The sequence below is a fragment of the Macrosteles quadrilineatus genome, unplaced genomic scaffold, assembly GCF_028750875.1.
Source record: "Macrosteles quadrilineatus isolate MER2022 unplaced genomic scaffold, UCM_ALF_1.0 Scaffold_2__2_contigs__length_208266976, whole genome shotgun sequence".
Classification (NCBI taxonomy): Eukaryota; Metazoa; Arthropoda; class Insecta; order Hemiptera; family Cicadellidae; genus Macrosteles; species Macrosteles quadrilineatus.
In genome coordinates this window covers 114,300,088-114,577,309 of record NW_026542595.1, presented here as the reverse complement: position 1 = coordinate 114,577,309, position 277,222 = coordinate 114,300,088, and the positions used below count along the sequence as shown (strand labels likewise).

Sequence of the window (277,222 nt, the reverse complement as noted above, 5' to 3'; positions counted from 1 at the left end):
AATGTATAACTGAATTGTTTACAGTGAATAATCTGTACATCACTTCTGTTTTACAGGTTCAAGATATGAATGTGCTATGTTTCAATCCAACTTGTAACATAGCAATTAAACACCCGAGATATTCTTTCGTGCCATTATGCAACGCGTGTCACATGTACCTTTACTCAAATAGGGTAAGTAACCTAGAAACATTTAGTGTATTTTGTCATGTAAAGCTGGTAATCATGACACTTAGGCCCAGCGCACACGGTGTGACTGTTTTACAACTGTCGTTGCAAACCAGTTGCGCAATCTGAAAATACTGGTCAATTAAGAAAAATACCTATTGAAAATCTCCCCTTATTTGAAAGTTTTCTATATTATATTGTATTACATTGATTACCTATTGGTCTGTATGGACAATTAATTATTATATATGGTTTGAAAAGGGAGATGGATTGACATATTAATAAAAAGAAAAACATATGATGAAGTTGAATTATTCTATAATAAATAACAGTGAAAATATTGAAGTGTTGCATAGTTCAAATAAAAAAAATCAATCATATTAACCATCACTAATTGGTAGAACATGATCAAATTCAACATTTGATATGAATGTGCACTTAGCCCGTGTTTTGGCTTGTAAAGATAAACAGTTATATTTTTGCATTATTATTAATGTGAAGATATGTATAAGTTGTGACAGTGATACTGTATGAACCTGTATGAAACCCAGTACAGCAGTCTGATTCCAACATCCATTATTATTTTTGTGTTGGGTTAGTGCTTGTGTTTTATACACAATAACCCAACACGCACACGTGCACGTAAGTTTGCATTAACGTTTGAGATGTCTTTGAGAGAATATTTTTTGGATACAAGTTACGTGATAAGTGCTGATTTATTTACTGAGATAAGATTGATTATGTCTAAGTGGTGTGTGTGTGTGTTGTCTGCAGTTAAGACGAGTTGTGCGAGGAGGTATTGTTTTGGGTGTAAGACGAGATATTTTGGGGAGGAGCTGATGGTGAAAAACATGATTTTCCACATCGACTGCTTCAAATGTACAGGTGAGGAGAATAACAACAATAGTGTATGATTACATTTAGGATTTTTGAATTATTACATTTTAAATAAAAGCTCAGCCCCTTGCCTAGAGTCACTTGATATTTCAGTTTTACCATGCATTTTGATACCAACACAATGCAGGTCAATTAGGAACACACAGTAGCCTATTTCACATTTTTGTCCGCAGAACTCTATAATTCCTTTGAAGGGACGGAGGTAAATTTATAGATTCATTTCAGTTATAACAGGAAACTATACTTCCTGTTAGGCACAGTAACTTTGGTGTTAAGTTAGAGCTGTAATTACATCGTCTGGTTGGCAGTGTTTTCCCGTTGGAAAAACCGCTAACCCCCAATTGTTTTAAAGTCATTCCCAATAACATATCGATCAAAACAAAAAAAAGCTTGAATGACAACTGATTTGTTTAATGGGTGGCTAGTATTATTAAATAAGGATATGAACTCAAAATCGTACAAGTATCCTGTTTCTTGACGAATGTTTGGTCCACAAAAATCTCTTTATTTATCTAACCTGAAACTAAATTTTTTTGCCATATTTATGTCAAAGTTGTTGCTTCTTGACTAAGGCATCATTCAAAATTTCAAAAAGAACCTTACCTGTTTAAAAATTAACTCTGTTATTCAAATTGTTTATTTTTCTCCCAATAGATACAACCCAATAGATAATTCACAACTTTTAATGATTCACATTTATTTGCTTGGCTCTCTAATTTCAAATTATTAAGTGTTTATAATTAATTCAACATGCAAATTGAAAACAAATAATAAAATATATTAATGCTAACTAAATATATTTCCTAAACTAACTCCTAAACCTACAAGCCAAACAGCAAAACCTACAGCTACAGCTACCAAAGCAACAGCTACCAGGAGACTTGTAAATGGACAGTCTAAGTAAGTTTATTAACTTTTTTCTTTAATTGTCCAGTATATTTTAGTATATACAAGGTAGTTGAAATAAATTAGTTAGAATTTTTCAATATATTTTTTAAAATATAATCTACGACGGCGATTCTCATTGTCAGTAAAGAAAGACAAATACTATCGACATTGTTCTGATAATGTGGTTGGGGGGGGGGGCAGCAAGGCCAGCCACAACCCCAGTCATGACAAAACGTTTGCCCGTGCCACGTCGCGTGTGGAACTAGTTCCCGAATGTAAGGCCGGGGCCACACGACGCGGATCATCCGCGCGTGGAAAAAGTTAAATACTTAGAAGTACGCTCAGAAACCTTAATTTGCCAAAATCATTTTCTGCAATCTAGGAGTGTGAAAAATCTTGAGCCATTTCACCTAGATGATAAATCTTCTAAAGTTTGAAGTGGGTGATGGCGACGTTTAATATTTTTGTTCAAATCGGTTGGATCTAAGCAGATTCGGACTTTGTCTTTTTGGCGTACAACAACCATGGGGGACGTTTCTTGTTTTAAAATAAAACTAAATCTTTAAATTAAGAATTCCATTTAATGATCTACAAGTTAGTATGTTTACAAGTAAGTTTGTTGACCGTTCCTTCGTGAATGGTTATGTAGAGATTGGCAGTAAATGATTTCATAACCATCATCTATAATAGACCCCCCTACTGCCACATGTGATTTGATTTTAAAATAATTGAAATCACCATAATGACGTATGTGTTTTGTTCCAGGAGAGCAGGCCTCCAGGAATGGCTCGGGGAAAGTGGCCAAGAAAAAAGAATTAGGCTTTTCGACATCAACAGTAAAGTATATTTTTAAATACTTTATAAGTTACTAGCAGTTACCCGGCGCGAGTTGCTGTGCTTAATAACTATATTTTTAAATGGTAATTTGTTGTTTACGATAAATAATAAAAAAAGTATACTAAGAACAAGTATAGAATATTTATTTTACTTTAATGCCAGTGGATAAACTATGATTTTTTTTCATTAGGTGTATAAATATATACAGTTTTTAGGCGTACCAAGACGTGAGCACGCAACATACAGCTGTCCGTGTGAAAAGCATGCATTTTCTAAATTTAAACCAGCGATAGTCAGGGATTGCCCTTGTGCCTTATTAATGGTCATTGCGAAAGCAAGACGCAAAGGAAATTGTAGTCGCTTGAATTCAGAAGGTATTTCAGATGAAATCGGTATTCTTGGGATTAAGACTATTTCTCCTTTGAACTTACACTGATGATTGTTGCTTCGATCAAGTTTGGTGTAATTTTTTAAATCGTCAGTCTAGTTCCGTTGCATAGCGTGAATTAAGTTTTTAATTAACACAGTAACTTAATGTAAGTTTAAAAAAATAAAATCTAAATAGTCCCTGAGTAGCTGGTGCTGCTACCTAGCCCGGATTGGGCGAATCTTTTAGCTAAGTGGTTGGTAGTGTATCCTATGAACATGCCAATGGTCACCAATGGTCGTTTTGCTATTTTTTTAAAAATAATTCCTTCTGATCTGTTTGAATACGTAAATATGATAAAAATACACATTAGTGAACAAAAATATTAGTTTAGATTAGTTTAGTTTATTAGTTTAGTAATGAGATCTGTTGAGAAACATTTTGAAACAATTTTGTTGAACCTCCACTACTCAATGACTGGACTAATTTCAAAGGTCATATCCACCACTAGCCTATATTATTTTTCACTACAGACTTAACTTTTGTTACATGTGGCTACAGATTACCTGTAATAACTGTGGAACTGACAAGACGAGTAAATGGAGGAAAAATAAAACAATGTGCAACGCCTGCTTTCAATGGCCGAATAATCACCCTGGGGTAAGTAAAACTGTTTGGCGGTTTTAAAGGAGACAGTTAGCCTCCTAGATGGGCCCGTGTGTAATGAGTGAGATATGTTAATAAAACCTCATTTAGATGGTTTCTCATCGTTGCCATGGATTTAGTAGATTTGAAAATGTTTAAATATTTTTCTTGATTGGTTTTTTATATAGGGTTTTAAACAGCAGTGATCATAAAATAATTTTAGCTTCTATAGTTCCTTAATAAAAAACTATGGAACTTTAGCTACCTTGTCCTTGCACTAAGATAATAATTCTTAATAATTTTATTAGAATCTGCACAGCTAATTTGGAAGGGAAGCCCGAAAGAAGTATTCGAAAAAAAACCATTAGTGGGTGGTTGGCTCAAAGTCTGACAAAAATTAAGTCAACTGGATTGAGGTGAGCATACCTATTTAAAATTATTATCAATTTTAATATTTTTACTATACTAAAAGAGTATTTTTTCTAATGAGATTAAAAATATACTGGCCATCAGCTGCTTCAAACTAAACAGATTCAGATCAGCATACCAATTTCAAATTATTATCTATAATATTAAAACGAAACAGTGTTTTTTTTATTTCACAATTCTGAATCACACCTCGACAGATTTTCTCGATTTTTGAGTTAAAAGAAAGATAATTTTGAGAACTAGGGAGTTTCGAAGCCATATTTTTAGTTTAGGGTCCCAGTTTTTTAGAAATTAAGTTTTAATTTTTAAAAAGTCTAGCAGCCGGCGCTAAGATTTTAAACTAGCTTTTGGCATAAAATACTTTGCTTAACATAGCAACTGTAAACATTCAGCATTTGGATAAAAATGTAAAGATATGCTTAGGGTTGACTTATTTATACTATGTGTAATACTAATCATTGATACGTTCAATTCTTCTGTAAGAGGATGACAGATTAATTAAATATACATGGTAAAATACTAGGATATTCAAATTTTTTTCAAGCAATCTTTGTAATCTTCGATTTGTTTTAGAGCAATATAATTTGTTTTTTAGCCAAGTGAAAGTTCAAATTTGAGACTATGGTCTTTTCCTTACTTCATTGGCTATCGTTTCCATTGCGTTTTGTGAGGTCAAATCTCATTTTAAGTTGCAGACTTTAGTTTCCCCACCCTCGTAAACATTAAAAACGATATACTACACCCTACATCTAGCAATAAAGTGTTTAACAATTTTTTCTGGGAGCAATTTTTATTTTAATTTAAATAACCTAATATCAGGAACCTCCCCAAGGCAGATTTCGGTAGACTTTTTTGTGCTGTGTGGAGGTATAAAAGTAATGAAATCTGTTGAGAAACCTTTTGAAACAATTTTGTTGAACCTCCACTACTCAATGAATGGACTAATTTCAAAGGTCATATCTACCACTAGCCTATATTATTTTTCATTACAGACTTAACTTCTGTTACAGGAAATTTGTATCAACTGCACCACCACAACAACTTCAAGGTGGTGGGGACAAAAATGCCATGCGTGTCACCAATGGGAAATGAACCACAATGGGGTAGCCCTGATACCAATCCTTGTGGCTCGTTGCTCTCGTGGGAAGGTACTACGAAAAACTAGACCATATTTCAAATTGATATATCTAAGATTCTATGCAACATATTGCACTCCTCATGGTCTAATTAGACTTTTTTGTGCTGTGTGGAAGTATAAAAGTAATGAAATCTGTTGAGAAACCTTTTCAAACAATTTTGTTGAACCTCCACTACCAATGAATGGACTTATTTCAAAGGTCATATCTACCACTAGCCTATATTATTTTTCACTACAGACTTAACTTTTGTTACATGTGGCTACAGAAAATCTGTAACAACTGTCACACTTTGAAAACATCAAAATGGTGGAAAGGTGGCACAGAATGCAACGCGTGCAAAAATTACTCCAAGGATCACGGTGGGGTAAGTAACTGTTGGGCGGTTTTAAAGTAGAGAATTAAAATATTTTACTAATTAGTGAGAGAGAAATTCAAAGAGAACTGTTCCTGTGATGACGCCGGGTGCAAAAACAAGGTAAACCCTACGCCTACAGACATATAAGTTGATTTTACGTTTGAATTTATGTAATACAGGTTAAACCTGTACATGCAATTCAATAACTTTCCAATTTAAGTTAGTTAAAACGTTCCTTACTCTTACCAGTAGACTATATTTCCAAATTTGTTCAAGTATTATAATTTTAGCTGTAGGCCTTAAACAAAATAATTTAAGTTCACAGTCGGTCACTATAATAGAAAAACAATTCCTTGAGTCCGGATTAATGCATCAGCTTCTCTGAACACTTAATTGAAATATACATAGCCTAATAGTCTAAAAGTAAGTGGTATAATTGTTGGCAACAAAATTACTAAATGATACATGACCCAATAACTTTTCTTTTTTCAAACTCATTTATTTTTAAAACAAATTTCACGTGTTCTATGTTTTGTGTGATTATTTTATCTACAACTATATTATGTTTCACTCCACTTCAAAATAAAGATTTAGCTTCTGTTTCACAGGAAAAATGCAATAACTGCAACACAACAATTAACCTAAATTTAAAAAAAATGGTTGTACAAAGATTCAGACGGCCAGTTTTGTGTTGAAGAAAATAGTGCAGACGGGGAAAAATATCGAGTGTGCGCAAAATGCAACTTGAACATCCGTAGAAGAGTAAGTAACCTAGAAACATATAGTGTATCTAGTCATGTAAGACAAGAGATTGTTAAATATTTGTGGATAACGTTCTAGTACAAACACTTTTGAATCATGCCCTCGTACCTGCACCTGAGTAAACGCAAAGTGAAGCGTGATCCCATGTGCAGGGACGAGGAGTGCTGACTGAGGACGTAATGTTCCTTAGATATACAGTCAATGGCAACGAAGTTTCGACTGTTTATGTTATGGTAGAATCCTAGCCACATGTTTTTTCCTTTAAATTTACGAATTAAAGTTATTATAGTTATATTAAAGTTATTATATTATAAGTTATTATAATTATTTATATTTTATGTTATTTTATATTTTTAATTATTTTTTATTTGTATTGATTTTGTATTTATATTGTATTTTATATTTTAATTTCTTATACATTAGTTAAGTATTTATTATTGAGATTATCAAGTATTAAATTAAATTAAAATGTTTTACAGATAAAGATATAGAAACATTAAGAGGCAATTTAGCCCAGTTAAGGTTACAGCCTGTTGTGTCTTTTGACCGGAATGTATAACTGAATTGTCCACAGTGAATAGTCCGTACATCACCCACCTTCTGATCGGAATAGAAAATGTTGTATTAAATTCAGAATGGAAAATAAACAGCATTGCATAATACACATTTTGGTTGCTATGGTAACAACTATAGCTTCATGTGTTCATAACAAACACTAAAACAAAACATTAAATTGTACAATGGACTCACAACAGAAAAACAATAAATAATTAACCAATCAGCTGGTATTAAAATATAGGAGGATAGAATATTATTAATTGACACTATAATGAAAATATATCATTCATGATTTTGCCTCAGTCCTAAGTCTCGGTGATGGTTTCCCCGTAAATGCAGCCCGAGGGAGATGTTCACGATTTCTTCGCGATCATGGGTGACAATGATGATTTCTCCCGGGATTGTAGCCCACGGGAGATGTTGAGATGTACAAAATTTCATACACAATTGCTGGTGACAATGATCGTGGGACATTTGCATTATTTCACAGCTATCGTAGGGGATTTCTACCACAGGGATGGGGGCCGCTTAAGTAATTTGGCCTACGGTCACAAGTACCTTAAATACGGCATTGATTGTTGGTAACAAAATAACTAAATGATACATTATCCAATAACTTTTCTTTTTTCATACTCATTTATTTTAAGAAACAAATTTCACGTGACTGCAAATTTGTTCGATGATTTCAACATCTTTCTCTCTTGCAGTCTAGTTCTATACATACAAAGTATAACATATCATATAGAAATTTTAAGAGATAATTTAAGCCAGTTAATGTTACAGCCTCTTATGCCTTTTGACTGTAATGTATAACTGAATTGTTTACAGTGAATAATCTGTACATCACTTCTGTTTTACAGGTTCAAGATATGAATGTGCTATGTTTCAATCCAACTTGTAACATAGCAATTAAACACCCGAGATATTCTTTCGTGCCATTATGCAACGCGTGTCACATGTACCTTTACTCAAATAGGGTAAGTAACCTAGAAACATTTAGTGTATTTTGTCATGTAAAGCTGGTAATCATGACACTTAGGCCCAGCGCACACGGTGTGACTGTTTTACAACTGTCGTTGCAAACCAGTTGCGCAATCTGAAAATACTGGTCAATTAAGAAAAATACCTATTGAAAATCTCCCCTCATTTGAAAGTTTTCTATATTATATTGTATATTATATTGATATATTATATTGATTACCTATTGGTCTGTATGGACAATTAATTATTATATATGGTTTGAAAAGGGAGATGGATTGACATATTAATAAAAAGAAAAACATATGATGAAGTTGAATTATTCTATAATAAATAACAGTGAAAATATTGAAGTGTTGCATAGTTCAAATAAAAAAATCAATCATATTAACCATCACTAATTGGTAGAACATGATCAAATTCAACATTTGATATGAATGTGCACTTAGCCCGTGTATTGGCTTGTAAAGATAAACAGTTATATTTTTGCATTATTATTAATGTGAAAGATATGTATAAGTTGTGACAGTGATACTGTATGAACCTGTATGAAACCCAGTACAGCAGTCTGATTCCAACATCCATTATTATTTTTGTGTTGGGTTAGTGCTTGTGTTTTATACACAATAACCCAACACGCACACGTGCACGTAAGTTTGCATTAACGTTTGAGATGTCTTTGAGAGAATATTTTTTGGATACAAGTTACGTGATAAGTGCTGATTTATTTACTGAGATAAGATTGATTATGTCTAAGTGGTGTGTGTGTGTGTTGTCTGCAGTTAAGACGAGTTGTGCGAGGAGGTATTGTTTTGGGTGTAAGACGAGATATTTTGGGGAGGAGCTGATGGTGAAAAACATGATTTTCCACATCGACTGCTTCAAATGTACAGGTGAGGAGAATAACAACAATAGTGAATGATTACATTTAGGATTTTTGAATTATTACATTTTAAATAAAAGCTCAGCCCCTTGCCTAGAGTCACTTGATATTTCAGTTTTACCATGCATTTTGATACCAACACAATGCAGGTCAATTAGGAACACACAGTAGCCTATTTCACATTTTTGTCCGCAGAACTCTATAATTCCTTTGAAGGGACGGAGGTAAATTTATAGATTCATTTCAGTTATAACAGGAAACTATACTTCCTGTTAGGCACAGTAACTTTGGTGTTAAGTTAGAGCTGTAATTACATCGTCTGGTTGGCAGTGTTTTCCCGTTGGAAAAACCGCTAACCCCCAATTGTTTTAAAGTCATTCCCAATAACATATCGATCAAAACAAAAAAAAGCTTGAATGACAACTGATTTGTTTAATGGGTGGCTAGTATTATTAAATAAGGATATGAACTCAAAATCGTACAAGTATCCTGTTTCTTGACGAATGTTTGGTCCACAAAAATCTCTTTATTTATCTAACCTGAAACTAAATTTTTTTGCCATATTTATGTCAAAGTTGTTGCTTCTTGACTAAGGCATCATTCAAAATTTCAAAAAGAACCTTACCTGTTTAAAAATTAACTCTGTTATTCAAATTGTTTATTTTTCTCCCAATAGATACAACCCAATAGATAATTCACAACTTTTAATGATTCACATTTATTTGCTTGGCTCTCTAATTTCAAATTATTAAGTGTTTATAATTAATTCAACATGCAAATTGAAAACAAATAATAAAATATATTAATGCTAACTAAATATATTTCCTAAACTAACTCCTAAACCTACAAGCCAAACAGCAAAACCTACAGCTACAGCTACCAAAGCAACAGCTACCAGGAGACTTGTAAATGGACAGTCTAAGTAAGTTTATTAACTTTTTTCTTTAATTGTCCAGTATATTTTAGTATATACAAGGTAGTTGAAATAAATTAGTTAGAATTTTTCAATATATTTTTTAAAATATAATCTACGACGGCGATTCTCATTGTCAGTAAAGAAAGACAAATACTATCGACATTGTTCTGATAATGTTGTTTCGGGGGGGGGGGGGGGGCAGCAAGGCCAGCCACAACCCCAGTCATGACAAAACGTTTGCCCGTGCCACGTCGCGTGTGGAACTAGTTCCCGAATGTAAGGCCGGGGCCACACGACGCGGATCATCCGCGCGTGGAAAAAGTTAAATACTTAGAAGTACGCTCAGAAACCTTAATTTGCCAAAATCATTTTCTGCAATCTAGGAGTGTGAAAAATCTTGAGCCATTTAACCTAGATGATAAATCTTCTAAAGTTTGAAGTGGGTGATGGCGACGTTTAATATTTTTGTTCAAATCGGTTGGATCTAAGCAGATTCGGACTTTGTCTTTTTGGCGTACAACAACCATGGGGGACGTTTCTTGTTTTAAAATAAAACTAAATCTTTAAATGAAGAATTCCATTTAATGATCTACAAGTTAGTATGTTTACAAGTAAGTTTGTTGACCATTCCTTCGTGAATGGTTATGTAGAGATTGGCAGTAAATGATTTCATAACCATCATCTATAATAGACCCCCCTACTGCCACATGTGATTTGATTTTAAAATAATTGAAATCACCATAATGACGTATGTGTTTTGTTCCAGGAGAGCAGGCCTCCAGGAATGGCTCGGGGAAAGTGGCCAAGAAAAAAGAATTAGGCTTTTCGACATCAACAGTAAAGTATATTTTTAAATACTTTATAAGTTACTAGCAGTTACCCGGCGCGAGTTGCTGTGCTTAATAACTATATTTTTAAATGGTAATTTGTTGTTTACGATAAATAATAAAAAAAGTATACTAAGAACAAGTATAGAATATTTATTTTACTTTAATGCCAGTGGATAAACTATGATTTTTTTTCATTAGGTGTATAAATATATACAGTTTTTAGGCGTACCAAGACGTGAGCACGCAACATACAGCTGTCCGTGTGAAAAGCATGCATTTTCTAAATTTAAACCAGCGATAGTCAGGGATTGCCCTTGTGCCTTATTAATGGTCATTGCGAAAGCAAGACGCAAAGGAAATTGTAGTCGCTTGAATTCAGAAGGTATTTCAGATGAAATCGGTATTCTTGGGATTAAGACTATTTCTCCTTTGAACTTACACTGATGATTGTTGCTTCGATCAAGTTTGGTGTAATTTTTTAAATCGTCAGTCTAGTTCCGTTGCATAGCGTGAATTAAGTTTTTTTTAACACAGTAACTTAATGTAAGTTTAAAAAAATAAAATCTAAATAGTCCCTGAGTAGCTGGTGCTGCTACCTAGCCCGGATTGGGCGAATCTTTTAGCTAAGTGGTTGGTAGTGTATCCTATGAACATGCAGGTCACCAATGGTCGTTTTGCTATTTTTTTAAAAATAATTCCTTCTGATCTGTTTGAATACGTAAATATGATAAAAATACACATTAGTGAACAAAAATATTAGTTTAGATTAGTTTAGTTTATTAGTTTAGTAATGAGATCTGTTGAGAAACATTTTGAAACAATTTTGTTGAACCTCCTCTACTCATTGACCGACTAATTTCAAAGGTCATATCTACCACTAGCCTATATTATTTTACACTACAGACTTAACTTCTGTTACATGTGGCTACAGATTACCTGTAAAAACTGTGGCACTGACCAGACCAGTAAATGGAGAAAAAAGAATACAATGTGCAACGCCTGCTTTCAATGGCCGAATAATCACCGTGGGGTAAGTAAAACTGTTGGGCGGTTTTAAAGGAGACAGTTAGCCTCCTAGATGGGCCCGTGTGTAATGAGTGAGACATGTTAATAAAACCTCATTTAGATGGTTTCTCATCGTTGCCATGGATTTAGTAGATTTGAAAATGTTTAAATATTTTTCTTGATTGGTTTTTTATATAGGGTTTTAAACAGCAGTGATCATAAAATAATTTTAGCTTCTATAGTTCCTTAATAAAGAACTATGGACCTTTAGCTACCTTGTCCTTGCACTAAGATAATAATTCTTAATAATTTGTATTAGAATCTGCACAGCTAATTTGGAAGGGGAGCCCGAAAGAAGTATTCGAAAAAAAAACCATTAGTGGGTGGTTGGCTCAAAGTCTGTTCAAAGTCTGCTCAAAGTGGTTGTGTTGTGTGGAGGTATAAAAGTAATGAAATCTGTTGAGAACCTTTTGAAACAATTTTGTTGAACCTCCACTACTCAATGACTGGACTAACTTCAAAGGTCACATCTACCACTAGCCTATATTATTTTTCACTACAGACTTAACTTTTGTTACATGTGGCTGCAGAAAATCTGTAACAACTGTAACACTGTGACATCATCAAAATGGTGGAAAGGTGGCACAGAATGCAACGCGTGCAATCAGTACTACAAGAATCACGGTGGGATAAGTAACTGTTGCGCGGTTTTAAAGTAGAGAATTAAAATATTTTACTAATTAGCGAAAGAGAAATTGACAGAGAACTGTTCCTGTGATGACGCCGGGTGCAAAGACAAGGTAAACCCTACGCCTACAGACATATAAGTTGATTTTACGTTTGAATTTATGTAATACAGGTTAACCTGTACATGCAATTCAATAACTTTCCAATTTAAGTTAGTTAAAAAGTTCCTTACTCTTACCAGTAGACTATATTTCCAAATTTGTTCAAGTATTATAATTTTAGCTGTAGGCCTTAAACAAAATAATTTAAGTTCACAGTCGGTCACTATAATAGAAAAACAATTCCTTGAGTCCGGATTAATGCATCAGCTTCTCCGAACACTTAATTGAAATATTCATAGCCTAATAGTCTAAAAGTAAGTGGTATAATTGTTGGCAACAAAATTACTAAATGATACATTACCCAATATCTTTTCTTTTTCCAAAATCATTTATTTTTAAAACAAATTTCACGTGTTCTATGTTTTGTGTGATTATTTTATCTACAACTATATTATGTTTCACTCCACTTCCAAACTAAATTTAGATTCTGTTTCACAGGAAATATGCAATAATTGTAAAGCTGAAATAAAATCAAGAGAGAAAAAAAGATGGCTGTATAAAAATGAAGAGGCAATGTTCTGCATTCAAAATGATAGCATAGACGGAAAAAAATACAGAGTTTGTAGAAAATGCAATACAAACATTCGGAAAATAGTAAGTAACCTAGAAACATATAGTGTATCTAGTCATGTAAGACAAGAGATCGTTAAATATTTGTGGATAACGTTCTAGTACAAACACTTTTGAATCATGCCCTCGTACCTGCACCTGAGTAAACGCAAAGGGAGGCGTGATCCCATGTGCAGGGACGAGGAGTGCTGACTGAGGACGTAACGTTCCTTAGATATACAGTCAATGGCAACGAAGTTTCGACTGAATCCGAGCCACATGTTTTTTCCTTTTAATTTACGAATTGGTTTAGTTATTATAATTATTTATATTTTATATGTTATTTTATATATTTTTTTATTTTTTATTTGTATTGATTTTGTATTTATATTGTATTTTATATTTTAATTTCTTATACATTAGTTAGGTATTTATTATTGAGATTATCAAGTATTAACTTAAATTGAAATTTTTACAGATAAAGATATAGAAACATTAAGAGGCAATTTAGCCCAGTTAAGGTTACTAAATTATACATTACCCAATAACTTTTCTTTTTCCAAACTCATTTATTTTTAAAACAAATTTCACGTGTTCTATGTTTTGTGTGATTATTTTATCTACAACTATATTATGTTTCACTCCACTTCAAAATAAAGATTTAGCTTCTGTTTCACAGGAAAAATGCAATAACTGCAACACAACAATTAACCTAAATTAAAAAAAAAATGGTTGTACAAAGATTCAGACGGCCAGTTTTGTGTTGAAGAAAATAGTGCAGACGGGGAAAAATATCGAGTGTGCGCAAAATGCAACTTGAACATCCGTAGAAGAGTAAGTAACCTAGAAACATATAGTGTATCTAGTCATGTCAGACAAGAGATTGTTAAATATTTGTGGATAACGTTCTAGTACAAACACATTTGAATCATGCCCTCGTACCTGCACCCGAGTAAACGCAAAGTGAAGCGTGATCCCATGTGCAGGGACGAGGAGTGCTGACTGAGGACGTAATGTTCCTTAGATATACAGTCAATGGCAACAAAGTTTCAACTGAATTCGAGCCACATGTTTTTTCCTTTTAATTTACGAATTGGTTTAGTTATTATAATTATTTATATTTTATATGTTATTTTATATTTTTATTTATTTTTTATTTGTATTGATTTTGTATTTATATTGTTTTTTATACTTTAATTTCTTATACATTAGTTAGGTATTTATTATTGAGATAATCAAGTATTAACTTAAATTGAAATTTTTACAGATAAAGATATAGAAACATTAAGAGGCAATTTAACCCAGTTAAGGTTACAGCCTGTTGTGTCTTTTGACCGGAATGTATAACTGAATTGTTCACAGTGAATAGTCCGTACATCACCCACCGGTGATGTAAGTAGTACCGGTAAGTAATTATATTTTTTTTTATAAAAACAAAACTTAAACTTTTAAGATGGATAGTACGGTACACAATACATAAATCCCCAAAAATGTCAAATCCTATGCGAAATTGAATTCAAAGTTATATCAGCTAAAGAATCTCCAACATTTTACAATTTCCCAATGTCAATTTGCAAAATCGCTCATTCAACGAGTACTGGAAATTACACAAAATGTATCCTGAACCCAGTGCTGTATGTTCTTTGTCTCTTAGTAACCGATTCTGTTTTAAGTGTGGCATGTTTGCAGGGAGGAACGGAGAGCCCAGGCTAGGAGAGGGAAGTCCCTCGGACGCTGGTCCTTACTACAGTTCGCTTAGTTGGTTGGGGCAAGAAACCAACCCCTCCCACCCCCAAAGACATTTTGGTACGTACATTACACAAAACTATGCTGTTATATTTTACTAAGTATAAATTTCAGAGCCACTTTTTACTTTCCCCCACAAAAATAGTACCCCTATATGGAAAAAGTTTTGTCTCCCTCAACATTTTCTAGTTTGAGTTTTGTGTTGAAATATCCATCCATAGTATTGTATAGAATAGTAGAATAGTATTCACCCAAAACTCAAACTTGGAAATAATGGAAATGTTTACAAAAAAAATATTTTCTTCATATCTAGCTCCAGAAATTAAAAATACAAATGATCAAAGTGACTCTTCATACAACATCATAACATTCTGTTATTTCACATAAAATATATATATTATATTAAAGATAGTTCTGTTTACAAAAACACCATATTACCTTTCTTTGTCGCTTTGTATTGGTGGTATACATGTTTGGTAGGTGGTACGTTAGTCAAAAGAGATATATGGGAAATTCGTTAAAAGCCTTATTGTTCCCAAAAGTTCCTTGTAGGGTATTAATAATATAGATAAATAGGGGATGTTTAAAAATATTTTCAATTCCAAATTGTCTATTTTAACTCATTTTAGTGCTGCAGTACACAAAATTTACCCTAACTTTCATTTCAGCCAATGGCACTTCGAAGTGGCAAAAAAATAAGAAGAACAAATACACCAAGACAAAAAAAAAACAAACACTGCAAAACCTCAACTAGTTACGAAACAGGTAAGTTAGTTAAAATGTTTGTTAGTTTGCTTCGATCTATTATCAATACAATTATCAATAAACGCTATCTGATCATTGTGACCTGTACCCTCAGGCCTAGATAATATTTGTTTATTACCTATTAATAATATACGTTTGCAGAAGACGTCCGACACCACTAATGGGGTACAACAGTTTGCCAATTTTGTGGGCATAGATAGTGGAATGGCAGAAACCTTGCTCACCACTTGGAAGACCCACCACTCCTCTCAACAGGCAGTGAGGAGCCTTGTACGGCTAACTGACAGTGGAGCGAAGCGGAGGGAAGTTCAAAAAATCACGGATGGACTGAGGAAGCTTCGGAGTCTTCATCATATGAAGAGGGATGGTACCAAATTGCCACCAAAACAATCAAAAAAAGAACTAGATGTCATGGTTATTTGCGACTTTTGCAAAGGAGGCTATAGTGCTGATTACTTCCGGCATCACTAAAAAAGTTGCAAACAAAGGCCTCTAGACGATCATGTTAAGCAGAACACCGCCAGCAGCCGACATCACTACACAATACCTCCTCAACCATCAACAGAAATTAACGAAAACATAGAAAAGGCAAAAAACCTCATACTCAGGACAATGAATTTAAATGAAGTGGGCAAAACTACCATAGGGGATAAGTTAATTCTCCAATTTGCAGGTGAGAGGCTTCCGGGGAGTAAAGGTGACACGGGAAAATTGGACTATTAAAGAACAGGAGTGCGAGACCCAATTTGCTGTTAGCTGTTAAAAGTATTGACCCAATCGTATCAAACCTTGAATACATTTTCGTGTGTTCAAAATTCGATACAATCATTAAAGCTGTGTATGAATTATCGGGGATAGACTATGAAGTGACTATGTTATATTTAAACAAATGTATATTTATATTTATATTATATTTAAATAAATGAATAACATATATATTTAACTCAAATAAATAACAAGTGAAAAACCCTCATTCACCAACAGCTTAAGGACTCCAATTGGGGCTTGCTGAGATGTACTATTGTCAAATGCAAGACAACCTCAATATCATCAAAAATAAAAAATTGGTTTAAACATTGTTTCACATATTACCTGTTGTTGAATTTTAACTGTAATGTTGTCACTATTTTATTAATTAGGCTAATTTTGAATAATAAGACAATAAGAAAATGTATAGCAAAGATAAATCCTGGTATTTGTAGTAAACATTAAATAAAAAATAGTTTTTGTTGTAATTTTGAGAATTACCTTCCTCTCCTATATCCCTTAGAGTTTATGATTTTTTTTTATTACCACTCAATGCAGGGAGGAATTAATTGAAAATAACCTAAATCACTAATTAATGTGTATAGTAACTTAGTAGTTACAAGGCTCATGAAATCTGAAGGTTACTGGTGATAAGCAAGATCGAATCTTTTCATTTGGCTATCAATTACCAATGTTATTCCAAGACCAGTAGTTATTGGTCTGTTTTCCTATTAAAGCTACATTAAAAAATTTTCATTTAAACATTTTAAAAACTTTGCAGGCGGGACAGGATGGGGACCTGACAGGCTTGAGCAAATAATGAATCTCATGCAGACAGTATACGCAATAAAAACTCGCAGGAGGACAGACTCAGAGCTGAGCTGAACAACGTCAAAGCTGAGCTGGAGGCCAAATCTCAGGAAGTGACGCAGGTAACACGTAAACTTATGGCATCATATAATTTTTCAGTAACTAATTCTTTTATATTTTCAATTGATTTTCTTTTCTAGTAAATTTAACATTGTAAATTAATTTAATTTACTATTGTTGTTTTTTGCCTTTTCAAAGTTTTCCTTTGCTGTTGTAACACTTTGTAAATTTTTTTGTTCTTTTAAATTTTAATTTTGTTCATTACACGATGAGTAACACCCTTAAGCAGTCTTATGTCTCATTAACCTAACACCTCTTCACTAAGCTAAGCGATTGAAACATTTTAGGAAACTTAAATCTTAAAGTGAGGCATGGGACTCGCACCATATAGACTTTAAATAACATGGATGCTTCTTCAGACAGTTTTTCAGACAATGCGCCACTTATTAAAAAAGTGTATTCAGTTTCTATATCAGACTCGGAAGACTCAGTTGAAGGTGCAATGCGAGAGGTAACTCTGACAAAAGAAAACCGAGAAAATAAAAACAAAATAACAAAGAAACTCAAGTTAACTGGTCAAGCTTATGTAATACCAAAGACGATGAATTTAGTTCCTCCAAAATCACTTGGACCTCGTTGTAGAGACGATACTTGTGACAAGTTGCATAAAAGATGCAACATTATTTCAGACTGTTCAAGAGAATCAATTCTTACGTCTTATTACAACTTAGGTAGTCTTCAATTGCAAAGAGAATTTATCGTCCGTCACGTAACTTCAGAAAAAACTAAACAGAAAACTTCAGGCAAAGATTCTAGAAGAGGAAAATCAGAAAAGGTAATGAGAACTGGTTTGTCGAAAGTGACTTCCACTGGGACAGTTGAAAAAGAGCTTATAGGTGGACGTAAGGGACATGTAATGAAGCGGGATGAGCTTATTAGGGAAGGCATTAATAAGCATATTGATAAATTCCCCAGGGTTGAATCCCATTACTGCCGCCGATCATCAACCAGATAATAATTAAGCCCAGATTTAAAGGTCACAAAAATGTATGAGCTGTACTTGCAGGACGGTTCAATAGAGGGAGATAAAGGTAGTATACAAAACTACAGAAATGTTTACAGGTAAAAGAACCTGACATTTTTAAGACCAAAAAAGGATCAACGCAGTCTCTGCTTGACGTAACGTGAGGATAATGAAGAAGTTAAACACAAGCTTCAAGATAAGTATAAGTTACACACATCAGAAAAGGAGAAAACAAGACTAATAAAAAATGAATGTATCTCTTCAGTATATCAATAAAGTTAGATATTAACACAACAGAAAGGGGCGTATCTCAAGAGGTTTTGAAAACAGATTTTTTATTCCGTTAGTTAAAAAGATTAAGGTTATATCTATTAATAAGCATATTGATAAATTCCCCAGGGTTGAATCCCATTACTGCCGCCGATCATCAACCAGATAATAATTAAGCCCAGATTTAAAGGTCACAAAAATGTATGAGCTGTACTTGCAGGACGGTTCAATAGAGGGAGATAAAGGTAGTATACAAAACTACAGAAATGTTTACAGGTAAAAGAACCTGTCATTTTTAAGACCAAAAAAGGATCAACGCAGTCTCTGCTTGACGTAACGTGAGGATAATGAAGAAGTTAAACACAAGCTTCAAGATAAGTATAAGTTACACACATCAGAAAAGGAGAAAACAAGACTAATAAAAAATGAATGTATCTCATCAATAAAGTTAGATATTAACACAACAGAAAGGGGCGTATCTCAAGAGGTTTTGAAAACAGATTTTTTATTCCGTTAGTTAAAAAGATTAAGGTTATATCTATTCTTATTATATATAAGAAAATGTGTATGCACTTGTCAATTTAATTAATAGTAAAAATGTTCAGCAAGTTAAAATATAGAATTATTTTACTATAAAAAAAAAAATCAATTATAATACGTTAAATTAATAAAAGTCCAGAACAATGTAAACAAACAGACGACACAAGTCCACCTGAGTTACTTGGTGACCCTGACCTTGTCCGAGTCTTATCAGCAGGTTTGCGCAACGCAACCAGTTATCTATATTTTATATTTATATTTATTTATATTTTTATTCCGTTAGTTAAAAAGATAAAGTTAATATCCAAAATGCAAATTGTCAATTGAACCTTAGGTCATAGCATATTAAAAGCTTAAAACAATCCACTTATTAATGTGTCGGCTATAAGCATAAGATTAGGAGCGCTTTTCTTTAAACTGGCCTCCTGAAAAACAGAGTTTTTTTAGATACGCCCCTTTGTGGTGGGGGCGACGTATTGTCTCATGCAAGATTATCTAATCAAGGGACACTTGCATTACCTTGATTACTTTTATAATAGTGTGGAACTAACCAAATATCTAATTGCTGACAAAACCAACATGTGTGGTACGTTGCAGCCTTTAAGATCGAAAAATCCCCTGAGTTGTTATATATTTGAAACTGAACAAGGGAGAATGCATCAGCCACCAAAAATGTGAGAGGAGGATGGCACCCCTCTCTCTTTTATGTGTAATGGTGCCTGCAGGATGCAGGTGCCCTCCTAAAGCAAGCAGCCTTGCCTGGGTATGCGGGGCTCTGTCCAGGTCGATTTTGGATCCCTAGCTTCAAGTGAGAACAGAATTGAAAGTAAAAATCAACAACAGCAACAAACAAAAGGGCAGGATCAACTGCCCAGGGTTGCGATTTAGGTAGTGGAAGAGGAGTTAAAAGGCCCCAACCTTAGAACTACCGAAAGTAGTATCTAGTTTATCCTGTCCTTGGTTGCTTGTATTGAAGCTCAGAATGAGGAGCTTGCTACCCAAAACTGCTTCACATTGGGATAGATGACCAAGCGTGTGAGAAGATAAAAAAGATGGCTATTAGAGAAAATTCCAGCAAACGGACTGTGTGAGCCCATTGACTATTTGACAGTAATATGACTGACTTCTTATTTAATAGTATTACAAGTCTTTTTACCCTCTAGTATGTTTAGTAGGTCTTAGCCTACCTACCCTGATTCTACAACAGTGTAGCTTCTGATTTCTCAACATAGTTACGGTCTCTAATGTTTGTTAATAAAACCATTTTTGTTATAGTTTTTTTTACAATATATTAAAACGTATTCTGTGATTTCAGAGGCGGACCCCCCTGATGATACAGATGGAGACAGGAATTAAGATCCAGGAGAAGTGCAAGAGAGCAACAGTTCATCAGAATCTTTGAAAGGTTTTCAAGAAACCAATCAAAGTAAACGGACAAGAAAGTTGTTAAGAAACGAGGAAAACTGGAAACGGAAAGAAGCCAAGGTTCTAAGTAATTCAGGTAAAGCCTACACAGATTCAAAGGGAAATCAAGTAAGAGCGAAAACCGTTCAACCATACAAACATACTTGTAGATACCAATGCAGAGAAATTTCTGAAATTGACAGAAATAAAGTTTTCACTGATTTTTGGAGCCTACAATCTTGGAATTTACAGTCTTCCTTCATTAACCGTTGCATGGAAACATGTGCACCCAAAAAACATCGAGAAATGCCCAACAACATAGACAAAAAAGTGTCAGTATTAAACTCTCCGGTAAGAGAGTATGTAAACATTTTTTTCTGAAAACGCTGGACATTTCACAAAAAAAGATATGACAACATTTAGAAGAAGAAAGAAATGACAGGTGTGTCCCGAAAGGACAAAAGAGGTCAACATGCACCGAAAAATAAAATAGCGGATGAAATAATCCAACACATAAAAAACATATTGCTTCTTTCCCTAAAACCACTGCTCAAGAACAAAAAATCCTTATTAAGAAAATGTAAAAACTGTATTTTGATCTTTGTAAGGAAGATGGCATTGATCCAGTCAAAGAATCATATTTTTGTCACCCATTTCAATCTAAGCTTTAAATCGTCTCGTAGTGATACATGTAATAAATGTATCTCCAGAAAACGATTCCAACTCCGTTGTTAACATGCGACAGAGTAGGGGAGAGTGGGCCACAATGAGACATGGGCCACTGTGAGACAGTAAAAATATTTAGTTTTAGAGCTGCTTGACAGGTGCTGCACTCTGTTGGGAGTAGCTTCAAACTCATCTTTACCCATAGATCCACTTTGCAAATGGCTGCCGTGACTCCAATGAGAACTGGTTATGTTGTGTGTTTTCAAAGAGCAAAAGTTTTTTTTACACTTGTTTTCATCGTGAGGTACTACTCAGGTAAGGTGGTGTTTTTATATTTTTTGTACCAAGCTATGAAAACGTGTTTCATATGTGACATTTCAATATATTCTTTCTAGTTGTTTAAGGCTCCAAACAGTTTTCAGAGACAATTTAATGTAGGAGTGTACATTGTGCCATAAGACACTCTGGTATGGGCCACAATGAGACAGATTTTAGGTGTCTCATTGTACCCCATTGAATATTAATGTACTAAAAATTAAACGTTTTAAAACAGAAATCAGCAAATTAAGGTTAATAAACTTGACAAATTCTATGGGCTAGCCTACGGTTGACAAGATCACAGGCATTATAATTGTTAACTTATATAGCCAACTCCTAACTCCTGTAGCCAACTCCTGTAAAGCAATGTTGAAATTCGTTTTTAGAAAAAGTGAGCTAACTTGTAGGCTAACATGACCTAAGCTGAGAGTTAAAGAGACATTTCCTTAAACATCCTTAAGCCCTGCCATTTTTAATTAATTTCCCTTGATTAAGCTTGAAATTTCTATATAACCTTTTTTGACAGGTTGCAGAATGTCGAGGGGAAGGAAGCGCAAATCCGACAAGGGACAGTTTTCCCCAGAAAGTATGGAACAGGCAGTGAATGCTGTTCTGGTTGGAGTTGAAGGAAGAAAACTCTCTTTACGTCAAGCGGCAGCAGAACATGTTTTGAAATTTCAAACCTTGCAAAGGTATGTTGCAAAAAAAAGGCTAATCCTAATCAAGACATTCGAATGGCACCTAACCACAGTTGTAGAAAAATATTTAATGAAGCACAAGAAAAGTCTTTGGTGGACCATATCATTCTTTGTTCTAAGATGTGCTATGGAAAGTCAACAAGAGACTTTAGAGAGCTTGCCTTTGAAATGGCTAAAGAAAACAACATAACAGTTCCAGAGAGCTGGCATCTAAACCAAAAAGCGGGTATTGACTGGATGCAAGGCTTTCTTAAGCGCCATCCTGAGGTTTGGCTCCGTTAGCCAGAAGCAGGTAGTTTGTCCCGTGCTACATCATTTAATAAACATAACGTTGGGATATTTTTCAACAATTTAAAATCTGTTTATGACCGTTCCGACAAATTTTCGGATGGAACTAGGGTATATAACCTAGATGAGACTGCTACAACAACAGTTCAGAAACCAAAAAAGGTGCTGGCATCTAAAGGCAGCAAACGAGTAAGCAAATGTACTAGTGGTGAACGTGGAGCATTAGTTACTACATGCTGTATTAGCGCATCAGGGAATAGTTTGCCCCCAGCTATGGTTTTTCCAAGAAAGAATTTCAAACAGCATATGATAAATGGTGCTCCCCCTGGCACTCTGGGCTTGGCTACCAGTACTGGCTGGATGAATGGAGAAACCTTTGTTTCTGTAATGGAGCATTTTATTAAATATGATCGTCTAAAGAAAATCCAACGGTTCTCATATTTGATAATCATGAAAACCACTTGACAGTAGCAACTTTGAACTTAGCTAAAGATAATGGAGTCAACATTGTAACGTTACCTCCGCATTGTAGCAATAAACTCCAACCGCTTGACGTGAGTGTTTTTCAATCATTTAAAGCACATTACAATGCAGCTGTCAACTCTTGGCTATTACACCACCAGGCGTTCCCATTAAAATTTATCAAGTTGCACATTGTGTTGGAGTGGCTTATGAAAAAGCTATGACCCCTGCTAACATCAAGGCTGGCTTCAGGAAATGTGGAATTTTTCCATTTGATTGTGAAGTTTTCACTGAAGATGAGTTCCTGGTAAGCTATGTAACTGACAGAAACAGTGAAATTGAGCCTTTGAACATTGCTGAGGAAGATGACAGAGAAGCTACAACTTCTACTGGATCTGGTTTTGGTACATGTCCTGAACAACTTGAACCTACCATCGTCAAAGCACCTAAGATCAACCAATATCGAGTAATCATTGCAGCAAAACTTCTCAAGGATTTGTCAGACCACATGTATTTAAAGGTTTTCCAAAATCCGGAGAAAGAAAAGGAGGGAGAACAACTTGTGTAAACCTATCGAGTAGCATTGTTACGGACACTCCTGAAAAATCAAAAATTGAAGATCGACTTAAAGAACGAGCTATTCGAAGAACCACTGGAACTAAGTACAAGCTAGCTTTATTTTCCCACGTTCTAAGAAAAAACAACCAGACATCGATGACTATATTTCAAGTGAAAGCAACGATGAATTTGTAGTTTCTACCCCTAGCAACAGTGAAGACGACTCTTCAGACTCTGAAGATAGTCATCAACAAAAGATTGACCCGTCAAAGTTTAAACCCCTTGATAAGGAGCCATATGTTAATGATTTTGTCCTTTTAAAGTTTGAGCCAAGAGATAAAATAAAATAATAAATAGAGATGTTTATTACATATTTTTAAAGTATTATCTTTAAAAGACAAAAATGGTGATGCAGAAGTTAGTTTTTTAAGAAAAAATCTGAAAAACAAGGGCTATTTTTGTTTTCCACTTATTTTAGATGAGTCAATGGTAAGAATTGATTATATAAAAAAGATTTTGCCAAAACCATCACCTTTGGGTAACACAGTAAGACTCCGTTCCTTTTATAAATTTGCTGTCAACTTCAAATCAATCAATTTAAACTACAGAAGCTTAAATTCCAATCTCATAATATGTATTTCATGTCCACCAGAGGCTTATAGTAAAATAAAGTTGTTTTGATTGTAAATGCACAATAAACTTGTAAATCATTATTATTTTGGTTTTTTTCACCATGTGTCAATTTGGCCCACAAGGTGTCTCAATGTGGCCCAGTGTTGGGCCACAATGAGACACTTGCAAGGGTTAAGAAAAAAATATTTTGTTGGTAGCCTATTAACAACTACATCAGATCACCACAATAAGAACAAAAGGTGCAGAAAAGAATAAAGTTACTATCTGACTTTTTCTATCTATACATTCTGTCAAATTAAACAAATATAAAAATGATTTTAGTGATTTTCGTCTTATTGTGGCCCACAATCCCCAAACAGTAAACATGCCAAGATGTTAATGTGGACAGAAACCGAAGCATCAAGAGGATACCAGGAAATAGGATCTTGTTGAAGTACAAGGGGTTTGATGTCACAAAGGCGTTGGATGAGGTGAAGAACGGGATGACACTTGGGGTGGCAGCAAAGACCTTCGGTGTCCCCAAGATGACACTCGACAACGAACTTAATGGAAGAACGAAGGAGGAGGCCACCATTGGAAGACCGTCTGCCCTCACGAGTGAGGAGGAAAACATCATTGTTGAGTGGGTGATGCAAATTGGGGGAATGGGATTCCCCGTCACCAAAGATCAGCTGATCCGACAGCGTGGCCAAGTTGGTCAAAGAGCAAAACCGGCCAATTCCATTCACCAATGGCACGCCCGGCGAAAGGTGGTATGGGCTCTTTTTACAAAGAAACCCCACGATCGCACAAAGAGTGCCCCAGGGCCTAACCACCTCAAGGGCAAATGTTACAGAACAACAAATTCGCCGGTGGTTTGAAGAGATAAAGACCTACATGACGGAAAATGGCCTCATGGAGGTGTTTGAACACCCAGAAAGGGTGTTCAATGCAGACAAAACTGCTTTCTTCCTGTGCCCTGAGGGGAAAACTGTCCTGGCAAGAAAAGGCCAGAAGGCCGTTTACTCTGTCGCAGGCAATGGCGAAAAAGAATGCTTGACCGTGTTGGTTAATGGCAACGCTGCTGGGCATTTGGCGCCAACCATGGTGCTGTACCCTTATGAAAGGATACCAGCAGCCATTGCCCAGTCATTTCCCGATGATTGGGCAATATCAAAGAGTGAGTCGGGGTGGATGACCAGTGCAACATTTTTTGAGTTCATTATTAATGTATTTTACCCTTGGTTGATTCGCACTGCAACCACCCTCCCCGTAGTTCTCTTCATAGATGGCCACACTTCTCATTTGAGCCTCCACCTTTCAAACTTTTGTTCACAGAAGCAAATAGAAGTTGTGGCCCTCTACCCCAATTGAGACCAGGCTAATCATTCAGACTAAAATAACTGGGTGAATCCTAAAACAACCGGGTGACTAATCGGTTGATGAAATCATTTGGTTGTCGCATCACTAGTACTGGACAAGAAACTACTGTGGAACAGACACATAAGGAGATCAACAAGGCCACTAACGCCATGATGGTATGCGGAAGATATGGGGCTGTAACCCATGCATACTAAAAAGCATATATACCCTTTGGTGAGACCAATCATTACATATGGCCCATATGGGTGAGTAGCTTGGGCTGACAGGACAAGGTAGAAACATCAAAGTCCTGGAGAGAGTGCAGAGGCTAGCCTGCATTATCATCACAGAAGCCATGAGATCCTGTTCAACTGCGGCCATAGAAGTGATTTCGAATCCAACACCTCTACACATTATGGCAGAGAGAATATTATGGTACAGACTCTACTAAGATTGGAGAAGAATGGCATGAACATATCCTCCACGGTTTGCAGTGAGTTATTCCCGATAGGTCTAAGGGGTCTGATGAAGGGATTATATATTGAGGAAGTAGAACTTGGAAAAGAAGTCAGTTGAGCTAGAGAATAAATTGGCTGGGATGGAAAACTCATGATATAATTCGGGAATAATGTCATCAGGTGGTACACTGATAGTACAAAGACGAATAAGGGGTATTTGGGCCAAGAACTAAATGCAATGAGCCGTTGGGCAGCATTTTTCAGACTGAGGTTAAGGCGTGCCGAATTCAACTTAAGTAGGGGATAAAAGAAAAGGTAAATTGTTACCCTATCAAATAGCCAGGCTGCCATCGAAGCAATGAGCTCATCAGTTATCAGCTCTAAGATGGTATGGGATTGCCAACAAAGTCTGAACATGTTGGGAAAGAACAAGATATCACTCCGTGTTAAGGGAAATGAGGAAGCAGATAAGCTTACAAGGGGGCAGGGGCTAGAGTCCCCACCTACCACACCACACAAATCCGAGAAACCATCGTATATTGGCTGCAACATTCTAAATTCCCTCCCTCTGCACATGAAAAACTTATCAGGTAAAAACTGAATAACTTTGGAACTGGCTGGTAAATCAATTAGTGTACTCAATCATGGAAATTTTCTACCTGAGAAGATAATAGAAAACCGGAGAAACTACCTAAATAATTATTGTAAAGCAAGAACAATTTTCTATTCTTGTATTTTGATGCTTAAGTATTTCTTAAAGAAATTACTAATCGAGATGTTTGTCAATTATCTACGATCATGGTGATATGCGATAGGATCTTAACGATATCACTACAAAACCTGTTCTGACTATCACGTAAATCAAAGCTTCTATGATGATCGCAAATGTTGCTCGTAGCTCAAATTATACACTTAAAGCCAATATTCAGGGGATCCCATTAATCTTAACAAAAAAATACAGACATTTTAAAACATTTGTCCGAAAAATCAGTCATCCAAACACCCCTCTGCCTCCATTGATTTAGAAAATCGACGCTCTACATGTTTTGATCGTTAGAAAAAATTAAAGATAATAATGTTAGTTTTCTGCTTTTAATTTTGTCATTCTTGTTTCAGTTTAACAAAATTAATTTTCGTGTTAAAATTAATTTTTGTTTAAGAAAGAGTTAAGGGTATAGTAAATCTTTTATTGCAAGATACTCTTCCTTACTGCAAAATGGAAAAAAAACCTTTTTTTATTTATGCTTCATTGACAAAACTCAAGTCAACTAGTAAAAAACTTTCAAGGTAGTAAAAAACTCCAGGCAGCGGCCATGATTAAATTATAGATTTGTGTACTTTGTATTTATATATGACTTTGAATTAATATATGCTTTTTAGACAAAACTCAGTCAGGTTAGCCACTCTATTGAGCAGCCATGATTTTATTAATTCCTATTCTTTATTGATAAAACTCAAGTTAAATTGGTATAAAACTTGAAGGTTAGTGAACCAACTAAGAAGACCTGTAAAATTAGACAACTATGAAGTTAATTTTATGACTTCCATAGAAGGAGATGAACCTGATTCATATGAAAGTGCAATGAATCGTGAAGATGCAGATAAATGGAAAGAAGCAATCAATCAAGAGATTAATAATCTAAAAGAGCACAATACAGGGACTGATGTTGAAGATTCTGGAAATATTTCAACCATAGATGCTAAATGGGTGTTTTAAGTTAAAGAAAAATGATGAAGGTCAACCAGTACAATATAAAGCAAGACTTGTTGCTCGTGGATTTCAACAATAAGGACCTTTCGATACAACTGAAACCTATGCTCCAGTAGCTAAGATGACAACATTGTGAGTATTAATGGCTGTAGCTAATCAACAGAGTTTACCAGTACACCAAATGGATGTGACAGGTGCATTTTTACACGGTGACATGACAAAAGATGTATATTTATCTGTACCTCCTGGAGTTGAACATATTGAAAGTAAAACTACTGTTTTAAACTAAACAAGACAATCTGCGGTTTGAAGAAATCTCCCAAAAATTTGAATGAAAAGTTAACTGAAATAATGACAAAAGAAGGTTTCTTAAGGTCAAATAGCGACTGCTGTCTGTACACAAGACTGACTGATGAAAATAAACTGTATGTATTACTGTATGTGGATGATATAATAATAGTGGGTTCCTGTGAAAATGAGATTTTGAAATTCCAATCAAAACTGAGTCATTATTTTAAAATGAAAGATATGGGTCAAGTTTCGGCTTACCTGGGAATAAAAATTGATCATGATTTGACAACCGGAGTAACCAAGTTGAATCAAACAGCTTATTTAAAACAAGTGCTACAAAAAATATGGATCCTAATCTTAAAATAAATTTGACCAATTCAGTGTGTGACAAAGTACTGGAACACAAGTGCTGTATACTAATATTTTGTTTGATGTTTGCAATGATTGGGACAAGACCTGATCTTTGCTATCCGATTTTGTTTCTAAGTCGCTTCCAAAGTAACGCAAGCGAAGAATTGTGGACTGCTTTAAAAAGAGTGTTACGATACGTCAAAGGTACAATAATTGACAAGAGTTTAACCTCCTAAAAGAATAAAAGTGGAAACATTATATTGGAAGGTTTTGCGGATGCTGATTGGGCAGGCGATTTAACTGATCGTAAATCTACATCTGGCTATTTGTTTCTACTATCTGACTGTGTTGTATGCTGGACATCAAAGAAGCAAGTTTCAGTGGCGTTATCTTCAACCGAAGCAGAATATATAACTCAATAACTCGTTTATTGAACCAAGTAGACACAATTACATGTATAGGTCAGGTCAAAATTGTGGTGTTATTAATTAACCATATGTTTTATATTTAAAAGACCAGATGAACTGATTATTTATTGTTATTATTTTACCTTTTGTTTTGAGATGAGTTGTTGAAATTACTAGATAAAATACTGTTCCAAAAATGTTCATTTTGATTAATTAGATAGTTTCTTCACATGGTGTCAGGTTGAAAGAAATATGGGAAGCCGAAATAAAAGAACATCTAAAAGAAATTTGAAGAAGGGAGATTACCTACAAAAGGAATTTGATCTTGAATCTAGTGAAGATGAGTCCAAGCCTAGGAATCAAGTTTGTTCAAAGAACGGTGTAAGAGATAAAACCTCAACTGAAGCTTCGAGGGTTACTACAGTTTCAGGTATGCAGACTCAAATTTCTCCACCAGAAGCTTTTGATTTTCAAAATCCTGCCTTATGGCCTCGTTAGATGAAAAGGTTTGAGAGGTATAGGATTGCTTCAGAGCTTTGCTTCAAGCCTGACAGTCAACAAATTAGTATGCTCTTGTATATTCTAGGCGACAAAGGTGAGGACCTTTTCCGTACTTTTGGTATTTTTGATGAGAATAATCTTCAGTATGAAGAAGTTGTTAAAAGTTTCAGTGATTTCTTAAAAGTCAATTGTAACATTGTATATGAACATGCCAAGTTTCTTAAGAGAAGACAAGGGGCCGATGAAACAGTAGATTCTTTTATAAATGACCTTCATAAATTAGCTGAAACGTGTGAATTCGGAAATTTAAAGGAAGAGCTGTTACGAGATTTGATTGCAATTGGAGTCAATAATCCAAAACTTTCAGAGACTCTACAAATGGACGATTCACTAACTTTAAGGAAGGCTATCAACAAAGTTCGGCAATCCGAGTCTATTTTGAAACAGCAAAATGTAGTAAGAGATCGAGTACGCGACATATCAAATTCAATTAGTAGTCAAGATGAGGTAGTAGGAGCCGTTAGCAGTAAAGTAGGCTCTTTCAGAAACAAGTTGAGATGTAACAAATGTAACCTATATCATAAGTATAGGGAGTACCCAGCACATAAAGTTGAGTGTTTTAGATGTGGCGAGAAGGGACATTTTGCTAGGTGTTGTATAAAACAAGGACAGAAAACAATACGGGAAGTTGAGGACAACAACGGAAATGACACTTCAAATTTTTGTTTGGGTGAAATTCAGGTAATGAAGTACGGCAAAGAATGCCCTGTAGTTGAAATAGAAATCAATGAACATAAAGTTTGGTTTAAAATGGATACAGGGGCCGATGTATCAGTCATTGGAGAACATCAGGCTCGATCCCTCGATCTCCAATTACAAGGTTGTGATCGTGTATTGTATGGCAGGCAAAAATAGGCTCAACATTCTGGGAGTAGCTAAGGTTCTTCTTAAATATAATGACCGAGTACTATCAGAAGATTTGTACGTGCTAGGTAAACAAAATTCTCCGTTGCTAAGCCGAAATGCACTACTTAGTTTAGGTCTGATAACCTTTAATGTCAATTTAATTGATAAAGATGAAGTTGAACAGTTATGTCCAAAGGTGTTCAATGGGATGGGCAGTCTAAACAGTACATACAAGATTCGGACTGATGGCGGAACTCAATTCACATCACAAGAGTTCAAGGATTTTGCAAAAGAGTATGGGTTTGAAGCAACTACCACCAGCCCATACTTTCCTCAGGCAAACAGTGGTGCTGAGAACGCAGTGTCAATAGCTAATAGAATATTGTTGAAAAATAAAGATCCAAATCTAGGGTTATTATTTTTACCGCACAACAAAGCTAGAATCGGGACTGTCTCCAGCAGAGCTGCTTTATGGGAGAAAATTGAGGTCAAATCTTCCATCATTGAAAGATTTTGAAAAGGTCAATACTAATGATTTGATTGGTTTTCAACAAAACGACAAACGCATAAAAGAGAGAATGAAGAGGAATTTTGATAACAGGACACGAGCTAGTGAACTAAAACCTCTGGAAGAAGGGGATAAGGTCTGGATTACAGACCTGAAATGTAAAGGAGAAATCTTATCAAAATCAGATATTTATCCCCGATCATATTGGGTAACACTAAATAAGGAAGACGGCTTAGAAGAAATCTATGGCATCTAACACTATTGCCATTAGAAGAAAGAATACATATTGATCAGCCTAATACAATCCCTCATGCACCTGATCAACTAAACCACGACTCTTATCGAAGAAGTCAGAGAATCCTAAGAAGACCAAACCAATATGATTAAAAGAAGATGTGTGACAAAGAGAGATGTGGTGTTATTAATTAACCATATGTTTTATATTTAAAAGACCAGATGAACTGATTATTTATTGTTATTATTTTACCTTTTGTTTTGAGATGAGTTGTTGAAATTACTAGATAAAATACTGTTCCAAAAATGTTCATTTTGTTTAATTAGATAGTTTCTTCAAAAAAATAATATAATATGCATTGGAATTTAACTTAGAATAATAAAATTAACTTAAACAAACTATTTACAAATAATTCTGTCTAAAGGAAAATTAAGATTTTAGCCGTCAGTCAGGAAGTCACGGACGCTGTAGTAGCATTTATTTAATAGACAAGATTTTAACTTTCTTTTGAATTTCAGATGGTCTGACTCTGCCTTTAGATGCGTTGGAAGGTGGTTAAAGAGATTTACTGCATTGTAACGGAGATTCTTTTGAAAAAAGGTTTTACAGTGGACAGGGACTGGAAGATTATAAGAAGTTCTTAAATTGTAAGCATGGTTATGGGAATTATTGAACTTGTCGATGTTTTGTTTTAGGAATGACAAGGTTTTGTAGATGTAAAGTGATGGAAACGTTAAGATGTTTGCTGTTTGAAAAAATGGTTTGCAGGTTTGTCATCTTTTTAAAGAAAATATAGCTCTAATGGGCAATTAGGGCAGCTTCTGCAAACGGAATAGAAATAAGGTCCACTTATTCTCATACCCCCATATGGGCAAGGCATAGTTAAGATGTGAGAAAATAAGGCCATAATAGGTGAAAAGTAGGACATCAGATTTTGTCGAATTTGCGAGGGTGCGGATGGCAAATATTCCTGAACTAACTTTTTTTATTACGTAGTCAATATAATGGTAAAATTTTAACTTGTCGTCTAAAAAACTTTCATAAAAATTTAGTGCAACTAATGGGGTGGGCAGGATACTCATCTAGATAAAAGCTAAGCGATGAGGAAGAACGATCAGAAATGTGGAAATTAAGATGCGTTTTAAGGGAATTGACAGAGAGCAGATTGTCGTCAAACCACTGAGCTAAACTGTTATATTGCGCTTAGTTTGGCAATAACAGAATCCCAATGTCTCAAACATCTTCTAAAAGATCTAAATGTATCAACCAGTGAAGCTGTAACTATCCATGAAGATAATCAATCAGCAATAGCTGTTGCAGGAAGTCTAGAAAACAAAAGACTTAAACACATTGATGTCAAGTATCATTTTTTAAGGGAAGTTATCAAAAAGGGAAGTGTTGTTTTAAAGTGTATTAACTCTGAAAACCAATTGGCAGATATATTAACAAAAGGTCTGTGTAAACCAAAGTTCCAGACATTCAGAGATAAGATGAGCGTTCTACTGTTTGTAAGAAGACAATACATTTTTATATTGAGGGTGTTGAAGCAATATAAAAATATAATATATTCATCATGTATCCAAATATACCCTAACTCAATTATTTATTATTCTATGTTTAACTAAATACTGTTTCATGTTTATAAAATGTGTTATGTTGGCATAGCAACTTCCTAGTTGGAGTAAAACAAATATGCTTATTAAATCTCTGTAATGTTTGACGTCTATTCTGTACTCAATGTTCAAGAATAAAGTATTCTGATTCTGCTTATGAGTTATACAAGTATTTATGTGTTCTGTTTTAAAAGTTATAAAATAAAGTATTGTTTGTTTGAAAAGTCAAGTCTTATTATAAGGTCCACAGATTTAACCTCAACAGTTAGCCACTGATTAAATTATAGCGGCCATGATTAAATTATAGATTTGTATACAGAGCTTTGTATTCATATATGATTCAATAACAATACTCAAGCCAAACTAGTAAAAAACTTTAAAGTTAGCCACTCCATTTGACGGCCATGCTTTATTAATTTTTATAATTTGTATTTATATATGCTTCATGGAAAAAAATCAAGTCAAACTAGAATAAAACTTTAAAGTTAGCCACTCCATTTGACGGCCATGCTTTATTAATTTTTATAATTTGTATTAATTTATGCTTCATGGAAAAAAATCAAGTCAAACTAGTAAAAAACTTTAAAGTTAGCCACTCCACTGGGCAGTGGGCGGCCATGATCAAATTGTATACTTTGTACTTATAAACGCTTAATTGACAAAACTCAAGTCAAACTACAGTAGTACAAAACTTCAAGGATAGCCATTCCATAGGGCGGCCATGATTAAATTATAAATTTGTATACTTTGGTTATTATTACAATTGATCTCAACGTTTTAGATTTAGAATAATTAAGCAAACACAATAACAATTTTTAAGAAAATAAGACGAAGCACTTGTACATGTGATTTTCACAAGTTATTGTAAAAAATCTAGTTTCTGTGCCATTTACCTATTGTACCCAATGTCGACCTCTGAGCTAGTATAGACTAGACAGAGAGTCGTCTAGGGATTTGAACCTAAAACTTGAAAATTTGAAGTATAATAACATGTTTTTAAAAGTCAAAACAAAGTCAACTAATACTTAGCAATCATTGAAAAAGATACTAGGCCTACTGTAAAAGTAAGTTAGACTATAAAGGAAGACAAAATAAAACTAACTAGTTTTCATAATAAATTTATTTATTACAAACTGAAATAAACAGAAATTTCAACACATAATTCTACTGAAAACACGGTAAGGCAGGTCATCTCGTTTTCGATGCAATGCATATCAAATTTAGCCGAACATCGCCAAACTGACATAAACAGTTTTATGAACTTTACAATATATTCAACCACAGTGATTTTACGACTAACACTACCTTTGGTAATAGGTGGAAAAATGATAACTTATTTACAATAGAATGTCATTGATGGAGATGGGAAGGGTGAATATTTTGTATTGCTAACTTAACCTAGAAACTGCCCTAGGCCTGACTAGATCAATCAAATTTAAAAATTCAGTCACTTTTGAGAATTCAGGAGTAAATACTTTTTGTTACAGAAATGATGTACCGTTAGATAAACGTATCAAGTAAAGATTTAACAATTATTTTGACGAAAGAAATTTTAATCTGTAAATTTATTTTAAAGTTTTAAAACATTCAAGTGATCTTTTAAATCAACAAAGCTTTTACAGGCTCCAGAGCCATAAATAAATCATATGTGATAAATTATTTTTTATATATATTACTTTGATAATGTAGTTACAAACATAACTCTTGTCTAACCTAACTTAAAACGTATAAAAATGGTATCACTAAAGTAAAACTACAAAAACACACACCGATACACATGTTACGAATTTGCCAAATATATGTGTAAAATACTTTCAATTGTTTCACTAGTTAATAACTCCGTCACGTTTTGATCACCTTACGATAAAGCTTAAACGGTGTTGACTTTGAAAAGTGATAGCAAACGTAACAAAAGCCAACGTCCAACCACGGTTACATACATTTTCACAATTAACAAATCTCTTACTATGGTCCACTCTTAATATCATTGAACAAACAGTCTTGTTGGTGAACAAGCTCAATAACCAACAATAAATAAATTTGGTTGCAATGTTTCTTTCAACCAAAAAATAAAATAAAATAAATAGATAACTGAAGAAATGAAACTTTAACAACATAAAAAATACAAGAAAACTTTTGTTAAGATTTTGCGATTAAATCTTTGAAATAATCTCAGGTTTTCAACACACAAATTAATAAAATATAGAAACTAAACCGAAAATGTAAGGCAGGACTTCTAACTGGTTGAGATTGCCTATCAGTCTTTCCTCGGCCTACGTTTGCGAGGTGAGGGAGGTGCGTCACCACTGCCACCCGACGGTTCTTCTACAACCTCCTGCAATGAAGAAGTCAAGTAAGTACCAACTGAATGGATACTGGTGCAAGTATTATTTGCATGACAGTTAGTTAACACTTTCGCTACTGCAATAGTACGAAATTTTTCATTCACATGGACCAGCGACGAACATATGCGACGGCTAGTTACATTAAAATAGACTGCCGTCGCATATTTGTGTCGGGGTTCTAATTTTATTAAAATTCTTATATTTGTAACAGTCTATTTGAAGACACTGAATTCTCTGCAGTGGTCTATAGATATGTCTGACGCACAACTGCGTCGCTTGGTCTGTGGATATGATTGATGACGTCATATGATAGTTGGAAAAACTGGTCTTTACTTTTTTGCATCACTGTATATATGTATGCTGCATTATCCTATGTAGCTTTTATATTTGTTTAGTTATAAAATGTTCTTAAATAATCAGTTTTTTTTACTTACTTTCACCTCAAAACACAAACAAAAATGAACTGTCACATATATGCGACATTTGGGCTATTCCAAGAAAACTATGATAATTTATTGTCTTTGCAGTAAGACGGGGCGTCGCAAATATGCAACATTACAAAAGGTCACAAAAAATACGAGAATAAATTATTTACAAACAATGATTACAGCGTATTACAATGTAAATGATCACTGTTTTACAGGTTTTCGCCCGTGGTCTGTGTGTACTGTTCACCAAGTGACAGGTGGCGCATATATGGGACGCTCAGTAGCAAACGTGTTAAATCTAATACAAATTCAAAAGAATTCTCCAATGAGTATAATAATTGGGTCTAGATACCTTTTCTTCATGTTTCATGGGTTCACCTCAAGGTCCCTTTATTTACCTAAGGGTCGTAGCCCGGGAATGAAACACTGAAAACTTACCAAGGACAAACTTTATTTCCTAAACTAACATCAAAAATAATAGTAGTGTTAAGAACTGTGTAGCCTGAGATTTTTTTTAAATTTTTACAACCAATTATAAAAAAGGTTTGAAACCTCATTTTTTAATTTAAACGTATGATCTTACCTTAGCAATGTGATCCCCAAACACCTTAGACTATCCTTTATTTACAAATTAACCCCCTCCCCTTTCTGATCAAGTACCCTGATGTACTTAAAACACAAGCTTTCATTCGGTCAGAATAACAAGTTATTGTTCGACAAAACATCAGCCTATTCAACCATCAATGTCAAACCTTTATTCTTTATAATTTAAACTTTTAATTTATTACACATATTTTTTTAACATTTGTAGTAAAGACATTCTTGATAATATAAATTCATTATTTGATTACCGTACAAGGATTGACTGAAGATCTCTACCGACCTCCAGTCACAGCCTGAAGTAAAGACGGTGTTTCTCACACTTACACTATCTCGCCATGATTGGAGTTTGATCACTTTGAGAACTTAATTAACAGAAAATCCCTGTAATTGGTCAAGAAATATTTTTGTTTAAGGAGTAATTACCTCTTCAGAATCGTTGCTTTTCTGAGAACCTCCACCCTTTTTACTTTCTTGAGTAGTTTCTGCGGTATCCTCCTCCTTGCCTTCTGTCTCATCTACCATTTCTTCCATTTCGTCATCCGGAAGAAGCGCATCGGTTTTTTTCGCCTCAGCTCTTCTGGCGATTTCTTCTTTTTCCTATGGCAAAGAAAACCTTCAAGTAAAAAAAATAACTAATTCATGTAAGTCTTTAAATAGCAATTAGAACATTACGTTACTAGTTTGGAAAATATGTGTTTACTGGATGAGTGTGGTCATTCCCGCATGAGACAAAGTGGGGATTACGGGTGCGCAGTAAACACATTTTGGTTGAGTAACGTACAATATTTTTGGACAATACCGGTACTACCCTAAACTAACATAAAATTCTACAGATCTAGAATTTTGCAATCAAAACATTTTTATTGGATGTAGAGGAAGAAATCAAATTAAGTCAATCATTCCCTAACTAACCTCTATAAACAGTTGGATTTTATAATGGATTTGATACAGAAGTGAATCAGTTTCAATTTAATTTATGCATTAAATAAATTACACAAGATGTCATAATCTTAGAGAAATCTACAGCTCAAGAAAGTACTTGGCATTCTAGCCATTATTTTGCTCAGATATTTTATTAATTTCCTTCATAAAGTGAAGTTTACCAAAGCTAAATGTATTAAAAATGCAATTATTTATTTTAGTTGACAATTATTAAATGTCAAAAGACTATTTTGCCTAGAATACTTTACAAGAACTATTTTGGAAAGTTAAGGATTCATTAACTAAGGGTCAACAGCTACTACTCTACGGTACCTGTGAGGACGATCCACTACAACACAAGAAGACGACCAGTACGATGGGCAGACCAATGACGACAACGTAAACGGCCCACAGCCAGGGGTGCTCGTTAGTGTAGCGGAAGAAAGCTGTTACCACAGACTCCTACGAACAAACACTACCAATAAGCTACTACTACAGGGAAGGGGCTACACAACGTTGTGAACGTTGTAAAAAGCGTTGTGAACAAGTGTAGTGTCCAACGAGTTACAGATAAGTTTTCATCCAGGAGGAATTAAGGAAAACCACAACTTTAAAATAATCAAAGACACTATACGTAAACATTTGCTTTAATTATTTAAACCAAATGTAAAAAGTTATGTACAAAATGGGAAGCTGAAAGGATTTTTCTAAACACTGTTGGTAAAAAGGGTTTATAACAAGGGAATCACTCGGTTTTGCTTTACACTGGGATGTAAACTTTTACAGGGGTTAAGTCTGCGGTAATATGAGAAATACTTAACCTGAATCCATCTTTGCCAATTTATTTCTGAAGCACTACGTCAATGTGAATACCAGTCGTTAATGTGAAAACATAACTCACTACTTTATATACTACTGCCTGGATTTTAATTACTGGTGTTTAATCGATACTATTGGGATTCAACAATTTAAGTTTTTAACTTTTTTTCACAAAATACCTCTCGAGCACGTTTTCTGAGGTACCATACATAGACGATGATGGGAATGCTGCAGTAGAAGAAATAAATAGCCCACCATCCAGGTTTGTAGTTGATATGCTTCATGGTGCGAACCCACAAAGAATCCTACACAAAACTTCAGTGCAAATCTTTTGTTACAGACCTAAATCTTAAAATGTTCTTGCCTCGGTTTGTTCAGGTAGGAGGAGGGGGGGGGGGGGGGTTAAAAGAAAACAAATTTTTAGGTTGGATACAATGTGTACCTAATATGCAATTTGAGATATTATAAACCCTACAAAATAAATAAGAATACCCTTGGAACAAATTCAAAAGTTATATCCGACTACCACAGAGAAAACTTAATTAAAATTTATAATATACAGTACAAATTCTCTGGCTGTACAGTAGACACCTATTTACTCTACAAAATCCAATGTTCTGTGGCACTATGCAGGGTCGCTTATGTAAGGTCGCACAGCAATAAAAGTAAAGTCTGTCTAACTTGGTTTGACAGGGTGTCTACCAGTAAGCTATTTGAAAAATCTGACATTTCGGGGACATTTGGGGGCCGTATCTAAAAAATCAGTGACGTCGGACTAAGTAAATTTTTGTGAGTTCATTTTACATTTGCTGTTGGGGCAAAAAATATAAGTATAGTAAGACGGTTGAGTAAATTTTTGCGAGTTCATTTTATATTTGCTGTTGAGGTAAAAAATATAAGTATAGTAAGACAGTTCTATAAGTTACAAACAACTAGGCCTAGTATAAATTCAGCATTTTAATGTTATATAACTCATTTTCAAATGCAACACAACAAACATATTGTACGAGTCGACCATTGGATTTGAGATTGAATCTAACCACAGATTAAAACGTAGACATTTAATCCACCACAAAACTACACAGTTACTGTTGGAAGTTGGAAGGATTTTTAGCATTCATCTGCATTTGCCTTGCACAAAACGTAACTACAACCAAACACAGTGTTTCCGTTTCCACACGCATAAAACAAAAATTCCACTTACAGGTTCGAGAAAATCCCCGTCTATCCCGCTTTGTAATGAAAAATCCCGTTTAATCCCGCAAGACTTTAACGTACTGTCCAGGGTGATCAGTATGATGCAACATGTCTAAATATCTCCTAAAACCTTTCAACAATGCTGTGGTAGAATATTTTAAGCAATTGGTATCAGTTTTTATCTGGAAAGCGGTATAAAAAAGAAACTAGGTAATCGTAAGAGCAGATAGTCTCGTTTTCCCACATCCCGTTTTAATCCCGCATATGGTCTAAAAAGTCCTGTTTTAATGGAATAAAAATCCCAATGCAAACAAAATGGTGGCAGCGGTCAGATATTACAACACTAAGACTGAACATATAGAGAAAACAATCTTCTTTAAATTGTGTTAATGTTTATATATCCGTTACTACTTTCAATAAGTTTGAATTCATGAATATATTTTCATAAACGGTTTTTCTTTGATATCATAAAATTACGCCTAAATAAACTTATATCTAACTGGTTTTCTACCAAATAGGCGTGAAAAGTAATTTAGCCTAATTAAGTTTTGTTGATTGAAAAATTCGAGTTTTACAGTTACATAAAACTAATTCAAGGATGTAAGTGTTCTTTTTTTTAAAAAAATTTAATAAAAAAAATCAAGCGTCTGGAACCAATTTTTTATTTGAGTTATTTAACTTGGTTTACTAACATGGAATTGAGGTTACGGCTACAGTAGTAGTTAGCATTATTTGTACAATAATGTATAATGTATTTTTGTGCCGGTAAGTCGCTGGCTGGTTGCCTCTATAAGAGACATTGCAACAATAATTGTCATGCCACTGGTAAGTTACGGTAATACCATTCGTTTACATCAATAGCAAGACATGAGATCCTTTGTAGGCTATACATAAGAAACCCATAAAATAACCCATAATATAAATAACAAGTGTCTTATTATTGATAATCTCGTTGTAGTTAAGCATTCGAATCAAAAATGTTTTGATAAGTAAACAATACAACTCGAAAGCTTTTTGTGAACAATATTAGACATTTCATAATTTTATTTATATGAAACGTTATTTACATTAAACATGAATCAAGAATTAATTTTTTTTACATTAAAAAATTATGAATGACATTGCAGAATAGCTTTTTTTAACAAAGAAGTAAGTTATATAAAGTTTTTTTTTCAACTTTAAGTAGTTAGGCTATTACAAACAGCCTAATTTTAAATATAAGTAATACCTTTCATTGACCATTCCACACACAATTGTATTGTCTATTGGGAAATAAAGCTTTGATTTGATTTGATTTGTAGAAAATAATTAAACACATGTTGAAACAATCAAACACTAGAATTAATTGATACATATTTGTCTTTGGCAAAAGAAGAGCATTTTAAAATAATTATTCATTGCAAAATCAACATTCAGTATGTATACCTTTTTTCACAAAACAATCAATTAAATATCATTTCACCAGTTACACCAACAAATCATGAAAATTTTGTAACTTCAAACTTGTAACTTTACCAACAGGTTTTAGTTTGTCCAAATCCGACAGGTCTGTGCAATTCAATTTGGCAGTTTGAAATCAAGTTTACGTATTAGTTAAATATTATTTAAATGACTTGAAACTAATACATTAAATCTAATTAAATAATACATGGAATAAACTTACCCTAAAGCTTCTGCAATATTTTTTTATTCAGTAAGTTAAGATAATTATGCACTGTACATTAAAATTATTGTAAAAAACTCAGATTTTTTAAACTGCACTGTACTTTAAACCAAAATCTGTGAACTAATATTGACTATATAACAAATCTTCAATAATTATATTGGTCATAAGTCCCCACAACGGATTTAGTATTGTAAACTATGAACCAACAAATAAATCCTACTACTCAGAGAACTAGACACAGAATGGAAGAGTACAGAAGGGGTTTGGGGGAAGGGGAAAGGGGAAAGTGGGGAGGTATTGTAGTTGATCGGACATGAAAGAGATAAGGAATGCACCTGAAATCCAAGGTCTCTTTGTCTTTATTTCCTGTTTCCAACATATTTTCTATATTCAAGCTAGCTTCAATTCCTCTCCAAATAATATGTAGCCAAATAAATATATTTTTGTATTTTTCTTATTAATATTTTTTTGCATTTTCTTCCAATAAAATAAAATGTCACACCTTTCAATTGAAAGTGGATTCATTTATTTAGTTGGAACACACAAATGCAAATGCAGCATTCGTTCTTTGAATCTTTGAGAATTCATGACTTCTTAAAGTATTTTTGTAACTTAAAATAGATACCAGGATTTAGATAGGTAGATAAATAAGTAACAGTGCTTTATTTTGCTGAAAAGTTTACAAATTTACAATTTTTTTTAATGCACAAAAGACAATAGTCATTTGACTGTCTGTCTGGTTGGCAAAGTCCACTTCCACTTTAACATTACAATCAACACTGCACTCATATAAAAGAGAACAAAAACATAAAAGCTTAGACTCACTTAAAAGCTAAAATAAAATTCTAATTTACATTCGTTCCTATTTATAACTACACCAAGGAATCTAATGTATTGCCTACGCATACCTCGACGCATACTAATACACATTATTTACACTTGATTTGAGTACCTTTAGAACAAAATATTCCCATCAAGCTATGATTTTTTTTATTGAATTCTTTTATTAGCTCCCGATGGACCCAGGCTATAAACCTCGCCAATCCCTCCCATTTACATAAGATAAAAACTCATGATAATCAATAGTTAATTTTTGTAAATGACATTTTTTAAGATCTTTAAACATGGGACACCTTGCCACAAAGTGAAAAACAGTTTCATTTTTATGGAGGTTACACAAAGAACAATAATTTTTATCGACCACCCAGGGTTTATAATTTAAATCTAACAACTCCCCTCTACATTTCATAATCCATGAGATTGTGACGATATCCCTATTATCAGAGGGAAAAGTTTTATCGCCAAGATTGAAGTCCAAATCTATAAATCGGGAGTGAAACGCCGATGTACGTGCTCTGCCAATACATTCCGCCCTCCAGTTATCTCCAAACACGCTCACAACTTTCATCAGCTGGACCTCGACCTGACCTTGCGCAAAGTCTACCGGCAAACCAAATTTGTCTCCCAATAATTTCCAGTCACAGTACCAATACACGCATCTCCTTATCACTACCTCTGCTAAAATATTTGGCAAACGATCTGCATCTAAATACAACACAGTTAATAAATATTTTAGATTCATCAAAATAGTATGGAATTGTAATTTGTCTAATCCTGACTCCAAATACAGAAAATAATTAGGCGTATTATTTGGCAACCGAAATAGTTTTTTTAATAAACAATCTCTGAACTGATTCCACTGGATCACAATCTAAATATCCCCACACTTGACCCGCATAACACAAAATAGATTTTATTATTGAATTTAAACATACGAATTTATAACTCAACGGAACTTTATTGTTATTTATAAAACTACTCCGCACGGCATTAATAGCTAATTTTGCAGCAGCTGACTTATCATTTAAATGCTTATCCCAGTTAAAAGTTGGTGTTAAAACAACTCCTAGATATTTGTAGGAATTCACTATTTCAATAGGCTGACCTTTGTACCACCATTTATTGCTTCGTGCCAACCTACCACCTTTACGAAATACCATGATTTTTGATTTATTGAGATCCACTTGTAGGTTCCAAATATCGCAGTAGGCCTCTAAATTAGTTATCATTTGCTGTAACACTGTGGCTGTTGGTGCTATCAGTACAACATCATTGGCATACATTAAAATGTTTATTCTCTTACCTCCAACTAAACAGCCACCTCCTAAAAATGCTGGCAAGTCGTTAATAAATAATGAGAGTAAATTAGGACTGGCAACGCATCCTTGTTTTAAACCTATTGTTGATTCAAAACTGTTTGTTATGCCACTTTTACACCACACTGAAACATTGGTACCCTCATAAAGATTTTTTAAATTCTAGAAAATTTTTCAACCCTGCAACTCAATATTTTATCCTCAGACTTGCGTGTATCATTTAATATAACCTTATTATAATTGGGGATATGAATTTGAATATCTATATATTTAATACGCGACATGAAACTTTGTGAACAATAAAGCTTTTTTGTTTTAAGATTTAACCCCACATACTATATACCAAAATGTTCGTCTAGGTGTGTGGATGTGCAAACTGGCCTATGTGTTTTTAGGCATAGTGAATGTTATCCCTCTTCCGATCAATGTTTCTACATTACTCCTAAGTTTTAGTATTTAGGTGTGATCCCATGCCCGTCCTATAATGAAACTTACAGCATGTATGGTCAATAGTGTAAAGTACATCATACATTTTTTTCAGAATTTTAAAAATACCATTTTTTTAAATACGGTATGTAACATTTTTCAAAACTTTCTTGGAAAATGGAATTTTTTAGAATATAGTCATGTTGCATATCAAATTAAAGCCCTGAACAACAGGAATGAAATGAGACCTTTCTGCCTTCTCTAGCATGAATAGAACTCAGTCTGTGAATTTTTCAAGATCTCCCCGCAAGTAAAAAAACGCCGATTTTTGAAGTTTTTAAAAATTAATTATAAATAAACGGGAAGAGATAAAAATAAACAAAAAACAGTTTTCTGTTTGTATTTGTTAGAACTATAAGCATACCAAATTTCAAAGTAATCCAAGATGGTCAGGTTGAAAACTGATTTTTATTTGTTGATATGATATGGAATGGCCCAATCGTGAAATAAAAAAACCCTGTCACATTTTAATAATATGATTCTACAAGTGGCTAATGTGACTTTTCCAATTAACTTTTCATCTACAACCAATCCCAAATACTTTATTTCTTGAACTTGTTTGATAGGCCTATCTAAAAATTTACAAACACTATTAGTAAATATACATTTCATATCATGATATTTCAGCGAGCTAGGAAAACTTATATGCCTTGTAAGATTAAATAATATGTATTTAGTTTTAGGACTCATTATCATAAAGTTATTGGTAAACCACCACCTCAGAGTGTTTAAATAATATTGCATATCAATTTTAAGTAAATCAATTGATTCAGCCTTGTAAAACAAAGCTGTATCATCGGCAAAAGCTATCAATGTCCCTCTGAAACGACCGTTACACAAACTATTTAAACATATATTAAAAACGATGGTCCAGAGAGAATTTGGGGAATTCCATATTTAGTAGAACCTCGCTCACTTGTTACTTCGCCAACCCTAGTTTGTTGAGTCCTGCCACAAACTATTTACATATATTAAAAACAATGGTCCAGAGAGAACTGAACCTTGGGGGATTCTATATTTAGTAGAACCTCGCTCACTTGTTACTTCACCTATCCTAGTTTGTTGAGTCCTGCCACAAACTATTTACATATATTAAAAACAATGGTCCAGAGAGAACTGAACCTTGGGGGATTCCATATTTGATAGAACCTGGCTCACTTGTTACTTCACCTATCCTAGTTTGTTGAGTCCTGCCACAAACTATTTACATATATTAAAAACAATGGTCCAGAGAGAACTGAACCTTGGGGGATTCTATATTTAGTAGAACCTCGCTCACTTGTTACTTCACCTATCCTAGTTTGTTGAGTCCTGCCACAAACTATTTACATATATTAAAAACAATGGTCCAGAGAGAACTGAACCTTGGGGGATTCCATATTTGATAGAACCTGGCTCACTTGTTACTTCACCTATCCTAGTTTGTTGAGTCCTGCCACTTAGGTATGAGGCAAACCACGACAGTGGTACCCCTATAACTCCAGCTTCTTGCATCTTGCCCAGCAAAATCTTGTGGTCAACGGTATCAAAGGCCTTCATAACATCAACAAAAATACCAGCACATTGCTTGCCTTCATTTATTCCACAAAAAAAATTTGCCCCATAAAATTTAACAAAGCTGAATTAGTACCTAACTTTTGCCTGAACCCATATTGATTCTTGCTAAAAAAATTCTTCCGTTCTAAAAGCCAACTAGCCTAACTTTAATATTTTTTTATAATATTTTTGAAAAGATTGACAACAATGATATTGGTCTATAACTGCTAGGGTCCAATTTATCTTTTTTTTTTATAAAGGTTTTACTATAGAAGTTTTTAACTCGTTTCGAAACTCCAGAACTCATACTAAAATTAATTAAATAAACTAGCACATCAATATTACTATCAATAACTAACTTAACAACTAAAGGTGATAAATCGTCGTACCCAGGAGCTTTTTGATTACTTAAATTCTTAACTATATCACACACTTCTTGATTTACAGTTGGATAGAAGAAAATAGTATTAACCATAGGCAGAATAAATTTAGGATAAATGAGTACCTAGATTTGCTGCTACAGGGAGGGTATTCAGGGTGTGTTTTAGTAAAACATTAATAGCTGAGTATAAAATAAATAGATTTGCCAAGTTTTATCAAAATACATCCATAAACAAGCAAACTACAACAGTTTACTTGTTCTAAATATAAATTACGTGAAAGTTTTAACTTTAAATATTTTGGAATTTCCCTGTAACCATTATGATAACAATTAGCATGCTAAATTATTTGTTTTTCAAGCTCTGCAAAATGTTTTCTAAAGAAATTGCGGAATCTTTTGTTTTTATCGTAAAAAAATGGGAAACCCCCATTTTTACCCGATAAAACCCCCATAACCGCCGTTTCCATAGTCATGCTGGTTTGCGAACTCATTCGAATAAAATACATGTAGATTTACACGTTTGTACCAAATTTCATCAAAATCGGATAATTTTTTTTCGAGTCATCGTGCTAACGGACAAATATAATATATATATGTGTGTGTGAATTTGAACGGATGGTGTTTTTGGCCTCTGGGGACATCAAAACGAAAAGGTAAATCGGTCCCGGGACCAGGTCTCACCATGAGACCTACGGTTACAGCTTATTCCCTAAAAGTTATGGGATGAGGTATTTGAAGCCGGGGTATTAACAATTGGTCAAAAAAATCAACACTCATTCATGAGTACATGAAAAATGTGTCCGGATATTTCCTCAAATCCGAGTATAGAGGTAAATCTGGCCCTTCAAGGTTCTCGGACTATAAATTGGATGCACCCAGTATTTTCTCTTAAGTTTTCTTGCACGAAATCTTGTCAGTAACGCACATATGACAGCGGTTTCTGTCATATACATCCTTTTGACACTCAAAAGACGACTAAACAGTCGTGGCGTGTGCGCACCCACAGTCAACGACCAAACAGTCTTGACAACTTTTCGGTTGTGCACCCAACTCCAGCCAGACAGTCGGCAGACAGTCGGCCGACAAAAAGTCTCTCGTGTGCGGTAGGCCTTAATTGAAAAACTTGACCAACTTAAACAACAATCTTTCATTGCAACGCAACAATCCATTTTTCAGAGCAGTAAAAAGAGTGACCTAAAGAAGGAAGGTGAATTTTTAGTAGTTTGTGACTTTTCTGAAAACTATTCATTTGTTGTCCAAGATGAGGTACATGGTTATCACTGGACAAATACAGAAGCAACCGTCCACCCCTTTGTTGCATACTACACAGAAGATTATCAAATCAAACATGTGAGTTTTGGGTTAATATCAGAACACTTAACTCACGACACAATAGCAGAGCATCTCTTCCAAACTCATTTAATTAAATTTCTTAACGGGCACTTTGGCAAGAAACCATAAAAAATATATTACTTTACTTTTCAGATGGTTCAGCAGCACAGTATGAAAACAAAACAAACTTTATAAATCCATGCCACCATGACAATGACTTTGGTATGCCTACTGAATGGAATTTCTCTGCCACTTCTCATGGGAAAGGAGCCAGTGATGGTGTTGGTGGGACAGTAAAACGGTTGACGGCACGAACAAGTTTACAACAACCTCTCTCGGAATCAATTCTTAATCCTCATCAATTTTACCAGTATGCTAAAGACAACATGATGTGTCTTTTCTAACATACTGTATGTAAAAATACCATATGTTATGTTTAATAAGTTAGGTAACTTTGTTTTTGTTTACAATCATTGTTATTTTAGGATTCAATTCAGAATACACCTATTTTATTTTACACATCTTTTATTTAATATGTAACAGTTTGGCGACGAGGAAAACCAGTTTTTAATTTTTTTTAACATTCTATTTATTACAGTTTATTTTTTAATATGAGTGACCTAAGTAACACTGAAAGTTTGACTGATTTAAAGAAGATTAGAGTAGTAGTGAAGGGTCAGTTGTCTAAGGCTGAAAGATGGCTAGCAAACCTACAAAACATGTCAAAAGAAGTAATCAAAACCAGGATAACAACAATTGAAGATTATTGGGAAAGATTTAATTCTGTACAACAATTAATAGAAGAGAAAACTGAAGAAGCTGAAATTGAGAAAGAAATAGATTACAGAGTAGAAATGGAGGACATATATTACAAGGTAATGGATGAGTTACAAAAACGTATGGGACAGCTTGCAGAACTACAAGTGAACATTCAAAATATTGTGCCTAGTACATCAAATTTGTCTTCTCCAAAACGTCGATCCACTACTTCCTCAATGATTTTCACACCATATCAGGAAAATGAATCATTCAAGAACTTCATTCGTCGATTTGAGATATTTCTATATCTACATAGCCAAGAACTGGAACCAAAGGATCAAGTGTATACAATGCTACATGCCTTAACGCCCCATTTACATCAGAAGCTGTATGATTTGTGCGCTCCCGAAAGTCCTTTGGATAAAACATATGCTGAATTAGTAAGTCTTTTGGCTGATTATGTTGACCCTAAACCTAGTACTTGGGCCTTACAACACAAATTTATGACAAGAACACAAGAATCTGAAGAAACCGTAAAAATATATTCCGTTGAGCTTCAAAAGCTATCTTCAGACTGTGACTTCAACTGTAATAATTGTGGGAAATCAATTGCAAACACATTACTACGCATGCAGTTTATAAGAGGTATTAGCAATTCAGACATAAGAACAAAATTATTACAAGAAAGATCTGCTTCATCGTTTCAAGATGTAGTGAAACTTGCCTCCATCATGGAATTGGCAAAGAACGAAAGCTATATAGTAGAAGAAAACATTCATTCAAATGAGAAAATCAACAAGATAGCAGGTACAGGAACAAAACCACCCCATTTTTCTCCTACTTGGAACAAAAAGTTACAGTCAGTTGAACGCCTCAAAGGTAAATGCTATCGTTGTGGATCCCCTAGACACAGGGCACATCAGTGTAAATTTATCGGAGAAATATGTAAGAAATGCAACAAACAAGGGCATATTGCTAACGTATGTTTAGGCACAAAACAAACAGAAATTCATTGTACCGAAACTGACAATACTATAGACTATTATAAGGAAGAGAAACAAGAGGTTTTTAAGATACACAACCAGAATGCCGGTAATGACAAGTTTATGGTCGAGATACTTATTGAAGGTAAACCTGTGCGGATGGAGTTAGATACTGGAGCATCAATAAGTATTCTACCATACTCTACCTTCAAAAGTCTCAACATAAATAAAAAGATTTTCCACACAAACATAGAACTAAGGACATACTCAAGCGAGATAATCAAACCCCGGGGTGTCGTCTTTGTAGAATGCACTTACAATGATCAGGTGTTTGTTGGGAAACTCTACATAGTGAACCAAAATTTCGATGCAATTTTCGGAAGAGAATGGATTAGAGAGGTCAAACTGGATTGGGCAGAACTTAAAACAGTTCGTAACAATACTACATCTACTGCACTCGAAGATCTTTTGGATGAATTCAAGGAATTATTTGAACCAGGAGTAGGACTCATACCTCACAAAAAAGCACACTTACAGCTTGAAGGGGCAAGACCTATTTTTGTGAAGGCTCGTCCAGTCCCATATGCACTAACTGAAAAAGTAGAACTCGAGTTGAATCGTCTGGAAGAAGCTGGAATCATTTCCAAAACAGACAAGTCCGATTGGGGTACTCCAATTGTACCTGTAGTAAAGCCATGTAAAGTAGTACCTGTGGTAACATACGAATATGCGCTGATTACAAGGTTACAGTAAATAAACAAATCAAAGAAGAACATCATCCAATACCTCGGATCGAAGACATTTTTGCTCAAATGAATGGAGGACAGTTGTTCTGTACTTTGGATTTAAGCAACGCTTATCTCCACTTGGCAATGGATGCTGAGAGTGCAGAAATTCAAACTTTGAGCACTCATAAAGGACAATACATCGTTAACAGACTGATGTTTGGTGTAAAAGTTGCTCCAGGGGTTTGGCAAAAGGTGATGGACGGAATCCTTCAAGACCTTCAAGGTGTTCAGTGCTTCTTCGACGATATAATAATTCAAGGAACGTCATCAAAAGAACTACTAGAAAGACTAAAGCAAGTGTTTGAGCGTTTAAGGAGTCAAAATTTGAAGTTGAACCGTGACAAGTGCAAATTTTTTCAAAAGAAAATTGAATACTTAGGACATGTTATTGATGCCACTGGAATCCACAAAAGTAAGGATAAAATCACAGCAATTACAAATGCACGAAGGCCTCAAAACATACAGGAACTCCGATCTTTCCTAGGGCTTGTTAATTACTACAACCGGTTTGTAAAGAATTTGTCCACTGTTTTAAATCCTTTACATAGACTTCTAAAAAAAGGGCAGTCATTCATATGGGACAGTAAGTGTGAAGAAGGTTTCCAAAACATCAAGAAAAGAATAACAAGTGACACAGTTCTTTGTCACTTTAACCCAGACCTGCCATTGATCCTTGCAACTGACGCTTCACCAGTGGGACTTGGAGCAGTGATATCACATCGTTTCCCAGATGGAAGTGAAAAGCCTATAGCTTTTGCTTCAAGATCATTGACCAATGCTGAAAAACATTACAGCCAAATCGATAAAGAAGCCACAGGTATATACTGGGGGTTGAAGAAATTTTTTTCTTATTGCTACGGACGTCATTTCACACTCATCACGGACCATAAACCATTAGTGTCAATTTTCAATCCCAACAAGAGCCTACCGTCAATGTCAGCTACGCGACTATTCAACTACTCCCATTTTTTATCAGGATTTAACTACACAATTGAATTCAAGAGAACTGGTGACCATGGCAATGCAGATTTCCTCTCAAGATTTCCTGTGGAAGATTCAAAATTTACAAGTATTGACTAGTTTGGACATTTTCAAACAAACCAATTGAACACCATAACTATCAATCCCAAAGAACTAGCCGAAGAAACTAAGAAGGACGCATATCTAAAACAAATTCTTGAGGCTCTTGAGGAGGGTCAATCATTAGAGCCATTGGGATTTCACGATAATGAAGTTACATTACATGAAGGATGCCTCTTCAAAGGGTGGAAAGTAATCATCCCAAATTCCCTCAAGAAAAGAATTCTCAATGAACTACACTACGGGCACATTGGTATAGTAAAAACCAAAGCTTTGGCAAGAAGTTACTGCTTTTGGAGAGGAATGGATAAAGACATTGAAAACATGATTGCTGTTTGCAAGCCTTGTCGTGAGAAACAAAATTCTCCAACGAAAGAGATCAACCATCCTTGGGAACCAGCAACTCAGCCATGGGAGAGAATACATATAGATTTCATGGGCCCAACAAATGGACAACAATTTTTCATTGTTGTTGATGCCTTCTCCAAATGGGTAGAGGTAATACCCACAAAAACAGCAACTACCGATTGGACTATTAAGGAGTTGAAGAAACTTTTTAGTACTTTTGGTCTTCCAAGCCTCCTAATTTCAGACAATGGACGAAGTTTCACTTCTCTTACTTTTCAAGAGTTTCTTAAGTCATGTGGAACTCAACACAAAACGACTGCTCCCTTCCACCCATCATCTAATGGACAAGCTGAACGCTTTGTACAAACAGTGAAGAAGATGTTGAAGTCGATATTAGATGAACCAGGAACACTTGACAGTAAAATTCACAAGGCGTTAATTCAACTCCGTCAAGTACCAAACTCAACAGGAAACTCGGCATACTATCTCATGTTCAACAGACAAGTAAGAACATACCTCAGTGTTATGATACCTTCTAGAATCGAGGACTCAAAAGACAAACCTAAAGGTATAACACGCATATTTAAGGTGGGAGACCGTGTTCAAGTGAGAAACTACTACAAGGGTCAGACAAAATGGAGTTTCGGAAAAGTTACATCAAGAGATGGAAATCTACATTACAACGTTGAACTGGAGAACGGAGTAACATGCAGACGACATGTAGATCAAATGCTGCGGTCAAGACTTTAAAGGGGGAAAATTGATGTGTCTTTTCTAACATACTGTATGTAAAAATACCATATGTTATGTTTAATAAGTTAGGTAACTTTGTTTTTGTTTACAATCATTGTTATTTTAGGATTCAATTCAGAATACACCTATTTTATTTTACACATCTTTTATTTAATATGTAACACAACATAAATGGAATTCATTTCAAATTTTCCTCAACAGAAGACCACATCAAAGAAAAACTGAAACTAAAGGAAAGATTTGATAAGTGTTGCACCAACACTGGCATTCAAAAATTGCATGCTTTTCTTCCCCTTACCAGGAACAAAATTGCGACAAAAAAATACTCTAACTCAAATGATAGCCAAATAGAGCGAGTAACAGATTTAGATTCAGATCCTGTACCCTTCAATGAGATTAAATGTGGGGGCTACTTTCACTATACATACACCTTATAAAAATGGAGATACAACAACAAACTTTTGGGCTAATAGGAACAACATTGTTTTATTTTTAATAATTATTATGTTCATAGTAGGGTAATCTTAAAGCCAAGAGAAGTCACGTTAAAACTTACAGCATATAGTAAATAGTTTGACATATAGCCTAGCCTATATTAGTTGTTCATAAGTAGGGCCACTTGATACAAACATTTTTCCGAACTAGGCATTGTGCAGCCAATGCGCAATAAATGCTCACTCAGAAACATTACTTTGAAGATGTAGTGTTTAGGTATGATCCCATGTCCGTCCAATAATTAAACTTACAGCATTTATGGTCAATAGTGTAAAGTACATCATACATTTTTTTCAGAATTTTAAAAATACCATTTTTTTAAATACGGTACGTAACATTTTTCAAAACTTTCTTGGAAAATGGAATTTTTTAGAATATAGTCATGTTGCATATCAAATTAAAGCCCTGAACAACAGGAATGAAATGAGACCTTTCTGCCTTCTCTAGCATGAATAGAACTCAGTCTGTGAATTTTTCAAGATCTCCCCGCAAGTAAAAAAACGCCGATTTTTGAAGTTTTTAAAAATTAATTATAAATAAACGGGAAGATATAAAAATAAAAAAAAAATGTTCTGTGTTTGTATTTATTAGGGTAACAAACGTGGAAAATTTTATAAAAATCTGAGATGGTCGGGTTGTGACCCTTGTTGATTTGATATGGAATGGCCCGATTCTGAATCAACCACTTGACGGATTTTCACGATTTTTGTGTTGAAAGAAAGTTAATTTTGAGAACTAGGGAATGTTGAAGCCATAAAATCTTTAGTTTTAGTCATACCAACGATAGCACAGTGACAACGGAGTAATACTGACGATCACGCTGTGACCACGGAATCGTACCGTCGATCACGTGGTGACCGTGAGTCATACCAACGATCACGCCGTGACCACAGAGTCAGATTCTCCAGAGACCGCGAGTCATGCCGACAATCACGCCAAGACTGTGATTCATACTGACGATCACACCGTGACCACGGAGTCATACCGTCGATCACGTGGTGACCGCGAATCATACCACCGATCATGCCGTGACCGCAGAGTAATGCCGACGATTCTGCCGAGACCGTGAGTTAAACCGAAGATCATGCCATGACCACGGGGTAATACTGACGATCACGCCGTGACCGCGAAGTCATACCGCGATTCCGCCGAGACCACGGTGTCATACCGACAATCACGCAGTGGCCGCAGAGTCATACCAATGATCACGCGGTGACCGCAGAGTCATTTCGACAGTCGCACCGTGACCAAGAGTCATTTCGACAGGCGCACCGTGACCGCGAGTCTCAATTTTCTATACAAGTAGGCCTAAATTTTAAATAATTTTTTTGGTTATGATAGACAAGTGCCACAAATGGTAAAAATTGTTTTTGGTTTTCTCATTTGGTAACTGCAATACTCAAGACTTTCTTGTTAAGCACAGGAAAAAAATCCCGTCCCGTCCTGAAAATCGGCAAGGAAATAAAAATCGCGTCCCGTCCTGTCCCGAACTAAAAATTCAATCCCGTCCATCCCTAGTTTTTAGCGAATTACCCATATAGGGAATAAGCTATTACCGTAGTACTCATACTCAAAACAACTGTTTTGAAAGCCTAAAAAATGCCCTAAACTTAGTTTCATTGTTGAATGAAATGCCTGTTAAAACACCCTTCTTCCTCCATGCCAAAGAGTCTTCATTTACTAAATTCACTAGTAAAATTTCTTCATTATCCTCTTCCTCCAGCAGCAATGTTACAGCAATAAGTCTGACATCCATGTTGTCCATGGCTGAAGATATAATCGCGTGCTGCGAGGGTGGGGTTATAGAAAACACCCTCATTTTTTATCACGCACGTGTGATTCCCGCGTATCACAAATCACAGATCACGCAATAACACTGCGTGGTTCAGAGAAACCAAGCCTTAATGGACCTCCATGAACTAAGAGAAGTTTAAATTTCGTCTTTCAGCCTGATTATCTTTTTTTCAAAAATTCATCAAACATAGCTTATCTGATTATATTCACCAATGCATCTTAACTTACCGCTTCTTTCTCGATCTTCCTCCTCTTGAGATCGAACGTCTGCGCTGCCCAGTTAGTTGCGACTGCAGGATCATCAGTAATGAGGACGTTGTCAAACAAGATCTGGTTGGACATCGTCCACAGCTCAAAGCCGACAGCAAACTGTGAAGCAGAAAACAAAATTGTAAAACAAAAAGCTTGTGGTGGCCAAAATAATGTAGTCGACATGAAACATATGTTAGAAGATGAATTATGACAATTCTTTGTATAATTAGTTTGTACCCTAGAGAATGATAAAACTTTTCATCTGTGCTGTAAGGAAAAACCAATGTTACACCCTTACAGCATGCAGTCTACGTAACATATGCCAAAGAATGAGGTTGACACTAAGTCAAATCTAAACAAGATAAATAATGTTGACTATGTAAATTAAAACTTACGATCGTTGTCATCTTGTACGGATGTTTGTCCTCGAAGTAGTCAGGGTTGGGGATGCGACGAGGACTCCACTTGCCCTGGTAGTTGGGGTTGTCAATCATCGGAGCTCGCCACTTGCCTTTGAAATCCGGATTAACGATGTCTGGAGCCTTCCACTCGCCACAGCCTGGAGCCTCCTCACACGCGGGGTTTGGCACCAGCGGCGCCTCCCACTCTCCGTCCATCTCCTCATCCCTACAATGAGGTGTTAAGAGATCAAGTGATTCCATTACTGATGTACCTCAAGTCAATTCTCGGTACAACCAGTTTTTGTGAAAGTACTAAGTAAGCCTATCGCACATTGCTGTTTTAAAGACGGTTTACCTTTTTTGGTTAAATAGCTTCTTTTCTCATAGGAAAAAAATGTCATCAACGACAACAAATTAATATTATAATTATTGTGTTTAGTAGTTAATTTGTTGTACGTGTCTCCTCCAGGGCTCTCTATCATTATAACCCTCCTAACCCTAAAATTCTTTGAATCCTATATTCCTATTTATCATAGATATAATTGTAGCACATTCCAATTTTTATAACAGTTCTTTAGTTTAAAATGTTGGCAACAAGAAAAAAAATCTTATTATTAATTGTGCAAGTTGTTAGTTTTTTTTGTGTTTCTCATTCCCGGATGGACCCTCTATCGTTAGATGAACATCTTAACCCACAAATTTTTTGAATTACTTAGAAACGTTGCACTAGACATACCAGTCAGAGGGTTTCTCAGCAGTAGGATCAGGTATATTCTCAGGTTCGTCGTCTAGCCACCCATCAGGCTTGCTGGCACTGGGATCCGGGATGAACTGAGGTGCGTCCTCATCCCAGTCTTCCGGTTTACGAGCTTCTGCATCAGGGATCTTCTCCCTCTCGTCCCAGTCCTTGGGTTTGACATCGTTAGGATCGTCGATCTCCTGTGGTGGGTTCACTGGGGGAGTGAAGTCTTCCAAAAGACTGCCTTCATTTACTACCTAAAAATAAGACAGAATTACTATGGTCTCTTTAATTTGTTGCATGGCGTTACACGTTATAACATGTTAACTTGAGTTATCAATATATATTTCTCTTAATAAATTAAGAGGTTGGTTTGTTGGAAATTTGTATGCTTGTGATGGAACAGGCGCCCTCATTTAATGACCTTGGATTTGATAGAACTTAGACCTACCTTATGATCCAAGAGGACTTGGAAGGAGTTGTCTGGCTTCACTATTAGAGTGTACAGATGGGGAGTTTTGTCTGTAAAAGGCTCATCAAGTCGCTCCTTTGGTTTCTTGCAGTGCTTCTCCGTTAGTGTTCCGTTCACTGGATTCTTGTGACGGAAGATGAAATGTAGCTGAAAGGAAAAATTTATTTAGAAAATAAGATAATGTCAAGAGCTTTGCTTTCACCATCAATCTAAATTACACATTATTATTAATTTTAAGTTTTAGTTATTTGGAGCGCACTTTGAAAGAAATACTGTAGAATTTACTTATTTCATATACGTATATATATCTTGAATGTATATATCTAGGATTAAGCTCATTACCGGTAGTAAGATTAAAATTTTAGGCTATACCGGTACCTTAGAATTTAAATAAAAATCTGTACTGGGTTCAAAGTCTGAATAGTAATAAAAGAACTGCAAAAAGTAACGAAAGATATTAGAATTAACTAGGACGAACCTTGTAGTCATTCCCGCACTTGTCTGGACCGAACATGATAGTGTAGGGTGTCTTGTCATGCAGCTTGCGCAGGTCGGCCGACTGCTTGTCTTCACTCAACAGTTTGAGATAGGCTCCGCCGCACTCTTGGCCGTTCTGATGGATCACCTCGTACTGGACGATAAGAGGCTTGTCTCGGAACACAAAGGGTCGGTCCAGCTTGGCAGAGATCGCTGAGTGTTTGGCCTTAGACTTCAGCACCAATCCCAGATCACCTTTCAACGGGTCTCGCTCTGCCGGTTCAATCTGCCACACACCTACGATGCAATTGTAAAACATTTGTTAGTTTAAAAGGCTTATTTCTCATATAATTTAGCGAACTTAACCTATTAAATATATGTACCTAGCAAAATCAACTAGGATGCTAAGACAGAATGTTTGACAAAGGGAAGGTTTGAGTTTGGGAGATTAGTTTATAAATTATATTTTCAACTGATAATTAGGGAGCTTTGATAGCAAATTAGGACCTATAACAATATGCTAAATAATAGGGGTGTGCGAGGCAGCAAAAAATTTTTGTTTGGAATCGACGATTTGATACAAAAGGTCTTCGATTTGAATCGATGAAGCAATACGACATTTTTCTATTCATACCTGTCAATGGAGTGAAGTAACAATAGGCTAATTAAAATTTACCACATTTGTGTAATGCAAATTTTTGTTGATGTGGTATTAGGCCTATTCATACATATGACATATATGAATTTTAGGAGAAAAGATATTTATTTTCAATCATATATTAGAAGAACCTGTATTGCTGGAAATATCAGTGAGCTGCTTGCTGCTTATTTGCCTATTTCATAATTTTTACTTGCAGAATCATATTGTTAAGCATGTTACCTATTATAATATTGATATTACAAATAAAGATATGTTTTGGTGTAAACAAAAATGTATCAGTCTAAAACATTAATTACTAGTTAAGTAAGTTATCGAGTAGCAATTTTTCAGACCTTTGTTAATTTTAGAATGGTTTTTGTGTGACTTGTTTTGGCTATTGCACAGTAGTAAAACATGTCTCACACTGCTTAAACACTTAACAAAACTTCTCATCATTTGCAATATCAAAACAAAAAATTTTAAAACAATTAAAGCAATTAACTTACAAGAAAAGAAAAAATTAAATAAGAAAGCCTACGCAAAGGAAACGCAACAATGCGCTCCTGTATTGCGCGTATTGTGTTGACTTTCTGTAGGCATTTTTCGAATATGGATACTGATTCCCTCATGCATTGAATCGTTTTTTGATCACCACTGAATCGAATCGTGATTTGATGCATTGAATCGATTGGTAATTTCGATGCATTTTTTATGCATCGCCAACCCCTACTAAATAATGAAACCATTATTAGTATGTCTTGATGGAATTATTAGTTAGATGGAATTCTGAACTGCTCAAATAAATTTCACATTATGCTCGTCTCTGATGCAAAATTACCAAAATAACCAAGATCATACTTGTGATCTTTTATTGCAGCAACCCTCATTTCTACTGGACTCAATTCAAATCTTAAACTCTCATCACACAGAGGTTTTTTTTACAAAACTTTTGTAGTAGATCATAATTTTAGAAATATGATAAAAATTCAATCTTAAACCCAATTGACAAAACAATTCCTAATTACATACCATCGTACTTCGCAATGTCTTCATCAATTCCTTCTTTCTTGGCTTCTGACTTGACCCACTTCCTGTTGAAACTTGCCGGGTCATCAAAATGCTCCGCCATGTAGACAGAAGAGCCGGGAGGTAAAGTTGGGGTCACATAGTCAACATCATCAACCGTCTCAACAACTGCTTCGGCCTGTAATGTTGAACCCATTGTTAACACCAGAACTAATACCCCTGGGTAAACAAGTCAGTTAGATAAGCTCTTCAATTAATGTTAAGTAGGCTAGTTCTATTAAATTAAAATAATTAGGAAGTTATATCCAACTTACAATTTGACAGTATAAAACACTGTTTCATAGTAGATATAGTTTCAATTAACTAGAAACCAGTTTTTATCATCACTATGGGAAAATGTTTGGGTAACTTAACTAACTTTTGTTTTAAAAATTTAGGTCACACGCAAAGTTTAGTCACTCAGGGTGGCCACACAACTCCTAGGAAAAATTCACACATTTTTCCCAATTAAATGTGAATTAATTAATTAGTTTTTTTTTTTTTTTAGATTACGTTAGATTTTCAATGACGCAAAACAAAATAAATCGGCGATTTCGGGCGGGTATTTTCAGCGATAACTATAATTTATTTTAAACTTCACAGTTTTTTTTCTGTCCAAATTGACGTACTATTCCCGGTTTTCTCGGTTTCCAGGTTGGCTGGACACCCTTTAACAGCAGGCCTATACAGTATCAGGTAATTCTTATCACCTAATGGAAAAAAAAATTACCGTACTGTAATTATAATTGACCTGGTATCCAAACTAACAAGGACTGAACACTTTAATTTCAGAATAAGCAGATTTCTTTGATGCGAACCTCGCTAATCCGACCTCCGATGGTCCGAACGTGCCGCCAACAAAATAGGCTTCCGCTAACATAACCTCATTGTCCAAGAAAAATACCTAGTAAACTTTATAAATTGGGTTTTTTTAGTCTAATGTGTTGAAATTTGTTGTATATATTTAACAGTTTCTGCCCATTATTAATAAGTTGGCCCTAGGCCCCCACATTATTGTTTTTGAAAAATCACAGTTCATTTGACAAAAATAAAATGGAAGTAAAACAATGGAATGTCGATCAAAGCTTCAAGGTCAAGCTATCCATTTGCACTGACAATTGTCTACTTCTCAAGGCCTACACATGACACATCTGTCTGCTGTGCGCTTGCTATCTCACTACATTTTGTGATTGGGTATTTGGTAATCGGGTCCCATATGAAATCAACCAATAAAAAATTATTTTCAACCTGACCATCTTAGATTTTGATGAAATTTTACATACTTGTAGTATTTTGAGTCCTGAATCCAAATATGCTTTTTAAAAAAATCTATCTTTTATAGTTTTTATGATATAAATATTTGAAAATGGTAAAAATTTGTGTTTTTTACCGTGCGCGCAAATCTAAAATGTCGTCTAGGATGAGTTCTATTAGTCCTATCAAGTTGTACAATGGCTCATTTTAAAGAGGATTCAAATGCCTTTAATCTGATACCAAACTCAACCTACTTTGGTAAAAATTAATTTTTTTTGAAAATTTCAAAATATGTTTTTGAAAAAAAATTTAAGATACCGTAGTGTTTTTTGAAAAATTTGAAAATTACATATGTTAAAGAATGTAATCTAGTAAGTACATTATAAAAATTTCAAAATGGGATGATAATGGGATCAGCAGTTATGATAAAAATACTTGACTATGGTTCACTGTTTCCAAGCATTTCGGCGCATACAGCGTGTAAGTACTAACCTAAATGTATCATTAAATAAGAGTCTATTAATTATATGATTAAAATTAAAAATATCTGTCTATATTTGAATTATGTATGTCATATTTTGCTATATATAAGCTAAATCTAGCAAGTAAACAACATTATTCAAGTTAACAGAGTTTCCGTCAACCTTTGAACAAATATGGACCAATGGGTTTTGGTTCAGGTTCCTCAGTCTTTTCCAGTTAGTTGTGTTGCAACGATTTACTGTAATCAATCTTTAAGTCTGCCTTTTCACTAGGCTGGAGACTCTAGTCAGCCACTAGATCTGTGCAAAATCACATTGTGAAGCACTTTATGTTTACACTATCAGGTTGCAGCGACCCACCTCGGCTGTAGCGACTCGGTCTTGAGACAAGAGGAAAGACTGACAAACATAAGTTAGACCTGTGTACCTGTCAAACAAATTACAACTTCTCAAGACCGGGTCGCTACTGCCGAGGTGGGTCGCTGCGACCTGATAGTGTAAACGTAAAGTGCTTCACAATGTGATTTTGCACAGATCTAGTGGCTGACTAGTGTCTCCAGCCTAGTGAAAAGGCAGACTTAAAGATTGATTACAGTCTGGAAAATACTGAGGAACCTGAGCCAAAACCCATAGGTCCATGTTTGTCTGTCTTTCCTCTGGTGACAAGAGAGAGAGACAAACAAGCATTGATAATTTTGTCACACAATATACCGTGATCAATCTATTTAAATCCTGTAGTAACCTTATTATTGATACATAGATAATATTCCATGATAGCCTAATTATTTAGTTTTGGGGAAATGTCTGCTCATAAGTACCTATAAATAATGTATTCTCACTTAAACAATTAAAATTTTTTTAGTGAAAACTGATTTGTGGATTTAAATACCACAAACCACATACCACATTTCTGTATAACTTCTATTTTGATATGTCAAAAATTAAAAAAAGTTACGGAGAATTTTCAAAATGTCCGTCCGGTTATTTTTTAACTTTGCAAGGGTATTTTTTTAAATATCATAGCAGTCAAATAAAGGAATTGGATTATGGCTGCTAATAATAACTAAAGCTCAAAACATCTATTTTCATTAGAAAAATCATTTAAAAAAATAACACTTAAAACTTAAAACCCAAGTATTTTTTTCATGTCCGGGAAATTTTGTTCCAGAACTAAGGGTCGCGACGCCATAAGTAAGGGTCAGCAAATTGGGTAATTTTTCTTTCTTTTTTTTTAAAGTTATTACTGCTTAGTGCTTATAAAGTAATCAAAGCAGGTATTTTCTTAATCCCAGATAAATGAGCTATTCAATTATGGTTTTAAGTCATAAATCATAAACTTACTGGGTTTGCTGTAGACATGGAAGTTTGGACGACATTTTTTTACTAAAAAATGTCAGTGAAAAATAAGTATTTTTAATTTTTTGCAGAACCATAGTATGCACAATTAAATATTTTTTTAAGTAGAGTATTTATCTGGTAATAGAAAATTATAATAAACATTATCATTTAAAGATAAAATTAATATGAAAAAAAAAATAAAACATGAAAAGTGGAAAATTTGTTCAAATTAGCCCCCATGTTCAAAGGTTGACGGAAACTCTGTTAACTTTAATAATGTTGTTTACTTGCTAGATTTAGCTTATATATAGCAAAATATGACATACATAATTCAAATATAGACAGATATTTTTAATTTTAATCATATAATTAATAGACTCTTATTTAATGATACATTTAGGTTAGTACTTACACGCTAACCTTCGGTATGCGCCGAAATGCTTGGAAACAGTGAACCATAGTCAAGTATTTTTATCATAACTGCTGATCCCATTATCATCCCATTTTGAAATTTTTAAAATGTACTTACTAGATTACATTCTTTAACATATGTAATTTTCAAATTTTTCAAAAAACACTATCTTAAATTTTTTTTCAAAAACATATTTTGAAATTTTCAAAAAAAAATTAATTTTTACCAAAGTAGGTTGAGTTTGGTATCAGATTAAAGGCATTTGAATCCTCTTTAAAATGAGCCATTGTACAACTTGATAGGACCAATAGAACTCATCCTAGACGACATTTTAGATTTGCGCGCACGGTAAAAAACACCAATTTTTACCATTTTCAAATATTTATATCATAAAAACTATAAAAGATAGATTTTTTTAAAAAGCATATTTGGATTCAGGACTCAAAATACTACAAGTATGCAAAATTTCATCAAAATCCAAGATGGTCAGGTTGAGAGCCTTGTTGATTTGATATGGAATGACCCAATCATGACAACTTTAGTAGCCTGTGATTGGGTGATTAGTAAATAATAACTATAGCAACTTGTTGAGTGGGTAGATAAAGAGAAACTCAAGAAAGAATAGAAGAACAAAGAGAAAGAATAAGCAGTAAAAATTACGGTTCAAAAGTTATGGTAAATTATGTTATTTTCCCATAAAAACCCCATAAAGTAACAAAAAATAGGATTTTGGATAAAAATCCAGTTTTGATTTAACATAGTGATAGTATGGTATGGTCCTTACAATTTTGATAGTTTTTTTTTAATTTTTTATCAATTTTGATTTTTAATGGGGATTTTCCAATAAAAACCCATAAAAAACCGGAAAAATCGGATTTTCTCAAAAACGGCCCGAAAAAATTTTGATAAAAATTTAGTATGTTATAGTCCTTTATATTCTGAACAAAATGGTACAAATCCCATCTCTGTAAAAATTACAGTTCAAAAGTTATTGTAAATCATGTTATTTTCCCATAAAAACCCCATAAAATAACGGACAATCAGGTTTCCCCAAAATTAATTGGCTCGAACGATTTTGATAAAAATTTAGTATCTTATAGTCCTTTAAATTCTGAAGAAAATTGTACAAATCCCATTTCCGTATATTTAATCTCACCGCTTACACATGATAAAGGTTGTTGACAAACTTATGGGAGAAAGTATGTGTCAGAATGCTGATACCGTTTAAAGCTGTACAATATTTGGCAATTTGTTTGTTTGAATAAAAGTTTGAAAAAGCTGTGATTTTGAACGTTACAGTTTTTATTACTGAACCAAGGTTAATGACATAACATAGGCCTAATCATCATGATTGCGCAATAGCCTACTAATTGTATTTTTATATTGTAATATGCAAATGCAAATTCTAAATTTAAAGTCAATTTATATACAGTTAATATTAGGAATTGTATGAGTTAGAAATAACTGTTTAATGTCATGTTGGATTAACCGTGTTTATTAGTTATCCATGGTCTGTTCTACATACGGTTTTACTACGGTAGAGTCCCGCAAACTTGGCGTAATGTGGACTCGAAGGGTGCCAAGTTTGTGAAATGCCGGGTTATTGGGAACTAGGGTTAAAAAAATGAGAACAATACAATTTTTAAGCCTTTTAGCTGTCATTGTTATTTATATTTATATTACAAGTCAGGATTAAGTCATCAGATATTGTACAATAAATCCTTGGTACGAGTTGTAAATGATTTTACTTGAGCTGGCTTGAGTACATGTTGAACTCGGACTCAAAAAATCACTAAGTAATTTTCTGAGCCAGGTGATGGCCGAGTTATCCAGACTGCCGGGTTATCGAGTGCCGAGTTTGCGGGACTCTAATGTGTCAATAAACACGGTCCTCTGATAATCCGACATTTTTTTGCCGTTCCGACCATGCTCCTGGTCCCATAGGTGACGGACTAGCGAGTTTCTACTGTAATAAGTTACGTAGGTACCGATCAATATCTTAATCTTAACAAATTTCCTAGTTGCAAATTTTAGTAGAAAAACACCCTAAATTAATTGAGCGCCCTAGAAGTAATTGAGCGTCCTAGGAAACACAATTTACAGCAAAAAAAAAAGAAATCCAAACACCAGCCTTGTATAATAATAAGGTTACCAACCTCATCAGAGTCATCTACTTCCACCGATGCTTCACCGTCATTACATTTGACTAGAGCCACGCCACATAGAAACAATAAGCAGGTTAGGCCTATCAATCTCATCTGCAAAACAAAAAAAACGGTGATTAGTCAATAAGTATTTTTAACATAGCCAAGCCAAGGCCTATACTTACAAGTAGTTTAAGTTTAACTTACTGACTAGGCTAACTCACGAATACTAGAAAAATACCGGTATGGATCAAAAATATAAACAAATGACGTTTTTGGCCCAAAAATAAACATGATTTAACATTGCTTAAATGGAACTGCCAAAACATATGTTCCATGCTATTAGTATAGGATTCGGGCCAACAACGTCATTTGTTTATGTTTATGATCCATACCGGTATTTTCCTTGTGTTCGTGGGCTAACTTGACTTAAGTTATGAGTACCGGTGACCTTATGATAACTTAATTGTCTAGGTAGCCGAATAGTTATAGTGCTCGCCTTCAAATCTGAAGGCCGCTAGTCAGATTCCAAGTGAGATCGTTTCCGGACCCAGATGCCATTGGGCTATGAATTAAGTCAATGATGCTATCTAACAAAAAGGTTGGCGTTAGATGGTAACAAGACCAGGGTTTGAACTGTTTCCTCCCTTTCAAAACGTTAAATGCCACTGACGTAAGTTAGATAGGCTAATAGGGACTCTGAACAAGGCCTAACAATGATTTAGTTCAATCATCTTTGATTCCCTGAAAATAAAGATAATAGGCTAGCTTTTAGGCCTTACTAAGTACAAAAACAGTCTGAAGATACACAGAGGATACACGTCCGGCAGTGACGTCACCGGGTCGTGGGGGCCCGGAACGCCATTACCACAACCATACAATGTACAGCCATCGGTGTTCCGTGGAGTAGTGCTCGGCTAATATGCAATAAGTTAGGTTCCTGGTTCAAATCCCATCGGTAACATTAACTTTTTGTAACAGATTTTGCTTTGACTGCCATTTCTTCTTAACTGCACTTCTTTTCTTCAAATTTTTGGCATTTATAATTTTATTTTAAGAACAGAATTTAACACTGAAGATAACATGACTTAAATCAACAACACAATTCATTATACCCTAAACTTTACCTTCCTAATCTAACCTAACTTCAAACACTTAACTTAATAGGCTACAGTCACGAATCCGCATAACACCCAACCGACCTACCTCACAGCCCATGTCCAAATAAGAACTGAAGTAACTTAGTCCATAAATCAACGTTCAGTTGAATTTACAAAAATGCCTCTCTACCTCTTTGTAGGCTATAGGCTAAACTTAACGACAGAGACCAACCGACAAGAGGCATTACAGTAATAAAATTCAAAAAATCGTAGGCTATAGTTAACCCTAGCAGTGGCCAACCGTCGCCTGGTGACGGTATGACGTTGATGCTTAGAATGGCCAATGTCGTCTGGTGACGGTATGGGCCGAAATTTTTTTAACGGTAAAAAAACACTTACAATCAACTCAGATGAGAATATTATATATACCATTCGAAAGATCACATTCTGAACTTTCATTTGATTACATAAACAAACCCTGTAGCAGGTATATAACAATGTCACGACGATTAGAAATCAAATGAAATTTTGGCGCGGTACGACTTTTGCAGCCGACACTTGGGAACTGGCAAAACACGTCTTGTTTGGCATTACCCTGCTCGGGTAATTTTCGTCTTGGGATGTTGCGGGTGGTACCACTGGATAGCCATTGATTTTATCTTCATTGTGGTAGTGATATTTATAACTAAATATTGATTGCACAATCGGTGCGATTTTATGAAAACAGCTGTTTTCGAAATTTCTAACAAATGGCCAACAGTCGTCTGGTGACAGTATGGAAAATACGAATTATATACAGAGAAAGTTATTATTACTAGTCATATAGTATATCATTTTGAAGAGGAAGAAATTTAGATTCAGAGAGTGGCAGCCCTGCACTCAGGGTTATTTCTGTATGCTCGCATGTAGACGACAAGTGAGTCATTACTGCTACAGTCTGTCAGCTGTCTTGTATTGCCATTGTTTGTTTGTGTTGTTGCCGGTAATAGTTTTATCCGCGATTTATTACTAAATATGTTATTAGTTCGTAGTGTTAGTGTCAGTAAAGTGTTGTGTGTGTGTGTATAACAGTAATCTTCATGCATAAATATTACTGAATTGTGTGAAATAGTGTTCATAAAAGGTTGTATTTTGTTAGCATCATGTCCTAAAATGACGATTCTGACATTCAGAGATTGTTGTACCTATATAATGATATACCCAAGGTGTTATACATTTTTATAAAGGTAAATGAATATACTACAACATGTTTATAATGGTTTGGGGGTAAAAAATTTTGTAAAAAAGTTATAGCCTATACTAAATAGGCCTACTACTGTATTTTGTTAGCATCATGTTCAAAAATGACGATTCTGACATTCAGAGGTGCTATATATGCTATATAATGATTTACCCAATGTGTTATACATTTTTATAAAGGTAAATGAATACACTACAACATGTTTATATTGGTTTGGGTGTAAAAAATTTGGTAAAAAAATTATATAGGCTACTAAATACTGTACACTCCATTTTCTCGAAATGCGCAAAAAATTCAAAACGTTCTCAAAACTTTTTACCATCATACTTATGACTTTTTTGGATTCCTTACTTCATTAGCTTTACAAATATGTAGGCTACATATCATCAGCCTACATAATGTTTCACAACACAAGCAAACACTGTAGGCTATAGTTTACACTTATTTGCGGTTTTGCGGTTATTGTATTATTATGTCCCTATTACGTACCTACAAAAAAAAAATATTTCTAACATGTTATACATTTTTATGTAGGTAATTGAATACACTACAAGATTATTATGTTGGTTTGAAGTAAACAAATTTGGTACAAAAGTTGTATACTAAGTACTGTGAATTTTTTTCTCGAGAAATCGCTAATATATAAAAACATTATTTTATATACGTATGTTTATAGGTAAAAAATTATTTTTACCATAAACTTTATGACTTTTTTTGATTCCTTACTTCATTAGCTTTACAAACATGTAGGCCTATATATCATTATTAGTATACACATATATTATAGAACTTTTTACAACATAAACTAACACTGCACGGCTTTCAATTTTTTCGATTCTCCGTTTGTCATTATATTTCGCCCCAAAAACTTATAAAAAAAAATATTTTCCTAACATGTTAGGCTATATATTTCTATGTAGGGAATTAGATTGTCTACAAAATGTATATAATGAATTTTCCATAAAAAAATCCGTAGAAAAAAAATGCAGAGGCCGCTTTTGAAATTTCAAAAAAAAAATTCAATTTTTTTTATTTTTTTCACTTTACCGATAAAATACACTGTCTAAATCATTAAGATATTACTATTTCTAGATTCTCCTGTTCTTTCCGAACAAAATGAATATGAGGTTGGCTAGGTTTACTTGTACGGTTGAATTTTTACGAATTTTAAAAAAATGGTCTGCAAAATCGCCAAAATGGGTTGGCCATTCCCCACTTCTAACATTAGCCACTGCTAGGGTTAATTCAGTCTTGTGACAGCAGAAAAGTTTTTGCACTATTGTTTTCAGGTAGGCTAAAAATTGTTTCTAATGATAGGCCTAGCCTAGGCCTAGGCTATATAGGCCTAAATTACTATAAGCCTAGTTCTCTTGGTCACCCTCATCGCAAAAATTTCCACTAAACAATAACGACTACAAAGGATTATTTCTCAAATTAACTAATGATGAGTAGACAATATTTGCAAGGGACTAAAAATTAAGCCTAGCCCTAAGCTTGAGTTGTGAGGCAGGAACTCCCTTGTGATGTGATGTTTATTCAGGATTATAGTCTTATCGATAGGCATACTACAGGGCGTAAACCTAGACAAAAGATGTTTTTAAAACTAAATTACCTTTAAAGGAAACACGATTCTGCTGTGGAGTTTCACTAACTTCTCTTTATTCCCTAAATCTTACCGGATACCGGTGTAATTCAATTATTACAACTGATATTCTCCTCAATTATTGTAATTAATATACTACAGAACATCGGCCAATAGGAGACCAACAGTTGTCTAGCCGGAAAGAGAGGAGTTTGGAAAAGTAAATCTCATAGTAAAAAAAAACTCACAATGAAAACTAATGTGTATACTATATCAAGTTGAATTACAAACTGCAATACATCATCCACTCAATAACTAAAACTTAAATAAATAAACCAGTTAAGCTTATGGGAAGCTGGGAGCACAATTATTATTTTGTTTTAAAAATATTAAGAACATGCCATTAATGCAAGTTCATATGTTTAATCTATGGTAATATGATGACTCTGCCATTGCAAACAGCAGTTTGAAAATCTATACTATTATAAAATACCCCCGCCGCAGCAAACCTGCCGACTAAGCGAATTTCCATTTGTCTGAATTGATTTTCAGTGATATATATTGTAATAACATTAGGTTTAACGAGTACCTAGGTTTGCTGCTACAAGGAAACTAATAAAGTGTGTTTTTGAGTAAAATATTGATAGCTTAGTACAAAATAAATAAATTTGCCAAGTTTGATCAAAATATATTCATAAACAAGCAAACTACAACATTTGACAATATTCTCCATAAGAATAACATGGGAATTTTAAATTTACAATTTTTTTTAATTTTCTCCATTACTAATAATCGAACAAAAATACTTTTATATACTCAATTATTTGTTTTTTTAAGCTCTTTAAAAAGGTCTAAAGAAAAATTGGGAAATTTTGTGTTTTGAGGGTCAAAAGTGAGAAAAACCAATTTTTACCCCATAAAACCCCCCGTAAAGCCCCGTTCCCATGGTCCGATCGTGCTGGTTCGCGAACTCATTCAAGTTTATCACGCTTTACACCTTTAAACCAAATTTCATCAAAATCGGACAAAAATTACTCAAGTTATCGCGTTCACGGACGTGTGTATATATATATAAGTCTATATATATATATATATATACATATATAAAAATTTGAACGAATAGTGTTTTTGGCCTCTGGGGACATCAAAATGAAAAAGTAAATCGGTCCCGGGTCTAGGTCTTACCGTGCCACCTACGGTAATAGCTACTTCCCTATAGGGAAATTCGCTAAAAGAGGTGGTTGCTGTATTAATGGGAAAAGTAAACGCGAAAAATACTGGTCGGATTGGGCTGAAATTTGGCATGATGATAGCTCACATTCCCGAGTAACATATAGGCATATTCTTATTTCAAAAATCCTTTCGGGCTCCGCCCCAGTGGCTCTGGAGTTTCCCATCCCATGTTAACCTTATGAGAAATGAAATTATTGAATCTTAACAGCTGTTTCAATTAAACAAGTTGGTTCTGTTCTGTGATGTTCAATAGCATTAAAGTTACAAGGATTACCAACAGGGTGCAGCACTAGCACTATTATTTCTGTTACATTTATGACAACAGCTAATTTGCAACCAAAAGGTGAGTGAGCGTAGCGAACGAACTTCAACCTGGAGGCGAGTGAGCGTAGCGAACGAGCTAACCTGAATGCAAGTGAGCGTAGCGAACGAGCTAACCTGAAGGAAAGTGAGCGCAGCGAACGAGCTCCAACCTAAAGGTGAGTGAGCGTAGCGAACGAACTTCAACCAGGACGTGATTGAGCCATGCAAACGAGATCATCTTGAAAATTAAGAAGTTAAACGGGGCAAAGCCCGCGGGTTACAGCTAGTATACGATACAGTAGTTATGTATCTCATAAAAAAGGGTGAACTATAAATTTTTAATTAATAATTAATAGAAATATGCACAACCAAGCTGCGTATTTTAACGCAATTATGAGTGATAAATCAAATGTAGAATGTGTCAAATGTAGAACAATCTTTGTTGTTATTATTAAGTTTTTATGTATTTTTATATTTAATTATTTTTATCTATGCAATAGCAAAGTAGGGTGTCTGTTCACTGGAAGTTGTGTTATATTTATATCTGCATATTTTTTGGAAATAAAGTATGTTTTGATTTGATTTGATTTGTTGTGATATTATTTGATGTGTAGCTTAATTACTGATTGTTACTGTAGCTGTAACTTTGTGTCTGTTACATACATCGATGGTTACGGCACACATTTTTAGAAATGAAACGTAAGATACGTCGATTTATATCTGCTGTTTCAAATGTCAGGTTAATTACTAAGGGTCGCTGTCAATGCGCCACCACGTCAAACCGCCACCTCGGTGTTTTGGTCAGAGGCGTCAACCCACCACCACAAAAAAACCGAGGTGGTGGGTTGACGTGTACGTACAGGTCAACCCGCCACCTCGACAACAGGCCACCACGACAACCCACCACCACACAATTTTCCGAGGTGGCGGGTTGTCGTACACACTCAAGTCAATGAGCCACCACGACAACATGCCACCACGACAACCCGCCAACACCAGTTTTTATCAGAGGTGGCGGGTTGTCGTGAAGCTCCATGTTCGATATCGGCAACCCGCCACCTCGTACGTAGGCGACAACGTGCCACCCCGTCAACCCGCCACCACTCTTTTACGAGGTGGCGGGTTGACGTGTACGCTCAGTGTTCGGTGCCGTCAACGCGCCACCTCGATCATAGGCGACAACGTGCCACCTCGACAACCCACCACCTCGCGGTTTGATTTATCAATAAATAAATCGGTTGGATTTATATTCTGTAGCATTGTTGTACTTTGATTCAGTTAATTTAGAGAAAGTTAATGTACCTAACTCTTAAATAGCATTTCTGGACATTTTAGTTTATTTTTGGAAGAAAGATTGATAGGTAATACAATTATTAACATGGGTCTCACGCCCTTAAGGGTAGGAACTTTTAAATTCTAAAACCTTAATGCAAAACTACGAATTGGTCCGAATCCTTTAACACCAACACCTTAAACGTTGAAATTTGTCCACAAATAAGGGAGGAGTAGTGTTCACAAAACACAGTCCTCGCGTAGTAATATGAGATGATAAAAACGTATACCAAAAACAAAAATAGAATAGTTATTTTACTTAATTGCCAGTGAATAAACAATTTTTTTCATTAGGCGTATAAATATATATATATAAGTTTTTATGCGCACCTACCACCACGTGCGCACGCAACATACGTGTGAAAAGCATGCATTTTATACATTTAAACCGGCGATAGTCAGGGATAGTCTTGTGCCATTTTATAATGGTGATTGCGAAAGCAAGACGCAAAGAAAATTGTATTCACTTGAATTCAAAAGGTAATTCGGGTGAAATTATCGGTATTCTGTGATTAGACCACGAATACTAGAAGAGACCCGGTATGGATTATTAACATAAACAAAAGATGTTTAAAAAAAATAGTACAACACCCCATTGCTGTAACAATTGTGGTCCAAAAGTTATTTCAGCTTTTAAGATTTTGAACTATATACTATCACCGCTTTCCCATGATATAGGATGTTAACAAGCTTATGGGAGAAAGTATGTTTCAGAATGCTGATACCATATATTTTTACATTTATTTTGTCATTTCTAATGTTTGATAGGTATTAAGTAATCGTCCGTGATATGAAATAAATTGAATCACGTATAGTGACGCTTTCAATTGGCTGAAGGCCACTGGGGCAGAGCCCTGATGGAATTTCAAATGTGTTTTGTTTTATGGCAAATTTACATGTATCACGACCTATCCAACGACACCTTAAACTTGATGATCGGATGTGTAGCAGTTTCAAAACAATAATCACAACATTTGTGTTGGCCAATTAAATATTTAAATAATGATGATGTTTATGTGTAAATGTATCCTCGACTAAACAATTCTCACAATGTGCAGTATATCGTATCTACATAAGTTAAAATAATATTACTGATTCATTTGAACCTTAATTATGCATCAAGCAGTTTCATTATACGATTAGATACAAATTTGAATTATGATTATAACCTGAAAAAAGTCAAAGCCAAAGTCCTTATTTTTGTTAACCTGATTTTTGTTTGAAAAAAAAATGTTTTTTTCGCAAGATAATGACTTTTGGTACCATTTGCCTCCGTTTAATAACTGATCAACGCTGTTCGGCGAAATAATATTACATTTGGATGTTAAAAATGTAACTGGCCTAAGCCAAGTTACGGCCTGATTCATACGTTGAAGTACAGTGCTACTTTACTAATATTACAAATGAATGTTTGTGTGTTTGTTTGGGGTTCAAGCACTCAATAACAATTCATTGGGCACATCTGGATTAGGCTGAAATTTGGCATGATGATAACACTTTCCTGGTTAAAATATAGGCTTGTTATTACCTTAACACTTTTTTCTTTCTTTTTGCCTTTTTGAATATCTCTCGTATGTATTTAGAACAATAGCACAATAATATGCCTCATTATTAAAAAATCAGGAACGAACCACGAAATATTACTGGGAAAGGTGAACGAAATGCATGTTGTAAAATGTAGACGTGGACACCTGGTGCAAAGTATTTGGCCGATTGTTTAATATAAACAAACCCATAACAGTCAGTACTGGGAACTTTAAAGGAAATATTAGGGAACAGAATACAGGGGTGTCCCGTTAATCCCCTCGCACGTTTCTACGAATGGACTTAATCTGAAATTTCTTAGATTTTCCTTTCACATCAACAGGCCGTTCCAGTTACTGAGGTGTCGGGTCAATCAGGTCAGTTCACTTTCCCGTAGTTGCGAGATCGCGATTGTCCTTTAATTTCCAACCTAAATACTGTTTTCATTTCACTTAGTAATCACAAAATAGAACCAAACTTATATTCTGCTGTTGATAAAACTATTCTATTTCTTGTTTTAAGTTATTTTATTTAGTCGTCGGATTATACTTTTTGAAAGATTTTTAGACAAAACAATCCAAATCACTGTTTTGAATGAGTACCTGGAGACCGAGCTTTGCTCGGGGAAAATCATTAGTTCACTCTGAAAGCAGTCTTAGTACTGTATTGGAGATACATAAATCCATTCCCAAACTCTACACGGCTCGCCTTTACTACGTCCTACACCATTACCTACGTCATGGACCTCCATTCCCATAGCATTTCAGAATTGCAGACACCTTAATCTAATCGTCATAAACAGTTCCCACACTCCGAACAGCTCGCCTTGACTACTTCCTTCACCACTTACTACGTCGTGGACCTGTTTTCCGCCCTTCCCATAGCATTTTAGGATTGCAGATACCTTAATCTAATCGTCATAAACAGTTCCCACACTCCGGACTACTCACCTTGACTACTTCCTTCACCACTTCCTACGTCGCGGACCTGCTTTCCTCTCTTTCCATAGCATTATAGTATTGCAAATACCTTAATATAATCGTCATAAACAGTTCCCACGCTCCAGACAGCTCGCCTTGACTACTTCCTTCACCACTTCCTACGTATCGGACCTGTTTCCCTCTATTCCCATAGCATTTTATGATTGCCTTTACTACTTCCTTCACCACTTCCAACGTAGCGGACCTGTTTTCCTCCCTTCCTATAGCATTTCAGAATTGCAGATACCTTAATCTAATCGTCATAAACAGTTCCCACACTCCGGACTACTCGCCTTGACTACTTCCTTCACCACTTCCTACGTCGCGGACCTGTTTTCCTCCCTTTCCATAGCATTTTAGTATTGCAAACAGTTCCCACGCTCCAGACAGCTTGCCTTGACTACTACCTTCACCACTTCCTACGTCACGGACCTGTTCCCCTCCTTCCCCATAGCATTTTAGGATTGCAGATACCTTCATCTAATCGTAATTAACAGTACCCACACTCCGGACTACTCGCCTTGACTACTTCCTTCACCACTTCCTACGTCGCGGACCTGTTTTCCTCCCTTTCCATAGCATTTTAGGATTGCAGATACCCTAATCTTATCGTAATAAACAGTCCCCACATTCCGGACTGCTCGCCTTTACTACTTCCTTCATCACTTCCCACGTCACGGTCCTGTTTCCCTCTATTCCCATAGCATTTTATGATTGCCTTTACTACTTCCTTCACCACTTCCTACGTCGCGGACCTGTTTCCTTCCCTTCCCATAGCATTTTAGGATTGCAGATTCCTTAATCTAATCGTCATAAACAGATCCCAGACTTCTCACTGCTACCCTTGACTACAATGTATCATGGTATCATGTATCGATTAATCTTCAGTATAATCTTTGCTTAATAGTAACAACTGATGTTTTTCCTTTTGTACTGTATTTGTAATTTGCTAGTATACTGTGGGTAGTTGGCTTATTATGAACACATGCTACAACTTCAAGTCTGTTGTTTACCTTTTCCTTGTTATTTAATTCTGCCAACATGGTTACCTAGCAACCCATAAGACTAATGTTAAAAAAATGTGATTTTCAGTTTCATTTTTCTACGTATTTAGATTTTTGTTGGCAGTTCTAACTGCAGTAAACTCGTTTTTAGGCCAGAAATAAACTATTTACAACATTTGAAGAAAATCGTCGGAGCCGTTTTCGAGATCTTGGTGCAAGCATACATACAAGCAAACCTTGCTCGTATTAGAGTATAGTACCTGGGGACCGAGCTTTGCTCGGAAAAAAACATTAGTTCACTCTGAAAGCAGTCTTAGTATTGGAGATACATAAATCCACTCCCAAACTCCACACGACTCGCCTTTACTACGTCCTACACCATTTCCTACGTCATGGACCTGTTTCCCTCCATTCCCATAGCACTTTAGGAATGTAGATACCTTAACCTAATAGTTATTAACAGTTCCCACACCCCGGACAGCTCACCTTGACTACTTCCTTCAGCACTTCCTACTTAGCGGACCTGTTTTCTTCCCTTCCCATAGCATTTTAAGATTGCAGATACCTTAATATAATCCTCATAGACAGTTCCCACACTCCGGACTACTCGTCTTTACTTCCTTCACCAATCCCTACGTCGAAAATCCGTTTCCCTCCCTTCCCATTGCATTTAAAGATTGCAGATACCTTAATCTAATCGTCATAAACAGTTCCCACACTCCGGACTACTCGCCTTGACTACTTCCTTCACCACGTCCTACGTCGCGCACCTGTTTCCCTCCCTTCCCATAGCATTTTAGGATTGCAAATACCCTAATCTTATCGTCATAAACAGTCCCCATACTCCGGACTGCTCGCTTTTTAACTATATCCTTCATCACTTCTTAAGTCACGGACCTGTTTCCCTCTATTCCCATAGCATTTTATAATTGCCTTTACTACTTCCTTCACCACTTCCTACGTCGCGGACCTGTTTCCTTCCCTTCCCATAGCATTTTAGGATTGCAGATACCTTAATCCAATCGTCATAAACATAGATCCCAGACTTCGCACTGCTACTTGACTACAATGTATTGAGTAATCTTCAGTATAATCTTTGCTAGATATTAACAAGTGATGTTTTTTCTTTTTTACTGTATTTGCAATTTGCTAGTATACTGTGGGTAGTTGGCTTATTATGAACACATGCTACGACTTCAAGTCTGTTGTTTACTTTTTCCTTGTTATTTAATTCAGCCAACGTGGTTACCTAGCAACCCATAAGACTAATGTTAAAAAAATGTGATTTTCAGTTTCATTTTTCTACGTATTTAGATTTTTGTTGGCAGTTCTAACTGCAGTAAACTCGTTTTCAGGCCAGAAATAAACTATATACAACATTTGAAGAAAATCGTCGGAGCCGTTTTCGAGATCTTGGTGCAAGCATACATACATACAAGCAAACTTTGCTCGTATTAGAGTATAGGATTGGACACGTTTCTTTAAAATTGTACTAAAACGTCACTTGCCAAATACAGTACCATAATGTGACCTGTTTAGTGTAATCATCTTCCTACCAACTGTCAATTATATCTTTACGTTATAATTTATTTACAATTAGTGAATAAACGGAACTAGCCGCTGTGCCCGTGATTCGAAAAGGGAAGATGTACCAAAAGTCCATACTGCCTAATCCAAACACTTGTTAAGTAGATTGAATTTTTAAACAAATAGCAATCAAATTTTTACAAAAATGTATGCCCTACATTGTAATTACCCTACTGTTTACATTAAAATATATCAATAACATAATTTTTATAACTTATGGTTATAGAATGTTTCTTCACTAGCGTACATGTTGCTCGAATTCGAGCAATTGCAATTCAATTATCAATTATCAATTATTTAAGATGGGGACGCCACTATGCAATGTATTACAGGAGTTATTTCAAAACGAATAACAGTCATATTTACAATGAGTTTAAAAGAGTCAACTCAAAGATTACTGGTGTGTAACTCAGACCATGTTTATTTTTGTTATTGATAAACCTAAAGCCTTTCGGCCGGTTTTCTTCTTCTCTAAATGCCTCGCTATACAGGCAACACAGGCTATTGACAGAGGGCCAATTGAGAACGAAAAGTCGTTTTGGGGTAGTGTTAGGGCGCATTTGTAGCCTAATAGTTGAGATAGTCCAGGGTCAGGTGCTGACATTGATGAGTTAAGCCTGTTCTGTAGCTGCGGTCGTTATCACGATTACGCCTCCTGTCTATGTTTCGTTTTCGTCGCGTCGGAGGCATTTAAAAGAAAAAAAAAACAACAAATAAACAAATTATATGTACACAAAACAAAGATAAATGCACAATTTAAGTTAGAATCATGCTAACACGATCCGTCATAGCGACACGAACGATAAATACACCAATTTTAGACACAACCATACTAACACGATCCGTCTTGGGGGTTGTGTTTACACAAACTCAAATAGTAAATAAATGTACTCAATGCGTTTCATTTGGATTGAAAAATAAATAACAGCAATTAAATTATACAGCTGATCAAAATGTAAACAATTATGTTCTTCATAAGGATAACATGGGAACTTTCAAAGCCACTGGGGCAGAGCCCAAGGGACTTTTTCAAAAATGTAAGGCCAGTTTGCAAATCTACGTGACACGATCTTTCCAAAGAGACGTCAATGGATAAAATCGGTTAAGAAATGGCGGAGGAGTTCAACCGACAAAGTTTCATGTAGCGTATTAATTATATAGATTTCAATAATCAGTTGCATAAATAAACCTACCACATAGTTGTGTAAATTACATAATGTTTACAATTAACATATGTTCTTCTTATCATTTTTAATTTCTGACAACAGCTGGAGTTACATAACAATGTCTGTTTCCCATGAATCTCATGGAGAAATATGAACCTGTAAAGGGCCCCAGGGCCTCACCCTAATTATTTCCCTAAAAAGAAAGTTTCCTGCACAACTTCACGTTACGCTCTTTCCAAATGACACCAAAAACATGCAGTTTCGGAGGAGTAAATGTCACAGAAAAACCTGCTTGCGTATTAAATAAGTTAAAAATCCCTCACCTCACAATTTTGAAAGCCCGTGGAGCAGATACTATAGTTCGGACGCTTAGAAAGCGACCTCCTCCAGCATTGGTTTAGCATTAGCGCGCAGGTCGTTTTCTAAGCGGCCGAACTATAGTTCAATATCGAAAATGGGGGGTAGTTCTAATCCTCGGAGCGGTAGCTTGATTTTTGTCCAATTTGAGTCCAATCGGTTCAGTAGCTTATAGCTTATCTCATACAAACACCACATCTTCTTTATAATAGTATAGATAGATTTAGTAGATGATAGATGGATAGATAGATGTCATTATTATGTGATTATTGTTATTGTTTATATTTGATTTGTTTACAAGTTTTACACAGATTTAGTTTAGTTAGTAAAGATACTTTTAAATATGAATCAATTATTTCATACAATTTTCAACAGTACATTAGTGGAATGCCCCGAACCCATTGTGCCAAAAGAGTAAAAGTACGGTATTAATGCTACTTTGATATTATCCGGAGGCCACCCTTATACAGTGTGCTGCGGCGGTTATGTTAGGTTGGGTTATCATACATATGTTTGTAGAACTTTCTTAGTTTCGCTATGGATGGAATGATACCAGATGAGTCATACCATCGCCAAATCCCCTCCAAGTTGGCCAAGGTCAGGTCGTTGACCAATGGCCGGAGCGCGCGCATCACCTGTCACCGCCTGTATCTCAGGTATCGTCACTCGTGTTGTATTGTTAGATTCATAATGAAACGAGGAAACACAACCTAACATAACCGCTACAGCGCGCAGTATTTACTCAGTATCTACTCGGCGGAGTTCGTGTGGCAGCTAGGGGCGGTGACGCATTCAACTCAATCTTGCCTTCTGGGAGGCAGAATTCAAAAACCGCTAATTGCAATTGCAATCATTTCATATTTGGACAGTAAGTGAATTAAAGTATGTTCTTTCTAATTATGTGTTTTTTTTTTGTCTTAGGTAAAAAAAATCCCTCTAGAAAACAAGTGGCCTCCGAATAATACCAAAGTCACGGTACGGTATTTCCTGAAGCATAAAATGGAATTTCAAGCAGAGCATGATAAATTCGATAGAAATCTTGGTTTAAGATATCTCCTAATGAGATTTTTGGAATATATCTGTGTGGTATGAACTTCTCTGGGCAATACCCTTGACTCAAGAGGTCAAAGTACGTTACCGGTTGGGTCGAGTCTAGTTCTGTATCCTTTCTCAAATTCTTCTAAATAGAAAAACAGGTGCGCGCTAGTCCACACAAGAGTCTGTTGTACTCTGTATCAACGATGTACCTATATTTTGTTTTATGTTTTTGGTTGAATGTATTATTATTTTCACCACAATAAGGTTTTAAGAGAAATTATAACCGAACAATACATTTTCATGATTTTTGTTTAGGCCATACACACGTGAATTACAATTAATTGATGAAGTTGTTAGGTAACTTATTTTGTAATTCATTGTCATAATGCTGAAAAACAAAATAAGTATGGGTATTATACCAGGTATACACCTACAAAAAATCCTAAGAAACTAATAACTTATTTTTCAAAATTATTAAAGTTTCATGTTTTTGTCTTCAATAAAAATATGCGAAAACATAACAAATATTGTTATTTTAATTCTAGAATGACCCTAAATCGTTAATTTGTAGTGAGTTTATCTTACAAACATTTTTTTAAACAATAACCGTTGATTAAAAGGAAAAATTGTCTTGCGTGGATGCGCTTGTACTTTATTTCTATGGCAGATCTTTTTAGGAAAACGACTCGAAAATTAATGAATTCACAATAACTAATGTCTAGTTAACTTAACAGTAAACTAGATAACACAAGTCCAGGTAAACTGCAAAAAGTGATGCATTTTATAATACACAGACAACAGCGGCTTTTGCCAACAAAGATGGCGGGTTGTCGTGTACGCCCCATGTTAACTCTCGTCAATCCGCCACCTCGCATGTAAGCGACAACGTGCCACCCCGTCAACCCGCCATCACTATTTTATGAGGTGGCTGGTTGTCGTGTACGCTCAATGTTCGGTGTCGTCAACCCGCCACCTCGCACGTAGACGTCAACCAGCCACCACGTCAACCCGCCACCACACTAAAGAGGTGGCTGGTTGACGTGTATGAACATGTCTAAGCACCACCAGGACAACGTGCCACCACGACAACCCGCCACCACATATTTTCCGAGGTGGCGGGTTGTCGTGCACGCTAGAGTCAACGTGCCACCCAGACAACGAGCCACCACGTCAACCCGCCACCTCAAACTTCTTCTTCTTTTTGATGGTGGGTTGACTTGGTGGCGGGTTGACGTGGTGGCGCCTTGGCGCGTTCCCATTACTAAACATAGCCGAACAATCGACAACAGGGTCCAGTTTCGAAAAAAACTATAAACCCTTCTCAGGATCGAAACTGCAACTATTTTGTTGTTAGAGGTGAGCTCTTTGACCTCTAAGCTCAAGGCCCCAATAGAAAACTTTTTAGTGGGGCCTTGCCACGGCTACCTTTAATTCGAGGCCGCGGCCTGGTAGAATTGGCAACGTCGCAAGCAGCTTTTTTTACTGTCAGACGTCCCATAAGATAACATGGCAGACAGATGACATAAGCTCATTAAATTGCGCTTTATTGATTTCATAAAGTTATGAAAATATTGAAAATAAAAACATACCCCAATGAACAGAAATGAAAAAAAAATATCATTTGAAAATCTATATCTTTACATTTATAGCGGGTCAATATTTTCATATTCCAGTAACCAAGCTTTGGTAAATACAAAAATACCACCAGCTGCTTCCAAAGAAAACAGCTGTTACAACCCTACTTGCGACGTTACCACATCGAAGGCCGCGGCCTGAAGTTAAAGGCGACCGTGGCCTTGCTCAGCTACCGAAGTGTATTGTTCACGTTTTTCTTGTTAGTTTGTTTAACCAACATAGTTTTGGCAACCTACAAATCCAAATACTTAAATGAACTGTATAGAGGAATACAATTTTGCCCTGAGGTAGTGGCTGTCAAGCTGTAATCAATCTCGTTTTTAGGCCTACGTCCCTAATTCTAAAATGTATTCCAAATCTTACCGCAGCACTTCAAAATAAATATTGCACACAGACAGGCCAATAGAACGATATATATTTGTATTGGAGGATTACAGATAATGTTTTTACTACAACCATCTTGCTGGGCCAACTTTGAGGAAAAGAAAATCTCTTCTTTTGTGGAATTTTCTTAGGAAATTGGCCCCTTAATAACTAAAATTAAATATTAAAACCCTCAGCACATGTACTGTAACATTTTCTTTTGTCCATTGAAGTAGTAAGGATGTTAATCTTAATATCCACATCCATTCCAACGTATATTTTCAAAATCATCAAATTGACAGTGCGAGGTTTTTGCACCCGAACTGCGGGCGCGCTCCAGGCCTATAGGCACTGCCGCGCGGTCACGAGCAAGCTCCCGCTTCTTACTTCTCGTCTCTAGTGGTGACGCGGTAAAATGGCATCCTTTGTGGAAATCCATGAGTTCTGGCTACTTGGGAACCCAAGCCCGCCATTTGACATTTAATTGGTTTTGAAATGTTTATGGAGTTGTATAATAGTATAGAACAACATTTGTACAGGGGTGTATAGAGAGCAGGGCCTATAAAAAAAACTTACCAAAAATAATCCCGATAAGAATAACATGGGAAAAACGTACCGAAAGTGGGGTCATATTGTCCTATTGCCCCTACTTTACATTTACACTTAAGTAAGTATTCACTTAAGTATATTCCCGACAACCATGCACTTTCAGCTCTGGTATATATCCCAGAAATATATTTGTGACAAGCAAAAAGCCTACCATTGACTATACACAGAATTCTATGTATAGTCAATGCTAATACCTAATACAGGGTGATCCAATGAAAGCACCCCAATTTATAAATAGTACAAATTCAATACTACAGTATTCACCCTATATAAATAGCACATCAAAACACAGCTTATCTTTTGCCATTTTAACTTAACAAAGTCATTGTTCCATTTCTTGAAAACAAAATCCTTCAAGTGACATCCTTGTCCCACTTGACATTCCTTTTGGTCACTTGAAAAATTCCATTGAATACTTGTTGCAGCATTTCTTCAGGAATCAATTTAGTTTCTTGTACAATTATCAGCTTCGATTCAACCAAATCTGTGGGCGACTTTGAAAAACGTTTAACTTCAAGTAGCTTATCGGAATAACCCCCAAAGAATAAAATACTCCCGCTGCAGCAAACCTGCCGACTAAGCGAATTTCCATTTGCCTGAATTGATTTTCAATTAAATGTATTTAACTTAAGTCTTATGAGTATCTAGGCTTGCTGCTACAGAGAGGGAGAGAGGATAAAAAAGTGTGTTTTTTAGTAAAAAGTTTTAAACTTAGTATAAAATAAATAAATTTACCAAGTTTGATCAAAGCATATCCATAAACAAGCAAACTACATTTTACAATATTCCACATAAGAATAACATGGGAATTTTAAAATAACAATTTTTTGAATTTTATCCGTAACCAATAATTGTACAAAAACACTTTGATATACTAAATTATTTCTTTTTTTAAGCTCTTTAAAAAGGTCTGGAGAAAAATTGGGAAATTTTGTGTTTAGAGGGTCAAAAATTAGAAAAAAAACAATTTTTACCCATAAAACCCCCTTGTAAAAAACCCCTGTTCCCATGGTCCGACCAAATTTAATCAAAGTTGGACAAAAATTACTCAAGTTATCGTGTTCACGGACACATATATATATATAAAAATGTGAACGTATGGTGTTTTTGGCCTCTGGGAATATCAAAATGAAACAGTAAATCGGTCCTGGGCCCAGGTCTTACCATGCCACCTACGGTAATAGCTACTTCCCTATAGGGAAATTCGCTAAAAGCAAACGTAAAGTTTTCGAAGACGAAAGTTTCCTCTTTGGACGTTGAGTTACTGCGACTCACACTCTTTCAACTTTTGCTGGAGTAAAAAGAGTTTTACGTAACCCACCGATTATTTTTAGGGTTTAAGCTGCTATCCTAAATAATTTTACCCAGGTTCCATTCCTTTTCCGATCTGGATCAGTGCCATATTGACCAAGTATGGAATCTGGTTCAGACAATCTTTTTGCTCAATAATCTTTTTTTAAAATAGGTTTCCACATCAAAATGTCAGAGCAGCCTCATGCACAATGTTTACTAAAATGGCATAGTTTAATTGGTATTATAAGCACAGCTGTTCATTCATTGTTGCTTTACTAATGTGTGAGAAAGAAAATTGGGGTGCTCTCATTGCCTCACCCTGTATAAGCAGTCAGCACTGTTGGGATCTTCCTCTACAGAGAGTGTTGTAGCGCATGGTACATGATGGCGAGGGGGGTGTTGGACTTTGCTCTTGACATCACTTAACACTATTTGTGCTGTCGACATGTTTGAACATAAAAGTTGCATTTATTTCAATGTTAAGCAATTGCGGGAATTCCCGTCATCAGCACCCAACGTGTTAAAAGTGTCATTGATTATTTCCTATGTACCTTTACTTCTCTGTTATCTATCTGATTTTTTCTAGGAATCTAGAGACTTCCTTTCCCATACTGCAGTATTAAAATAGAGTACTGTTCGGCCAGTAGACCCAATGTTATGAACGAATAAATAAACATAAGAATAGAACGACCATACTCCGTTCACAAAATGTTGGTGGTTTTAGGGTAAGAAATCTACCCACTCCACATTTGAAATAATATAACAGCTGGGGTTTGCCAAAACATAAATCAGCTGCACCAAATTAAGCAAAAAAGGTACTGGGGGAACTTCTCCTCAAACCGCATAAATTTTGTGAATGGAGTAGTTCTAACTAGTCAAAGTCAGAACCCAGCTGTTCTTGATCGTAACTCTTTTAATAAAGTAATGGTTCTGACTACTGGACTGAAAAAAACTGCTTTAAAACCTTGTTGATACTCAAATGTTTTATATTGTTTATTTAAATTAAGACCATGTTAAATAGTTGTAAGCTTAGTTTTATCCTCTGTTATAGTTACTGTTAAATTTTCCCTTTGGTATATTAAACTGTTGAATTTTATTAGTATTTATAAACATAGTATACTTTTTGTTAACGATTTTCAAATGTATTAAAAACCTAGAAGGAAAGAAACAACTTCTATAAGGACAATTTTATTTATGACGAAGCACCTGTACATACATCCTGTAATATTCTGTACGTTTTGTGCCAATAATATCATTCATTCATTCATTCGACTAACAAAACAGCTGATCTTAGTCAGTCAAAAGCTACACAGATCACATCACTCAATTCTGCATTAGACTAGAAATATGTACACAAAATGAAATGATTGAGTAATTATTAAAACTCAGCTCTGAAATTTATTTTTGCCTAGTAAAAGCAAAGTGCATGGATGAGTAAAACAACAAATAATTTGAGTGTTTTTATTTTTGTATAAATGGACAAGTGTAAAGTTCCTCCAGTGGTCACAAGGTTCTACGTCTAGATGACAAACGAGATATGGCAAAATAAAAACAACTCGTTAACATAGAAAAGTCTTTAAAAAGCAATAAAATTATTTGAAATGATATCGCTTAAACCTTAACTTATACGTAAAATCATTAGGGATAAATCTATAAAATATTTATACAAAAGAACCAAAGAAGGGTAAAGTCTAACTAAGGATCTTGGTCATTTGCTTAACCGAGTTAATAATACTAAACATCGTTAGACGACGACATTAGTCGCGTCATGCCACACTCAAACGTGTAAGATAAACCTATATGCGATAGATATTTAGATCACAAACATTTTAAAATAACAAAACAAGTAATAAACTATATCAATCGAGCTTCGGCTCAAAATAAAAAATACAACATAGATATACGTTATGTTACATCATATATAACACACACATTTATACTTTTGGTTGGTTTTAAGTAATATTGCTATGCTTTGAAATAGCAAAATGGATTGTGGTAAAAGTGGTGGTTTGTTGATATTTGTTTACATGAAGGCCTTTTTACACCGGCGTACTGGACGTACTGTACGTTTAGTAAGAATTTTTTCAACAAATCGCTGCCCATGTTATCATATGAGCTCGTTCACACCGCGCGTACAGAACGTACTGAACGTCCAGTACGTACACGATGGTTTTGTGTGAATCGCTCAGAGAGCGATTTTTCTAAAACGTACATGGGCTTGCGCATGCGCAGTGAACACTTCAAAACCACGTGCTCAGCCAGTGTTACTTGTCTGACTGCAAACGAACAAGTGTACGTTTTGGAAGTTTCTGTGCGGTGTGAAAGGACCGCGTACTGGCCGTACCAAACGTACCATACGTACAGTACGTCCAGTACGCCGGTGTGAAAAGGCCTTTAAGTTTTGAAATTGCTATGATAAAAGTGTAATAAGTCTCATATATTTTGCACAAAAAGCACTTCAATAGGTTTATTTTTTTGCCAAATATTTTTTTTTTGGACGCTGGAAGTGGAAAATGTAGAATTTTTTATAGACTTGTGATTTCAAATTTAGACGAATAAATTTATCATTCAAACTAGGTAAATAAATATAATAAATTGGACAGCGTTACCTGTTATCTTTCACTTTAAGCTTAAGTTTAGGTATTTAAATTATACTAATCATTTTTATAGGTATAAAGGTGAACAATACAACATGTTTGAATTACACTCCTGATTATTGTTAAATTTTATTTGATAACTTTTCATTGATACAAAACTTCTGTAAAAAATACGGTACACAAATCGCTATAGTAAGGTTAAACCTCAATTGATTTCCATTGAACAAGCCAAGCAAAGCAATAATTTGTAAAGAGGAACAAAGAAACTGATTGTCAATAATCCTTTAAAAACATATTATAAGTTCAAAAAATGTATGCAAAACTTAAGACTCCAGGTCAACTACTGAAAACGTTAACTACGGAAAGAGTGGCCAATGTACATAATTTTGGTAATATTCTAAGATTTGTTAACTTTTTGATTGGTAAAAAATTGTCAGTCAAAATTTATATTTAAGTTATCTAACCTAAATAATTATCATTTATGAGATCTTAGAAAATACTTCAGTTTGATTATAGGGAAGAGAGTATACAAAAGTAAGAATTATGTTTCTACGTTAATTGAACTTGGTTAAAGATTACATTTTTTTCGATTAGGGAAACAAGTAAATCAAGAATCTAAAACTAAATAGTTTACTGGTCAATTATTTAATTTTCAAACTACAATATTGTGTCTGGTATTGAAGATACAATATCAGGTCTGGTAAAGTAAAAAAAAGAGAACCAAAATATCTTTGGAACACCACTTTCAAACAATAAAAAAACTTCTGAAATAAATCAAGAAAAAAAAACACATCTGACACTTAAGTAAAGACTCTGTATGTACAATAAAATTAAATCCTAACGCTATATATTTGATATAATTTCTGTACTATAATCTATAAATATCATTTATCTTAAACGCGAGAAAGTACAAAAATAACAATTAAAGCTATGGGTTAAAAAAACCAAATACTAATCTACAATAAATTAATGATCACTATGAGTGTGGCATTGGAAGATTTGGAAGGCACTGACTTGAGTCATCGACAGGTGTGACACTACGGTATAAAAAAATATGGTAAATAAATCTAAGCTGTATACAATGTTCTCAATCTACGCTAAATGCTTGTACAATTTATTGTCACAATAACCTTTTGAAATTCGTAATCTAAAATACAATGGTTGGGTATGCTTAAGGTAACCTATTTTGATATTTCTGAATAATCAAAAATAGTTAAGTAGCTACATGTTACTAAGATATTTCACTTGATTAGTAAGTAGATTTGTTTTGAAAACTCGTTATAATTTATTTGTAGTTAGATGAATTAACGAATTGATATGTCTGAAATTTCAGGGCACCAAAATATGATGAGAATTTCATATTTCTTTAAAACACAAGTTAAAGAACCTTCTTAAAAATATTTGCAAAAGGCCAATTTTGCAAATGTGGCAAAATAAAAGTTGCGGTTACATCAAATGCATGGCAGAAGAGACCTGCTTGAAAAAAATCATTTCACAAACAAAAAGGTTAAAAGCAAAAATATTGATAAGCACCGTCTGCCATGACCCAAGCGAAATGGCGGATGACGAATCTTGTGCCTGGTAAATCTAGATCTTCACAGAAGATATTTGTTTATACATTTTCTTATATTTCGATTCTTCATCAATTTTTAAAACTATTTTACAATTTATAATTTTAGGTACTCATGTATTCACAGATCCGGAATACACCTGTGGAAAAAACTATCTACATTTTGTCACAAAACTATAAGTAATAAAGTATTTTTTTTAATTCGTAGCAAAATTTGAACCTCAAAAAATTTTAAACATCTTTAAGATTTTGTAATCACAATGCGAATCGCAAAAACGAGAAATCCACAAGCATATTCCCCACGAGTCTACCCAAAACGAAGAATAAAACTCAATAAGAAAAACAATAAGTACAGGCGATTCTAAACGGTAATGTGAATACAAAACAATACTCAAAACTGTAGTCAGTCTGACTAAAGAGGAGATCAAATGATTGCGTTGCACACTGTATGTACACGTTATATACAAGGCGGTGCGTGACAGCTTCCGCTCTTCTAGCCTTCCGCACGACGCTCAGCTAGCTCCGGACTGAGCGGCGGCGGAGCCTTGACGAGGCCAGGTGAGCGGCAGCAGAGCGGGCGGCGGCCGACGCACCGTAGGCACTGTGGGGGGTAGGGGGGCCGCTGCCTAGTCTTTTATTAATCTGTATATGTGATGCTGCGCTCCGTGTTCGGAAGTGGACACTTCAAACACGTAGGCCGTGCAGAGCAACGTCTCCTGTGTTTCTCTGTTTGTCACCACCTGTGAAAGGTCAAACGTAAGTCATGTGTTGTTGATCATTAGTCTTAAAGTACAAAGTAGGAAATTTCATTCAGTTTCAGGGTTAAAGTGGTGGAATCTAGGTCTTTTAAAAACTGCTTGAACACACACTGAAAATACCCAACCAGTGTATACCCAAGACAAAACCAAAAATCCCGCTTACCAGGTTGAGAAAATGCCGTTTTATTCAGCTTCAATACAACGAGAAATCCTGTTTTATCCCACTAGTATGCCTCGTTATAGAGTAAAATTTTACTGTATTATGTTTAAATAGCTCTTTTAAAACTTTTAAAAGAGCAATTATTCAAGCACAGTAGTGCTTAAATATTTTGGTCAATTGGTGTAAGTTTTTATCATAAAAGCATTATAAAAGAAAAAACAGACAACAGAATCCCGAAAATCCCATTTCACCACGCATCCCGTTTTAATCCCACACATGTTTTTCCGTCAGGATAAAAATCTTTTGTATGGAAACACTGTTGCCAACGTTTCAGATGCGTTGCATGAGCCCAGCTTCATACGATACAATTCAACATCTTAAACGTCACTACCTAGATATGGTAGTTCGGTCTAGACAATCTGACCAATCAACTAACCTTCCAGATGATCAAGTACCGCGAGACCATTTGCTATTTCCATGTGGGATGATTTTACACTTTAGCATTTATCATTGGATATTAAAGCAGACATCCTATCTATATGAACCAGCTGTTGGCAGTTTCTTATAAGAAAAGAAAGTAGATGAATATGTTTTTTTATTTTTTGACACTGAGCTAGAGCTAGTAGAACTGAGATAAACGATGCTATGTCTTAACAAATAAGTCATTCTATCAGTTTGACTTGGTTAAAAAGCTTGCACAATCGACAGAAAAAAGTTGTTTACATCAGCTCAATCCAACTACATCCATTTTAATAAAAACTGACAACAACTTTAACACGGGGATGGAATATCTAGTTCCATCAATAGTCCACGACATAAAGCAAAGAATAAATACGAGTAGTGTTTGCACATTACCTGTAGAATGGTAAAGTTTTCCAGGACGGAGTTCATCATGTATTTCTCCGGCAAATGCTTCAACTTGAGTATGAAGTTGATCATGTACTCGCACATCGGAGATCTATGAATCCTGTAGACAAATCTTCCGTTCTCGAACCGAGCGTATTCCGTCTCTACCTTCTCCACCACTTGTTTCCCGAACGAACACACTTTTGTCGAACACGTGATGGTCATGTTCTCGTTGCTTTCGTATCTGTAAAAGAGGAATATATCAATCAATCAATAATAATATAATATTAAATAAATAATCAATATTAATAATTATTTACCTACTATAGTTCGGCCGCTTAGAAAGCGACCTCCTCCAGCATTGGTTTAGCATTAGCGCGCAGGTCGTTTTCTAAGCGGCCGAACTATACAAAATATTACAGAATTATAGGGAATATTACTTTCCCTACCACTGCATGGATATAGCTCATCGTTCTAGACTGGGATGGATCATTCCCACTTGCTAATCAGCTAATTTTACAGTTTTCGTTTCTACACTAATCACAGCTGTGGACACGGTACGTTAGTTAACAACCAGTAAGCAAATAACATAACCTTAAAAGCTTTAGCACTACAATCAGACTCTCGCTGTTCTGAATGCCTGTTTAATTCAAACTTCCTGTTGGGGAAAAAAGTTATGATACTTAAATACAAAACAATTGTAACGTAACTAGCTAATGGAATATTTTAGTAAAATTCTAATCAGGGAAACAGAAAAACGCTGATTGTTTCTAGGTTTTTGGATGATAGACGTGTCATTCGGGGAATTCTATATTTCTATCATACTTGCGCTACTCACTGGCTAGTGACTCCGTAGAAAGCCCCCGCCTCGTCCTGTATGTTGGTGTTGAGGTCGGCCCAGAACTTGACGAGGAAGAACGCACTCTGCGGGCCTTTGTCATACAACTCTTTGAGACCGCCTTTCTTCTCCGGGAACTTGTCGTAGATCTGTCTCACGTCTACGGGCTGTAAGAAATAGAAAATGAACTCCAATACGTTAAGGAAGAAGGATACACAACTAACTAACCTAAGAAAAGAGTTCCAGATATTTGAAACTGCAAAAGTTCACAACATAACAAACTTGAAATTTCGCCTATACAAGGGGCTTCTTCGGGGGAAAGAAGTAAACTAGTAGTTTAAAATTGGCAATAATTTGAACTATCTAAATCAGTCTTGCCAACACGTCATTTTCAAATAAACTCTAAAAATTTTAATAATGAAAGTCTCAATTAACAGCATATTATACCCTGTTTGCCTCGGTAATACAGTATAGTATTAAATTGTGTGGCAACAGCTTAAGCCTTGTTTACAAGAAACTAGTTGGCAGGCAGGTTACCTACTTCAGGCAACACGGAATACACAAGAGACCTGTATGCTGGCCTCATTTAAATGTGGCTTTAGAGATAGATTCAGTTTTTAAAATTCATAATATAAATCTAAGAATCACGAAAAATCCATAACAAACAACTTCTTTTAGAGGGATTTTTAAGGGACTAAATATTTCTACTCTGTCTACATTGTTCATTATGAAGTGTTTAATTTTTATTTGCAATTTTAATAATTTAATCAAAGACGAACGTTTTCACAATTACAACATAGTAAACAGAAAAAAGTGAGTGTCCCTGTCTTAGAGTATTGAATTAAAACAAATTGAAACACGCTGAAACTGATATATGTTCCTATAGTGAATTTTATTTGACGACATGATTGAAACAGAACCATAAATAGTGATTGAAGATTTCACAGATTGAGATTTTTATTCTATGAGAACTTACCTCTAGCAACGGATCTGTGTACGAGGCTGAACCGCCTATGTGGACGAACAGGTGTTTGTGGTACTGAAAACCAGATGTTTCAATCAGTAGTCAATAAAACAATATGATAAATCAACAAGTGAATATTTATATCAAAGATTAACATCAAACATTGGCTTTCAGAAGATAGACATCTAGTGGTAAATATATTATTGAAATATAACATGGTTGAGCTAGAATTTTTTCAGGGTTATATTTGCAAATTTTTTGTGACGTTCAATGGTCGTAAGTCGAGTGCAGTTGAAATTGAAGCGATGTAGCCACAGAGTAGTAAAGTACAGGAACATTCAGTGGTACGCTTAAATGGTGACTAGCACTGGTGTCTAGAGCAAAGTCCATTACCACCCCCCTCTTCCTTACGTATTAATCATGTAATATTAATGGTTATTAATGCTTTGTATGTATTAATGTATTGTATTAATAATTATCAATGTAATTTTCAATGGTGACTAGTACTGGTGTCTACAGCAAAGTCCAACACCACCCCCCTTGCCCTTACGTATTATAACGCTCACATTAAAAGACCCTGTGCCCTGTGTGATAGGAATTTCCGCACAGTACTCGCCGCACGGGCTCTTCACAAGTATATTACTGGCACAACATACTATAGCTGAAAGCGCATGGTCGCCCCATAAGAAAGTTTCCTTTGTCCGTTACTTCTCTGTGTTTTAGCGGATCCCAAACACAAATAGAGCAGTTTAGGGACACCGCAGAAATGCTCCCACAAGTAGTTGACAGACGCCAGCTGGTCACGTACAATAAAATTCTGATTCCTGATTCTGACCAAGTTAATATACTAGAGGAGTACAATTGGCTCAATATTCGAGCCAAGCTAAGTTTTTAATTTTACATTTCTATTGTTATCACAAAAAGTGGGTGCGAAGATTCTGTAGGCCTAACCAGTATTGAATCCAAAGTCAGGAAGTATCAAGGCCAGAATTGGCTCTTCCGTTTTTTAGATAAAACACAAAATTCACTGTGATAATTGTTATTTTCAAGTTTAGTTCAGTTTCATAGCTTATCATATAAATTAGTGAGTATTACCGTGTCAGGCTCCCGCGATTGCTCCATGAAGGCGGAGAACTCGACCAGCCTGAGTTTGTGTGTTGCGATGGCGCGGCCTTCCCATGGCGGAGGTGGCGGGGCCTGTAAGTCGCCTCCCCCCACCACAGCTCCTGACACGGCCGTCGACGGCTTGCCTGGGTACCCACCTTGGGCGAAGGGCTTCACACTGTAAACAAACATCACATTCAGTAATCTCGTTCAATGTTTTAAACATATGAGCTGACGATGGCAAGTGATGTTTCTTTTATTTCAGGGACTAAACCACGTAGAGTAAAATAACTCTCAAAACTTACAATAATAAAATATGGTTCAACAGATTCAATAAAATACAGAATTTTATCAACGTTATCGCCAATATTTTCAAAATTTGTTTTGGACGTCAGTTGTGGGAAACGAGTTGTTCTTGTGGTAGGGCACAGGACCAGTCCCTTGAACCCCCTCCCTTCTAAGTTCGAAACCAACTATTTATCATGTAATGTAACGACCCAATAATGAATTGCCTGAAATAATGTGTATCAATGTAAATAAAACAATGAACACTCCAAGAAGTAAGATGACTTGAGTAACTTGAACATGTTGGGAAAATGTGTTAACAAAAGAAATGGAACAGAAAACGTATGGAAAAGTAAAATTAATGCAGCGTAAATAGAAGAGGAGCAAAGATAAATCATTCGGCTATCTGATGTCGTAAGTCACCGAGACCGCTGTGACCACGCCCCCTTTAGTCTACTGATCTGAGAGACTTTTACTTATCCTCAACGTAAACGTAAAAGTGAAAACTGTTAATTTTATGTATAAATACTGTGTATGTGTACGAAATATCGCGGTAGAATTTGATTTATTTTTGAAAAAAAAAAACATTGGAATTTTGGATTTCAAACTTTTTCACATTAGAGGTTGTTTCGAAAACTATTATTGATTCACCAATTTCTTTTATAATATGTTTTTTTTAGTTTAGATTAAATTTTAATGATGAAATGTCGATGCAGAGGAATAAAAAATGAATTGAGAACAGATCGGAAAGACAACAACGAGATTTGATTTGATTTCCATTAGATATTTATTATACAAAAAGAGATTTCAGTACAGTAATTTTCAAATTTATAAAATTAATTTACAGCTTTGTTGTACATTATGCAGTATTTTTTGTTTTTTTACGTTTCATAGCCTAAGGATGTCTAGAAAATCTTCTACAGTGCTTTGTTATAAATGGAAGTGGCGACAAGTAAATTAGAGTAAGCTTTAAAACCGTTTTTGCACGAGGGCCAGTAGGCAAGGCAGGTTACGTAGCAGGTTACCTGCCTCTAATGTATTCTGAGATACCTAAGGCAGGTAACTTGAACCTGCCCACTTAAGAACAATAGCAACCTAAACAATTTAACAAGCATTCCAATCGGAACCCAAACACATCTTTTAAAATTCAAAAGAAGAAGCTTTCTACCATTTTTCTCCAAGAGGAAGTGCGAGGGAATACCGTTGCATAAACAAGACTAAGGTTTCCGGGTGAAAAATATGCGGAAGGAAGCAAAGCCATTGAGAAACTCTGCAGTGATAAATGAAGCGGAATCGGAATTGGATAACAAGTAAACAAACAGCTGTTAAATGCATGAGGCTCCATGAAATATGCATTACTTCATTGACTGAAGCTCCGTCAATAGAGCAAGTGTTTCTCCGATTCTTAAACTGATGTAACCTAACGGATGAGTAACTAATCTATATACTTAATGCAAAAAGGGTTTTCCGTTACATCCCTTTTACAGTGGTCCTTCTTGAGGGCCGCGTTAAGGGTCAGTGGAGCCCTGGGCAAACCCTAGAGCAGCAACCCCCCCTTTTTTCCTGGTGCTGGCGGGCAGTGCTGGGGGGCCCCGCTGGGTGCCCCCAAGCCACCGACGCCCCTGGGCATATGCCCAGTCTGCCCGTTTATAAAAGCTGGCCTGTCCTTCTTAACAGATTTTTACAACTGTGGTGTCATTTTAAAGCTTGGTGTAGTGGAGTGACGAATGGTTATTAAAAAGGTCCTTTAGGGCTTCGACCTCGTAGTGTTTTGATTTTTTATAATTTGCTTTCAACGATACACTGATACCGACCAACTTTCCTTATATAGGCTAGTTTAAATGTTAGTTGTAAACAGCTGATCCTTATTTTGAATTGAGCTAAAATGTGTGATGAAAGAAACTTACTCTTGTGATGTACCAGGCTGCAATCCAGGTTGCCAGAACTGAAACAAGTAAAAAATAAATGTAAGTAAAGCATGATTTTAATATTTGAATTTTTGGCATATATATTAGAAATAATGTTAATTTTTAATTACCAACTACAGTAATTATTTCCAAGCCAAATTTTTACCCAAGCAATAGTTATTTGTGCAACTAGTGAGAAAAGTGAGCAATTGACTCACTCGAGAGAAATCCTTACTCACGAGCCGTAGGCGAGTAGTGAGGAATGGTTTCTCGAGTGAGGCAATTGTACTTTGAACTCGAGTTGCACATTATACTTTTCCTACAGTTACCATAAAACAAATAAATTGGTGAAGAAACATAACCTATTTTACACAGAAGTGAACTTTTAATATAACATTTAATGTGAAGTGACAAATACAACAGTACAACAGCTGACCAGCTGATTTACAGCCAGTGCTGCCAACGTATTTCGCGTGCATACGACATTGCCTGCATGTTATGCGCTCACTATTTCGTGCCTTCACGTTGCAAATCTGGAGTGAGACAAAGTAATTAGAGTGAGACAATGTTAACATTGTCTCACTGATGAGCGAATTGGCCACTTTGCTTTCTCAAATCAGTGAGAGAACATGTACATTGTTAGGTAACTGTAGGAAAACATTATTTATTTGGTAACCATCACTAACATGGAACTTTGAGGTAAATTGTACATATTTTTTAGACCTAAAATAATTTAATTATATTGAATCTTTAAACGAATCGAACTTTTATAAACTGCTACGGTTTCCTTTGTTTAAAATTTAACTCTATTTACAGTTATCGGCGGATAGAGAAAACTAATAAACTTAAGAAATTCAAAACACAAAGTCTTTATTTCTTTGATTTCGAGGTAGAAATTATGAATTGAGACAAAATTATAAAAGGACTAAAAATTCCAAGAGTGCAGAGAGGGAATGTTTTCATTTTCCTTTACATTTCACGCAGAACAACAACTGTTCTTTTATTTAGAACGTTCTCAGAATATTTCTTTTGATTATACTGTATTTGTGAATTTCTTCTGTATCTAATAGAGTATTTATCTCAAATGTAAAACTTCTTCGATGAAAATAAGAGATTTTTTTTTTATTTATTGTAAATGCTTATTTTGTAGACTGCAATCTTTAAAGATTGTTTTTACTGTAACAATTGTTTTGAATTTATACGTCATGGAAAACTTGTTAACATGCTTTATAGCAAATAATTTACTAGGCCTATTGTTAAAAATTTGTTTGAAGTAATTGTAAGTTTGACATTTTTTTACAAAATTTAATTTTATCAGGACTACCTGTATTTTTTTTTTTTTTTGACACATCTACTCATTTTCATCACTATTCTAAACTGCTAACAAAGTATTTTGCTTACCTATCAACACAAAGATATGAACAGTACCAATTTTAACAGTTAAAGAGATTCTATAATTGACAATTAGATGCACTTTCGGTTTATTTCGGTTGAAAGTGGTGTATTAGAAACGATGTTTACACTGTTGGAGCCTCGATTTAACGTTAATTTTTATTGTACAACTACCTAACTGAAATGGCAACAGGATGTTAACTTTTAGGAGTAATAAAAACTCAAACTTTTTTCTTATGTGAGTTAGTGTATTTATTTATAAATTTTCTTTTATCATCCCAGTTTCAGAAACTTAATTTATGTATTAGATTTAGTTTAAACTAGTTCAAAAACCTTACTTACAGATGGAAAAAATCAAGGTAATCTAATAAATGTATTCCTTTTCACTCGCTACATTCCAAGCTTGAAAAAAAAACTTAATTTCTATATTCCCATTTTATGATCAGCCGTTTAGTAACGGCAAATACATTCTTTTGTAAAACTTCACGTCAAAACAATGAAAAAACACACTAAAATAATCGAAAACCCTAGTAAATAAGAAAACTTATCAAAAAATCCTTATCGTTAAATAGCTTAAGCGGGGTTAATCAGAGCGGTAAGGTTAGTGGTGGTGGTGAGTGTGGTGGTACTCACCGCGCCCGGATACGACACCGGAGAAGCGAGCCCCAGTGACGCCAACCCCGCGGCCGTCGCCTTGTTGTGAATCGCCGTCGCGCTGACTATCTGCGCCGAAGACATTGACGACATGGTCTGCAAGGCCTTCTCCTTGGCTGCATGATCTTGCGGGACCACCTACGTACACACCACCACTTTCACCACACCACTCCAATACCGTCCGAGCAAACATTTAGAATATTTTCAAAAAATCAGCACGATGGAGATAGGTCTATAGTTGTGTAGATCCAGCAAACTCCTAGTAAGTAATTATTTTCGAGCACTACTACGACGCCACTATCAAACAAATATTAGATTGTTTTAAAAAGTTTCAATGATTTTTGAAATTGTCGGTATGATGGATACAGGTCTATAATTATGCAGATCACACCTACTACCTTTTACTAAATGATTACTGTTTAGTCTCCAACAAGCTCTACCACTTGCATTGTATGTAAACACTATAGTTCCTCTAAATATTACATAAGTGACTCCACTTTTGACGATTTTAAACATGTAGCTATGATGGAAATAGATCTTTAGTTTTGCAAATCCTTCTTGCTAGTTTGGTGAAATTGGCTTTCTGATTCATATATTAATTAATGTCTTCTAAACGTAAATTTTTTTAGACTGACATACTCTGCAATGAGCATATTAACTACTTACACTACACCCCTACTGTTCAACTAAATGTATTAAATTCGTTATAGGTATTATTTTGTTGAATTGGTTGGTTTGATTTAAATATGTCTGTAGTTTGCATATTCTAAATCCCTCTTTTGATTACTAACGCTTACAAAGCAACTCTTAATGTCCAACGTCACTTTGTATTACAAATTTTTTATTTTAATTTTTCAACAATAGGTTAATTATTTATGAAATTTAGATGCACAAACAATTCTTGCTAAATTTCATTAAAACGATTCAATTATGTACAACTTCTAGGGCAGCTTTATGAAATTTTACGGTAATTATTTATCTTTCGGCTGATACGGTTAAAAATGTTTAATAATAACCGTGTTATCCAGACCAACATAAGGTTCTACTTGCAATTGATAAACTCTGATTATTAACAAAATGTTCAAGCTTACATATCTAATTTAATAGTGGCTAAGCTAGATACCAGACACAGTTTAAACAAATTTTTTGTTACAAAACATAATGATGATCAACTCTCTGATTTTTCATTAAATTTGGACAAAACAAGTAAGCTAAATAAGTTTTCCGACTGTTGTGATTCCAAACCATAGGAAAAATGGGATTGTAAATATACTTTTTTCTCAAATTTTAAACCGCTACCGACTTTGGATGTATCATAATCAATGGTGAAATATAAAACCAATCTTAAAAACTGGGCTACCAAATGCTCTTGGTTTCCAAACAAAGAAAAATGACATTGTTGGAGAACCAACCTGTTCAATTATTTTTGAAAAAATAGACATTTTTAGTCGCATACTTATCATTGTCCGTCTCATGGCTAATTGTGGTCTGTATCTGCTACCTAGCCGTCGCCTAACAGAAGACTTACCACCTTGAGCTTAGCCTGTATCTCGCGTAGTTTGCGCCTCGCCAACACCTGGATGTGAGAGCTGACTTGTTTGCGGGTCCTCGTCTTGCCGGTGCGTAGTTTGATGTATCGTGCGATCAGCTCGTTGCGTCCTGTAAGCAAAAATTCCTACGATTAGTTTCCGAAAAAGATTTTACTTTGAAACAAAATGTTAACAATCAGAACAATAAAATTTCTAATTATCTTTATGCCTATACACCTATGAGCATCACTTATACGACTAGTAAAAAAAATATGGTGTGTGAAAATTAGGTGTTTTCTAGTTTAGTAGTTTTCTGTGCAGGAAGGACCGGTATGATCCCTAGCATAATACACAACATTTTGATGGGGATTTGAGTTACAAAGCATTTTTGAGTCCTAAAAACAATGTTTGTGGTAAAACATGTAGACCTACGAACAAAATGTCTGGGAAATGTGTGCAATCAGTATTAGAACCTTTGTGTAGTAATAATATATAAGCATTTATGATCAAAATGTTTACTAAAAGTACTGTACAAGAAACAAGTAGGAGAAGGACTAGGAGGTGTTGAATGAAAAGTCACGATGACCTTTTACGACAATGATACGGTGTAAACAATCCGACAAAGGTAAGAAGAGAAGACCACGAATAACAATGGCTTGCTCTGATTGCACAATTTACTTGCTCTCATCACATATCACATATCAAAGCTGGATTACATCTCCTTAAATGGTGCTGGGTGTGAGTGGAATTGTGTGATGATGAAAAATTGTAAAAAGGTAAAATATACACAAAAATAAACACAAACTAATACAAAATTTTAAGAGTTTTTGAGAAGGATTTGTAATACCAATGTAGCTTTAAATTTAATACTTTCTGTGGGTGGACCTGTTTGATTGAAACATTACTATGACTTAAGAAACAATTGGGCTGAAATATTAAAAAAGGCCAATTATTTTGCCTAAAAATTATAGAAGTAAATTTCTTTTTTAATTCACCCAACCTCAACACTTACAGCTAACTAATCGCGACTATTAACATTTCAACATAATTGGTTTGAAAAGGCGTTGATATTCCTGCAAAAGGAAATTAGACAGGATCTGCCGCTAATTAAAGACATAGAGGAGAAAGTGTAAGACAGTTTCCTTTAAGAGACAAATGAACCTGGTTGGCCAATGGTCATCAAGAACAACTGCGGAGAAGTTGCAACAACGGTGCGCTATCGTACATCATGGTGTGATGCAACCATCTCAGACTATAGAGCACTGGATTATAGGACTTAGGCACACGGACAGTATGGATTATAGGACTTAAGCACACGGGCAGTATGGATTATATGACTTAAGCACACGGGCAGTATGGATTATATGACTTAAGCACACGGGCAGTATGGATTATATGACTTAAGTACACAGACAGTGTGGATTACAGGTCTTAAGCTCACAGAAGAGTAAGGATTATAAGACTTAAGCATACAGAGGGTATGGATTATAGGACTTTAGCACACAGACAGTAGGGATTATATGACTTTAGCACACAGACAGTAGGGATTATATGAATTTAGCACAAAGAACAGTATTGATTATAGGTCTTTAGCACAAAGACTGTGTGGATTATAGGATTCAGGACACAAACAGTATGGATTATAAGACTTTAGCACAGAGACAGTGTAGATAGGCCTAATAGGACTTAAGCATACGGACAGTATGGATTATAGGACTTTAGCATACAGAGGGTAAGGATTATAGGACTTTAGCACATGGACAGTATGGATTATAGGAATTTAGCAAACAGAACAGTATGGATTATAGGACTTTAGCACACAGTCAGTAAGGATTATAGGACTTTAGCACACGGATAGTATGGAATATAGGAATTTAGCACACAGTCAGTAAGGATTATAGGACTTTAGCACACAGACAGTAAGGATTATAGGAATTTAGCACGCAGTCAGTAAGGATTATAGGACTTTAGCACACAGACAGTAAGGATTATAGGAATTTAGCACACAGAACAGTATGGATTATAGGACTTTAGCACACGGATAGTATGGAATATAGGACTTTAAGGAAAGACAGCTGATAGCTCAATCAAATTTTTTCCCATCGAATTAGCCACAGTATAGAATTTCGGTTTTATACCCTAAATAAAGTGGTATTCCAACTCACTTCAACAAATTTGTAGCAGAGGCTGGTATGTGAAAGCAAGCCTTAAATTCGTAAGGTTGTCAGTTCAATTCTGAGTAGAATTTCTTTTTACCAATTCTTCTTAGTTCAAGTTGATGTTATGTAATACAAGACTATATTTCCTTTAGACCCTAAATCAATATAACTCTCAATTATCATAAAACAGTAGAGGTAATGAACTAAATCAATACCAATAAACTTTTTTTGGTTGGTTTTAAAATATTCTAAAAAACATTTAAAAGATATATCAACAAAAAGTTTGTTATTATATGAAATAAAAGTACACAACATTTTGACGTATTAAACACACATTTACGAGTACAATTATGACTTGAAATAAAACCTGAAAAACTTATAATACCCAAACAAAATTACTTTATGAACCAAACAAAACAGTAGAAAAACCCCCCAAACGAATGAACCAAGAGCAAAACGCTTTTAAAACCCACTGAGGCGGCAAAGCGAGAACATATTAATGCTGGATAACAGAGGGAGCGAAAATAGTTGTAGAAACGTTATTAGATTATAAACTCGACGGGGAAAACATCTTTGATGAACGTCGAAGCAAAACCTAAACAAAGGGGGTGAAGGAGGGGTAATTATATAAGAGAGCTTCTCTATTCGATTACCGTTTGTGACAAACCTTCGCAGACTCATAACGATATCATTTCTGTCAAAGAGACAGTTTGAGGGGCGGGAAAGGGGGTTATTGTGGGGGGACGAAGGGGGCGCGAAAATAAGTCCGGGAGCGGCCGGGGCCAGAAACTATGCCAAGAATGTGCAATTAGTGACTCCGAGCGGGAAACGCTCAAGAAAATGAAAAGAAAGATGTGAGAAACCCCCCGCCACCCCTCCCCTCCTATATAGACGTTCAGCTAAAGGGTTGCTTACTCGGCGCATCATTAGAGGGGGAACTGTGAGAAGGGTATAAAGAACAGTGTTTACGTGTACATGATTGAGTTGAACGTTGTTTCTCGACAATAATAAATTATGTTGATTGAAATAAATGTATTTAATTAAGTGTTGATATTATGACGTGTATGTGAATTTTATTTGTTTCACTATTTGCGTTGCTCTAAGGATATTAAAATATTCTACGTAACGTTTTCTTATTTATTGATACATTACGAACATATTTACTGTTGTCGTCTAGTCAATATCCCCTTGTAAATAATTTATATTGATTAATTTGTATTGATTATGTACGTAATGTAATAATTACAGATATAAAACAGTTACAGAATACAGGAATAATTACAGATTCGATACATAAATTCGTGTCTCAGCTTACTAGTAGACCAATCTCTGCGATAATTTATACATTTTCACCTGATCCACCCCTTACAGCTATAGTAGATCTAACCCTCTTATCATTTACCTACAGTACCTATTTATTTGGATGTCTATCTTATCAATCCACCTCCTTATCTACACGTTAATAATACATCCACATATCTTATTATTTATCCATTTTACACTCTCCCCCTTATCTTATCAATCATCCTTATCTCCACACATAAAATGGATCCACCTTCTTTATTAATTACCTATTTTTCATGTGTATACTTATCAGTTCACCTCTTTATCTCGACATATAATATATCCACATCTCTCATTTATCCACTATACTTTCCCCCTTATCTAATCAATCAACCTTATCTCCACACATAAAATGGATCCACCTACTTAATTAATTACATATTTTTCATTCATATTCTTATCTCAACAATCCACCTCTATCTCCACATACATAACACATCCCACTCCCTTTTATTTGTCCACTGTACTCGCCACCTTATTGTATCAATCCTTTTTATCTCACATAAAATAAATCCACCTATACCTACCCACTTTTTCATTCTCCTGCTTATCTAATCAATCAATTCCCCTCCACAGACAGATCCATGTATTTCCCTTTTTAGCCACCAGAGTAAACCACATACACAACCACCATATATGTTGTATATGCTTGGTTATACTACCTCGTACGTCTCATTTATAGTAACTAGTAACATAAACACCCCCTAACCACTAACGCTTGTTGACCTTAGTAACCAGTAACCGGTTATGTCCTATTCCGCCCGAGTTTTATTTCGCCCGTAGCCTAATTAGTCTCAATTCGCCCACGGTCCCAGATTAACCCTTATAATCCTCAGCTCTACCTGTGTCAGGAGTCTCATTCCATCCACGGAGGCGAAGCCCCACCTCCTAGGTACCCACCCTCCCCCAACTATGACCCCCATCACCTTTCACCTCCTACTAAACGATTATTGAAACTTAAAATATATGTTCGACAAACCAAGCGAATTTTCTTTATATGTAGTATTAATGTAATGTTGGAACACAAAGATCAGCATTAAAGTAAAAAGTGGCATGTTTCCTTATTGATTGGTTAAGTTAAGCTGAAATAAACAAAACAGAATACAGTAATACCTTTTTCACCACTCTATGATGTTTTTAGATGTTTTACACACGTTAATTGGTGGCTGAAAGTTACGTTTTGCTGGCCATGCCAGCTGTCTTCGTCATTTGGGGACCGAGCAGGTTTTTACATCCCTAGGGCCACAAAATCAGCTTCCCCCTTTCTTAAAACCTGAATGCATATTAAATACACAAATCAGTGTTTCTGTATTTTAGTATTTCAGTATTTCCAAATAATTTAACCTGCTTATTAACACATTTTAGACGGGGAGACAATCATACTCTAACAACACATGGGCAGTAAATTGTAGTAATCTGTTACTTTTATTAATCCGTAGGAAATCCTGTAAAGTGGAGTGATTTCAACCATTTCATGTGGTACATGTTTGACCCACAAACTCTGGGTTAAAACACAGTCATAATCCACTTTCAATAAGCTAAAGCAGCAAGCAGCAACACCATGAAAGTTTATTAACGTATTTTAACGTGTTGTCTGCCAGTCACAGTATATTCCCTGCATCATTCTCACGTTTTTCAGTGGAGTTTCTCTTAGAACTTGTCCCGAAGTTTTGAAAGTATGGATTCATTTGTCAAAATAGGTTTCATAACTCTTGTAGCTGTAAGATTTGGATAACAATTTTCATTTTCTCTTTTTGAACAACGTATATTATTTCAGTCTCCTGAATCATAAAAATAAACTTGACCGTAACAACTCGATCGTTGAATGGATTGCAGTGTTATTGTATGTTTCTGTTTACCGTTAAACGCTATAATCCAAATAATTTAACTCGCTTATTAACACATTTTAGACGGGGAGACAATTATACAGTAACTAACAGCACATGGGCGGTAAATGTTATTAATCTGTTATGTCGTAAACATTTATAAATATAGATTAGGCCTACTGTTGAAGCTTTTCCATATTTGGGGGAGGGTGAGATCCTAGGAGGCGGGGCTCCGCCTTCGTGGATGGAATGAGACTCCTGACGCAGGTAGAGCTGAGGATTATAAGGGTTAATCTGGGACCGCGGGCGAATTGAGACTAATTAGGCTACGGGCGAAATGAAACTCGGGCGGAATAGGACTACACGACCAGTAACCAACCCCCCCCCCCCCACCAATGCTTCTCTAGGTTTATGTCTGCGTCTTCGCCGTTTCAATCCTTTGATAATCACCGCTCCACAAAGGCGCATTCCTCCCTTTGTCCTCTCCCCACCCCGCCTCCTCAGTCCCTCGCACTTAGAAATTAACTTTGCAGCATTTTTCCGCCGGAATATATAACGGCCATCATTGTTTTCGCCCAACTTTCTTTATCTTCCCGCTCAACTGTTCGCCCCGCTTCATCCTTTGCGATTTGTCGTCTCAAAGATTTCCGTAATCAGTAATCACCGTTTGAGCTCTGAAGTTATTAAATTATGGTCGAGATAGAATCAGAGAATAAAGAGAATGGGTTAGAACTTAAATTACCACTCAAAACAGGTTCCGATGAAAACATATTGATAAACTACGAATGAAACCGATTGTAAACGGATAGTTGGTTAGAATCTGTATTTTTTAATTAATAATTTATTATGTAAATAAATTACATACTTCTTGCTCCATCAAGCTAGCTGCTGAACGCAAAGGATAACAAACAATAGGAATAATTGAGGCTAAAAAAATAATAAAGTACACAACGATTTTAATCTTGATCAGTTAGAGTATAATTTATTTCTTAGGATTGATATTGAAGTCTTCAATGTCACAATGTAAATTTCCTTTAGAATATTTCTTTCCAATTTAAATCTTTTCCAAAATGTATGCAAAAACTTGTAATGGTCCCTCTTGATCCAATAAATGAACTAATTACTTCAATTGGAAGAAAACAATTACAGAATTGAGAAAATTGAAACAACAAACAACATTAATGACTTAAAGGCAGCTTTTAGTCGTTACAGAAAAGTATAGAACCATATCTTCTTTGATGACGGTAAAAAAAATGTAATTTAAGAAAAAACATACATGTAAAAAAATCATTATAACGTGTATGGCGTTTATATAAAAAATTAAATAAATTTCCTACACTCAGCATAACATTTTTCACACTTTCCAAATTATGTTGCGTTTTTCCCGTTGTTGCGGTTTTTATGCATATTTGATGCAAAGTGTGCAAAAACAACGCCATCCCGAGCGAGACGATTTAATATGAATAGAATTAGAACGATCTCGACCATCACGCAATGAACGTTCTGGTCTAGATATTCTTCGTCATCTTGCAAATCCTACACTATTCCTGGTTTGTTTTCACTCTAGCCCGAAATTTGCTATATTTTCAAATTTTATGTCACAGTTCCCAGTATTTATCCAATTTGATTTCAAAGAATAGTTTTAATTCCTAACAAATTTTGCGTTTGGCCTTTTCAACAAGTCCGACACTACAGTATTGAATTATGTCTATTGCAAATGAAGTAAACTTGCCTAACCTTTTAAGCAAACCTAACCTAACCTAACCTCACCTCCTAATCAAATCTAACCTAACCTGCCATAACCGGTAACCCAACATGCATAGGCACGATTTTAATGGTTGCGGTCCAAGATGTATGGAGTAAAAGTGTACTCCATACATCTTGGTACTCCATACACTTTTACTCCATACATCTTGGTACTCCATACACTTTTACTCCATACATCTTGGTTGTGGCCCTCTACTTGAAAATTTCCCACACATTTAAATAACCAGTGCCTGTTGTATACCAAAAATCTCTATTTTAATTCCAATTTCATTCCCCACATTGTTTATTTATTTCATTCCAATCCAACCTTAATTTTAATTTGTCCAATTTTCACTACTAGATTAATAATCGTACTACATCCCTCATTTTATCGTTCTAATTCCATCCCATATCTCCATATTGTTTTAGTACTCCAAATTGTAATATTTTTCAAAGTTCTCTAAAAATTAAATTATAACTGAAACATGATCGAACGTTCGTAATCGAATTGTGCGTTAGTCAGGGAAGATAACTAAATTACTTGGACATTTCAAAATCAATGTTTACTGATAAGTAACCCATCTGACTTAATATTAACACAGATTTACAATCCAGTATATTTAAACACAAACGGAATTAAATGAATTAAATTCAATAGCGGAGAGATACATTTTTATAGCACGCTCCTTTATAGTAGCGAATAAGTAAACCCCGTATTACTGGACTGTGGACTCAATAACTACTTTTCAATGACGCGATACATAACCAAAAACAAAAATATCACAAAATAGTTACTAATCAATCCAACAACGATGTCAAAACCTTTGTTAAATTAACTGACTACTCATCACATGTTTAAAATGGACTTTTGCACATTTCCAGTCGGTTATCCCCACGACAAAAACGAAAGAAAAAACAGACACGAACAGCGAACCGTAAAATTCGCCGAATAACAAAGAACGGAGTAACCCCGCTGGTGTCCTCCTGATTGCGAACAGTCCTGATTGCGAACAGTCCAGACTGCGAACATGTTTGGGCCTACGAGGTGGAGGGGGTCGTCCGTGGGGTGGGGAGGATTTCTGATTGCGAACACATTTTGAGTGGTCGGGGTTTTCAACCCTTTCATAGAAACCCTTAACAAAATGATTTAGCCTAAATCACAACTTAAGACTGGTAATATACATAATGGAGAGGATGAATGTTCTTGAAGAGGTTATCTTTATGAGACGTAGTATAATTTTACGTAAAGCCGATTGTATATTAACAGACAAATCCTTCCAAACTCACAAATTCGTCCTGATAATAGGTATTTAACGTGGCTGTTTATTTAAAATTAATTATAATGTGTTTGACTTGAACAAGCAACAACAATAACCAAACAATCTCAGAGTAAAAGAAATAAAACAATAATTTCATATGAACTAGGGTGCCTGATGCTCGAAATCAAGCAACTGTCAAGTACCGGTATTATACAGAAGTTATTTTAAAACTACAGTAATAACAGTCATAATTTTCGATCAGTTTAAAAGACCCAACTAAATGCTTATGATTGTAACTAATTGAAATACTCACGCTATTTAATAGCGCTTTGTAATAATAAACGCTTCGTTTATTTTAGCATTTTTTGGACCCGGCCTTATTTTTTAGTGTTTTCTACAAATGTTTTCCGACTTAAAGCTACCAGTAAACCAGTAAACATTTCTTGCATGTATTTATTTGATCGGACTTTAGGTAGGTTTACTTTACCACTGTGACAACATGTGTTGTATATTCTTCATGTTTTTAAGTTGCTTAGCATAACTGGCAAAAATGATTCATCTCCCCAAGTGATTGTGTACCTGGATTCCTTACTGTGAGACCAGGCCTCTCCTCTACTCTTCTCATACGTATAAGATTTCATATTAATTGTCTCCTCCACCTGTTTTCAATATTTCTCCTTTTAACTCAAGAAATTGTCTGTTCTTCCAACAAAACTGATTGAGTTTAGATTTCTCTATAACCTCTTAATGATTACAAACATCAATATTTACTCCGAAAAAGCTGGTGAGTTTCTTTTTATATACAGTTGTTTTTGTTTTTAAATTTGTTTTCAATGTAATTCTTATGGGGAAAATGCGACCCTTGAGAGCCTCTCATGCCCTTAAGGGTAAGGGTTTTTAAATTCTAAAACCTTTATGCAAAACTACAAATTGAGACGAATTATTTGACACCTCAAACGTTAAAATCGGCCCAGAAATAACGGAGGAGTTTGGTTCACAAAGAACAGCGCTGACGTATATAAGAGATACTGACTATAGTTTAACACAATTAACCGAAATAACATGCATTTGCCAATACCACATTCCAAACTCAATCATTACCTAAAAAAAACATCGTCAACGAGCAATTTAAATAGCAACTAAAACAAATACAATACTTACATACATCTTACATCCAAATTAACATGTAGCCTATATGCATTACACATTACAACATGAATCATTCAATCACATTCCAACTCAATCATTACCTAAAAACATCAAAAACAAGCAATTAAAACTCACGTTCAACAACAGCGACTAAACCATCTTAACAGATTCCAAAATATTTGTTAGCAGTCTGGACGACTCGTGTTCAGGTAGTCCACAGCATTTTTGAGGTGTTCGCAGTCTGGACGATTTTACCCTTGTTCGCAATCTGGACTGTTCGCAATCAGGACACAACCGACCCGCTGTGGGCGAAGCACACACGCACACACACACACACACGCGCATGTATAATTAATTAACAGTGTGTACACGCAACCCCTTATAGGGGAGGGGGGAGAGAGGAATCCGCTATTGTCATATGATGTGTCGGCTCTCAGTCAAACGCTCCTTATTGAAATGAAAACGTCACTGACATCAGAGGGGTTGGGGTGACGAAGGAGTTGAATTTAGGTGTCGCTAAGGTAGTTGTGATAAATATTTTAGAAGTATATGACTCCAAGGTGTTGTAGAAGTGGGCGAGATACAACCTCGAGAAAATAGTGAAAAGAAGCTACTGTGGCAGCGAGTCAAAATGCGGAAGCCATCGTCAAGAAATTGTGATGCATAGAGGAAACACGTCAAATAGTAATGGCATCGATGGATCATAACGTCAAAGAGTCATAAAGTGAAACGTCAAAACGGCGAAAAGTCATATAAATTGAAGGATAAAAACGTCAATGAGTCATCATTTATAGCGTCAAAGAGAAATGGAATAACGTCACAAAAGAGTTAAAACGTCAATATGACATAACATCAACAAGATGTCGCGTCAAAGTCATACATTCAAAATGGAACAACGTCACAAATGCATCAAAACCGTCAAGGTGACAACCTCAAGAAGATGTCACGTCAAAAAGTCATACATTAAAGATGAAATAACGTCACAATAGTGTCAAAACGTCTATATGTCACAAACTCAAGAATGTGTCACGTCAAAGAGTCATACATTCAAGATGGAATAACGTTACAAAAGCGTCAAAACATCAATGTGTCATAAACTCAGGAATATAAGGCACGTCAATGTGTCATAAACTCAGGAATATGCCACGTCAATGTGTCATAAAACTCAGGAATATGCCACGTCAATGTGTCATAAAACTCAGGAATATGCCACGTCAAAGAGTCATTCATTCAAGATGGAAAACGTCACAAAAACGTCAAAACGTCAAGGTGACATAACCTCAAGAATATGTTACGTCAAAGAGGCATACATTCAAGATTGAATAACGTCGCAAAAGAGTGAAAACGTCAATGCGGCATAACCTAAGGAAGTTGCCTCTTCATTAAATCAATTATTCGTTTATGTGTCGAATAACTAAGGAATAACTTAACCTCAACGAATGGATCACAACTGTTGCTTTAATTTCCCTCCTCCTTTCTGTCTAACCACGTTATTTTTGGGCAATTTTATCCTAACTATACCAACCTTACAACACAATATTTACCTGCGGAGATTCCTCCCACACTTTTATTCCAATTACACAACCACGGTAGCTGACCAACTGCTAAATAACTTATCTCCTGACCCGGGAATTTCTTGGCGAATCCGTTCTGCTTTTGTGGCCGGCTTGGAATTCCACCGGTGTTTCTACTCCCACTAATTGTAACTCGAGAAATAAGTTCATAAGGGAAATAGGTTAACCCGTACACGTAAACATTTTTAGTTTTAGTTTACACTGTATATATTTCTATTCGTACACAAAATGTTACGTCTTAAAATTAGTATTTTGAGGAACTGCAATACTTGCAATATTTTTTCATACACTAAAAAAGAATTTTTGAAATTGTCTTCGAATGTAAATTTATTTTTAAGATGTAACACGTTTTATCTAACATGATGGAAAAGCTACTAACACTACTATATAATCGAAATAATTTGTACTACACTCATAAATGTCAGTCTACATATTTTATTTAAACTATACACGATGCAAGAAATTAATTCTGTTTTGATATGCGATCACAAAAAAGTGGGAGACCAATAAAAAATACGTTAGATATAAAATAATTAAAAATTACCTCTTAGTAATATATACCAATTTTGTAAAAACATGTCTACTCTGCATACCCTTTATTATTTTATAACATTTATAATTTACAGTACATATATTTACAAATATGTGTACAGTTTGACTCGAAACATAAAACAAAAACTTCAGACTATAAATAATTGAAAGCCATAAATGTTAAATTTGTACGTAAAATACCCCCGCCGCAGCAAACCTGCAGACTTAGCGAATTTCCATCTGCCTGATTAGATTTAAACTAAAATGTCTCCTTAAAAATATCACATTTATTCCCTATTTAAACAGAATTAGTTTAATGAGTACTTAGGTTTGCTGCAACAGGGAGGGTAAAAGTTTTTTTTTTTAATGTAAAATATTAAAAGGTACTGTGGTTTAGTAAGAAATTAATGTATTTTTCAAATTTGATCAAAATATGTTCATAAACAAGCAAACTACAACAGTTGACTTATTCTCCATAAGAATAACATGGGAATTTTAAAATTACAATTTTTTTGAATTTTCTCCGTAACAATTAGGCGCATAATAACGCTTCAATATACTAAATTATTTGTTTTTTTAAGCTCTACAAAATGGTTTAAAAAGAAATTGTGAAATTTTGTGTTTTAGGGTCAAAAATGGGAAAAACCTATTTTTACCCCATAAAACCCCCCATAAACCCCCGTTCCCATAGTCCGATCATGCTGGTTCGCGAACTCATTCAAGGTTATCCTGCCTTACACCTTCAAACCAAATTTTATCAAAATCGGACAAAAATTACTCAAGTTATCGTGCGGATGGACACACACACACACACATATATATATATATATAGATATATAAAAATTTGAACGAATGGTGTTTTTGGCCTCTGGGGACATCAAAATGAAAAAGTAAATCGGTCCTGGGCTTAGGTCTTACCATGAGACCTACGGTAATAGCTACTTCCCTATAGGGAAATTCGCTAAAAGGAATATTATGCAACCCTCATTTTCTAGTAATACCCATAGTTTAAAATAAACAATTCTCTAGCGCAGTTCAGCCCATTTATCAATGAACTGTCTTCATTCAAGATATAAATAAAAATTTAATCTGAACCTGAAACTAATTTAACTTCACCCAGATTTAAATCAGATTGTTGATTCCACCCCTAAACATTATTTTACACTAACCATAACTTGTGCGTACTCAGTAATAAAAAAATATACAAACAAAAACTCCCACAGTTTCACAAAAAATAAACTCACCCCTACATGCTCGGATTCTTGTGCAGGGAAAAGTCCACATTGTTCATTTTCATGTAAATCGCCAGAGCGAAATAGCTTTTCGGAAGTGTCTTGGACGCAACACAAATTCATCACAGGGGACAATTATTGTGACCCCCCCTCGACCCCCCTACCACGTGACCAACCCCCCCCCCCCTGTGGACGACAGATTGCAACATTCCTACGTACACCGTCGTTCGCCATTTGCATTAAATCTTGACCCCGTCATCGAGATAAGGAATCGTCTGTAAGAAATTTCGGGGAAGTTTATTCGGAGATAATTTTCCACGTGCTCACCTTACACTTGCTACAAGAATTTGTATTAAATTTAATATGTGTTAATGTTGTTTTTCGGGTAGTGCATTAATTGCGCCAAGAGTTCCTTAATTGCGCCAAGCACAAAACTAGGTTGGGGTGAGTTTCCGGCAGAAGGAATGTTCTTGTTTACGTGTAATCCTAACCTTATCCATCCTATCCTAACCTAACCTAAGCTAACATAACCTAAGCTAACCTAACCGACTCTACTATACAGTCATTGAGGGCCGCCATCCGGGTGGCTTCCTAGAGTAGTTGGCGCAATTAATGCCCACCCGCTTTTTTGTTGTTTTTAGCTGATTAACCTATAGTCTGAAATCACATACCCATTAATAGAAACAATAACGTTACAAATGCGACTATTTTTGACCAGTTCAAATGTAAATTTACGATTGATGGAAAAAATCAAGATTTGTACACGGCACCCCCCCCCCCCTTCCCTCCTTTATATCCCGAAGTAGACATCCTATTTACAAAGGTAGTAAAATGTTTCCATCCAGCTTATGTCACAATCAAGCAATATAACTTAAATGTAATACAAACGTCTCCATTACATCATTAACTACTATTCTAGCTGACCTATGCGACGACATCTCTGGTCGAAGTATAAAACGTTGTAAAAATAATCGACGCTCCCGGCAAGTTTGAATGTCCTTCGTCAGTGTAAAAGAGTATTGCGAGTATTAAGATTACAACAATAATAAGATATAAATATTTTCATCAAATTGAATTGACATTACAGTATTGAAACGAATACAAGCCTGTGACATTTGCGGGTAAACTCGGACACGCCCTAAGCGTAGACCAAGGTTACGAGGTACAACACTAGATCCAATGTAAAACTATGGAAACAGCTCGGAGCTGTTCAAAAAAATGTAGATATTGACGTAAAAAATAGGGAAATTCTAAAGAATTGCATTAGCTTAAACCATCCGATACTATTTAGAACCTAACTATTTAGAATGGAAATGAAAATAAAATTGGAGCAGTCGACAACGTACGGTTTTCAATTACTTTTTTTTTACACATTGACCTTTGAAAGCCCGACACTGATTGAGAAGAAGGCGTTAGAATGAAACCTGAAAGGAACACGAATGAGAGGAAGACCTTGCGGCACCTGGAGAAGAACAGTGGAGGAGGCTGTGAGCTTAGGGTCATCTGAGGGACCTGGCACAAGATAGGGATGGATGACGGGCTCTTCAGGACGATTCCGTCTCCCGAGCGCCGAATCTCCCGAGCGCCGCGTCTCCCCAGCGCCGAGCAGGCTATCTGGCATAATCTGACAGTTTTGACAGCCGAATTGGAATTCACAAAAGCAGCGAACTACGGTAAAGGCGTGTGCCCCAAATGTTTTTTGTTGCTTTGTCACAATCAGCGCTGGAATGACGTTAATTTTACATACATTCCATTGCAGACGTGATACGTTTCGAATTCTAAATTAACATTTAATTAATATTTTTAATTCAGCTTACCGACTTCTTACTATTGAGATGTTCGCACTTAATCTTGAATGATTAACCTAACCTAACCTAAACTATACCTTCCGCAAAGATTCGTGGCGGCTGAGGGTTACTTAACCTAACCTTTACTGCTTCACAGATTAAGCTCATTGATACGATTTTAAAATAGAAGGTATTAACCCTCGTCACTTCTGCATCACTGAGCAGACCCTTTGGTAATGTATGGCCTCGGCGCTGGGGATACTCATTTGCCTTCGGCGCTCGGGAGACGCAACGCTTCTGGACACCCTATATGAGTCCAGGAGCTACAGGAGATAAGTTATTGACTTTTTAATTCAATGGACTGGGAGGGAAACTTTTTCAAAAGCAACCACCCCTGACTACATCCCACTGTAAATCTTATGAAATCCCTTTACTCACCGTACATCTTCCCCTCGTCCGACAGTATGATCTTGCGACGGCCGCATGGCGGGTAGATGGCCAACGCCTCTTGGAAGCTCTGCTCGATGTCCGGACTCCAGACTCCTTCGGCGTCCGCTGCCGCCAGATCCTTGTCGTCGTCACAGTCGCCGACGTCCAGCTGCGACTTGGAGTCAGGGTCAGCGCCCGGTGGCCCGGAGCTGGTCGGAGTCCACGCCGAGGAAATGGTGCCAGCAGTCGAGAAACCTGCGGAGGAAGTCATAAGTAAGACCAATGGTTGAAACAAGAACGACTAGTCAAAGAGTCGTGAGTCAGGTGTCATGTCGTAAATAGCTCGATACGGTCATAGGTTCAGTGTCAAATTTGTAAACTCCACAAATGTTGACGTAGAAGTTGAAACCGACTGCTTCGAGGGACATCTTCACATTACCTTGGGAATTCATTGTTAAGACCGAGTCATTTTACTTCTCCTTTACGTGGATCTGACATTATAATCTGTACGATGGAACCTGTCCACAACATAGTCGTGGTTAGGGGACAGGTTCCATCGTATAGACTATAGCGACGGTGGTTACCTGACGGCATAAGAGGTTAGAAGTAGACAGCCAAAACTAACATACACTAAAATAGTTTTATCAAATTCTTCCTGAATGGGCTAAAACGAGAAAGAATTAATCATACTTCTGGTTTCTGACAAATAGTGCGTTTTCTGTCAGGTCTGGCCATAGCAAAACCTAACTTAACCTACACTAGTCCGATTTAATATACAGGGTGAATAAAAAGTCAAGACCCCCCCTCTAATATTTTTCCAAGTAAATTAACAGAGATATCCTTTTGGTGGTCGAGCAATCTTAGCAGGAAGTTTCATTTTATCATTTTGAAATTTTTGAGTGTCCCCCCAAAAAGGGGGATTTGGGGGGCAACTCAAATATTTTAAATGTAAACCCCCTTCAAGTGACACCTCATTTTGAAGTGTTTACAAAAACTTAAAGAATGGTGAAAACTAGAGGTCGCTATCCCTTCTCTATCCAAAATGGTAGCCCGTCAAATGTTGTGGAAAATCAATGGTAAAATTGTTAATATTGGCTGTCATTTTGGATAGAGAAGAGATAGTGAGCTCTGGTTTTCACCATTCTTTAAGTTTGTTTAAACACTTCAAAATGAGGTGTCACTTGATAGGGGTTTCTATTGAAACATTTTTAGTTGTCCCCCGAATCCCCCCTTTTAGGGGACACTAAAAAATTTTAAAAGTTAACCCCCTTCAAGTGACACCTCATTTTGAAGTGTTTACAAAAACTTAAAGAATGGTGAAAACCAGAGCCCGATATCTCTTCTCTATCTTAAATGGCAGCCAATATTAACAATTTTACCGTTGATTTTCCACAACATTTGACGGGCTACCATTTTGGATAGAGAAGAGATAGCGACCTATAGTTTTCACCATTCTTTACGTTTTTGCAAACACTTCAAAATGAGGTGTCACTTGAAGGGGGTTTACATTTAAAATATTTGAGTTGCCACCCAAATCCCCCCTTTTGGGGGGACACTCAAAAATTTCAAAATGATAAAATGAAACTTCCTGCTAAGATTGCTCGACCACCAAAAGGATATCTCTGTATATTTACTTGGAAAAATATTAGAGGGGGGGGGGGTCTTGACTTTTTATTCACCCTGTATTGTATAGTGAATAGGTTTGAAAACCAGTATGGTTATACATTTATAGACTAGGGTTGGAAAATGCATTCTATTATATCCATATAATAAAAATGTTCTGCTTGAACTGTTTGTTCCAAGAGCGAACCTAACTTAACCCTGGCTTAAAACTAAAAAGTCATTCACAAAAACTGTTGGTCAGCCAGTATTGAATAGTAATTTTTTATTAATCTCCTTTAGACAAAAATGAAGCATGATGCCAACAAAACGAAGAAAGGTCGACACAGACGTAAATAACAACTATTTCTCTAGTGAAACTACAAACTAGCTTTAATTTGATCTTGCCACGAAGACAAACTTGATATTCAACTTATGACATTTCCTTCAATTCTAAGAATTGTTAAGAGTTGTCCCGTCTAAGTTAAATCCGATCCAATTGACATTTATTCAGTTTCATACTTCAGTTTTGATAACTCAACTGTGAATAAAGTACGTTTCATTTATGTGAATTAGAAATTATAAATTTTACATTTAAATCATTTTCCTTAAGTAAACTACCAGATTCTTTTCTAAACTATCCCATGCAATTTTTTTATGAGATTAAAAACGTTCAATGTATTTTAAAGTAAGCTTTGAATAAAGTTAATAGTATGATCATAAAAAGTTAAGAAAACCATTAAAACTTAAGTTATATAATTAATTGATTTTCGTGGTGGGAGATCCCCCAATAAAGATAGGTTAAAAGATTTTCAAGTGGACTCCAACCTCCCGGGCATTATATCACATGCTAAAATCCATTGGGGTTTGGTGTGATTTGAACCCCTTTCCTCCAAATTGTGGGTCAAATTCAGTAAGCTCATTTATACCGAGGAACCTGAAGATTGATAATATAAACCGATAACATCAGGTTGCACAGGAACCTGAACAGCAATTAAACAAATCAATAAGCTCGTCATATCGATGGTCTGAATATTATCTGAATATAGTATAAATCGATAAACTCATCGAAGTACGTGGATATTGATAATATAAATCGATAAACTCATGTTATCCAGGGACCTGAAGAGTGACAAAATAAATCGATAAGCTCGTCATATCGAGATAAATGAATACTGATAGTATAAATCGATGAACTCATGTTATCCAGGAACCTCAAAAGTAACTACGTAAATTGATAAGCTCGTCATGTCAAGGTACCTGAATATTTATTGTATAAATCGATTAACTCATGTTATCCAGGAACCTCAAAAGTAACTACGTAAATTGATAAGCTCGTCATGTCAAGGTACCTGAATATTTATTGTATAAATCGATTAACTCATGTTATCCAGGAACCTCAAAGGTGACTACGTAAATTGATAAGCTCGTCATTTCAAGGTACCTGAATATTGATTGTATAAATCGATAAACTCATGTTATCCAGGAACCTGAAAAGTGACTACGTAAATCGATAAGCTCGTCATATCGAGGTACCTGAAGATAGATCAATTAGAGCACACAAGGTTAGTGATACTGATATTCCTCACACAGAAACACATTTGTAGAGCTCCAACAATGTTTCAGCAACAAAGACAGCAGGATGTAACTTACTCGACCAGATTGGCAGTTGACATATCAGTAGTCAATTAGAAGCAGTGGGTGAGGCGGAGGACAACTAGGGCATGGCACGTTTGTTTATAAACAGCGGAGTAGAGGTTACGGCGAGGGTCAACGGCCTGTGACGTCACGAGCGCTCCGCCGGCCGTTGGTCATCACTGATCACTCGCCGTAACAAAACCGACCATTGGCGACCGTGCGGGAGCGCTGTATGTGTTTGACGGTCAATTGTTACAATGGTGTTTCAAGTGAAGGAGTATGAATAATGAGTGAGGTACCGTTGATTACATATATGTTACTGTACCGTGAAATACACACTCCGTTTCTGTATTAATTGTAAATGATAATTTGTAGTCTTTTAGTATTTAACAAAGGTAAACTTCCTAAAATTAATGGCTTTTATTAGCTAATAGTTTTTAATGAGCCATGGCTGTGACCAATAACACCTCAATGAATGGATAATAAGAATGTATCATATGTAACAACGAAGGTGGAAAACTTGCTGCCGGGTTTCCCGCGTTGGCGCGACATCACTATTGTTTTGGAGGGAGATGATGACTCACACGTGGGCGAACCGGCCCTGGGCTGCTCAGCCAGTCGATATAGTGGAGTTGGCGTTAGTTTGTGGCATTAAACCCATCATACTGTCAACAAAAGTGGTAAAATGTTGGCACAAATCAACGATATCATCTGGTATGTCAATATAGTGGAGTTACCGTCAGTTTGTGGCATTAAACCCATCATACTGTCTACAAAAGTGGTAAAATGTTGGCACAAATCAATGATATCATCTGGTCTGTCGATATAGTGGAGTTACCGTTAGTTAGTGGCATCGAGAGTCAATTGTACAATCTATGAAAGTTAAAACGTTACTACAAATCCACAATATCCTCCGGTCTTTCAATATAGTGGAATTAGCGTTAAGTGGCATTGATCCCCGTTATACCATCTGCTAAAGAGGTGAAATGATACCACAAATAAACTATCTAGTAAGTCTTTATAGTTTTTTGTCCTAGGACGCTAGGCAGGAGCCCGGGATTGTTTTTCACATTACTTCAGGCTAGACCTAGGGGTTGCGGCATTATCACTTAGATAAAATCCATTGGTGATTTGGCGGGATTTGAACCCGGGACCTCACGGACCGAAGTCCCAGGCTCTAACCACTACACCAGCTCGCTCCCAGTAAGTCTTTATAGTGGAGTCAATGATAATTTGGTACATTGCACGTAATTTGTATTACCTGCAATATTTGTATACCACTCTGTAACGGCTTAAAGCCTGAGCCAGTCCCAGACACAGGAGCAGTAGACAGGTCACATCATACAGGCTCAACCCAGTCATAGTTTCGACCCAAATAAAAGGTTATCAATCCTTAATGTTTTAATTGAAGCCAAAGAGAAAGAAACACATATGCCGTACTGTTGAAAAATACACTTAGGTTTCAAGATGTTCGGATGCATTCAGGGCGAACAGTGTCGTTTATTCGACACATAGAAACAACAATCTATAGTCAAAAACAAATTTATTGTCTTCCAAAACAACTGATAATTCGAAAACAAAACGGTCCAACAAAACAGAAACTTCAAATCTGTAATCAAAGGGGCGCTCAAAGGGTAGCAACAAAGCTGAAGAACCGAGTAGGATTTAATTAAAAACAATCTGTCAAACAATACTGCAATGAACGTGTATAAAGAAGTAATAAATCAAGAGAAATAAGAAGCGCCAATAAAACGGCGGGAAGAAAACAAAAAGCGTAAATCTGGGAATAAAAGCGCTCGGTGGGAAAACTTGTGTAAAATATTTAAAGAGTTTCCTTTATCTGTTTTGTTTGATCGCAAGAGGGAGGGGACTCCAACAAGTGTCTATTGATTCAATGCTACGCTTACTTTCAATTCGGTGGCTTACAGGGCGGACTTTTCAGCCCGATTTTTTTCAGATTTCTCTCTTTTGATTTGCCGTTTTTACGGATATTTTTATTGTTGGAAGATGGTCAATACGATAATAAAATTAAGAGTTAAAAAAACGTCTGTACTACTTACTTGGTAATTCCATGCAAAATATAGCTGGAAGTGTTAAAATAAAGTAAAATTTATTTGTTCATTTTAAATTTACCTCAAATTGTCTTTATACTTTAACATTTGTTAAACGTGTTAATAAATTCACAGTACAATTAAAATTTTTATTAAGTTAGAAGACATATTATTATTTTGGCTATCTATAGAAATACACTTTTTTTTAATTTCTTCATAAAAAAATTTTAATCGTGTTTGCTTCGCTCAACTGGCTTTCACTACTTAGTTTACCTGTTTTAAGGCAATCAGGCGAATACTTCTATAGTCAAACTTACTATTTAATATAGTTTTGTCTTCATTGCAACAAAATGAAAATCCACGTCGTTACATGTTTTATTTACTTTAAGAAAAAGAATTTGGCGGAGTTTATGATTGCTGTGAAAACCTTTCCCTTTAAATTATTATTGGTCCTGAGGTACTTTTATCGTTCAATATTTAGATTTAAAAAATTTTCTTTCTAAGATTTTAGAAGTTTTATTCCATAAACAGAAATACATAATATACATAGATAGACTGTTTTGGGAGCTAACTTATAGATGAAGCGAGGGATCGAGGGGGTTTTGGGACCTTAGAATGAAGCGAGAAGACATCTTATAACTGCCTGAAGATGACTCCAATGTGAGTTGAAACCGGTAGCAACTCAGCTACAAACAAGATCGCATAAATGCAGGTATTTTACACCAATTTATAGTATTTAAATGCGATCAGGAGGCTAAAATTCAATATAACTAACTTATAGATATGTTCAATGTACGAAATTTTCGTTGAATTATTTAATTGTCTTCGAGTGGTGCAGGAAGTAAAAATATAGTTAATTACCACCCTAAAATAATGTTTTCGACCACATTTCTGGAACTCTGAACTACAATTTGTGACGGAGTCACCTTAGGCCCTTGTAATGCAATAAATACACCATCCAACCGATCAATTTTCAAATTTCCTTCCGAACAGAGTGTCATTTAAATTAAACTCTAAGAATAAGTCACAAATCGTAACACGATTTAAAACAGCGAATCCCCTTAGAGAACGCGGTAAAATTCGCGAAGTTTGAATCAAAACCGAAACAGAAGATTAATTAAAAACTTTGTTCTCCGAAAGATTTAAATGAGAAAGTCAGCGTTAAAATTAAAACGGAGGTAAAGAGTTAGAACGAATCAAGTAGCAAGCCGGGTGTTTTAATTACATTAAGTTTGACTACACAATGCGAAGAAACAGAGACGAAAATATTGCTTTGCGATTTTTAAAAGGGGGATTTTTTATTATTTCCTGTCTAAAAGCTTACACCAACTTGGTCCATGTATATCAGCTATAAAAAATCAGCTGAGAAAAACTCAGGTTTCTTTTGCACAATGTATGTAGAAAGCATTTTATTTATTATCTTTGCACTATTCAAAATCAATGCTTTACATTGACTTACCACTATTACACAACACATAAGTACACAATGCTGTTAATTTATTCCATTGCTGTATATACTTTGAGGTAGATATTCCGTTCATTTTAAGTTGTACACATTTTATTTTAAACTATCAATCTACTACTACTACTACTACTACTATTACTATCTTATCGTCATACAATAATTAATTTTGCCTGTTTAAGCATATTTTATGTCTGATCGCGTTTGAATAGGAAATGCTTGGATTTAGGAGATTCTAATAAAACTTAACAACACTTATTGCGGTGTTCCCCGTATTAGTAAACCTAAGTACAAAACATATACTTATTGTACATTAGACAAGTCCGAAGATAAGATTCATTTATGAACCTTTTATCTAAACATATAATAAAGCAACTGAAAACTCCCTTACTTGTACATACAAATAATTACTAAAAGCCAATCTGGTTGATGCATTTTGGCCAAATAGAAAAAAAAACACATTGACTTGACTGAATGATGTCTTTAACAAGCTAAAAATGGCTAACTTTAGTCTGTATGATGGAACCTGTCTCCTAACCCCCCATCTACTTGGGACTATTCCAGGCATTAAACAATTGGCCACTCCTCAGGTAGAAGTAGTATTAGGAGACAAGATTCCATCACACAGGCTATAGTACTGAATTTTGCTACAAAACCACCCTTCCTATACCAGCCCCCCTCTATCTTAAATCTCCCCGTCTCTAATAATAAGCAAGGGTCACCCTATTTGATCCCAATCAGTCAAACGCGTTTTGTATTTGAGAGAGTTAAGAGACGATAAAAGGCGATAAGAGTTGCATATGGACATCTACTTAACGATTCAAAACTAAGATTTTATATCTAGTCTGTTAACCTTTTGACAGCTTTATTAGGGATTGTTTGTGATGGTGGGTAGGACGTATATTTTTAAAACCACTGCGAAAATATTTCGATCATTGTAACCCAGGATGCACACAATCAATATAGGCTGCTTGAATTGTTTTGCCGTTTCTAGCACATTTTTACTGTTAGTTTGTATTTTTTTTTAAGTTATAAATTTTTTAAGTTGTAACAAGCGGATATTTATAATATTCCATTTTATAGTATAGTATTATTGTATACCATTTTTAAAGTCTTTGAGATTGTATTTAAAAAAACCCATCTAAGTTTTGTAGTTAAAACATAATTCGTAAAACAAAAACACTTTTATAATTTGGTTAATTTATAAGGAAATACTAACTTGAGAAATATATACACCAAAAAATATTACATAGATTTGTCACACAAATTGAATATTTTAATAAAATATAAATATACAATCACGTATAGAATCGAAATATGGTTTTAATATAATACGAATGGTGATATAATTTCAAATATTTGAAATAAAAATATTAAATATTAAATATTAAATATTAAATATTAAATATTAAATATTAAATATTAAATATTAAATATTTAAAAATATTAAATATTAAATAAAAAATATTAAATAAAAAATAATAATAAAAAGACTTAACATTTTAAAATGCAGCAATCGATGGGTGAATATTTAACAATGTATAAATAAACATGCAAAATTGTATCTAAAAACTGCATATTCACCTAAATTTAAATACAACCGAATTCCGGTCCTTAAAATAGGAATAGTCTATTGAAATACAGTAGGTGTATATATAATTTTGAAAAAATATAAAAAAAATTTAAATAAATATGTACAACTATAAAATAAAAGTACTAAACATTTATTTGCTTTGTGAGGAATATTTTAGTAGTACTGTATATATCCTTTGAAATAGGAACACTGTAAGCTTACGTATATTTTAAAATAGTCATCCAACAGATTTTTAAAAATCGCATTTTCACGAATATAAAATTCCAGCGTACAGCTCCCAACTGGTCAAATATTAACAAAGGTAAACTCCAACCTCCCCTCGGCGTAACTTAAAACAATTAAAATTCTCGTAAAAATGTAAAAGGCTGCAGCCGACGGGGAGGTGTATTAAACCGTTTTACGGCGGAACAGTAAAACAGGCAAAAGAGATAATCGTAGTCGCGCCGGCGGCGTGGAGGGGGCGAAAACAGAGCTACTGGCAAGTTATAGGGTCATGATGTCCCCCCGGAGGGGGGATTTATTTAGGGGCACAGCGACCATTACCCAGTATCGTTTATAAGCTGTAAATTTGGTGCATAATAGCAGCTCTCGCGGCCTGGAATGTGGGTTTTAATATCGCCGGGAGTTTGAGTGGGGTGAGTGGTGGGGGGCACGCAAACAGATCCTACTGATAGCCGTACTAGGAACACGGAGTGGGGGGAGCACCGACTACTGTACGGCACGCACAGATGAAGAAGTGACGCTACATACGCTTCGTGACTAGGTGACACACCTTCCGGGGAATGCCTGGGGTGAGATAACAGCTGATAAACCCCGCCACACGTCACCTCGATAACAAGTTCAGAAGTTTAAATTGTTCATAACAGAATTCGTAACCTTTAACGAGGTTCACTTCATGGTGACATATTTAGTAAATTAAAATGGTATGAACAGTAACAGCATGAAAGTGGCATTGTTAATTATTGACGAATTTACTCTCATTTGGGAAATAATTGAGATATAAACTTTGGAGCTCAAATATACTGTTCATAATTATATTTAAGTTTATATAGTGGGGTTGTATTACATTTTGACAGTTTTCTACCAACACTTTTTTTAATAGGCCAATAGTTTATGTGATTAGATTTTGTAACAAAAAAATAGAATATGTAGGCTTTAAAATAAATTCAGTAACGATTTTCTCGAGAAAAAAAGTCTTGCCACCTAAACTACTATTCATTTTTCAATTCGTTGACTAATAATCAATAACATTTTAACAAAATACTAAACCTAGATTTGTAAGTTTTATAAAAAATATACATACATTCATTCTTTCCAAATATAACGAACTACTACTCTAAACATTTTTTTTATTAATTGAAATTAACTAAAAGACAATAAATCGTTACTCCTTTAAGATCAATTTATGAGACTTTCTAAGCAAATAAGATCGCCGATTTTCTGTTTTATTCCTGACAATCGATCGAATCATTCAAACCTCCAAAAACACAGCCTAACAAGCGATGGTCAAGTTTTGGAGGGAACCGTAATGAACAAGTTGGACAACAAAACAAGTGTAACAGTAACAAGCCCTAGACCAAACAGTTGCAATAAAGACAGCACTACATTGCTGTTCGCTTCACCAACATTGTAACCTGTTCACCAAACGAGAACCTAGTCCAGCTTTGTTCTACGCGAAGCTTCACTTTGTTCAATTATGTTGTTGGAATGGTTATGCATTTTGACATTTTAATTCAAATGATTGTGAATCATTTCTTACATAGGACATTATATAGGCCAATAGGTATTCAAAAATGCAGCATCTGATCTTTGAGATCAACCACAGGATGAAAGGTTGAGGCAAAAAGAATGTTAAAATATATTTTAAAATGATGTATAGTACAACCAACAACTATTAAATACTGCATATAAAAATTGTTCAATTCCACAAACGACTTCTGTGGGTAGTTCTCCCTGCCATATCCTTCTACTCCAAGATTGTTTAAATGTTTTCTTTAAATTCCCTTATAGAATATATTAGGCTAATTAGGTTTAGCCTAGTAGTTAGATTTTAATTAACTCAAGAGACATTTGGAAAATCACTGCCACATACTTTAGTTCTAATATTTGTGTATTGTGTTTTACAAATAAATTTTGATTCCCTAGGTTTACATGACACCCTTTAATCTGCCCAACTTAAACTTAAGGTTAAAAGAAAATAAATCATCTTCCATAACTCCGTTTGTCACTACAGCTTCTTTCTTGAACGTCTTAAGTCGACTCTTGATCTCAGATGGCTACTTTATTAGATTTGCCTAAAACCCATTCTAATTTAACTGTCATAAAAAAAGATCCAGTGGTTGTGCATTTTACAAACTTACTTCATTTCACCAAATTTTCTTCAAACCCTTTGTTTATTTCAAATGGTCTGATCCGTTAAATTAGCCCAAGAATCTACAGTAAATTTTCTGCCATACCATTTCCTGGGTTTCCTGATATTCGATATTCATTGTTTGCTACGATTTAAAAAAATTGCTAAGCCGAATAAAATCGTTTCATATTCGATAACTCGAGTTTGTAGTTTAGTATTAGTATTAGTATTAGTATTAGTTGCAGATGGTCATTTCCAGAACGGAGATTTAATAATTCTAGGCTACTGTTAATAGACGTGGCCTACATTGAAATATTTAACTAATTGAACACTTTCTCGGATACATCCATTTGTCGAGTAGTATAATTTGTTTTCATTAAAATCCCCGATTTTCCCAGACAAAATCGCCTCCGTAGGCTTCCCCGCATCGGTTCAGGTCTAATTTCCCTGTTTCCCTCATTTTCTTTCCCGATTCCCTGATTTCCCATGTACCAATAACATCTTTAAGCTGATTCCCGTCAGTTCAAAAGTTCAAGCCTCAAATTTCCCAGTAATTTTAATTTGTCTGAGTAGTCTTATTTCCAAATAAATTTCACAATTTTCCCAGACACCAATATCTTCTATAGGCCCTCCTTGTCAGTTTAGGCCTCCAGTCAGACTTCAATTAACTCATCAACGATCGATCTCTCAACGGTCTCCTCTGCTTCATCTCTCTCTCACACCCCCCCCCCCCCCTCTCTCTCTTACTTCCTAATATCAATATCCCAACAAGGCTGTCTTCAACTGTGTTTACTGCAACTTCAATTTGTTAAAGATACCCTAACACGGTATCCCAATAGTCCTTCACAAATATTTTAGAAATACGCACAAAAACAAAGAATTCGTAACGTTCCCGTATTGACATGCTTAAAATGACGATGATGAGGAAGAATTTATACAATACATAAAGTAGATTTGTAAGCAAATTTTTAGTCGCTTTGAAAAAAAAAAAAAATGTTATGTTAAAATGAATGATTTAATTTGATTTACGATCTACTCATGTCTACAACATACTGTAGTTCAATGAGTACCTATTTGGTAAAATTATTGTTTTGATTAAAACATTAAAAGTAGTCAACATAATGAATGTATTTGCCCACGTGCTATGACAATTGGAGAAGTAGTGATTCAGCTTTTAGATTTCAATCAAATTTTACAAATTTATTCACTTTCTATTCTATAAATAATTATTAAAACCCCTTTCCCTTCCTCGTAGCAGCAAATCTAAGTACTAGTTTTAATCTAATTTTATTGAAATAAGGAATAAATTTTACGAGTTTTTGGAAATATTTTGGTAAAAATCCATTCAGACAAATGGAAAAATGTGAATGCAGGTCTTCTGCAGCGGGGGTATTTTTATAAAACAATCTTCAGTGGTTATCCAACAAACCCAACTTCCTCATTACAGTATAAGATGGAAGCCGCAGCTTCAAGTGTTGCTGATACTTGATTGGCAAACTTCAGCTCCCTAGAATTAATCGATCTCAACAACTTGTATTGGGCCATCGAGTCTAGATTGCGTCTAAGTTCTCGACAATACAAAACCACTGCGAAAAACTACACAAAAGAACCAACAAAAATAATAAGTTGCAATAAATTGGTAAAACAAAAAGTACTCGAATAAAGGTAAGTTAAATAAACAAAATAAGAATACTGTACAAATAAACTTAAAAATATTTAAAAACAATTATACAAGAAAGAAGAGTAAAATAATAAAATAAACAAAACAATGAAAACACTCAAGCGAACTTTCGAGTGAAGAAAATCAAAATAAATATAACTAAGTTTTACAACAAAACAAAACAATAAATAAATCATTAAAATAGACTGAAGCCTATCGAGTAATACACAACTACGCGATTTTAACCATATTACAGTAAAAACAGAATAAAACAATACAATGACGGCAATATCACCTCAATAAAAGATTTTGATGAGGGAGAACTAACATAAAATGATATAACAATCGGTAAAAAAATGTAATGACCAAAACAGTAAGTGCCAGTCATGAAAGCTAATAAAATCGATAAAATCCTTAATGAGGTTAATGGGACCAAAAAGATAACAAATCATACAATTTATAAATTATTATGCACATGGCTAAGGGCTTTTACAGTTCTCCTTTTTTTCAATTTACCATCAAAATTTAACATAGGTATTTTGATTTTATTTTTAAACTGCCATATTCTTAAACATGTCAAAACAGTGACAAACCACTATAACCGACAACACAATATTTCCCGCCAATCTAGTATGAATTACCGCCAAAACTTACGGCCATAATGGATGTGTTCAATTTTAATTGCGCGTCGGCGGCGGAGGCGAATACTAATAAAAGCGATGTATAGGTTTTTGCCGGCGTAATTAATAGGGGCTGGGGATTTATCGCGGGGGGGGAGAAGGGGGGGAGTTATGAAATAATAATGTGGGGTCGGGGGACAACGTTGGGGTGAGTTTCGGGCGGGGGTTGGCCACAGCGGTTGGGTTTCAGCAACTGATGCACACAGGTTTACTGCATTTTGTGTCATTTTCGCAAACGTCAGTTGATGAGATTTCATTCGGATGAAAATCGTATCGTACCGAAAAATACTCAAATTAATTAATTTCTTCCATAAATAATATACACAATTATTATTACTTAAATAATATACAAAACATTTTTAAGTAAGAGTAATAATGAAAAATAATTGCTAGTGTAATTTACTTTATTATAATAAATGTGTTGCACTATTAATTGTGTCATTCTAGCGTAAATGTATTTTTTGCATAAATATATATTAAATAAAAGAAGGATTAAATTTAATATAGAATTATTTACATCATACAAATTTTACTATATTTTTAACTATTTTTATTCAATTTTAAATAACCTATGCACGAAATAATTTCTGTAATTTTTTAATAATTTTCCAAAATAGTTTGATAGTAAAAACAAATAAAAAAAATAATTTATTTATTTTTAATTTATAAATAAAATGAATTATAAAATAAGTTATTAATATTTTATCCTAAATATAAAAAGCTCTGAAATGTATCACTATATGAATTTAAAAGAAAATTAATTTCTTCCTATTTTCATACTATTTAAAATTACCTAACCTCAGTAATTTCAGGAAATTTAAATAAACTTTCACAATATTGGGAATAAAAATATGGCAGATATCACAACGGAACAAAAAATAACCTCTTCCAAAAGAATTTTTGTCAACACCTCTTTAAAAGTATGTGTCGCTAAATAGTCTATAAAATTCCATAATCGGGTATTTATCATAAACTTCCAATAGGAACGTATTAGTAGAATTCTTATAGAATAATTCACGTAAAAACACACGCGTTATTTTGCGTATTTTACTCCATAAATTATTTTTTTATAAAAAGTGGAACTAAGATAAAATAAGTTATGAACTAAAATATAACAACGCGGTAACATTATTACGGCGTCTTAATACGAAATGAAACTGTTCTGAAATAATCAGACGTGTTTAATAGGTTTGTTGTCGTCGCATTAAATTTATTTTCATTTTTCTCGCAGAAATTACCACCTACATAAAATTAAAAACCTATAAAAAAACTGTTTAGAAGGTTTAATGTAAGATTTAAATTTAAAATTTGTCGTCATTAAATTAAATATGTTATTGAATTTTCAAGTGCATGCCTTTCGTTAAGATAAATTTTGCGATATTTTTCATACACCTAGTGACCATACTATCCCATGGTTTAGTATCTTATTATAAGTCCACAGTCATGCAGGCCTATATCATTGTAATGTTCAAACCAGTTCAAAGCAGCGCCGCTCGACCAAACAATTAGGCCAGTTAACTTGTCTCTTTGTCTCTGGTGACTCATGTTGTGTTAAACATGCTGAGCTCATATTGTCTCTTCGTCGCTCTTTACTTCTTCTTTTCCTTTTCTTACTCTCTTCCTTCTTTCTCCAAGTGTAAGCCAGCTTAGGGAACCTAACCTAACCTCACTTGATGGCCTAACTAATTTAGCTGCATAGCCCAACCTAACCTTACTTTATAACCAAACCTAACCTTACTTGATGGCCTAACCTAACCTAACCTTACTTGACGGCCTAACCTAACCTCACTTGATAGCTTAACTAATTTAGCTTCATAGCCCAACCTAACCTTACTTTATAACCAAACCTAACCTTACTTGATGGCCTAACCTTACTTGACGGCCTAACCTAACCTCACTTGATGGTCTAACCTAACCTAACTTTATAGCCTAACAAACCTAGGTTTAAAGCCAAGTCTAGCCTAACTTGATAGCCTAACCTAAGACATTATGAAGCTCTCTTTCACTCCTCGGTCTTTTTCTTTCAGTTGCGAGCGTACTGGCCCCCAAAAGGGTTAAGAAATGAATGACCCTTGTAGCATACGAATGAAAAAAACATGTCTTCCAAAATATTTCGATGTCTACACTTACGCTCTACAAAATGACAAGGCCGTACACATACAAGATGTTACATTGGCAATCGATTAAGGCAATTCACACCTTTATAGAAAAATAATAAAGGTGGATCGGGCCTATTTTTTTACTTAACAGCACAAGAATACATAGTTTAATAGGCTATCTTTGAGAAGGCAATATTAGTGTTCCCAACTTACAGCAAATTGAGGATTTTCTTGTAACAACCCTTTTCACCAGTCCAACGCCTATTTCCTAGAGTTCACTTACAAAGATCCAGTGATGCTGACTATCTTTATAACATGGGAATTAATCGTATTTGATTGAAGCAGGTAAATCACTCTTTTTCGCATTGACATACAATAATTCAATTTAATTTATTGTAAACTGGTAGTTTTATTCGCCCAACGAGTCCAGTCCTCTCGTATCATAACAAAATTAAAAGCCATACGCAAATATGTTTCAAACACCAAGGGAGTATTCCTTTACAGTAGCCCCTCTTCTACACCTACAGCCCGCTTGTTGGGCGTAGTGCAAGAAGCTGCGCTGCAGCACGATATAATCACTGATTACAGATTACCCAGCATATAATCTGACCAGTCTCCACTCGGTTTCCGGCCGCCATCTTGGCTCCATTCATCTCCACAAGCCTCCATTCATCACTTATCGTAGGGATCTCGCGTCGAAAAGTCTGACATACAAATTACATTGGAACAATCAACCCGGACGGTGAGAATATCTTTTTAACATGCTGGAATTTATAAGGAACATTGAAAAGGCATACTTGGGAAAATCGTTGAGACATGGAAGAGTGTCGCCGACCTTGTATCGAAATATTTGAGAGTTCATAGTTGTGTTTGGTTTAAATTTAAACATACTTCGTATGATTGTTATAGTCTGTATGATGGATTCTGTCTCCTGAGAAACCTTCCGTTAAGGAATGGGCCGGTCCCAGCTAGAAGGGTCAGGAGACCAGGTTCCATCTTACAAACTATAGTATAGGGCGTTAAACGATTTGAAAAAATATCCAGGCCCAAGGGACCAATTTTTTTATTTTGAGGAAAAATAGATCATAAATAAATAAATAATTTGAGAAAATGCGGCAATGCTGGTTGCGTAGTATTAGCTGAACGTTACTTTATCGGCAAGTAAATAACAGCTAGGTTACTCTGACATACAAATTACATTGGAACAATCAACCCGGACGGTGAGAATATCTTTTTCAACATGCTGGAATTTATAAGGAACATTGAAAAGGCATACTTGGGAAAATCGTTGAGACATGTAAGAGTGTCGCCGACCTTCGAAATATTTGAGAGTTCATAATTGTGTTTGGTTTAAATTTAAACATACTTTGTATAATTGTTATAGTCTGTATGATGGATCCTGTCTCCTGAGAAACTTTCCGTTAGGGAATGGGCCGGTCCCAGCTAGAAGGGTCAGGAGACCAGGTTCCATCATACAAACTATAGTATAGGGCGTTAAACGATTTGAAAAAATATCCAGGCCCAAGGGACCATTTTTTTTATTTCGAGGAAAAATTGATCAACAATCAAAAATAATTTGGGAAAATGCGGCAATACTGGTTGCGTATTAGCTGAACGTTACCTTATCGGCGAGTAAATAAAAGCTTGGTTACTGGCTATATAAGATCAGGTGTTTCTTCAGTTGGGCCGTGTATTCAAAATAAACTCAATAATCAAGGACGTCTTGGTACAACTTCGAATCGTCAAAAAGCTACTCAATTGACAAGAAAAAACCTGTTACCGCCTGATTGTTATCCAAACACTATAACCACTTCAACCACTTTATCTGTTTTGGGGGTACAACGATTCTAGGGAGTTTCACAAAAATTATCGTACGGACACGAGAATTGTCTCAACTTTGTTTACCTGTTGACTAACATCATTTGTCGCTTTAGCCAAGACCGTTTAAAAGTCCACTGATCAAGGACGGGTAAGTTCAGTGTCGGATAAAAAATTCTGACATTTTTTACATATCTAGATAATATCACGAAATTATCGTACACGCGAGAGTTCCCGTGACCTCAAGTACTAGGTTGGGAAAGTGTGCATTTTCCTCCGACCTTGGTCTGGAGTGATCATTGTGCACTATTGTGTGGGCGTACCGTACAGTACCTCCGACATAGCCATGTTACATGTTGCACAATCATTTCTGGAGTTTATGCTCTTGTAATTTCTTCATCTACATTGTCAAACGTTGAAACATACAGTCGAAGTAAAGAAAAAATGCTTTTGCACATTGAAGTACAATTTCTTCGTCCTTTGTCACCTTTGGTTTTGATAATTTCACGATTACTTTAATCGTTTTGGTTATGACGATTCTTCAGCCACAAGAAAGAATATTGAGGAAATTTCTAAATGAAGTATCCCATTAGATTTTTCTGTAAAAAAAAATCACCAAGGTGGCATTACAATACAACACTTAAAATTTACTGAAGTTAGTTCGATTTTAGAAAAACTCCTGTTAGCAGAGGTAGTCTAAGTTATAAGTTAAGATTATCGAATGAGAACCGTGAACCCTAACCTCACTTTAGTAATCTAACATAACCTAACCTTACTTTACCTAAGCTAACCTAAAAGATGTCTCTTTATCCTACAGAAACCACTTGGGATCGCCCCAAATTCATCCGTTTCCTATCCTTTTCGGAGTAGTTTTTGTTGTTTAAAATTATGTAACCTATATGGATGAAAAAATAATGTAATAATATTCAATTTTCACACCTTTATAACCTCAAAATCTCAAGCACGTCCCTCCAAACACCCCACTTGCCGGGGACACAGCAGCAACAACGTCCGGGACAGTTTTCCCGTTTTTACCGGCCTCGCGGCAAAGGAATTATCCCTTTCACATAATGAGCGCATTTACAAGTAAACTGCGTCAATTAAATGATTCCAGCGGCTCGCCGGCATTCTCCGCGGTCACAGAGCGTTCTTGTCGTGCGTGGCATAGAGTAAGAAGAAGTGTACACGACACGGAGTAAGGACAAAGAAGTATGCCGCAAACGTGCACGCCATAGAGTATAACCTACACTCACAATCGTGGAGTATATGATTTGGAGTGTGGAAAGATAAAGAAGTGCATGGAGTATGAAGAATAAATACACTCGACGTAGAGTAGATCATGGAGTAGATGATGGGGTTTTATGAGAGTTGGCAACAATTGCCTCCATTTCGTGAGATTTTTTACCATAAATACTAGTTTCCGATATTCAAATATTTCCATTAATTCTGTTCGTTTGAAAACGTTAGATGCATCATATATTGTTCCGTCAACTCAGTAAGATATTCAATTTCATGTTCCTAAAATGTTTTGACATGTTTTAAATATTTATCTTATATGGAAGGTGACTGCAGTAAAATTGAACAAAATTATGAAACTCGAGTGAATTTGAATGACGATATATTTTACATCAGCTATTTTCTTCGTCAAAATCAGCCTACAAAAGAAAAAAAAGTCTCTACTAGAGATGTTTGTTTCCCTTTAGAGAAAAATTACGTTAACTACACAACCCATAAAAAACACAGTTTTTTTGTGCACAATGACCATAAATATTTTGGTGGTGAAAATTTTACACCATAAAGGATCAATCACAACTAACAAAAAACTATTCGAAAATCCAACAACTCAAAACGATTTTATTTCTCTTGATCTGGTGACAAACTTCATAGTGACTTTATAGCTAAGTTGGAGCGAGTTTTGCAGCGAGTTTGACGCAAGAGACAACTATCCAGTCTCCACCAGGTTCTACAAGGACATGACCAGAGTCGAGATGAGAGGACATCAGTATGTCGGACGAGAGTTTCCGCATGCCTCATGACGGATATAAACTGACTACTCTCTGCGCATGCGTTAACACTAGTCAAGTAGCGCGCCTATCGGAGGAAAGATATAACAGGGGAGGGGGATAACTCTATCACTACTTTCTGTTGTAGTAATAGGGATCGATGAATAGGTCCCAGTGGATTCTTTTTTTGCAATGGAGGAAGAAAAAGCTAACTTAACCTTTCAGGGTTTCAGGAGATTATTCAGAGGGTATGTTAGAGAGTTTCCCTTGAGAGTTGGATTAGGTTAGGTCAGAAGGTTACGTTTCCTTTTTGATACATCTAAATCATTTGGTAAAAAACTAAATCATCAGGTAGCCGCACAACCAGAGAGAAGATGTTAAGGCCACGAAATTGTGGCAGAGATCTTAAAAATATACCGTTCTGTTAGGTAGGGTTAGTTTAGGTTAGGCCAGAGTTAGGTTCCATTCTTTAGCTACAAATAGTCATAAATATCATTTCGATGATGATGGGCTTCACAATGGGAACATTTTAAAGGGGTGGAATCTAAAGCCCCTCCTCCTCCGTTAGGCTAGGTTATGTTAGATAATAATGTTACGTTCTTTTACTGCTATAAAGATGAATCTGGCTTAATATTTTAGAAGTAAATAGCTCCATATACGAAATATTCAAGAGTGGAGAGAAAGAACTTTCCTGTCTCATTAGGTTAGGGTAGGTAAGGCTATACTTGTATTTGGGCCAGTTTAATACTATGGAGGTCAAAGGTTTGTTCATATTTTATAAGAGTAAAGGGAAATGTTGACCCTTTCTTGCTATGTTATTTAATAAGGTTAGGTTAGGTTCGGTAAATCAGGTTCCCAGGAACTCCAACGCAATAACTCTAGGATTCTCAATCAAACACTACTCTATTTGCTTTATCACCCTTTGCAATTACTTATTTTTTACTACAGCCCTTTTCCCTGCATAAACTTGGGTAATTTTGCCAGAGAATTAGGAAAAATTACTGTAATATAGCGTTTTCAGATCACCCGTTTATCAGAAGCAACAGCTCTCACTTATATCGAGAAATAGCTACGATTTAAGACAATGGTTAAGAAAACTGTAACATTTATCTTTTAACTGGGTAGTCCTAAGAAGCAAAAAACAATATACAGGATTATAACTAACCTACTTAAACTTAATTACTAAACTCACCCACTGAATGTTAAATGCGTACTCACCTGAAATAAATAAATATAATCAGAAAAATTGCACAGCAATGAAATGGACAGGAATCAATGAGTAGTAAAACATTATACAAACAACAACAAACATTACAACTGAAAAGGTAAAATAAATATTATAACAAACGATAACAAAAGAAACTTGAACATACAATATACGTTTAGAGTGTGTTCATATTATTATACCCATTAGAATCCGTACAATCAGGCAAACGTTTAAGAAAGCGAATATTTTATATTAGACTCTAAATGAAAGTACACAACGTTTCAGGTAAGGAAGCTCCTCCCGTTTTCAAGTGCCCCTTTTTACATTTCCCATGCAACCTATCTAACGTATGTACTTAACTTTAACTCTCTTGGAGGTTTCAATAGATTAGCAATAGAAGATGTCCATTTAACCAGAAAATTAAAAGTAATAATAGTTCGTAGTGTACTGTTTTTAAAAGTCCTTTTTCACTTATGACTTCCCACTCCACTATTTCATAGTTTTTCTTCTACAGTTCCCTCGACAGGTAGATTGTGGATTTGTAGACAAAATATTACTCCGGTCCGAGCCAGGTAGGCAATGTATTTTGCCCGCGGCTCCGGATGTCGATGATTATACTGCAGTTTTTTAATGGAACTGGACACATCAGGATCAAGGATACCAGCCGCTGGCGCCACTCTCTCACAGCAAATAAAATCCCTCACAACAAGAAAATGTGTCCCGTTTATCCCACATTGTGTAGCATATCCTTTTCTCACCCACGGCCATAATATTCAGTTACGGATCTTACTACAGTTTATAATAGAACTGGACACATCAGGATCAAGGATACCAGCCGCTGGCGCCACTCTCTCACAGCAAATAAAATCCCGCACAACAAGGGAATATTTCCCTTTTATCCCACATTGCGTTGTGGAAAATCCCCTTTTGTTCCCACACTACGTAGTAGTAACTTAATGCAGGTGATGATGGAACTGAAAATACGAAGGACCAAGAATTTATACGACGCGCGCCACTCCATCGTTATATATATCCTGATTCTCCCTTATTATGTTTTTGCAATAGGTACATTTCCCCCAAATCATCAGAGTTTGGAGTTTGGGCCTTACGCCGGAGTTTATTTACTGTAAACACAAGATCCAAAGATAGTGGAGATTCGCTCAGTAAAACATAACCCGCAGAAGGTGTGAAAATACTCCATTATTCTAAGGTTAATGTAGGAAATCCCTCTGTATCGTGAACCATCCTGGGGTCCGAGTCATTAACTATATTGGTTTAGTAGAATACTAAGATTTTTTTAAATCAGCAAGATGTGACTAGGTCCACGATTCATCTAGAAGTAGGATAAAGCACGGTACTTTCGTCCTGAAGGCCAGGATTCAATCTGCTAATCAATGTCAATAATTATACTGTGGATGATGGAACTTGCCTTCTGACACTCTGTCAACCTGGGACGGGCAATAAACCATTAGCCAGTCCCCAGAAAACGGGCCATGGGACAGTTTCCATCACACAACGTATAGTTGGAGAGCAATTCAGCCAATCATATATATTAGAGAATAAGTAACATCCTGCACAACACGAAAAAACAAAATCACATCAGAAGTTCTATGACTATTCCATTCATCCCCAGAGTAGTAGGCGCAGAAGACCCAACACCCGTTGCAGTGATTCTAGTGATCGGCGAGTGTGAATCACCGCGCCGCGGGCGGGTCAAGTGAAAGGGCGGGTCAGGACCGGTCCAGGACGAGAGCGATGTTGCCACGTCTCCGCTGTGGTCCTGGAGGGGCGGGAGGTTCTAGGAAGCGACAGGTGGCCGCCGGGGAGCAATCGAGCGTCAAGTCGGCGAACTACTTGTAGATGATGTAGAGATGGAGAGGAAAAACTGTAAAGTCTGATCCTCGAGCTGATGTTGCCGAAGACTGAAGATAAGGATGTTTGTTTCCATTGCACATTCTTACAAAATTTTGTTCAATACAGTTTCAAGTCAGCAAACTACTACTTGTAGATAATTGAGTAGAAGACAACTGCCTCCAGTTGATTTTCAGGCTGATGTTGCCGAAGACTAGGATGTAATGGAACTTCAAAAATAAAGTTGTCCTATTAACGGCACATTCTTACAAAGTTGCATCCAATCAAAGTCAAGTTGGAAAACTACCTGTAAATGATGAAGAGGAAAAATTGAGGGGTGTAATGTTGCCAAAGACTGAAGATAAGGATGAATGGAACTTTAAGAATAACGTTGTTCTGAGCACCTAGATTGAATGGCATTTGAGTTCAATCAAGCATTACGTTTGCAAACTAATAGTAAATGATGGGGAAGAGTAAAAACTAGAGTCCTTTGATCCCTGTGCAGATTTTGCCAAAGACTGGGATGTACTGTAATGGAACTTTCAATATGAAGTTGTCCTATAAAACGGCTCAAAAACAAAGTGGTAGGATTCAATCTAGTGTCAAATCATGGAACTACCAGTAGATAATTGAGTAGAGAAAAACAACGTACAGTACACTGATCCTTAGAAATTTATCAGATTCTTGAATTGACTCTTTATTTTGAACTCTTATAATGATAGGGACACATGCGGCATATTATCAGTAGACCCTTCTTCATAAAAATTACCATAACGGATTAAGGAAGACGGATAAGATTAAGAAAGGGTAGTATTCTTTCATGCAGTAACCGTTCTCGAATAGAATGACAGGAAAAAAACAATTTTTAAAGTCGAAACCTAAAGGCCACGCCCACCATGACGTCATCGGCTGGTCACGTGACATTGCCGTTTCCGAAACTCGTCGGTTCCGCCGACTTGGCGCGTTTTCACTGCAAAAAGTTGAGCAACTCGCGGCTTTAATTGGACGTTGGATAATAACGGGCTAATGGCGGATGTTCCCGGACATCTCGCAACTGGAACTGAAACCAAACTAAGAGTAGAGTGAAGGAGAGCGGACAATGGTGCAACGCTGGGGAAGGGGCTGAAGATAATCAAGGGGGAAGATGGAATAAGAGAGAAGGGAGAATAGTAATTGAACGAGAGATGGAGATAAAAGTAGAGGAGGGGAAGATACAGGATGTAGGAGAATAAGTCATGGAGAAAGAACTGAAGAGATTTAGATTTTGAGAACCATGGGTGAACCTGGAATACGAGGGAAGATGGATAGAAGTGAAGAAGGTGAAGATACCGGCTGTAGTAGAATGAGTCGAGGAAAGGGAACTGACAAAATTGAGAGTGGAAGATGGAGAGGGAACTGAAGAAAACTAGGTTTTGAAAACCATGGGTGAACCTGGAATACGAGGGGAGAGGTGTTCCAGGGGTGAAGATGAAAGTGAAGAAGGGGAAGAGACAGGCTGTAGGAGGATGAGTTATGGGGAGGGAGAACCATGGGTGAACCTGGAATACGAGGGAGATAGAATAGTAGATGAACAGTAGAATGAATAGTAGGTGAAGATAGAAGTGGAGAAAGACAGACTTAAGAAGAATCGTACATGGAATTTAAGAAAAGGGAGTTTTGAAGAAAAACACAAAAGGAGCTGACAATAATTAATAAACAGGCTGGAGAATAAACAAATGGGACGAATTGAAGAAAAGAGAGGCTAGAGGGAGTAAAATATTGAGAAAGAAGAAAAGACAACTGAGGCTGAGGAAGGGGAAGAGAAAGACTGGGGATAATCATGTTTACGTACATGATAAGGAAGAAGATTATCAAGGGGTGATGTAGGATCTGGGAAAACTATAAAAATGAAAGACTGGGAGATAAATCAGGTGTGCAGGAGGATCTAAATAAAATTGAAGCTGCAAAATTATAAGGTGCTGAGCTAGCACTGAAAAAAATTAGACTGAAAGATGATCAAATACTCGTGAAGAAATCATTAGAGATGAGAGGGGCTGTACTATACGCAATTATGAAATTTAAATTCAGGAAGGCAAACACTAGAAGATATTTTTAAATAACACTGAGACAAGAGAAGAGAAAGGCTGCAACATAATCAAATTCAAAGCAGGAAATGGATGAGAGGGTAACTGAAAAATTAGCACAGGCTGATTAGAGAAAATAAGAGGGGAATGTGAAGATAATATGGATGGAACTGGGGTGCAGAAAAAGGGAATTTACGTTGATCAGTAAAAAAGGTTGATCAGTTTAAGAATTGGGGGATTTTAGAGAACTAGGAGGGTTTTATTTAGTACAGATTCTGGGATATACCGAGGAAGATATCTGTTGGAGAACTGAGAAGTTGATAATATTGAAATATCAACGAGAAACCAAACAGTTTCAGACCAATCTTAGTAGAACAAGGCACAAATTCAGAAGAAACTTCCTAACGCAATTACTATCATCCCTCATTGAAGATTCAACAATACGAAATTTCATAATTACCTACTGTTATAAACTTGAGATTCGTGTAGAACAATTCACGCAAAGGACATTGCAATGACAAACTATTAAACTAAGTGTTTTCCTTGCTTTATAAAAGCCAAGCTCAACTACTTGGCAGCAGAGAGGTGCGTTGAGTGCATAAGTGCATCTTGAGCTAAATGCAAAGTGCTCCAACCATTTGGCGGGCAAATACGTTTATTTGGCGGGTAACTGATCAATCAGTGCCAAACATGCGACTCACGTCATTCTACCGTCGATTATTGAGAAGCGGTCAATAAAGGTAAAAAGGATTTGATCTGTTTGTCATCTAGCAAAATTATATAACCAGAATCAGCGAAAATCTTGGAGGGATCATAGAGTGGCTAGAGTTTATTGATCAGCTAAAATCCCGCTCTTTTTATTTCGTGAGCCTTCATTGGTTGACAGCCGTTGATTTTATACTACTAAACCGCACTGAGCTAACAATACAACCTAGCACTTATTGAGCACTGAATATCCTCTATTATTCACATACCTATATATATATTATATATATATATATATAATATATATATATATAATATATATATTATATATATATATAATATATTATATATATATAGTATATTATTATTATTATCTATCTATACTTATTTAATACGCAAGCAGGATTTTTGTGACAATTACTCCTCCGAAACTACTGAACCGATTGTCATGTTTTTGGTGTCATTGGAAAGAGCGTAACGTGAAGTTGTGCAGGAAACTTTCTTTTTAGGTAAATAATTAGAGAATGAGGCCCTGGGGCCCTTTAAAGTTTAGTATTTCTCCATAAGATTAACATGGGAAACAAACATTGTTTTGAAACTCCAGCTGTTGTCATAAATTAAATATTAATAATTGGTCTCCATGGAAGCATGAGAAAATTCACAATGTTTACATTTGCTTTGACATTTAAATGTAAACAAACAGAACTGTCAATTGCCTATTTCACAATTTCAGACAGCTGATCCAAAAAAATAAAACAACTATATAGTAGGTTTATTTAATCTTAAACTTTATGATAGATTATTTATTATAAATCTATTTCAATGATTATGAAACAGATTTTTCCCGTTGCGAAGCAAAAATTAAAAGTGAGAAGAAGAACATATGTTAATTGTAAACAGTCAATGTGTAAATTATCTATGTTGTATTAAAAATTAGTATAGTTTTGGATGTTGGTTTGTGTTTAATGATACTAATTATTGCATTTTTATTTTAAGGATTTGGCATATGAGTATGCCTATGATAAATAACACCATTTCAGAGTTCTGTCAGTTTTTGCCTAAATCTGTTCTGTAGAGTTCAAAGTAGCCTACACCTTATTGTCTACAAATTGGCCAAAAAACTTAGGTATGGTACATTATAAAAGCTGAAGCTGACAGCCTTTTTACGTTGACTTAAATTGTAAGCTTGCCTTTTTCCCGTCCATGGGCAGTTTGATAGTTAAAAATTAACCCTTTAAACTGGAATAGGACTGTTATGTAAATTGTGAGTATTTCCATTAGTTAATAATCTTTTAGTTGACTCTTTTAAAATCATCAGAAATTATGACTGTTATTAGTTTTTAAACAAGTGATTTCATTTGTGTATATGTAACTCCTGTACTTCTTTGCAATTGCTCGATTTCGAGCAACATGTACACTAGTATATATTATTCTTTGATTCTGTTTTGATAGAGCAGTTTAAAATGCACATGTAGGCCTACACCATTCACTTAAGAGTAATGCAAGTAAGCTTCTCATAATATTGAATAAGTTTTGGACCCTGTTCTAAAGATATGTTTTACGTTGGGGACATTCACTTATATAAATTCGCTGATGGCCATTAAATGTATTTATCTTATTTTAAGGAGAGAGTTCAATAAGATTGCTTTACTCTTTGGCTATATACGACAAACAATAGATTGTATACAAAACATTTTATATGAAGTAAAACGTGTTTTTATGTTGATTAAATAACAAGATACTAATTAACAACAAAATGGATTCAACAGCAACGTTAATCTTTATATTGTCTTCAGCTGATCTATTAGTATACTAATAGATCTAATCAAAAAATTTACCGTTAAATTACATCATAGCTACCACAAGTATTTCCAAATCAATAACATCTAGAAAGAATTGTATTTTTCAACTTATTCCATAAGTCCTGATAATTTCCTGATTCAATCTGCGTTCGTCATATGAAACCGAAATTCAAAAAATCTATTATTGGTTGTGAAGACCAATTTCTCGTCCACAATGAATTGAATTGTCCAAACCAATGGCGTAAGAAAACAGTGCAAAGGCTATCAAATGACTTCCTTGAATCAATGAAACCATTTATATACACAGCTCAAAAATGACTCGGTGATTTTTACTGTAGAATAAATCGTTTGACCTTTTTGACACAGGATGTGCAAATGGGAGGTCTTAATTATTTCTCCGAAACTGCCTGATTAGCCATCATTGTTTATGTCTCGTCTATGATGCTATCTTAAACTGTTAAACCCTGTTATATTTAGCTATGGCCAAACCAGGACCCCTAAGGCCGAGGTGAAGACATTCAAGTAAAACAATAAAGTTAGAGAAACAAAATATTGTAAACATGCAACACGAAAATACAAACATCGTAAACAATGTCTTGCAAATAAATACACCACTAAAAATAGCAAAGGAAGTCTACAAAACATATAAGTAAAAAAAAAAAAATAGTGTAACACTAAACCTATCTAAGAAAGTACACGGTTTTTCTAATTATCCAGCAAGAACTGTAAATACGATTAAAAAAAAAACTAAATGAATAAATTACATTTACTTAATTGTTGTACACGAGTTAGAGAAGCAAGAATACCGAAAAGCTCTGTATAAAATAAATTCGGCCTTTCTAGTATGAAGTTTAAAATCAATAGAAATGGAAAAAGCCTACATTTCACACAACTTGTTTATTATAAAATTCTTTTGACATAATTCTAGAACATAAAATCAAAGAGATAAAGTCTGTTCTTTTTACGTAATTTTCCAAGCTTATTTATATAATTACTTCTACATGAAAACTGAATATTTCAGTCCAACAATCACAACGTCTGTTTCAAGGAATGTAAACAAAAGTTTCTTGTTGACAAAATTAACATCAAAACTTCAAAACTATCAAATCTAGATTACTTTACTTTAAAGACGACTGGTGCAAAACCGTGTACTTTTAAGCTTATAAAATTATATACAAAACAACAAAACCACAATAAAATCAACACTTAGACAGAAGCCAAACCACACTCACAACACTCAGTATGTGAAGTGGGCTTACCAAGGGATGGCTGCATACGGTATGGCTCCGGTACCCACTCACCTACAAACAAAAACACAATTAACATTTAAAAATACAATTCAAATTTATTTATTGATAAACATTAGCATGACCTCGTCAAGTAGATTTTCCGGTGAGGTCCAATCGATGACATTTTCATTATACAACGAAAAATGGCTGTTTTTAATACTTTGGTGGCTAAATTAATTATTTCTGTATGCCAGCCCTTATGAAAAAGTTTATATATGGCCATATAAAATTTTTTGTATCTGGTTATATTTGGTTTTGGACCAAGTATAACCAGATATGATCATATATAGAATCCCCCATATATGGAAATCTTTAAATAAAAAAAATAATAAAAAAATAACAATTAAACATATTTTCACATCAAATGGTATAAACTATGCATTAAAACGATGAAAAAATTTTTTTATACGAAAATTTCAAAACAAAACTTTCTATCAGCCATTTAGGATTCGAACCCGGGACTCCAGCGTGGGAGTCGGCCCCTTTAGCCACTACACCACAATCACTTCATATCAGTTTACTCAACAAAACCCATTACGAATAAGAGAAGCTGTATGTGGTCTCGTAAAACAAGTTTTTCTTAGACATTTTACGTCATTTGAAGAATGTTATTATTAAAATAGCCTAACTACGTGACATTGATATTTGCGGCTGTTTAATAGCAAAGGTACAATTAATTAATTATTAATACTGTATAATATTCTCCTTATTTAGGCCACTACACTTAAAATTTTAAAATTATACGTCAGTTTAAAGATTTTGTTGCGTTATAATAAAATTGTACAATAGATGTATGTACAGGATTTTGTCATCTGGGTTCAAATCTGGACACTTTATTACTTTACTACTAATTACTTTAAAGGAGAAATGCCTATATTATCTGCCCCCTTACTGTACCACATTTCGACTCAATCAGTTCAGTAGTTTGTGCTTGCGAGAGCAACAAAAATACTATATATATTATAAGAAGTGTTTGGGATTCCAGTTACAAAACCCAAATGTGGCAACAATTCCTTATAATAATTCCAGTTATTGTCAAAAACTCATTTATACATGAGCATAAATGGAAAATTATTATTCCTTATATGAGTAATTTAATTCCATACCTGGGAGTCATATATGGCCATATATAGACAATAATTCCATATTGGAGGATATTTATGGCCATATATGGACAATCATTTCATATATAGAAAACATGTATGGCCATATATGGACAATCATTTCATATATAGAAAACATGTATGGCCATATATGGTCAATAATTCCATATATAGACTACATATATGACCATATATGGACACCCCCATATATGGATACAACCACATCTGGCCATATCTGCTTCCATATATGGCCATAAAAAACCATATATGGCTTTATAAAAACATACATGGAATTTTGATATGGCCATATATGGCCAGAAATTACTTTTTTATAGGGGAGCATTCTGTTATTGAGCATATTTTTATCGTGATTGATTCTGTTGTAGTTATTTCTGTTTTAGAGGTTAAGCGGTAGAGAGGACTGACTTGCAAGTCCTAACTTCACCTCTTAAATAAAGACATTTTAAATTTAATTTCATTTAATTCTATTCAGTTAGATATACGTGCGACCCAATTTGATTTATTGGGATACATTTTTGGAATTGGTTTAATTTATTCATTGAGTTTTATAAATGTTGTGATTCTTGTATTTTGTGAGCAAAATATACTTACGAAGTGTTCCCTCTAAGAACTGTAATATATTACTCTCGATATAGGTCTTACCATGAAAAATAAAACTACCCCAAAGAAAAATTCGCTTATGTACGGTAATGTACCTCAAATAAATTTTAACCAAATTACTATAATTAGCTAAACGACAACAAAATCATCTTCAAAATCGAAAACCATATTGCCAATTGTCTTAGCAAAGTTTGTTATTTGTCAATAACAAGAAACAATAACACAAGTTTCTTAAATTTGTTATTTGTCTTAGCAAGAATAATATAATATTAGTCACTTCAATAAAGGAAGACTCGGTATAGTACCAAAAGTTTAAACCAAGTTACTACAATTAGTAAAACGAGAACAAAATATCACCTACAACAAATCGAAAACCAAACAAAACAGTGGTCCGGGAGCCCGACACCCAGAAAACCGGAGTGACAAACAACGAAATCCTGTTTCCGAATGGTGGAGCAGGTTTTCGGGGGGGGGGGGGGGGGTTTAAAAGCGGCAACAGTTTTACAGGTGGACGGACCTACACAATGGACCTAGTCTTTCATTCTAGACACGTCTTGGGGACCACCATCAATAGTCATAGACACATCACTAGTCCACTCACTATAGTTCACTATCACTACAATAGTGTTAGTGACTGGCACGTGAGGTGGCAAGAGACACGGGTAAGTATGACGAAGAATTGCGAATTTGGCGTGGAGAATCACCTTTGCAAACATTTGGGCGAAGAAAAGGTATTTGGGGGACTTCGCAATGATGTTCAACAGTGATATAATTTAGTGGTACAAAATCCAAAAAGGGTTTTCGTAACTGGAATCCTTTCTTACAAATTTAAACTCATGTTTATGGTTTCTTAAATTACACTCTTTTTGTTGGACTAATTAAATGAATTGTAAAAAAACATCTATTCCAAAACTGGCTATGATGGTTAGAATGTAAACTCCATAACGTTCAACTTGTTTTTACATCATAGAGTATTTAAAAATTAAAAAGTTTTTTTTTGTTCACGAAAAAGCTGAACACAACGAACATATGGATTAAAAATCAATGAAAAAACTGACATCCACTCCTCCATAACTCCTTAAAAATGCCACAGACGTATACAATAACGATAAAAAATTAATGTACAGGAGACAAAGAATTTAATTTTTTATTTATTATCTATCAGTGCATCAAGTACGTTTTGAAAATTTTTGAAAGAAAGATGTCTCAAAACGAAAAATCTTACGCAAATCTTCTTTTTTTTCAACGTCAATATTTATAAGCCTCGTTATATCATTATACTATTATATAATTCGTACCATCACCATTAATTCAATAGCGTATTCGCTAATAAGTCTATTGTCTAATCGAAAGGTAATTTGAATTTTCCCATTAGACAATCACAGTTTGATCACAGCTTTGAAAGTGTAGCACAAACAGCTGTTAAACTAGAACGATGTCATAATTCCGAACAATGGGGCATTTAAACCGGCCAATAAAACTACTTCGTCACCAAGATTGTGGCGAAATTACTTAATTGTTTCTAAGAAAGTTACTAAGGTTATGTCTTTCGGGGAATTTCCAAATAGTGCATGGTTTCGCGTTAACTAGCTTTTAAAGGTTATCGTGAATAATTGCAAATTCAATTACATTACAATGGAGTCTCAAGTTATACGATCTTCGATTATTCGACGTTTTAGCGAATTTCTTCTCCATGAACACGATAACTCGAGTAATTATGGTACTATTTTGATGGAAATTGGCATGAATGTGTATGGTGGGAGAAACTTGAATGAGTTTGCAAACTAGGAAGATCGGATGGAAACAGTTGTGGCGGGGTTTTACAATTGTTCTAATTTGTACCTTTAAACGATTGAAAATTCCCTTTTTCATTACATCCATTGCGTGTAAAAAGTAGAGTTTTGAAAACAAACGATTTCGCAATTTGATTTTTGTTTTGTTGGCTTTAATTATTAATGGTAACAGAGAACAAATAAAATCTTGTAGTTTGATTGTTTATGGAATATGTTTTGATCTAACTAAGCAAACGAATGTATTTGATAACAATTTTATAATCAAATATATTCAAGTTTTACTAAAAACACACTTTATTACCTTCTCAGTGTTGGCAAATCTAACTACACACTAAGCCTAATGTTATTTAATTAGGGAATAAATTTCACTAGTATAAGGAAATATTTGAAAATCCAATGTGAATGGAAATTCGCTTTGCAGTTTTGCTACAGCGTGGGTATTATTCCTCCTGATTACATAGCTTTACCCTATATCACAATATCAACATTAGTGCACATTATTACATACTTAAGCTGATAAACACTAACTGTTTTCGAACACACACGAAACACATCACGATTGGCACACTAAAAGGTATAAATTCCCCATAATCCGGTCCTAAGTCAGATCGCAATCTACAGTGGCAGAGGTCGACTTGCCAATTGTGTAACATCACAACGCCACGCCTTCAGTGCACCCGTGCGTACGAGTCTCCGAGCACAGCGGCCGTTAGTGCACGGTTGTCTGCTAGGTTCAAAACTAATGTACTTGTGTGACGTCAAAAAAAATTATTAAATTTTGATTTTATGAGAATGGCGAACAGTTTGACTGTAGGAGAAACTTGGTTTTAGGGATTTAATTACACAATAAAAGAACTTTTGTGAAGTACAAAACTAGTTGTAGCAATATTTTAACAATTTCATGTTCTACAAAACACAGTTTAATAGTTTGGAAGATTTCAAATTTCATTGGTGGTCGATTTAGTTTAGTACTGGCTGGTTAGCTGAGTTGATAAAGTGCTCAAACAATCAAAAGGTTGCCGGTTCGATCCTGAGAAGATAAGTGTATGATGGTTGGAAACTGAACCTAGCTGTCCTTGACCAGGCTTTAAATAAATGATCCTGGCTAATGAAACAGCTGATCTTAGTCAGTAACAAAGCTAGATAGATCATCTCACACCATTATACACTCATCATTCACTCATATTCGGGTTAAACCACGCACCCATCTTGATTGATAATGATAATGGTTTTACGAGGTAGAAAAGAAAACTTGTTAAATTGTTAAGTTTAAAGGATAGTACGCGGTTAGGCTGTAAATGATTTACAATGAAAGTGGTCCGATTTTAAGAAATATTTTGAGTATTCGTGCAAGCAAAAAAACTAAGTGGGGTCTTCACAACGATCCTAAGTGTTTTTCAAATGGGATACAGTATAAATATTCCTACCAGTACGATGGTTTTAGATTTTTTTTCACATACACTTTAGAAACCCGAAAAATATTTTATTTGCTGTTTGTTTACATAATGAAGGTCGTAAATGGGACCAACCTGCAGTGAGTGAATGTTTTTATTCTTTGGCCACAAGTACACCCCATCCCTGACCACCTTCGTTATTTGATCAAACTATAGTGAGCTTTTGGAGATACATGGTCTCCAAGAGATCTAGAATTTTACATAATCAAATTCTCGAGGCAAAATTAAAATACATTGGCGGGTAATAGTGATGAAGAAGTTATACATTTCCTAGTAAACAGTGATCGTGGACATTATTGATCAATTGATGCTGACATCTAGGACTGATCATTCTGATCAAAGGTCAACGGCCCTCATCAGCGATCAAAAGATCAACCACGAGGTTGAAGTCTGTTGACCCTGTTTCTCCGGTCCACTGCTCGCTGAGGTGACAGACACGGAATATGATCACACAAACCGTCAAGATGATTGGCAATCTTCATTTCCCTTTTCCTGGAGAAAATCGAAGAACTAAAGAACTCATGGCAGCAAAGCGATTTCAGAACCCATTCTTAGCCAAGTTTACCAAATTCAATTTGTTAACGAAATTAGTTTTCTTCACGAAAAAGTAATGAACTACCTTTTTTGAGTTTCTGTCGGATAACATAACGATGAAACAATCTGAGTTTAAATGTCGTGTACAACATCATAATCAGTTAAACTTGAACGACGCTATTCAACATCTATTACTGCATCACAACCTCCAAATGAAAGGCAATTTATCGGTCCGAAAGGACTTTTAAATTTACCTAGGGTCAATTTCACAAAGAGATCCACAGATTAAGTTAAAATAGTATTTATCCACGACGCCAATGCAATCTCGAACTTCGCTTTCTTTGCAAAAGAATCAAATAAAGCTAATATTTCGAAAAAAAAATTAATAAGCATACTCTCTTGAATGCAGCAAAAGACTGAGGGAGGACACACTGACTTAATTAACAAAAGCCTACACACCTTTCTTCTATAGCACAAATGCTATCACCATCTTCGCTTCACCCATGACAAAAACGTCAACAGCGAAGGAAAGTCAACAGACCGGACTGGTCATCCTGGACGACACGGATGGGCGACGAAGAAGAAGAACGTAATCTAGGGTCGGTGACTCAGAATCAGACGATATCCATAAACTGCTTCCTGAAGAGCGCAAAAACACGATAGCCTGCAGCCAAGCAAGTTTACGACAATACTAGACGTTCTGCTCCTCTGGATAAACGATGTCTCCGATGAGACAATGAGTCAGTCTGTCAAGCAGAACAAACTGCGAATTCATCATTTGCTCGTTTAATAGCTTTCCCAAGAAGGACAGGAACATGAGGAATCTTTTGGACCATAACAACAGCTTTGAAAAATTGTGAAGTTTCCATGTAGAACTATGAAGGTCTTAAAAATTGATGTGTGAAGAATTTTTGGTCATAGGGAACACGAGGAATCTTTTGGACCACAACAACAGCTTTGAAAAATTGTGAAGTTTCCATGTAGAAGAATATTTTGGAAACACTTTTCCTATTGTCGATAAGTGAAGGTAGAACTTCTCTGATACATTTGTAATTTGAATTAATGTTATAGCTCCGGTGTACAAAATAAGGATACAGTACTAGAAAGACTGAATTACCTTGAGTGCCCTGACAGTTCCAGGTAATCTCTATGGGACTATAATCTGTGTGATGGAACCTGTCTTCTGACCCTCCGTTTACCTTGGGACTGGCCAATGGGTTAACTTCCGGGCTATACTCCGCGCGCTATAACTTTGCACTTGGAACTTGCACAACTTGGCAACGCTGCAGGGCTCGCTACCCCATCCTATACCTGTCACATATCGAGCCAAAGCGACAAGAAGCGGGCGCTCGCCTCGGCGGTGCGACGTTGCCGATACAAAATTCACACGGAACACCAAAAATCCCAAGTGCAAAGTTATCGCGCGCGGACTATAGTTCTAGGTAGACGAAGGGTTAGAAGACAAGTTCCATCACACAGACTATCGAGAAAGAGGGAATTACATTCGTCCCTGCGCCCTCCCTGTTTTTCTACAGCCATATATCAAACCCGACTGCATCATGGTTTGTTATATAAGTCATTGAATGCATTGATTGATTTATTTAGTATGATTATCCTACAAAGGTTTGTTGTTTAAACCGTTCAGCCATAATTTTAATAAGAGTAACATCTATTAGATTCCTTCTAGAAAATTTAGTGATTTTGTGAAATTCAAGTCATTCATACTATGTTTTACCACTGGTAGTACTAAAGGTATATTCTTAATTTACTGATATTAAAAATTATTAAGGCTGCAAACAAGCTATAGCTAGGCAGATGTGTTTGAATTGTGCTCGCCCTGTAATAAGAAGGTTACATCCTGACAAGTCGAAAGTTTTAAGATTCTTCGAAACTGGACCAACGAGACATCTAAGTTTTTGGATTCGATCCCAAGTAACTACAACCTCATTCATGACTCATCCATTATCCATCTTAGCCTTCAAATAATCACCCAGTGTGTTAGCGTAGTGTATACGCAATCAAATATAATCATGAATACCTGTTAATCGCCACCACTGACAATCGCTGCCAACTCAAATTTTGCGACAATCGCTACCAGTCTCTACCTGCGGCCGTGAGTCACCACCCTCACCACTACGTGACGACATACCTTATTCCCCTCCCTTCACTTACCACCCTATTGGGAATGACCACTGAAGTAATACCCCAAGAATGCCCAAGTCTGTTTTAAGCTCCAAATTTGAGTTGGAACTTAAAACAGACTGTTGTTGAACTACGCAAACTGGATCCTAGGTAAGGATTTTTTAAAGTTTTGCCCTAATAACCAATAAACACCAAGTAACCGTTTGCATGAAATTATTAATCTTTAAAACAACATTCAATTATTTTGTTCAGAACGCAGTAAACATCTACGGTTGTATCATAAGATAAATACTCCTTATAAGGAGATGTTATCCAACGGGTTCAGACCGGGGGAAACATGACACGAAAAAGTTCGTTGGCAACTACTTTTTTCATTTTTTTTTGGTCAGGTAAGTTAATTAGATGGATTTTTTTGGCTAAAGAGTTAAATTTTTAAGTCATTTTTTATGTTTAGCTGATGTTGTTTGGTTGTAATGTAACTTAAATTGTACAATGGTACAATCTCACTTTTAATAAGGATTAGATATTTAATTTTGAAGAAGTACAGAAAAGTTCCTAAACTAGTTAAAAAAACACGGAGTACATTTAAATGTTTATCGTCTTATTTTTTGTATTCATCTAAAAATGAGTATTGTTAGCACTTTTATAAAAATCAATATGACAGTCAGAATATCAAGGAGCGTTGTTAAGACGACCTTCTTTCAACGGAGTTTCAAAAACGATCTTGTGACTTTGAAGATTCGTATATTGTAAACGAAAAGCCAGAACGTTATAACATTTTAATAAAATATAGATACATATTATAAATTACACTTACCACCTTTCATATGTATTTACCGTCTTCTGAGTCAACAGTTTAAGTGTAAATATATTATTACAAGTGTTATTAGACGTACTGTATATCTTTTTATTTTACCGAATTTCCCTATAGGGAACTAGCTATTACCTTCGGTGGTACGAGACCTAGACCCGGGATCGATTTACTTTTCCATTTTGATGTCCCCAGAGGCCAAAAACACCATTCGTTCAAATATATATACGACCGTGAACGCGATAACTTAATAACGTAATTTTTGTCCGATTCTGATGAAATTTGGTTTAAAGGTGTAAGGCGGGATAAACTTGAATGAGTTCACGAACCAGCATGATCGAACCATCGGAATGGGGTAAAAAAATTGGTTTTCTCATTTTTACCCTCGAAACACAAAATTTCCCAATTTCTCTCTTGATCTTTTTAGATCTAAGAGCTTACAAAAATATTTAGTACCTATATTCAAGTGTTTTTGTACGGTTATTGGTAACAGAGAAAGTTCGAAAAATTGTAAATTTAAAATTCACATGTTATTGTTATGGAGAATATTGTAAAATGTTGTAGTTTGCTTCTTTAAGTCATAAGTCATTTAGTTGGCCAGATATACATTAACGCCTTGGCTAAGTAAATATACATTTAAAAATACAGAGTGTCTTAAACTATAAAATAACTACTAAACTTTATGCATATATTTTGACCAAACTTGACAAATTTATTGATTTTATACTAAGCTATAATTATTTTACTTAAAAATACACTTTATTAGTTCCCTTGTAGCAGCAAACCTGGGTGCTCATTAAACCTAATGTTTTTAAATAGATTTAATTAAAAATTAATTTAGAAAAATGGAAATTCGCTTAGTCGGCAGGTTTGCTGCGGCGGGGAATATTTTTTAAATAAAACACTTTTTATTATTATTGCAGAATATAATGTCAAATTTTAATGTTGATCCATCCATTCCGTTTGATGCATTGCAATGAGCTAATCTCAAGCTTCGATCTTTCTGAGAACATAGGCAGGCTAATGTACAAGTTAACAGAGCATTTTATCATAGCGCATTCCACTATCGGAGGAACCTAGCGAATATTTTAGGACCAATTATGCAATCCGGTAATTCCCAAACCAAATTATTTTGCAATTCTTCCGGGCACATTCTATTATTAGAAGAACAACCCTAGAGCAAGTTTTAGAACTAAACATGCGGTACGGTATTTTCCAAACTAAATTATTTTGCGTACATTCCTTCAAAGTACGTGTAAGGCGGATCATCATACCCACCTAGATCATCTGTAGAAGGTCCATCGGTAAAAATATTTAACAAAACCATGTATACTGACTAAAAACAAATAGTGTAAGAATCAATATAAAAAACGTTAACTATTGCAATCGACTGTCCTTTGAACTTATCGCTAACTCTCCTTTGGATCGGGACTAGCTAATTCTGGTACTAACTATGAAGTAGCCGTGATCATAGTATGACACAGTCTCGACACTCCCCCCCCCCCCCTCCCAACCCAACACCCTCTTTCCAAGAACGGACCGGACTGGTAGCGATTGTCACTGGTAGCGAATGTCACTGGTGGCGATTTACAGGACACCATAATCATATGAACTTTTAAGTCAGTAGTATAAAAAACTATTTCGTTCCCCTTTCAACGGTCGAACCTCGACAAAAAATCACTTCTAAACCATCAATCGTATGCCTTGAAATAGCAATCACAAGTAAGGTCTGGAATGATTCTATCAACCAATCAGGGTGATTAAGCCGTAGAAAAAGAGAGAGAATACAGACGAGTCGAGTGACGGGGCAAACACAGACCGAGGTCGCGCCAAAATACGACTGGACTCCCGCCAAATCTTACCTCCACCTCTTGCGTGCGGCATGTATGGCTGATTCAGAAGGGGAGATGCCCACTTTTTAGATTTAATGCATTTTATATGAGTAATCATCGTGTTGCTTAGGTACCATTTAAGAAAGAACCCTTTTAGCTATGCATATCAAATTTTAACTACTTATTTGTATTGACATTTAAGACAAACTGTACTAATTTAAATATGTTCTACCAAAAAAATCATATTTTATCAAGATTTTTAAAATATATAATTTTTTCACTATTTTACAAATATTAATTAATTTTATTGTTAATGTTTTCTTAAACATAGAAGCAAACTTTTAGTACACTTTGTGGGCCATGATGTCCTAAGTAACAGAAAAAATTTGAAGTCAGTGGTACTTATAGTAGTCTGGAAAATGGTACCTAAACATTAAAAAACACAGTTTCGGAAAAACTCATTTAAAGTCAAGCCTAGGCCTACCCTATGCCACATTATTCCTCATCAAAAAACAGCACTATTATTATATACACATATGTTATGAAGAAAGAAAAACAAACAGAAAAAGATTTTTGTTGACTATTTAACCTAGCAACAACATTAATTCAGTGCAACCATTCAACAAAATTAAATTTCTAACATAAATTTAATTGACGCTAATTCAGCCCATTGTGACTAAAACCGAGTGTGTAGTACTATTTATATTATTTTTTATGATTGTTAGACTGTAGTAAATATATTAAAATTATATATTTTCTGAATCAGGAAAAGATGAAGAATTTTTCAATACAATAAACAAAAAATTAATTTTTTGACCGAAAAACTGGGCACTCCCCTTATGCTTTACATTTTCAAATATAGAATTTTCTGGAACAGTCTCGGGGATGTATGCAGTATTGATTTCTAGAATAACATTGTATTTACCCTCTGCGCTCCATTTCTTACGGGGTTAAGTTTTTAAGATGAAATTTGTAAATAAAACTAATTTGTTGACTTTGGGAGTGAAGTAACAATAACATGTTTTTTTCTTTCTCGAAATAAGCTAAAGTTAATAAGTGATGGTTAAGTTGAATTGGCCGCAAGGCTAAAAACGCATCTTACAAAAAAAAATCGTTTTCCACTTGTGTTAATGTCAAAATACACTTTATGTTCGTAATCTTCACTATAAAACATTCCGCTTCTGATGGACCGGATTGAATGGTCGTGCATTAATTGAGCCAAAAGAGTTCCTTAATTGCGCCAAGGCCTCAAACGGTCCCAAAAATGTTCCCTAGTTGCACTAAGCCCAAGCCAGGTAGGGGTGAGTTGCCGGCAGAAGAAATGTCCTTGGTTACGTGTCACCTAACATAACCTACTCAATTATAGAGTCAAAGAGGGCCACCACTTGGCGCATTAGGAACGTTTCGGTAGCTCCCTGTAGTAGTTTGCGTAATTCAGGGATACCTGACAATCTGACTCAGGTCACTAGACGCAATTGCCATAAAACAAGGGCTCAAACAACGTAAATGGTAACCTAACGAACTAGAGTACTCCATTAAAAACTCCAATTTTACAGCGAGAAACAATAGGGCCGTAACACGAGACCTGGGAGAAGGGGGAGATCGTTCGGAGTGGGGACGTCTACCGCGACGAGCAATAAATTCAGCCGTAAATTGAAACAGTAAACACAGATAAAACGGAGAAGATAAAAACAGGCAGAGGAGAGGAGGAGAGGGGGAAAAGGAACTGGGGAAAAGACTGCGGCGAGATCAAAGCTGAGAATTTGTATCGGGCAATCATGGGAGATTATATCAATGAGGTATAGCGAGGATCTGTGGTTAGGATATAAGTAAATGGCATTACACTGCACAAACGAGGTGGTAGTACAAGTTCCGTGAATTCACCGGAGTATTGCTAATGAAACATATTCGACTAGAAGGTTGAGAAATGGATGATCAAAAATTAGAGGATAAATTGCATATTTGTTGGTGTGTTTTAATTCAATGAACTCCTAAAGTGTTGTAGGGTACATTCAAAACCCTGGGACTCGTTACCATCCAGCGTCTTTTGTTAAGAAGCATCATAAATTGGTAACCCAAATACAACAAATAGTATATGGATCCAGAAAAGGAATTAATACAGCAATCTTCAGATCTGAAGGCGAGCACAGTAACCGTTGGGCTGCCAAAAAATGTTCTTAATCTATCTGTGCCAGAGGTATACATTCTGTTTGGAGACTATCAAATCGATGAACTAACAGCAATTCAATCCCTTCAATAATTAAGGTCATTACACTGTTTGATTCAAAACGATCCAGTATTATTACGTTTTTCGTGTGCTCTGTAAGATTCTTCTACAACATGAAATTCTCAATTCAAGAAAAATTCGGTTATGAACACATTTAAGGTTCGAGCCTACGACCTCTGTTTTCTTCTAGCCAATTCTTGAGCCCCTCAAGATCCATCTATCAAATCCATCCCCAAATTAAGAAAATCTTGTCCTACAGCGAGAGGTTGAAACAAAAAATCACAAGCGTCACGAAACCTATGTTTCTTCGAAACTCAACTTCTGTGATCCTACTCTTCTCTTCGAACCATCAAGAGTTTTGATTGACAAGTCTAAATGATCTAGGTCCATTTCTCAATCCAAACGCAACATAATTCCCTCTAGACCATGTCAGTACAAAACTGTTACGTTATCATTAGCATTTAAATATAACCCCTCAGCTCGATTGCCTCATGGGCTGAACTTTCGTCACGACCGCGGTTAGTGTTGGTTGATTTATCTGCGATTGTCAGAACGCTGCTCTAGTGATATAGTGATCTAGTGATACTAGAGAACAGCGTCTTAGAGCCAGACCAATGGTCACCTTTCTTGCTTCTTGCTAATTATTCTAATCTCCACTTGCAGATTTGTCTTCACGGCAATCTTTTCTTCAAGATCAAACTTGAATTTTCATGGAAGACTGTGTTTAAATCCTTGCATTTATTTTCATCGTTGAAGGGTTTTTTCTTTCTTCGGCCGTTAGATAACTCAAGTAAGCACCTAGTTCATATTGTTGAGCACATTGTGTTTGTATTGATTTGTAGTAAAATAAAAAGAAAGTGTCTATTTGCAAAGTTGAATCCAACGCAAAAAATTATGAAGGTCCAGCTTCGACCATACTACGCATTCTGGGAAATCCATCAAGAGACATCAAATTAGTCTGACACTTGCCGCATCCAAAGCTCTTAATTCACTGATAACTGATCCTTGACCTCAATCAGCATAGTCCTCTCACATAATAAAACATCCAATGATCTATGGTCTGTAGAACTGGACCTGTCTCATGATCCTTCCTCTACCTAGAACTGACCCTGAAAACCATTGACTTAAGTAGACAGAGGGTAGAGAAACAGGTTACACCATACAGGCTATATTGAGTCTAGAGACCAAACATTCCAAAGATACAGTTCAGACAATGACGTAACTTTAACACTACACGAGGCTTGAGAGATGATCAGATTTAGCGATAGTGTTTGTAACAGTTTCACCGTTATGTAATCCCGGTCATATTTTGTTTATGGTTTTTAATGTCTTGAGATTAAGATCGTACACAAACAAATATATCCAAGTTCAACGTGGTGGAATGGAAGGAGTAAACTCATTTGAACGACACCTTTAAGAAAACTTGAAGATTTAACGGGTGCTGTAGCTATTATTACGAATTTTAGTGGAGACAACTCACGCACTTCATTTCTTTGGTCTTGGAAAGAAGCGTTACATTTTATAGAGTAACAGAATTCTGACCGGCGGAGCACTTTAACATTTGCCAGAAGTGTTGACTGAAAGGTTTTCCAGTGAGGATGGAAATCATTTCACCAATCAGAGAATTAATTTGAGACCATCTTGGTATACAAAATGACATAGTGGAGAAGTATAACACTGTAGGCACATTTCACTCTTCTAAAAATAAAAACATTTTTCCAAAATAGAGAAATGCAATAGTTTTTCGAAAGATGAAGCTACTGAATGATAGGGTTGGATCCAAATGGTTGGATTATGAAATAGAAAAGCCATAGCAATTCCAGGTTCAAACAAATTTCAGGAGTCTATGACCAAAATCCCACTATAATACTACTAACAACTACTTCATGAACTCGGTGTTCACGATAAGTTCAACCAATTAGCCAACCTAGGCTTGGAGGTGTCAACAGCCGGTTACCATAGTTACCGCGACCACACGCTGCGGTAACTGCGGTCACAGGTCACGATCATGGGTTACCACACCAAGTCCAAGCATCTGTCTACAGTAAATCGTGCGGTAAATGTCTCTTGGAAAAGTGACGTCACAAATCATGAATTCTCGTCACCAAAGACACTGATGGGAAAGAAATGAATTGTGTAACAAAATCTAATAGGCTCCTAATACTATAATAGGCTGCTGAGTGTCCTTTACTCTGTATGCTGGAACCAGTCTCCTGATCCTTACCGTAGTTTCCGGGCCAGAGTCCCAGGTAGGATGGGTCATGATGAGACGGCCCCCCCCCACATACATAGTACAGAGCTATAACTCCTGTGACAGTTCCCGTGGCAAAATCCATCAGTTCTATACCCCAATTCCTTTTGACATCTTCCAAAGCAGTTGATTCTCTTGGGAGAACCACTCCTGACATAATCTGCTGCTTAACAGAAGATGTATGCAGAATTCCTCCAGCTCTAGAATCTGTCCACACTCGATCGTGCAGTAAATGCCTTCTGGGGAGGGATGATGTCACAAATGATAAATTCTCATCATCAAATGTAACATTTGACACAGGAGATGAATGAATGAATTGTGACCCAACAAAATCCAAGTCATTGCTCCAAAGTTTCCTTGAGCTAGAGTCACAGTTCCTCGGAGAAAACGACCAGCTGATCTGTGAGGAGTATAGAATTAATCCACAGTTAAACCAAAGCACTTCTTTTAAAGAAAGAGCGCATCACTCTCCTCCAGTAGAGATAAGTTAATGTTTCCTATTGCTACATGGAATCTACTTCTTCGCCGAAGATGTAATATGTTTATACTCGTATAAGTTGATAGTTGGTCGCCGGTCTATATACAGTAAAATCCTGTAGCTGTAGCAAAAATATGCTGTATTTTCACGTGAAAGTTCTTAACAAGGTTTAGACGCATTATTAAATTTGGGAAGAGCCCAAGAGCTCGGTATGGTCACCTTAAAGGAGATATTTCTGACGTATAAGTTATTAAGTTGATAAATCCACAATCATGGTAATTTTGGCAAACTTTTAAGAGATTTAAAAACTAATAAAACTTAACGATTTTGAAAAAAAATAATGAAAATTATTCTGTACTTTGTCAATTATATGCATTCATGGTTCATTCTCCAGACATTACGTCCAGATATCATCCATAAAACAATTATTCAATACCAGTTGACAAAGCTATAAAATCTTAATGCAGTTGAATAAGTTTAACATCACAAATCAATCAAAGGGACTAGCAGATGAAGCAAACTTTAGACAGTTTGACACACTTCGATCCAATGCAACACGACGTGATACCGCTCCAATTCCACCTCAAAGGGCCGATGACGTCATTTGACAGCTGTAAAAGTCCAACACGAAATAATCCGAGACCGAGAGACGACAAACTTGGCGACACGACACTGTTGTGTGTCACGAACACAAACCCACCTCCGTCATTTGATAACACTTTACATCTGCTTCGACACGTAACGTACAACGGTGAACTTACACTCTGAAGGTCATGTTGACATTTGGATTGCTATGGTTGGCTTGAGAAAGGCTCAATGAATTTCACATTTGAGACTTTAATCACTCAAATCTGCATTGGAAAGTTAGACAAGTACAAAAAACCTTTTGAATGCCACAAATGGCTACATTTTGTCCTAGACATTTCAAAAGTCAATTAGAAAATTTAAAGATCACAAGATAAATCTTGAGACAAGTATAAAGTAAGTTGTTTTGAACAATACTTCGCGACTACAAAGGTAACTAGAGCAGTCCAAATTCCTTTTTGATATAACCTTTGATACTTCCATCGCTAAAACCGTTTTAAGTCCAATAACCTTTTAAAAAGCCCTTTGAAATTCATAGATCATTATGGTTGCTAAAACAATTCCAAAAGGTTGTTTTGAATGCCATCGTTGACTCATAGCGAATGACCAAAAGAATTTTCAAGTGCCCTCAACAGCACAATGTAAACATTCGAAATGAAAATCAATTAAACATATAGTGAATATTATGATCGTGGAAAATGCTCAAAAAAGCCACCACAAAACAACCTAAAAATATTAATTTGAAACAAATAGCATTGGTGAGCAAAATTAAAACATTATTTGATCAAATATTTTGTTCGAATCCCAAGAAAATGAACGCGATACTCATATTGGTAATGGAAAATTACCTTTCAAGGTTGAACTCTGCCAGTAAGCAGGTGAGACTGACGCATTCACAACAGTTGATGAATCAGACCTCGATTGTGACATAGTCTTCACAACACAGTTTAGATAAACAGACTATACAACACCACTTCTTTGTTGACTAAACATCTACTGAACTCTCCACAGGTGAGGCAAAACAAGAGATTATGTTGCATTTCGGCTAAGTGATTTGACACGTTAAAGTGTGATGAAGGTCTATATGGAATATGGATTTTTTCAAATGTTATGTCATTTTGATTTGATACTTTGTGTATATACTTTTAAATACTGTAGGGACTTTTTTCTTTGTGAAACACTGAGCGACCATAGCCAAAATTAAGTTCTCTTGATGTCTTCACCAATAAAGAAGAACTGTTGTGGAATTGAAATTTCTTATACAAAAATTCCTTCCAATTTAGAATTCTTCCAAAACATACGGATCCCAAAATTCCCAATTCCAAAGACAGTTTCAACAGGACATTAAAACACACAGGTGAGGTTTTTAAGTGCATGACATGAAAAATTTTAATCTCGAGGAATCAATTTTGGGGACATCGAAACTGCCACGACGTTTTACGATCATGCTCCATACTGAAACTGCCACGGTAATTAGTGAGGATTATAAGGGTGTTTTTGAGAGGGCTAGAAACACTGAAACTGCCACGGCGGATTCCTCAGATAGACAGGGAGAAACGGGAGACTTAAAATTCCCATTTCTGTCTTAACCTTTTAATTTCTTTCACAATAATACGTTGATTGGAAAAATAAGTGATTGATTTGCCCTTTCGTATTTATATTTTATGAGTTATTTTTATGTTAATTTAAGTTTTTAGTGTTGCGACTGTTAGAGTATTTCCTTTATAAGTATTTATTCCGTCTCTTCTTGAGAATATATTTACTTTAATGAATAATTATTTACCACTAAGAAACAAGTTTTATGTTCATTTACCACTTATATAACACTGCATTTTATATGATCTGTTCGACGCTTTTAATTACACTAGAGTTGATCAAATACTAATATAATACTGTAAAACTGTAATATTCAAAAATAGTTTTATTCGCCCAAGACGCTAGGTTGCAGAACTACAAATACTGTACCAACCTCCATGCCCTGCAGAGGGGTGGTCACGCGGAATCTCAGTGGAATGCCCTCCTATTAGCTTGACTCATGTAATATTTTTCAAGTTCGGTATTTCTCAACAGTTGTGTGCCATCCTTCAGAGAGTTAGTAGTAAGGGTGTTGGCGTGTTAGTTATACTTAGTTGATAGTCTTTCGATGGAGGATAAGATATTTGAAACGAAGAAAAGGGGTGCGGCGTTGTTAGTAGACGGCTACCGTTTGTTATACAAAGTGTGGTGTTAGTAAGTGGTTTTGCTAGAGAAAAAATCTGTGAGGATATCAAGCAAAATGCTTCACAGATTAAATATAACAACGAGTAACGGTAACTGAAACGATTTTAACGCGTATATAAAAAGGTACAGTTTTTATCATGCTGCAACTCATAAAATTGTCAACAAGGGATTTTGATGTATATTTTTACTTGGGGTCTCTCAGGGTGAAAAATATAAATGGCAACAATTCTTCAGTCACTGTAGTGGGTTGAGTTTAGATAGAGACCTCTAGCTTTTGTCGATATATTTTTTCTTCGATATATATTTCTTCGTCTAATGGCCTATTATTATGAGGTGTCACCAAAATAACCCATTTTGGGTTTAAGAACAAAATTTGAATACAACAAAAAGTTCACTTGCGTGCCATAGAGACGTGTACAAAATTTTGTTTTCTTGGCGTAACCCATTAAAAAGTTAACTGGTGATGTCCATACTTTTGCCCAGCCCTGTATATGTGAATAAACAAAATTTATAATTGAGGTATATTACTAAATAAATATATTCAAAAACATACATCGAGTCTCATTTCATTCTAATTAAACATGAGAAAATGGGAAGCAAATTCGTGATGATTTCCCACCAGGCGTAACATCCGTGACAAGTTTCTGTGATCATAGAAACGACCGAGATTATTACTTGCGATCACGGAAACGCCTAAAAATGGAGAATCGTCGTAAGAAACTTTGACGAACATCCGTGATCGTATGCTACGATCGTGGCAAAATCCGTGATAATTTCTCGCGATAAAACGCAGATAACTGTGATGGTAAACTACGACCGCAATGATGATGACCGGTGATGATTTCACAATTGCGGCAACATTCGTATTAATCTCCAGCGATTATTTTAACACATGTAACTATTTTTCGCGATTGACGAAAAAATTAATGATCATCTTGCACTTGCGGCTAAGTGAGTGATGATTTATCGATATTTCGGCAATATCCGTGGTAATTTCTACAGTAGTTCCTCGCAATGGCGTTTTTCGATTACGCAAAACGTGTAAGCTCTGTGTTTTCGGGTGGATTTTACGGCAAATATTTGACCATTTTTATTTCCCGGTTTCTTACTAAATTCAATTACAACTCATGGACTTTTTCCTGATAGTTAAAATTCACGTGCTCTTGTAATAATAATAGAGATCGATGGCTATTCCCGGTTTCTAGGTTGGCAGAATTAGGTGACCCTGAATTATCACTACAAGTAGCCTAGGCTAATTAAGATTTATTTTTTATCAAACGTGTCAAAAATGTATACTTATCAATTATGAAGTTTTTATCTGGTATTATTAATGTAAACCTGCACATTATTCGTCTTATGTATACAAGTATAATTGTATCTGTATATTTCTTGGCCTAGTCTTGTATTTTATTTGTATTTCGTACTAAACAAAATCTGGCCAGACTCGAACTAAATTCTGTGTATTCTAGTCATCACAAAGGATCTCATACTTTGACGCCAATTCCTAAGACAATTGGAACGCAGTGCGCGCAGTATTTCCAACTCATTGCTGAAAAGCATGTTTTCATGCTATTCCCGGCTCATTTCTAAATACATTACTCCACCGCAGCCCGCAGCAAACCTGCACACTAAGTGAATTTCAATTTGTTTGATTGGATTCTTACTAAAATTGTCCATAAACAAGACATATACTTGTATTCCCCATTTAAATAACATTTGATTTAACAAATACCTAGGGTTTACCGCTACGGCGAGGTTAAAAAGTGTTTTTTTTTTTGCAAAATATAAATAGTATAGGATGAAATCAATAAATTCGCCAACAATTGTGTTTTATTTATACTTCAGGACACGTATCCTGTTGTGCTATTATTTGCATTAGATTATGTTTCTTCTTGTGCAATTTTGACGATGCCTACCTACACCTTGGTATATTTATAAACTTAAAACTTCAAATCTAATGATAAAATATGTGTTAATCGAGTTATTTAACGCCAGTAATTCACCATAACGGGTTAAGAGCATTCATATAATACATTTAGTAAGAAATATTTTACATTCCATTGCAATCTTAATCCTTTAGAACATATTATTCAATTATTTCTGACTTCATCGGTGGTTTAATGACTTTTTCTATTGATACTTGATTTAAATAAGTACAATGTCAGTATGGCCTCTTTTAAGTAGTGACATGAAAAGCATTTAATTATGAGCAAAGTAAAGTGTTGTGTTTCAAAATCGTCACTGTGATGAGTGAGGGATATTCTCATTCCCGTTTCTCCCTGCACGTTGCCAAACCAGCCTCCCCTACCTGAGGAATCCGCCGTGGCAGTTTCAGTGTTTCTAGCATTCTCAAAAACACCCTTATAATCCTCACTAATTGGCGTGGCAGTTTCGGTATGGATTATGATCATAAAACGTCGTGGCAGTTTCGGTACAGCCTCAATTTTCAGTTGATTCCAAAGAAGTTTCATGAACTTCCTAATTATTATAACTTCAGCATCACCACAATCTTCTATGAAGGTCTAACACTATCTAAACACAACCAACAAAAAAACTTAAAGAGTCAACCAGACGGACCTCTTTGGATTTTGATTCAGGTCATCATCGGACCATAAACTCATCCTGTGGCCATAAACTCAATATGAAATTACCCCGTAGATGTGGACTCACACGAAACCAGAAAGAACAACAATGCAAATTTGACACGAAGGAGAAGCAAAACTCAAAATTTGCACCCTATTCCTAGTATAAAGTTTAATTGCGAACAACATGGGAGCTAAATCTTCAACTAACGGAACATCATCATCCTCAGCACGTTGCAGCATTTCTCTGTTCTCGCACCTCGGCTTGGCAGACGCCGCTGTATTATTACTCTAACAGCCGCGTATCAGTTGACCCTCGTCCTCGCCTCGTCACCTCTCGTCCTGGGGTCGTCACGGAGTGGAGCTGCGGGCGGTACACCTGGCAGACCTGCAGGAGTTCAAGAAGGAACATTGTTGCTGAAGATATCAGCGTCTGCTACACAGTATAGACGGTAGAAACTTAAAGAAGTATTGCAAAAACTCTTGGGGATTTTTTAAAGACAATCTGCAGGAGTTCAAACAAGGAACATGTTGTTTAAGAGAATTCGCGTCTGCTGAAAAGTATAGACGGTGAAGGTGGAAACTTTGAAGAAGCCTTGGGAAAACTCCTGGAAACATCTTCAAGACAACCTGCAGGAGCTGAAAGAAGAAACAATGTCACTGAGGAAAATTAGCGTCTGCTGACCAATTATAGACGGTGGAAACGTTAAAGAAGTCTTGGAAAAGATTGTCGAGCAAAATTTATATAGGACAACCTGCAGTAGTTCATGAAAGGAACAACTTTGTTGAAGGAGTTTCTGCTGACGAAGTAAAAAGGCTGGGAATGTTAAAGACGTCTTGGAAACCCGTCTGGGGAAGTCTTTAGGGTAACTTGCAGAAATTTATGGAATGAACAATCTAGCTGAAGGAAATCAACATCTGCTGACTAGTATGGACAATGTGTTCAAGAAGTAGAGTAAAACACCCTGGCAAAATTTGTGTGACTACCTATCCATGTTCAAGGAAGAAAGAGTGTTGCTGCTGAAAAAGAGCGTCCAATCAGTATACTGTGGAAGTTGTATGTTCATGAAGTTGTGGGAAACCTCCTTACTGTCCCCATTAGGCGATGGTTATATAATTACAGCAATAAGTATATTTCCCGTGTATGTACGTGTTAGTCAGTATACGTCAAATATCGTTCGATTGGATGTATTTTTAATAAAATATCCTAGATACAACAATCTATATTTGACACGTATGGCAATTATACGAGTAGATTCTCATTTTATTATAGATTATCTTAAAAGTTTTTAACACTTATTTTACCAAACGTAAAATAGCATAACAACAATTTTTTTCCCTGTAAACTACTCAAAAACTTAATCGTGAGTAGAATCAGAATACTCGACGACTATCCTCACAATTTCCAAACCTGTATTACGAATGGCGCTTGAGATCAGATGTCTACTTCTTCTTCTCACCCAGCATGCTGAGATCAGCTGCAACCGTCTCCAAGGCCACTGGATCAGCTGATGTGAGTGTTTTGCTGTGTTGCCAAGTCGACCGCCTGTAGTGAACGGTTCTGCTGACTAATCAAACGATTGTGCACACCTGGAGCGTGTACGAACATTCTACATCTCTCGGATGGTTTGGTTACCAGTTAATTCAACCACTAAATATCCTATTATAACCTGTGAGAAGTGTCACACAACTAGGGGATAACCAGAAGATATAAAACATGTTGGATGAGTGCAACTTTAACATCTTCTGCCTTGAACTCACGATCATTCTAGATTCGGATGGGTTGGCTACGAATGGAATCAACTACTTAATATTCAAGTTAAGTCAGGTTTACATCACTCAGGAGGTAGGAAAGGGATATAGCAAGGAGACACTAAATAGCTTATTCCCTATATGGGAAATTCGCTAAAAGACGGTGGACAAGTGCAAAGTACTTTTTTAAGTTTTTGCTTGGAGACCTTGGACTCTAGAATTCTAGAACTAGAACTATAGGATGATTTGATTAGGTATAAATTAGTTTGACCACTAAATATATTACTTAAAGCTGCGAAAAGTTGTAAATTACCGGGGTGATCAAGTGTTGCTGTAACCATTAACATAATCCTTATTATGGCTAGAAGGTAAAAAGATATTGGGGAAGTGAAAAGAACATAATTTTGTCAAAGATAGATGTGTTCATGTTCTAATGAAGAAGACGTTTCTGGCATCAACAAAACACGTACGGAAAGGAAGCAAGAAGAAAGGGGGTGGTTTCATTAAGTCAGGTGTAAGAGTTGTGTTCATTTCTTGAACAAATGTTGCAACCTTTAACGAAAATTATGAGATAAAGGAAAGAATCCGATTACAAAATCCTTGTTCCAAAAGATAGTTTAAAGCTCGTTGTTTCCAATGAACCAAACTAATTGGATGGTAACAAGATGGCACCATTTTTTGTGTTATTCACCTTCAATATTTGTGACTTAATTGAATTTTCCACATAAATTGCAACTATCCTATAATTTCCACCGACTTATCGCCACGGTCAACCAACAAACAACCGATTATCCCACTGGACGCTGCCATTGCTGACAACTTCCACTATTGACACCTGAAGAAAAGTTGACAAACCCCAAGAAAAACACACAAGACCTCCCTTTCAACCGGTCACCTTAATTAGAGTAATTAAATCGACATTCCCGCGATTTCGACATTCCAAACTTTTTCCCGCGGAATACTCGCGTAATTCAATTGATGCAAGGAATAAAACGGCGGGAGATTTACAATGGCTGCCGCCGCATAGCTGGACTGTGGATTCCGAGCAACAGACACACGGTCGTTTATCAGCGGCGGAATTCGCGGTCTTCAAAGACATTCGGACGAAGAATCCACCGGCTGCTAGACCGGTGACGAAACTTTGTGCGACCAAGTTGCGTAAGTGGAAGAAGAAGAAGCCCTGTGAGAATAGCATGAGGAACGAGTGTTGTACAACTATTGCTTATAATGCTGATAAAATATTCATGTTCTCTGATTAATACAAGTAAACTTACACTTCGCCAATCTCCAGATTGTTCATCATAGCTTCTGATAGAATTTCTAATTCAACACTGAACAAGATGATACGTGCGATATACTCTGTATGATGTAACCTGACCCTCCGTCTACTTGGGCTCTTGCCAATAGGTCCGAACCAGAACCAGGTACAAAGGGTCACGAGACAGGTTCCATCATACAGACTATAATTTCAAGTTCCTTCATATACAATCTTGATGTTCTTATACTCGAGTTTGTATAGAAGGTAACAATCTTAAATTGCACAACTGGGTAGTTGATTACTTATTCGTCGTTTTCACCGATTGAATATCATAAATCATAAAATAATCGTGGAATTTCCAATAAATTTAAAAAAATGTGTTAAACCCCCATAGGTCTAGTGGTAAGTAACAAACAATGTAGGTAAGAATCGTTTTGTAGGAATTAAATTTCCGTTGCATTCTACATGCAACTTACAACATGGTTGCAATTAAAATCGAAATAACGAACAATATAGCTTATATAACCATAAAAAATTAATATATCAACATAATCAATGGTTACCAAACTTATTTGCTTACATGGAAATGTTTACTTCAGCACCAACTCACCTGTAAACAAACAAAAATAATTTTAAACAAATTGCAACAACTGGCATTCCCATCATAAACACTACGAATACAACCTTATCAAAATAGGCGCGCCCTGAATTCCAGTTAAAATACATATGTCCTGGAACACTTCCATATTGCTAAGGGTGTAGGTAACACATATTTAATCTATGTGAAATAAATTCAATCTCAATAATTATGGTAATCGTGTTGATTTTAACAACTACTAGAAAATATACCAACACCTTTGACGAACGTTTCATAACTGCTTTTTGTGTACAAAACGTCAGTAGCCTACTAGTAAGTCAGATTTCTGGCTACCCGAGTGGTAATAGTACTCGCCTTCAAATCTGAAGGTCGCTGGTTCGATTCCTAGCAATCGTTACTGGACCTAGATACCATTATTTGTCATCGGGCTATCAATTAATGATGCAAACAGAAAGTTAGAAGTTAAGTTACAAAACCAGGGTTTGGAACGTTCCCTCGAAATGTTAATGGCGTAGATGCACAAAATTAAATTAAAATGCACACAATGCACCAATTATGAGTTTCTCAAAAATGTTTCAACAGTACGCAGCCTGCTTAAACAAGGGGGTTTTCAATTATTTCCCTAATGCCAGCTTCATTTCAGCACTGCAGCTAGACAATTCATTACAGTATGTCATTGTCTAGTGCTGATGAATTACATTTGGTGCAGTGAAGCTGTTAATGATATACGATATGGTATGCAAGTTTAGTTTTCCTTTGACGATTTTTAAATGCAATACAATGGCTATTTTGTTCGAAAACACTGCAAACAATCTATTTTTATTCAAATTTTACATAGGGATAAATGGCGAATTATACTTAAAAAGCGTAAGGTTAAGGCTTAATGTAAAACTATCTTCGAAGGTTAATAAGATATATAATTGGGACTCTCTTTTTAGAACTTTCAGTATTTTTTTCTGAAGAAGGGGGGATTGAAAGGGATTCAACATATTAGCAAAACAATGACATAAAACAGATACAGCACTGAACACACATTATTAAACAATCACTAAAATACCCAAGAAAACACGCAAGTCTGTGTTTAATCAATAAAAAATAATAATAAACGAAGTTGTATTTGTAAACATAAAATTAAAACCAGTCAACGTTAAAATTTAAAAAAATATATATAGCATAAAACCAAAATAAAACTACTGTACCAACCATATGTTAAAGAATTCAAAACAATTAAACTAAATCAATAACATCCGATTTGATTCAAAACATTACATAACGAACAATAGCAAAAAAATAACCTTAAAACGATAAAACACAGAAAAGTTTGTTCCGGAATCCGAAATAATTAATTAACGAAACAACACGACCGTAAAAATATGAGAGTGGAAAACAGTAAATTTATAAAACAAGAGCTAGTTCGCAGTTATTAGTGATTAATTTACGAATCAGAGAGAGGAAGGGTTTTGGTAGCGGAATTCCGCGGGCGATTTTGGGGCATGCAGCATGGATTGTGCAATAATTCCTGGAATTTAGTTGTCCGGCGAAATGAACATTTCATCTTCATTAGGCGAATATGTCAGTCGTCAATAGTAGAGATTCGAGCGAGTACTAACTGCAATAACAGAAGGGAATTCGTAGGTTGCTGACCAATCCTTTGTGTATCTATGTGTCAATTACGTTGTTCTAATATTAGATCAAGCAGTGAATAATACGTTTGTTATTTGAAGAACAATAGATTTTTTGGATTAAATAATATGAAAACAAGGCGTTCCGTGTGCAAACTAAACATTTTATAAAACGATAATGCAATACCCTTTTACCTTTCAAAGTTGTTTTGTTTTAGACAGTCATTAGGTGAATAAGGCTGCTAAATTACAATAAATAAAATTTGTAAATTATAGATTACCAGTGAATTACATAGCTCATCTAAACTATCATAACAATTTGGTGTGGTCTAAATAGTAAACCAAAGTAGAAGAAAATGGTACAAAGATGGTCCATTATTCTAGGAATGTCTACATTAACTTATATTTAAACCAAAACCTCCATGTAATAATTTAACTCCATCCCAACATAAATGGTGTTTGTCTAATCTTTATATTGTTAATGGTTTCTTAAACATATATCCATAGTTAGTCAGCAACGATTGAGATGTAAACAAATTCTGCAATGTGAATATAATTTTAAATAATTTATTTATACATGTTACTTGGACGTGTTGGAGCTAAATTCGTAATTGGGAAAATAAGTAACGAAAATCACTCCTAAGAAGTTAAAACACAATTTATACACTTTTCTACCACACGTTCTATTTTAAAAGCCACAGTTGAATGGTTTGATGGCCAAACCACACAAATCCCACGGTTTTAAACCACACGACGATCGGTTTAAACCGTAATTTTATGCCTATTGGAGAGAGTTTCTACCAAAACGTGTTTAGATGATAAGAATCAGATCTTCAAATCACGCTTCACGATTCTACAGTTTCATGCTATACTGTTACAGTAGTGGAGGACGGGGTTGGTATAGAGTGCAGGCCCTTCTGTCCCCTAGGTACAAAGTTCAAATTTTGACAATCAAATATAGATTTCTCAGTCAAGGATGGTATCCGTTTACTCCCTCAATACAAAGTATAAGGAAAAAGTATTGTTTTCGTCAAAGTTTTAGAGTTTGAGTTTAATCTTTTTTTTCTTTTAATGGCCATTTTGCCATAAAATAATGGTGACATCAGCAATTTTAACAAAAACGTCTAGAAAGATTTTAAACAACCCTTTCCTGCTTTGTAGCAGCACACCTAAATGCTGTATGTTCATAATGGGAATATTTATGTGAAAATACAATAAGGCAAATGAAAATTCCCTTGTGCACAGCAGGTTTGCTGCGACGGGGTATATTTTAATACTCCTGGTTAATGAGTACAGTAAAACAGTTACTACACAGAAGTAAACATACTAGTCGTTCAAACAATAATAGAACGCCGTGTCATCGTATTTTCCTCACTCAAATCCCCCGCCAGATTTATCAACGTGACTTACGTTTGGCGGGTGTTTCTACAGTTCCCACTCAACAAAAATCCCACTTAATCCCTCACTAACGTGGAATTCCAGATTCTTGTCAAACACTTGAAACAATTCCATTATAAAGCCACAATTATGTTTGATGACGAATTCTCACTTGTTTTCGAAGATACGCCAGTAACTAATTAATTTGTTTAAGGAGCTTATAACCCATTACACAATCGAACAACAAGTTAATTTGCATTCGGACATACGTAAGAAATTAGTAAAAACAAATAGAGAAAAGTTTAAGGTTTCCACATAACATAAGCGAACTTAATTTGACATTTCGTAATCCAGGGCAGTAAACACTGTCCCAAAAACCTATTTTAGAGGGATCTACGCAGAGCAAAAGCGCAGATCATCCTTAACAGGGGACGTAGGTCAACTAATGTCAACCATAGTCAAGGGGCCCCGAACGAAAATAGGTGGAATTCGGTTAAAACTGTCTATTTTCCCCTTACGTCGTTAAGCAGCAATGACAGGACCAAAGAAAATTACAAAAACCCCTACGTTTTCAACAAAAAACTCCGATGAAGGATGAAAAACTCCGATGAAAAACTCCGGCAGAAGGAATGTCCTTGTTTACGTGTCATCCTAACCTAACTTAACCTAACCAAGAGGTTAATTGAGTCAAAACGAAAGGATTCTTCATAAATCTCTTCAACCTCAGTCTCTGTGCTGAGTTGTCACCGTTTTCACTCTAAACGAGAAATCGTGGTCAAGTCGTGTCCGAAGAAATAGGGCTCGAGTATTTTCGTCAGAGCGCGTCACTCGCCGGATGCAAAAGACATGTTTATAGACCGGAAGGGCGATGCTGAGCAATATGTCTTTGCTGACACCGGAGTATCAGATTCGTCAGCAATTCAGCAAAGCAGTGCAATCGCAATGCTATAAAGATCAGGTTCAGATAAAAATATTCCACTTCTGCTGGACCAGGGGACGTGTATTAATTGCGCCAAGCCCTCAAAGGGCCCCAAACAATTTCCCTTAGTTGCGCCAAGCCCAAGGTATGGGTGAGTTTTCGGCAGAAGGAATATCCTTGTTTACGTGTCATCCTAACCTAACCTAACCTAACCTACTCAATTACACAATATAAAGTATAGTGGGTTTAAAACTTTAAGTATATTACTGCAACAAATGTTTTAAGCTAAATTCGCACATGATTTGCCAAGTGATAATTTTCTTGTTTGCAAAGCGTGTGACATTGGATGATATTTAGCTTTACCACCTGTTTAACGAGACCCAATCAACCATTAATTATGCTAAGTTTATCAAGTGTTTTGCATAACTGATTTAGCCGCGAAAAGTGAGATGGCTACACACAAAATATAGGTTTTTACATAGTTTTTTACATTGAAATAATTGGAACGACAATATATTGTTTAATTATTTGGCCTCCAAACAACACAGACCTGCAGACTTGAAAAAACAACACAGACCTGCAGACTTGAAATATACCAAATTATAAAACAAACAAAATGAAAAACGCCATTCAAACGCAACAGCGACCAATCGAGATACAATCGAAAGGGGAAATAACATTAACGTAGGAAATTAACGGGTGACAAATAAGTCAGCCGCGACAATAACAACAATAACCAATAAATGACCAACGACCAACGGCGAGCGGTTCACCTTGAGGCGGTTCAGAAATAAAGCGAAGTAATTGGACATCGGTCAGTGCTGGATTAGCGCGACCTACATAGGTGTGACTCAGTGAATAATAGGGCCTTTCACTCAGTGTGGCAACAAATATAGCGAAGGGAGAAAGTACGGGGTGCCACAGGAGCGTTGCTTGGGTCCACAACTCTTTACAGTGTTGATGGGAAAATGAAGGAAGCTGCAAAGAAAGTGGAACTATATTGGAGGTCTACAGGGTTCACGATTTGGTTCAGGTTTATTTACAGTTAGTAAATTAAATGGAAAGGGAGATTTACAGAAGCTGCAAGAGGAAAGCGTATTGTAGTCAACAATGTAAAGCGCTACGAGTGCAGGGCCGAGTGCCAGTTGCTTACGAGGATCATTTTACAGCCTGAGGCTTGGCGGTGCGAGTGCCAAGGTATCAGCGACCGGTTCCACGGTGCCGGTATGGGGGTGGAAAGGTCGACCAGGAGGGACAGAATGAGCAAAACTTGTTTGAGCGATAAAATGAAACTGTTATAACCTAACCAAAATTGCTGATTATGACAAAAAATCGAATGAGGCTTTGCTAATCGAATCAATATTTTCAAGCACTATAAGGGTAGCCCAGTTAAGAAACTGTACCCGGTCTCCGTTACATCCTGCCCACTACACCCCCTTCCGCAAATACCCCTCCTCCGAATCACTCTTACGCTGTGAGGAGTCAACTGGCACTCAGGCCTACCTGACGGTTTTGACAGTTTATGAGCCCCACGGAAACAAATAGGATGGCACCTGCTCCGCTTCCTATTAAGGGGGTGGGGGATTAAATAGAGAAGATGCAAGAGGAAAGCGAATTGGAGTCAATGTAAAGAACTAAATCGTTGACTCATCGTCGTACTGTGTTGTTTATATCGGAGTTCATCAGAATTGGTTTAGATTCTTTACTGAGTAGGTGTATGGGGGAACAATAAATCCATAAACTGCACAGGAAATACTCAATTTACTTGGATTCCACAGGGGAATTTCTTAGGTCCTTGGTTCTTTACAGAATTAGAAAGTGATGGAAAATTAAACACGAATCTCCAGGAGAAAAGAGTACTGTCGTTATACGCAGTTCAAGCTTTGTTTCATGTTTATTTGCATAGTATACTGTATATTCATATTGCAAGAGATTGGTTTGATTCATAAGCTGCACTTTAAAAAATAATATTTCACTTAGGCTCCACAGGCTATTGCTTAGGTCCATGATTTGTTACAGAGTTAATAGAAAACTTAGCACATAAGCTACTAAGAGGAAGTGTATTATTGGGAGTTCCACAGGGTTCAAGCTTAGGTCTATATCTCTTTTTGGCGTCAGTACTACTGTTAGTTCGGCGGTAATACTCTATCAGGAGCTGCATAACGAACAGTAACATAAAATCACAAGACAAAAGAGGAGAAGGGTAAACATGTTAAAGTCGTGTACATTATAGAGTAGCGCCACGTAAATACATATTACAAAAACGGAAACGTCGGTTAATGCATTAAAAACAAGAAGACTGGTCGGATATCGACAAAGAAAAAGCACGCAGAAGAAGCGACACATTCATTCATGATCAGCAATCTACTCTCGCTCGTTTACCAGTTACATTTTAACATACGTTTACTCCAGAAAAAAACCGCTAAAGAATATCGTTAGCTCTTATCCAGAGGCTGAATTTTGCGACAAAAAAATAACGATCAATAGAGAAACAACTGACGAAACACATGTATTTTTAAAGTTGCGAATCATCTTGACCAAACATATCAGATAACGGAGAAACAACAACTAAAATTCATGCTGCAGCAACAAGGATTTGCCCGCGTGATCGGCGACTCTTGCCATTTCCAGTTGCGACATTCGAGCGCATTAAGCAGGAACGTCGTTCGCGTGTGGTGTGTTTTTCTGTAGTTCGCGGAAGAGTTTATATTCGCCATTCCCCTATAATTGCCATTTTCCGTTCCGCTTCGCAGAGTCCTTCCTTTCTTGGCGACTCGCCGCGCCCAGCAGCCGTCTGCTTATTATTGCGCAGCCGTCTGCTAGTTACTACGCAGCCGTCTGCTAGTTACTACGCATGTCTGCTAACCGCTACGCACCGCTGGGATATCTCATCTGGTATCAGATCTGTCACGTGATCTATTGGTGTTGCCAAACGGGGATCAGATCAGAAAACGAGGTCGTTGATGATTGGTTGAACCTACACTCATCTCCATTCATACTTGGCTTAAAATACCTACTTTGTATGGTCGCCATTTCATCGAAAAGTATTAAAGTAAAGTATTAAAGTAGAGGTGTAGTACTGCAGTTTTGTTGGTTGAAAGTTATGACACCTTTTCTTTTTTATTCCAATAAGAAAATCTTGTTACAGTATTCATTCAAACCTTAGTTAATTACTACTGTAATGACTTTTAACGCTCTAACACTCCAAGTACTGTACTGCATTCTAAGAAGAATCAAGATGTGGATTTTTTACGGATACGTTTTTGACGAGTCTATACATTTGAAAAGTAAGTTTTCATGATGATTGCACCGTATTGTACTACTTGAATCCTAGCACTGCCCTTTCAACAAGACATACATGGTTAAATAAATTTTTGTAGATTTTCTCTACACTATTCCTTTTGGTGAATGGTGACAAAAAGAAGGTTATAGCGATTTCCTTTCTTTTACAGTTAAATACATAATTGAACATGAAAATTCTCTTAGGGTAGTGTACTCGTAATACAGTTCCTTTCTAAGATATGTCTGATGCTCTTGAACTTTCCACTTCAAAGTACAATCGGGCACAATTTCTCAAAAGTCTTCATTCGAGGTTTTTAAACCTAATGTACAATATAATTCAAGAGTTGGCAGACTTCTGCAATAAAAACTCAAGCTCCAATCAAACGTAGTGACGCAGGCTCTGCACTCTGGAACATAAATCTGGGGATTTCCAAGGCGAGTTTTGACGTCACATGTTCCAAGTGGAGACCGAAATACACTCGGCAGAACTGTACTGAACCTGTACCAACACAACATACACCACAGTCTGAGCGTGTCTACAGTTACGTATACACTGAATAAACAGACAGTACTATTGACTATTGGAGTACCACAAGGTTCAAGGTTTGTTCCATGTTTATTTACATGAGTGGTAGAACACTATAGCCATTAACTACACAGAAAATGGTTTATTTTAGTTAGGTAAAGTCCTTGATTCTTTGCAGACATTTTGGAATGTCTGTATTCTGTGATGCTACAATACCACCTTGTAGGCTTTTTTTTGGATAAAACCGAAGTAGCTAAACAAAGAGGTAAACAAAAAAGGTTACCAGTTTGATCCTGAGAAGTCAGTAGCTGTTAGGTTAGAAACTGAACCCAGCTGTTCCTGATTGGCTTTATAAAAATGACCCTGTGTAAAACAGCTGATCTTAGTCAGTAACAATACTCAGATCATTTGACCCAATTGTATTCTCACTTCGTATCTTTTGATTAATATACGCATTTTGGAGTGAGTTGTCTTTTAAGTTATGATAAAATATTATGATGAAAAGTTATATACATTAAAACACAGACAGATGCCAGTGATGAAATACTTATCAGAACAACATGAAATACGCAGAAACAACAGAAAAACTAAACAAGAACAGAAAGGCAACTGACAAAAATAAAAGGTAACTTAATAATAACAAGTTCTGGAAACTGGGAAACACTACAAATCGATGAGAAATATTACAAACGATAATGTGCATAACATCATAGAACAAAATTTACAAAACGAGGTATAAACACAATGTACAAATTTGGAACAAAGCTCCGTCACAACTTTATATCTCTGTAGCTTACATTTTTCATAAAAAAACTGTTTGGTCGTTGCGTAAAGATAGATCAAAACCGCACAAACGAATAACAGCGGATTGGGTGACCGGAGACAATCTGCGAAACCTTAAAAGTTATCCGCATAAGATCTACCACATAACCGACTCGGAGCCAGAACAATATATTTTCCAAGAACGTGTTGTGTTATGTTGAAAATGATACGATGGAATGTAGATTTAGTAAATCATTGTATTCCCAAACTTATTTATATTTTCAAAAGTTGTATACTATGTGTTCATATTGTTGTTGTTCAAAGATTCTAATAAATAATTATTGATTTTATGCATTTTCAATTAAAATTTATGGAACATTCACCATCAGCTTGGTTTCTTTAAATTCAATGAGTAGCAATATTCCTAAAGACTAAACAAATATCAAGCAATATATTTCCAATCGTTTCAAAGACTTAGAACAATGAGTAAAGCAGTATTGTTTTCAAATTGATGAAACAGTAATATCTTCAACTTTGACTTTAATGAATTGGAAAACATCTTATTTTCCTAAGCCTGATCGGATTTAGTTCCTTTTGTTTAGCAAATTGAAAATTCAAAAACAAATTATCTTTCTTCTTCTTTAGATCGGTAGCTGTTTTAATAATTGCATAATGGTAAACGTAGTTAATAATGTTTTCATTTTTTAATTATTTTTCGATATTGCTTCTTTTTATATACAGTATTCATACAATTTCACTAAACATGTCGACTAAATGTATTTGTTTGGAATTTGATCCATTCAACGATTTTTCTGTGCTCCTTTGTGGAAAACCTTTAAGAACTCACTAAAAACTAGCCTATATAACATACTTTTATAATGGAATGGGTTCGTAGTGATTGTTTCTTTGTTTTTTTAATAAAGTTTGAAGGAAAACTCCATTCAGAAACAGGAAATTTCTTAAACTTTTGCTACGTCACTATACTATTTTAATCAGCCTAGTTAAAATTCTCATTTACATACGATTCTAAAGAAGAAAGTACAGATATATTTTCTATACGTGCTTACCTACAATTCTTCTGTAAAAAATCAAATGCTAAATATTTGTACGGTTACTGTGACTGGATATTCTTTTTCAATACTGTTATACCTTTGACTTTCTATACTACCTTAGGTATCTCATCTATGAGTCCGTCGTAACTTTTTTACTACAATAGTACAAATTCTGTTTTCATTGACCTGACGTCCTTTATACCGGAAGTGGATTAAAGTAAACACTACGGGTTTTCACCGATTTCGTTTGAATGAAAACGCCCGGAAATAACCTGAATTTCACCCAGTCTAAAAAAATAACATTGACTATCAATAATACACATGAAATTTCATCTATGGACCCGCTAAACTACCGTCTTAAAATATAACATTTGACCAATTTTGCTGTTAAAAATAAAAAATATTCCAAAATAATATTTTGAACCGAAAAAGAGACAGAAAAAACTCTCGCACCTTCCACCGTAACACTTTATGTCCAGCTCCGTCTTGCCGTATCCATGACGACGGGGGGACAGTAGCGGCAATATAGTGACCACCCCCCCTCCCCCCAGTATGTGACAAGTCAAAGGCTGTTCTATTGATTCCGACCACCTCCAGGAATCAATCTTACATGTCCACTCTCCCACTATCCGGCCCTCAGCGAGTCCTGAGGGATACGTTCACACTGCTGCAGACTCTCCATTTCTGGATATCATCATTTGAATTGTCGGGTTTAATGGAAAATTTATTCTACTTTATTTTAGTATTTAGAGGTTTAAGTGTTTATTTCATTCAGTTTATTCGATTAAACTTCGAGAAACTGATTTAAAATTGTTCGATTTAGAATGTTTTGATGTTTCTGAAAAAGTTATTTATTAGTGGATGTGAAGATAAGGTGTTCTCTATTCTAAGCAATGGGACTTCGAAAAAATTGAAGTTTCATTTTTCGATTTCGAAATTGTTGAAGATTGAATTTTTCATTTAACTTGGTTTATTAGTGGATGTAGTGTTTAATGGGGTTTCTGTTCCATTTAAAAAACATAACCTAAACTTGATAATTATGGGAAAGAAATTTTTTTACGTTATAAACATAATTTTTAAACTGAAATAAAGACTCACCAATACTGTACTGAGTATTGAATTGAGCGTCACCACTTACCTGAAAAAGAAAACAGAACATTTCTATAAATATTTGTAAAGACACACGTTTTGAATTCAAATATTAATAATAAGCCTATGTTGCTCAAAATCAGCTTAAATGCAAAGTGAGTTTTGTGTAAGTTACACATTTAATGTGTATCTTTGGAATAATTATCACACCTTTATGGGATTATAACACATTATAGTGTTTTTGGCAATGTATCACTCGGTCAATATTTTATTTAATTCCAAGTCATGCAACCTGGACTTGGGACCGATTTCTTATGTCTTCAGAGGCAAAAAACACCATTCGTTCAAATTATTTTTTCATGCTAAGCTATTAACATTGCACAAAAAACCTTTATTAGGTTCCCTGTAGCAGCCAGCCTACATAGGAACTCTTAAACCTGTGTCAAGGAAAATCAATTTAAACAAATTGAAATTCGCTTAGTCTGCAGATTTGCTGCGGCAGTGCATTTACTATACAACAACTTCTTCACATACTAAAGATACATTAAATTGACTTATTGATGTGGTACCTGGCAACAAAAGGTAAACAACATAATTAATTAAATTGACATTAACGCTTTACCAAAAGACATTGAATCAATCTAAAATCCCCCAAATATTATATAAATCTTCAGTGAAAACAAAATTATCGCATTACTGTATTTAAATTCCAAGAAAACACAACATAACTTGTTCAACAAAACATTTCATTCTCATCTAATTGATGGCGGCAGAATTCTAAGAAGATATCTAATGGAGAAAACAAGAAGTGACTTGTACTTTTCACGAGATTATTGCATACCTTTCGAGCGAGATACTAAATAAATATTTCAATTTGGAGTGAGTAACGTAAAACAAATTCTCCTTTCCGTGTTTCGATGAATCAATGCGTCAATGGTAATTAATCAATTCGTATGGTTCGTATGGTTCGAGGGGCAGTGTCGTTGACAAGGCTTGAAACGTTGTTTTAATCCAAACAAATGTTTAAATGATGAACGCATGTCTTTTATATGGATATTTAGTGAAAAGTCTATTATGAAACGATAGTACATAAAACATATTCCCTTTAGATTTCTCATCCTTATGGGTCAGCTGAAGACAATTTTATTTTCCAGCCCGGTGCACTGCAGAGGTCGTGTTTTGTTTACAATTTGTTTCTTGTTTACCAAACCTTGTTTAACCAAAACGATCTAATCATAAACAATAGCTAGCCACATAGTTATTTAACCAAACAGTAAATCACAAGTAATATTCCGAACCATTGGACCACGACATTCGTAAAGCTAAAAGCCATCCGTGACTGGCGGGATTTGACCCTTCAAGCTTTAGGATAGAAGTCTTACACTTTCACTACTATAACAAGCCGGTTCCCAGTATAAGTATCCGTTTGTCAAATAAAGACGGTTTATCTTAAAGTATAAAAATATTTTGTGTGGTATTTTCTAAATCCCATTAAATCTTGGCACTTTCAAAATTTGCTAATGACTATTTAATTAATTCATCATGCTGGACTCATTTGATTTCACATGATTTCACCTGTAAAATAAATACTTATTTTGCTACTGACTATTTAATTAATTCATCATGCTGGACTCATTTGATTTCACATGATTTCACCTGTAAAATAAATACTTAATGTTCTCAAAACATCCTTTGTCTTGACCAATTTCACCTCCAACAAACATTAAGCTCGAAAGAAATAGAATGAAAACACACGTTTTGTTGATATTGATAATTGCAACTAAAATAGAGAAAATCAATTCATCCTATGGATAAACTAAAAGCATAAAAGCGTTTATAATCCCATGTTGGATTGCCTTTGGCTTCAGCACAATTTGGCATCACTGGGAATATTAATCTTCAACGTCTACCACTTTACTACACAGAAAGAAACTCCACATAGAGGAAGATAAATAAATATTTGTAAATAACAATCACTCAACTATTTTCACAGACACACTCAATTAACTCTTGAAATAATTAATGTATTTTGGAAAGCTAGAGGCAGAATTTGCATTGCCACAAAACCTATGCAGCTTTGTGCATTTTTTATTTCCAACAGCAGAATTTGATCAAAAAGTCAGTAAGTTACTATAGTTTTACACTTTTCTGAAGTTCAATCTTTAACGTACTATGCTCTATGTATCCTCTGCTCGTCAAAAGTTCACTAACGCCCAAAAAGACACCAGAAAGCTTCTGTTAAAGCCGTTTAAATTGCTGTTTGCAAGGTTCACGAGAGATTAAAAGAGATTTTACACTTCAAGTTTTCATCATGTTGACTGTTTTTTTTTTTTTTTTTTTTTTTTTTTGTAGTCAAATAATAACTGTCATTTGTTTTGAAGATTAGGCTATTTTTTCGAACCGAAAATGATTTTTCAAGTCAAAACTTGTTGAGTATTATCTGCAAAGGTTGAAGCAATTAGTGTTATCAGATAATTTTACGTTGAATGGAGATTTGGGTATATTCGTATGATCGTTGTGAACTTGTCAAAACAAAATTTTCAACTAGCTGAATTTTATGTTGAAGCAAAAGCTTTTCTCGGTTTGTAGCGAAAATTCAGCTATAATTTCATGTTGTGGAGAACTTTCCAAGTGAAATATAAAAAAATGCATGTTTTATGTTGACAGCAGAATTTCTGAAGCAATGTGTCAGGTAATTTTAGAGAGGATATTTTGAACTAAAGATAATACAAAATCTTTCCAAACCAAATGTTCATCTTGAATGTTTGACGATGGATGAAATATTTACATAACCTTTCCATCCCTGCAGCTTGAGCTGTAGCATAACTCGGCTGTACTATTTTGGAGGGAGCGTTCCCTCCGAATCGGACGTTGGTTACTGCTGTCACATTATCAGTCATCATGGAAATTTGCTCTTGATAACAAGTTTCGCGCCAAAGAAGAGGTCAAGTTTACTGATAAGTTATCATCTAAATGGTGGTATGTGCATCGCTGTCTTGACCATTGTGTTTCAAATTGTTAAAATAAAATCTACGCACATTTGTGCCTCTAGTAGAATAATTATGTTATTGCATTGTTTTGGGTAATTTTGAGTACCTGTACCCTACTCTAGTTCAGCAATAGTGTTCTAAGATTTTCCTAACCCTACTCAGACCAATACTAAAAAACTTAAAGTTCAAATGAAAGTACATATTTGAAATAATATATACTTGTATGCCAGTAAGGTCAGGTTATATTAGGTAGGATACGGTTATGGCTGTATTTTAATTCCTTTCAATTGCTGATCATTATAGATTGCTGATTTTCAAACTTGTAGTATTCATTATTAGTTTTTTTTTTAAGGAGAACGTTTTGTAATGAATTTTTGAAAAACCAAGGTTTGAGCACGAATGCTAGACAAATACCGGTATGGATCTTAAAAAACATAAAAAAATAACGTTTTGGCTCGAATCCTATACTAATAGCATTAACATTAATGGTTTAGACAGTTCCATTTAAACAATGTTAAATAATGTTTACCTTCGGGCCAAAAACGTAATTTCTTTATGTTTATTATCAATACCGGCTAGTATTCGTGGTTTGTAGTTAGTTTTTTATGAAGATCGCCATGTCAAATATATTATTACTACATAATTACGTTAGTTAACGATTCTACTAAACGTAATTCGCGATTACATTTCACTAGGTAAGATTTAGTTTTGCCTCACTATCACTGAATAACACGTGAAAATCTGAACTAAACCCATATCGTTGACTAAAACTGATTATTTCTACTTATTTTCAAACTAGTATTTATTCTTTAACCATCATAGCCAAAGATTACCGCAAATATATGAAATTAATAAGTGTGAAATATTTAGGCTAGACAAAATTAACGCACGCATGAGGTACCGAACATTCTCTTACAAAAAGTAATCTTCATATTTTAGAATAGGATGGAAAGTCTACTTGCAGTATCCAAAGTCAATGCTACAACCTAACATAAGGCAATACTTATTGGCTAAAATCGAAAACAAGATCGAATAGGTTTATAAATACTTTAACTAACGTTCCCTTAATGAATTCAGTTTTTGTAATGAACTTCACAATCGGGCTCCCCCTAAGTGAAATAATACAATCGAAGACACAAACAATATAAATTTTCAACATACCATGATCAAACTCAGGGAAGTCCATATCCATTCCTAAGAGTCCTTCAAGTGTTCAAAATATTCAAAGACTCTACAGTTTAAACCGACACAATAGATACTTTATTTGTCAATTCATTCAACGTGCTGATCTTTTATCGAAATTATTCTGTTCAAGTGAAACTCTTTTCTATGCTGCAGTCGAATAGTTCATTAAGATATCAAACACTAGTTTGTAGACATAAAGGAATTCTTGGCATTGTAGCGACCAGACAAAGCAATACTGTACGTGCAATGTTCCAACTTGACGAGGTAGATATCACACTTTCTGAAAGACAACACTTCTTATCCCACAGCCGTTAAATACATATCTTTCAAGTTTTCAGTATTCAACGGATAGGAATCCCACACTTCACAAAAATCCTGGTTTATTAAATTTTCAGTGTTTTAATTTCCTTCTTTATTCCTCGCTCTGATTGTTAATATCCCTATTTATTCCCCATTCTACCTTTTAAAGTCCCGTTTTATCAATTATTAATTATTTAAGATGGGGACGCCACTATGTGCGTATTTTAACCCGAATATGAGTGAAGGATGAGTGGCGCGATCTTGTAGTCTTGTTAGTGACTAAGGCTGACGTATTCCTTAGACACAACTATTCCTCATTTACTCGATCTTCAACATTTTAATTTTCTTTTTATTCCTAATTCTACCTTTTTATATCTATATTTATTCCTAATTCTACCATTTAATATCCCTTTTTATTCCCCATTATACCTTTTTAATAACACTTTTCATTTCTAATCGGACTTTTTTAATATACACTTTTATCCCTCATTTTCCTTTTAATATCCCTATTTTGTCCACAGCCAACCTTTTAATATCCCTACTTATTCCACATTCGACCTTTTAATATCCCTACTTATTCCACATTCCGCCTTTTAATATCCCTCTTCATTCTACATTCAGCCTTTTAATATCCCTACTTATTCCACATTCTGCCTTTTCATATCCCTACTTATTCCACATTCGACCTTTTAATATCCCTCTTCATTCCACATTCGACTAAATAAATAGTTTATTTTATTTTATCATAACATATTCCGATTCCAAAATCATCCCAGTTCTACCTTATTTGGGATAAAAGCCGCACACAATGTTTCACGAAACCGGTCGACAAAAACCGGAATTCCAACCGCGCAAAGCTAATGGTTTCAACCTTTCCTTATCATTTACGATTCATTGTTTCTGGTTTAGTTCCAAGTGAATTACAATCAACAAATCTTAGATAAATTTAGCGATCTGGGTTTTAACGATCAAAACTACAAAGAGTATTGAATTGCTTCACATTGCTACAAAGCCAACTGAATCTAATTTTTCTAGGTATTCAGTTAATGAAACAATTCATAAATCGGTAAATAGTATTTCTGATAAGTATACAGTAGTTAAGTTTTCTATGTTACGGTATCTGTAACAAGTTACACCATGCTAAATTAGGTTATAATATACCTAACTATGCAATATAGTGTTCTAATTCTAACTGCTTCGTTGTCTGCAAAAATTAAAAAAAAAGCGGAATTAATTCATTTTACATTAAGCTGTATTGAAACAACACGATACAAATAATATATACTGCAAATCGAAACTTTTACTGTATTATTCACGTTTAAAATAGTATAAAATAAAACCCTACAACGAAATGCTGACAGTAATGTTGGATAAACCGATTTGAAAGGCCACGAGCGAAGGAAAGCACAAAGAAATAATGAATCGGACAAAAGTCTGACACAAAAGGAAACCCGTGAGTCAGCAGACGGAGTGGGTGTCGCCTACACCTACAAGTCTATAGAGGGATAGTTGTGACTTTGTGGCTGAAACAAGCTATAGAGGGATATTTGTGACTTTGTGGTTTTAACAAGATACAGTATAGAGGGATAGAAGGATAGAGGGCGACTTTGTGGATTTAACGAGTTAGCAGACGGAGTGGGTGTCGCCTACACACCTACAAGTCTATAGAGGGATAGTTGTGACTTTGTGGCTGAAACAAGCTATAGAGTGATATTTGAGACTTGTTGGTTCAGACAAGTCACCTATAGGAAGATACTTGTTATTGTGTGGCTCTAACATGTCAGCTATAGTTGGATACTTGTGACTTTGTGGGTCAAACAGTCATATATAGTAGTAACTAGTGACTTAGAGACTCTGACAAGCTAGATATAGTTGGATACTTGTGACTTAATGGTTCACACTAATCAGGTTAAGGGGGATAATTGTGATTTTGTAGCTCAAAAAAGCCATAAAGTTGGATACTTTTGACTTAATGGTTCACATTAGTCAGCTTAAGGGGGATAATTGTGATTTTGTGGCTCAAAAAAGCCATAAAGTTGGATACTTTTGACTTAATGGTTCACACTAATCAGCTTAAGGGGGATAATTGTTATTTTGTGGCTCAAAAAAGCCATAAAGTTGGATACTTTTGACTTAATGGTTCACATTAGTCAGCTTAAGGGGGATAATTGTGATTTTGTAGCTCAAAAAAGCCACAAAGTTGGATAATTTTGACTTAATGGTTCACACTAATCAGCTTAAGGGGGATAATTGTGATTTTGTAGCTCAAAAAAGCCACAAAGTTGGATACTTTTGACTTAATGGTTCACACTAGTCAGCTTAAGGGGGATAATTGTGATTTTGTAGCTCAAAAAAGCCATAAAGTTGGATACTTGTGACTTATGACGAGTGTGGCTTAAAAACCCAGCTATAATAGGATACTTATGACATAGTTGGATGGAACAAATAAACTTTAGTGGGATACTAGTCACTTCGTGGCAAAAGGATAGCTATAATTAGATCCTTCAGAGTCCATGGGCCAAAAACAAATCAGTTGTATTGGTGATACTTATATCCAGATCTTGCAGACTGGTATTTTAGACTTTGATTTTAACGCACGATCATTTCCTTAAGCAGTCTTCCAACCTCTCCCAAACACCCTGGACGTCATTGTTGACTAAAATCGAAATCAACCGCTTGAATAATCGTCATGAAAAATGTTTGTATCTCACAGAAACGCCCTTCATGGACTAAACACTATACACTATACAGTCACGGTACCTCTACGACCGAGGGCGACCATGACCATGCATTGTGCTAAGATCGATTTGATACAGTAGAGCAGCGGACGCGGGACGACATTGCCATTGCCACGATATGCATGATGGTCTGGTAGAACTACGGCATATCCCCAGGTAGATGGAGGGTTAGGATACAGGTTCTTTCACACAGGGTATACATAAAAAATAGGTAATTTTTCAGGTGGTTTTCGTTCAATATCTTATTTTGACTGGGAAATAAAGTTGTTCCGTTATTGGAAAAAGTATTGAATTTGCGTTTTAAATACTTTGGGAACCACTAGGGACATATGTCGATTTATAAGAAAATTCAAATTGAATTGGTTCGCAAGTACCCAAGATTGATTATTGAGTGAGATCCTTGCTAATGAATCAGTTAATCTTAGTCATATAATTCATTTAGACACCCATCTTCACCTTAAAATATGCACCCTGATTTTTGTGTCGCAATCGTAGAATCTCTGATCCCTCGCAGAAAAAACGAATTCGAGCAAGACTTGAAATATATCGAACAGCAATAGCCCAATAATAATGGCACATTCAAACCAATCCCTTTTTATGTGTGACTTCCATTTCCCCTATGTTACAAACATTATCTACTAATACTGGTACACAACACGGATTAAAATAAAAAGACATTCGATGCGCAAACGATAAATTCACCCATAATTAAATTGCACGTCTTTCAACAAACGGGGAAATTTAAATAAATATACACTCAGAGGAAACGTCAGGGGGGGGGGCAATGAATCAGAGGGGGCGCAGACATGCGTGTGTAATGCGAATATTGCGTCATTTGTCGTGCCCGTTCAATTTATTCCCGGACCTACACCATACTCGGACCCCAGTGTTGCCAGTGGGAAGAGAAAATTATGGTAAAAATTATGGTGCACTTCAAAATTATCGTGAAATATTTTAAATACTGTATTGAGTAAACAATTTTGTTGTGCTTTACCGAAGAAGTGATCAAATTCTCAAAAATGAAGGGGTTTCCCACGAAAGATTTACAGTACAGCACAGTACATTTTAATTTTGGACCCAGTAAGGTGTAAATATTTCCTCGTTGGATTTTCTAAAGGTGGTATCCGTTGATGAGAAAGTAAATATGAGCTTACCAAAAAAGAACCTAGAAACGATGTTACATTTTGTAGGATAAAAATTATGGGGATAAGAAATAACCTATGATACACAAATCAGAAATATTGAAGCTCACTTAACGTCAATGATGCAAGTAAATCTTTTCTCCTCGTTTTTTTTATCAAGGGAGTTATTTCTTTAGATTCGCGGACCGAGGAGCGCACAATACCTGCTCTAATGGGAGGTCATAAATAAAATCCGTAGGGGTAGGACCAAGGAGCGCAGAGGTACCTTGCGCGCCTCGGTCCTACCCATGCAAGGAACTAATCCCCCAATTATACGGATTAAAAGAGACAATGGCTGGGTCAACCCTGCAAGTAAATCCCATTAGTCGTGCCTCATTGAATACACTACTTTAAAATGAAAATGTAAGGAGTAGTTTTGAAACTATAAATATGTTAACAGAGACAATGCAAGATACTGTATTATGCATTCGAAGTAGTTATCTTAAAAACAGTTGGTTTTTGTCCTACGTTAATAAGCCCATTTTCAATGCAGACAATCTGCATATTTTTCTAAGTGCAGTTTAATAAAAATTAAATATTTATCACTAAACTAGCAGAGTACCCGTCCTTCGTACGGGGTTGGCATAGAAGTATAAAATGCTTATTGCAGTTACGGGAGAGGACACGGTTTAAGGAAATTTGGTCTTTAAATTTATACGGTATCCTATAGTGTAGCACACATCTACCATAGCCCTAATTTTCTACAACTGCACCTAAACCATGGAAAAAGTAAAGTTTCCATTGTGTACCACAACTTTTTGTTGCTAGTTGGTTCAAATTAGCTGTTGTAATAAATGCAAAAAACATAATAGTGCTGCACCCTGTTGGTAAGCCTTACTTTTAATGCTATTTAATATCATAGAACCGACTTGTACAGTTAAAATGGCTGACAAAATTCTTTTATTCCCTTAATATGAATACTCATAAGGCTAACATGAGAAAATCCAGAGCCAGAGCCACTGGGGCGGATCCTGAAAGTGTTTTTGAGGTAAGAATATGTCTATATATTAATCGGGAATGTCAGCTATCATCACACCAAATTTCAACCTTATCGGTTTAGTATTTACTTATAGCCCAGTCAATGAATGCAATAAAACAGCCTTTTTTCGCAACTAAATGGTGGAAAGCTGGATTTTTTATATGTGATAGAACCACATGAGAGGTGTATTTTCCCAAAAGTCCCCACTTCTACCCCTTGAGCTTTCCCCCCCACCCCCCTCCAAACATAGAAATTGCAGTGATTTACTTAGTTGATCATAATTCGAATGTTAGGTAAGCTATCGAGCTGCAATTTGTTTTGTTTTATTTCTGATTAGTTTTCCTACAACTTTTGTATTTATGACATTTTTCTAAAACCAATACTTAGGGAGATATAAAATTTAAACTTCGTTAAAAGCTTTGTTTCAGAGTGCAAAATCTTGTTTTTCTCTATGTATACTTTTAAATATAAATAATACGCAAATATGGTTCAAACAAAAGTTTTAGTACGTTTTTCAAGGTTTACAAATATATTATTGGTTAGTCATCTAGGTGACCGGGTGATGAGCTGAGCGTCGGCAAAGAGAGCGCGTGCGCGCTAGTTGAACATCTCTGCGCTGCGTCATCGCATCTAGCCCAGCCAATAAACGCACCAACTGCCTTTTTTCGTAGCTAAATAGTGGAAAGCTGAGATTGTTATATGTGATGGAACCACTTAAGATGTGTATTTTCTAAAGGTTCCCGATTCTCCCCCCCCCAACCCCCCCTCAAAACCTGGAAATTACAGTCGCTCACTGTACTGGATATAATTCAAATTCTACGCATGCCATCGTAGTGTAATTTGGTTTGTATTTTTTATAATTAGTTTATCTACAACTGTTGTACTAAAGATTTTCTTATAAAACTATATCCACAGAGATATAACATTTAAACTTTTTTTACAATGTTCATGTTTAAGAGTACACAATTTTCCGTTAACAGTAAAAACAATTATTATTTAGATGGAACCCAATATTTTTTTTTATAACTAGTTTTGGTTCAGGTAAATTAATCTCTACCTACTTACTTGTTATACTTGCAATACTTTTAATACTTGATTTCTTCATATTTGACCAACTAAAGTTTGATAGATTGAGGTATGGAACACTAGGCCTAATAAACACTTTAAAAATCACTATAAACATACTCTTTGCTCTTCCTTACGTTACAATGTGCTTTCCATTATCTACCACCAATGGGACTTGCTTTGTTCCCCGCAAGATTTATACTAACTGCGCCTCGCGGTCAGTAAAGATCTAAATAGTAAACTGAAAAAAATACTAATTAGATGAAACCTAATCATTTGTACATTGCTTAAATTTATTGTTGGTTTTAACTCGTTTATCATTTAAAATAATAATTTATTCAATTATTTCTGTCAATGGCTAAACTTATTGACAATAATATACATGGATACATATATTACATTGCATAAAGCTGGGTAAGAAACATACTGAACCCAATGATGAGATGATCCAATTCGCCTATGGGTCTGAGGATGATTGGAGTGTCGAATCGAAATCGACGACCACTTACCATCTTTTATGTATATTTACAGTATTGTCTGTAACATTATAAGTGTAAATTTATGTTTTAAGTGTTAGACTATTAGACGTATTTTCTTTTATTTACTTTCCAATTAATTAATAAGACATATATCCAAAATTTATAAATAAGTAAGTAAAAAACTATTTGTGTCCCCATACATGCAGGCAAGACTATTTACGGGATACATACAGGCACATTATTCAAATTTCTTAACATATTGTGTAGATGTGTCAATCAAATTGAGGTTTTTTTCGTAAAAATTGGCAGCAATGTATTACGAATCTGCTTTACGGCACTAATACGTGGTCCAGATCAATCATTTTTAGAGACTCTATACTGTGAATCTTGGTGAGGTTCTGTTCTCTAATATTTTATTGTTTTCATGTTATCTAAAAAATTAGTCAGCATAATAGTTCTTTATTGGTTTTTGGTAGACATTATGCAAACGTTTAACATCGCTAATAAAGATGAAGGCGCTTATTAAGTGTTTTAAAATCTCCTCTATATAGACTTAATAAAAAAGTTAGTTTTAACATTGACTGGTTTTAATTTGTGTTCCTTACCATGATTAAAAATGGCTTATAAATACTACCGACAGTTTTCTACGTTGTTCGTGATATTACTTTAACACAGGTTTACAACTCATGGCAGAGCAGCCATATTTTATTTGCTAGCGGGACGCGTGAAGAGAGGGACATATCAACGATAGGACGCAGTTTTGTATCAAGGATTAGTGAGTCGACGAAAAATTTTTACTGACCATGAGGTGATTCATTTAGTCACGGTTTAGCTTTGAAACAGATTGTTTTGGTAGTAATGTAGGCTACAAATTAGGAAGTCTTAGGATTTATATAACAGTTGAGAACTTAGCGGTGCTGGTCCTTATTAGGCTATGTATCGATGGGCAGGGCTGTGCGGATGCTGATGACTAATCAAATATATATTTATAAAGCTTAAGAAACATACTAAAATTTTTGTTTGTAAAATTTTGCGTATTTTATTTGGGAAAAAATATATAGAGGGTAAAACAAAATTGTGTACTCATAAACATAAACATTATTAAAAAAAATTTAATCATTATATCTCTGTGGATATAGTTTTATAAGAAAATCTTTAGTACAACAGTTTTAGATAAACTAATTATAAAAAATACAAACCAAATTACACTACGATGGCATGCGTAGAATTTGAATTATATCCAGTACAGTGAGCGACTGTAATTTCCAGGTTTTTAGGGGGGGTTGGGAGGGGTGGTTGGGGGATCTTTTGGGAATCGGGAACTTTTAGAAAATACACATCTTAAGTGGTTCCATCACATATAACAATCTCAGCTTTCCACTATTTAGCTACGAAAAAAGGCAGTTGGTGCGTTTATTGGCTGGGCTAGATGCGATGACGCAGCGCAGAGATGTTCAACTAGCGCGCACGCGCTCTCTTTGCCGACGCTCAGCTCATCACCCGGTCACCTAGATGACTAACCAATAATATATTTGTAAATCTTGAAAAACGTACTAAAACTTTTGTTTGAACCATATTTGCGTATTATTTATATTTAAAAGTATACATAGAGAAAAACAAGATTTTGCACTCTGAAACAAAGCTTTTAACGAAGTTTAAATTTTATATCTCCCTAAGTATTGGTTTTAGAAAAATGTTATAAATACAAAAGTTGTAGGAAAACTAATCAGAAATAAAACAAAACAAATTGCAGCTCGATAGCTTACCTAACATTCGAATTATGATCAATTAAGTAAATCATTGCAATTTCTATGTTTGGAGGGGGGTGGGGGGGAAAGCTCAAGGGGTAGAAGTGGGGACTTTTGGGAAAATACACCTCTCATCTGGTTCTATCACATATAAAAAATCCAGCTTTCCACCATTTAGTTGCGATAAAAAACATTTATTGACTGGGCTATTAAGTATGTATCTGTCACATGCAAAAGAGACAATGTTGGTTCTTTGAAAATGCCAAATGGTATCACTCCTACCATTTAATTCAGAAACAAAATATAACTGTATAACTTAACTCGATAATAGTACGTTTTGGTTAACTAATACCGTTCATACTTATTTAGGCTACCTACGATACAAAACCAGTGATAGATTTTAAGGTACAGTAAAAGAACGTGTTTAATGGTTTGCACTGTAAACAAAAAAACTATCACAACAGTTACAAACCGAAAAATAGAAAAAATAGGAAAATATAAATAAATATGGAAAATAGGGTAATTTTCTACAACAATATTTTAGTGAAATTATAATCAGGAAAATAGAAATTTACTCAGTCTATAGACTTGCTGCGGCAGGGGGATTATATTGCTGTTTACACAGCAATAAATCAAAAAAATAAACCTCAAACTCAGGATAATGGCATGGCAATGATTATAGGATCTTAATTATTTTTTATATCCATGAATGATTTATTTTACAACGAATTGTTCCCTGTAAAATATTATTACAGCATTTCACAAATATTAGTACAAACTCAGTATAATAGATCATAAACATAAACAAATGAAGTAACTGAAAGAATCATACACTAATGAAATTACATTAACATATGGTTTGACAGCTCCATTTAGGTGAGGTTAAATAATGTTTACATTCGGGCTAGTGACATCATTATTTTAAATTTATAATCCTTACCCTCTCTGTTCTAATATTCGTGCAGTATTTAATATGTTTCAACCAGCTGTGTGGAATTGTGAAATCAAAATTCATTTGACAGTTAGTTCTGCTTGTTTACATTTTTAAACTTTGTAGGTTTGTTCTTTTTTACCATGGATACTATCAATTAATATTTACTTTTAAATCTCTCACCTCAAATTTTTGAATGCCCACGGGGCAGAGCCCTAGGACAATATCGAAGCGGGAATACTTCTATATGTATCCTCGGAACTGTAGCTTCATTTGTGTGCAATTTGAGCCCACTAGGTTCAGTAGTTTTTGAGATTAGCTCATACAAACAGACACCACCTCTTCTTTATAATTTTGCATTATTCTATTATAATTAAAATCATATTAGATTATTCGAGACAGCTAAACTTTCTCTCTGCGTTTCAGAACTATCAAATGTTTACATTATTTTGTTTTGCAGGTATAGTTTATACAATTTTTATACCGGACGTTTAGGAGCAACGCATACCATTCTTGAAACTAATTCTTAAGAACAACATTATATTATGTTGTGCATTTCCGGATTAGGTGGGTGAGCCTACTGCTGAAAGTGATATTTGCCAAATGACAATGTGTCTGGGCTAAATTTACTTCAAAATGTAGTGTTGTTTACATAGGCTTTGTTTAAATTTAAAAATACTTTTTGAATAAGAATTACTTAGGTTTTTCTGAAAGTATATAGTTAGAAATATCTGAAAAAAATCGATTATTTTGTTTCGTTTACTTTTTTAACTGTTGTATTGCCGTAAAAAAGTGTATCTAATGAAAACATTTACTCCTCAAGATCCTATAATTATTCCCAACTGTTTAGACAAGCACAAATTTGTTTAATCAGAATTTACTTGGCTATTTCCAAAGTAATGGTTTAAGCATCGTTTAAGTAGATAGACAATAACCGGCACATACTCTAAAAGGAATTATAAAAAAAGAGTAAACTACAAAAATTAAAACTTGTCTTTATTCAAGTAATGTTACCAGTTACAAAGTAAATTATCTATTATAAAAAAATAAACTTTTGAGTCTAGAATCAAATAAGAGATAATAAGTAATGAGTAACTTACAATCAGTGACGTGGGGGTTTTTTTTTAATTTCTTGCTGTACATCTAATAAGGTGACCAATTTTACAAATTCGTTACCGGTGCAGATTCCTAAAGAAAGTTCTAATCTCGGTTAATGTTAACGGTGCAATTGGTACATTTTCTAACTAATGTCACAGATTCGTGGGTAAAAATACTTCATTGGGGCAAATAAATCCTAATCAGAGTGCACCATTAGTCAGCATCCACAATGTAATATACTGTGATTTTTCTTTAAATTAACAATAACTGTTTCATCTAAATAAGGCTAACTGATTATTTCAGGGCAAAATAATCAAACTTATTTATCCAGCGAGAACAAAGTTATTTTTGAAAAAACATCAAACCATAGGCCTACAGTTTAAACATTTTGTAGGCCTATACAAACAATAGAAACAATGAGTTATGTTGTTTGACGTTGTGACATGTTGCTATTTAGACATTGTGATGACAATGTTATATCTATATCTATAAAAGAGGAACTATGTATGTATGTATGTATATGTGTGTGTGTGTGTGTATGTACGTTATGGACTCCGAAACCGCTAGACAGATTGTAATGACACTTTCAGGCATTGTTAAGCATCTTTCAAGGATGGTTCGAGTGAAGTTTGGTGCAGATCCGTCAAAAGGGCTCTGCCCTAGAGGGTTTTAAGTGGGCCAATGTCAGACTTTGATCTACAATGTTTACAAATAAATATAATTTAAAAGCAGATGTTTACTTTCACCAACTGTTTTGTAGGTTTGAATAATCACAACATTCTGTATTAGCATTAGTCATGATTTGAAATAGTGCCACAGTGTTTCTACAGAGTGCAGCACAGAAAACTATTTTACTTTTTAATAAGTCCAAATGTATTAAACCCCAATCGCAGCACACCTGTGCACTCAACAACGTTTAAATTCTCCAATGTTAAATATTAAAACATAAAAACCTTTATCAAAGTATAACAAACAATAAAAGGGATGAATTTTTAAAAATTTATGACAACAACTAATTTGCAACCAAAAGGTGAGTGAGGTAGCGAACGAACATCAACCTGGAGGCGAGTAAGCGTAGCGAACGAGCTAACCTGAAAACAAGTGAGCGCAGCGAACGATTTCCAACCTGAAGGTGAGTGAGCGTAGCGAACGAACTTCTACTAGGACGTGATTGAGCCATGCGAATACTTATAAAGTTAAGCGGGGCAAAGCCCGCGGGTACAGCTAGTTATACATAATTTGTGTCATTTAACAAACGTTTTACATGGTGACAACATAAACGCCAAATATAGATGATAATTCGAAAACTAAAAGAAAGTAATACAAATTGAGTTTAAATTAGGAAGATGATTTGGAATTGCAATAACTTTAAATTATATGGAATTTGATTCATGCTACCATATAAAGAGTTGGCTAAGTAACTTTAAAAAATTTTTCCTTTGTAAAATCTTGTTTTTGTAATATTATGTTATCACTGTTGGCATTAAAAAGTAAAGCTTACCTCCTAAGAAATGTGAAATGAATTGAGAATGGCCCGAATTGTATTTTTGGAAAAAATATATGGGATTCGAAATAGTACAAAATTGTCCACATAAAAAGTCATCATTTTGACAAAAATACAATATACATAGTAAAATTCTGACTCCGATCCTTGCTCTCGAGTCTGAGAAACTGCAAAGTATATCAACTATATACTGTATTGGTACGTATGTTTTGTATTACCTTTTCTTTTTATCAATCAATGGAAAAATAAAGTACTTCAATGGATATGCGCATTTTACATATCATAAAGAAGAGATGGTTTCTGTCTGTTGAATTTACCTATAAAACTAAGATGTAAAATTCAGGTTTTTTTATCAATGGTGGGTACACGTTGAAAGCATTTAATTGTATTCATGGATTTAAATTAGCTAAGGATTTTACAAACCATTCCTGCATAAAAATTAGGATATTTCATAGCGAGGGGTCCCATTGCAAATTTGCACATTTTAATAGGGTTCAACACCTTTTCTAAGGTAAAACTAACGGTGCTATACCCCTTTATTTTCAAAGATTATGTTTCTTTAAAGCAGTTATTAAAAGTGAATAAACTTACTAATTTACAATAATTTCCATTCATTGATTTTAGATCCACACCATGAAGACTAAAGTCACCTACCTTAATCAAGTCACAATTATTCAAAAGTAGCCTATTTAAAATCCATTTTTATAAAATAAAAAAAATCTACATGTGGTTTAACATTCAACTGAAGGATCAGCTTTTATATTGCAATTTAAATTCGAAAGTGAAAGTGTACGGCCTGGTAATTTGTTGATACATTAGTTTGGTAATAAGTTGCCCTAGAAAATATACCTGAATCAATGGTGTAGTCAGTGAGGCGCGACTAATGGGATTTACTCACAGGGTCGACTCAAGCATTGTCTTGTTCAACCCTCGTAAGTAGGGGATTAGTTCCTTGCACGGGTAGGACCAAGGAGCGCAAGCACCTCTGCGCTCCTTGGTCCTACCCCCGACGAATTCTTCGGCCGAGGGGTTGACAGTTTTACGACTTGCGCTCCTCTGTCCGTTTCCCATTTCTTTACGGCCCCCGCAAAGATAGCTAGAAACGATTTTCAATCAAATAAAACTAGTACCGTATTGTTAAAGTTCAATAAAACTGAACTATCTTTTTGTGGTCAATGCAAGTAAGTTTAAAAACCTTCGTGTGGTGTGTATGTTATGTATGTGTGAGTGGACAACGTTGGACCAATGCCAAGACAAGACCCATGTTTCGCTCCGGTAGCCACTTCGATACTCTACTCAATGACGTGGTCGTTTGTACTTTACAAGCCTGATTACAACTTAGTGGGGGTGTAAGTACAACCAACTCTGTATATGGACATGAGGCCAATCTCTACTATCCATGGGGAGCGAGGTGGTACAGTGCGGAACTTCGTTCCCCGAGGTTTCGGGATCAAATCCAGCCAATTAAGAATGGATCTAAGTGATGATGCCACAAGCTTCTGGGATAAGCTTGAAAAATTTAAAAACAGTTCCGGGCTAACATAGCACCACTGAGAATGTGGGATTTGCAAAAGAGAACATACTTGTGCAGTAGTCTGTGTTACAAAACGTCCAGATATATTTAACCAGCCATCGCTTAAAATCGTACGTCGCTTTAACCAGCCATCGCTTTAACCGTACGCCGCTTTAACCGTACATCGTTAATACTTCTTTGCTTAACCGACGTCTTTAAATAAACAGATTGTGATATGTAGAAAATAATTTGAATATGTTTCTCCTTCAACTAATTAAAACCGTATGACTTCTATACACCCTCCCCTAAGAATGTGTTTTGCCATTCAATTCAGCATTGGATTCTTTTTAAGATCGGATATATTTTCAACACGATGAGTTTTAAGGCACATCGGTTTATCCGACCAAATCATTATCCAGCCTTCAGTCGCAAGGCAGCCGGATAAGAGGGAGACTGTAAGTATGTAAAACCTTATTCTCTGTTAACTTTTATGTTTAAACCAAAATCCTTTAGATTTATGCCATTGAATTGAGTAAAATATTAATTTGTTTAACCAGAGTTTTCCCTTTCTGTTCAGCATTGGATTCTTTTTTAGATCGGGTATATTTTTTAGCCTTCAGTCGCGAGGTAGCCGGACAACAGGGAGATTATATAAAATATAAGCTTCTTCTCTGTTTACAACAAAATAGTTTTCACAATGACAATTTAACCCTTTAACTTACCAGAATATTGTTTTAATACCAACACATTATAAGATCAAAACTAAACGTTGCAACAATAAAAAATCTATCAAATAACTATTACATCCACCCCAAAGAGGTGCGATAGTTAAAATAACCGAGCCAGTTTACAAAATTGGACAACTCTAAATATAGAAATAGCAAATAAAGTAAGAGCGAACCAGTGGTGGGGGGAGGGGTAAAAAGAGCCCCGCAGTGCGGCCGGTGAACAACACACACTGTAAAACACGGACGATTAATTCCCGCGTTAATTATCGATTCCCGCGGGAACGAGTCGCGTTTTGGCGGTAAAATTCCTCCCTATTGATTGACATGTCTTTTGGCCGGTCTTTTTGTTGTTTAATTAAAATGCAAATACAGCGTTCTTTGATTACTTTATTTGCTCTAGTTACTTCATTTTGTATATTTATTATCTTTAATTTATATCTGTCTGTATACAAGGGGGTTTCACTGTGACATCCCTTTTCAGCTGTTCTACTTAATTTTAACGTTTGGGGTGTAATTTTTAAGCTTATGAGTTAGGGGAGGGAAGAATGGTAACGGAAAATGAAAAATTTATTTGCTTCACCCTCTAGGCAATTTAATTTAATTATTTTCAAAAATCCAGTGATGCTCACCAATTTTCTTTATAACGGTTTGAATGTTAAGAAATTAAACAGCTGATCCTTTAGTTGAATTTTTGATCACAGTCAGATTGGAAACAAGAGTCAAAACAGTTTACTCAATGGTTTACGTAATAGATTGTAAACATGATAATTATTTTATGATTGTAGCTTGATTGATGTGGGTAAATCACTTATATATCTAAAATCAGCACATAATCAATGTAATTTGGTAGTTTTATTCACCTGATAACGTTCACTAACATTGTCTTTAAAAAGTAAAAGGTTACTCGGCGACAAGTTTTAAATCCTTCATAAAAAAACACACATTTTCACACCCCCTCGTTCTTATTAAATCGTTCAATACTTTAGACAACATCTGGACAGCTTCCACTATCAAATACACATTCAAAAAACGATACAGTAGTTTATTGTTTAGGTCCAAGAGGCTTGCAATCAAAGTTAAATGTGGCGGAAGGTCTCAAAGAACAGTCATCCACCAAACTGGACACTAGAGTGTGCAAGGCTTGTGATATATCGGGGGTAGACAGGGGGATCATGGGGGGAGATCTGAGATGAGAATGGGGTACATTGATTGTCGAAATTGAATCCTTTTAGATCAAGGGTCTACAAAAGCGCGGTTTAGCAAATGGTGCGCGAATGTATTGCTTCCAGAATAAGTGCTTGATTTGATATTCTAATTCTGACGTAGCATAAGACGATATAATATGTTTTCCAGCAGGTTAAAGTAGAGTGATTTGTTGCTTACTATTTGATTATTGTTATTTAATTTAAGAAACACTTATAGTGACAAAATAACTGGATATGAACGCTGTCATAGTTTTATGTCATAGTGAGTTATATGCTTGTGTAGCTTTTTTACTGCCTAAAATCAGCTGTTTCTTCAGATAGGAGCATTTACTAGAAGACAGTTGGGCCCACTTTCAAACAATCAGAAAGTTAATGATATCAGGATCTAATATGATTATCATTAAATACTTAGAAATAAAACTGTGACAAGTTAAATTTACTAAATGACATAGATAGTAGAAATAAACTAAATTTAGTGACTAAAAACGCCGGATTTGTCATCCTTATTATGATTCAGGTGAAGCTAATTTTGTTGGTTTTGTCCGGTGCCGCTAGAAGCATGTTTTTTGTTTACAACTTGTTCCTTGTTATTTCAGTTATTTAAAACCTCTTTTAGCCAAATAAAACGATCCAAACATAAACAATATCTCGTTCCCTACTCATCCAAACGGTTAAGCACAAATCGTAAATTAAACAAATTTTCGTCGACACTAGCGATCACCAACATGAACTAAAAACGAGCTTCAAAATTCACGGGGTGAGAAGTCTACTTTTGTTAATGCTAATATTTACAAGTCTTAAACGATGATCGACAAAAACACTATTTCAAAACAGGATGGGTCTATGAAGCTATACCGTAAGGCAGTGGGGGAAGCAAGGCGCCCCTCAGATTAGCGGACAAATTTCATTCTCGATTTGCACACAAATGAGGGGCACTTGTTGCACGCCCCCGACAAATTGAAAACTTTACTACACTCATTACTCAATATCCCCCTCCCCCTCTCGGCAGTCAATTTGTTTTTATAAACCCTCCAAATCTTGCGAAGCGTCGGTTCTTTATCGACTCTTGAAATCGGGTTGGTGAAAATTCGTATGTTTTCAAAGATTTGTAAAAATACTTTTGTATTGTGTTTTAAAATACACATCACTGTGCAGTGAATACTATGTAGCAGCAAACCTAAATACTAATCAAACCTATTGTTATTTTGATAGAATAAAATATGACGTGCTTATATTTTGGTAAAAGTCAAATCAGGCAAATGGAAATTCAAGTCTGCAGATTTGCTAAGGCAGGGGTATTGTTTACTTTTCAATATTTGTGTAGAAGATCGCGTTGAATCTGACCAAACCTTGCAAAATAGACATAATTCAAGGTAAAACGGATGTGATGAATAGATCAGAAGGAGCAATGATAATAGAAAAATTCAAAATCTACTGAAATCATGACGAATACTCATACTTACTCGTTTGTTGACAAACATATAAACGAATACAAATTCAAAACATTGAGACAATTTTTATTTAAAATAAACTTGAAAATGTTTGGTAAAATTTACTTAATTCCCTTCCACAATTAGTTGGAGTAGAAACACCGGTGGAATTCCAAGCCGGCCACAAAAGCAGAACGGATTCGCCAAGAAATTCCCGGGTCGGGAGATAAGTTATTTAGCAGTTGGTCAGCAACGTTTGTGTAATTGGAATAACAAGTGTGGGAGGAATCTCCGCAGGTAAATATAGTGTTGTGAGGTTGGTATAGTACTATATCTTTATTTATTGTTAAGATTGGGGCCAACCGGGTGTATTTTAACCCGATTATAAAGGATACGTAAAGAATGGAGGTTGATTTGTTATGAATGACTCACTAAAAAGTCATTCTTCTTTCGAAAAAATCTTGGAGGCAGCTGGTCCATATAGATGGGAAATGGGAAGTCTACTTCGGTATAAAATTGCATGGATAAAACCATAGACAAAAAGAATTCCATAGATAAAACCACGGACAAAAAAATATTCTTTTTGTCTATGATAAAACCTACTCCCTTATGGAATAGCTGAAGATAATTTTATTGTTAGTTCTGTCCGGTGCACTGTAGACGTAGTGTTTTTTTTTACAATTTGTTTCTTGGTATTTCATTCGGTTAAAACCTCGTTTAACCAAATAAAAAGATCTAATCATAAACAATAACTCGTCCCCTAGTTATATTAACCAAACAGGTAAAGCACTAATCATGAAATTAACTCTAAAATAATAGAAACGAAATTTCGTCAACACTAGCGATCAGTGTCACCGGACATGAACTAGACACGAAATACGAGTCAAAATGTACAATAGGATGAGAAGAATCTATATAACATATACACTGAATATATAGCTTGTGTCGGTTAGTTAGAAAACAGTTAATGATTGAACCATTCCAAAGACAACTTAAATTATCTTCCCTCAATTTCAAAACTACCAAACAACCGGAACTTTAGTGACGGGCGAATTCACATGTACCATGTACACAAACTGCACAGCATTGTACATGGGCTGGCCACAACGGTGTTGATTTATAGGGTTTGTACAATGGACTATAACCGAGGATTTACGATGGGCAACAATAGGCTACACGGTAACCGACAATACAGGCAACAATACAATACTAGGATACAAATGTGTACTGTATAGTGTAACCAGGCTAAGAGCGTCGATGGTTAGCTGTTAATTTATTAATTTTCGTTATGTTTTCAATGCGTTGCAGGTTTAAAGTTTGCGGACAAAAAGAATCGGAGTCAAGAACATCTGTAAATTGTTCTCACTCACACACTTTGTCAGCTGATTCAGAAAAATCCAATAAATTAATATAGTACAATTATGATTGTTTGAGGCCATCAACGTGTCAAATACAATTAACTGGTATATTATCCACTATCAACATATTAGTACTAATTGAACTTTAAAATCATTCTACGATGTTGACTGTAATGGTTATAATAGCATTGGAGAAGTGATACCATTGACTACTATTTTGATACTATTCTCAACTGTTTGTGTATAATAGCAAACCACAATGAACTTAGATTCAGGTTAAACTAAGTGGATTTTACATTTACCTAAGAAGAAATTTTGAGGTAAAAAAATTTCGGCACTCAATTAATTGCCAAATCTATATCAATCAATCAATCAATTCATCAATTATTTAAGATGGGGACGCCACTATGTGCGTATTTTAACCCAAAACTGAGTGAAGGATGAGTGTTGAAATCAATCTCAAATTTCTGGTAATATTATATAATAGAAGAGTTATTGTGAAATTAGGCTTAAGAAATTAAGACTCACCTACACTACTGAGATATCCAATGTAAAGTTTCCACTTACTTGGAAAATAAAATAGCATTACATTTATATCAAAGTGATTTTATCATGAGTATATAATAATGTTAGCCTTAAAATAGAATTACATTTTGTAGAAATTTATGCACATCACCGAACATAATTATATAAACTATAAGTTATACAGGGTGTTCATAAACCACGTTTCAACAATGTTTACATGGAGAAAACCGTAGAACCACAGAAAACCGAAAGAAATTAATTTTTCATTTATTCTTTGTACAAACTAAGCTTTCCAAAATATCGTTAAAACCTCCATCAAATGCGTCTGGCAATTTTTGGTAAAATTATTATTGGAACATAAATTGCCGCCATTTTGAAACGGTTAAAGAGTTTATATTCATATTTTACACAAAGATAGCGGTAACAAGATAAATTGTTTGCAGAATTTCAAAGCAGTGGCTCAAGCCGTTAGGGAGTTATGGATGTTTTTGCAAAAAATCACATACAAACATACATACATACAGCAGCTAAACGAAACCAGATAGAAAAGACGTTCAAATAAACTTTTCCCCCTTTTTTAACTCAAGGAATCACTACGATACGTAAATTATGTCCATATTTTGAACAACTTGTACATCGAATAAGTTAAGTCTTGCAGCATCCAATCGTTAAACTTATCACAACAAAACGATTAGTTTAAAGTTTAAAAAACTGGTTTCATAGATTTTACCGTTATAGAAAGGAATATAAACTAAATGTTTAATTAATACACCGTTTTCTTGTTTTTCGATAGTTGGGGAATCCACTGAGCATTCAACTATTGACATTCAGCATTCAACGTCAGAAGAATGTCGACATTCTATGTAATTGTCGCGAAAGTCCTCCAGTGGTGACCTTTATGTCCTCTGAGTCATAAGTAGAAGACAGTGGAAAAAAACGTGCAGTGGAAACTTTAAAACATGTCCAGCATCCTTCGAGTTGTTAAGGATTAACATTGAAAGTGCAGCACTGATGTGCATGATTTAAATTTAATAAAAAATACAATTTAAGAGTGGTTTGAAAATGCAAAATAACCAAAAACTTAATAAATTTTAAATGCACTTCTTTTATTCCTCGACAAACTTTAAATCCAGTTAATTTTATGCATTTTAAGGCTAACTTGAAAAATAAAATATTCCTAACTATTAAAATCAACTCCTAGCTACTTTTTTGGGTTCTGGTGTGTCATGTGAAAAACCTGCTCTACGATTAGCACTCAATGGGTTCTGGTGTGTCATGTGAAAAACCTGCTCTACGATTAGCACTAACATGATTTAATCATGTTTAAAGTCACTTAGAACTAACTTATTAGCTGTTAATGTTCGTCCACACAGCGCTAGTTTGGCGCTTAGTAAACTATAGCGATTATAGCGTCGTCTGATCGACGCTTTACGGCTACTTGGTGTTAGCGCTGTATTCATACCATTTCCATCAAGATCGGACCAAAATTACTCAAATTATATAGTGCTTGCGGTTATGTATGCAAATACAAAAATTTTAACGAATAGTGTTTGTGACCTTTGATCAAATCAAAATCAAAGTAAATCGGTCCCGGGTGTAGGTCTTCCCCGGGCCCCTGCTAAAACTCATTTCACCCTCAAACAACTTCATTTCCAACACAACCAGACAAAAAACAATTAAACACATATGTTGAGAAAATTCCGATTTCAAATCGCCACAAGGACATTCTACAACTGAAAGTATTTCTCACAATAAGCGAGCGTGCACGTCTTTGCCGGCGGCGCGGGCACGGTGTTTTTGAGGGCTAGTAGGGTAAAGTATGCAGGGATAGTTGTACAAAGAGCTGCCGCGGGGTTGGCGCTTTGTCCGGTAAACCAAAGTTAATTTGTTTGTGCCCAACCGCCAACACGCCGCCCCGACTGTAACACCATCGTAATGAAACTTTATTTCACAACGGGGATGGGTAAATTGTGTTGAATGAGTATTCGATAAGATCGGAAAGAATGGTGTATGTTTATAATTTGTGCTTCAACGCTGTGGTAATTATTTTTTGTAGAATGTGTAGTAGAAGGTGTTGTAGCTGTTGTATCTAACTTGATATTTCAATAGTCCAAGTGTTCGAACTAGCAGACTTCAGATTAGGCGATCACTATAATCACTATATATTTTACTCAAATACTCAATTTGGAATTATTTGTGTTTCACAACGGTGTTAGAAGGGAGGAGGCTAAACGAAATTGGGTAGATGGTATTGTATATAAAATACAAGATCGATAATAGTGTTGGCGAAATACAGTGAGTTCGAAAGTACTTCATTCTTTAAGAATGTAAAACACCACTATGCGACGATAAGAAAAAACAACATTAATTAAATCAGAATAAATTAATTCAACATTTCAAAACAAGAACAAAGAATCTAGGAAACGCTATTTAAAAGTCTAACGAAATAAAACTCACACAGTAAAGTCCCTACACCGATAAGATGCATTTTATCAAAGAAATTAACTCAAACCAAATTCTAGCATCAGCTTTTCTCTACAGCAATGATCTGTATGAGCACAAGATTCACATTAGTCTGCAGAGGAAAAGGATGGTCAGTATTTAGGTAACGTCAACGAGTTGAAAATATTCAGCGATCCTGAATGTGCAATCGTGCTACCTACTCAACAATTTCAAACACCTCTAGGGAGATCTAACTGCTTAGTTGTACCACTGACTTTTGGACAAATAGTCAAAAATTGATCGAGTTCTGACTCAACAAGATTCAACCGCACAAACTATTGAGCGAAAAATGCAGATCCTTAAAAAATAATCTTCTATACTGGTAAATTCATCCCTATTCGTCATCACCAATTGAACATTTCCAAAATGCCCAGAATTAAATTGACAACAACTCGGCTATCAATGTATTTCACCCAACTACAATCCATCCATCCCTACCATCTCGACGTTATGGGAATACAACCCACTTAATTTATCCCACCGATACTGAATCGTCCCAAATCTAGATCCACCCATCGGCCGGTCTGCCCTCAAAGGCTAATTGGCTACCTGCCCCACATCTTATACCGGTTATCGTCTTCCCTTTTGGGCAACCGAGTTGAAATCTCGCCGAAAAAGACACCGTCGCTGCTGGGTTTGTAAGGTTTGTAGGTTCACAAACTGGAAATTTGTTGAACAACAATTGCTTTGTGAGGGTCCTCTATTGCAGAAGGTAGATTAGGAAAAGGTTTTCATCTTTTAGTAGAAAATTAATCTGTCGATTTTATAAGATTGCGTCAGCATTCACTATGTTTCAAAATAATTTCCTGATCTTGCAAAGTTATCTTTAGCAACAAAAATTGTCTTTCCCATTCTTCTATGGCATGATCTTATCCGTCATCATGAATACGGATGTTCTTTTCCAACTAGAACTCATCAACTCATTAATCCAAGAACTTAGAAAGAGTACAATGCTATTACGTTTAATGTGATTGAATCTAGCACACTTTCTGGTTAACAGTCCTGTAAAGCTGGGAGAAAAGCACTCGTTGACATTCAAGGAGTCAAGGAGAGGCGAGAGGCTGGGAGGAGGCAAAGGAGCAGAGCGTAGGAGTGAGAACTGGCAACACCGCGACCGCACCATCTGGCAACACAGCGTCAGATAAACCTGCTAACGGACCCCACCTGACCGGCCTGCAATTATGATACACGCGCATGCGTAATGTCTACAGCTTCTGCGCCTGCGTAAACGTCGCGCAGCTTCTGTTGGCACTGCGCAACACTTTCCACTTCCAAGCGTATTCGCCTATGTATGTGTGTGCACAATGTAACAACTCTGTACTATTTTTGGTACGGTACGATGTTTCCTTTATTGAAGGTAAAGCTTAGTACGTATGGCCAAATGGAATTGTAGTTCTTTTTTTGGAAGAAAATTAATTCTCGACAGGTAAAAAATGGCAAGTATACAAGCTCAATATTGGGCATGTCGAATTCTACTCCTGTGTTCTGTTGGGTTGCCATTAAACTAGCACAAGCTAAACAAATACAAGGAGGAAATCTTTCTCGACGTTCAAGAGTTTCTAGTAGAAAAATACCCCTTTTTTGAATCGCAGGAAGTTTATACTTTTTCATTTGCAACTTTTAATCCTTGTGATCCATTCACGTTTCCACGCACGCCATTCAAGTTTTTTACTATTACCGCTACACTATAAATCAGAACGTCGTTTGAATGGTACAAAGTGTAGTACTATGTAACATCTGAAGCCTTTTTTTATGAGTGTTACACCTTGGTGCAGTTTGGAACACGCTGATGTTAACTAAATGGTTCTCATTTTAGGGTAGATTTTACTATTTTCGTTTTATACTTTGCTTGTAACACTTTAGGACACTGAATAGTTCACAGATTGTTATCTCCCGTTGAAATAAACGTAACGCCCTCTACTGACGGAACTACCCAAAACATTATCTTCAGCTGATCCATTGTGATAATTGAATTCATAAGAAAACATGTTCAATATGACACAATACTAAAGTACCGAAATATTTATATCAAAGTTGATGAATCGAATACGATTGTTTCCTCCAGAACACCAACCAAAGGATATGACGAACACCGGTATCCTTCACTATGTTACTCGTACAGTTTGCTATGGATTAATTGAACTATTACACAACTAATTGCACTGTTGGCGCTCACGGAGTTATCCAAGGGTGTATAATGGGACCGTTCTTAGTTCCGACTGACGCTTCTGATTTCTCCACCTGAATTATGTGTCCTAAAGAAATCCTCACAATTAGACTGATAAATGTGGGATTCAGTCACGAAAGAGTCTAGTTTTTACCTAGTTTACCTAGATCCTTGGATAAAACAAACATACTCCCTTCTTGGATCTTTCATTTGATACGTTTACACTTTTTGGGCGGAATATATTCGATCACAAGTATTTAATCCTTTAAAATAAAACTGAGGTTGAAAGGGAACGTATTCAGGAGAGTTTAGACGCATAAAATTCAGCCAAACGCACGGACAAATAGCTCCGCTCTTGGTGTAATTTTAGTAACCCAACAAACCATTACACTATCTCTCACGATACGAGACTGAACTGGTTGGTTAATTTTATGTTATTTCGTTAATGAAGATTTATTGAATTGTTTTGATAACGCCAACACGTGCTTATCACGAATCGATTTCGAGCCAAGTTGATTTGAAATCGGTTAACGCTATTTTCGTCAAAGAGTTCTTTATTCGTCTTCTGAATGAACCGATTAAAGTTTCTTGATGTATTTTTAGCAATTTGTGTCTTAAAATAAACATTTAGTTTGAGAATAGCTAAGCGTTATCAAGAGTTGTCTAAAGGTTAATTTTAATGGGATACTTTAAATTTGGCCGAGTCAAATGTAAACATCGACGTCAAAATTTGTCTAGGAGCATTGAGTAGATTTGAAGTGTACAAATTGCACTTGTCTTCTTTCCCATTGATCTTATTACAAATAGTAACTACCCTTAATGTGTAAAGAATACTCGGTTCAGCACAACTGTTAAAATTGTATTGGGTTTTAAATTTCTAGATGTTTACGAATCTTTAAGTAGAACTTCTTTGCTTGTCGGTGAATAAAAGTCCAATGATTTTGTAAAAGTTATTTGAAGTACCAAAGGTCTTTGACTTTAGATCTCAATGGCTTTTTGTAGTAATGCAACGAGCCTTAAGACCCGAGTTAGAGCATTATAATCGAAAAGGACAGATTTTTCAGATTTCAGAACCGAACACAAAGAAATAAAAAAATCTACTTTTAATTCTGTGATTTCCAATGGACTTTTCCACACTCCCACCACTACTGGCCACCCTATGGACGGGGGACTCCGCCCCAGGGTAGTGTAGGGGCTCGCCCTCACCTGCGGACCCAAAGTATCGATTAGTGTCCCCCCCGCGTCAGTTTTTTACCCTGAGTTCGTCTGTGGCTGTAGTCGCAGGGGCCAATTCGTCGTTATTTTGAACCCGATTGACGTCGGACCTTTCAAATTCAAAACGCTCACAATTTCTGTTGGCTTCCGCGATTTACTTTGAGAATGTTTAATACAGTATTATATTTGTCTTTGAGTAATAAATATGGCGTATTATGTAAATCTAAAAAAACTGTTAAACGTAACAATGTAGCGGTTTTTGAAAACCCAACCATCCAAACAATTCTCTGTTTACCCAAATTCGAAACTTCTCAAACAATTTTTGTATGCAATTTGTAACATTTCTCCGTTGTAGATTTGAAAAAAATCGGAACCATTCATTAACATTTTGAAATTGTATTGCAGCACAGAAATCGGCTTGTAGTTATTTAAAACGTAGAAGACAATAACCTCGAGTTTCCATCCTTCCAAATCCCAACTTTCTACTCGTAATCCTATAATCTGTTAACTTTACACCCTTAGACATGTGATTATGAGGTGGATTAAATGAAAAGCTACTGGTTCAATAACCTACTCAATAGTTTCTCAAAACTACGGTGGTGTAATGTCCTTATCTTGTCACAGTTCCAACTTACGAAGCGGTATGATTCTCTTTTGAAAACTGGTTTCTGCAAATTTTTCATCAGCCTTGACATTTTGAACTCATGCTGTTTTGTAGAGCTACTGTTTGTATTGTATTTCAACTATTGTTTTGACTTAATAAATTTTCAGCTTTTTCTTTTCTGATCACAGTTTCAAATTACTTTTTAAACCTCGTTTTTTTTTCTTCTTGAAATGGTCTTCTGAATATTCCTACCTGGGCTTGAAACTTTGGACAGATATTTAACACATACCATTTTTCCTGATATTATTTTGCACCATTGTTTTAAATAAGGTGCAGCTAATTCTTTTCTTGTAAGTTACAAATTAATTTTTTAAACGCAATGATCCTACAATTCTTCAGATTAGCTTCTGAAGATGCTACATTGGCCTTGAATATTTTAACTTTGATGTTGTTAGAGTTATTGTTAGGTCTTATTGTATTATTTTTTACTACTGTTTTGAATGAACGATGTGCAACTACTTCTTTTCTTGCCACGTTTCCGTGATAACTCCCGAAACATGATAATCTTCTTCCAAATTACCTTCTGGAAATTCTTCATTGGCCTTGACACTTTGAAGTCATGTTCAAGAGCTAGTCTCGTATCATTTTGCACCATAGGAGTACGGTATGATGTTCAAGAGCTACTTCCGTGTCCGATTTTCTACCATTGTTCTGAATGAACAAGTTGCATCTTCCCTTGTCACAGTTCCAACAGTCGCAGAAGATTCTGACTCGCTAGGTGCGAAGTCTGAGGACATTGACTGTCGTTATTTCCGAGGCTATTACCCACCTTGTCACTGCTGCGTGTGCGTGTGTTGGCTGGAGACGACGTCGCAAATAGCCGCGTCGCGACGCGCTGGACCGTCGCCAAACGAGATCAGGTGTTCTTCCTCGGGAAAACAACACTTGATGAGCTCGTAGATTGGCTACACTGAGAACGTTTTAACTTTGTGTCTTCTTTACTTCGTCAGGGGCTGTAACATCGGCAATTGAAGAGTTTTCCAATGTTCTTCAAAGTATTGGTGTATGTTGAAATACTTCAACTTTATTTTTTGTAATTTCTCTTTGAGTCTTGGATTATCTCTAGACGGAAAATGTTTTTTTTCGTATTCGAGGGTTGGCCTAAGATGAAGCATTAATTAAAACTTCTGTTTTTGTGTTCTTTAAAAGCCTTTAGACTAACTTCAAATGTAACATTTCAAAATAGTGTTTCTTAATCACCTTCAACTCCCATCGGCTGCTTTTGGAATAATTCAAGAATTTTATTTCTCTTTTTCCTTAAAACAATCTAATGTTGATTACCGTTAGGATTTTTATAATTCGATTTTCTTGTCCTTTCTCTTCGACTTTCAGTGCGGCTACATTTTTTTTTAACTTTACCCTTTCTGTACACTTTATAAGTAAGTACTCTTCCAATAAACTCGTTTTTGACTACATTTTCCTCCATTTTGTTTATTTAGCCTGTAAGATCATCCACACAAGTTTGTAGCCATCCAGTTTTTTTTCACAGGATGACATTTCAAAACCACCAATTCACTTCCAAATCTTAACCTTGTGTCAAATGACAGTGCAGCCAACTGTAAAATTTAACTGCCGTGAAATTAAGAAAGCTAAATGAACTGAGTGTAGAAGGACCAATTAAATTTGCTAACCAACTTCCTGCATATATTAGCTCATTTTTTTGTCCTACGACTAGGCACTAGCCTGGGATTGTTTTACAATACTTCAAACCTAGGGTTCGCGGCATTATCACTTAGATAAAACCCATTGGTGATTTGGCGGGATTGAACCCGGGACCTCAGGGACCGAAGTCGAGCTCTAACCACGAGACAGTTGCCCCCCCCCCACAATTTAGCTCATACCGAAGTTTAATAACTTTTTTTAAATCCATTTAGATTACTTTAGAATCTTTACAAAAACTGTATAAAGGATGTGAATCAAAGAACTTTTTACTTGGCACATATTTAAAGATGTGATCTGTTGGACAATGTGCGAAATGTGAGTCACTATACATGAGTTGGCAGATCAGAGGTGCAAGACTATTTGTTGACTATCGAGTGACGCCAAGACGCAGTAGATTTGATCTTCGCCAGGCTTAAATTACACGTGTGGTTCAACCTCGGTACTGAGCACTTGCACAACATGTGGATATAAACAAATTTACATCAAACGAGCAGACACAGTTGGAAAGTTGGAATGAAAATTTACAGAATGTATACATGTTCAAAAACTATTATACTCATAAACCTATAAGTAGGAAAATATACTCTGCCTTTATTCTTGCAAGAAAAAATAGGGTCTAATTAATAAAGTGTACACATTTATATAATGAAATTTATCAACCTCGTATTCTTTTGGTAGCCTAGCACAGTTTTTTTAAGAGAAAAGTAAAGACTGAAATTTTTGAGAGAATCATAAACGAGATGCGAAAAAAACTAGTTTTTTTGTGCTCTAACATAAAATCCTAGTAATAGAAAAAAAGCAAGTTCAATTCACCTAAGAAAATAAAGTCACAAAAAAGCAAAAGTTATAGCTTATGATGGTTTTTTTCACTTAGTGTTTTTTGACACCATGCACATAAATTAAAATATCAACCATATAGTATCTAAATTCTAACAAATATCTTTATACAAATTCCCTTCAACAATTCCAAAAATTAATTGAACATGAGTGATTGTAACAAATGACTCATACACTTCTAACAAAGAACACCCAAAGTTGACTCAGCAAAATATTCATCGTGGGAAAGGCGAAGTGTAAAGAAAACAGAGTTTGCATTTTTTTGCACAGCTCGGCATACAAACGTCACAAGTATTGGATTGCCAAGAAAAGAACAAAAGAACTCAAGTATTATTTGATCACTAGAAACATGAGAAAGCAAAGAACATGATGCTTGTAAAAACTTCAGCATTCAGATGATGGAAGAACAAAATATTTTGTACCTAATGAAATAGGCACAAACATCATAAAAATATGCATACAGCAATTAAATTGTTGAATATGGTGTTGCAAGAGTTAAACTGTGATAACATTGAGAAGGCACCTCAATAAATGTTTTATGTGAAGTTGAGTTTTCACGGTTTCACTATACCACTACACTACAATAATTTACTTTGAATGGTGCAAATAGACTTCGCATTCTTGCAAAAAATATGAAGTTTGTTTGAATGTGTTTTATGATGGGGGTGTTTAAGAGCAAACAATTACATGTTTCTCTGAGTTTTGGGTGGATTTAAATTTTTGCTTCACTCACAAGAACCAGAGTCAAGCAAAAGTTTACAATGTTACACGCATAAATAGTTTAAAAGTTGTTCAAATTAGAAAAACTAATCTTAAGCGGAAAACGCTCCGCATAAACATTCAAAACCCCTTAAAGTCGTCAGCTGATGCATAGAGATGATAAATCTGCAGGAGTATGTTCAATATACAACTTTAACACTTGATAAAGTAGCCAAGTTTATAGAAACCTTCCACCAGCAAACATGACGTTGAAATGCATTGTTTAATTAAAACTTATCTCATACCCTTCAGAAGTGATTGATTCTGTAGTCATGACTACCGTCTTGGGGCGGTTATCGCTTACCTAACTTGTGTTGATTACTATCTCAGCAACTGGTGACTGAGCTTTGATTAGAGAAAAGTATTTTCTTAAAGATTCTTAAAAGTGTGAAACGTTGAGATTATTTTTGCACGTTTCCTAACGGGGGAAAGTGATTCTGAAGAAATTTTGATTTAAAAAGTTGAAGAAATGAAACTTTGAGAAAAAATTCTGTTTGTTTTTATTTTTAAATTATGAGCGGAATATAATTTTTTTTTAAGCTTACACTAAATTACAGTTACAAACTAAATACAAAATAATGACTACTGAATCCACTCAACTGAAAACCCAAATTTCTCGTTACTTAAATAATTTTTTTATTCAATTTAAAAAATAGAACACATTCTTGATTTGTTTGTGCAAATCAATCGGTGGTTTTTTACTTACTTAGAGAAATTAATTGACCATTTCATCCGGTGGATTGTATGTCTGCACAATAATTAATCAGAGGTAATTTCTAACTAGAAACAAGGTAGAAAGTGAAACTTGGAACCTTGGAAAGGCTTTGAAACAAAGCAACCAATGTTAGAAAAAATGTCTCAATGCAAATAGAAGACGCAGACAGATGTTGATTACACGATCGAAAAAATTTTTGAAGAACCCCTGAAATGTTTTGTCCTATTACTATGCCTCCATAAAAACAGTATCAACCTCCATTATAGAAACAATATTTGTATAAAACATCAATAAAACAAAAAAATCAATTATTAAACAATTTCAGTAAAATTAACTACCGTAATCTTATAAAATGTATATATTTACTTGATTTACGTTAGGTGTAGGAGCTTATTTTAAGTCATTTTATGAATTAGGAATTGAATTGTTAACTTTTATAGATTAACAACTAATTTATAAGAAATGTTGGTTAGGTTAATCTACCAAAATCTATCTATATCTATAAAAGAGGAACTATGTATGTATGTATGTGTGTATATACGTTATGGACTCCAAAACCACTCGACAGATTGTAATGAAACTCTTATGCATTATTAAGCATCTTTTAAGGATGGTTCGAGTGAAGTTTGGTGCAGATCCGTCAAAAGGGCTCTGCCCAGAGGGTTTTAAGTAGGCCAATGTCAGACTTTTTGATCTACAATGTTTACAAATAAATATAATTTAAAAGCAGATGTTTACTTTCACCCCAATCGCAGCACACCTGTGCACTTAACAACGTTTAAATTCTCCAATGTTAAATATTAAAACATAAAAACCTTTATCAAAATATTATAAACAATAAAAGGGATGACTTTTTGAAATTTATGACAACAGCTAATTTGCAACCAAAAGGTGAGTGAGCGTAGCGAACGAACATCAACCTGGAGGCAAGTTAGCGTAGCGAACGAGCTAACCTGAAAACAAGTGAGCACAGCGAACGAGCTCCAACCTGAAGGTGAGCGTAGCGAACGAACTTCAACCAGGACGTGATTGAGCCATGTGAATACTTATGAAGTTAAACGGGGCAAAGCCCATGGGTACAGCTAGTAACAAATAAAAACGTTGAAAAACTTTTTTTGTAAATTAACATACGATGATTTTAGTTGGGTTATCTTATTTTGATTTCAACGTAGTAAGGAAATATTCTGCTACAATAAAAAATACTTCGTATTGCACTTAAAATTATTAACAAAAATATATAGGTAGGCCTACATAAAAATAACAAGTCGGTATTTATAAACAGTTATCAATTATACTTGAGATGTGAAAGCAAATGAAATCCGCCGCCTTAACAAATATTTCTGATACGGTACTTTAATAAACTTGTGAAAAGCCAATACTGAAGAGTAGAAATGAGACACCACATTGGAAATCAATTGGAAAAAGCCATATTGGATGAAACCTAATTCTCTACCAATTTAGCAGTTGCGTCAATCAATTTGTGAAGAATGAAATATCTTGTTGAATTATAAGAAATATTTTAGTTTATTTTAGATTTGCCGATTAATTAGTAATTAGTAATGCTTTGGGTTTACAGTATGTATCAAACGATAGTAATAATTGTTAAAGATAATCTAAATTACATTTTGAAAGTTTTGCAACTATTTTGAATAAGCCTATTTCTGTACATTGATAAAACGTTTTGTAATAACTGTATGAGACAAATTGAATATTGTATCACGACTATGAATTGAACTTGAAATAACAAAATGAATATTTTGTTTTTTGTTTATTCAATGTTCAAACCAGTAATAAGAGGTTCCTCTATGTTTACCTAAATGCCATTTAATATAAATTATCTGCGCCAAGAAACAAAAACTCGCATGCACTTTTAAAACATGAATGAATGAATAAATTTGTCAAAAACCCTAAGTCAACGACTGTGTCAAATTTCAATCCATAAACTTGGAGGATTAAACTTTACTGCTTAAAAAACAAAGGAACAGTGTTTCTAAAATAGCTCCGAGTCGAGTCAACCGTCCAACACCGAAATAACACTTGCCGAGCTGACCTTCTATACTCTAACTCTACAGTTCTGTAGGATGGAAAATCTCAGAAGATATACGCAGTCTATAGTCAATGACTTTTATCTGAATGAACCTAATATAAGCATTTAATGCAAAAAAGAAAAACGAGCAGATGAACAAAATATACAAAAAAAATATGAATAAAGTAGTTTCTGACAATTTTCCTAATGCCACATTCTCTGAGATTTCAAATCGTAACTTGCTCTTAAAAGTTTTTGGCAGCAAAATAATAATTATTTTAAAAAGCAATTTAAAAATTATTAAATCATTCTTTGTTGTAATTTACTTCACTGTGAAATTGAAAACCTGGAAAAACTCATAAGAACGATAATTGGGGCGCAGAATCTTCACAGTGCTCACAATTAACCTTGAGGTTCTCAAGTTCAATCCTGTGGTCAATAATTATTAGACCTAGATGCCGTTTGTCATTGGCCATAAATTAACAACACAATCTAACAAAGATTGAATTAGATAACATCATCAGGTTTTAGACAGCTAAAAATGTACCGATGCGTAAAACAGACAAATTAAATTCATGCAAATTGCTGGTAAAATCAACAAGTAATTTTTATTGTAAAAATTATCCACAAGTAAAACTTTAAACAAGTTCACTTTAATCATCGATCTTTGTTGACGAAATAAATCGTTAGGAAGATCCCTCTCTGATATCATTAAACTGTGGTTTGTGGAGAATTGATTACTGGATGTCTAGAATTGATTATGCTTGAAAAAAACCTGAATAAATTAGAAGACTAGACGGCCTTGTAGACATTTCATTGGTCGATCCTGAATTAACATAGAGTTCAAAACTCGGATTAGTGACGTTGACTTAGGTAACTAAAGTAGTCATCCAGTTTGGACCAACTGTAGCTAGTTAGCGCAAAGAGAACATAGTTTGATGTGGCTCTCGTAGGAAGAAATACTTTTGAAATTATGATCTGTTAGGTTGTTGTATAATCAGTTGATAGAAAATCTTGAAAAATAGTACAGTTTACAAAAGTCCACCTTTTCAATTTGTGTGATTACAAGTTTGTCAGTTTTTTGGTTGACAGCAGCATACTCTGTCGTGATTGATTCAATGAGTACACTTTTTTTAGTACAACTTACATTAACTCTCAACGGTTAAGAAATAATTTTTTTGTTAAAAAGCTAGTCGCTACATATTTGAACCAAATAAATTGTATCACTGATTTTTGTAGGAGGAATAGCGGTTGTAACAGCAATGCCAATGAAACGACATAGATTAATATTCCCTCGTTAGTAAACCAATATAAAATCTTCAAAGATTCGCTCAAAGTAAGAAATCTCAGAATTATTCTTACTTGGATTACAAGAAGATAACAAAGATTTTAAAACGCTTCTATGAACTATCCAATCATTAATTAAGCTAACTCGTCATCTGAATAAAGTCTGAGAGATACCACAAGAAATTATTTTGGATTAAGTTTTGTAAAAAACCCCTTTAACTATTAAAAAAACCTAGTTAAATTAGCTAGGAGAGTCCTATTTCATTGTTTATTTTATTCACTCAAAAATAGTTTGGAAGCTCGACAAGGGTTTTATTTTCTTAAAGAAGAAGCATATTGTATTATGTTAGCGGCTACTAATACAATTGCGTTGTCTAATTTAGAGTTAATGATTAGTTATATAGTTAAATATTGGATACAATAACCTTAAGAATATTCTGAGAGGCGTTGAGTATGGTGATTCACCCAAGAAAATTGCTTTAAGATGAATAATGATAATGTAAAAAAATCGCAAAATGTAGGTTAACTTATTAGGTTATGTTGTATTAACTTATCTTGTAAAATAACAAATAAACTTTTTTAGCAGGTAACTTAAGTAGCCTATAATTTTAGTTAAATTGAAATAAAATTTGTCTAAGCTCGACAAAATTACAAAAAATATTTAGGTTTACCGGTATTAAGATAGATATCTAACTCATCTTTTCGCAAATTAAACTTTAATATATAAAACTGTATCAAGTACCTATTGTCTTTTGAGACGATATCTACCATAAGATTTGTCCTAATTTTAGTAAGTGTCATTCCAATGAGCACTGTATGATTTTACTTCAATCCAAAGATCGTCCGTTTTACGATTTTTCAATCACAAATCTTAAGTTGGAAGGTTACATGATTTTACATTTACCAAACATTAAGCGGGAAATTTTTCCTGGCCTAAATTTACCAAAACAAGTGCTGAAATTATATTTCCAACTAAGTTAACTTATGCCCATCAAAAATTAAATTTCCTGTAACACTTAAAAGATATAACTTAACAATGGAAGTGGAAACAAGTTTAATCTCGAGTACCAAGGCAACAATTTAATACACATCAAGTTAAACAATTCACAGAGCTCGTTGAATGAGTCACTCTTGAATGATGCAAGGTTTAAATTCAGGCAAAGAACATTGTCTGATAACCCCTGAAGTAGATCTTGTTTATGATGTTGGCAGATAACCAAACTCTAGCCTATTGCATGATATTCTACACCTAAGATTTTAGCGCTAAAATTTCACTTCAGTAAATCATTGCACTACTTAGTTGTAAGAAATTTAAGCCTTCTAAAAACAACTAGAAAAATTGTTGTTTAAGAACAGCTTTGTTAGAGCTAAGTTAAGTGCAGTATGAAATGAGAGCAAGGATTTAAATTGTTATATTTATTGTTTAAAAATGTAAATTAAGTTATTTTAGATATATGTTAGCTTACTGTACAGTCATTTAAGAGAAATATTAGGTTATGTTTAATTTATAAAATTGGAAAAGTCCATTGGTATGTAAGTAGGCCTAAAATGAATAAATAAATTTGATCAAGTAAATTTACTTTCATTAACTTAGTTGGCACATCAGTACATCTCCCTTCTTTATTTAACTTATAGGATTAACCTAAGCAAATATTTACATTTCATCAACAACTATTTTAAGCAGAAAATAAACTATGATAATAAATAAACTATTATTTTTAAAGCGATTAATTAGATACAGAAAAAGAATTGGTAGGAGTTCCATATCTCAATATCAGTTCAGTATTCTTAGAGCAGTCTAACCTATTAAGGTCCTAACTTAATGTTTCAAAGAGTCAAACAGTGACATTATACACCCATAAACTTAATATACAAGCAGACAATCCTAAGAATATCTATCCTAACTTAATAGCCTGATGAAAAACATTTAAGATGAATTAGCCTGGGATAAAAAGATAGCCTAAGTTAATTTAAGTTAACTAACTTAACTAATGGCCTAAGTTATTAACAAGAGCTATAATAAGTTATATGAAAATGCTACAAATTGTTATATAGGCCTAGGCCCTATGATAGTTTTGCTTTAAATTTATTTCACTATAGACCTATAAGACAAATAAAGGAGGAATAGAATATTTTATATTAGGAGACAGCCCTATTTATTGCATGATATATAGGGCCTACCTACTCCATAACCACATCAAAGTACTGTACTTAAACAGGTACATATCAAATTAGGCTAGGCCTAACTTGTATGGTACAGTTAACTTATTCAATCTTATAAATTTTAGTTTGAATATTATTTTTTGGGCTAAAGGAGTTCCTTCACTAAATTAAGTTAGTTTGAGAGATAAGATATTAAAATTAATCCTAACCCTAAAGAGCCTTGTCAATCCACCTCCACCATGTCACAATTATTGACAAACGATTTTGTTTGTTGAATTGGAGAACCATTAGCCAATAAAAGTTATTAACCATTACTCTATGCCTAATTTAAAAACTATATAAAAACTTACTTTATTGCCAAAGCAACTAAAGAAAAAGGGCAGGCCTGCTAAATATCATAGCATTGGTCACACATCACACAAAAACATATCACTTTTTGGTAAAAACATATTTTTTAAAAGCACCTAAAAATTGTTTAGGCAACAGTAAGATTTAATTTTTTCAAATTAAAAATATCAGTGGCTGAGCTCGGATAACACACGAACACAAACTGTAGGACCGTTGACACTTTTCTCACATAACAGAATTTAAAGGTTGACACATAACGAAATACACTTGATATCACTCGCGCACTCACAAATTATCACAACTCTCCATAGAATAACTGAGTTGTGATTGTGATGATGAGGAGCTCTGTTCCCACCGACCGCCGGAAGTTCGTAGTGGCAAACATGACAAGTATGTAAAGTATTGGAGGAATCGCGTTCGCATAGCTGGCATTCTAGCGCCTAAAATCTCTTAAACTCTTAAAAATACTGTATGAAAAGGATAATCAAGATGGTTTGTACTCACCAGAGAGAAAATAGAGCGCCTTCTCGGCGAGTTTGATGAAATTTAGGACGGTATTTGGTCCGTAAATATGAGGACTAAGTCTGATTTTGGTATGCCAAGAATGGCACAAAGAATCCAGACAACGCACAGGTCCACTGCGCACCCGAGACGCGCAGCCCAGTCGGCTTGGGTAGGAGAATGGGAGTGTACTCTGTGACGTCACATACAAGTTTGGTGGCGCGACGCGCGAGATTCAAACCTTCTTCCTACACATAACCTCACTATACTTTACTTTATTGACACACGCGTCCACATATATACATTATATTCAACGTAATAACTCACAATTTAACACTCACTTTGAACCAAGATAAACTTTGATGAACTCTGCACAGTTGAGGACACAACAAAAACTAAATAAACTTATCTTCAAATTATTATGTACAGTATTAATATAAACATCTATACATAGTAGTTTGGAAAGTTACAGTGGAAAGTAAAGTGGAAAATACACAAACGTATTTTAAACAAGTTTAGAAGCTAAATTAATGTTATCAGTAGGTCTAGCCATGTTTTGTTATGATTGAAGAAACTGAAGAAAGTGTACACAAAGAGTTCGCCTCCGTCGGTGGGAGGGGCTGGTGGTCTAGAAGTTCTAGAAACACTCACCTGTTTTTGAGCGCGCCACCTCCTAATATACAGGTAAAAGTGTCGGTAACAGCAGAAATGCAGGTTTCAATGAATAAAGCAGTATTTTTCTTTTGGAGGTCTTCAAATAAGAGAAAAAATGGCAATAGAGACATAATGAAAAGGCCGACATATTCAAATGTACATAGTAGGGGGGGGGGGGGGGGGGGTATTAGTAAGGAGGAAAATGACAATGATTGCTCTTTTCACTCTATAGGGGTTGAGGAGAGCATAACTACACATAAATCTCAATGTACATAGGGGTTTTCCACCAAGAATTAATGTGTGAAACTCTCTCACTAACGTATGCATTTGCACTGTACTTTAATCTCCTACTTTATTTCATAGCCTATTCAATTTAATTGTCAGATAAAAATTTGTTTTAATTTACCAGAGTAAAATTAATTAACACTATAACCATTCATTATCAGAAACAAACTACTGTACTTGAGAAAACTAATGTTAACGTTTTGCTGAATAAATATTACAAATCTGAAAATCACGTTATAAATCAAGTTAGGAAATATATATGATTTAAAGCAGTTAAAAAGTTTAGTTATATACATATATATATATATATATTATAGTATATACATACAGTAGAACCATGTAGAACCTCAATAGCAAGACTCTCATGGGGGTAACAAAATAAGACTTGTGATAAATGTTTACTTCTCCTAGTGGTTTGCAAAATAAGGGGTAAAATAAATTCTAGGTCATTTGAAAATTACTCTTGTTATTGCGGTTCCACTGTAGCTTAATTTAAAATACAACTATAGGCCTAGTCAACACATGATAATAAACTCTAATATCTTAAACACACTTCCCTATATGAGTTTTGCATTGTTGGGATGGAGTAGGAATAGCGGAATTGAAACTGACACAGCCTTCTTGATATTCGAAATGCAATAAAGGTAAGAAAGTTGCAATCCCATGATTCCATGCAGAAATACCTCTAGATGGAGGCGTAGTTGAGATTACAACAAGTTATTGGATTCATAACATTCTTCTGCATCTCGATTCCACTCTGTTTATTTTCAATAGACTCCCTGTTTCCGTTTCCATATTATATCGCGTAATGTACCCCCTTTTCTTCCCTGCTCACACCTTATCGTTCTTTACTTTTACCTAATAAACTGTAGGTGGATTTAGGAGAAGGTGAATTTAAATACCCTCGCCGCAGCAAACCTGCAGACTAAGCGAATTTCCATATGTCTGATTGGATTTACACTAAAATGTCTACTTAAAAATTTAACATTTATTTCCTATAGAATTAGTTTAACAGGTACTTAGGTTTGCTGCATCAGCGAGGGTAAAACTGTTTTTTTTTTTTTTTTTAAATGTTAATAGTTAGTAAGAAATAAAAAAATTTCAAATTTGATCAAAGTATGTTCATAAACAAGCAAACTACAACAGTTTACTTATTCTCCACAATAATAACATGGGAATTTAAAATTTACATTTTTTTTAATTTTCTCCGTAACCATTAGGCGCATAGTAACACTTCAATATACTAAATTATTTGTTTTTTTAAGCACTACAAAATGGTTTGAAAATATTTTGCAAAATTTTATGTTTTTTGGGTAAAAAATGGGAAAAACCTATTTTTACCCCATAAAACCCCCGTTCCCATAGTCCGATCATGCTGGTTCGCGAATTATTTGTGAACTACTTTTTCAATGGTGTGCAAAAAACTCAGTTCTGGGGGGACACATAATATGAATAGAAGGTAGGTTGTAAATTTCAACACTGTAGTGTAAATTTAAACAGTAGAGAGGGTTGATAATTTTGTATATCTAGATAAACAAATTTATTAAGAAAACCTAATGTTACCCATCTTCTTTCACTATTATTTGTTTAAGCAAGATTCTCTGTCGATATTTTAATTCACTAAATTTCAAATTATAACCCTACCATCCTTATTTTTGAACGTAGATATGATGTCAAATTAATTTCAAACGCTAAGAAAAGCAGAGAGAAATTCAAAGGAAGCGAGAATACCTTCGCATCTTTAAGCAGAAAGGATTAAATTATCTTGTAACCTGTCATTGTGTTTTTCTTAAGCTCATTAAAATATACATTCTTTAAAATTAAGAGGAATTACATTGGTCCAAAGAGTTCAGAATTATTATACAAAGACAATTTAATTAAATACTAAAGTTCCTTTGTTATTTTGGGGAAATGCGATTCTCTTCATTAAGGAATATGAATACTATTTACTTAATAAGAACCAGTATTACTCTTATTTTTTGTATCATAAATGAAAAATTGATAAACGCCTTTATTTTAATTGGTTTAAAATGGGTTGTTGAAAAAAAATTTTTTATTAAACATTCTTAAGGTTTACGTTACGGTATTGATTGTATGATTTTATTGAGGTATGGTACTAAAGCAATAGGTAGTATAAAATAGTAAACTATGTAACCCTATTTGTGGACAACTCCCTCAATATATGGGCTAACAAAGTATTTTTTCTTTATAAATTTTTTTCGCAATTTACATATTTTTCATAAGACAATGGTCCAAAAACTTATCTGGATATCAAACCACCTTAGAATGAACACAGAGAAGTAAGGTACAAAGTAAACTTCCTTATGGGTCGACCGTACACTTTCAGGTCTAGTACCTATGTTGTGCAGAGCAAGAGCCCGAACGGCGAGCACTTTGAGGAGATTTCTATCGGACAGGGCACAGGGCCTTCCTTCACCATAAGCGTTGTAGTTGTGGTACATGATGACGAGGGGTTTGGTATTGGGGTTTGGTATTGGACTTTGCCCTGGACACCAGCGACTAGTGCTAGACACCAGTGACTAGTGCTAGACACCAGCGACTAGTGCTAAACACCAGCAACTAGTGCTAGACACCAGCGACTAGCGCTAGACACCAGCAACTAGCACTAGACACCAGCAACTAGTGCTAGACACCAGCGACTAGTGCTAGACACCACCATTGAATGTTTCCTCTGTACCTTACTTATCTGAGGAGTAACATTTAACAACTTTACAATTTAAAACACATTTTTATTTTTCAAACAATTAACTGTTTCTCCGATTGGTTCCTTGTTCACACGGGCATCTTCTTGAAGGACACACTGCAGGACACTTTATAGGTCTTTGAGATCCTGGTTGAACAGCACACCTAACCAGTCTGTATATCACAAAGAAGTAAAAGGCTAAGACCATTTCGAACATAATGTTGACTAAAACGTCCATCATTGTATATTGGTACCTCATTGTAAAAACTAGAACTAGAACTCAATTGGAGTGTTCAAATTAATCAAAAGATAATAACTTTTCACAAAAGATTTTTGGAACTTTTAATTTTATCCTTAGTTAACAATATTTTAATTTTTATTTACATGAGATTTTTCATTTGTTTGAAACAGCTGGTGTTAACTATTCCCCTACAGTATTTTAGGTACAGTCATTGGCTTTCCAAACCTGTAAGATCTAAAGCATATTTTGGTGTTTATATCCAAGTACATTTTGGTACACAATTTTGATTGATTGTTTTTCTCCTGTTTTTGGTAGTTTTTTTTAAATGCGCGAGCCTTAATAGAAATCAGCAAAGTTTTTGTTAAGCATTTACAAAACAGTAATAATTTTCTGCTTATGATGACTCAAACTTTCAAGATACTTCTTAAAAAAAAATATAATACTTGAATTGTCGTGCTATTGTCACACTTTAGTTGGTTATGGATAATTAAACAATATATCGGTCCACATCAGTTTAGAAGATTATGTTTCGGTGTTTTGTACATCGTTATATACATTACAGTATTTTTAAGTATTGCTTAAATTGATTAATAAAACCTCGAAGAGTTCATAAGGCATATTATAAGTAGACATTGCATACCTTATAGGTTATATTATGGTTTGTTGTAGTAATCTGACCCTGTTCTCGTCCTGTAGTGTTGGATAATCTAAACTCAACTGTAATACTAGCATGATTTACGTCTAAAAAGGATCAGCATTCTTTCCAACCAGAGATAGCGGTACAAATAAAAAATTGATAAATTGCTTGGAATCGACAATAATGGAATTTGCATCATGAAAACCTATTTTAACCATTCTTGAGTATTAGGATGAAAAGGGAACATTTAAATAAATTTCCGAAACTTAGAAAATTTTATTTATTTTTTGAATACTACTAAAGATGTACACAATGTTTTACATTAATGATATCATTCTACCACTTTCAGTAAGTTAAACTATAAACTAAAATACCTGTTGGCTAGAGGAAGCGGGTTAGAATAAAAAACTGAAACAAACAAAAAGTTAGAAAATTGCAAGTAAAGAATGAAGTAGAAAGTCTGTGTGAAAAGAAAACAAAATTTTACTCTTTTTTATCATATTGTCCAAAAAAAAGGCTGTTTTTAGTTCTCATAATTGTCTGCAAAATCATCGTTTTCGGGTAACTTCAAATAGGTAACAGAAGAAACATATGGTAAATTTTACGCTTCGCTAATCTCAAAATTTTGTTATTTCACATTATAAATAATGTTGTTTACTATTTGAAACACGTTATGAAAACGTTGATAATCGCACAATATTATAAGTTATGTTTGTAAAAAACTGAAATGTAAACATTAAAGACGACTTTGTATGACCTCAAATTATGTGGTTAAATTTTGTAACAATTAGAAGGTTATTTCCACAGTATGATGAAAATAATCGTTCATCACACAGGAGCAAAAATTTATTATTTTACCATTTTGTACACTTTTGGTAATCAAACACAAGTAAAAAAGATTGCATACAAAAAAACCACTTTCGCTCCTAGCGATGAAATATACTATTTTCATGATAAAAATTGCAAATTTATCGGTGTCCCACTATTTAGCTATGATACAGAGCTATTGCAAAAACTAGCAGTTGGACAAAAAAATTTTTATTTTCCAATGAACAGTGAGGCATATTTTAACTCGGAAATCCTTTACGACTCAATTCCAAAGATCTCAAAATTAATTATCTGGACGTTCTCCAACTTTAAGTTTTATTTACTGTTTTACCATAAAAAAATTAACTGCAATATAAATAGTAAAATGATTTTTCAAATATCTTTCTACTTTATTCTTTATTTTTATACAGAATTACTCCCCTCCTTATTTGCGCCTGGAACAGAAAAAGGTAATTATTTGAGAACTAAAACTAAATTGCATATCTTGTGCAGGTTGAATTGTTACAAAATTCACTAAAATAAAGCTTAATGATGTAAAATTACCTATTCGGTAATTAGTTATAGTGATTTTAAAACTAGGACAGTCTTGAGTTGAGATTTTGGCAGTTTAGTTTTAGTTTCTAATAAGTGAACAAATGAATATTCAAACCAATGGTTAAACAAATTATTTACACGTTGAGTGCTGACTACATCGATGCTCCTATCCGCCTACATAAATTTATGTAGTTGCGCAATCCCTACATTAGTTCAGTACGAGCTCGACCATTGCCGGGGAACGTTATAATCGTTGCTAGCCTGTAGCTTAGAATGTGAGCTTTATTTTGGTGTAGGTCGGTAATAAAATTTCCGGTAAAATCCCGTCTGACAATGCTTTTGTCCCGGTTTCGGGGATTTTCTCTCTTCAAGCCATATTACAAAGCCAATGACTACTGATCCAGGCAGTGCTGCTACCCTTCGGGTGTTTCAGGGAACTACGTTCAATCTCGGGGGAACGTAGTACAATCACCGCTGCTCTTTTGTTATTCGTCAAACTGAAATATTTTAATGCCAATTGCGTTCGCTGTTACGATTCCGTACCAGAGCCTCGCTGCCATTGGCCAGCGCCTTTTTGAATGCCTCCCGCACTCAACGTGTTAATCAATGGTTTTAACTGAAATACCAAGCACTCTTACGGCAAAGAAAATTTAACACAAAATCTAAACTGATAAGAAAAACTACTTATGTTTAAGAATTTCTCAAAACCTGTTTAAGAAAAAAACAGATCTTTTAAGTTTTCATTATAAAACAATGCAGCACAAAATATACAATACAAATAGATACAAATCAAACATTTCTTTCAGCTGACGTAGACCACTTGTTGACCTGTCCCAATGAGGAATCCAACTTGTTTTGTCCTGAAACAAAGCTTACTACAGTGGAACCTCGATAACAAGTAGCTTTTGATAGCAAGTGTCAGTTTAAAAAACCCTTGATATTTTACTACTCTTAATTACATGATATTGCAAACCTTGATAAGAAGCCAATGATTAGCAAATAACACTTGCGTTCAATATTGACTTGTTATCAAGGTTCTACTGTGATTTGATTAAATTAGCAAATATACATTAATCTAAGGACTTTAAATTGACCTAAAACTGGAGTTTATTGGCGATTTAAATGACATAAAAAATATTTTCAAATGTAAAAGAAATTATTTTGCATTCTTTTCCACGCATAAAATGTTGTTAGAATCATTAAAACTTTTATTTTTTTTAACTCTTAGTTTGCAATCTTTTTGCCTCCTCGGACCAGTACCTAGAGTGATTTTTTTTTGTTAGGTTAGGGGCATTTTTATGTTGATAAATAATAAAAAATCCAAAGAATACATGTAGGTAGTAAACATTTTATTATTATTGCTTTTAGTGAATTTCCCATATAGGGAATAAGCTATTTTATTATTTTTATTGTAATATTTTTATTGTTTACAGTAGGATAAAAGTGTATCACATTTGACACTCTGGGTCTAGGGAGGATCTTTAATAGCCCAATAACAAATAGCACGTTGCCTGGATCCCATCCTAGGAGTATATATAAGTATTTATTTCAATACAAATTTAGAGGGATTAACTTGTTAGCGATTAATATTTTATTTTAAAATTTGTCTTCAGCGAGTGGAGAGTTCAATTTTCCTTCAAACTGTAGTATAATTTGGTTTCAAAATCTAAAACATAACTCAAAATTAGTTTACATTGCATCTGTATTGATTTGTATAAAATTGAAGTATTTTTAAGTCACTTGACCCAGTTAAGGGGTTAATGTTAAGGGGTTTATGCCTACTTAGTTTTTTCTTTTTAAGAAAGTTAAAAACCCTAAATCAAGCTTTATTTTTTTATTTAGGATAATTTAAAAAAATAAAAAGGCTTACATTTTAAAACAGGTATATAAAAAGTATCATCCTAAAATTAAAATAATTGGTTATTAATTAAAAACTAGTTGCTAGATAAATTATATCAAACAATTATTATTTTTATATCTTTAACTGTACAATTCCAATACCTCACAGCGGAGAAATATTTAGGCTTTACTGAATTTAGGCTTTTTCTAAAACCAGTTATGAAAGTCTTTTGAATGTTTTCCTTATTTGGTAGATCTATTTTGTACTTTATACAAGGATATTAATTTATCGGTATGAATAAGGTTACTGTATCAAAATAAATGAAGATTCACTTAACTCAGTTTGAGAACTAGATGAACCATGTACCTGAGACATAGCTCAAAAAATGTTTTTGAAGCACTAATCTGAAACGAAATTCCAATTTCATCGTTGTGTTATTGTGGCAGAAAATATCTATAAAATGTATAATAAATTCAGCAGTTACTGTCAGCATATCAGACCTATAACAAAGAATTGTATTAATTTGCAAAAATAATTGTTTACTTAAAACACCCGATAAATTTTCCAATTTAAGTAAACAATTATTTTCCCCGTATTCAACCACTTTCAAAATGAAAACAATTATATCTAGATTAAGGAGAGTGGAAAAATCAATTAAGGAAAATAAATTTATTTTAATCATTCCGAACACACAAAACACAAATACAAACGTTACAAAGTGGTGCAATACGGTATGTGTTGCAAAATTTTAATATATTATGATTCTTATTAAAATGTCAGTAAAATTTACAAAATATAAGACATCTAAGTTTTCGAGGGGTACAACGATTGTGAGAGTGCTATTCAGTCTTTTGATGACTTCTTGCTCAAATTAAGATGTAAAATATAAGACTATGGTTTCAAGGGGTACAAATATTGTGGGAGTACTAGTTGGGATTTAGTAGCCCCTTCGCCATGAGCGGTTGTTGCCTCGCCAATTCCTGCCACCTCGCCCTCTGCCTCGGTATCCGCCTCGCCGTACGTTCTGTGAAGGAGCTGTAACAAGAAAAACTTAATTACTCTATGGTCTACAGATTAAAAATTTGAAATATACAAGAAAATAATTGATATTAAATCTAGGTGTCAGTGAAATTTGACCTTTCGATAAACTAAAACATTATTCCTTTATTGGTTTATTTTATATTTTTAATATATATATTTTTTTGCTGTCTGGATGGGGTCAAGTCTGTTTTAATATGGGAAGGTTAAAGAGGGTTTATTTAATTTAAAACTGTAAAAAAAACTCCAGAAATAAGAACATAATTTTTCTTACATCAGCACAGTCTACAGCTAGAGGTGAAAATAAAAAAAATTGATTTTTTCCATTTATCTAATAGTTTTTTTAGCGAATTTCCCAATTTGAGGAATAAGCTATTACCATAGGTCTCATGGTAAGACCTGGACCCTGGACCTATTTATTTTTTCGTTTTGAGGTCCCCAGAGGCCAAAAACATCATCCGTTCAAATTAATATAGGTATAGGCTATATATGTCCGTTAGCATGAAAATTCAAGAAAAATGATCAGATTTTGATGAAATTTTGTACAAACCTACATTTATTTGAACGAGTTAGCAAACCATGTGATTGGAACTGGGTTTTATGGGATGAAAATTGGTTTTCTCATTTTTTTACCCTCAAAATAAAAATTTCCCAACTTCTCTCTAAAAAATTTTGAAGAGCTTAAAAAGACAAATAGGGTAATTAAGTAGCCTATATTGAAGTGTTTTTGTACAGTTTATCTGTTACGGAGAAAATAAAAAAAAATGTTAATTTTAAAATTCCCATGTTATTTTTAGAAGAAGTAGTTGTAGTTTGCTTGTTTGTGGATATATTTTGGCCAAATCTATTAATTTTATACTTAAGCTATTAATGTTTTACTAAAAACACACTTCCCTGTAGCAGCAAACATAGGAACTTGTTAAACCCAATATTACCGAGTTTGATTTAATTGAAAATAAAAACAGGTAAATGGAAATTCACTTAGTCTGCAGGTTTGCTGTGGCGGGGGTATTTTTACTTAGTCTGATAAATTATAGCCTATTAAGAAACATCCTCGAAAGCAAAATAATCAAATCACAAATCAAACATTTAATCAAAAAAATAAACAATAAATCCACAACATTGATAGAACATTAGTAACTTTATTTTACAAAAAACAAAAAAAAACACACTAGTCTTAAAATAAAATTAAATGAACTAATATTTCTTCAAAATATAAAAAAGGAAATGACCATCAAAACCACATTCACATACGGAAGTTCTTAAGTGAATAACCTGTAAATAAAATAAGATTGTTAAGTAAAAAATATAAAAATAATACACATTATAAATCAAGAATAAATAGGTATTGCACATAAAACTCAAGTAGACAAAAGGATTGGACTTTTAGTTTGGAAAAGGTGGTGATTTTCAAAGGCAAAAATGTTTGATTCAAACAATCATGAGCAGAAATTCTCGTAGAAAGCAATAATGAATTACATTTTGTTAAGCTTTTGCTAACACATATTTTCATAATGTTGGATTGCCACAGCTCCAGGACTAGATCGATTTAACGAGGTTGTAAAATAATTTACTTTACAAAACCAACAAACTTGACTCACTGTAACTGGAGACGTTCTTGCTGTATTTGCCGCTGGGAGGCTGGTAAAGTTCCCTCGGCCTAGAGTCCGTCCTGCTGTGTTTGTTGTCGCCTTCTTCAAACGTGATGGGAGTGTGTCTCTTCTGTCCGACCGTCACTGTGTTGGCACCACCTTTACTCTGCAAAAGAGAATCAATTCTTACAAATTCATACTTCACTGTCTGAATTTATTCACCTTCCTTGCAAGTTGGAGGAATGATTGAACATCCCCGAGCGGAGAAGTCCACCAAGAAAGCCAAGATTGAGATGGCCGGACCAGGTCAGAAGAGGCACTAGAATGAGAAATCTGGAAGAAGTGTGTTGGCGAGGAAAAGTACCACCTTAGGTACCTACCAAGAACCACGACAGTAAAGTTTTGGTTTACGGATTTAAAATTTATATTTTTGACCATCACTAGTTCTAAAATCCTTAACATTCTCTTTCATTAGTTACATCCACACAACAAAAGTGGAGATGGGCCTTATTTAACGTAATATGATAAGTAGTATCATTACTAAAAATGTTGCTTAATATCTTGGTAATAGGTTACTGAGAATACCCTGTTATTTCTGTTTAGAACGTCGCCTGATCTGTTTGATCATCAGAATAATAGGGTGTAAAAAAACCCTGGATTAGAATGAACAGTTTAAAGGTGCTGAGGAAATAGAAACAAAATTAATCTAGTAATTTCAATTTCACCTATTACCTAAAAGCTAGAACGTTTCTGTCAATTATTACAGAGTAACAATGTTTTTTAACCCAAAAAAACAGTTCAGTTCAACTTACAACTGAATGCAGGGGTTTCCAAGATAAGCTGACATTGCTCTTGAAACTCGGCGGAGAGTGAAACAAATCTTTGATCAAAGTGTTGATGTTGGTAGTCATCTTCAGAGCGATCACTCTCATCTTGTTTTCTTCCGATTTCAACTCTTCGGCTGTCTTTCCGTGGAGGGCTTCCTTCAGTTTTTTTATATATCCTTGGATTCCTCGGGCAAAATATTGTAGCCTGTAAAAGTTATAGTTTTTTACAACACAGCCTTATGATATTTACCATACAGTTCACTTCGTAGAGTTGGAAGTTCATTTTTGGCGAGAAGTTTCTGCGTAAAACAAAACTTTTACTAAACAAAGATTAAGGATATGGTAACGATATCAGCGTGATCAGAGAATATGTTAAAGATTTTGCAGAGATCAATGGAAATAGTCACCAACTGAAACAAAACCATCCCTCGACCTAACTCCATCATATTTTTAAATAGTAAAATATTTCTCTTTCTTATTACTTTTTTGTCAGTACTTTAATTCAATTTGTTTAAATTTATAAAATTATTTTTAATGGATAGGCTTTTGATAAATAATCCCTGGCTTGACAAATAAATCTTGAATGGGGAGCAAAATTTGAGGTTTCGTTCATTGCAGCCTATTAATTAATAGAAATAGTTCAGCTAAAAGGCACAAAAAACCAACTAGCAATCATTACAATCACTCTCTATAGTTTATTTCTGCTTGCCTACACCACAGTACTTTTTGAAAAGTTCTTCAAGAGCTTGGCACATTTTGCCCCGCTTAAACCCTGCACAACTAGCACAATCTTAACACTTACCTTAGCCGGAAGTCTTTCAGTTTCTCAGGGTCTTTAGTAATGATGTCGGGGCAGTGTCGAGCCAGCCTGTGTAGAGAATACATGAGACACTCTACGTACGAGTACTCTAGGTTAGGCTCTGGTATGTCGTCTGTGGCGGGGGGCAGTGGCATGTACTCCTGTCAACCACAATCATTAATCATAAACAACTCAGGAAGGACAAGAATTTGATCTTCAATGGAAGAGGTGGACTGATACTTTTTTTCTGATCAAGATGACTTGGGCTGAAACTGTTATCTTTGGAGGTCTGAAACTCTTTCTTATCAAGGTGAGATGGGCCGAAACTGTTATCTTATCAGGAAGGGGGTCTGAAACTCGTTATCCTATTAAGATGAGTTGGACTGAAAATGTTATCTTATCAGGAAGGGAGGTCTGAAACTCTTTGTCTTATCAAGATGAGTGGGACTGATACTGTTATCAGGAAAAGGATAGCTGAAACTTTTCATCTTATTGAGAAAGGAAGACTGAAACTCTTACCTTATCTGGGAGGAAGAGCTAAAAATCAAAACTTCCCGCACATGAAAAGAAAGTATTATTTTATCTGAAAAAGGGCAAGACTGCTTTAATAAATGGGCTAGGTAGGCCCTGGCAACGGGGCGCAATAGATTTTATTTTTGCTGGGGGTGCAAGGACAAGAAAAATTCTTCCACAATGTAGGTGGAGAGGGGCGCTATTATCTCCCGGGACAAGTGCTTGACTTGCAAACCTCATTCCTGGAAATGGGCCAAGCTTTTTTGAGTTGAATTTTTTTTCTGAAAAGGTAGTTTTAGTAAGCATATTTATTTACTTGAAATTGGACATACAAAATGAAAATTTAAAATAAAAAACCAAAGAGAATTTCTGAAATGTAAATTAAGGTAGCCTATTTGAAATTTGTTTTTCATTTCAACAATAGCAGTTTCTATGACAAAATGCTGAAAAAAGGTATTTTCTAAAGATTATTTGATTATCTATTTATTGGGGACCTTATAATTTAGGGGTTTTGGAAGTTTCTTAAGCATTTATACAATAATTATAAAAGTCTATAAAAGGTATCTAAATATATAAAAGACAAAGCCCTCACTGACTGACTGACTGACTGACTCACTCACTCACTCATCACTAATTCTCCCACTTCCCATTTACCTAGGAGGCTGAAATTCGGTACACCGATTCTTTGGGCATTAAATAGGAAAACTAAGTAGGCCTAGTTTTTATTCTGATCGGGCTTTCGGACTCTGCCCCCAGTGGCTTCCCCCTCCAGTGGAGTTTCCCATGTTAACCTTATGAGTACTCATATTTAAATGGAATTAATGAATCTTAACAGATGTTTCAATTAAACAAGTTGGTTCTGTTCTATGATGTTCAATAGCATTAAAGTTACAAGGATCACCAACAGGGTGCAGCACTATTATTTTTTTTAAATATATGACAACAGCTAATTTGCAACCAAAAGGTGAGTGAGCGTAGCAAACGAACTTCAACCTGGAGGTGAGTTAGCGTAGCGAATGAGCAAACCTGAAGGCATGTGAGCGCAGCGAACGAGCTCCAACCCAAAGGTGAGTGAGCGTAGCGAACAAACTTCAACCAGGACATGATTGAGCCATTGGAACAAGCTCACTTATGAAGTTAAACGGGGCGAAGCCCGCGGGTACAGCTAGTCTTTCTATGTAGGCATGTTATCATTTTCAGATTAGAATGAGAATTCATTAGGTTCATATGGAAATTGTGAAGAAACCTGTACCATACATATTTGTTATTTAAATGTTTATGAACATCAGCCATTAATGATATCACAGTAGTTACAGCATCTCTGAACTAATTACCACTGTAAAACTCATCTGGAATCTATCACCAGTCACGTATAAACCTTCTAACCTTTATGCTGTATTAATGTCTGCCAATCTTTAATTATTAATTTAGTTACAATAAGTGTTTACTGTACATATTGTACAGAAACTATAGGCCCTATTCTTATGTGAAAAAGGAAAATTAAAACCCGAGTCTCGTCTGGAAGGTGGACTGAATTTCTTATGTCATATGGGGAAGAAGATTGAAACTAATGTTTTATGTGGAATGGGCAGCCTATTATCGTGTTTTGTACTTACAATAAGTTTTTTCAAGACCGTGGTTGTAAGAGTCTCTGGGTTGGAGATTGTGTTGCAATGACTACAGAACTCGGCCAGCAATTTGAAGATTTCCGAATGATTCGCCGAGTTCTCGTCTGAGGCTGATATGACGGGCATTGTGGGAAGGACCTGCTCACAAAGATACTCGACAAACTTCTGTGAATCTACCTGGGCCTGTGGAGGAAAACATGAACCAATATTAGTGTTACCTAACAAAAACAGTACTTCAAAGATAAAATATAAAAAGTTTACAAGATTTTAAAGTTTCAACATTCAATGTTTGGTCGATTCATTTTTTGAAATTTCACATCATTATCAGGGTTGTGAGGGAAAGAAAATATTTAATCACTTTATGAAACACCCACAACCCTACTTTATAATTTTAAATATTACAGCGTATGAGTAGCCTATGTGTTACAAACTACTGTGCCACTTACAAATAAAACAAAACCAGTCAAAGTCAATAATAAAAAATCTCATGGGAAGGAAATAAAAAAAATGTTATAAGGGTAACTCTCCAACAATTAACTCTCCAGCTATTAACTGTAAACATCCTCTACATCTATACAATTTTCATGTACACACATATCCAAAACATCTCAAGAAATAAAGATTTCCACTGCTATCCACCAGAAAAGCTACTGACATAGGTCTTTCAGTCCAGAAAAAAAAACCTCTACGTTGGACAAAAAATCATAAATGTATTAAATCAACCTCAAGATAAAACAGAAACAAAATGAAACATCAAATCAATGTCAGGCTAGTAGAACAACCCATTTACTCAACCTATATTTTGTGACACCATTGTATTTTTTTTACAAATCAAAAATAAGGACAATCATCTGCAAAATATATTTGCTTACCGAGAAGAAGGGCAAAGCTCGTTTGAGTCCATGGAGCAGTTTGTCGACCTGCTCCTCGTCTGCGGGGTTGTAAGGTTGTGATAGTTCTACTTGCTCCGCTACAATCTCCACCAACTCCCGCTGTCCTACGACCGACTTGGCGAGGTGAGTCAGTCCCAGCAGATCCATCACCATGTCAAACTCATCAGCGGTGTTGTCCTGCAGACAGACACCAAAGACTTGCCAATTGGAATGCAACTCGTTAACACGCTTTAAGGATTAGGCAGAAACAGAGTAAACAGATCGCCAAAATATCTATGATTATATACTGTAATTGAGTTTTTGCTATATGGCCTTAGAAGCAAGGATCTATTTAGAATCTGAGGCCCCCGACGGCACTCACCAGAGAGGCCCCTCTTTATATTCTGATACTTCGAAGGTTGGAACTTAAGGGTTTAGAAATACACTTGCTTCAACTCAATGAAATTACCTTTTGTTTCCAACAATCTGATTGAAAAAAGACCTAGGAGACTAGCTGAAAAAAATCTAACAATTTCTTACGTCAGCACTGACACGTAATCTTAATCTCCTCCGATCACGTCGGAATCATGAACGACTCATGTGGCCGCGGAGAAATTGTGAACATCTCCAACGGCTTTGTGGACATCATCATTGTCTCCCGCGGTTTCGAAAACGTGATCGTTGTCAGGGTGTCCACCAGGCCGACCAGAACAAATTCATGAGTAAAAAAAAAATCCAAGTAGTTCAGTTCATACTTTTCATCCTAAAACTTCCAACGTGTTTTGCGCTAACTTTCGCAATGCTGTTTTAGCGCTAACACAGCTCGCTATTTAAGTTATCGGAAAGAGCATTCTCAGTTAATGAAATAAAATGTATGATTACTGTAATATTGCCTGACACAAGTATTCAATTTGTATATATTACTGATCAAATAATCTGAAAATTAAAAACTAATCCTTAAACCTGCAATTTATCAATAACTTTACTTTTTTTGTGGCAAAAGAGCCATTCAAAATCTGTCAACTCCAACGCACCTGTAAAACCTTCTTACACTCGGCAATAAGCACATCCTCAGCTTCTTTGTTGAAAACATCTGAGTCAAGTTTTTTGACATAGTGAACTAAAAATTTCAAGCATCTCTCTCTGACTGCTTCTTCCCCTGTTAGAATTTGTTGAAAGAATCCTTCAAGGGCACCTGAAAAACAGAACCACGATAAATACTTTATACAAAGAAGAATAAGAAACCAACTCTTTAAATAGACGAATGATACTAAATGCTAGCCTACCTGCTTGCTTTCATTAAAAAAATTATATAACTAGCCTACAGTAGATAATGATGATACAGTAGATAAAACAACATAACCAAGATAATGAAAATTGTATGATCAAAATCAGTGCAAACCTAAACTAAAATGCATGGGAAATACCTGACGTTCACTTTGAATGTATAGTTTAGCTTTAAAACAGGTTATAGCAGTAATAAAATACTTAGAATGCAGTGTAACGCCTTTTGACAAATTTCCACACGCCTTACAAAACAGGTATTATCGGAGAGCCTATGTAAGGCCTAGGAATAACAAACCTCGAAACACACACAAACTTAAAAACACATTGCTCATTGGTTTAAATTGGCAACTCATCAGTGAATAGGGGCAACTCTATAGTCTGTCCACAAGATGATGGGCCTCCTGATGTTAAAGATGTTTGCCGTCGATGTGTATAAAGTACATTTAACTTGCGCCACAATATATTTATTTATTGATTTTTTCGCAATTATGACTAATTTGCATAGTGGTTAATCTACTCGAGGATAATAGGCAGTTAACTGTACGTTTGTTACAGCCTATTGTACCGATAGTAATCAAATATTTGCTCCAAGTTCTAACGCACCTTTTTCCCACCAACAAACACTGATGTCGAACAGTTGTTTTATTACAAACAAAGGCACCTGTGTCCTAGGCACACAGGTGTTACAAAGTTGCTATTTCTTTCAAACAGAGGTGGGTTTGAAACGTTGCCAAACCAGCAAGATCGGGTCATAAGAACTGGGTGCAATAGGGTTTTAGAAGTTTTTTTTTATTTATATGTTAAAAACATGGAAATACCCAAGTTACATTACACTCATCATAAGAAGAGCTTAGAAAACAAAAGATTTTATATACCAAAGCATTTTTGTAAAATTAGAGGGTTTGGTGAAGATTCCAAAAATATTCATTTAAAATTCACACACAAGTTAAATTCCTATGAAGAAAATAAGACATGGATTTATTTTAATCAATTCATTTCATCCTATACCGTACTACTAACATTTTATAAAAAAAATCCCATCCCACGTAGCAGCAAAACCGTTAAATCATGCTTGGTCTGCAGGTTTACTGCAGCAGAGCTTTTTACGGTCGCTGGTGAGGTGATTGTTTTCCTATCTCAAAGTGTAAACTGTGTTTTTTTGCTTTAAGATTTATTTTTAAAATCTTTTTTGGTTGGTTTTTTTTTGCCAAGTATGTATCAGTCAATTTGCAATGTTATTGTTAAATAATTATTTCTATTCGTTTTAGGTTTCGAGATTCGACTGTATTCACAAATAAATATTGTATTGAGCCCAGATTTTAAATACTTGGACTTACCTTTGACGTCAAATCTAAAGAGAGTGATGAGGGCTTGTTGGACAGCGTCTAGCTCTGTGGCCTCCTCGGCCATCAGCAGTTGCGCCAGGATGTCAGCGATTTTCTTTGTGTGTTGTTTATTGTCCTTACAGAGGTTTGGTAAGTCCTTGATGGCTTGCTTGCGAATCTACAATTTCAAAATCTATTCTTTACCATATCACATTACTCTCTAGGGCTTCTAGGCCTACAGTTTAATACATAGGCTATATATTTTTGACATAAGTTTGACATATGTTATACTTTTAACTTAGAGGTAGACAAGAATTAGGCCTATTTAAATTTTGTTGTTGTAGCCCCAGAATTGTAATATATAAAATAATTGGTTTTACATTACCTTTATCAGTTCCAAAAGTAACCTTCGTCAATGTGTATCTCAACACCCTACCCTACAACACATTGACGAAGGTTACTTTTGGAACTGAAAAAGGTTTAATGTAAAACCAAATATTTTAAGAATTATTTATTATTGAGTAGCCTATAATAACATAGCCTATTGTTGACTATACCGGTCCTCAGTAAGTTAATTAGATTGTTAATACCTTACCTACGACTCTCAAGAAATTAATGTATATAGTACTAAAACTAATTGAATTTACAAATAGGCTAACTTATTTGAACTTACTGATAGTTCTTCATCTTCACATAAATCTATCTGAGCTTCGACTGCTTGGTCAGCTAAGTGTGGGAAATGCTTGAAGAATCTTGCAATGAACTGTGATGCGAGTCGTTTTTCTTTATCCGATCCTTTGACAGCACCAAGTATCTCCAGATACTCCTTTTCATGCTGAAACAACACCAATAGAAATGCAACTTAGTTCAAGTAACAGGATAAGGTTGAATAGAAAACAGTTTAGAGTTTGGGCCTAATAACTTTAACTACGGTAATTTAAACTTACGCTAGCAGCCTAGCCCAACCAAATTCCCAGACAAGCTTCTATGAGTTTGGGCCCTAACTTATCGCTTTGGTAGAAAACATAACCTACCGATACTTCTAAACAAAGCTTAAAAATGAAAAATAAATCTTGTTTGTTTTGCAATATTACTACAAGTTAAGCTAGCCTATAGGACCTATTCCCTAACAAAATGGCAACAACCAACAGTTTCTTAACCCTAGCATTGGCCAATGTTAGAAAAGTGTGGAATGGCCAGCCCGATTTTGGTGATTTTGCAGACCTTTTTTTGAAAATTCGTAAAAATTCAATCGTAGAAGTAAACTTAGCCAACATCATACAGTATTCGTTTTGTTTGGAAAGAACAGGAGATTCTGGAAATAACTTAGTAATATACCGTAATAATGTTTTTTTTCTTCGGTAAAGTGAAAAGAATAAAAAAATGTAGAATTTTCTTTTTCAAATTTCAAAAGCAGTCTGGGTAAAATTTTGTATACAGATTTTTTATGGGAAATTCACTATATAACGGTACCTACAATTTAGGCCTAGTAGACATTTGAATTCCCTACATAGAGATATAACATAACATATAAGGAAAAGATTTTTACTTTGTAAGTTATTTTGGCGTAATAAGTTATAGGCCTAATAACAAACGGAGAACCGGAAAAATTGAAAACCGTACAATGTTAGTTTGTGTTGTAAAGAAGTTAGGGCCTAGCCTATAATATACCGTATTGTATATACAAATAATAATATTTACATATTTGTAAAGCTAATAAAGTAAAGAATCAAAAAAGTCATGTTTCTGGTAAAAATATTTTTTTATTTATAAATAAAATAATGTTTTTATATTTTAGCGATTTTGTGAAAAAAAGATTCATGGTATTTCTAGTATAGGCATACAACTTTTGTACCAAATGTATTAAATTCAAACTAACATAAAATAGACCTAATCATCTTGTAGTGTATTCAATTACCTACATAAAAATGTATAACACGTTAGGTAATATTTTTGTTTTTACGTGTTAATATAATAAACGGAAAACCACAAAATACAACCTTTTTTAAACACGATTTCACACTATTCAGTAAATATTCACACATTATAAAATGCATGAAGATTAGGCCTACTGTTATACACACTTACACATTTCTCTAACAATATGAAATAATAACAAATTTAGTACCTAGGCTAATAAATCGTGGATAACATGAGAGCGAAAACTCACTGGCAACAACACGCAATGGGGAACACAAGGCACTTAGTGTATGATACCTTACGACAGTAGTGACACACTTTTGTTGTCTCCCTGAGAAAAAACGGAAATAACCTTTAGCGCAGGGCTGCCACTATCACAAGCTAGGTAAGGTAAACATACCAAATACCGAACACCTGCCAAATACCGAACGCGCTGGGTTTTGTCTCAAATAATAAGCATATGCTTCATCTGATCAACACCTACTTAAGATTAAAGCATTCGTTGGCTTTTAATCTGTCTGCAGACAAATGGGTTTGTAGATCGTCATTGGCCACTAGATCCAGTAAGCCGTGATTGGTAATGCTGTACACAGTTTTTGCAAATTTCTAAAATCTCTTGTCTGTTTCCTTAGGAAAGTGTTTGAGATTCTTAGGCTTTAAATAACTATACCGGCCAATTTGTAATAAAGTACAGTTGTTAATATGCAAATTTAAATATTTTTCTGTCATTTTAAGCCATAATAAAGACCCAGAAACTATTTTAAAATTAATTTTCTAGCCGTTCGGAATTAGGATGGCGAAATGTACACTAAGCCTAAGTTCCGAACGCATGTTCGGAATTAGGCAGCGGTACTTCCTAATTTCGGATCGTTACGTTTTTCATGATATATTTACTGATTTTGAATTATTATTAATTGCAAATGCCTATATAAACCATATTAGTTATAAATAAAATCATATATTTGCCAAATTTTATAAAAGTAGAGTACTTTAAAAGAATATTTTTAGCAGAAAATGGTCTTTTTAGGCCCACTGAAGTAGGCTAGTTTTAAACTACCGAGCGTTGTTACATTTTTTGTAGGATAATTTTAGTTATAAATTAATTGTAAGTAAAATGGCTATAAAATACATAATTATAACAAGTTAAAATTATAAATTTTCCAAAAATTACGAAAATGTATACTTTGAAACAATTTTATTAGGAGATAAATGGTTTTCATAGGCCTACTGAAGCAGTTCCGAACCGCCGAACCTTACGTTTTTAGTGTTATATATACACATTATGAACTGTAAACAGCTAACAATCGGTAATTATTACCCTTTATAATTATATCTATTTTCAAAATTCGCAAATATTTAATACTTTGGAATGTTATTCTTATCAGAAAGTAAGTTAGTGTATTAGGCCTACTGAAGCAGTTCCAAACTTCCGAGAATGTTACGTTTTTTTCTGTTATATTTACAAATTATTAACTTAGGGTAACTGTAAACAGCTAAGTAAAATCGGAAATTATTACAATCATAATAGTTAGCCTATATATTTTCAAAATTCACAAAAACGTAGTAGCTTTATTATTAAATGTTATTTAGCAAAATAACAAACCAGAGCCAACACACCCTCATCACCCCTTATGACTCAGATTCTTGGGAATGCCAATCCCAAAATACCATCTGAACTGCCATATGATTAGCCCCTCTACATTCCTACATTATATAACCATGACATCATTCTGTCCTTGTTTATATTGAAATATGCAAAAAACATACCAGAGGTCAACTCACCCCATCTCCACTTACATGACTCACATTCCAGAGAATGTCTAACCAATACCTGCTGACGTAATGAGATCATCCCCTTCACAACCATGTTTTAACTCAACTCTTGTTATTTTTATTTGTTAAATCTTGTATGAGATATAATTTAAGAATTAAATGAGAATAAAAATTGCTTTCAATACGTTTTTGGGCTTCCTGGGCGCCGGCGGAATTGCCGTTCGGTATTAGGCGGCACAAATTCGGTATTGGGAAATTCGAATTCGGTATTAGGCAGTTTCAAAATTTTTGGTATTGGTTGAAAAAAACACAATTTCTGGTAATAAATATTATTATTATTGACTTCAAACGCTGAAAATTAAATCTGGAAATATAAGCAATCATTTTAATAACAACAAATAAAGCTTACTTTATACCTATAAATATATTTTACAGATTAATTCATAACCTAACCTTAACCGTTCGGTATTTGGTATGTTTACCTTACCTACATGTCTTTCTCTTCAAAATGACATTGGCCTATGATATGGCTAGTAATAATGACTTAACTTACACTGTATGTAATTCGTTTTTTTCGTACTAGCGTATTGCGATGGTTGGCTATTTGTTTATAAATTTTGAAATCAGCTGTTTTCATAAAATCGTACCTGTTGTGCAATCAATACCATATTTCGTTCTAAATATCAATACCACAATGAAGATAAAATCAATGGCTATCCAGTGTTACCACCCGCAACAACACAAGACGAAAATTACCCGAGCAGGGTAATGCCAAACAAGTTGTGTTTTGACAGTTCCCAAGTGTCAGCTGCAAAAGTCGTGCCGCGCCAAAAATTCATTTGATTTCTAATTGTCGTGAAATTGTTATATAGGCTAGCCTACCTGCTAAGTAGGCTACAGGGGTTGTTTATATACTAAAATTAAAGTTGAAAATGTGATCTTTCAAATGGTAGGCCTATTAAGTACATTGTTCACATCACAGTTGATTATAGAAGCGTTTTTTTTACGTAAAAAAAATGTCGGCCCATACCGCGGTACGATCGCATATTACGCTGGTGGCCATTCTAGGCGTCACGGCAAACGAGCATACGTTCGTTGGCCACCAAGCTAAGCCTAGGTTAGCTTTTTATAAAAAAAAGGCCAAGTTTATGTGTCACAATTTTCAAAAATCTTTAGCGACACAAACATGGGCACCCTAGCCTTTAAGTTAGGCCTACCTAGGCCTAGTGGTGGGTACAGTTTCTCAACTAGGCTATGCTAATATCGATTGAAACTAGGCCTATTGATTAGATTAGTAAACCTTCATGCGATTTTTTCACCATCAGCAAGTTTGGTATCCTTATAGGCTGGTGAAAGAAAACAGAAACTCTAAGTTAATATGCTAAGTTAGGCCTAGGCAGCCTTGGTTACAAGGCTTAGCCTAGTTGCACAGTAGGCCTAGGCCTACTAGAATTGCAGTAGCATAGCCTAGCTTACTTAATAATACAGAATAGTGAGAGTGAATTCTGGATAGGCCTAGAGGAAGTGCTTGAGGTTGAGGAAATGATGTCTAATGAAATTTAAGTAAGTTACCTAAACCATGAACTTTCAGCAGAGGAAAAGTAACCTAAACATAAGCAAGCCGCTTACCTCACTTATCTTATCCTTAGCATCCGCTAATATTCCAAAGTTTTTGTAGAGTTTTTCTATGTTATCAGAATCGACGTCGGTGGAACTCATAATAAGCAATATATTAATAAACTGAGCAATTAGCAAACTATATTGTTGCGTGTACTCCCAAGATATAACCGGAATGTCCACCAAAGCAAATTCTCCTTTTCAATTTTTTTTATTTACTTTTTCTTTTGTTTTAATTGTTCTTGTTGTTCTCTCTCCAATATTCAGTACAAAAGCGATCAGTGAACCAAAATATTGAAAATATTATGCTCTTTTTAGATCATTGGTTATGACTGATTAAGAGATTATAACATTAATAATGACTATCCTTCACCAACGAGCACAGTAATATGGTATTTGAATATTATTTAGTAGATCTATGTATTAAGCCTATGTCCAACGACGCGTTGCGCGGCGCTCCACGCGACGGTGAAAATGCGCGGGGTGGAGCGTCAGTGCGCGTATAGGTCCGCGCAAGACCTGTCCCACGGCTCGCGTCGCGCCGCGACACACGCCGTCTAGAGGCCGTAGTGGATAGTGTTAAAACCTCATAGAGACCTCCGTGCTACACTGTATTTTTAAAGATCTGTGTGATTGATTGATGAGTGATTCGGAAAGTGACGGTGAATTAGCGTGCGCCGCAGCTTGTTATCTATTGTTGAGTGGCGAATATTTGAAGTTAAAATTGAATTCAACGAAAAAAGAGAGGCGTTGGTGGATGGATGCATACAACAAGAGTTTCGCGCCAACATTTGCTGAATAACTGCAAGTTCAACGTGACACCTGTTCACCAGGTGGAAAAACGTCTCGTACTGGCCCAGGGCATCCATGCTCCAACCCATGTCTTTGATGTTTACCGACAACTCACGGGAACGGACGCGCAACCCCGCTCCGCGCCACTCTTGCGCGTAGCACCACGCGCTTACCCTGTCCCACCACGCGAGGCGTGGCACTCCTCGCGCCGTGCGCGCCGCGCAACGCTCCGTGGGACATAAGCTTTTGTGTGATAAATCATAATTCCGTCAAAGGTCATGCCATGTCAGGCCGCGGCCTTTGAAGTGGCAACGTCGCTCGCAAGTGGTGTTGTAACAGCTGTTTTGTTTGGAAGCGGAAGCAGCTAATGGTATTTGTGTATTCACGAAAGATTGGTTACAAGTGTACAGTGTACTGGACTATGACAATATTGACTCCGCTTATAAATGTACATATATAGATTTTTAATACATGTTTTATTTTTAATAAATTTATGCTCATAAATTTAAATCTAAATCAATAAAGTGCGAATTAATGAGCTTACATGTCTACCATGTTATGGGACAATCTGCCCCATCATGGTGGAAGGATTCCACCACTACCATATGTATTCTTATTGTTAGTTCATAGTTGTCTTGCGGTGGGGCACACGGGAGGGACTAAGGCTAACATATCTTGTAGTGTCAGCGTTCGCCGCTAGAACCGCTAAGTTGACAAAATTTAATTTTATTTTTATTTTTAGTAATAAAATTAACTTTTTTATTATAAAATATTGTTTTAAAACTATAAAATAAATTTTTAATTTTTAAAATAAAACTGTCATAACATAACCTAACCAACTAGACTTGCTGATAATATAAAAACTGTATAAGATAAAAATCTAATTAATGATTACTTATAATTTTTAATTAATTATAAAATTAATTTTAAAATTTAGTATTATAAAACCCGGGACCGGGGGGGATTTAGTTTTATTCGAACCCAGGACCTCTTGAACACCAAATCGAAACGCTACTAACTATGCCACGAACGCCGCTGAAAACACATCGTTTCGTTCGTTACCTTAATCGTGTTGCCTCAAGAGTAGACATTAGCCACTAGAGATATGACGTCACTACACCTAGTCCCTCCCGTGTGCCCATTCCGTTGTCCGGTCTGTTGCTGTTCTGCCTGATCCACGATCGTTCTGGTCTGCTGCTGAGTGAGTGCTGATTGCTGACCCACACATCCACATTAATTTTATTAATTATTACTGAATTTTGCTGTCTGCAACGGCTCCATTCTGTTTTCTTTTCTCACTAAAACTTTATTTGAATTTGAACAAGAACAACTCGAAAACACTGAAATAAATGTCTTTTAAGAAAGTGTAAAGCCAATATGAGTTTTCGCCAAACCTTATGCTGTTTTGTCCAATTGTCCAGGTAAAATTACCATTATACTGACCTAACCTTATTTTGAGTAAACTAGGCTAGTGAGAGAGGGTAGAGACATTAAGTTACCAATATCAATGCAGTTCAAGGTAAACTTTACCAAATTTGTTTAAGAATAACTAATACAAAATAGGTTTCCATAAATATCGGTAATTTCTTTAATCTAACTCGTAGGCTAATCACTTCAGTATTATTTTAGTTTACTAAAATTGACTTTGGCTAGGCCTAGTTTGGGCTTCGCCCATCTTTTCACAGGATAAAAGAAAAGTTACTGGTACAGTATACTGTAGTCATGGTTAAACTTACACACAATCTTAGTTTATTTGTTTTAACATAGGACTGATTAATTAGATAACCAACTTATTTTAAGTTTAGGCTATTCATTTAGGCCTACTTAAAACAGCTTAGCCCTTTTAACTTGGTCCCTGCTGAGGACTGCGATGGGAGTATGGTAGCCATATCCCCAGAGATTACCTGATTTCAACGTTAAAAATTTAGCTCTGGCGGATTTCTGCAACAAGTGAGAAATCTCTCTTTTACTCTACCTACTAAAATACATCATATAACAGCACTTTTGGAATAAAACAACTCACATAAATTGGCTGCACTTTATTTTACGTCCTACACTTATTCAAATGGAAATATCTATCATTCAATTGTTTCATTCGATTTATCGTTTGGTTAGGTAGTTAGGTTAGGTTAACCTTACCTATCTAACTAAACGATATCGCTTATCGATCAATATTTTCATTCGAATGAGTGTAAGACGTAAAGTAAAGTGCAACCCATAAATTAGCAAATATTGTTATGCAATAACTGAATAATTCAACTCTCGTACTCACTGGGTCTATCCATATCAAGTGATCCAACAGGGGTTGCTTGACCATTTTTAAAATAAATAATATTTTTATCCTAGATACCTTTATCAATTCTGGGTTCAAAAGTGATTTTACAATTTTTTTATCTATTTTGTTACTCCTACGGCGGCCATTTTTGTTTTGCGGAACACGCAAATTTTTGCTCATGTAAGGGTTTGCGTTAACTTGCACAACTCGGTAACCAAGAACATTAGAGTGATGAAACAAAAAGCATTTTAATCTGGAAGAAACAGCCTAAATATTATGTTCTGTACACATTTATTGAAATGTGTATCAAAAACAGTTTTAAACCCATCTCAACATTTCATAAGAAAACGGAAAAATTTCAACTTTTGAAGGCGTATTACCATTGGAACGAATAAAATCTCAGACTTGATTTTTTTTGTGTGTAGCAGCTCAGTAGAACTGTTTGTATTTCAAATATCAACCATGAGACTTAATTCCTTTAAAAAATATCATTTTTCAAAAACTGAAATTTTTTGAAAAATTAAAATTTTGAGTCTCAATATCTTTGTTGGGACAAAGTTTAAAAATCTGAAATTGTTACCAAAAACCCCTCTTATGGTTGTTATACTGCTGTATGAATTTCATCTTTGAGATTTACTTTTAAGCTAAGTTACAGTATCATGAAAATCGCAAAAACCCCATAAGCTTGGGCAACGCGGCTAGTACTGTAGGTAGCTTAAAAATTAATTTATAGGTGTAGGTAATTATTTTAATTACCTACTGAATTGATAGAGGTATCTAGGATAAAATTATTATTTATTTAAAAAATGGTCAAGCAACCAATTATTTTATTTCTGGATCACTTGATATGGATTGACCCCACTACTAATGTTTTTTATTCCTTGGTTTTCTGAAAAATATGTTTTCTGATATTTGTAAATAATGTAGCCTATATAATTTAGTTAAGTGTGTTCATGTTATTTAATGACGTCATCAATCCCCCATGGGGTAAAAGATGAATAACCGGTAATAAGGTTTCAAACACTTTGGCCAGCAATGTCCTTAGTTTATCTTTATCGTCTGTTTCATTGTTCCCAGTCTTTCAATTCACGTCTGGTGACCAGTCCGAAGATATCCTTGTTCACTACCAAAGCCTAACAGACAGAGAGTGTTTTGTTGATTTTATATTCGGTTATTCATAATTTTTGGTGAGATGTGACAAGCGATGCAACTTTTTATATTTTCACGTACCTTTCAATATTGTCAATGTAGCACGAATATTGAACATACACGGTATGGACTAGTAAATATAAAATATAAACAAATTACGTCACTGGCCCGAATGTCTATAGGCTGATAATGGTACCTAACAACTGGTTTGGATGTTTTTTTACACTTCCATTTAAATAATAATAAAAACATGTTTACTTTCGGGCCAGTGACATCATTTAGGCCTAGTGTATGTTTAAGTTTATGATCCATAGCCTACAGTTTCTGTTATAATATTTTTGCTATGCACTAGGTATACAATTTCAATGCTAGCCTATTAATCCACTATTGTAGTGGGGGCCGCCAGCTAAAATCTCATCTTTTTTACTCATTACCATACCGTATGGCAACCCTAAATCGTAGTCATCCTATACTGACACAGGGTGTGTAAAACTACAGTCGGAGTCACTGTAACTTATGGCTTTAAAAAGATTGGTCTATTGTGAGCTTTACGTTAATTGGGGATGAACTAAACTAAGTAACTTATTATGTCAAGGTTCCAGATTGAGTCACCCTTATGTGAGCCTAGCTCTTGTCGCATGTTAAGGGACGCAACGTGACAAAGGAAAAATCAAACTCAAACTGTAACTGTAACGGATATACCTCCCTTTGAAGTTACAGTACAGCGTGTCTTCCCAACAAACAGATATTTTTTCTCAAATTAAATCATGGATTAATCTGTGCATTACACTGATGAAATCATGGAAGTTTTTAACTGCAAAAGATACACCAATACGATTGTAATACTATATAAAGGTTCTTCCAAAGAAAGAGATACCAGATAACATACTAATAATAACTCCGATGACGTAAGGTATGGGAAATATTTTATTCGTTCAATGATCAAACATATTTGGTAACTACGCAATAATTTTGCATTATTGAATTTACACTTAATACTCTTTAAACAATGCTAAATGCTCAAAATATGTATAATTTATCGAACTTAGATGAAATAGCGTACGCCTTGAAAGTAACCGTCGATTTCGACGGGTTTCACCTAGTTTTACGTTAATATATGCTATTAACTATTTATTTGTTTCAGGCAGCAAATTTCACAATCAATGAGAACAGTTTCTTAAGGAAAGGTGTTTCACAGTTATTCAATAAGAAAACTAAGATCTTCAATTTTACCGTCTATTTGACAGTTGTTCATAAAAGGTAAAGAGTAAAAATATCTAAACCGTGATACTGTCGTCCAATACTGCAGAGCGACATAATTAGGCTTAGTAAATATGGTTACGTGAAATCTTTTATCAATAATCAGCAAATTATAAGGCTAAGGAAACTTAAATGAAGCAAATTTTATCTCTTAAAATCCTTTGGTTTTCAACCGTATTATTGTTTAATCTATTATTTTTTAAACAAATTAAACAAAATAGAGCCAACACATTGTGGAAGAGAGAATTTTATATAAATTAAATTTCAATTGATTGTAGGAACTATTGATTGATCTCAGACATAATATAAAAATAAAAATGTTATGTTAGCCTATGATAATAAAAAGTTACTCTCTGAATTTAAAAAATGATTAAAGAAAATGAGAGCAGCAAAACATACAATTAAATTTCTTACTGAAACATCGTTTATAGTATCGTTAATTTGTGCTTAATTTTATGCTGAATGTGAATATGTATGGGTTATGTTATAGTTGCTGGACTTTCCGGGAAAAACTACTCCCGTTTTTAAGTTTGTCGTGTTATTAACTTATTTATCATATTTAAGTTTAATGCAAAAAATTGTATTTTAACGTTACGTCCTAGATCTATCACCCAATATTAAATTTTTTTGTCCTAGGACGCTATAGGCACGAGCCCAGGATTGTTTTTCACATTACTTCAGGCTAGACCTAAGGGGTACGGCATTAACACTTTAAAAAAATCCATTGACTTGGCGGGATTTGAACCCAGAACCTCAGGGAATGAAGTTCCGCGCTCTAACCACTACACCGGCTCGCTCCTCACCCAATATTCTATTGGGGACAGGAAAGTGATTTTAACATAAGTTGTGTTAAAAGGGTTTCTTTATTCAAAACTTTATCTTTTTTTAGGAAATTATGACTCATCCGATGTCGTTGGAGCTTATAAAGCGTCTCAGCACGTGGCCGGAACTGCAAAAGTCAGTAATGTGAGTACAGTAGGCTTATTGTGGTGTTTACTTTAACTGGCCTAAACATAGAAATATAACAAAGATTACAAATAAATTGTCTAAACGCTTCTTTTGTTCAAAACTCTTTTCAAATAAAGAGTACCCAGTACCAACAAGTTTGGTTCAAAACCATGGTACAGCAGCGAGACCAATGATTGTGATTGTTAAATTCTCCATTTTGAATTACACAATACATATTTATATAGGTTCATTTTTAGAAGTAGCCTATACTGTTATCAAATCGATACATGTTATTTATATTAGGGTATAAACTTTTACTACTAACATGAGTAATGAGTTTTACAAGCAATCTTCAAATAAATGTTGAATATGTACCGATATTGAACAATTAAAATTAAATAAGAATTAAATTAAATTAAATTACAATTATTATTATGTCAAAATTGTACTATAACTTATTATATTAAAGTGTTTTGGATTAACTGACAAATTAAATGTTTAGAAAAAATACCAGCTGTTGGCTAGCTAGTGAGGTTTCACTGTCAGGACTTGATTTTTCACATGTACACTGTACAGTTGGTTTACACAGAATAGGAAATTTAGACTTCTATGTAGCCTACGTAAAAACAAACTTTACATTTTATTTTATTATTTTTTACAGGAAAAATAGCCTAGCCTTGTTAGAGGGTGCAGCTGAACAAACAAATTCAGAAGTAAGTGAATGTTATGATTATGTTTTACTGTATTTAACTGCCATTGCTAACATATTTGTATTATAGTTAAATGTATAACTAAAGTTTTCAGTTGGTGGTAAAGATTATTGCTACCTATTTTTTTTACCTTATTACTGTAAAACGGTTAAAATCTCCACACATTTTATAATTTAAAAAAAAGTTTGTATTTACGGTACTTGTTTTTTATCAGACATTTTAAATACTTTTATTTATTTTAATAGTGCCATTCACTTTTGTATACTAAAGTCGACATCCCTTCTAGATGGACCAGGTGTCGCCGACTTTCATTAAAAAATACCATAGTTGAATAAGCCAGTCTTAGAGCAAGCTTGTGGCCAAAATTATATTTTATGCTTTGTATCATGTTACTGGGATAGCCTAGTTGACGTGCTCTACAGAATGCTATAGTTACAATAATCCTACCAGTTTGACTTGATTAAACAGTTAGACGGAAATCAGTAATTTACATCAGCGCAATCTGTCGTTGGCTCAATTCATCTACATCCATTTTGAAAAAATGGCGACAACTTTATAAGAATTAATGTCAAGTTGTAACAATAGTCAAAGTTAGTACGTTTAACCCAGGTACACATTAAGCCACTATTGTCTACCATCCGTTTGTACACAGGACACAAATGAAGACCTCGACGATATGGAAGAAAATCCCGCGTTGGAAGGCCACTTTCTCACCGAGCGCTCGCCGGATGTCTCGGCGCTCGACAGTTGCATCTGCAAGTGCCATAGAGCACAGACGACGTTGCGTAAACTCTCTCTTCCGTTCAACTGCAGCAAGTGTAATCAGCAGTTCTGCTGCAAATGTCAGTTTGAAGTCCATCGAGAGTCCCATCGCGGCCAGCGCAAACACCAGTGTGCTACCTGCGGGAAGACGTACAACTACAAGAGTGATTTGGGGCGACACGAATTGGTACACGCTCAGGTCAAACCACATGTTTGTAAGGTGAGTGATTTTTAAAATGCTATAATTAATGCGCGTTTGTAAATTCCGTTAAAATGTTAGGTGAATGTTGATGGAAAATACCAAAATGCACTATTTTGGTCTTTACGTTCTCTCTCGCAAATACTCCCGACATTGGGGGTGAGTCATGAAATGTCAGGGTTGGGGAAGAGTTAGTTCTATACGTCCCATCACAGAAGTTAAAACAATCCAAGATACCGTGTCATATATTTGTAAACTATTGAAAGGATTCCCATTTTCAAGAACAATGAATAATGTATGTTTACCTGTTGGTTGCCAGGTTCTTCAAGTGATATTAAGCTTGATGCATATTTCCACACCAAGTGTGGCATCATCAGGAGCACAGTTCATTTATTTAAAACATATTTTATTTACATCACTGTTCACACTAAATTATATTAACGTGAAATGAATAAAAACACATACCTTACATATACATATGTAAAAATTAACAGCAAATAAAAACAACACAATTGGTGACAAATGGAGCTGCACTCCGGAAATCCACTGAACGAGAGGTGACTCACAGAGCTGGGCTCCGTAATCGGAGTATCAACTGAATAATAGAGGTTGTACGGAGGAGATGTGAGAGCAAAATGAGGTTCAATCGGTTCCTAGAAAGATCCTTGTGAGGTACTGTTACTCTTAAAACTGCCAGACACATATTTTTATATTAAACAACAAATGTGCTCAGAGGAAAACTGTAGTAATGTTTTAATTAGAGAAACTTTTATCACCAGTTGCACAAGTAACCAAAAGTTGTAATTTGTTATTTGTATTTATTTTAGGTTTGCAACCGATCTTTCAACCAAGTAGGCCACCTAATCACGCATCGGCTCACTCACACAGGGGAGAAACCGTTCACCTGCGAAGTTTGCAACAAATCGTTCAGCCGCAAGTCTAACCTGCACAAGCACATGTCGGTCCATACTGGGGAACGCCCGTTCCAATGTACCACTTGTGATTCTAGGTACGTAACTTACCGTGCTCGTTTTTTTCTAAATTTACAGTAAAATTACTTGATTTTTAAGTTTTGGTCTCGGATAAGAATCATATTGTCTAGATTTAATAAATAGGATGGAGAGGACACAGCTAACTCACCTGATGAAAGGTTGCAGACGAGTCAAAGAACACATAAAACACACACATAATAATACTTGATATTTCGCCTCTTTCAGAGGCTTCTTCAGAAGTAGGCCTAGATGGCAGTTACAAGAACAACAGTTTAAAATAGGATGACACAGTTTGAATTCAAAATGACAGGTTGTCCAACTGACACATTATTTAATCCAAGCTAAATGCTTTTTCCTAAATACATTGTCTAGATTGAAGGCAGTTATTTCTAAGGCCTTATTCTTTAAAGGCAGTTAAGAAATCTGAGTTAGGAGATAAATGTGAGGTTAAATGGGAAAATTAGTGAGTCGGTGGCTCAGTCAGTCGCATAGCGTCGCGGACCTCGGACACAAGGCAGCGATGTCGTGGGTTCGGATCCTGATCACCAGTGTTGGGAAGTAGCGCGCTACAAGTAGCGACGCTACAGTAGCGCGCTACTTTTTTTGTAGCGTTAGCTGTAGCTACGCTACTTTTAAGATTTTGTAGCTTTAGCTGTAGCTAGCTACATTTTTAAAGTAGTTGTAGCGGAATTTTAACTACTTTTCTCGCTACATTAACATTGATGAGATAGTGATTTTTATCATAACCTCAACATTACGTGAAACAACCTCTTTCAAACTGAGATTTTCAAAAAAATTGGGCATACTTTCTTGGCTTTATACAGCTGTTTGCAGCCGTTTCATTCCCTATTACAACGTTGTGTGGACATGGAGGCCATTAAATGAGTGTTATCCACATTTTTGGCTCTCATTTCCTTAATTTACTACTCTATGATTACTGTCAGAAAAATAAAATCGCTAGATGCAGAGGACGTTTAAACGTTACCGGTGACAAGAGAAGCTATTGAATGCTTGTAAGTGATTGACAGGGAAATTAGTAATCAATTTAGTTTCTTTATTAAATCGATAGTGTTTCAACTTGGTTTTTAATGGAAACTAACACTAAACCTTAAAATAATGAGAAAGCTGGTCTATCAACCTTTGCTTCAGCTGTTGATTGTGGTTCATCAGCACAAGCCCTTCCTTGGTTAGATTACGAAGATTTTTCAAAGGTTTACAAAATTAACAAAGAGGAAATTACCTGATGAGATTTAAGATATGGCTATTCTACATGATAATAGTAACGAAAAAATCTCCATATAACATGAAACTTACATTGAAAAAAAAGCATAGTTTGCTCCTGCTAACAGCTCTTGTATAGGACTATTACTAGGCTATGCTATGGTTTAAGACGAATACCAAGTTCAATTATTAGGAATATATCTGTTTAGCCAAGTAGGCCCACATGTTATTTTTACTTTACAAATTTCAACATGTTTAAATTAAAAGCCGATTTCAGGTCTTCAGGATAAGTTGCTGAATACTGTTTTCTGTGGTTGAATACCTGAATACTAACTAGGTTGAAGCACAATTTGCCCTATGCATAATGCCAATAAAGGATGATTTCTTGACATTGAAAAGTGTTATTCATAGATCAAGTAACTTATCATTATGGTTAAAAGTTATGGCAATGTCATTTTTAACATTAAAAGTAAAGAAAGGCAATAAACTCCAATTTCACTAGGCTAGGCTCTGTAACACGAAAAAGTATTTTTAAATAATCGTTTTACAGTTTTATTGGTCTTAATTGTTTATATAAGACATCTATAAATGAATCTATATTAAAGAAATAAAATGAGCTTTTAAAATATAGTTTGGTTGTATGTCCTTTGAACTTAATGAGATTTACAAGAAAGATGCTTAAAAATAATGCAATATTTAAAAATAAGTACAGTACTAAATATGATGGGACACCGAACTATTTGGTTCTGTTGTTGTAATGTTAGGTTTATAGTGCCAACAAATTAAATACAATCTAGGAATAATTTGTTTTCCCCCAAAGCAGAACAACGAGCGACGCTGCGACATTGTCGCGGACACGAAACACCGAGAAACGCGGGCCTGCGGACACATTTACGGAGTCATAACGACGATCGCGCCGTGGCCGCGATTATTGGACCGACGATCGCGCCGTGACCGCGGAGTCCTACCGACGATCGCGCCGTTACCGCGGAGTCATACTGACGATCATGCCATGATGGCGAGTCATACCGACGATCACGACGTGACCGCGGAGTCCTACCGACGATCGCGCCGTGACCGCGAGTCATACCGACGATCGCGCCGTGACCGCGGAGTCCTACCGACGATCGCGCCGTGACGCAGAGTCCTACCGACGATCGCGCCGTGACCGCGGAGTCATACTGACGATCATGCCGTGATGGCGGAGTCATGCTGACGATCGAGCCGTGACCGCGAGTCATACCGATGATCGCGCCGTGACCGCGAGTCATGACGACGATCGCACTGTGACCGTGGAGTCATACCGACGATAACCCCGTGACCGCGGAGTCCTACCGACGATCGCGCCGTGACCGCAGAGTCCTACCGACGATCGCGCCGTGACCGTGGAGTCATAGCGACGATAACCCCGTGACCGCGGAGTCCTACCGACGATCGCGCCGTGACCGCGATTATTGGACAGACGATCGCGCCGTGACCGCGGAGTCCTACCGACGATCGCGCCGTTACCGCGGAGTCATACTGACGATCATGCCATGATGGCGAGTCATACCGACGATCGCGCCGTGACCGCAGAGTCCTACCGACGATCGCGCCGTGACCGTGGAGTCATACCGACGATAACCCCGTGACCGCGGAGTCCTACCGACGATCGCGCCGTGACCGCAGAGTCCTACCGACGATCGCGCCGTGACCGCGGAGTCATACTGACGATCATGCCGTGATGGCGGAGTCATGCTGACGATCGAGCCGTGACCGCGAGTCATACCGACGATCGCGCCGTGACCGCGAGTCATACCGACGATCGCGCCGTGACCGTGGAGTCATACCGACGATAACCCCGTGACCGCGGAGTCATACCGACGATCGCGCCGTGACCGCGAGTCATGACGACGATCGCGCCGTGACCGTGAGTTCTACAGACGATCACCCCGTGACCCGCGAGTCACAAGTTTCTATAGGTACCTGTAAATTGTTACCCATTTTTTGGTTTTTATAGATCAGTGCCACAAATGGTAAAAATTGATTTCGTATGTCTTTTTTGGTAACTGCAATACAGTACTTTTTTTATGCACAGAAAAAAATTCTGTCCCATCCCGTCCCGAAAATCGGGAAGGAAATAAAAATCCCGTCCCATCCCGTCCCGAACTAAAATTTCAATCCCGTCCATCCCTAGTGTGTTTATATAAAGAAACTATAGTACATTAAAAGTTTTACTTCTGAAGACCTTGTTAACACTTGTTAAGGTATGTGTATATATATATATACGTATTTAAAAAAAAGTAAATTTAAATAACCTGATTATGCCTACCCCTTAATAGTTTTTTAGTTTTTTGTTTTAAAAGTAGGCTATACAAGTTATTGAAATTTACTTATTTTATTTAACTATATTACTAGTAGCCCTAAAGAATGAATATATATATATACCGGTATATAAGTCATTATTTAGCTTTTTAGTTTTAGCGCTTGCGGACACATTTTGAGGTTTTCACAGGCCGTTGCAGACACGTAGGAACCATTCTGCTTTGGGGTTGTTTTCCAAGTAATGTTAGATAAAATACTGGCATTTTTTAATGTTTGTTCAATAAAAATGTAGTTGCAATTAATTTTACATTTACCTAATGTGCAAAGGAATAAAAAGTATCGTCTTTGGAAAAGTAGCTAAAATTGTAGCTGTAGCTACATTTCATTGTAGCTGTAGTTGTAGCTAGCTACTTTTTCAGAACTGTAGCTGTAGCTGTAGCTAAGCTACTTTTTTTGAAATGTAGCAGTAGTTGTAGCTAGCTACATTTTAAAAGTAGCTTCCCCAACACTGCTGATCACTGCCGCAAACATTTTATCAGTACAGTTCACCTTTGTACTGTACCGGCTCACCCCTTGCTTTACTAGATACTTTCTACACACAGATCTGTAGTCTATGTAAACGGTCAAATGCAAGGTTAAAAGAAGAGAAAAAACCTTGTATGTATTTAACGGTGCATCGGCTGATCCTTTATTACTACCGCTTGACTTATTTCACACTAAAGGGGACTAGGGGGCTCAAAAGCAAAAAGTAATTGATTTAATATTAGAAATACAATTAATACAACAAAAAATCTGGTTTCTCTTAGAATATCTGTTAACTGCATACCAAATGTGTTGACCGATTTCATTGTGTAAAGTTTGTTATCAAATGAAAAGGGAATTTAGATAAACCGCAATATTGCATTGTTTTATATTTATTTATTTACAAAATTTAAGTAATGTACCAGCCAATGTTCGATAAACAATATTCGTCTTAGCTAACGATCCAATTCTTGGTTCGCCAAAGGCTGTCCGCAATAATCCTTGAAACACTCAAATACTTGAAATAACAGACAATATTTCCTCTAGATTCAGTCGCAAGGGGGATCTTCAGCGGCATTCGATGCTCCACACAGGCGAACGTCCGTACAAGTGCGACTTTTGTGACAAGACGTTCAGTCAAAAGCCGCACCTCACGAGCCACTCAGCTGTTCACACGGGTGAGCGACCCTACAAGTGTCTGGCTTGTGGACGATCCTTCATCCGCAAGAACCTGCTGTTGAAACACCAGGAGGAGGACTGTGCAGACTTCGCAACCACGAGCGATTTTACCACTCTGTCTTCAAACTCGTTTTTCAACTTAAACCATCTACTGGCGGGAGACGACGAGACCGAAAGCACCGTGGAAAAGTCTTTTTTCAACGTTTCTGTGAGCGAGAAATGTAAATCGGTTAAGTCGGATCGCAAGATGTCAAGATCAAGATTGATCAAGAATAAGAATTTAGCTCATAGTGAAGTGGATGCAGAAAATTCCAAAAGTGAAACCGAGTCTGAAGTAAAAGTTGAAAATATAGAAAGTATGGAACAAGATGAAGATTCGTCTGAAATAAACGAGAAAGACGAAGCAAAACTTCCGATTAAAGTTTTTAAGAAGATTGTGGATGTTTAATATATCTGTTATTCTTAAAACCAGCTTGTTAGATTAGTTTATAGTGAATGTTGTAGTTAATGTCACTTCATTGAATTGTAATCGAGAAATTGCATCAAAACAGTAGTTTTCTTAAAATGAATTTAAATAGTCATGCTTAAAAACATGACTATAACGTTTTACTTTAGACAATTATGTTTCTTGTTGTATTATCAATTTAATTTGAATCACACGCTTAATTGATTGTTGAGATGTGGTATTTTTATTTCTTTTGTACAAGTTATTTCAACATATACTGTTAAGTAAGGTTACTAATTAATCCATGTTACACATTTATTGAGTCCTTTTTAAGTGTTATTTTTTGTTTTGTAAATATTTATGTGAACACAAAAATTAGTCTCACGACAATAAACATACTGTTTGATTCCTGATGATTACTAATTTTACTTTGGAGAATGGTGCTTTGAAAACACACTTATCTCTTATCAAATATGTCATAGCACTCACTAATGCACTGCTCTATTTAGTTACCATCTTAGTAACTTTTACAATCAGTAGATTATGTTTTAGAATAGAAAACAGAGAATCTTTCCTAGTTTTAAGTTCATATAATTATTCTACAGAACTTTTTTTATTAACTGTAGTTAGGCCTACGAATTAAATGTAGCATAAATGTTGTAGGGAATTAAATGTATGCTTTATTACATATATGTTCCTTCTCTGTATATTCTTTATTACTTATAGTATTACATATTGGAGAAAGTATTATTGATGTCAAAATGTCCGAGGTTGAGTTTTTGGTAGAAATATCCGTTTTGGATCCCTATGAACCCAAAAAAGTGGTTTTAAAAGTGAGTGGATGTATACAGAGTTACAGACACCTGTGGTCCGATTTTGATTACATTTAGTATGTGGGCGTTAATCCATGGTATCTCCAGGTATTTATTCAATTTAAATTTTAAATATGGATTTTTCCTTAGAAACACATTAAATAACAGAGAAATAGGATTTGTACAAAAACAGCTCACACAATTTAAGTTCTAATTTAATATGTTATGACTCTATCAACTCTAAGCAAAATGGTACAACCCATGCTGTAAAAATTACGATTCAAAATATATTGCTTTTGTTATTTTCCACATAAAATATCATAGTCACTCCCATTGCCCATGATAAGGGTTGTTGACAAGCTAATGGGAGAAAGTATTCGTCAGATTGCTGAAACCGTTTATTATATTTCTATTATTTCACTGAACATCGATTTGATTTGGGGTTTCAGGAATTACTTCCGATAGTTTTATGTCTACTGTATTTTCAACGAGTTGGCTGGTTTTGATATTTATTTTATTTTTTGAATGGTATCTGGGCTCAGAAACTTGGAATGGATCCAGCGACTTTCAGATTGAAGGCGAGCACTGTAACCATTCTGCTACCAAGACAATGTTAAATAGACTAACTTATTACAGGAACAATATATAATAAATTAGTGTTTATTCATGACCAAAAATTCAGTATTGCATTATTACTAAGCTGATTCTTTTAGTTACCGTAGCTTTTATAAGAACTATTGTTTGTTAAGTTTAGACCAATGTGATGGACGTTTTGTTAATTTGACTGTTGTAGGCTGTATTAAGGAAATAAATAACATTACTTTCTACAAAACTTCTTTATCAAGTCCTTTCTATCCAGGATTAATTTGTACAACCATTTGAACAAAAAAGACAACTAAAATAAGATTGAAGGTAGCAAAATTGTGTATAAAAAGTAGCAGCCTTAGAGATGAAAATTAAATGTCAAATGTTGTGAACATTGAATGTTGATAATCTACCAGCAATACTTTAAATTTTTAATTTTATCTAATTACAATAACATTTATAAATCAAAATTTATATTTTACTGAAGGAAAATATTAATTAAGAGTCGGTAGGAGTAAATTGATGTTGACCGTCAGCCGTCAGGTAGTGCAGAATTGTTTCACATTGAAAACCGTTACAAAGTAAGTTGGTAACTATTACTGGCCCTTTGAAAGCGCTCGCTTGAAATAAAACAAAGGTTAGGGGTTGTATCCCAACAGCCTGGTATACTTACCATCAGTATCTACACTAGGTCATAAGCCTAAAAGTTACACCTAAATCGTAAAAATGTGTAGTAGGGTTGGAAAAGTATGTAAATTTAAAAGAATGAAAAACAACACTAGAAATCTGATTTAATAATTAGCTTGGGTCTGTTACAAGCAAGTTTCCATTTCCACACAAATCTTGGGGACAGGTTGACTCTTGCGAGTCTGCGAATGATCCATGGTGACTCGCAGTTCCGTCCACGGCCAATGACTCTGGGTAGTCACTGTAGTGCTGCCCTCATCTGGAGATATTGTCACCACCAAGTCTCGTCCGGGCTGAACAAAAACTACTTTAGATTAAGTTTTCATACCCTGGAGCTTAGGTAGGACTAAAAAAGAATTATATTGTATTCCAGAGATAACCCAATGAAAAGGCAAGGTGTAAAGGATTTTCAAGTGTCATTTTGTGTGATCATGCAATAAAGTGCCATATTTTCTAATGTCATGCTGTAGTTTCTAAATGGGAAGACTTGAAGACAAAATTTTAAAAGTAAATAATCTTTTACAATAAATGCTTAAAATCATAAAATACAAAGTGCTTTTTAAAGCTGGGTTTTCCTAGGCGCAGAAGCGTAATGTGGATTGTGGAGTCCGCTGTCCTCCTCTGAGATTATGTAATGGTACTACTGTACTCATAGAAGTGGAGCGGCCCACCATTGAAATCGCTTCTCCACACTGTGTTCCACTACCATGCCTTGGAAAACCTGGCTTAAGAAATTTTAATGTTAACTACTCCATAAAAAAATGGAGGTCGTTTAAATAGTTAAGTTGGAGACCAATAGGAATTGCTATTATTAAAAAGTAATTCAACCACATAGTTAACCAATCCCAAACCTTGTTCCACTTGATTTTTGTTTCTTCAGGAGGTTTGAGAGGCGCCGTCTCTGAAACGGACGATCTATACGCACTTCGAGGACCACTAGTGCTTCTGACGCTGTCTTGGCGGGTTCTGAAAGTTCCATAAATGAAAAAACTGAAGGCCTATAATTAGGTTGTGACTAGAAAAGTATAAACTTTACTCCAAGGGACTTCTCATGTCAGAAGTTTAAGTGGTTCTATAGATTTTAAATTTTTAGATGAACTTCCTTCTAAAACATCGTGGGGCAAGTTTCATACACAGTGTCTTTGCTACTAAGATATCCACCTGAATTTAACAAGAATGCTTGATTTCAGGTATAACATAAAAAGGTGTACAGTAGACTCACTCTTATCCGGACACCTTTTAACTGGACATTGGTTTTACCGGACTACACTCGGCGGAAATTACATCTCTTTAACCGGACAATTTTTATCAGGGCCGGCAAGAGCCGTCACGGGCCCCTGGGCTGAGCTATCCCGGGCCCCCTATTTTCCTGATTTAATGTCCAGCCACGTCCGTGCCACTTTGTTACACATATAACATATATACGTTTTAAATACATATCTAAAATGCATGTTAGTTTCATTAATTCTCGTGCTCACAGTTGCAACTTTGCTTCAGTCAAAAATTACTAAATAAACGGGACAACCATGCTAAAATGTTGTCTTTAGCAGATTACGTGTACAAAAAAGATTAACATTTTACTGGGCCGGGCCCCTTCACAACCCAAGGCCCCGGGGCTCTGGTCCCACCTGCCCCCCCCCCCCTCTAGCCGGCCCTGATTTTTATCAGCACATTTAGATCAACAAGAAGTGGGCAATACTGAAACTACTGTTCTTGTGGTAAAGATTTGAGACCAGTGATCACATGTCTTAATACAATAAATGCTCTCCTAAATTTAAGTAGAATATCACAGTAAACAGTCCGTTTTAACAAGTTTTTGGGGGCGTCGTGAAAACCCATTATCCGGACTAGCCTCGGTCCGGATAAGAGGGAGTCTACTGTATATTCAATGACTTGTTCAAGAACTTGGATTAATATTCAGCTTAAAATATGCAACAGTGCTACTGTGTTAACTCTAATATGCGTTGCTGTCTCTAAGAATTTATAGATAATCTTCTCTGTATAAGATATCAGATTTTACTAAGACATACCTCAAACTTTAAACATATTTTTATAACAAAATATACAGAAAAACCTGTTACACATTTTTACATTTCAAGCTAGTGTTTTATCCACTAATCATATACAAACCTGCCGCAGAATGTCCGCCGGAAGCCGTCTCTGTATTTGCCAGACATTAGGTTATACAGCAAAGGATTAGCTGTTGATGAAAGGTAGTAGAAACATCCGGCTACGTAGTAGAGCCACTCGTTGATCTGGTAGTAGTAGTCACTGTCTCTACCGTAGCGGTAGTGGAGTCTCTGGGCATGGTATGGGGCCCAGCATAGGAAGAAGGTTATCACGACTGCAACTAGAGTGAAGAAAAATTATGGGTTCCTGATTCTGGATTAGTGATTCGTCTGAAAACGCTCGCTTTACAAGAAGAAGGTCCTGTGGCGGTTTAAGGGGGGCTATAGGGGATAAAGCCCCCCCCCATTGGACCCTAAAAAATAAATGTAGGCCTAAACATGTATTTTTTATACAATAATTATTATAGATGTTAAAATGGTTTTAAGAAGAAGCTGGATGAAGAGCTAGTTATCGTGGATGAAAAACAGCTGATTGTAGACCAATTTTTTCCTGACCCACCTTTAGCCCAGAACTGTTTTACACATTACTTCAAGCTAGTCCTAGAGGGTTGCCGCATCAATTGTATAAAATACATTGGTGATTGATCGGATTTGAACCTGGGACCTTGAGCACCGAATCCCTGCGCTCTACCACTAGACCAAAACTCTCCCTGATTGAGGACAGTAAGATACACAAGACTTCTCAATCCAACACTCAACTGATGATTATTTTAAATGTTTCACAGAGTTTCGTAAATAATGTTTTGTTAGTTTTTACACTATTTGTAAACCTTGACTATCGCCTGTTTACACAGCGATGCTTGTAATCTTTTTTAGACAAAATATTGACTATAGTAAAACTAGTTTTAAGACGTAACACGACAGCCTGGCCTAGAAATGAGTCAAAACTTTCCCAATTGCAACATTACGGACTGTATGAATGCAGGTAGGCTAAATACATACAATTTTAAAATAAATTAAATTTTTAAAGAAATTTGTATCTTTAATCGAAACATTACCCAACATCCTGATAATCGACTTCCTCGACTGAGATGTTTTTGTCTCCCCATGCACTGACCCGTTCACTCCCTTGTCCAACGACCCAGATCGGATCTGCAGCCCGATCTTAGTGTACAAGACGCCGATGATGCACAACGGCAGGAGGAAGAACACAATGAAGCTGAGCTCGTAGATTGGCAAGTTATCTGGAATGTTCTCGTCCAACATCCCGCAAAACGCAGACTCCTCTACGATGTTGTTTGTTTCTGGCGGAAACGTGATGTAGTTCACCTGGAAAACGATGGACTTACAAGATAGAAGTGAAACAAATTATGATTTGCATTATTGTAGAAAGTAAAGAATCAATTTTGATGGTTGAATTTATTAAAATCTGTCACAGTGTCTTTTAAATATTAGTTGGACACCTTTCTGGATACAGCAAAGATTCCATTGCATAGAATGACATCTAGACCTAAGCACGGTATTACTAAATAGTGATATCAACAACCTATCTATACACAAATAAGGACATCTGATAGAAAAATTATTAATCCTATTTTGATATTTTAAAATATCCAGTAATGATTTATTTCATGTACTTCTATCTGCTTTTCATTTTCATAATTATTTTCCCTATATCTTCTTATTATACTTTCCTACAACATTCTCACTTCAAGTGACAATTCCCTTAACTGTTCTTAGTAACTCTTAACTGTTCGCCTTAACTCAAGGCGTTTCTTAGCAAAAAATATCCTGAAACGACTGAATTGCTATTTCTAGGACTTCCTGCACTTATCTTCATCACTGCGATAACAATTAATGTTTCTATCTGCCTAGCTTCAAATCCTGGGATACTAGGATCTAGCCCGGAACCGTTTACACATTACTTCAGACTAGACGTAGAGGGTCGTGACATCATCATATGGATACAATGGTAATTGATGGGATTTGAACCCACGACCTCAGCAGTAAAGCCCTGCGCTCTACGACTAGACCATCTTACTCCCAGCACTGCTTTGCCCGTGTGATTTATAAATTTAAGGCTATTTACCTAACTGTCTTTATGTTTCGAGTATTTTATTTGACAAAAAATCACCTTCGTAAACAAAGCGAAGGGTAGAGCGCTGATGAACGACAGTCCCCAGACAACAGTTACGATCCGCACGGCTCGTCTCAGCCCTGTCATGGTGTAGGAGAGTAATGGATGACAGATGGCGAGGTAACGTTCAGTTGTAAACGCAACTATTGTCAGCACTGACGTGTAGGACGTCCTGAAAAGACGTATACGGATAAGTAAAAAATATTGTGGAAAAGATTTGTCAAACAAAATTGACTTTTGCCAAACGGAACATTTTAAATAATTTTTAGGATTTTATTTACAAGTGAGTGGAATGTATCAAATAATATTCCAACATTAGCGACGCTGATAGAATTTATCTTGTAAAACTTAGACAAATTGTAGGGCCTATGAAAAGAAAGAAGATAAAAACAGAAAAGTTCAAAATTATTTAAAACAGTATTTTATTGTGAATAGAAAATGTTGTTGTGTGATGACAATACCATGATAAAACTCGGAAAGCAACGATAAACAAAGAGAAAACAGAATCAACATATCTAATTCACTCTAAAACTTGTGAAATTCGACATGTCATACTTTTTGTAAGAAGAATACCTACATTTCGGAGATGAGGGCTCTTAGTTTGCAGAATGGTTCTCCCAAAGTCCAAGGATACTGCTGCCAGAATGCACTTAAGTCATTTGGTAAACCTGCAAACAATTCAACTGTATTATCAAACAATTTGGCAAACAATTCAAATGTCTCTATTATACCGTTCGGAAGACTTCCAAAAAATCGGTTTCAAATGGTTTTTACTAAAATCAGGTTATGGCTTGGTAAAAATCTGTAGACACAAAATTTATCACATGTTTGGTAAAGAATTTCCGTATATTTTTATCCAAGGTATAAATAGAAGTGGCAAAATATAAATAAAAGATTTAAAACTATACTTCTCTTGGTTTCATTCAAATCCAAAAGAAAATTGACTCTTAACATACTTTAAATACTCATTATTAAAATAATGTTTACATTAAATCTTGGGCAAAATGACACTTTTGAAACAACAAAATGAAACAAAACGACTTGTCAAAATGGAAATGTAACTCTTTTACTTGGATAAGTAACTCTACATTGCTTGAAGTTAGAGAACAAGGATTTTGAAGCTCAAGTTTCATTAAGTAAAGATATCTGCATAAAAAAGTAAGAATACTGAACAATTTGATTCAGTGATTTGATACTGATCAACAATTAGATTTGATTTGATTACTTTGAAATACGTACATTTTTTACCAAGGGTCACTTGAAAGAAAATGTAATTGGCCTAAAGAGATTTTAGTTCAGTGTACCTCTAACTGGAAATTTATGTTTCCTCTTACTATACTGTACATGAAAAATTCCAAATTAAAATAAAATTTACCAAGCAATAGAAGAGTGACATCCGACACTGCTAGGCTGAAAAGATAGTAATTTGTAGCTGTGTGTAGACTAGTGTTGAAGATAATGACGACGCACGTCGCGATGTTTCCGACGACTCCAGAGAGGAAGATGAAGGCGTAGACGATGGTTATCGGCACTACGACGGACAACGGGAGATGCTTTGGTCCTCGGTTCTGCAGTAGATAATGTTCCAACGAGATGTTTGTCGAGCCGGTGGGCAACGGATGTTCCAATCCCCAAACCTCATCGTTCGCCCATACTTCATTCATACCACGGAATTTTCAGATAATAATTTGATTCGTGTTAATTTCTACTGTTTCTTTCTCAAAAATTAAGTATGTGTTGAATCAGATTTTTTACAGACACTTTCTATTTTCAATTGAAGTAAAAATAAATTTTACTAATAAAATATTGTTTCAATTCAAATCACTTAATGGCTATTTTACAAAATTCTAACGCCAAAACTTTCCCGGTAAGGTAATAGCCACGTTCAAAATTATAGCTTCTAAAAATAATTACCGTGAACATTTTTCATCGGAGTCTTTTTGGATAGTGTTCAATGACTGAACTTAAATATTAACACGGTGTAGATGTATAAAAGTAACTAAAAGACCTTGTCAAATGCAGTTGACTAATTGATCAAGCAAATAATTAATTAATTGATAAAAGACTTCATCTGTAAGCCTTGGGCTTAGTGGTGATAAGGTGTAAGATTTGGATTGGGATCTTTCAGTTTTAAAAATGCTAAGAAAAACCTTTATCATTTTGTTGAAAACAATAAAATAGTAACAAATTGTTAATGCATTGATGCATCAAAGTACGTTTCTACATTGGTATAATTTATAGTCAATTCAGTTTGTTTATTTTAAAAGAGAATACATCTTTTAAAAGTTTGATCTAAGAATTATTTTTTCAAATCATTCATTGCTATTAGTCAATAAGCTACAAACGTTTTCTTAGGTTTATCCAATGAAACCAGATTAAATACACTTTTCAAAGTAAAAAGATTGTACTTTTAAGTTTGTGGTGACAAGAATGCTCCTACCTGACTGATATACTAGATTAATCTTTTGACATTTGAGGCTTGTCTACTTCAATGAGGCTTCATAATTTAATTCCTATGCTTTAAGGTATAAAGCTTAAACAGACAAATTGGTTTTGTTGTAGTATACCCTAAAATATTCACCACCTTAATTAATTTCAGGGCTTATAAATAAAACACAGACTTCAAATGTTAAAATAATATTGTATTTCCATACCTGTAACTATCATTTAGTTTAAATATTTACTTGTTCCAATATTACACAATCTTGTAAATTTTCTTTCAAGAAGATAATGTTCATGAAGTATCCTAATTTTTGGAATTTGTCGATAATTTTATCAGCTCTCTTTTCATCCACAAAGTAGAAATTCTTCATCATCTCTTGGCATTGGACGATCCAAATAGGCGTATTGGGAAACATTTTTCTCCCTTCAGCAACATACGCCCATCAGAAATTGAAAAGAAACTATTTAAAATAAATTCTCCATTGACGACATTTTGTCTCTTATCTTGGCGACGATATCAGCTGCACCTTTCTCATTAACGTGTTTGAAATTCTTCATTGACGTTTTACAACGAGCTTCCCAAGCTTTGATCAATGGGAATTTGTTTTCCATCGGCAAGTAGGCCTGAAAATTGGTACAGTTTATTTAGATGTACCACTCCATTGCAAAGTAAACTACAAAAATACCAGATTGAAATTTGAATTTCTTACCTGGGTTATATTATTATGGATTATTTATATGTTTAAAGAAATGGGGAGTTCTCACAGTTAAGAAATATAATTATGAAACTAAAAGAAAACATGTCAAATCGCATAGACTTATTGTATTTCAGGAAATAAATATAATGTCTCGGTAAAAATATTATTGATGAAGATACTGACACAGCTATTAATACAGCTACTCTTTGATAAAATTGATTAGAATAAAAGTGATGTTTTAAAATGTAATTTTCTAATATCAAAACAATATACTTATCAGAATCTAGTTAAATTTCCTTGTCTACTATATTACCTTTTAACTTCCACAAAAAATGTTATACTCAAGGGAGAAGAAATTATAAAAATATTTAAAAAGTTATGCACAATTGATGCATCCAACCATCATAAATCAAGATTTTCTTTAATTTGAAATAGATTGACACAGGCCTTAACAAGTTTGGAATTTTACATGTTGGTTGGATCCCCACCCCCAGATGAAAAATATGTGAAATACGAGTTTTTTTAAGTGATGATAGTGAAAAATAATCCTGAAATACTTATAATATTCTGAAGGTACCTCCACCTACTCAAAATACAAGTAAATCCTTGTACAATATCCATTCCAGCTAATCTAAACTGCACCGAACAAGTCAATAGGTTTTTTCACCTTGCAACTATTAAAGCCGAATGCTAAGAATTTATTTAATAAATAAATGAAATAGGTATCTAAGGGAATACTAAAGAGATTAGGTTATGATAGGTTAGGTTATGTAATGCTATTTTAGGTTATATTAGGTTATGCTATGATATGTTAGATTATGTTATGATAGGTTAAGTTGTAGACTTCTCATCCCATTGTAAATTTTGAGACTAGTTTTTCATGTCCGATGACACTGATCGCTAGTGTCAATGAAAATTTGTTTCTATTATTTTATGGTTAATTTAACTATTTGTGCTTTACCTTTTGGTTACATAACTAGGGGACGAGTTATTGTTTATGATTAGATCGTTTTTTGTCAAACGAGGTTTTAAAACACTGAAATAACGAGAAACATATTGTAAACAGAACACGACCTCTACAGTGCACCGGACAGAACTGTCATTAAATTGGCTTCAGCTGTTCCATAAGGATGAGAAATCTACTAAGGCCCGGTTCACACGAGCGACATACCTAGCAGACTAGGCTTGGACTAGGTAAGCACGACTGGGTAGCGGTCCACAGGATCACACCGGTTCACACGAACGACATGTCCATGTACTAGGTAAAAATATCGATATCAAAACCACTCGGTTCCATCACTGGTGCACAATGAGAACAAAGGTAAGAATGCGAGCTGCAGCTCGACTACCCGATCGCTCGTGTGAACGCTCCCATAAGGCTACATGTACTGCTACGCAGTTCGACTGGGCGACTGGGTAGTTGCCAAGACGGACTGGGAAGCGGGGCCCGACTAGGTTTTGGGACATCAAGCTCGAACACGACTAGCTAGTTGGCGTCGTAGGCTCGTGTGAACGGCTCCATTTGATCCTGTGGTCCGCTACCCAGTCGTGCTTACCTAGTGCTTACCTAGTCCAACCCTAGTCTGCTAGGTTTTTCGTTCGTGTGAACCGGGCCTAAGGGAGTATGCTTTATCTATGGTTATACCACTAAAACGATGCCGTTACCTCGAGGATGTCTACTAATGTGATGAAGCTGTAGTCAGCTAGAGTGAGAGAGTCTCCGCCCATGTACTTGTTGCCTTCCAGCAGCTTCTCCAAGTTGATCTGAACCTCCCGTACTTGCTGTATATGTGAGTCAGTCAATACTCTCAGGTTTCCGTACAGTATCTTTCTCTGCAAGACAAAAAACTACTTGAAACCTTAGTTCTACACCTTAGTGTTAGAACCTTAGTTCTTCCAAATTAAATCTTGCAAGCTTCTTAAAATCTGAAACCATTTAACCCTGGGCTGGGGGCAAAGTAGGGATGGAAGAAAAAAATCGGTAAAAATAAAATTTTTCACCTCAAAAGTGCTAAGGAGCAATATATGAGGAATTGAAAGAAACTATCACTGCTTCGAAACAACAACTGATACGCCCATTTAAACTCACACGGTCGAAATGAACGATATATCTTCGCTTAGCGCATTTGAATGAAACACGAAAAACTATCGTACCATAGCCCTTTTTGGAAAGAAGACGCACAACGATATATCGCCGCATAGTACTGAAAGGGTTATAGGACTTCTACTCCAGCAATCCTTGACAACTAAGAACTATTAATCCTAAAGTACTAGCTGACGTTAGTCATTAACAATGTCTTATTCCTTAATCAATACTAATAATGAGAAAAAATGTCAAACATTGAAATACTGTCAAGCTAAAACTTTTGTCCCCAGATTCCATCGAGGTTCTAAATTTTCTACCAATTGTATTTGTTCAAATTCCTTCAAAGAAGCTCCACAATTTTGAAGATTTATCTTACAATGCAGTGTGTCTCTCAGTACTTATACAACAAAACACATGAAACGTCTTAATCAGGACTTACAATGATACTACGGAGAAGGTAAAAGACATCGTTGTGGTAATGCATCCTCTGATCCACGATGGCTCGCTTCTTCTGGTCCTTCGGATAGAGACAATCGTCCTTGGCATACTTGGACACCAAGTATGCCATGATGGCATGGCTGAAGCAGATGTGTCAAAAAATATATACTGTAGCACTGTGGAAAAGTGTTTATTAATAATGAATCAGAAGGTCATCTATGGAAGGAACGTTTCAAAACACAAAGTTCTTTGCCAGTTTAAATTATCTCCTTAAACAATACCTATCTTATATTTAAAAAAAATTGATTTTTCTTTTCCGAGTTCGTTTGGGTCTTCTCCCAGACCTATTCTCATGATTGGGGTTTCAAATTGAATCTATGCACGCATAGATTTCACATCAAGCATCAGCATATATATTATATGTGTGTGTATGTGTGTGTGTCCGTGAAGACAATAACTTGAGTAATCTTTGTCTGATTTTGATAAAATTTGGTTTGAAGTTATAAGGCGGGATAAACTTGAATGAGTTCGTGAACCAGCATGATTGGACCATGGGAATGGGGTTAAACAGGGATTTTATGGCGTTAAAATGGTTTTTTTCAAATTTTAACTTTAAAACACAAAATTTACGGTATTAATTTTTCTCCAAACCTTTTTAAAGAGCTAAAAAAACAAATAATTTAGTATATCAAAGTGTTTTTGTATGGCTATTGGTCACGGGGAAAATTAAAAAAATTGTTAATTTCAAATTCCCATGTTATTCTTATGGAGAATATTGTAAAATGTTGTAGTTGACTTGTTTATGGATATATTTTGATCAAACTTGGCAGATTTATTTATTTTATACTAAGATATTAATATTTAAATAAAAACCACACTCTATTAGTTTCCCTGTAGCAGCAAACCTAGGTACTCTTTAAACATAAATGTTAATTAAATAGATTAATTGAAAATCAATCCAGGCAAATGGAAATTCGCTTACTCGGCAGGTTTGCAGTAGTGGGAGTATTTTTACATGTTTTAGACTCAAAATAATAAGTTAATTATAGACTTTGATTAGTTGAAATTGATAGTTTGAATCTAAGTTCAAGATAATGTATTACTCAATTAAAAATCATAAATTTGATAATTTTTTTGATTATTTATTTCAACACTATGGCGCAGCATGGGTCCTATGGTATAAATTAAATTGAATTGCATTTGCAAGATTTAAACACAACAAAATTTTATAATTAGAAATATAAAATAAAACATCTCTTACCTTTCCCAAAGAATGAATCCGTCATCAATAATTAGAGGAATTGTATGAATCGGGTTCAACTGAAAACAAACAAAATTGTATTCAAACTTAAATTGTTGTTTGAGAGAAAATGTTAGGATCTTTTTTTGACTTGAATTACCTATTTTGTTTATGTACGTTCATTCATTCGTGGTTGACAAATAACATCAGATAAATAAGTTCTAGCATTGAGTATACACTAAAGTTCTAAGTTGAATTATCTTTTTTTATAAAATATTATTAACATGTTTAATAAATCAAGAAAAAACTAAAAGAGTTTAGAATTCAGTTTACTAAATTAGGTTTTGAGTATTTCACCGATTCAGCGGCTATTTTAAAATCAGCTAGTTAAAAGTGGAACTAAACTACAGATATTAAAATTAAATAAATATAATTGCATCTTAAACTTGAACACTTCACCTTCAGGAAGTCTGGTTTGAATTGCTCCTTATTCAGCGTATCCACGACTCTGTATTCCGCAGAGAGACCAAGAGCGTGGATGACCAGATCGACAGATCGCGCCGGAGGCGACAGCGACAGGTAGTAGAACACTAGCGGCATACTGTCAAATATTGTAGCAGTTGTTAAAGTTAGTAGACTTAACAATAATCTTTTTCTAGATATTAAACCAATAATGTGCAATTTATTATTGTATCATATTTGTACGATAGTGATTGTTTTACGAAGTTTGTCCGAAGCTCTTTGGGATCAACTTCAATGCTATCTTTATAACACTTAATCTCAATAACGGCGGAACATATTTCAGCGAAACTTACCAAGATTGTTTTGTCAAATGTTTGGATGGTTTACACATAACCAATTTAAATTTTTGATAACGCCTATATAATTTTAAAGCAAAATTCAAAGTTTTTAAATTTAACATTGACTTTATGGGTTACCATGTTGGTTACAAAATAACAACGCAAAAATAAGACAAAGAATCATAGCATATGTTTAAATCAAGCCACGACCTAAACATAGTATAAAAGAAAAAAGTGGATGATGACCACTGATCAAATAATGTGCAACATGTTCAAGCTTTTTCTCTGGAGTATTTTAATATTATCTACCAAATATATAAAGATTCATTTGGTTTGAAATAAGACTTAAATATTATTTATGTGAGTTTGTTGTATTATTTTTAAAGTTACAAAAAAATGTAAAAAACTAGATTGTTGAACACAAATATTTTCCATTGTTAACAGAATTTTTTTTCAATTTAAGTGGTTTTAGATAAAAAAAATAATCCTGTCTGATCCTTTTTACCTCAGAGTAAAATAAATAAACAAACCTGTTATAAGATTTGAGATGTTTCACTTGCCTCTATCAAATGCTAACTAAATTAATCAATAGCAAGATCTTTACTCTCTATTAAATTCATAATTGCTCTTTGCCAGTGCCATTATCAACACTAAATGTGTTGTTATTTGCTAAATAGCTATGTAAACTATTTTACACACAGTGACTGGAGGAGAAAAATTTGATAAAACAAATTAGCAACCAATAAACTTAAATGGGGTTTTCTTGTAAAGGCCTAGCTTAGCTACTATGGAGAAGTTGTATTTTGTGTATGAATGAAGCTGTTAGTAGGCCTAAAGGATTCTTTGGAGTAAATTGTAGAAAGTTTCAATTTTGATTGATTAAACTGCAGTTCCTTGGCTTATGTGTTCCCTTTAACAGTGATAAAACAGTGTTAAGGTAGTTTAACGTGCATAACGTAACCTATTGTAAAAACTAAATGGCAAAATAAATATTTAAATATTTTAACCAGTTTTTTATATCATCTTGAAGGAATTTAAACTCATTTAAAGATGTTTATTTAATCTTTTTGGCAACTGGCTAAGTAATACAATTAATTGGCATGGGAATCTTGGACCGCTTAATAATTCAGAACTTAAAGTAAGCCTATTGCATATCATCTGGATACTATAATCCATATTTTTCAATATTATCATGGAATAAACAACACAAGTATGTTTAATATATGGATATGTATAGTGGCATCCTACCTAGATAAAACACTTATCAATGATCTGCTTCCATCGAATAAGTCAAACCCCGTATTGTTGATAATTTTTTTTTTTTAATGTTCATAACTTTAAACAGATTTTGAATACACATTTGGCCTCTAGGGACCTTAAAACGAAAAATGAAATCGGTCCCGGGTCCAGGTCTTACCACGAGTACTACGGCAATAGCTTATTCCCTATGTGGGAAATTCGCTAAAACAGGCCATGCTGCAGCGCAACACTATGTCACAGTGGTGGATAGTTGTACTAAAATCTTACCATTAAAATCTGACAAATTTTTACCCAAAACATATGGGATATGGCAGTGAATCTACCAATGAATCCATCCACTAAACTTGTTACACTTTCGCTGGGGGGACTTTTCACACTTGGCTTGCATGCTCTTTTATTAAACAACACTCAACACTGAATCACTCACAATTAATTAAATTACACTTCTCACTTCACTTCAATTGAACCCCTTTTCACTTGTGACAGTACATTGTATGGTAGAAGTTTAAATTATTTACTACTAGCTGTAACCCGCGGGCTTTGCCCCGTTTAACTTCTTAATTTTCAAGATTATCTCGTTCGCATGGCTCAATCACGTCCTGGTTGAAGTTTGTTCGCTACGCTCACTCACCTTTGGGTTGGAGCTCGTTCGCTACGCTCACTCACCGTTAGGTTGGAGCTCGTTCGCTGCGCTCACTTGCCTTCAGGTTAGCTCGTTCGCTACGCTAACTCGCCTCCAGGTTGAAGTTCGTTCGCTACGCTCACTCACCTTTTGGTTGCAAATTAGCTGTTGTCATAAATGTAAAAGAAATAATAGTGCTGCACCCTGTTGGTAATCCTTGTAACTTTAATGCTATTGAACATCACAGAACAGAACCGACTTGTTTAATTGAAACAGCTGTTAAGATTCAATAATTCCATTTCTCATAAGGTTAACATGGGAAACTCCAGAGCCACTGGGGCGGAGCCCGAAAGGATTTTTGAAATAAGAATATGCCTATATGTTAATCGGGAATGTGAGCTATCATCATGCCAAATTTCAGCCCAATCCGACCAGTATTTTTCGCGTTCACTTGTCACAAACATACATCCATACATCCATACATCCATACATCTAAACTTTCTCATTTATAATATTAGTAGGATTGCAGGATGTTTAAGTTTTAATGTTGTTTGAATCCAGTGACAAAACCAGTATTACAATAATTTATTTACCTATTTTACCTGAAGGTCTTGTAGTTTGAATTAGTACTCGATGAGCATTTCGCCGCTCAGTGAGGCATCTTCATGGAGTATCAATATCTCAAATCTTCTTACACTACTGTACATATTTACACTTTAAAGTGTAAATATGTTTGCAAACCGTCACTTCCGATGTCACTATTGGTGGATATGCCTATCATTACTTAGATAGCTAGGATAATGCTGCAATTAGGTGCAGATATGGACCTACCAGTGTCTGTTCGCAGAAGATACATCACCCCTCAAGATCCAACAAACCAAAATTACCTCCGTACATGAAGAATAAAGTGTTGTGATGCCTGTTGTGTACAGTCATAATAAAAACAATTCCCCATCCCTGTCTCCCATAAAATCACTAAATGAATATTTATATAAATAGAGCAATAACCAATCGCTAAATAAAGAATAATGAACACTTCAGGAAAATGATTGAAAAAAAAAATGAGTTAGTTAAGAATTAAGACATTGGAACCCATCATGAGTATGCCCTACCCATGCTAGATATTGTTTTTTTTTTAAGATTTCTCATTGTTAGACAAGATTTTATTTTTTATTTTTTGTAATTAATGTTCATGTATTTTTTGTGTGTGTTGTTAGTAAGTATGGAGTTAGTAATATTATAACTCCATTTCTGTGGGGATTTTATATTTCACTGATATTTGTCCGTAGAATAATATAATTTTCACCATATATTTTTCTTTGTCAATATAATAATTCATCTCCCTTTTCAAAACTATGTATAATAATTTTCCAAGCAGACCAATAGGTGAATAATTCAATATAATGTTATATAGAACACTTTTAAATAACCTAATTATCTAAATATATGATAGGTGATGGTGATAGACTATAACCTTTTGTGACAAAATTGCTTCAAATTCAATATAATTTACTTAAATAACTTTTCCAAATTCAAAATTAGCTCTTTAGCGGGTGTAAATTTGTATATTATGTGTGTGAACAGTAACCTAAAAGTTTACTGTGATGTAGCAAGTGTAGTCAGCATTGACATGTGATTTGAGTGCAGCAATGCCCTAAACTTTCCTCACTTCCAACAGAGCTAAACTAGTGTGAAGATACTAATTATCGTAAACAAGCATATTTTAAACATTTTGTTCTCATAAAATATCTGAACAAAGTAACTTAGTGAACATTTTATAAAAGAAGATTCGTGTTTGTTAAATTACAAACACCAAGAAGTATTTTATTACCCGTGCCTGTGAAGAAGACATCAAAATTGATATGATATCACTCCTAAACATATAGCCTACCTACTTGGAAGCCATTACAACATTTAGGCCATAACTTTTTGAACATTTATACCATATTTAAAATTAAGAAACTATATTAGAAGCTTATTCCAGAAAATTAATTTAACTAATCAGAAGAAGATTTTTAAAATAATCTTTATTTCAAAACCAAATTTAATTATCAAATCACAAGATTAAATTCTAACGCCCGATCACCAACCTGGGATAGAGAACAAGTAATAAACCCCGAGCCTAAAATAAAAAGAGTGTACTAGCCTTACTACTAGCCTACCGGTACCTAATAAGTTACTTTGTGAAGTTTGTTTAAAAGAAACATGAATGTGACTAAGGTACATACTATACAGGGTATTTTTTTCAACTTGCTTCTTTATTTATGTAAAAAATACAACAGATAGAAATATGCAGTTTGCAGGAATCATCTATAGAGGCCACAATTGTTGTGATTTCAACGGCCCCATTCACTCCCTTTCTCCCCCTATCCTCAACTTAAAAATTTTAAATTACAAGATGAGAGGTCATGCAAAAGGAAAAATAATGGCGCAAACTAGAGGTTTCTATGTCAATCCAATAATAAGTTATGGCAGATAAAAATCTTAATTCCCCTCCCCCCTTTGAGAAAAACACTTTTTTTTTTAACGGATATAGCTAAAAAACGGTAAGAGCTAGCAAAGATTTGAAAGAATTTTCACAGTCGGGAATTAAATTTTCTACAAAACACTCTCGACGTTTTCCAAAAATCGCATACATTCACCTTCAAAAAGACCCTATTTCTGAAATTTGTAAAACTTTTTGGATTGTTGATGTGTTTTTAATTGAACAAACTTTTTTCAAAGGTGTCACTAGCTGGCATGCTTGTTCAATAAAAAAGACACATAGAAAATCCAAGAAATTTTACAAACTTTAGAATTAGAGCGTTTTTTGATGGTGAAGGAGTTTGATTTTCGGAAAACGCCTAACAGTGTTTCGTAGAAAATTTAATTCCTGACTATAAAAATTCTTTCAAATCTTTGCTAGCTCTTCCCGTTTTTTAGCTATGGCAATTTTAAAAAAATGTGTTTTTCTCAAAAAAAAGGGAGGGAATTGAGATTTTGAACTGCCATAACTTTTTATACGATTGACGTAGAGATCTCTAGTTTGTGCCATTCTTTTTCTTTTTTCATGCCCTCTCAGTTGATATATATAAAAGGAGTACCTTGTAATTAAACAATTTAAGTTAAGGGTATGGGGAGAAAGGGGGTGGATGGGAACTTAACGTTGAAATCACAACAATTGTGGCCTCTACGTCAATAGATGATTCCTGCAAACTGCATATTTCTATATATTGCAGTTTTTACATAAATAAAGAAGCAAGTAAAAAAACCCTGTATGCATTACTAACGTTTAACATGACTTTTTGTCAGTCAAAACCATTGAATTCAGTGGTTACAGTTTTCCACAATACTGTACTATATTTTGTACCCAAAGTCGAAGAGTGATGTTTTTCTGAGGTAAGAAGGTAACTTTTTACCATGCTAAAGAATAAATTTATTCTAAAGTATTGATAACTTAAATTTGATTAGCAATTTAAAAATAATTTAGTGACTGTTAAAATTAGGTACATATGTAGTTGTAAATTGTAGGTAGATGTATTTTTGATTTTCCATCCTGACCAAAACTCCATCAAAATCACATGTGCTATTTACACATCTCCATAATAATAAATATGCTGTTTAAAGAACAACAAGAAAAGTAGAAGCCTACCTGATGAGCGAACCTTGCTCAATAGTGTTTTTTTTTTTTCAATATTTACAACAGCATTATAAAAAGACATATAAAATGAAACTATATTATTATTTTATGCAACATTATACCTTCAGTATCCAAAAGTCAATGATTATGCTATTAAAGATTAATGATTGATTTAATCAAATCAAATAGTTATCAGACAAAATTGAAAATCCAACATACTATTACAGTACTATATTAATATTAACTAGCTGCTGTGCCCATGCTTCGCAACGGGTAGATGTACCATACTGCCTAATCCTAACACTTTTTAAGTAGATCAAACTTATAAACAAAGAGCCAACAAATTTGTACAAAAAAGTATGACCTACATTATAATTGCCCTACTGTTTACATTCAAATATATCAATAAGATAATTTTCATAGCTTATGGTTATAGAATTTTTCTTTATTTCCATAATCAATGACATAAATAAACCTACCACATAGTTGTGTAAAATATTTTATATAATGTTTACAATTAACATATGTTTTTCTCACTTTTAATTTCTGACAACAGCTAGAGTTTCATAACAATTTTTGTTTAATTGTTTCCCATGTTAATCTTATGGAGAAATACAAAACTTTAAAGGGCCCAGGGCCTCAGTCTCTAATTATTTCCCTAACCAGAAAGTTTCCTGAACAACTTCACGTTACACTCTTCCCAATGACACCAAAAACATGTCAATTGGTTCAGTAGTTTCAGAGGAGTAATAGTCACAAAAAACCTGCTTGCGTATTAAATAAGTAATAGATAGATAGATGTAAAACAGTTACTGATGTCCTATTTTGAATTTTGTCATAACAGTTCTTCGAGGCTGAAACAGGATTAATCAATTCTCAGTTGAAATTTTCAATCTTTTTTATTTTAAAATGTGCGGTTTAATCGGTACATATATATATATTGGCACACACACGACAAATTAAAAGAATTGATTTTAAAACACTTAAAGACAAGATTCTTTGCATTCCACTTGATCTAAAAAATCTTCTAAAAATTGCATTTCTGCCCTTTACTACACAAACTGTATGCTCAACCAAACACTTTTAACTGAATTTCAATATTTTTGGATGAGAAGAATTTTACAAAATACATATTAATACAAATATATGCATTTTACACACACACTTCAATGGATTTTAAACCATTTTAAACTCCAACTATTGTTTTCAAGAATACCATTATTCCACTGTTGTTGCTCTGTACATCAACTTGTCTGAGGGAAAGTCATATGATAACAATTTTTGGGTATACTTAGAATCAAGTGATCATTTTCAATGTTGGGCTCAGTGTAACTGCATCTCCACTTGTGGCCTCCATTTACCTTCATCTTGACAGAGTACTGGGTGTTTGGCTTCAAGGTTATGTTTCTCCCATTCACAGCTAGAGGAATCTCAAACTTCTTCGCATATTTGACATGCTTACTGAAATGCAAGTTTATCGCAGGTTCATACACTCGCAAGTTGGTCCACTCAGGTATTATTGTTGCTGAACAGCTCACTTCATATGTATCATCTACAGGGACTCCTGGTTTAGGATCCCGTGATTCACACTGTAGTGTTAACAGCTCAATTGCATGGCTTTTGGTAGTCAGGGTAAAGTTGTAAACCAAACCGACGCTATCATACACTTTTGGCATAATAATTTCTAGTTGATCAAGGACAGTCTTTGCCTCTGTTTTTGTCATTGTCCTTGGTTTAGTTTCATTTGAAAACTGACTAAGAGTTAGAAGGGTTTCCTTATTAAAATGACAATGACACAAATTATTGGCTTCTTCTGTGTCTAACATCCCAGAACAAATCACTTCCAATTTGTCTTCCGGAGTCAGTGAGTAAGGTCTCAACTGTTGAGTCAACCCTGAGAGTTGTTGGCGGACCAGCTGTCCATCTTCCGACTCAGCTGGGAAAAAACATTTTCCGTATTAAAATATGATGGTTACAAGTTAAAAGAAAACTAATCAGGTTCTTGTTATATCTATCTCCTTCACAATTAAGTGGAATTTATTAAAATCAGTCTTAAAAAAGCATGACCAATCCTATGCACTATTTACGGTAAATTATTGTACTGTTTAAGAGAGCATTGAGGAAAGCTTATCCTAATGATTTCCTGCATATTAAAAGAATTTAGATCGAATGACGTCAATATCAGAAACCTTAAATGAAGCCAACAGCAGCTAATCAAAGAGAGACAACTCGGAGCTGAACTAACAACAATGTTGAAGATCAAGTCATTTTTAATCTAGAAAAGTATAAGGCAAGAACCTACAAAAAACAATCAAGAACCTAACAAGAAATACAATTTCAGAAAATTACCAAGCAAAAAACACCTTAACATTTAATTATTTAGAATCTCAAACCTTCAGCTCTGAGCTCCCTACACAAAACAGCTCATTGCCCCTGCTACTTGAGCTAGCTAAGCTGAAGACCCCACAAGAACAAACAGAACAAACTTTGGCAGCAATTGAAAGTAAAATACTACAGCAAGAGAATGCCAAGAATACAATCTCTCCTAATGATACACTACCTACACCGTCCTTGTGAAAGCCTGAAAACCAATTAAAACAGCACAATAAGGAAAAAGCTAAGGGTAATGAATAGGAATATTTTTAGTGTGTCACTCCAGATAAAGAAAAGCAAAGAAATGGACAGAAAAAATACAAAAGCGAAAATTAAGTACTCTCCAGAGCAGCTTAAATTCTACTCCTCGTCCTAAGCCCACTCAATGAGCATACATAGAATCCCCTATCTATGATCTAGGATCCCTATCCTGTTATTAACAGACAGACATTTAAGGTACAAAAACGACCTCCCTGTGTCGTTAAAACACCGCAACCAGATGAATCACTTGAAGACTTTGAGAAAGAGCACATATGGGATCTCACACTAAAAGCTATCACAATGTCAACAACATAACCAGGTAACAGTGCAAGATTCCAACAAGACCCTAGACCATTTTTTAAGTGGGAAGAAATAAACAGACGACCAAACATAGAATCAACTTCCCTCCTGAATGTCACCAACCAAAACACAAACCCAGATCATAAACAAAGAAATCAGTGCAAAATCACAGCAACGCACCAAAACATTAACTGGTTGGCTCCAAAAATTAATAGACTTGTACAATTCTTACAAGAGAAAAAAACTAAACCATATAAATTGCAGAACACGGCCTGCCACAAGAAAAATACAACGAAGCAAAGGAAAGCTATCATTTCTGTTAGAGCGTAGGAATAATCTAAACATTTTAGAAGTAATTATCAGTGAAATATGTATATTTAGTGTTGATATCAATTTCACGCTCAGTAAGCAAGCCACATTAGGCATATGATGAACCAAGTCCTATTCATCCCAACAACAATCAATGACGAAAAGACTATAAGGTAAGAAGTTCACTGCTTCGGCTTAAAGGAATGTTTTACTTGCTGCTCCATCTAATAAGGAAATAAATTCATATTTAATGTCACTGTACTTTATCATGTCACTCATTTTAACAAATACTGTACATCTCTTTGACGTTATTAAAATGTAGAAACTAGTAACATGATTATTAAAGATTTGATTGATTGATTGATTTAATCAAATCAATTAGTTATAAAACAAAATTGAAAATCTAACATAACACTACTATTACTGTACTAATATTAATGTACATCAATTACTAATATCCTATTTTGAATTTTGTCATAACAATTCTTGGAGACTGAAACAGGTTAAAATAATCAATCCTCTGTTGAAGTTTTCAATCTTTTTTATTGTAAAATGTGTGATTTAATTGTTACACATATATACATACACACAGCAAATAACAAGAATTTGTAGATATTAGCCTAGACACCTATATTATTAATATTTTTACCTTTTTGGTAGCCTAAGGTGTCCAAAATTCTTATCTCCTGCGAGACGCGTTTCGCATTAATTACAATGCATCTTCAGTCGCTGTCACAGGTCTCAACATTGCCCACAGAAGTGGTTGTCACAGTTTATAAAACATACTAACACAACTGTACAGTTCACAAAACACATATGTATATACAGTTTTACAACCATATACTACGCTCGCTTGATGTACAGTACGTGTGTGACCATGGTTGTAAAACTGTATATACATGTGTTTTGTGAACTGTACAGTTGTGTTAGTATGTTTTATAAACTGTGACAACCACTTCTGTGGGCAATGTTGAGACCTGTGACAGCGACTGAAGATGCATTGTAATTAATGTGAAACGCGTCTCGCAGGAGATAAGAATTTTGGACACCTTAGGCTACCAAAAAGGTAAAAATATTAACAAGAATTTATTTTAATCCACTTAATTTTAAAGACAAGATTCTTTGCATTCCACTTCTACAGCAGCATGGAAAAAACTATAGACTAACCAACACAAGTAGACTTCTCATCCCATTGTAAATTTTGAAGCTCGTTTTTCATGTCTAGTTCATGTACGCCACACTGGGCGCTAGTGTCGACGAAATTTTGTTTCTATTATTTTAGGTTTAATTTATTGATTTGTGCTTTACTGTTTGGTTAAATAACTAGGGGACAATTTATTGTTTATGATTAGATCGTATTATTTGGTTAAACGAGGTTTTAAATGACTGTATTAACGGGAAACAAATTGTAAACAAAACACGACCTCTACATAAACCGTACAGAACTAACAATAAAATTGTCTTCAGCTGTTCCATTAGGATGAGAAATCTACTAAGAGAGTATGTTTTATCTTTGATAAAACTAAAAAAAATTTTGAAAATTGCATTCTTTACCCTTTACTACACAGACTGTATGCTCATAAACAAACATATTTTTAACTTAATTTCAATATTTTTGGATGAGAAGAATTTTACAAAATGCATATTATTCCTAAATGATCAGAGTTAAGTGAAAATCATAAAACACTATAAAAATATATGCATTTTCTGTACACACACTTCAATGGAATTTAAATCCCAACTCCAACTATTGTTTTCTAGATTGCCATTATTCCACTGTTGTTGCTCTGTACATCAACTTGTCTGAGGGAAAGCGGTACCAATCACCTTTCTTGGATATACTTAGAATCAAGTGATCATTTTCGATGTTGGCCTGTCTGTCACTGTATCTGATCATGTGTTCCCCTTTCACCTGCATCTTGACAGAGTACTCGGTGTTTGGCTTCAAGGTTATGTTTCTCCCATCAACAGCCAGAGGAATCTCAAACTTCTCTCCACACTTGACATGCTTACTGGAATGCAAGTTTATTGCAGGTTCATACCCTCGCCAGCTGGTCCACTCAGGTATTATTGTTGCTGAACAGCTCACTTCATATGTCTCATCTACAGGGACTGGTGTAGGATCCCATGATTCACACTCTAGTGGTAACAGCTCAATTGCATGTCTTTTGGTAGTCAGGGTAAAGTTGTAAACCCTACTAAGAGGTTCCCATGCCACATGTGGCATAATAATTTCTAGTTGATCAAAGACTGTCTTTGTTTTTGACATTGTCCTTGGTTTAGTCTCATTTGAAAACTGACCAAGAGTTAGAAGGGTTTCCTTTTTAGAATGACAACGACACAAATTGATGGTTTCGTCTGTCCCTAAAACCCCAGAACCAATCACTTCCATTTTGTCTTCCGGAGTCAATGAGTAAGGTCTCAACTGTTGAGTCAACTCTGAGAGTTGTTGGCGGACCAGCTGTCCATCTTCCGATTCAGCTGGGAAAAAACATTTTCCATATTAAAATATGATAGTTACAAGTTAAAAGAAAAATAATCGTCTTTATGATTATGTAGAATTTAATAAAAGCAGATTCTAAATCCAATTTCACTATTTACAGTAATATGTTGTAATATGGATACGCTAAGCAGCGCCACTAGTTTAATTATTATTAATGTTACCTTTTTTAGCGAATTTCCCTATAGGGAAGTAGCTATTACCGTAGGTCTCATGGTAAGACTTAGGCCCGGGACCGATTTACTTTTTCATTTTGATGTCCCCAGAGGCCAAAAACACCATTCGTTCAAATTTTTATATATGTATATATATATATATATATATATATATGTGTCCGTGAACACGATAACTTGAGTAATTTTTATCCGATTTTGATGAAATTTGGTTTGAAGGTGTAAGGCGGGATAAACTTGAATGAGTTCGCGATCCAGCATGATCGGACCATGGGAACAGGGTTTTATGGGGGGTTTTATGGGGTAAAAATTGGTTTTTCTCACTTTTGACCCTCAAAACACAAAATTTTCCAATTTTTCTCTAAACCTTCTTAAAGAGCTTAAAAAAACAAACAATTCAGTATATCAAAGTGTTTTTGTACGGTTATTGGTTACGGAGAAAACTAAAAAAATTTAAATTTAAAATTCCCATGTTATTCTTATGGAGAATATTGTAAAATGTTGTAGTTTGCTTCTTTATGGATATCTTTTGATCAAACTTGGCAAATATATTCATTTTATACTAGGCAATAATTATTTTACTTAAAACACACTATTTATTAGTTTCCTTGTAGCAGCAAACCTATGTAGCCTACTCGTTAAACCTAATGTTATTTAAATAGATCAATTGAAAATCAATTCAGCCAAATGGAAATTCGCCTAGACGGCAGGTTTGCTGCGGCGGGGGTATTCTTCTTACTTTTATTAAGTTTATAAATATCTTGCTTCTTGTTTTGCATATTTACTCAATTATTTTTGCGAATAACAAACAAGGTTGTGTTGCCATAGACACCAGATATCACCCAAAATCAGCTGGGGTAAGGTAAAACAAACATTATTTTTTCTATGTTATTACTTATAAAAGTAAACAACATGTGATTTTTCTACCTAGGGAATCAATTGAACTTTATAACAGTAGTGTCATTTCCATTTGGTATCCTTATATATAATTCTGTAAGACAAAATTTTTACCAGAAAATTGTGGACGTCTGGTAGGACGCAGAAAAGTGGGAGATATCTTAAATTAAAGGTCTTGACCCCAGGGACTCGGGAAAAATAGTAGAATTCCCATAAAGTAACCATAAAACGAGATATAACGTAAAATGTTCTCCATAAGAAAAGCATTAGAAGCCATTTACTGCTGATTTTTGTTTACTTCA

At 35.1% G+C, this 277,222-nt stretch overlaps 7 protein-coding genes across 16 annotated transcripts in view; 1 reads left to right on the top strand and 6 right to left on the bottom strand.

The window, feature by feature from the left end:
- Window positions 1-33,469: 33,469 nt before the first annotated feature.
- LOC128986137 (calnexin-like) lies at window positions 33,470-66,998 on the bottom strand. 2 transcript variants are annotated; one of them, XM_054406304.1, is made up of 11 exons: window positions 66,864-66,998; window positions 62,924-63,025; window positions 57,246-57,420; window positions 55,578-55,873; window positions 55,079-55,246; window positions 54,625-54,884; window positions 53,883-54,114; window positions 53,464-53,604; window positions 37,660-37,785; window positions 36,164-36,337; window positions 33,470-34,699 (listed from the first exon to the last, which is right to left on the bottom strand). In XM_054406304.1, the coding sequence occupies exons 2-11, from the start codon at window positions 63,023-63,025 to the stop codon at window positions 34,622-34,624; spliced, it is 1,752 nt and encodes a 583-aa protein (XP_054262279.1). In that variant the 5' UTR covers window positions 66,864-66,998; the 3' UTR covers window positions 33,470-34,621. The 2 variants fall into 2 exon arrangements, with proteins under 2 accessions (XP_054262279.1, XP_054262278.1); XM_054406303.1 differs by lacking the exon at window positions 37,660-37,785 and adding an exon at window positions 36,995-37,123 and having other exon boundaries at window positions 66,864-66,997.
- Window positions 66,999-82,704: 15,706 nt separating this feature from the next.
- On the bottom strand, window positions 82,705-213,666 carry LOC128985514 (transcriptional enhancer factor TEF-1-like). Of its 6 annotated transcripts, none has more exons than XM_054405089.1 (11): window positions 213,445-213,666; window positions 138,739-138,780; window positions 110,907-111,152; window positions 95,861-95,991; window positions 94,312-94,470; window positions 92,287-92,324; window positions 90,086-90,272; window positions 89,003-89,065; window positions 88,027-88,193; window positions 87,198-87,432; window positions 82,705-86,164 (listed from the first exon to the last, which is right to left on the bottom strand). In XM_054405089.1, exons 2-11 carry the CDS (start codon window positions 138,752-138,754, stop codon window positions 86,051-86,053), a joined length of 1,356 nt encoding a protein of 451 aa, XP_054261064.1. In that variant the 5' UTR covers window positions 138,755-138,780; window positions 213,445-213,666; the 3' UTR covers window positions 82,705-86,050. The 6 variants fall into 6 exon arrangements, with proteins under 6 accessions (XP_054261064.1, XP_054261059.1, XP_054261057.1 ...); XM_054405084.1 differs by having other exon boundaries at window positions 95,864-95,991; window positions 213,445-213,543; XM_054405082.1 differs by lacking the exon at window positions 213,445-213,666 and adding an exon at window positions 212,943-213,307.
- Window positions 213,667-218,227: 4,561 nt separating this feature from the next.
- LOC128986097 (apoptosis inhibitor 5-like) lies at window positions 218,228-236,549 on the bottom strand. Of its 2 annotated transcripts, none has more exons than XM_054406225.1 (10): window positions 236,368-236,549; window positions 231,719-231,880; window positions 231,058-231,223; window positions 229,468-229,628; window positions 228,434-228,631; window positions 227,550-227,744; window positions 225,424-225,581; window positions 224,607-224,826; window positions 223,804-223,960; window positions 218,228-222,199 (listed from the first exon to the last, which is right to left on the bottom strand). In XM_054406225.1, exons 1-10 carry the CDS (start codon window positions 236,455-236,457, stop codon window positions 222,102-222,104), a joined length of 1,605 nt encoding a protein of 534 aa, XP_054262200.1. In that variant the 5' UTR covers window positions 236,458-236,549; the 3' UTR covers window positions 218,228-222,101. The 2 variants fall into 2 exon arrangements, with proteins under 2 accessions (XP_054262200.1, XP_054262201.1); XM_054406226.1 differs by lacking the exon at window positions 218,228-222,199 and adding an exon at window positions 223,277-223,477.
- A 1,809-nt stretch (window positions 236,550-238,358) lies between these two features.
- LOC128987479 (gastrula zinc finger protein XlCGF52.1-like) lies at window positions 238,359-252,246 on the top strand. The gene is made up of 7 exons (XM_054408341.1): window positions 238,359-238,568; window positions 241,716-241,831; window positions 242,721-242,797; window positions 243,441-243,492; window positions 244,142-244,471; window positions 245,278-245,459; window positions 250,036-252,246. The coding sequence occupies exons 3-7, from the start codon at window positions 242,727-242,729 to the stop codon at window positions 250,613-250,615; spliced, it is 1,215 nt and encodes a 404-aa protein (XP_054264316.1). The 5' UTR covers window positions 238,359-238,568; window positions 241,716-241,831; window positions 242,721-242,726; the 3' UTR covers window positions 250,616-252,246.
- A 529-nt stretch (window positions 252,247-252,775) lies between these two features.
- Window positions 252,776-258,933, bottom strand: LOC128987370 (neuropeptides capa receptor-like). The gene is made up of 7 exons (XM_054408186.1): window positions 258,278-258,933; window positions 257,480-257,570; window positions 256,900-257,074; window positions 255,824-256,094; window positions 254,827-255,046; window positions 253,548-253,662; window positions 252,776-252,989 (listed from the first exon to the last, which is right to left on the bottom strand). The coding sequence occupies exons 1-7, from the start codon at window positions 258,564-258,566 to the stop codon at window positions 252,822-252,824; spliced, it is 1,329 nt and encodes a 442-aa protein (XP_054264161.1). The 5' UTR covers window positions 258,567-258,933; the 3' UTR covers window positions 252,776-252,821.
- Window positions 258,934-259,523: 590 nt separating this feature from the next.
- LOC128987371 (glutathione S-transferase D7-like) lies at window positions 259,524-265,210 on the bottom strand. Of its 2 annotated transcripts, none has more exons than XM_054408188.1 (6): window positions 265,137-265,210; window positions 264,266-264,407; window positions 263,828-263,886; window positions 262,568-262,706; window positions 261,708-261,875; window positions 259,524-259,968 (listed from the first exon to the last, which is right to left on the bottom strand). In XM_054408188.1, exons 2-6 carry the CDS (start codon window positions 264,404-264,406, stop codon window positions 259,810-259,812), a joined length of 666 nt encoding a protein of 221 aa, XP_054264163.1. In that variant the 5' UTR covers window position 264,407; window positions 265,137-265,210; the 3' UTR covers window positions 259,524-259,809. The 2 variants fall into 2 exon arrangements, with proteins under 2 accessions (XP_054264163.1, XP_054264162.1); XM_054408187.1 differs by lacking the exon at window positions 265,137-265,210 and adding an exon at window positions 264,622-264,681.
- An 8,663-nt stretch (window positions 265,211-273,873) lies between these two features.
- LOC128987378 (uncharacterized) overlaps window positions 273,874-277,222 on the bottom strand; it is a 24,112-nt gene continuing 20,763 nt past the window's right edge. Inside the window, exon 5 of one of the 2 annotated variants that reach the window (XM_054408198.1) lies at window positions 273,874-275,831. In XM_054408198.1, the coding sequence (XP_054264173.1) occupies window positions 275,119-275,831 (713 nt within the window). In that variant the 3' untranslated portion in view covers window positions 273,874-275,118. The remainder of the gene's footprint in view (window positions 275,832-277,222) is intronic. The other variant, XM_054408199.1, reaches the window with a different exon arrangement.

What these genes read in the sequence shown, in the direction of transcription:
- LOC128987479 (XM_054408341.1), top strand. Translation starts at nt 242,727, where the DNA reads ATGACTCATCCGATGTCGTTGGAGCTTATAAAGCGTCTCAGCACGTGG. An exon ending in GAACTGCAAAAGTCAGTAAT is followed by an intron (nt 242,798 to 243,440) that starts GTGAGTACAGTA and finishes TATTTTTTACAG; the next exon opens with GAAAAATAGCCTAGCCTTGT. An exon ending in TCAAACCACATGTTTGTAAG is followed by an intron (nt 244,472 to 245,277) that starts GTGAGTGATTTT and finishes TATTTATTTTAG; the next exon opens with GTTTGCAACCGATCTTTCAA.
- LOC128985514 (XM_054405089.1), bottom strand. An exon ending in GGACGAGGGGAAGATGTACG is followed by an intron (nt 95,992 to 110,906) that starts GTGAGTAAAGGG and finishes TTTTGCTTACAG; the next exon opens with GACGCAACGAGCTGATCGCA. An exon ending in AAAACTTTACCATTCTACAG is followed by an intron (nt 86,165 to 87,197) that starts GTAATGTGCAAA and finishes GACCTTTCACAG; the next exon opens with GTGGTGACAAACAGAGAAAC.
- LOC128987370 (XM_054408186.1), bottom strand. Translation starts at nt 258,566, where the DNA reads ATGAATGAAGTATGGGCGAACGATGAGGTTTGGGGATTGGAACATCCG. An exon ending in TGTCACTCTTCTATTGCTTG is followed by an intron (nt 257,571 to 258,277) that starts GTAAATTTTATT and finishes AATTGTTTGCAG; the next exon opens with GTTTACCAAATGACTTAAGT. An exon ending in CAAAAATCAAGTGGAACAAG is followed by an intron (nt 252,990 to 253,547) that starts GTTTGGGATTGG and finishes GTTTTTGTTCAG; the next exon opens with CCCGGACGAGACTTGGTGGT.
- LOC128987371 (XM_054408187.1), bottom strand. Translation starts at nt 264,659, where the DNA reads ATGTGTAAACCATCCAAACATTTGACAAAACAATCTTG. An exon ending in CATTTGACAAAACAATCTTG is followed by an intron (nt 264,408 to 264,621) that starts GTAAGTTTCGCT and finishes AATATTTGACAG; the next exon opens with TATGCCGCTAGTGTTCTACT. An exon ending in GGATTCATTCTTTGGGAAAG is followed by an intron (nt 262,707 to 263,827) that starts GTAAGAGATGTT and finishes CATCTGCTTCAG; the next exon opens with CCATGCCATCATGGCATACT.
- LOC128986137 (XM_054406303.1), bottom strand. Translation starts at nt 63,025, where the DNA reads ATGAGATTGATAGGCCTAACCTGCTTATTGTTTCTATGTGGCGTGGCT. An exon ending in AGACATTGCGAAGTACGATG is followed by an intron (nt 55,874 to 57,245) that starts GTATGTAATTAG and finishes ATTGCATCGTAG; the next exon opens with GTGTGTGGCAGATTGAACCG. An exon ending in AAGTCCTCTTGGATCATAAG is followed by an intron (nt 54,885 to 55,078) that starts GTAGGTCTAAGT and finishes TCTTATTTTTAG; the next exon opens with GTAGTAAATGAAGGCAGTCT.
- LOC128986097 (XM_054406225.1), bottom strand. Translation starts at nt 236,457, where the DNA reads ATGAGTTCCACCGACGTCGATTCTGATAACATAGAAAAACTCTACAAA. An exon ending in CTAAGGATAAGATAAGTGAG is followed by an intron (nt 231,881 to 236,367) that starts GTAAGCGGCTTG and finishes GTGTTGTTTCAG; the next exon opens with CATGAAAAGGAGTATCTGGA. An exon ending in GAGCTTTGCCCTTCTTCTCG is followed by an intron (nt 227,745 to 228,433) that starts GTAAGCAAATAT and finishes TTTCCTCCACAG; the next exon opens with GCCCAGGTAGATTCACAGAA.